Source organism: Oncorhynchus mykiss, chromosome 5 (genome assembly GCF_057628025.1).
Source record: "Oncorhynchus mykiss isolate SJ-2025 chromosome 5, ASM5762802v1, whole genome shotgun sequence".
NCBI lineage: Eukaryota > Metazoa > Chordata > Actinopteri > Salmoniformes > Salmonidae > Oncorhynchus > Oncorhynchus mykiss.
Genome location: NC_143026.1, coordinates 71,074,440 through 71,302,814, shown reverse-complemented (window position 1 = coordinate 71,302,814; position 228,375 = coordinate 71,074,440). Strand labels below are relative to the sequence as shown.

The window sequence follows — 228,375 nt, the reverse complement described above, 5'->3', positions numbered from 1 at the left end:
GCCCCCCCCCCCCCCCCCCCTGGGTTGTGCCGTGGCGGAGATCTTTGTGGGCTATACTCAGCCTTGTCTCAGGATGGTAAGTTGGTGGTTGAAGATATCCCTCTAGTGGTGTGGGGGCTGTGCTTTGGCAAAGTGGGTGGGGTTATATCCTTCCTGTTTGGCCCTGTCTGGGGGTGTCCTCGGATGGGGCCACAGTGTCTCCTGACCCCTCCTATCTCAGCCTCAAGTATTTGTGCTGCAGTAGTTTATGTGTCGGGGGGCTAGGGTCAGTTTGTTATATCTGGAGTACTTCTCCTGTCCTATTCGGTGTCCTGTGTGAATTTAAGTGTGCTCTCTCTAATTCTCTCTTTCTCTCTCTCGGAGGACCTGAGGCCTAGATCATGCCCCAGGACTACCTGACACGATGACTCCTTGCTGCCCCCAGTCCACAGTTTGAATCAACTTTAGCTAAGTAAACAACGTTTTTCTTTAGGGTAGCTATGGTGTAGCTTAACTCCTTCCATTGTGAAGTAACACGGTAGCTTGGTAACCTATATTTTCAAAGTAGCTTCCCCATCACTGGCTGTATTAATACAGATAGTGTAATGTCATGCAAGAAAGCATGATTCAATACAATAAGGTCAACCCATCCCTCTACTACTCTGTCCCACATTTTGATGAAAGCAAACATGCAAGCCAAGAGCATTATCTTCTTACCACACGTCGTTGCCCTTGGGACCGTGGCGATAGGAGACGAGCATCGAGCAGCCGCCCCATAGACATCTGCGCCCCTAATGTCACTCCCATAGAAATAGAAATGGTCACTCCATTACCCCAGGCGACAATCATGAATAACTGACAGCTGGTCGTGACTGGTGATGAGGCATACAAAATGAAAATGTGTAAGGGATATTCAACGAGTGGCTATGCGTTCTATGGAAAATAATGTTGAAGGACGTCAAAGGTGTTTTCCATGACGATGTAATAACTGAGTTGAAATTACCTTCCAAGGAGTTGCGTTATTTTCCAGAGAAAGCATTGAGCCCCGAGTTGATCATTATCCCTTTTATACCATGGCTATAATTCAACACATTTGCCACTAGAAATGTGTTCATTCATTTGCCTGTAGAAATGTGTTCAACATCTGAAGTAGCTAGCAAGTTTAATAGATAGCTACAATAGTTGCTGTGTAATCAAACATACTTGCTATTTTAGCCAACCAAACCATCAGTCCTAGCTTTCTATTGTAATAATCGAATTCAACAATACCAATCATGTTTTCAACTCGACTTTTGCTTTTAAAACATGTAAGTATGAATTAAAGACAAATTCTACCGTGCGGATATACCGTGTCATAAGAAAATGATGCACGCTCTAGAATGCCCTTCAAGCCCATAAGAAACGAGTATTAAACAATGCCATGGCATAATTGTACTCTTTTAATCACCATGTTATTTGTAATACATCATTCGATAGTAGTACAACATGAACTACCTCCCTAGATGAGGGGACAGATGAAGAGAAGAGACGGATGAAGAGAAGAAGACGCCTTGAATATTAAAAAGTTACCGTCGCTCAACTCTCTGATTGGAGGAAAAATATATCGTAGCGGAAGAAGGCGTCGCATCTTCTCCATCAGGGCGGGTTGTCGCTAGTTACAACAGCCACAAAGTCAACATTGGCTGTGTTGTAAAAAAATTATAAAAAGAAAATAAAAATGATTTTTGATCTTAATGTAATGTTAGGCATAATGTTAGCCGTTCGGTTAAGGTTAGGGTTACGTCTAGGGTCTGATTTTAAGAAGATACATTTTAGAAATAGGCGGGGTTTTAGACATAATTCTAATTTTGTGGCCATGGTAACTAGTGACAACCGTCAGGGCGGGAAATCAACCACACATGTCAACAGATTACACATTCCGAATGTCAACGCATTTTAACTAACTAGCTACATATTCTTAATTATTTTAAACGGTGTAAGTTAACTTTAAAGTCTGGTTTCAATCAACTTTGGGTAAGTTAATTCTTATTACCAAAGCTATATAGCTAGCTACTGAGCACTGTTGCTACTTGCTAACTGTTCTACGAGCTAGCTAACTGGTGATTGTTATTGTTTAGCCAGCTAACGTTAGCTAGCTTGTCAAAGAAAGAGGTGAACGTCACCCTCTTTTTGACACTCAATACAGTCAAGTATGACCCAGTGACTAATGGGCAGTGATCTGTTTTCTAAATCCTATTTTCAAAGAAGAGCCATGCAGGCGTTTTTGAAAGGAACATCAACTCAAGCCACCAGACCTCTGAAAGAGAAAGGTACAGGGACCAGTGGAGAGAAGAAGCAGAAATCTGTCCCCTGGGTAGAGAAATAGTAAGTTCAATTTCTCAGCGGCTGTAGCCCTTGAGAACCTTCATTCATAAAATGTAATTACAGACACCCAAATAATATGAATGCTATTCAGTAGCTGCAGAAAAAATATCTTGGTGATAATTAAAGTGGCATAATATGTTTAGTCAGAAAGAAAATCCTGCATTAATTTGATCAACTACACTGAAAACCCTTGTTTGGCTGTTTAAAGTAGACCAAAATGTATGGAAGACGTGGTGTTTCAAGAGGAGGTGGTTGCTGTGCTGAAGAAGACTATAGAGGGCGCTGATGTAAGTAGCCTCTTCAATTCCACGAGTAAGTGACTTTATATGCTTAGGGTAAATACTGTCTGCCTGGGATTCTGTTTGAATATTACATGATTTCTGTTACAGCTCCCCAATCTGCTGTTCTATGGACCACCTGGAACAGGAAAGACCTCCACCATCCTGGCTGCAGCCAGGGAACTTTATGGGTGAGAGTGACTCACCAGCTTTCCAGATTACTGCGTTCCAACTCCCAACTGATGCAGATCTGCGTTTGTGGGTTCCAGTGCTTGTCTACACCACAGTAAGTTATCAGTTTCCGTTTCTTTCCACAGGCCAGAGCTGTACCGACAGAGAGTGCTGGAGCTGAACGCCTCCGATGAGAGAGGGATTCAGGTGGTGAGAGAGAAAGTCAAGAGATTTGCCCAGCTGACTGTAGCAGGCCACCGCACTGAGCAAGTACCAGTTTCCTTAACCTTCATTACATGCACATAGCCCCCCAAACACACATGTAGCAAGCTCAATCTACACAACAAATCAGATCATATAATAGATGTACTTTCCTTACCCCCTATAACAGTCAGCATATTGTTCATGTTAAATTAGGATATTAAAGCCTCTTTCCATTCCTTACCTCTGACAGTGGGAAACCATGCCCACCCTTTAAGATCATCATCCTGGATGAGGCTGACTCAATGACCAATGCTGCTCAGGCTGCTCTCAGACGAACCATGGAGAAGGAGTCCCGGACCACCCGCTTCTGTCTCATCTGCAACTACGTCAGCAGGTCAGTTGGGCTTCGTATTCCAAGAGGCACTCTAGAATATGAAATCTATAAGTTGTATTTTTTTTTACATAACATTACAAACACTTTGAGACACTTTACAATATGATGTAATAAATGTTAAATCTGTAGCTAAGCCAATTTAAATTGGCTGTGATTTTATTTCTAGGATTATTGAGCCCTTGACATCCAGATGCTCCAAATTCCGCTTCAAACCTCTAGCAAATCAGGTCCAAGAAGAGCGCCTGCTGGATATCTGTGACAAGGAGAATCTCAAGTACTCAAAGGAGGTAATGATTACAACTGTACACTGCATCATCATTGTTTTATAATTATATTTGGTACTATCCCTAGAGTTTGGAAGGCGGCCCATGTGCTTCCTCTACATAAAAGTGGCAACCTGAGTGATCTAAATAATTATCTTCCCCTTACCAAACTCGCTTGCCTAGAAAAAATCCTGGAATCATTGATTAACACTCACCTGGATCCCTTTTAACTGCTACATCTTTTCTGAGTGTAAAACAGTCCAGGTTCAGACCAGGTCATAGTATCATCTCTACTACTTATATGGTTTTAAATTGTCAGAAATTGTTTAGATACGAAGAAACACTGCTGCCTTCTTCATTGACCTGTCCAAGGCATTCGACACTTTGGATCACACCTTACTTATTCAGAAACTCTATGATTGGCTTAGACCGGACTGCTTGCAGCTGGTTTGAGAATGATTTAAAAGACAGAACAGTGTATACTTACTGATGGGGTTAAGTCAGGATTTCTAGACATAACAAAAGGTGTCACACAGGGTTCGATTCTTGGTTATTTTCCAAATCATGTAATGTAACTGATGTTTTACACATAAGTATGTTAGATGGTGCCCCAATTGATCGTGTCCCCGCCTATAAATATCTGGGCATCTGGATTGAGGTAAAAAGCATGTTGAGGAATTAGTCAAGAAATTAAGAATTAGTTGGGCTTCTTCCATAGGAATAGGACTTGCCTTTCATTAAATAGTAGAAAACAAATATTCAGTCCACACTTACAGTATTTCTGTTATAGATTATGGAGATATTATATACATGAATGCAGCTACCAGTATTTTGAAGCCCTTTGGACACATAGCACACAGAAACAAGTCTCTCACCGTTGCCGCTTGCTATAGACCGCCCTGGACACCATATGTGAATTGATTGCTATCTTCAGAGCTCGTGCTGCTAGGTGACCTAAACTGGAACATGCTTAACGCCCCGGCCATCCTACAATCTAAGCTTGATGCCCTCAATCTCACACAAATTATCAAGGAACCTACCAGGTACAACCCCAAATCCGTAAACACGGGCACCCTCATAGATATCATCCTCACCAACTTGTCCTCCAAATACACCTCTGCTGTTTTCAACCAAGATCTCAGGGATCACTGCCTCATTGACTGTATCCATAATGGGTCTGCGGTCAAACGATCACCCCTCATCGCTGTCAAACGCTCCCTAAAACACTTCAACGAGCAGGCCTTTCTAATCGACCTGTCCAGGGTATCCTGGAATGATATTGACCTCATCCCGTCAGTAGAGGATGCCTGGTTATTCTTTAAAAGTACCTTCCTCACCATCTTAAAAAAGCATGCTCGTTTCAAAAAATGTAGAACCAGGAACAGATATAGCCCTTGGTTCATTCCAGACCTGACTGCCCTTGACCAGCACAAAAACATCCTGTGGTGTACTGCATAAGCATCGAATAGCCCCCTGCAGCTTTTCAGGGAAGTTAGGAACCAAAATAAACAGGCAGTTAGAAAAGCTAAGGCTAGCTTTTTCAAACAGAAATTTGCATCCTGTAGCACAAACTCCAAAAAGTTCTGGGACACTAAAATTCATGGAGAATAAGAGCACCTCCTCCCAGCTACCCACTGCACTGAGGCTAGGAAACACTGTCACCCCTGATAAATCCACTATAATTGAGAATTTCAATAAGCATTTTTCTGCGGCTGGTCATGCTTGCCACCTGGCTATCCCATCCCCGATCAACTGCCCGGCACCCCCCACAGCATCTCGCCCAAGCCTCCCCATTTCTCCTTCACCCAAATCCAGTTAGCTGATGTTCTGAAAGAGCGGCAAAATCTGGACCCCTACAAATCAGCCGGGCTAGACAATCTGGACCCTCTCTTTCTAAAATGATCTGCCGAAATGGTTGCAACCCCTATTACTAGCCGGTTCAACCTCTCTGTCGTATCGTCTGAGATTCCCAAAGATTGGAAAGCTGCGACGATCATCCACCTCTTCAAAGGTGGAGACACTAGACCCAAACCATTAGACCTATATCTATCCTACCATGCCTTTCTAAGGTCTTCGAAAGCCAAGTTAACAAACAGATTACCAACCATTTTGAATCCCACATACCTTCTCCGCTATGCAATCTGGTTTCCGAACTGGTCATGGGTGCACCTCAGCCACGCTCAAGATCCTAAACGATATCTTAACCGCCATCAATAAGAGACATTACTGTGCAGCTGTATTCATCGACCTGGCCAAGGCTTTCGACTCTGTCAATCACCACATTCTTATCGGCAGACTCAATAGCCTTGGTTTCTCAAATGACTACCTCGCCTGTTTCACCAACTTCTCAGACAGAGTTCAGTTTGTCAAATCGGAGGGCCTGTTGTCTGGACCTCTGGCAGTCTCTATGGGGGTGCCACAGGGTTCAATTCTCGGGCTGACTCTTCTCTGTATACATCAATGATGTTGCTCTTGCTGCTGGTGATTCTTTGATCCACCTCTATGCAGACGACACCATTCTGTATACTTCTGGCCCTTCTTTGGACACTTTGTTAACTAACCTTTAGACGTGCTTCATGGCCATGCAACTCTCCTTCTGTTGCCTCCAACTGCTCTTCAATGCATGCTCTTCAACCTATCGCTGCCCGCACCTGCTTGCCCGTCAGGCATTACTACTCTGGACGGTTCTGACTTAGAATATGTGGTTAACTACAAATACCTTGGTTAGACTGTAAATTCTCCTTCCAGACTCATATTAAGCATCTCCAATCCAAAATTAAATCTAGAATCAGCTTCCTATATCACAAGAAAGCATTCTTCACTCATGCTGCCAAACATACCCTCGTAAAACTGACCATCCTACCGATCCTCGACTTTGGTGATGTCATCTATAAAATAGCCTCCAACCCTCTACTCAACAAACTGGATGCAGTCTATCACAGTGCCATCTGTTTTGTCACCAAAGGTAAAGCCCCGCCTTATCTCAGCTCACTGGTCACCATAGCAGCACGCGCTAAAAAAAGGTATATCTCACTGGTCACCCCCAAAGCCAATTCCTACTTTGGCCACCTTTCCTTCCAGTACTCTGCTGCCAATGACTGGAATGAACTGCAAAAATCATTAAAGCTGGAGACTCATATCTCCCTCACTAGCTTTAAGCACCAGGTGTCAGAGCAGCACCCAGATCACTGCACCTGTACACAGCCCATCTGTAAATAGCCCATCCAATTACCTCATCCCCATACTGTATTTATCTTGCTCCTTTGCACCCCAGTATCTCTACTTGCACATTCATCTTCTGCACATCAATCACTCCAGTGTTTAATTGGTATATTGTAATTACTTTGCTGCCATGGCTGTATGTTTGTTTATTCCATGTGTAACTCTGTTGCTATATGTGTCGAACTGCTTTGCTTTATTCTTGGCCAGGTCGCAGTTGTAAATGAGAACTTGTTCTCAACTAGCCTACCTGGTTAAATAAAGGTGAAATAAAATAAACACTTCATTTTGTAACATCAAACAGTTTTGACTGTTAGATGTTTTTATCATAAAGTTGGTTGGACATTGCTAAAAACAAGTAGGTCACTTCATTATTCTGTTTTTGTTTATAAAGCCTAACTGAAACTACAATTGACTTCACATCATTGTGGAAATATAGAAACTCTGATTACAACACTAGATCACAGGGTTGGTTAATGCTGGAGACTCCACGTGTATCCACAGAGCTGGGTAAATCTGTCTTTTCCTATTAGGCCCCTATCATGTGGAATAATCTCCAAGTAACTTTTCATTTGGATGTGGTGTCGTCTGTGGGTCAGTTTAGGAGAAAGGGATTTTTATATTGATAAATGTGTTATGTTTTTCTGTATATAATATTTGCTATTTATTTTTTTTGTTTTAAATTGCGTATAATTACATTTTCTGTATTGTTCCCAGGGCACATTTGCAAATGAGACCTAGGTCTCGATGTGTTTTTCCCCTTGTTAAATAAAAGCGAATAAAAATCATCTTCCATTCTGTCTTCCTGCAGGGTATTGCAGCGTTGGTGAAGGTTTCAGAAGGGGATCTTAGAAAAGCCATAACCTTTCTTCAAAGTGCTGCACGGCTGAACACAGATAATGAGATCACGGAGAGTGCGGTCATAGAGATAGCTGGGGTGAGTGCTTTTGTTGTATTTCACTCATCAACAATAGTTGCCTGTTTTATGCACTGCAGTCTAATCAAGAGGTATCCAACTTTGCTGACATTCCTCTCTAAGGTTGTTCCTCCCAAGATGATTGACAATTTGCTCAAAATCTGTTACAAGGGAACATTTGAAAAACTAGAGATTGCTGTTCGGGTATGCACATTCACTTTTTATTGCAGCTTCATTACATAGGGATCGAAAATCTAACTGCATGACACTTTTAATGTAGCACCTTTCTGTCAGACTAATCACCCGGCCATTCTGCCACTTACAGAACATGGTAGATGAGGGCTATGCTGCCACACAGATCATCAACCAGCTACACGAAGCCATCATAGAGGAAGAGCTGAATGACAAGCAGAAGTCTGCCATCACAGAAAAGATGGCAGTAGGTGTTTCAAAATGGCATAACTGCCACATTGATGTTAATCTTATTTTACAGTAGTTGTGACTTATTGATTTGTCTCATTTTTCAGGTGGTCGACAAGTGTTTAGTGGATGGTGCAGATGAGTACCTGCAGATGCTGAGTATGTGTTCTGTGATCATGCAGCAAGCCACTCTGAGTAACTGACTCCACAACCTCATGGATCATTCCTCTCCATATGCATATAGACCAACAGCTTTTTCTATACATTTTTGTAGGTTGACTGTATTAAAATGTCAATTGTTTCCTGTAAATACTGTCTTTGTCAATCAGTGCTGTTCAAGTCATACTTCAGGGGTTAGTTTTATAGAAATGTTTTCACATTTCTGGGCTTTGAGTCTGGAAACAACAAGTAACCATATTTTATATTAAAAAAAATTGATATGGATGCTTCATGGCAGACATGCACATACTGTCCATAATATACACATCACTTTTCAATGCATTTGAAAAGTAGGATTACAGATCAACATTGTCAGTCTAGTGTAGTTAATATGTTGACTGCTTCAGCACACGAGAGTGTGACAGGGTGAGAGTCTGCCAGGTCAGGTGGCGCTGTATGTGTACTGCCCTGCTTCTGTGATTCTGGTAGCTGATGAAGGTAATCACATAGCAAAGACCTCACCGCCTCGCCACTGGAGTCATCCAGACATGCAGGAGCTAGGTCACATGGCTGGGAAAGGCTTTGGCTCGACTCTTCAAGCCACTTCTCCATAAAGGGATCATTATTCATCTCACACATATTATGTAGAATGCAGCATGCCTGAGTCATCACAGGGATCAGGGCAGCATTGCTGTTGTTGCGCTTTAAGCACTGCCAGCGGGCTTTCAGGCGACAAAAGGTACCCTCAATAGGGGTCCGTGCATGGCTTAGCTGAGTATTAAATGCACGTTGCTGAGGTGTTAGTTGAGGTGACTCTGGATAACATTTGAGCAGCCAGGTCTGCAAAGGGAAGGCTGCATCACCCAACAGCACAAAGCCAAGAGGTTGGCCCATGAGTTTGTGAGGTGTCTTCGGTGACAGTCCCCCTTCTCTCGCCAACATCCATAGTTCAGAGCCCTGCAGTATGGTTGCATCATCAGTGCTGCCTGAAAAGCCTACACGGATGTCCCAGAAGTGACCATGTCCATTCACAACTCCCTGCACCACCGTGGAGGGCCATCCTTTGCTGTTCCAGCCATCACTGGTTTGGCTTTGAGATTTCACAGAAATGTGAAGGGAGTCAATGACACCCACACAATGAGGGAAACCCCACTGTGTGTTGAACGCAGCAGCAATTTCCTCCAGCTCCTGTTCACTTGGCTGATGAATGAAGAGTGGCTTCAGCACTGTCACAATGATATTGCATACGTCTCGTACACATTTGATTACTGTGGTGCTGCTCGTGCCAAGTAGGTCACCAATAGAGAGATAGTCCAAGTTGGTGGCCAACCGTAATATAACCATTGCCACGCGTTTCTCCAGAGAGACATGACAGGTAGGGTCTTTTACTTCCGGTCTGAGCTGGTCACAGAGTTGGTCAAATGTGTCCTTGGTCAGATGGAATGTGTTGAGCCAGTCTTGAGGATGGAACTCCTTAGTAACAACCCTCTCCCACCAGTCTGATTTAGGCTCTGCAGGTGAGTAATGTCTCATGGGTGAGGGTCTTGAGGGGGAGGATGGTCTTGAAGGTGAGCTTGGTGGTGGCTGAAACTAAAAGAAAAGATAGCAGTTATGGATATTTGAATTGCCACTTTTTACTCATTGAAAAACTGTTACAAGTTGGGATGTTTGAATCTCCTAGGATATTTGATTTTGTCTTTGAAATACTGCATGTGTTCTCTTGATAGTCACTTTACCTTGTCAGGTTGATTCCACATTAAATTGTTACTTACTGTATGTGCAAGCCTCTTCATTTTGTTGAGGATATACATTCTATGTCTGATATGCCGTTGGATTTCCATCCGTTTATCCATGATGGCTTTCCTAATCTTCTCTCTACGCCTCATGGACAGATATAGAAGCCTCGACCTCCGTTCCACAACAGCTTTCTTCATAGAACTCTCCATGGCTTAGTGTCGAATCTAGCTACATCATCAAAATGGAGACATGCATGCAGCTAACTGCTATGTTTTCAAGCTCAATTTGAGCTAGATAACGTTAACTCATTATAATTCCATGGGTGTTATCAGCACAGCCATTTATTAAGATACATAGATGGCTCTGGTTATGAGTATTTTTTTTAGCTAAACTATTTGCTTGCTAGCTAACCTGTGTCTACTGTTAGCAAAGGAAGTAGTTACGTTGATTAGCTAACCTAACGACATAGCTTATGTGCGTTTTCAGAATTCACCAAACAGACGTTAGCTAGTTGCAGCAGCAGTCTTCTCCTCTGGCAACGTGTGACTGACTGTTCACTGTTTTGATTTGAACAGCTTAGCTACGTAAGCATTTCCCACAATGCATTGCAATTTGGTCAGTAACATTTTATGCTAGCCAGCTAACAAGCTAGCACACATAATTTTTACTTCTTTCATTCTACATTATTGCTCTTCAGTTGCTCGTGAATAAGATAAAAAATATATACTGGTGTGTCCTGACACCTGCACTCGATTTAAAAATATTTACTTCCGTGTCCAAGGCAATGTGTTTGGTATTTGGTAGCTTATCAGAGTTAGCTTAGTTTGCTAACGTTACCAAGCAGACGGGAAGGCTCCCTGTCTATTCTTCCGGACTTTAGTGAAGTTAGCTAGCTATCTGGTTTAGTGAAATGTCATCGACGTAGACTGAACCCTCGTTTCTTTGGTGGTGTTGTTTCTGTTAACTTGGTAAAAAAAAAATACCTGGCATGCAAAGTGCAGAGGATCAGTGCCAGCAGTAGACTGCTCTTTTAACTGTGGCTTTCCCATCAAGATCCAGCCAGCGAGGCACTACCACTACTATGGACCAAGAGTATCAGCGTCGCCTGCTTCGGCAGATCAACATTCAGAACGAAAACACCAGCCCCATTGTAAGTATTCATTATCATGCCACTCGCTTTTATTATATTACTGGGAACATTTCTGAAGGGTTATTAAAAGGAAGGTGTGTCTCACCTAACCAAAGTGGCGCAGTGATGAAATACTATTAGAACAATGTTATTTTAAAAGGGCACTGGCACTTGTTGGTTCACCATTTACTTGTCATGATTCATTATTAGTCATTATTTTACACGTTGTCATTGTACAGAAGGTGACCGAGGTGATGCGAAACCTGACGCCCAACAACTCCCCGATGTCCTCTCCCAGCAAGCATGGTGACAGGTTCATCCCATCCCGTGCAGGGGCCAACTGGAACATCAATTTCCACAGAATCAATGTATATTAATCTTTAATACCCTATCAATTATAATACATTACCTCACTATAGATTATTTTATTGATACATTTAGTCAGCTCATTGAGAAATGTGTATGTGATCTGTCTTTTTAGGAGAATGAGAAATCACCAAGTCCAAATAGAAAAACAAAGGATGTGACATCTGATAGCAGCAAAGGTAAGTTACATGACAAACTATGCCACATCAGATGAAATTACTAACATTTAAGAACGGCATACATTATAGTAGTTAATGTAACTGTGGTTCTGTATTAGCAGATGGGCTGGCCTACTCGGCTTTGCTGAAAAATGAGCTGCTCGGAGCAGGCATTGACAAAGTTCAGGACCCCCAGACAGAGGACAGACGGTTACAGCCATCCACGCCGGAAAAGAGGAGTCTCTTCAGTGTAAGAATCTAATTTGTTTCCAAGCTACATGAAGTTATTCTGGAGCAAGGTCTGACCCAAACCTTTTCCTTTATGTGCAGTACTCACTCAGTGCTAGGAGCACAACAGATGAGGACAATGGCATCTCTCCCTACTCATTGTCACCTGTCAGTAGCAAAAGGTAAATTCATAAGTTGGTGTCTCTGTAAAGATGCAGGGTGGTTACTGTTAACTTCAAATCAATGTTTTTTCATTTGGTTTGTTTTCTTTCTGTGCAGTCAGAAGTTGCTACGGTCACCCAGGAAGCAGACTCGTAAAATCTCAAAGATCCCATTCAAGGTCTTGGATGCTCCAGAACTACAGGATGACTTCTACCTCAACCTTGTGGACTGGTCTGCTTTAAATGTGCTGAGTGTTGGCTTAGGCACATGCGTCTATCTCTGGAGTGCCTGCACCAGCCAGGTACTGCTTGTGTGACTAATACATGTGCAGATGATTTAATTAGCCTCTCATTCCACATGGTGTTCATTTCTATACATACCCTCAGAGAGCATTGATTTGTCTTTCCAGGTAACTCGTCTGTGTGACTTATCAGTGGAGGGAAATTCTGTTACATCCGTGGGCTGGTCAGAGAGAGTGAGTTAAACTCTATATCTGCCGTTTGTAAATCCCACCATAACACTTTTTACTTGCTCTTGCTGTTTTTTGTGTGTGTGTGGTTTCCTGACTCCAATGCTGTGCGTTTCTGATTCAGGGCAATCATGTGGCGGTGGGGACTCACAAAGGCTACGTACAGATCTGGGATGCAGCAGCTGGCAAAAAGCTCTTTACACTAGAGGGTCACACTGCTAGAGTTGGTGAGCACTCAGTGGAAATTCCCTGTTATAGATGTAGCATACTAGTTGTTCATTTCATTGGTCTCTCCCTCACCATTCCCATGTCCTATCTTCCACAGGTGCACTGGCATGGAACGCAGACCAGTTGTCATCAGGTAGTCGAGACCGTATGATCCTGCAGAGGGACATTCGCACACCACCTCTCCAGTCTGACCGTCAGTTGCAGGGTCACCGGCAGGAAGTATGTGGTCTGAAGTGGAGTACAGACCACCAGCTGCTTGCCTCTGGGGGCAACGACAATAAGGTATAATAGCATATATCATGACTCTGTGTCCACATCCCTTAGATATGGCTTTTAACATCGATTAGCTAAGTTTACAACATAACAACCTCACCAACCATGTATGTCTGTTCTGGTTATGGCCTGCATTTCTCTCAGCTGCTTGTGTGGAACCACTCTAGTACGGTACCAATGCAGCAGTACACGGATCACCTAGCTGCAGTCAAAGCCATCGCCTGGTCCCCCCACCAGCACGGGCTGCTGGCGTCTGGTGGAGGAACGGCTGACCGCTGCATTCGCTTCTGGAACACGCTCACCGCACAGCCACTGCAGTGCATGGACACAGGCTCGCAGGTCTGCAACCTGGCATGGTCGAAACATGCCAATGAACTGGTATGTACCACTCAGTGTTGTGATGGTGATCCTATAATGTTATTTAAACCTTGATGGCACTTTGATGGTCTGGTGCACTCTCCCTTTTCTATAGGTCAGCACACATGGTTACTCTCAGAATCAGATCCTGGTGTGGAAATATCCTGCACTCAGTCAAGTAGCCAAGCTTACCGGACACTCATACAGGGTACTCTATCTGGTAAGTAACATTGTCTTGTTTTAATGTTCCTAACCTCCTAGCTTTTCCTAATGTTCTGATATTGTCTATCCCCTGCACTATGAAGGCAATGTCTCCTGATGGTGAGGCCATTGTCACAGGGGCTGGTGATGAAACGCTACGCTTCTGGAATCTCTTTAGTAAAACACGGTCAACAAAGGTGCTAAAGCGGAGTTGATTTTTCACATTTGTGTACAGTACACACTACACTCAAATCTGCTCTTAAATTACAGTACTTGTCTATGTTTTACTTTCTTGTTGTCCTGTGATTTTAAATGAACTTTTTCCTCTTTTTATTCAGGAATCGGTGTCCGTTTTAAACCTCTTTACCAGGATAAGATAACAGCAAGAATAGACTTGATGGAGTGCCTTGAATTCATTACAACATTCATCAACACAATTCAAAAGAATGACCTAACATGGACATGACATATTGTCATGGAGGAGGAAAGAACTGTTTTACTTTGCCCAGAAACAGAAAATAATTTGTCCTCAATGTTTTTATTAGATTTTTTTCTATTCATGTACGCTTCAATATACAGTTATGCTTTTTCTATGTTGATTTTTGTATTCCATGTCTATGTTGAAAGTATGTGTTAAAGGAGCCTTAAAGTACAATGTAGAGAAATGGATCTACAATTTTAGTTGTTGATTTTTTTTTTTGCCATTTGAAATTCTATATTTGAATGTTATATAGACTGGGGCAAATTGTATAATATAATGGGACAATCATGGCAATCCATGGCAGTTGTTTTAAGAAAAACAATTAACTTTTGGAATAAAAAAAATAGCCACTAAATGTGTCAAAGCACTACATTGAATATAGTAGGGTGGAGTAAACAAAACTGAGTAAAATGTGATGTTAAATCGCTGGAACTCAATAACAAGAGTATTGCAAAAGAAATGTCTGGTGTTTTCTTAGACTTTACTGAGTTATAGTTCATATAAGGAAATTAGCTAAATAAATAAATTAGATCCTAATGAATGGATTTCACATGACTGGGAATAAAGAATTGCATCTCTTGGTCACAGACACTTTTTTTTTTTTTTAAGTGCTGTGGATCAGAAAACCAGTCAGTATTTGGTGTGACCTTTTGCCTCATGCAGTGCGACACATTTCCTTTGCTTAGAGTTGATCAGACTGTTGTGGTCTTTGGATTGTTGTCCCACTCTTCAATGGCTGTGCGAAGATTCTGGATATTGGCGGGAACTGGAACACGCTGTCGTACAGGGTGATCCAGAGCAGCCCAAACATGCCAAATGGGTGACATTTCTGGTGAGTATGCAGGCCATGCAAGAACTGGGACATTTTCAGCTTCTAGGAATTGTGTACACATCCTTGCGACATGGGGCCATGTATTATCATGATCAAACATGAGGTGATGGCGGCGAATGAATGGCACAGCAATGGGCCTCAGGATCATGTCACGGTATCTCTGTACATTCAAATTGCCATTAATAAAATGCGCTTGTGTTTGTTCTATGTTATATAGACTGGGGCAAAATTGCACAGCTTATGCCTCCCCATACCATAACCCCACTGCTACCATGGGGTAGTCTAAACAACGTTTACATCAGCAAACCTCCCGTCCACACGACAGCATACACCAGCTGCCCAGTACAGTTGAAACCAGGCTTTATCTGTAAAGAGCACACTTCGAAGGTGAGCATTTGCCCACTGAGATCGGTTACGATGCCGATCTGCAGTCAGGTCAAGACCCTGGTGAGGATGACAAGCATGCAGATGAGCTTCCTTGAGACGGTTTCTGACAGTTAGTGCAGAAATTCTTTGGTTGTGCAAACCCACCGTTTCATCAAATGTCTGGGTGGCTCGTCTCAGACCATCCCGCAGGTGAAGAAGTCGGATGTGGAAGTTCTGGGCTGGCGTGGTTACACGTGGTCTGCTGTTGGGAGGCCGGTTGGATGTACTGCCAAGTTCATTAAAACAATGTTTATGGTAGAGAAATTAACATTGAATTCCCTCCCAATAGCTCTGGTGGACATTTCTGCATTCAGCATTTCAATTGCACACTCCTTCAAAACTTGAGACATCTGTGGCATTGTGCTGTGTGACAAAACTGCACATTTTAGAGTGGCCTTTTATTGTCCCCGGCACAAGGTGCACCTGTGTAATGATCATGCTGTTTAATCAGTTTTTTGATATGCCTAACCTGTCAGGTGAATGGATTATCTTGGGAAAGGAGAAACACTCACCAACAGGGATGTAAATACATTTTTGCACAAAAAAATGGGATAAATAAGCTTTTCATGCATTCTGGGATGTTTTATTTCAGCTCATGAAACATGGGTCCAACACGTGTTTATATTTTTGTTCAGTATACTTTTTAAATGTGCATCTGTCGTCATGAGCCAATCTAAACAACCATCTGGTTTTGGCCTATTAGCAGGGCCGGCCCTCCCATTAGGCAAGATTAGGCCCCAGCCTATAGCGGCACTTCAATTTGGGGCGGCATTTTGACAATTTGGCTGCCGCCCTCCGGCGCCACCAGCTCATAGCCTTGCTGCAGTTCGACTAGTATTGGACTTGATAGACGACAATGAGCACATTATGGAAGATAGCTTTATTTGATTTTTAGACTTTTACATGGCATTTGATACAGTTGAACATAATTTTCTTTTAGAGACTTTGATTTTTTTGGTTTTGATCAATATTTTCAAAGTGTAATTAAGACACTTTACAATATTAATAACAGCTCTGTTGAATTATCCCATGGAACTTCACAAAGATTCGACATTAGACGTGGAATTAAACAAGGATGCCCAATTTCTCCTTTCTTATTTTTATTGGTCAGACAAGTTATGGCACATCATATAAATAAGGCTAGTTTTAGGGGTATTCAGAGACAAGACAAAGAGATAAAATGTTCACAATTGGCTGACGACACCACCTTTTTTTGATCATATTGAAGTCAGGAAAGCTATTGAGTGTATGAATGCCTTCTCACATGTATCAGGTTTATCTCTGAATATTAGGAAATGTGAATTATTTGTGTTGAAAAGATATGACTTAAACTCAGTATGTAATATCCCTGTAAAATATGTGATCACATATCTTGGTATTACAGTTAGCAAAGATCAGAAAGAAAGAGCCAACTTAAATTTATCTCCCATTGTAGAGAAAATTGGAAAGATATTTAACTCCTGCTTATTAAGAAATCTTTCTTTATCTGGACGTGTACTTTTATCTACTTTTATGTCTGTCCAGATGAGTTTATACCTCCCTTGCCTTAGATGTTCCTCTGTCAGTAACTAAAATGGTTGATACTAAATTATTTAACTTCATATGGAGGAATAAACCTCATTATTTAAGACAAGCGGTAACATGTAGCACCCAGGGTGAGGGAGGGTTGAATTCTCTGGATATTAAAACCTCTAATATAATCTTTAAGATTAAATGGATACAAAACTATTTAAGAAATAAAGATTGCATTTGGAATATCATCCCTAATTTAATATTCCAACAGATTGCTGGTCTAGAATTATTACTCAAATGCAACTTTAATATGGGTCAAATCCCAATTAAGCGTGCAAACTTTCATAAACAAGTACTTCTACAAACACCATTTTTCCCCACATAGGTATACAATCTGGAATAATAAAGACATAAATACAAAAACAAGTCTTTATTTTCCAGAACTGGTTTGACAACAACATTATCTGGGTTAAACAATTATTGAATAATGATGGACAATTATATGATTATCCAGAATTTATTAGAACACACAATGTTACATTCACTCCTGAGGAGTATCAAATTGTTGTGAGAGCTGTCCCTAAAGGTGCTATTCTTCTTTTAGGATAATATAACAATACTCCAAGTGCAACTGTTGAGGATTTTGTAGCCTCAATACAATTAGAAGGAATCGACATTTTAAACTATAAATGTAATAACATGGATATAAGGAAACTATGTCAATAGTCAATATGTTACTATTCCCTCTGCTAAAATGTACTGGATTTTGGAGTGAGTTAGAAGATTTATTTTAAAAGAAACGACTATTAATGTTCATTTGAAAGACTGATATGTTTTATTTTCATCCAAATGATATGCACCCTGATTTAACTCTCATTGTTAATTTGTTTATCTTTCATGGAAGATTCTTTGTCCATAAAATGATGTGGGCAGAGAACAAACCCCTCTTCACATTATTTAAGATATCATTTAAATATTATTTTGAAATGATCAGTAAATGTAAAAACAAAAAAGCAATACGCACCATAAAAGTATTTAACAAATTGAAAATGAATCTTGATATGTAATACTGTTAAGTTTATGTTCTCTTGTTTGTATATTTCTATTTTTTTGTATTTGTTGTGAGCATACATCTTTTTTAAAGCAAGTTTAAATAAAAAACATTTTAAAAAGCCTTGCTGCAGTTCCCGCCCCAACCCCATTCCCACTTCTCTCGAAGTTCACTCCCAATATCCTTGGTAACTATGGTGATGTGTGTGTTTATATGGGATTATCCAATTGTGAAACATTAATAAAAATGAATCTGCCAATTAAATTATTGTATTTTTATTAAGGTTGTTTGTGTGTGACGAAAACGATTAGTGATTAAGGCAGTAGCCTAACCTCGCTTGTTAACGTTAGCTAGCTACTACTAGTGGATATTGTTTTAGCTAAAAGTCATCTATAGAGATTTGAAACAATTTGCTACCAAGTCTAAGAGACACAAACCGGAGGACTCGGAGCCATGCACTTCCACCAATGATTAAAGCTCTCTGGCTGGACTAGAACAGGTGGTCGCACCAGGCCTAGCCACACCTCCAAACAATGTTGGCGAAGACCCTAATGTCTTGGACCCAGACTCAGATTCGTCGCTCCCCGTCCCAGATGACAGTGGTGGTGCTGCTGCTAAATCCGAACTCCTAGACAAAAAAACATAAAAGATCCCAGTGAGTGGCCAAAATATAGGAATGGGTCTTTAAGGGATATGTTAGTGCAAGCTGGGCCACATCAGGATTAAGGAGGGGAATTTCCCAAGAGATGAGGGACAATGAAAGTTTTCTGTGGCCCACTACAACAGGAGGATGGCGAATGGGGAGAGACCAGGCTTGTCTATTCCAAGCAAAACGATGCAGCCTTCTGTTTTTGCTGCAAAATGTTTTCACACGAGTGCAAATCTGCACTGGTCAGGGATGGAACCAGGGACTGGAAGAATCTGTGCCACCTCCTCAGATCGCAGGAGAAGTCGCATGACCACCTAGATAGTTTCCAGAGGTGGAGCTGGAGATCAGGCCTGGTGTCCAAGCAAAATCAGATGATTTGATTTCAGGACCATGTACAGCTACCGAGGGAAAACACATCAGCACCACAGCAGAGGAAAGCGGCCACTCTAGGTGGAGACGAAAAATAAATAAATGTTGAAACTGATGTTGGGCAATCAAATTCGATATGTAAATAAGCGAAATTCGTTAAGGCTGGGTCATTGACATAAAACGTATTTTACACAACTCCAGCGAAACTAGGCCCGCCATGCATTTATGAAAGCAGTTGTTTCCAAAGCTCAAATGATCTTACTCTGTTTTACAGTTCCACAGAAATATTCAAATATATGTTAAATATGTTATATAAAAGTGTTATTTTTTTATTGTAATTGTAACAATTATGGGGTCACGCCATGTGTGATATGGGGTCATGCCATCATAGCATTGAGACTGCACTCGTGAAGGTGGTAAATTACCTTTTAATGGTGTCAGACCAAAGCTCTGCATCTGTCCTCGTGCTCCTAGACCTTAGTGATGCTTTTGATACCATCGATCACCACATTCTTTTTATTTTGTTCATTTATTTTTTCAACTTTATTTAACCAGGTTGGCTAGTTGAGAACATGTTCTCATTTGCAACTGCGACCTGGCCAAGATAAAGCATAGCAATTCGACACATACAACAACACAGAGTTACACATGGAATAAACAAAACATAATCAATAATACAGTAGAACAAAAGGAAACAAAAAGTATATATACAGTGAGTGCAAATTAGGTAAGATAAGGGAGTTAAGGCAATAAATAGGCCATGGTGGCGAAGTAATCACAATACAGCAATTAAACACTGGAATGGTAGATGTGCAGAAGATGAATGTGCAAGTAGAGATACTGGGGTGCAAAGGACCAAGATAAATAAATAAATACAGTATGGGGATGAGGTAGGTAGATAGATGGGCTGTGTACAGGTGCAGTGATCTGTGAGCTGCCCTGACAGCTGGCGCTTAAAGCTTGTGAGGGAGATAAGAGTCTCCAGCTTTAGAGATTTTTGCAGTTCGTTCCAGTCATTGGCAGCAGAGAACTGGAAGGAAAGACGACCAAAGGAGGAATTGCTACGAGTGGGTGCTGCTATGGTGACCAGTGAGCTGAGATAAGGCTGGGCTTTACCTAGCAGAGACTTGTAGATAACCTGTAGCCAGTGGGTTTGGCGACGAGTATGAAGCGAGGGCCAACCAACGAGAGCGTACAGGCCGCAATGGTGGGTAGTGTATGGGGCTTTGGTGACAAAACGGATGGCACTGTAATAGACTGCATCCAGTTTGTTGAGTAGAGTGCTGGAGGCTATTTTATAGATGACATCACCGAAGTCAAGGATCGGTAGGATGGTCAGTTTTACGAGGGTATGTTTGTCAGCATGAGTGAAGGATGCTTTGTTGCGATATAGGAAGCCGATTCTAGATGTAATTTTGGATTGGAGATGCTTAATAAGGTACAGTGGGATTCGAAATGGTCGGTAATCTGTTTGTTAACTTGGCTTTCAAAGACCTTAGAAAGACAGGGTAGGATAGATATAGGTCTGTAGCAGTTTGGGTCTAGAGTGTCACCCCCTTTGAAGAGGGGGATGACCGTGGCAGCTTTCCAATCTTTGGGAATCTCAGACGATACGAAAGAGAGGTTGAACAGGCTAGTAATAGGGGTTGCGACAATTTTGGCAGATAATTTTAGAAAGAAAGGGTCCAGATTGTCTAGCCCGGCTGATTTGTAGGGGTCCAGATTTAGCAGCTCTTTCAGAACATCTGCTATATGGATTTGGGTGAAGGGGAAATGGTGGGGGCTTTGGCTGTGGAGGGTGCCGGGCAGTTGACCGGGGTAGAGGTAGCCAGGTGGAAAGCATGGCCAGCCGTAGAGAAATGCTTATTGACATTTTTGGAGAGATGGGAAACCCAAATTGGTCTACACTGACAAGTTCTGGCCTGGTTTAGATCTTATCTGTCGGAAAGATATCAGTTTGTCTCTGTGGATGGTTTGTCTTCTGACAAATCAACTGTAAATTTCAGTGTTCCTCAAGGTTTTGTTTTAGGTCCACTATTGTTTTTACTATATATTTTACCTCTTGGTGATGTCATTTGGAAACATAATATTAACTACCACTGCTATGGGGACGATACACAACTGTACATTTCGATGAAACATGGTGAAGCCCCAAAATTGCTCTCCCTGGAAGCCTGTATTTCAGACATAAGGAAGTGGATAGCGGCAAATGTTTTACTATTAAACTCGGACAAAACAGAGATGGTTTTGAGATTCTAGGTCCCAAGAAACAAAGAGATCTGTTGGATCTGACAATTAATCTTGATGGTTGTACAGTCATCTTAAATAAAACTGTGAAGAACCTCTGTGTTACTCTGGACCCTGATCTCTCTTTTGACAAACATATCAAGAATATTTCAAGGACAGCTTTTTTCCATCTTTGTAACATTGCAAAAATCCCAAACTTTCTGTGCAAAAATGATGCAGAAAAATTAATCCATGCTTTTGTCACTTCTAGATTAGACTACTGCAATGCTCTACTCTCCTGCTACCCAGATAAAGGACTAAATAAACTTCAGTTAGTGCTAAACACGGCTTCTAGAATCTTGACTAGAACCAAAAAAATGGATCATATTACTCCAGTGCTAGATTCCCTACACTGGCTTCCTGTTAAGGCTAGGGCTGATTTCAAGGTTTTACTGCTAACCTACAAAGCATTACATGGGCTTGCTCCTACCTATCGTTCCGATTTGGTCCTGCTGTACATACCTACACATATGCTATGGTCACAAGACCCAGGCGTCCTTATTGTCCCTAGAATTTCTAAGCAAACAGCTGGAGGCAGAGCTTTCTCCCATAGAGCTCAATTTTTTATGGAATGGTCTGCCTATCCATGTGAGAGACGCAGACTCTGTCTCGACCTTTAAGTCTTTATTGGAAACTCATATTTTCAGCAGGTCCAATGATTGAGTGTAATCTGGCCCAGGGGTGTGAAGGAGAACGGAAAGGCACTGGAGCGTCGAACCGCCCTTGCTGTCTCTGCCTGGCCGGTTCCCCTCTCTCCACTGGGATTCTCTGCCTCTAACCCTATTAAGGAGGCTGAGTCACTGGGTTACTGGTGCTCTTCCATGCGTAATTTGAGTGGGTTGAGTCACTGACGTGATCTGGTCTGGGTTGGCGCCGCCCTCGGGGTCATGCCGTGGGGGAGATCTTTGTGGGCTATACTCGGCCTTGTCTCAGGGTAGTAGGTTGGTGGTTGAAGATATCCCTCTAGTGGTATGGGGGCTGTGCTTTGGCAAAGGGGTTGGGGTTATATCCTACCTGTTTGGCCCTGTCCGGGGGTATTGTCGGACAGGGCCACAGTGTCTCCCGACCGCTCCTGTCTCAGCCTCCAGTATTTATGCTGCAATAGTTTATGTGTCAGGGGGCTAGGGTCAGTCTGTTATATCTGGAGTATTTCTCCTGTCTCTTCCGGTGTCCTGTGTGAATTTAAGTATGCTCCCTCTAATTCTCTCTCTCTCTCTCTTTTCTCTCTTTTCTTTCGGAGAACCTGAGCCTGAGGACCATGCCTCAGGACTACCTGGCCTGATGACTCTTTGCTGTCCCCAGTCCACCTGGTCATGCTGCTGCTCCAGTTTCAACTGTTCTGCCTGTGGCTATGGAACCCTGACCTGTTCACTGGACGTGCTACCTTGTCCCGGAGGTGCTGTTTTGGACTCTCTCTCTACCGCACCTGCTGTCTCTAACTCTGATTGATCGACTATGAAAATCCAACTGACATTTACTCCTGAGGTGCTTTCCTGTTGTACCCAAAACAACCACTGTGATTATCTGACCCACTTGTCATCTATGAACGTTTGAACATCTTGGCCATGTTCTGTTATAATCTCTACCCAGAAGAGGACTGGCCATCCCTCAGACCCTGGTTCCTCTCTAGGTTTCTTCTTAGGTTCTGGCCTTTCAGGGAGTTTTTCCTAGCCACTGTGCTTCTACATCTGCATAGCTTGCTGTTTGGGGTTTTAGGCTAGGTTTCTGTACAGCACTTTGTGACATCGGCTGATGTAAAAAGGGCTTTATAAATACATTTGTTTGATTGATTTTTTTAACAGGTGGGATATTATTAATGAGAAACTTGTTTTCCTACTATTGGTAGTAGGGTGCATAATGACATCAACATTGTAACTCTCCGATGCAGAGGTTAAATATAATTGGAGCTTATTTATTCATCTTCCAAAAAAGAAGTAGTAAACCCACCTGTTCGACAGACACAATTATCCTTTCCATCGATGTCGTTATAGCCAAATACTCCAACACTGTCGTATGCACTGATTAAATACCCGTGTCTGGGAAGGGCTTGGTGTGTTTGACTAAAACCAGGTCTCGAATTGAGTGAGGGTATCACATACCCTTTGTTAAATAAAAGGGCAAAAAGGAAATCTATTGTTTGCTTTATATTTTTAAATAAATACATAAAACGTATCCAGATTACATAAAGCGTTCTATAACAATGCTTAACTCTGTGATGCCTTATGGTAGAAACAAGCTCTAAAATGACTGTGAAAGACGTGACTCCGATGCATATGGGGATATATTGATTCCTCTCTATGACAATCTGGAGCTAAACTCCAGCCTATAATATTCGAGGAAATAAAACAAATACTTTGCTATTCTTTCCCTATATAAACTGAGCTTTTCTCTTTTGAAATGAGAAGATGTTTGTTTAAACCCAGGTAGCTTTTAGGGAAGCACTTCTGTTGCTGGGTTATACAACGGAGGAGTACCCAGCATTTGAAGCTTACAGTTTTCTGCGTCAGTAGAGCCTGTCTGGGTGGAAAGGTAACTTCTGAAAGTGCCATGCGTAGATGAACAAGGATGTATAAAATGTAATTATTTTTGTCTCGCCTAGGGCGGCAGAACATCCAGGGCATTCGTGATTTTATCAATGTAATCAGATTGAAAATATTAGGCTATGTTATTGACATTGAACTGATAATATAGCCTACTAAACAAATGTATTAAAAATGTGTTTAACCTATTAATTGGCCTGTTATTATGTTCTGCTCCTCCGACTTTTAGCGGAGAAAAAAATTGGCCGAAGCCCAAACCTAGCGCGGGCAGATTTTTATCTCGCCTAGTGCAGCAGAACGTCCAGGACCGGCCCTGAGTATTAGGTTTTTATTATTATTTGCCATATGACTGGAATATGTATTTATACGGAATGGTGAAGTGGATGAAAGCTGCTGTGTCGCTCTGACTACCTTATTGAGGGGAAAATGTACTTACTCTGATGTGGTTGTCCCGCCTAGCTATTTTATAATTAATGCACTAACTTTAAGTCATTCTGGATAAAATCGTCTGCTAAATTACTCAAATGTAAGTTTCCCATTTTGTGTAACCTTTTCGTGTTCATTACGGAAACCGTTTAAGAATCACACAGACCAAAACGAGAATTCTGCATAGACAAATCCAGGTCGATCTCGTCCAGTTTCGTTCAGTTTGCTTCCGAAATGTTTTGCAACAGAATCGGCGTAATGTTGTAGAACGTTTGACGTACTATTTGTCCTGTTTCAGAACGTAAGCAAACGTCCCCGGATATGCTGCAGAGCGGGAAATTGAACGGGCGGAAAAATAACAAGCGCCCAACTGAGCAAAGTAGGACAGCTAACTTTTCTTGCCATATTTTTGACAGTCAATCACTTGGAAGCAAATCTACTTCGCCATCGTACTATTACAGCCACCTGTCAAGCTAAAATGTACTTGCTAGTATTCGATTTTGTTGAGAATTATTGAGCTGGATAGCTAGCTAACGCCTCGCTTGTTTTGTCTGGAGAAGGATGGGAGACAGGACCCTGCTGCGGGAGCTAAAGCGGTGGGCGATTGAAGAATTTAATCTACCAACCCAAAGTCTCCCAAACGACAACTACTTTAAAACGTGCGTAACGTCATTCATAAATGTCCAATTTAACGTACATGCACCTTTTTTGGCCTTGTTGAGCTATTCCTTTTTGTCTTTGTAGCAATTCTAACTACAGTCTTTCATATCGGCAGTTGCAGACTAATTAAAACGAATTTGTCCCAACATTGAGTTAACCCAAGTAACGTTAAGAATATTGATGTTTGTTTTGATTCAGGTTGTGTGTTGGCCCGGGTGCCTCTATATGGAGATATGTCACACAACATATTTTCAATCAGAGGTGGGTATGCAGACAGGTTTTTACAACCTTATTAATTATACTTCCTAGTGTTTCTATCAATTGTTTTGTAGTAGCTAGGTCAACTATTGTCGTTTTGTCCTTTTACGTGTGTTCTTCCAATATCTTCTCTATTCCTTTCTCTTTGCAGGAATGTAAGGGTTATGCGTGGAAATCTCCGATGGTATCCTTTATTTTTGGTGTCTTGAGTTACCTACAAATGTGATAATTTCATTGTCTCTGAGATGACACCAACTCTTGATAGGATAACTGCCTAATTTCTCTGATATTAATATGACACACAGGTTTTGTTGTATGTACAGTAATACAAGCCTTGACATTGTGCTCTCTCAGGTACAAAGTTCTGCACGATAAGGAGGTACAACCATATTTCTCTAAACCAATGTCTAGATAGTTTGATAGTCTTAAATGTGATACTGTAGCAACGTGTTAGCGTTATGTTTTCTGTGTGCTCATTCTTTTACATTATTGTATGCACACATTTGCAGTTGAAACAAGTAGTGGGGCAGAGTGATGCTGCTAAGCGGTTTGAGCTTCAAGAGCAGATAGATGAGCTGAGAGTGGAACTAAACCACCTGGACTCTCAAATCAATGGGACTGAAGCACAGCTGGTTACTGAGGGTGAGCATTTTACTAAATATATACTTTTTTCTACATACCACATCCCAAAATCTGCTAGGTCTGTATATGTGGATGTCCTCTTTCGCCTTGACGCACTGTTCTCTGTAATCCCTTTGTATTGAGTAGAGGAGTCCATTAACCGGAGCTGGGAGATGGTGGAGGAGAACCAATGCAGGGAGCTGCTTTTACAGGCTTTTAAGCAGCGCTGCGTGAAGGAGCGCCACTCTCTTTCAGAGGATATCCTCAAGATCAGTGGGCACTCCCAGGTTCTGGAGCAGCTGTCTAGGTGTGCTTGCTAGAGCCTCTGCCGTTTACCCTTTTACCATTTCTTACTACACTTCCACATGCATTTGACACCTCAAGCCAACCCTAAATCCATTCTTTACTTTTGGTGTGTTTTGCAGGAGGGCAGAGGTGAAGGTGCTGTTTGGAAATGAAACCTCCAATAGCAGTGGGGACCATCTCAACCCATCAGGAGCAGAGCCTAAGGTTCTGGTAAGTGCTTTACTATATTTTATTACTTATATGATAGTCTTCGAAGTGATGGTTTTGCATTTTACTGGTCTTGTTTATTTTTCTCCTTAGCGTAGCGTCCGAGAGTTGTGTGATGAAAGACTCCAGTTCTTTCAGTCTTTGCAAGAGAGTGAATTGAACATGACATCTTCCACTGCCACACAGTAAGAATCATCAGATGGTTTTATATAGGAACCGGAGTCATCCATGGGATACTTCTATTGATAAATCATTGTTCTCTCTCTTTCTTCAGCTTGACACGTGAACAGAGAACTGCAGTATTTCAGCATTGGTTAAGTGCTGTGGAGGTAAGTTGCATTGTTTGCACCTAGATAGTTACATCATGGTCTGTTTCATATTTTCTTTATTTGAGTGAGAATCATATTGTTATTTTTTTTAATCTCATCAGGACTTGTTGCAATGCTATCCTCCGAACCAAGTGCTGTCAGCCTTGCAGTACCTGGCCTTGGGACAGGAAATTACATTGGAGGAGATGCTTGCCTCTTTGGGTATGGCTCGTGATGTTGCTGCATTACGGTAAATGGTTAAAAAAATATGTATATTTAAAAAAATGTTTTATTGTATTTTAACCCCTTTTCTCCACAATTTCAATCTTGTCTCATCGTTGCAACTCGGGAGGTGAAGGTTGAGTCATGTGTCCTCTGAAACATGACCCGCCAAACTGTGCTTCTTAACACCCACCCGCTTAACCCACCCGCACCAATGTGCCGGAGGAAACACCGTTCAACCGGCCCGCCACTAGGAGTAATTAGAGCGCGATGAGCCAAGTAAAGCCCCCATGGCCAAACGCTCCCCTGACCTGGAAGATGCTGGGCCAATTGTGCACCAACCTATGGGACTCCCGAACATGGCCTGGTTGTGATTCAGCCCGGGATCGTTCCCGGGTCTGTAGTGATGCCTATAGCACTGCAAAGCAGTGCCTTAGACCGCTGTGCCACTCAGGTGGCTGATAAATGGTTAAATTGATAAAGTTAGCTGGACAAAAATATCTGCATGGATTTGAATTATAGGGGCAGATGTATCTGTTTTATTTTAGGTTTCGCTACGAGAGTAATCACCTGCTGGACATCTCAAAAGAAGAGGAAGAGCTACCAACCGTTAAGAGTCTTTTACAGGTGCTTTACATGTTTCCGTTTACACTAAAATACCAACATGGGTGCCAAGACACTGCATATGCTAGAACAGTAATATGTGTGGGATCTTTTTGCAGTCAGCTTGGGAGGAGGTGGAACAGAGTCTGATGGAACTGGCTCAGACACGGTCACGAATTCAACAGCTCCAGACCCAGCTTCATACCCGAAAGAAAGAGGCACATTTAGAGCTGATTGGCGGGGAATCTCAAACCGACGCCCTGTCACTGTAAATCTGCACTATAGATTGGCTTCTTCCACATAATTTACATTACATTTACATGTCATCAATGAACATGCTCAGCCTCTAAACCAGTCATGTCAATTCATCAGAATACTCTGGTTTGTTGTCTGTATCTATTGTTTGTGATGCTCTTTACGCTTTCCCAGTTTAAAACCTCTTTTCTCCCATGTTTCTGTCCTGCCCAGGTCAGTGTTTAAGCTGGAGATGCAGTGTGTGATTCAGGCAGCAGTGAGAAATGGTTTGCGGGACCAGTGTGTTCAAATGGAGCAGCATGCCAGCGACCGACAGGAGGACCTCCGCAACCTACGGAGCCAATGGCAAAACATCATGGACTTCAGACAGCTTGGGGTGAGAACCTGCCATCATTACTATTTCATCACTTGCCACACATTTACCTCAATCTCACACAAATGATCAAGGAACCTACCAGGTACAACCCTAAATCCGTAAACATGGGCACCCACATAGATATCATTGTGACCAACTTGCCCTCCAAATACACCTCTGCTGTCTTCAACCAGGATCTCAGCGATCACTGCCTCATTTCCTGTGTCTGTAATGGGTCCCCGGTCAAACGACCACCCCTCATCACTGTCAAACGCCCCCTAAAATACTTCAGCGAGCAGGCCTTTCTAATCGACCTGGCCCGGGTATCCTGGAAGGATGTTGACCTCATCCCGCCAGTAGAGGGTGCCTGGTTGTTCTTTTAAAAGTGCTTTCCTCACCATCTAAAATAAGCATGCCCCATTCAAAAAATGTAGAACTAAGAACAGATATTGCCCCTGGTTCACTCCTGACTTGACTGCCCTTGACCAGCACAAAAACATCCTTTGGTGTACTGCATTAGCATCGAATAGCCTCCGCGATATGCAACTTTTTAAGGAAGTTAGGAACCAATATACACAGTCAGTTAGGAAAGTAAAGGCTAACTTTTTCAAACAGAAACTTCCTGTAGTACTAATTCCAAAAAGTTTTGGGACACTGCAAAGTCCATGGAGAATAAGAGCACCTCCTCCCAGAGGCTAGGAAACACTGTCACCACCGATAAATCTACGATAATCGAGAATTTCAATAAGCATTTGTCTACGGCCGGCCATGCTTTCCACCTGGCTGCCCCTAACCCAGCCAACAGCTCTGCACCCCCCACAGCAAACTGCCCAAGCCCCCCCCCCCCCCCCCCCCCCCTTTTTCTAAAATTATCTGCCGCAACTGTTGCAACCCCTATTACTAGCCTGTTCAACCTCTCTTTCGTATCGTCTGAGATCCCTAAAGATTGGAAAGCTGCTGCAGTCATCCCACTTTTCAAATGGGGGATACACTCTAGACCCAAACTGCTACAGACCTATATCCGTCCAGCCCTGCCTTTCTAAGGTCTTCGAAAGCCAAGTTAACAAACAAATCACTGACACATTTCAGCCCCACCCTACTTCTCCATTATGCAATCTGGTTTCCGAGCTGGTCATGGGTGCACCTCAGCCACGCTCAAGGTACTAAATGATATAACCGCCATCGATTAAAAACAACTTTGCAGCCGTCTTCATCGACCTGGCCAAGGCTTTCGACTCTGTCGACAGCATTCTTATTGGCAGACTCAATAGCCTTGGTTTTTTAAATGACTGCTTCACCAACTACTTCTCAGACAGAGTTCAGTGTGTCAAATCGGAGGGAATGTTGTCCGGACCTCTGGCAGTCTCTATGGGGGTGCCACAGGTTTCAATTCTCGGGTCGGCTCTTTTCTCTGTATATATCAATGATGTCGCTCTTGCTGCTGGTGGTTCCTTGATCCACCTCTACGCAGACAACACCATTCTGTATATATCTGGCCCTTCTTTGGACACTGTGCTAACAAACTTCCAAACGAGCTTCAACGCCATACAACACTCCTTCTGTGGCCTCCAACTGCTTTTAAATGCTAATAAAACTAAGTGCATGCTCTTCATCCGACCGCTGCCCGCCCGACTAGCATCACTACTCTGGACGTTTCTGACCTAGAATATGTGGACAACTACAAATAGTTAGGTGTCTGGTTAGACTGTAAACTCTCATTCCAGACTCACATTAAAACCTCTTAGAGCTACCCCCCCTACTTTTTTCAATTTCCACCTGAAGACATACCCAAATCTAACTGCCTATAGCCCTGGCCCAGAAGCAAGGATATGCATATTCTTGGTACCATTTGAAAGAAAACACTCTGAAGTTTGTGTAAATGTGAATTGAATGTAGGAGAATATAACACAATAGATCTGGTTTAGATAATACAATTAAAAAAACATACGTTTTTTATTTTTATTGTTGTATCTTTAAAATGAACAAGATAAAACAAACATTCAGATAGGATGATGGGGACAATTTCAGTGAAAAATATAAGAGGGCAACAGTACTTGTGCAAAGGTTCAGAATGATAACTTCCAAAATGAGTGTGCTACATGACATTTATCACGACGTCACCCAGGTGTCCCACACAAGTAGCCCAAATGTACCCAAGTGGCCAAATTGGTGAAGGTATACATTTTGAAACAAATAACTATATACAAAATGGTATTCAAACACACCCCCCCCCCACCCCCCCCCCAAAAAATATGGGGCAAAAAATATATACATTTACAAAATAACATGGTTAACTATTTACACACTTTCAATATTTGGAAGAACCTCAGTCCTCTATCAAATCAAATGTATTTATATAGCCCTTCTTACATCAGCTAATATCTCAAGTGCTGTACAGAAACCCAGCATAAAACCCCAAACAGCAAGCAATGCAGGTGTAGAAGCACGGTGGCTAGGAAAAACTCCCTAGAAAGGCCAAAACCTAGGAAGAAACCTAGAGAGGAACCAGGCTATGAGGGGTGGCCAGTCCTCTTCTGGCTGTGCCGGGTGGAGATTATAACAGAACATGGCCGAGATTTTCAAACGTTCATAGATGACCAGCAGGGTCAAATGATAATAATCACAGTAGTTGTAGAGGATGCAACAGGACAGCACCTCAAGAGTAAATATGAACAGTTTAGGGTTCCATAGCCGCAGGCAGAACAGTTGAAACTGGAACAGCAGCAAGGCCAGGTGGACAGGGGAAAGCAAGGAGTCATCATGCCAGGTAGTCCTGACGCATGGTCCTAGGACTCAGGTCCTCCGAGAGAGAGAAAGAGAGAATTAGAGAGAGCATATTTAAATTCACACAGGACACCGGATAAGACAGAAGAAGTACTCCAGATATAACAAACTGACCCTAGCCCCCCGACACAAACTACTGCAGCATAAATACTAGAGGCTGAGACAGGAGGGGTCAGGAGACACTGTGGGCCCATCCGATGAGACCCCCGGACAGGGCCAAACAGGAAGGATATAACATCACCCACTTTGCCAAAGCTCTACACAATATTGTGCTGCTGAGGTATAGTAAACAGATTATATATATATATACAGGGAACACAGGGAACATAAGGTTGAATATATTATTATAGACCTGCTACATCTACTGTCTCTTTTATATTATGACGTTTCAGCTAGATCTACTGTCTCTATTATATTATGACAGACCAGCTAGATCTACTATCTCCATTTCACTTTGGCCATTGTTGTGGGCCTGCCCTCCCCTCAACAGCCTCAAATAGACTATTTCATTTCACAAATAATATTTTATATTGTTAATTTCAAACAACGGCATTAGCATGAGAAGAACTTACCAGTCCAAAACAGTGACATGGTTCCTCTTCTGCAGGCACGTTACAGATTATACACAGTGCGCGCTTAGCAAAACAACGCTGTGCGTAAAATGCGTAGCTCCTTCCGGAATAAAACTTCAATAGCGAATGACTCTCTTTACGCTGGAGTTTACGACATGGGTTGGTCTTCCAACACACAACCATTGCATATTGCCGCTTACCTCAGCTCATTGACTATCTACCCAGCTAGATTTCAAGACAATCAGTGGTCATTGGGTTAAAATACAGTCAATCAACGAAACAGTGGTCATATCATTGGTGCACAGTGATGTCATTACTTGTTGTCTTCAAATCGGTTTCTTTCAGTCAATACATCCCGCGAAGTGGCCCATCAGGTTTGGTTGTGTTACAAACAAACCAGTTGATTGCAGTGAAACCAAACATGACTGGAAAAGTCACGTTCTGTGTGGGTTATTTACCTGGAATGTGTCGTCGAAAATGGAATGAGACGGAATTCACGAAACAAGCGGTTCACAAAATGTTTCGTGTTAGGCTATAAAAACAGATTTGATCAAACAGAAGATAATTAATTGTGTAACAAGGAGCATTGGAATTGCAAACAGACAAAGATCGTCAAAGGTAAACAATTTATTTTAATGCAGTTTGTGATTGTTATGCCTGTGCTGGTTGAAATAGTTGTTTTTTATGGGGCTCTATGCTCAGATAATCGCTTCGAATTCTTTCGCAGTAAATCCTTTTTTAAATCTGACAACGCAGTTGGATTAGCAAGATTCTAGGCTTTCGATACATGTGAGACACTTGTATTTTCATGAATGTTTAATATGACTATTTATGTAGCGATCACCGTATGTTGTGGAATTTCAGCCCGCTACCGGGTTCCGTGCTCAGAGGTTAAGCATCTCCAATCCAAAATTACATCTAGAATTGGCTTCCTATTTCGCAACAAAGCCTCCTTCACTCGTGCTGCCTAACATACCCTTGTAAAACTGACTATCTTACCTAGAGGTCGACCGATTAATCGGAATGGCCGATTAATTAGGGCCGATTTCAAGTTTTCATAACAATCGGAAATCTGTATTTTTGGACACCGATTTGGCCCATTTATTTATTTATTTATTTTTACACCTTTTATTTAATCTTTATTTAACTAGGCAAGTCAGTTAAGAACACATTCTTATTTTCAATGACTGCCTAGTGGGTGGGTTAACTGCCTCATTCAGGGGCAGAACGACAGATTTTTACCTTGTCAGCTCGGGGGATTCAATCTTGCAACCTTACAGTTAACTAGTCCAACACTCTAACCATCTGATTACATTGCACTCCACAAGGAGCCTGCCTGTTATGCGAATGCAGTAGAAGCCAAGGTAAGTTGCTAGCTAGCATTAAACTTATCTTACAAAAATCAATCAATCAATCATGATCACTAGTTAACTACACATGGTTGTTGATATTACTAGTTTATCTAGCGTATCCTGCATTACATATAATCGATGCGGTGCGTATCTTTGCTCCAATGTGTACCTAATAGAGGTCGACCGGTTTATGATTTTTCAACACCGATACCAATTATTGGAGGACCCAAAAAAAAGCAGATACCGATTAATCGGCAGATTTTTTTTTTTTTTTTATGTAATTATTTTGATTTATTATTATTATTTTATTTATATTTTTTTATTTGTAATAATCTCAATTACAACAATACTGAATGAAGACTTATTTTAACTTAATATAATTGTATCACTTCTCTTGCATGCATTGCACGCAGAGTCAGGGTATATGCAAGTTTGGGCTGTCTGGCTCATTGCGAACTAATTTGCCAGAATTGTACGTAATTATGACATAACATTGAAGGTTGTGCAATGTAACAGGAATATTTAGACTTATGGATGCCACCCATTGGATAAAATATGGAACGGTTCCGTAATTCACTGAAAGAATAAACGTCTTGTTTTCGAGATGATAGTTTCTGGATTCGACCATATTAATAACCTAAGGCTCGTATTTCTGTGTGTTATTATGTTATTATTAAGTCTATTATTTCATAGAGCAGTCTGACTGAGCGATGGTAGGCACCAGCAGGCTCGTAAGCATTAATTCAAACAGCACTTTTGTGTGTTTTGCCTGCAGCTCTGCTGTTTATGACGTCAAGCCTATCAACTCCCGAGATTAGGCTGGTGTAACCGATGTGAAATGGCTAGCTAGTTAGCGGGGTGCGCGCTAATAGCGTTTCAAATGTCACTCGCTCTGAGACTTGAAGTAGTTATTCCCCTTGCTCTGCATGGGTAACGCTGCTTCGAGGGTGGCTGTTGTCGTTGTGTTCCTGGTTCGAGCCCAGGTAGGAGTGAGGAGAGGTACAGAAGCTATACTGTTACACTGGCAATACTAAAGTGCCTAAAAGAACATCCAAAAGTCAAAGGTTAATGAAATACAAATGGTATAGAGAGAAATAGTCCTATAATTCCTATAATAACTACAACCTACAACTTCTTACCTGGGGATATTGAAAACTCCTGTTAAAAAAAACTACCAGCTTTCATATGTTCTCATGTTCTGAGCAAGGAACTTAAACGTTAACTTTCTTACATGGCACATATTGCACTTTTACTTCTCCAACACTTTGTTTTTGCATTATTTAAACCAAATTGAACATGTTTCATTATTTATTTGAGGCTAAATTGATTTTATTTGGAATGAATTGCAAAAGTCACTGAAGCTGGAGACTTATATCTCCCTCACTAACTATAAGCATCAATCAATCAATCAATCAAATGTATTTTATATAGCCCTTCGTACATCAGCTGATATCTCAAAGTGCTGTACAGAAACCCAGCCTAAAACCCCAAACAGCAAGCAATGCAGGTGAAGAAGCACGGTGGCTAGGAAAAACTCCCTAGAAAGGCCAAAACCTAGGAAGAAACCTAGAGAGGAACCAGGCTATGTGGGGTGGCCAGTCCTCTTCTGGCTGTGCCGGGTGGAGATTATAACAAAACATGGTCAAGATGTTCAAATGTTCATAAATGACCAGCATGGTCGAATAATAATAAGGCAGAATAGTTGAAACTGGAGCAGCAGCACAGTCAGGTGGACTGGGGACAGCAAGGAGTCATCATGTCAGGTATTCCTGGGGCATGGTCCTAGGGCTCAGGTCCTCCGAGAGAGAGAAAGAAAGAGAGAATTAGAGAGAGCATATGTGGGATGGCCAGTCCTCTTCTGGCTGTGCCGGGTGGAGATTATAACAGAACATGGCCAAGATGTTCAAATGTTCATAAATGATCAGCATGGTTGAATAATAATAAGGCAGAACAGTTGAAACTGGAGCAGCAGCACAGCCAGGTGGACTGGGGACAGCAAGGAGTCATCATGTCAGGTAGTCCTGGGGCATGGTCCTAGGGCTCAGGTCCTCTGAGAGAGAGAAAGAGAGAAGGAGAGAATTAGAGAACGCACACTTAGATTCACACAGGACACCGACTAGGACAGGAGAAGTACTCCAGATATAACAAACTGACCCTAGCCCCCCGACACATGAACTACTGCAGCATAAATACTGGAGGCTGAGACAGGAGGGGTCAGGAGACACTGTGGCCCACTCCGAGGACACCCCCGGACAGGGCCAAACAGGAAGGATATAACCCCACCCACTTTGCCAAAGCACAGCCCCCACACCACTAGAGGGATATCTTCAACCACCAACATACCATCCTGAGACAAGGCTGAGTATAGCCCACAAAGACCTCCGCCACGGCACAACTTAAGGGGGGGGGGGGGGGGCGCCAACCCAGACAGGATGACCACATCAGTGACTCAACCCACTCAGGTGACGCACCCCCTCCAGGGACGGCATGAGAGAGCCCCAGTAAAGCCAGTGACTCAGCCCCTGTAATAGGGTTAGAGGCAGAGAATCCCAGTGGAAAGAGGGGAACCGGCCAGGCAGAGACAGCAAGGGTGGTTCGTTGCTCCAGAGCCTTTCTGTTCACCCTCCCACTCCTGGGCCAGACTACACTCAATCATATGACCCACTGAAGAGATGAGTCTTCAGTAGAGACTTAAAGGTTGAGACCGAGTTTGCGTCTCTGACATGGGTAGGCAGACCGTTCCATAAAAATGGAGCTCTATAGGAGAAAGCCTTGCCTCCAGCTGTTTGCTTAAAAATTCTAGGGACAGCATCAGCTGTCAGAGCAGCTTACTAATCACTGCACAGGTACACAGCCCATCTGTAAATAGCTCAACCAACTACCTCATCCCCATACTGTATTTATTTATCTTGCTCCTTTGCACCCCAGTATCTCTACTTGCACATCTATCACTCCAGTGTTAATGCTAAATTGTAATTATCTCGCAACTATGACCTATTTATTGCCTTACCTCCCTCATCTTACTACATTTGCACACACTATATAGATTTTTCTATTGTGTTATTGACTGTATGTTTGTTTATCCCATGTGTAACTGTGTTGTTTTTGTCGCACTGCTTTGCTTTATCTTGGCCAGGTCGCAGTTGTAAATGAGAACTTGTTCTCAAATGGCCTACCTGGTTAAATAAAGGTATATGTGACACTTTTTTTCATGTTTTTCTTTATAGGATGTCAGGCAGGAACAGATAAGCGGTCTGATCAAGGGGAACTCAACAGCTAAGACTGAACTGACTCGTGTGCACAAGGAGGTAACCCACTCTATGCTGCTGTGTACTGTAATGCATATTGTGTAAACCGTGGCCATCTAACTTGACCTTTTCTTCTCTCCTGTCTGACCTAAGATTGGACAGTTTGTTCAGGGAAAGCTGGTTCCCCAATTTGCTAATGTTCTTTCAGCAGCCAATAGGCTTCGCAACTCTGTGTCCCAAGAGGCCCGACAGTTTGGGAACGTGTCACTGTTGACACTTGACCGCAGGATCATTGAAGGGTAAGCGCTTCATATTTGTTCGTATTTGATGGTTGAGAAGCGTTATCCTTATCACTATTTGGTCTGGATGAGAAAAAATGCTCAAAGGAACATTTTTCAGATGGTAAAGTTTTGTAAACTGCTATATATATTTCAGCGAGCAGAGAATTCCAGCATCGTGGTTGTCTATCCATCGCTTGCATTCCTTGCCCTTCCACAATCTGTGTCAAAGCCTGGCTTTCCCAATGTATCGAGTGAGTCCCAGCTGATTATTCCATGGCCATTTATGCACCCAGTGGTTTGCATCTTGCTCTTATCCTCTTGTTTATTTATGTATTGTCTGTTTTGTGTCTTCTTTATGATTCTCTGCCAGGCCCCTGAGGAACTGTACACCCAAGCTCTATCCCAGCATCTGGAGCTTCGATTTCTGCGTCGTTTGCTGCAATTGCACTCCTCCTCTTTAACAAATGTAGAGAAGCAGGGAGCGCTGCTTCCTGCACCTGACCAACAAGGTACAGATCTTCCATAGAGTTCAAAGACGCAAACTAACAAATGGTAGAGCTTGATGCCATCCAATCAGATGCCAATCAAACTGTATCACTCATCTTTACCTAGTTAACCAAAGGCAGATTATGCAATCGTACATGTTTGATCTCTTCGTCTCGCTTTCATCTCCCTTTTATGTATTCCTCCTTAGGCCTCCTGCTACGTGTCCTGGAGGAAGACAAGGAGCTGCTTAAGTCTTTATTGCCCAAGGTTCGGGAGCTTACCCAGCGCTGCTCACAGGGCCTTTCTTATGGGTATCAGGTCAAGATTGCCATTTCCCATTGGTAAGTGCTACCATTAACACTTTCTCCCATATAACTCTTAGTCATATTGAACCTCCATATTATTCACCTGCTACTATTGACAATTCACCTTTTTCTTGTGTTATTTCTGTGCAGGTGGGATCAGCCTGCTCAGTTTGCTCTGCCTGACATACGCAAGGGGGGACTGACTTTTCAGCAGTGGCTACAGAGGTGGAAATTTGCAGCTAAGGCTTCTTGATGAGCTTCCTAGAAAATAAAGACAAGACTGAAGTGCATAGATACCCAGCAAACAGGATGTCCAGGGGACCATGACACAACCTTCCGAAGTTCTGGGGACATCCTTACGACTAATTTCTGTTTGCAGGGTATGCACCAAGGTGAATTTTAGAGAACAATACTGTTCTTTGTAGTACTAAAACAAAATTTTTATTCCTACTGACATTAATTTACAATATTGTTTGTTTCTCATCTTCTTTTTGCTAAACATGATGCCATCCAATTTGTATCGCATGTACATTTCTATTGTCTTTATGCCATTAAATTAACTTTGCCTGCACCTTATCTCTGTTTTAATGTGCTTGACGGTTAATCTCAATCACAAATACAATCCTATTTGACCATTCGTTGTTATCCATATGACCATATTATTGACAATACAGACATACTTTTTTGGTTGATAGAGGAATAGATTGTTGAAATGAGTGTTCATATAGGACCACTTTGTTCATGGTGTGGTTTTGCACTGTCTGTGAGCTGTAGTTGTATGAATAATACTAGTATCCTGTGTTTTATTATAGGCAACTAGCAATATTCAAGACTTGTTCTTGACACATGGAATGGTTTTCTGTGTGATTTGCATTGTTTGACCAATTTTATGGCATGCCCTGTACTTTCCTTCCCAGTTAATGAGAGGCAGGCAGTCAAATGACATTGCTCACACTGGTCATATCTCGATCTTTGCAAGTGGAGGCATTCGTAAAAATATGCCAATTATACGTGCAACGTGGACACTTCTGTACAAATTTGTCCTCTACTCTGCATATGAAGGTGTGAAAATTGAAAAAGGACAGTACTGTAATGTTGAACGATGATGCAGAACAATCCCGAGCCCCGACTCGAGTTATGCTGCGTTCATAAACAAGTAGGAAGGTGGTATTTACCTCATTCAACTGGGAAAGGCCACATGAATGACCCTTCCAATTGGTAAATTACTAGTCTATCACCGCTGAGCGCGGTTTCTCCCACATACTCTGAAGTCACCCACTAAGGAAATTATCTCGATAACAGCATTTTTGACAGTTAAATGTAACAAAACATAAAAATCAGAATTATTTATAAGCATGATAGCTGTACCTTTCGTTTATGGTTGAAGTAGCTTGTTGGCCATTAGCCAATCTGCATTTCTCAACGAGTTGAAGAACCGTGAATGCATCTAATTGGTAATAACCACCTTCCCACTTGTTATGAACGCATCATTATGAAGCCGACTCCACCCATTTCTCCATGCGTCTGCGCACTGATCAACTGTGCTTCCGGATGCCAAGATTGAGCAAGACTGACTGCACAGCTGCCGCCGAATTTAAAGAGACAGGCAATCGTTAATTTAAAATAACATAATCAGCAACCATTGTCTCAAAGCTTGTTTTAAAAGAGGCTTCACTCTGACATAGCGCACCAGTAGTAGTCACTCGTTGGACCAATAATGGCGTTCATTCAAAGTCAAATCGAGTAGTAGCTTATCATAGCTAAGTTACCTGGTTGGATTTTCCCTCTTGCTTGCTGGCTAACGTTAGCCAAATAAGCGTTGCTAGCTGGTTTCCCGACGAAGAGCTAGATTTGTCGGCTAGCCAACAACCATATACTGAAGCTTATAATCAAGTAGTAGTGGCCACTATCGCCGGGATAATGGCGAAAATTCAGGCACACAGCAACCCGAAACAAATAAACCAAATTCAAGACAAGGCCTATGTTGTACAAAAACAAGTGCAACAACAGCACTTTCAGAAACTGAAGGTAAGAGACGGGAACAAAAATGGAAAAGTCTTCCTCAGAACCATTTTGTGTTCGTCAGATATTGGCCATCTCTCGATGCTAACGAGTTAGCTTGCTAGCTAATCATAAGGGGTTCTGATTGGAATGTTACTAGCTAGATAACGCTAGTTGGCGTTTGTTGTTGCATGCATGCACAGTACTTTAGTGGAGGTTAGCAAACGCCAGCTAACTTGGGTTCTTCAATGGCGTTAAACACGATTTTAGTAATGAGTCACTGGGTCATCCAAATACAGCCTAGTAGGATGTAACGTAGGTTATCAAGCAAGTTGATTTGGCTGGCTAGAAGCTACCTAGTTTCGATTGTCAGATAACTTCGGACATCCGAAGTTCCTTGTTCACCTTCTCTGCCCACACTACCAGGCAGAACAAAGTCAAACGTGCGTTGTCTAGAATGGGATGGTGTTTGTTGGCACAAAATGGGAGACTTGTCTTTGCTGGTTTGTAATCCGAGGTCGACAGCTAGCAAACATACTCGTCGGTTCACTCGCTTGGTTATGAACAGCATGGTATATTTAGAAAACCCTAACGTTTATTGTTTATTCAGGCGTATTCCTTGTTTTCCACCAAGCACACAGAACCATCGATTTTGTTAGCTAGCTAACCATACAGTTTGCGTTTTCATAGTTGGCCAGATTTGAGCTACGTTAATGTATCAAAGACAAAGGTGTTTCGATGTCATGTATAGTCAACCTATTTATTAAACTAGTCTGAACAAGATTTGTTTTATCTGCCTATTATTTGAAGTGTAGCTGCGAATAATACTGGTAGATAGTTGGAAAGGTAGCTAGCTAAACGAGTTATGGTCAAGACATGCCATAAGTTATTCAGCTAGTGACTGCATTGAGGAGCAACATGATTGGTTTGCCCCTGTGTTTGTGAACGTGTAATAACAGTTATAACATAACACACACCACACTATGTTCTTTGTTGATGATCTGGTGGTAATCTGGTGTGGGCCCCTTAATTTCTTGTATGTTCTGGAGAAAAAAAACAATTTGCTCTAATGAATTTTCATTTGGTGCCTCACCATGATCTTTACCCTCAGGTTGAAGATGCCCTATCATACCTGGACCAAGTGAAAATACGATTTGGGAATGACCCTGGAATATATAACAAATTTCTTGACATAATGAAAGAATTTAAATCACAAAGGTATAGCATTTCCCTTTCCTATTTCTTGATAAGTGATTAACTTTAATAGTGTAAAAATCTATCTTAATTAAAGGCCCAATGCAGACATTTTTATATTAATATCAAATCATTTCTGGCTAACAATTACATACCTTACTGTAATAGATTTCCATTAAAATGGACTAAAAGTATATTTTTGGACAACTTTTATCATGTCAAAGTTTTGTTAGGTCTGAGTGGGGAGGTGGAAACTGAAAACTAGCTATTATTGGCAGGGAGGTTTGGAACTCTCTTTTTGTTATTGATCTATTAATCGATTTACCCCATGGCGGTACCACCATGGAAAGACGCCATCCGCTTATTGAAACCTTCAGATGTTGTCACACTTTTACTGTGTTAGTCTCATCAGCTTTTGTACAATATGATATACAACACAGTAAAAACACAATTTTGACTGCACTGGGCCTTTAAATGTGATGAAAAGCAGATGTTCTTAATGCCACCTCATTTAAGGTCATGTCCTCTGTCCCTATAAAAATATTTTTCTCCTCGTTCATAGCATTGACACACCAGGCGTTATAAACCGTGTGTCTCAGCTCTTCCACGGACACCCGGACCTTGTCTTAGGATTCAATGCCTTCCTGCCCCCAGGCTATCGGATAGAGATTCCCAAGAATGGAGTGGTTTTCCTTCAGTCACCTTTCTCTTCCCAGGTGGGTCACTATAAATGTGTGTGGATTGGGTTTCCAGACAATCGTAATACTGGCTGCCTCTGCACAACAAGTTGTGTAACTCAGTTTTATGAATCAATATCCACACAAAGTGTATATATATAGTGGGCCTATATATACGTGGAGTTTTTCACCCGAGCAGAACATCTACACATACACAAAGGTGCTCTTAAGATGCATGTTGTGAAGTTAATTTATGTTTAACATGAGTGCCCCTTTTCTTTGGTAGGTCTCCCCAGGCCAGGGGAAGAGTATTGCAAGCCCTGCTGTGAGTGCCACTGGCTCATCTGTTGCTGAAGCTGGGTCTGCCCAAAGTGAAGCTGTGGCATCGCCTGAAAGCATCTCCTCGTCCTCTGGACCCCCAGAGCCCCCCAGTAGACTGTCCTTGCCACTCCCCAGCAGAGAGAGCCAGTCCCAGCCACAGTCCTCCTCGGTGTCCCCCCCTGCCTCGGAGCCCAGCCCAGTAGAATTTGACAGTGCTATCAGCTATGTCAACAAGATCAAAAACCGCTTCTTAGACCATCCAGAGATCTACAGATCCTTCCTTGAGATACTACACACTTACCAGGTACACTGTGTCATCAATATGGTAATTGATTTGTTTTTCTGTCAATTGAAAACAACACATTTGATTGATGTCTGCTTAAAGTGAAGTTGTTTGCTAGCATCTAGGTCAAAGCAACTTTAAATTGTTGCAGATGAGTGTGTATCCTATCACAGTTACTCAGATGGAACAACAGTCTTTTTTTGTGCTAACAGAAGGAGCAGCTTGAAGTCAAGGAGAGCCGGGGTCGTAGTAGTAGTGGGATGACAGAGGATGAAGTTTTCTCAAAAGTGGCCAGCCTCTTCAAAGGCCAAGAGGACTTACTGGCTGAGTTTGGACAGTTCTTACCAGATGCTAAGAGATCATTGGTTAGTATTTTCCCCTTCTTTCTGAGATTGTTACCTGTCCAGGGTCATTATGTTTGATCAGTTGATTTTCAGTGCCATTTGTGTTGCTATATCGAACTATTAGTTCTGTGTTCTTTCAGTTCACTGGCAGCTCCCTGACAGGGAAAGACCAACTGAAGAGGGCAGAGGATGAGGATATGAGCAAACATAGCAAGAAGAGATCAAGGCCCATGCTGCTGCCGCATATGACGCCACTGCTCAAGGTTTGGACTTAATCACACATTCATATGCTTTAGCATTTTTCTAGAAGACCTTTATTGTATGTGATTGGTTATGGTTTGGTTATTTTAGAAAAAGATGAAGTTTTCGTGCTCCCAAGACCAGTCCTTTGCCTCAGTTGGGAAGCATGGAGTCTTGCGGGAGTTCACCTTTTTTGACAAGGTAATGCTCAAGATGACACAAGTGTCAGTGTTGGAATGATTCCATAATGTTTTGGCTCTGACAGACATCATGAAATCCTTGGTCACCAATGACGATAATGTTTTGATTTGTTGCAGGTTCGACGTTTCTTCAAGAGCCAGGAGGTGTATGAAAACTTCCTCCGCTGCATTGCTTTGTTTAACCAGGAAGTGGTTTCGGGAGCAGAGCTGCTGCAGCTTGTCACCCCCTTTTTGGGGTAAGTGGACTGTGGGAGCTTACATTGGACCATGGGAGCTTTCAAAGGGAACAGTCACTGATGTCTTCCGGAGTAAATGAATGCATACTGATATTTTTGTACTCTATGAAGGGCAGTATGTTTTGCCAAGTCTCCTCTTGAGCCATTCATTTATTTGTACATGTTCATTATTTCCTCCAGGAAGTTTCCAGAGCTATATACCCAGTTCAAGTCATTTCTGGGTGACAAGGAGCTCTCTCATTCAATGTCGGGCCTGTCGGACCGCTACATGGAAGGGGGTGGGGGCAGGGAGGTCGACTATGCATCTTGCAAGCGCCTGGGATCCAGCTACAGAGCACTACCCAAGACTTACCAGCAGCCCAAGTGCAGCGGCCGCACTGCCATCTGCAAAGAGGTCTGCATAAATTAAACAAGTTCTGTTTTTTAAGATTTGCCATTCCAGCACTGATTTCTAGTCCAAGTTCATAGCATTTTTTGAGTCTGTTAGTGGAAGACAGAAAAAAGTTGTTTGAAGGCTAGATATCTGGCCTTGACAGTGATCAGAATTGAGCATGTGATTATTATTTTTCCCAGGCACTATTATTGAAAGTGAAACCAAACGGGTGTTAAAGTCCTGATTTCCTGCATTTACAGGTATTGAATGACACCTGGGTTTCCTTCCCCTCATGGTCCGAGGACTCTACGTTTGCAAGCTCTAAGAAAACCCCATATGAGGAGCAGCTTCATCGCTGTGAGGATGAGAGGTTTGAAGTAAGCAAGATGAGATATCAGAACTACTATTACTTCAGCCACAAACTATATACAAACAGACTGTTCTCCCTTATCTACCCAGGGCATTGTTCATCTGAATGATTCTGCAGAACATGTTCCAGAACGATTGCTAATGGTTATTTTCCTGTTTCCTCAAGTTGGATGTGGTCCTGGAGACAAACCTGGCCACCATCCGGGTCCTGGAGAGTGTTCAGAAGAAGCTGTCCCGTCTGTCGCCCGAGGACCAGGACCGCTTCCGCCTGGACGACTGTCTGGGTGGCACCTCTGAGGTCATCCAGCGCCGAGCCGTCTACCGTATCTATGGCGACAAGGCCCCTGAGATTATAGAGGGTCTGAAGAGGAGCCCTGCTACTGCTGTGCCTGTGGTGCTCAAGAGGTCAGGGTGCACACACAAACCACACACACATCCAGGGGTGTAACTAAGATACTTGGCTAATGTGAATCTAGCTGTGTGTTAATTCTTCCATGTCTTCTCTGCTGTGTCTGTAGATTGAAAGCGAAGGAGGAGGAGTGGAGAGAAGCCCAGCAGGGCTTCAACAAGATCTGGAGGGAGCAGTATGAGAAGGCCTACCTCAAGTCCCTGGACCACCAGGGGGTCAACTTCAAGCAAAATGACATGAAGGCCCTCCGATCCAAGAGCCTGCTCAATGAGATTGAAAGTGTTTATGATGAGGTGAGTACTCCGATGTCAATTATCTACTTTCTTTATTGATAAATCTCCTCTCTGTGTCTAACACGTCTGTACCCCTTAAGCGTCAGGAGCAGAGCACAGAGGAGGGGGGCGTGGGCCAACAGGGGCGTGATGGGAGCAGTGCGGCAGTGGTCAGCGAGCCACACATGGTGTTCACCTATGAGGACAAGCAGATCCTGGAGGACGCCGCCTCTCTCATCATCTACCACGTCAAACGCCAGCCCACCATCCACAAGGATGACAAGGACCATATCAAGCGCATCATCCAGCACTTTGTCCCTGACCTCTTCTTCTCCCGCCGCGGCGAGCTCAGTGAGACGGAGGAGTGGACGGACGAGGAGGCAGAGGTGGAGGAGGGAGGAGACCGGGGAGGTGGTGGTAGCAGCAGCATAACAGGAGCAGTAGCAGCACCAGTTGGCCAGCCGCAGCAACAGCAACTGAACGGGGAGTCGAGGCGGCGGCGCTGCACCTCTCCTCAGACAGCGGAGCTGGGTGGAGCCTCTCACAGCCTGGCCCCAGAAGGAGGGGAGAAGGTGGACCTGAGAGACCCTGAGGCAGAGCACCAGAAGGAGCTGGACGGAGTCTACAACCTGTTTTTCGTCAACAACAACTGGTACTTCTTCCTGCGGCTGCACCAGACCCTGTGCCAGCGGCTGCTGAGGGTGTACCGGCAGGCAGAACGGCAGCTGCTGGAGCACCGGGCCGAGCAGAACCGTGAGAGGCTGCTGATGGCAGAGGGTCGCAGGGATAAGGCCAGCGACCTGGCCATGGAGCTCCGCCTCAAACAGCCAAGTGAGAGAACTTCTCTGTTTTTGTCTTTTAATATTTTGTATTCCACATTGGTGAGTGTGTATCTCTGTATGGGAGAGGGAACATTGGGCTAAAGTTAGCCCTAGTTTTTTTTGTACTCGATCCACAGGTGAGGTGGAACTGGAGGAGTACTACCCAGCGTTTTTGGACATGGTGCGCAGTCTTCTGGATGGGAACCTGGAGTCTACGCAGTATGAGGACACACTGCGGGAAATGTTCACCATCCACGCCTACATCGGCTTCACCATCGACAAGCTCATCCAGAATACCATTAGACAGGTCAGGATTGTCTCTTAAGCTGCCCGGTTGCATTCTACAGAACCAGATCCATATCCGTTCACTACATATTCATGCTTTACCTCAATAACATTGTGATCCTGAAGTGTTTGACTGTTCTCTGAATGCCTGTAGGTTCTCCTTCCTCCGGGCTGACATATCATTTCTCTGTCTCTGTGCAGCTGCAGCACCTGGTGAGTGACGAGGTGTGCCTGCAGGTGGCTGAGCTGTACCTGGCTGAGAGGAAGAGGGGTGCAGCGGGGGGGAACCTGTCGTCCCAGTGTGTGAGAGCAGCCTGGGAGACCAGCTACCAGTGGAAGTCTGAGAGGGTCATGGCTGAGGAGAACTGCTTCAAGGTAATGGCCTGCGCTGGGGAGACAGACGCCGAAACTTTTAGCCTTGAATATTTGATATGATTTTATATTGATTCTGTGCTTGAGCATGGGGAGACTCTGAGGGTGTATCTTTTATTTGGTTGAGAGGGAATAGTTTCCTCCTAGCGTTAGTGTAGGGCTTTAGCTGCTGCTTTTTTGGAACAGAGATGTTGTGCATTCTGAAACAGTCATAGGTGTTAATCGTGATGTTTAATAGCTTGCTGTGGTGTGATTTGCCTTTGTAGGTGTTGTTCATTCAGAACAAAGGCCAGGTCACCTTGACCATTGAGCTGCTGGACACAGAGGAGGCCCAGGCCGATGATCCCCTGGATGTGCAGGTAAAGAATCCTATGGACAGTCGCACCCATAGAATGTCACAGGATTCCCTTTGGACATCAACATAGACTGACCTTGTAAGGCAACTTGCTGCTTCAGATTTTGAAGGGCAGCTTGCGTTTATACAACACAGGTTGAGGTTATTAAATTGTAAACATTATTCGTTCTCCCACCTACTTTCAAAAGTCAATACAAGGTAAAATGATCATTAAACCTCTGAGTTTATAGCTTTTTTGTTATTTAATCTCAGTTTTAGTGTTTTTGCAATGTCCTGGCTTTTTTCCATATTGATTACATTCTCTTTCCCTGTCCAGTGCCTGTCCAGCTATATGGAACAGTTTGTAGGGACAGAGTCAACGCTTTGCTCGCAGACTGAAGGCTACTTTTTCAAACCTGTATTTTTGCCCAGGTAAGAGATTCATGCTATTACCGTTAGTTGTGATGTCCATATATTGGCCATCGTATGAAGCCACATTATTTCCCTAGATGTTACATAGCAATCCTCTATTGTGTTTTCACATTTTGTCATTTCACTGTCTTAAATAATGACTGCGCAAAAGTATTTGAGTGCAGATGTTTTTTGCCCGCCAGAACAGCAATGCACAAAATGAGTCCTAGTATCACAGGCCCTGATTTGAATCTGAATGTGGTTGTCCCTGTGGTCCTCTGTCTGATCCTGAGGCACAGTATTTTCCTTCTGATAAACTCTGACTGTCCCCCGCTTCCCTGTGCTACCGTGTGTGGGTCTCTGTGTGTAGGAACCTGAGGCACTTCAGACGCTGGCAGGTGCGCCAGGTGGAGGCGATGCGCTGCAGACGGGAGTGGCACAGACAGCTGGGTGTGGAGAGTGCTGGCAGTCTGGACTGCCGCTTCAAACTCAACACCCACAAGATGGTGTTCGTCATGAACTCTGAGGACTACATGTACCGGCGGGGAGCGCTGGTCAAAGCCAGGAAGGTAGCTATTAGTATTTATGTCTTATTCTGTATGTGTTTTGAGGTGAAGAACAGCTAAGGCAGGAATATCTTGTCTCTTTAATGATTTATAGCTTTAGATGGCAGACATAAATTCTGGTTCCAAGTTCATTTAATGTGTTATGTGTCTTGTTTTGGCATCAGCTGGACCTTATCATCCAGACTGCTTCCACAGTGGTGCATGAAGCCCTGTCTGTAGGCTTCACTAACTCTTCCCGTCTCTCTCCCTCAGTCCCAGCACAGGGTGGCTGTGAAACAGCACGAGCGCTTTGACAAGTGGCACCAGGGCTGGCTGGCAGAGCACGTGCCTCCGGCGGCCGATCGCTCGGTCCACGACTGGCTGATGGGTGAGGAGGCAGAGGACATGATCCCCTGCAAGACCACCTGCCTCAACACACAGGTCAAAGGCCTGCCTGTCAACAGATACCAGGTGCATTACAGTAGGAAACCTCCCTCTCCCTAGAGGCTGGATCCACACACAATCTCTCTCACACACACACACACCTGACCTACTACACACACAGAGAGAGACTGGTTGGACTTTGCAGACGTGTTGAGACTGAGATTGGGGGATCCAGTGCGGAACACAGGAGCTCTTCATCCGATTCACCCATGCTGCTTCTCTGTTCACACAGTCAGCAGTGCAAGCAGAGGGTCGTGAGAATAAAATCATTTTTTGTTTCAGAAATGTGAATGTCTCTCTTTTTTTTTAAGTCCATTGTAGTTTTTAGCTTCTGAAGCCAGAGGGCCTTTTGTTTGTTTTTGTATATGTTTATACTGAAGTACTGAGAAATGGTTAAAAATGTGTTTCATGCTCCACAATGTCTTTTGTACAGTAAGCTCAACTTCAGTAATTTGATTACTGTATGTGCATATACAACTGTACACATTTTATATATGCATTTACATGAATATGATGAAAAATGTAAAATTACATGATCTTAGTGTTTTGCAGGCAGCCATTTCTTGATATTTACTTTTTTTTTCTGGTCATTTTTATTTTTCTTGTGACTAAACAGATGATTGATTGCCAGTGTGACAAGTCCTCACAATTGATTTAACTTTGTACATTTTATGGAACATCAGAATTATGTATCATATTCAAATCTTTACTTTGGTTTGTCATTTTGCATACTAAAATAAACTATCAGTGTTAAAATAATGTATAACATTTATCCTGTATCAGTTATCATGAATAAACAACTGAGTTGTGAACTTCTTAAACAGCATGGAAAAGCATTTTTAACATTTTATATACAGTACCAGTCAAACGTTTGGACACGCCTATTCATTCCAGGGTTTCTCTTGGCATTCTCTCAACCAGCTTCATGAGTTAGTCCCCTGGAATGCATTTCAGTTAAAAGGTGTTCCTTGTGGAATTTCTTTCCTTCTCAATGCGTTTGAGCCAATCAGTTGTTGTGACAAGGTAGGGGTGGTATACAGAAGATAGCCCTATTTGGTAAAAGACCATGTCCATATTATGGCAAGAACAGCTTGAATAAGCAAAGAGAAATATGACAGTCCATCATTACTTTAAGATCAAGGTCGGTCAATACAGAAAATGTCAAGAACTTTGACAGTTTCTTCAAGTGCAGTCGCAAAAAACATGAAGCGCTATGATAACTGGCTCCCATGAAGACCACAGGAAGGAAGACCCAGAGTTACCTCTGCAGAGGTAAAGTTCATTAGTTAACTGCACCTCAGATTGCAGCCCAAATAAATGCATCAGAGTTCAAGTAACAGATACAGCTCAACATCAACTGTACAGAGGAGGCTGCGTGAATCAGGACTTCATGGTCGAATTGCTGCAAAGGAACCATTACTATACTGCATGTTTCGGATATTCAATAAAATATTTTTTTTTTTAAACAAAAATAAACTAAAGGACACCAATAAGAAGATTTGCTTGGGCCAAGAAACATGAGCAATGGACATTAAACCGGTGGAAATCTATTCTTTGGTCTGATGAGTCCAAATTTGAGATTTGTGGTTCCAACTGCCTTGTCTTGGTGAGATGCAGAGTAGATGAACGGATGATCTCCGCATGTGTGGTTCCCACTGAAGCATGGAGGAGGAGGTGTGGGTGTGTTTTGCTGGTGACACTGATTTATTTAGAATTTAAGGCACACTTAACCAGCATGGCTACCACAGAATTCTGGTTTGGGCTTAGTCCCACTATCATTTGTTTTTTAACAGGACAATGACCCAACACCTCCAGGCTGTGTAAGGGCCATTTGACCAAGAAGGAAGGAGTGCTGCATCAGATGACCTGGCCTCCACAATCACCTGACCTTAACCCAATTGAGATGGTTTGGGATGAGTTGAAATGCAGAGCGAAGAAAAATCAGCCAAAAGTGCTCAGTGTATGTGGGAACTCCTTCAAGACTGTTGAAAAACTATTCCAGGTGAAGCTGGTTGAGAGAATAACAGAGTGTCAAGGCAAAGGGTGGCTACTTTGAAGAATCTAAAATATATTTTAATTTTGACACTTGTTTACTACATGATTCCATATGTGTTATTTCATAGTTATGGTGCCTTTATTATTCTACAATGTAGAAAATAGTAAAAAATTAAGAAAAATGAGGTATGTCTAAACCTTTGACTGGTACTGTATATACAGCAACACCTCCCCCATATAATTTGTTTTCTTGATTGTGTTGGGCTGCAGAACTTGGAAGTGCAACATTGTGGCTTTTCTTCTCATTCCAAAGAATTTGCCAACAAAATTCCTAACCTATGTATGTTCAACATTAGGAAATCTCGGTACAGACAACACTATTTTTTATTATGGAATGGACAAAATAAAAAAGCCAGAGCCAGGGCGACAGTTTAAAAAAATATGCGTGGTTTATAAAACCCAGATGTGACAGGATCACCAAAGTGTATACAGAAATACAAATGAGACCATCGTTAAAACCATCATAGTACAGCGTTATACACTCAACATTTACAATCTACTCTGTAAAAGGGCTATTGTAAGACATTTCCTTTCTTGTCTTTTTAAAACACAACCACATAACTGATCTTTTTATCAGTTTTCATAACGTGTTTAAAGTACATCCATGTAGTTACTATAGACACCATTAGTCTTCTACTTTAGAAAGGGTACAACAACATCAAGTAGGAAGTAAATATGCAGAGACATCAAGCACATAACATGGGATTTAGCAAGCAGTAAAATCAGCAAATCATTGAGAGGTATTACTCATGAGAAAATGTGATGTCAGGGCTTGCGTATGATTCAGGTCTTAGAAAAAACCTATACAAAGTAACCCTCAATGTCAAAGGGTTATCACTTTCTGACCATATCTTGACATTAAAAAATGGCTCAGTTGTACATAAATTAGTGAATAACTGCTAAGCAGTCATATGCATTAGAATGCTTTCATCTTAGGAAACCATTAGTATCTTGTTAGTGTCATCACTCGCTTGACTGAGGGTTGTCAACCCCTAGTCCCCTCCCTCCAGTAGCCCTGGACGCAAACCCTGAGGATGAGGGAGCCAGGAAAAAATATGGAAACACCAACAAGATACAGCCAATCACAATCCAGGTTCACTTTCTACTTTTTCTCTTCTTTTTTTTTTAACAAACACAATTCAACAGGTTTTACACTTAAAGAATGCAGGATTGTGAACAATCAAAATGCTCCTCAACACCTGGAATACTGCTTGTGCTAAAGCTAAATGAAAAACAATGTATGTAATCAAGGAAGAACAGTACAGCTAGAATAATCAGTATTCTCCAGATAATTAAAACAATCATTCAGATATGTACAATGGAAAACAAAAGCAGCATGCAGGCAAGACAATTGTCAGAGTGATACTTAAACAATCTCATGAAGGTGGGAGGGAGAAGTTTGTGGTCTCTGACAAAAGAGGACAGTGTTAACAGTATTTTAGACTAGATTAAACAGAGAGTGTGTGTATCTGTGTGTGTGTTTCGGGGGGTAGAAGAGCTCTCCATCACTTCAAAAGGACTGAAATGCCAAAGGTGACCTTGCAGCAGGGTGCTCTTTGGTGGAAAGACTGGTTGACTAGCCTGTTCCATATTTGTAGTGAGTGTGGAAAGAAAGTGGAAGCAACTGTTCTTCCAACAAAGAGGACACAATCAGTAGTTAGATCATTGAATTGTGTGTTTTGTGATAGTGGTTTCTATCACTAGCAGACTTCATTGCACAGCCATAATTGCCAAATGTCTAAGTGCATCATCACCACAGTCATGGAAGAAATCTATCTCAAAGGCACACGACATTGTGTGTATTTCTTGTTGTTGATGGTGCTATTACACATTTACAACATTTTGTAGCCTATGAACTTTGCAATTGAAACAAATATTTGGTGCTGGGACCCCAACTGTCATTTCTCATTAGACGCGTCAACAGTCTAAATAATAAAGAAAGGCTAAGAGAAAGGCAAGACAAGCTCATGCTGATTGATCGACACATCAACACTGTACATCAACTACTGCATTGTGTAAACACAGTTGAGCCCCGGGGTGACAGAGAGAGGCTGTCACACACAGTGAGTGGGGAGAAAGCAGTCAACAACACACACTTATCCTTCCCTTGAAAAGCCACGAGGTCCACGATAAGGGGCTTTACCCGCTTCAAAGTTACAGCCGATAGATTCAGCTTGAAAATGATATAAGTAAAGCATGCATGTAACAAAATGAACAAACAAAAAGAGTGCTAACAATGGATGCCAGTTGAACCATTTCCATGGGGTTCTTTTTCTTGGCGAAACCAAGTAATAAAAAGTACCAATGTTAATCAAGGAACAACATATGTTAAAACAAAATCATGAGTTTTGTTGATGAGTGCATTGCCATAAAAGCATGAGAAACAGACATGTACTGTAGAATGAGTTGATAAATGATAAATCAACTTCACCTTCAACATCATTTTTGGGCACTGAGACTTGAAACTGTGAGCTAACCCAGTCCTAAACAACAGAGTAAATACTGCAGGCCCTACAACCCAAGGAGGACGGGCCTATTTAATCACGGCTATCTGATCTGAGAACTACTGTTCCACAGCATAGTCTTTCCAGGATTAAAGATCACTTGACACAGCAGGTATACGACTCGCTCACTTGGTCCCAGGCCTGACAAACCCTACCACCAAAAACCCTGGCACACGCAGAGTCCCAGGGCCTATGATACTGTACATGACGCATGCATTCTATATTCAAAAGAGGTGATGCAGTAGCTTTGTTGTAAAGTTCGTAGATATTTCAGAGGAAGAATGGCAGATCAGGGTGTGGACTGTTATTTGGATAGTGAAAGTGCTAGCAGACATGACAGATGAGGATCTCCTGTTTAGCCAGGGCATCCCTCCCATGGAAAACTCATCTCAACAGACGAAATCAATATCCTGTGAAGATGCCACATGATCTACTTGGCGGTATTACAGTCAGAGGAACCCCAGTGGAAAACCCTGATCACTGTCAGCTGATCTCGCTCCACTGCTTCTGAGAAAGTAGAACAACAGAGAAAATACAAAGTGCCCCACACAATCAGTAGAAAACACTGCAATCGAAAATGGTCACAGTGTTGTTTTAGTTGTTGAGCAATAAAAAGAGAGAATGGGATAGTATTCTTAAAAGGGTAGAGAAATGCACGAGACTCTCAGACATCTCAGTAGAACAAACAGACTATTCTTCTCAGGCTAGCTAGATGATTGATGCTACGCCAGTGAACAACATTCATTAAAATAACGCTTTAGCAGAAAAGCAAAGTACAGTTATGGGCACTTGAACTAAGCCAATTAGATAATTGACTTGTTTGTTTTTGCAAAACTTTGAAGTTGTAACATGGGCTGGCTAACTGATCTGTGGGAAAAGTTTATATGAGAGGGAGAATGAGCCACCTGAAGTGTTCTTAGTCTTCTACGGAAACAGTAGCTTTTTAGAAAACATGGCACAAGTCTAATTCAACATTCCCACCATTGAGAAACACATACATATCATTGCACAGATGCTTGAGCTATTCTCATTCTTCTAAATAATACATGGAGTACATAATAGTGCACATGAACAAATATACAAAGCAACTTTCACAGACTAAAATATGTTTAAATTATATTTTTGTACAAGTTGTTTTTGTTTGTTTGTATTAAATGCACTTTTCCTGCAAGTGCCGCCAGGGTTTTACACTGACTTTATTATTACAACTCAGTAAACAAAATCAACCCAGTAAGTGGAGTAGAAAAGGAAGCAACAGGTTGAAACCAGTTGATGTTGTTGATATGCTGTGGTAAATGTTGCGATCCAGAGTCCATGCTCAGGCTTGTTATTATTATTAGTCTTTTTGATAAATATTTCTTCTCCCTGTTCATCCTAATATAATAAATGCATGTAAACAGTCGTTTGTTCTCTAATACATCTCCAAAAATGGCAAAGAACTACAAAAACAAATATACAAACAAAAAAGTATCAACATAAAGTCTGTTAAATTAAAGTACTCATAGGAAAATCCCAGTGCTTGGTGGGTTTTCCAAATATGTTCCTGTGTGTATCCCTCTTTGTCTGAAGAACTCAAAACTGTGTGTGTGTGTGTGTGTGTGTGTGTAATCCCATCTCATCTATACCAATATCATATACTGAGATTGTGCTTGAATAAATTAATCTGTTTGTGTGTCACTGAATTATTGTGTGTTTCTTTGTATGTCTATATGTATTAGTGTGTATGTTTGTGTCTGCCTGCGTGTCTACCTGTGTCTGCCTGCGTGTCTACCTGTGTCTGCCTGCGTGTCTACCTGTGTCTGCCTGTGTGTCTACCTGTGTCTGCCTGCGTGTCTACCTGTGTCTGCCTGCGTGTCTACCTGTGTCTGCCTGTGCATGTGTGTGTGTGTGTGTGTGTGTGTGTGGTGTGTGTATATGTGTGTGTGTGTGGTGTGTGTGTGTATGTGTGTGTGTGGTGTGTGTGTGGTGTGTGTGTGTGTGTGAGGCAGCTCTGTGATGGAGTGATCACTGGGGTTGTAGAGCTGGTGCTTTGGGCTCAGCTGAAGGCCTCATCATCCGTGTCCTCAATCAACACCTTGGTGTCCTTCTTGGATGATCTGGATGAGAGAAGGAATAGACACATGGATACTGTCAGACAAACACAAGGCTAACATATACCGATTCCTGGCCATGTGGCCGTGTGTGTGTGTGTCTGTGCGTGTGTGAGGAGGTTCTTACTGAGAGGACAGCAGGGGGCGCCGCAGGGACAGGCTGTAGCTGCGTTTCCAGCTCTTCTTGCCCTGACGGTTCCTGACTCCGTCCTCCTGGTCCATCATCTGCTCCAGCAGCGTCTGGTCGTCAGCGTTCAGCGGAGCCACCGAGATGTCCCTCACGGCACGGAACTCACCACAGTTATTCAGGTGCTCATTCTCCAGACGGAAGAAGTTCCAGACAAAACGCCTGTGTGGGGATACAGAATGAGGTATTACATAATGAGAGAGAGAGAAAGAGAGGGGGGGGGGCAGAGAGACAGAGAGAGAAGTAGTCTGTCCAGCTCTGTGATACTGTAACCCACCTGAACACCTCTAGAGGAGCCAGAACGGTGGCCACGATGTCTCCCACAGAGGGGATGTTGGTCATGGTGGTGAGGGAGATCTGGATGGTCCAGGCAAAACGCAGGATCACATCCTCTATGATGGCACAGTAGTAGTACGCCTGGAAAATATAATGGCGTAGTCAGGTCAGAGGACGAGTGTGTGTGTGCCGTGCTGTGTGTTCATGCAGGTTATGTGTGTGTGATGCTCACTTTCTGTGGGTAGACAATCTCCTCCCTAAGGAAGGTGTTCTCCCCTGCTCCACGGTCAAACAGGCCCCAGTCCATCTTCAGGTCCCAGATCAGAGTGTACAGGGAGCTGACGGCTGAGAACACCATCAGCAGGTAGAAGAACATGTCTGCATCGGAATGCTTTTGTTCTGTGAAGCACAAACACAACGCAATGAGTCCATCATTCATCTGTATACCGGTAGTGAAATCAAATAAATAAATACATTTTGCCCAATCTGTGTGCATTATACCTTGATAATTAAGAAGAACACATACGTTGCCTGCTTTGAACTGCGGACAGAGACAGCAGCTTGTTCATAAACGTTTGTCTCTGGTCTTCACTATCCCCACCAGAGGGAGAACTTCTACCATAAGTACTACATTTAGTGAGACAGGTTACCATGGATGGAACATGTCATGCTAATTCTTAGTATACTATTCAGAGGCTCTTGAAACAACATGTTGATATGTCCTTCAGTTTGGCAATTCACTACTAATAAAAAGTATATTTATTATGTTCTAATTTCATCTTGACGTCATGCCAGTTAGAATGTGTAGTGGTAACCAGCTCTGCAGTAGTGTCATGTTGATTTCCCTGTGTCATAGCTGTGTATTTTGACTGGGCCAGACTCCCATGCTGCTCCAGCGACAGCCTGAATGCCTGGGGGATTATTGATGACTGAGGTATTCTAGTCTGATCTGCCTGGGCTCTGGGCTCTGGGCTCCTCGCCCCCGCTGTGGCAGAACAGTGTGGCCTGACACTAAAAGACTCACACACCAACAGGACACCCAGGCCTGGAAGACACGTCACGCAATGTGACGCAACCACTCTTATGACAACTATTCACACCCAACTATTCACACCAGCCTCCTTTACCCAGGTGGATAGTTCTGACTGAACTGAAAATGACTATGGTGAATCCCCTGGGTAAGTCTACTGTGCGTCTTGCATCTGTTGTATTGTTATTTTTCCCCATGAAGGAATATGACCAGTAAGTAACAGCAGATGTGTGTGTGTGTGTGTGTGTGTGTGTGTGTGTGTGTGTGTGTGTGTGTGTGTGTGTGTGTGTGTTGTGTCAGTATACTTGTGTGTGTGTGTTGTGTTTGTGTTCATATGTAGTGTATGTGAATGTGCATGGGTTTTGTGGTGAGTGACAGTCTAGTGTGCATGAGGGTGTGTGCATACAGTGTGTATATATAGTCTTGTGAGCGTGCATAGAGTCAGTACAAAATAGGGTCAATTCAGATAGCCTGGGTAACCATTTAATTAACTATTTAGCAGTCTTATGGCTATTTATCAGTCCTATGGCTTGGTGGTAGAAGCTGTCTCGGAGCCTGTTGGTCCAAGAGACGACGCTACAGTGTGTGCATGCATGGTTGTGTGTGCACTGACAGACTGGTTAGATACACAGTCTGACCTGACCACACACAGACTCCAGCAGGGCTGAGACAGGGACAGTGCCATCCGTCATGGTCAATGCCTCCCACATACTGCCACCAGGGCACCAGGAAAGTAACAGTGTACATTTTTCACAGAGAATTACATTGGTCCCTCTAGCCCTGCTCTCACCCTACAGTGGGTTCTGCATCAGGCTACCTCATCTAGTACCGTGTCCCCGCATTAACCCAGTATTACTAATATTATAAATATTTCCTGATGAGGTTAATCCCTCAAACTTAAATGTTTTACGTCTCCTTTAAAAAAGTATTGTTGTTCACAGGAGGCAATTGGGATTACATACATTATACATTACATACTCATTAAAGTTTGCAGGACAAACTTGTGTCCCAAAATGTGTAAATCCGGAATGAAGGAAAACTGGAGCATCCTAACACCACCAAACTACTGCATCAACAAACAATTACAGATACAGATAGATTGTACAGGTGCCTCAAAGCTGGGAAACTGAGAAATGACAAGGCAAAATGACAAAGAGAAAACAGATTTTTATAAATGTTTTTCTTTTTATAATAATAAAAACCTGGAAATATCACATTTACATAAGTATCCAGACCCTTTACTCAGTACTTTGTTGAATCACATTTGGCAGCGATTACAGATTCAAGTCTTATTGGTTATGACGCTACAAGCTTGGCATACCTGTACTTAGGGAGTTTCTCCCATTCTTCTCTGCAGATCCTCTCAAGCTCTGTCAGGTTGTATGGGGATCGTCGCTGCACAGCTATTTTCAGGTCTCTCCAGAGATGTTCGATCGGGATCAAGTCCGGGATCTGGCTGGGCCACTGAAGGACATTCAGAGACTTGCCCAGAAGCCACTCCTGCTTTGTCTTGGCTGTGTGCTTGTCCTGTAGGAAGGTGAACCTTCACCCCTGAACATTCTGAACGTTCTGGAGCAGGTTTTCATTAAGGATCTCTCTGTACTTTGCTCCATTCATCTTTCCCTCCACCCTGACTAGTGTCCCAGTCCCTGTCGCTGAAAAACATCCACACAGCATGATGCTGCCACCACAATGCTTCACCGTAGGGATGGTGCCAGGTTTCCTCCAGACGTGACGCTTAGCATTCAGGCAAAATAGTTGGTTTCATCAGACCATTGGTTTCATCAGACCAGAGAATCTTGTTTCTCATGGTCTGAGAGTTCTTTAGGGGGCTTTTGGCAAACTCCAAGCGGGCTGTTATGTGCCTTTTACTGAGGAGTGGCTTCCGTCTGGCCACTCTACCATAAATGCCTGATTGGTGGAGTGCTGCAGAGATGGTTGATCTTCTGGAAGGTTATCCTATCTCCACAGAGTAACTCTTGAGCTTTGTCAGAGTGACCATCGGGTTCTTGGTCACCTCTCTGACCAAGGCCCTTCTCCCCCGATTGTTCTGTTTGGCTGGGCGGCCAGCCCTAGGAAGAGTCTTGGTATTTCCAAACTTCTTCCATTTATGAATGATGGAGGCCACTGTGTTTTTGGGGACCTTCAATGCTGCAGAAATTTTTGGTATCCTCGACACAATCCATGGCACGGTTTTTGCTCTGACGTGCACTGTCAACTGTGGGACCCTATATAGACAGGTGTGTGCCTTTCCAAATCATGTCCAATCAATTAAATGTACCACAGGTGGACTCCAATCAAGTTGTAGAAACATGTCAAGTATGATCAACGGAAACAGGATGCACCTGACCTCATAGAAAAGGGTATGAATACTTATGGAAATAAGGCATTTCTGTTTTTGTTTTTGTTCTTCTAAAAAAATTTTTTTTTTTCTTTTGCCCCCAAATTCATGGTATCCAATTGTTCGTAATTACTATCTTGTCTCATCGCTACAACTCCCGTACGGCTGGGGAGAGACGAAGGTCGAAAGCCACGCGTCCTCCGAAACACAACCCAACCAAGCCGCACTGCTTCTTATCACAGCGCGCATCCAACCTGGAAGCCAGCCATGTGTCGGAGGAAACACCGTGCACCTGGCGACCTTGGCTAGCGCGCACTGCGCCCGGCCCACCACAGGAGTCGCTGGTGCGCGATGAGACAAGGATATCCCTACCAGCCAAACCCTCCCTAACCCGGACGACACTAGGCCAATTGTGTGTCGCCCCACGGACCTCCCGGTCGCAGCCGGCTGTGAACCCAGAGTCTCTGGTGGCACAGCTAGCGCTGCGATGCAGTGCCCTAGACCACTGCGCCACCCGGGAGGCGAGCAAACATTTCTTAAAAACTGTTTTCGCTTTGTCATTATGGGGAATTGTGTGTAGATTGATGATATATATATATATATATATATTCCAGTCCGTAACATTGTGCGTACTGAAATGTATTGAAAAAAATATCTGGATTATGTTTGCATTGTTTATTTAAATGGTATTATTGCTAGGTATTACTGCACTGTTGTAGCTAGAAACACAAGCATTTAGCTGCACCTGCGATAACATCTGCTGTGTATGCGACCAATACAATTTCACTTGATTTGATATGATAGATCTGAAATCAAAAAACTTTGAATATGATCACATAAGATACCACTCGTCCATCACTAAGCCTTTCTGGTTAGCCTCAAGGGCTCTGTAGGACTGATGTCTAGTGTGGGTGGCTAGTCATTGATCTGGAGCTAAATAGAGGGCAACGGCGGTCATTTGCTTCTGTCACGCTCACTAAATGTTTGTGTTTAGCAGGGGCCTAAGCGGTTAAAAGACATTTAAGAGTGGGATGTTGCCATGACAGGCTCAGGACAGGCCTCCCATTGAAGGTTATAATAAGCACCTGGGAACCCGGGAAAAGCAATCATCTGTCTCTGGGTTGTTATCTGCTGCGGTGCTGCCTGCCTGGGATGTCTTGTACTGCTGTTCAGGTGATAAAGAATCTATTACCTGCCTGCCCCATCACTTTCACCACCCCCTCTCCTCACAGAGCCTATCCAAATCAGACACTGAGACCTAGCAAGACAAACAAAGGTTATTGACTCAGGGAAAGTGGCCTCGTGTTGAATTCACACGGCTGATTGGTAGTGAGATAGTGAGTCTGTGTAGTGATATTAGTACCTGCCTGGGTGGAGTATAATTTCTATGGATATGGATTTACATTACAGATACCGGTATTTATATCTCAACTCCACCTACAACTGAATATGATGCTTGATCATAATAGGCAGCATGTCTCAGAGAGATAGTGTTGTTGTAACAGGGTTGAGGCAGAGTTCAAGGGGGTATCATGACCCTGTTAGTTGGTTTGGGGAGTGTTAGAACGTTGAGCTCTTTCCTATGCAGTGGTTCTAGCAGCTCCGTGTGTCCATAGACAACAAAATCCTACTCAGTCAGCAAGCCATGGCCTGGCCCTGGGTCTCATCTCTATTCCAGCAGCATCCGCCAGAGATGTGTTTCGCCGCAGGAAGGTTATTACAGCTCACTCTCCTCGAGCAAGTCCATCCTCTTCCCCTCTTCCACTGCTGCCTTCCCTCCCTCCCTCCCTCCCTCCCTGCTCTCTGCTCTCCTTTCTCCTCTTATATCTGATGATCCTTCACACTAGTTCAACTTTTTCTTTCATCTTCATTGTCGTTTTACTCTCACCTACACGGCCGGTCTATTATTCCTCTTTAGCGTTAACACTTTTTTAATATTAATATATTTTTAGTCTTAGTCTTCACCACATCAGTCACCGGCTTCATTAATAAGTGCATCGACGACGTCGTCCCCAGAGTGACAGTACGTACATATTCCAACCATTAAACAGGCAAAGCATCAATATAGGTCTTAGATTGATTCCTACTACACCAGCTCTGACACTCGTCGGATGAGGCAGGGCTTACAAATTATTATTACAAAGTGAAACCCAGCCACGACCTGCCCAGTGATGCGAGCCTACCAGACGAGCTAAATGCCTTCTATGCTCTCTTCGAGGCAACCAACACTGAACCATGCATGAAAGCATCAGCTGTTCCGGGAGACTGTGTGATCACGCTCTCCATAACCGAGGTGAGTAAGAACTTTAAACAGGTCATTCACAAGGCCGCAGGGCCAGACGGATTACCAGGACGTGTACTCAGAGCATGTGTTGACCAGCTAAGTATCTATCATGGTCCACACACACCAACACAGATGTAAAGAAGACCATCAGATCCTACAAAAGTTCTACAGCTGCACCATTGAGAGCATCTTGACTGTCTGTATCACCGCTGTGTATGGCAACTGCTTGGCATCCGACCGCAAGGTGCTACAGAAGGTAGTGCGTACAGTACATCACTGGGGCCACTCCCTACCATCCAGGACCTATGCTAGGTGGTGTCAGAGGAAGGACACAAAAATTGTCAAAGACTCCAGCCACCCAAGTCATAGTTCTCTCTGCTGCTGCCCGGCAAGCGGTACCGACGCACCAAGTCTACTCTGGAACCAACAGGATCCTGAACAGCTTCTACCCAGTTGTAAATGAGAACTTGTTTTGAACTAGCCTACCTGGTTAAATAAAGGTGAAATAAATAAAAATACCTTCAAGCCATAACACAGCTAAATAGTTAGTTAAATAGTTAACCAAATAGCAGTCCGGACTATCTGCATTGACCTTTTTTGCACTGACATACGCTGCTGCTACTGTTTATTAACTGTCACTTTAGTCCTAGTTATATGTACATATCTACCTCAATTACCTCGCACCCCTGCACATTGACTCGGTACTGGTATCCTGTGTATGTAGCCAAGTTATCTTTACTCATTGTGTATTTATTATTACTTTTATTATTACTTGCTCTACTTTTCTATTGTTTCTCCCCAAAAATTATCCGCATTGTTGGGAAGGGCCTGTAAGTAAGCATTTCACTGTTAGTCTACACCTTTTGTTTACGAAGCAAGTGTCAAATAACATTTTATTTTATTTTAATTAAGCTACTACTGTACAAGATGGCAGATGCCATATTGATCCTGAATAAAGTATTTTGCCATACTGTCAGGCTCAATATCCTGTGGTTCTGGGGACTCTAAACTCTAAAGTCAGGAAATCCCTTCGTCCTTTTTCTACATTTCCAGGAACAACATACACAGCATCAGTCTTTGATTTAATTATAGATTATTTCTACTGTAATTGTCTATTCACAGGACTGCCAAAACTGGATCTTCACAACTTCAGTCTTTAACCTGCATTCAAATTAATCCAACTCCTTTACTATATCGTAGGAGGGTACATACTAAAACCTAATAGGAGGGTACATACTAAAACCTAGTAGGAGGGTACATACTAAAACCTAGTAGGAGGGTACATACTAAAACCTAGTAGGAGGGTACATACTAAAACCTAATAAGAGGGTACATACTAAAACCTAATAGGAGGGTACATACTAAAACCTAGTAGGAGGGTACATTTTACCCTCTGCATTGAGTCCCTTTTGCATTATTATACATTTATTGTAATGTGAATATAGCACAATTCTCCGTGGTATTGGTGTAATACTGGAATCAATGGGGTCATGAGGCAGCATCAGAGCATTACTTTGTGGATGTATAATGAAGGTGATATATCCATACACAACCTGGGAGCCCTGCCAACATTTCTTATGCTGATTTACTACCGCTGTGCCCGGCATGAACATGATTCAATACTGAGCGATGATCATCATGTGGGCTGTGCGGCGCTCTGTTCTGCTTATGAAACAGATGCTCTGTAATTTAGGTGCTAGGCTCCGGTCCACTGGGTCCAGGCCTCATTTATCTATCCCATCTACTGTATGTCACAACAGAACTGTCAAACTCTGTGGCCAAGATGCACCTCACCTCCACATTCACATCTGGCTAGACTTCAGTCGATTGGCCCATACAGCAGACATACCAACATATACTGTATACTGTGACTCAGACTGAGTCTAGCAACAATAAAGAGCAATGGACTGGACAATTTGATAAGTATTTTCGATGTTTTAATAGTCTAACCCATATGCATCTCTTTTAGATTCTAATGACTATGAAGAACATACTTCAAATATGTATGGAAACCCTGTGCATACACGTTTTGTAAATTCTCAATTTGGTAGCCATGCCAACGCAGTTGAAAGACTGCGGGTTAAGTGGGTATGGTAGTCTGGATATTCCCTCCATCCCTTCTCACTTAACGCCCCCGACTCTACCTCTCTGTTAAAAAGGGGGGGATGAAACAGGTCTTCACACAGCATATGAAATGAAGAGGGCTCATTAGTCCAGGGTCCACAGGGCTGAAGACTAGAGGAATGGACCGACTGACTGGAGGAGGAAAAAGCCTTAATGGATTCATTTCCTAAGAACCTAAAACCTCCTCACTGCCTCCAAACTGACAGCCAAATGGAGTCAGGTTACAGAAGAAACACAAACATTGATTTAAATGTATAAAGAAAAATGAAGCAAAAATCATGCTGTGCAGTAACATTTAACATTTTCAAAGGTTGAGCGGAAGTTTAAAAGCTGGCATTTGCACAAATAAATATATAACTGTCGATGGACGAGCATATAAATAATGAAATGGCAAAAACCGCTTAGCAAACTGCTTTGAAATTATCCACTTGGACAAACATCTATGCAGCCAAGATATGAGATTGCACAAAGGCAGAATATTGAAGGGATGCTGTTGTGATAACACCTCTGAACCAGATTAATCAGCGGCTGATTGTGGAGCTGGAGAATGACAAGCCTCCCTCCCTCCCTCCCTCTCTCTCCCTCTTCCTCCCTCCCTCTCTCTCTCCCCCTCCCTCCCTCTCCCTCTCTCCCCCTCCCTCCCTCCCTCCCTCCCCCTCTCCCTCCCTCCCTCCCTCCCTCCCTCCCTCCCTCCCTCCCCCTCTCCCTCCCTCCCTCCCTCCCCCTCTCCCTCCCTCCCTCCCTCCCTCCCTCCCTCCCTCCCTCCCTCCCTCCCTCCCTCCCTCCCTCTCTCTCTCTCTCTCTCTCCCTCCCTCTCTCCCTCTCTCCCTCTCTCCCTCTCTCTCTCTCTCTCTCAAACCTTGTCTATGCTGTGCTTTAGTACTTTTTCATTTCCATTATAATGAGTCATTGACAAACAGAGAAGAAATCCAGGCTTGACATCTTCCAGTGGCAAACCATTTGCACTCAAGGTCAGCTCTGCTTTCATTGTGTTCATACAGCTTGTGATGACTTGAGCTTCAGCATTCAGCATTCCCCTTCCTGTCCAACTGGCTGAAAAAGCTAGGTGTGTCTCCTTACCTTTGTGGGTGCTGTAGAGTGCAGCGAAGGTGACCACAAAGAAGGTGGTGGAGTATTTGCCAGCGTTGACCAGGTGAGGGAAAGCTCGCTTGGTGTCTCGGTACCGACGGAGGCACTGCACGAAACGGAACCAAGCAGGCAGACACTGGATGATGGCACGTAGACCGTAGGAGTAACTGTGGCATGTGTAATCACCTAGTGGGAACGGGGGAGAGAATGACACTTTAACAACCAAAACATTCAAACATTTATCAAACACAGACATATTTTCATGATGTATATGGTTTTGGTATCAACCATTCTTATAGCTTGACCTTTTGAACTGTTCTGTCAGAATGGAATGGGTTTGTTGGACTCACTGAGAGACAGCTCAAGGTCATTTGTGGACTAGCTAGCTGTAGTCCCAGTGCTTTGACTCATTGCCATACACCCACATTGTGCTGTCCCCTCTCCTCTCTCCTTCTCCCACACACACAGAATAATAGTAATCACAATCATAATAATAATCATTTAGCGGGTGTTTATATTTGTCCTGTTACAAAGTGTTTAACTCCCCCTGAGACACCTGCAGGGAGTGGGGTCACGGCCAGGGTCACCATTGTACACACACAGCAGCAGCACTCTCTACATCACTGGGGCCGAGCTTCCTGCCATCCAAGACCTCTATAACAGGCGGTGTCAGAGGAAGGCCCTAAAAATGGTCAAAGTCTCCAGGCACATACGCTGCTGCTACTGTTTATTGTCTGTTACTTTAGTCCTAGTTATATGTACATATCTACCTCAATTACCTCGTACCCCAGCACATCCACTCAGTACTGTACCCCTTATATACTGTATCTACCTCACCTCGTACCCCTGCACATGGACTCTGTACTGGTACCCTGTTTATGTAGCCAAGTTATCATTACTAACTTTTATTATTACATGTTATTTCTCTATTTCCTTTCTCTCTGCATTGTTGGGAAGGGCCCGTAAGCATTTCACTGTTAGTCTACACCTGTTGTTTACGAAGCTTGTGACAAATACATTTTGATTTGACTCTCTGAGTGGACAGCTAATCAACATGAGAGTCACACTGCTGGACACAAACATTTCCATTCAATTACCTCGCTGCTGATTTTTCAGGCCACAGCAGAGGGCTGCAAATTACTGAGGAGAACCATTAATAACTAATTTTCCAGACAAACAAACAGACACAGTCAGACTTGACAGAGACAGGCAGACAGGCAGACAGACAGACAGATCCCACTGAATATTGACTGGGTTCAGAGAGAGCTAAACCATTCCACCCTAGTACATGTCTCCTAAACAAAACTGTTATAGATGAGTTTGAACAGAGCTGCTGAACCAGCATGATATATAGGTTTGGGTTACATACATTCAGCTGTTCCTTCACTGCATACCTGACATGACAGTTCTGCACTTACAGAGCAACGGTAGGTACTCGTTATGGTCTAACTCACTGTTGAACATGGGCAGGAGGCCTTTGCGGTCGGTCCATTTGAGCTCAAAGCTGTAGAAGCAGATGAGATACTCCAGGTCCATCAGTACAATCACCAGAGAGTTGAGCTGGTCGGCCAGCCAGAAGTCTGCAAACTCCACGCGATGGAACGGCGCCGTGAACACACGGAACTGGGAGACAGACAGACAGAGTTAGTAGTCTCATACAAGACACAGGAGATCTGATTAAGTACATATGCTTCCACTGAAGGGGTGCAATGTGTGTTGGAATAGTCGGAGGTTAAGATAACATTGACAGCTCTTCTGTCTACAGTACACCTCTGCATACTAATGTCACTAGAACTCCCATGCTTGTCTCACAATAAGCCATTTAAGACATTACAAATAACCAAAGAGAAGGGACACACATGTAAAGACCTGGGCTACAACCATGTATACAAGACTTGAACACTGAGGAAGCTCATTGTCATGCAGCAAATGAGGCTGTAATGTATAGGGTATTATAAACTGGGTGGATTGATCTCTGAATGCAAATTGGCTCACAGCCGTGTTATATCAGACCGTATAACCAGTTTATAATATCAATAAGGCACCTTAGGGGTTTGTGGTATATTGCCAATATACCACGTTAAGGACTGTATCCAGGCACTCCGTGTTGTGTTGTGCATATGAACAGCCCTTAGCCATGGTGTATTGGCTATATACCACACCCCCTCGGGCCTTGTTGCTTAATTAGAGTAGTGGAAGACGAGAGGGCAGAGCAGAACAGGAAGCTACTCTCCAAATGAGCTGGGACATGTTGAGGTCATGAGCCCTGCAACAGCCAGCAGTCCTAGTATCTCCCTACAGTAAATGGACTGCTGGATACCTATGGAAAGCCTAATGAGGCTCTAGCTGGATTGTGTCAACCTGTCACTCATTTAACAGAGCTATTGCCACACCAGCAATAGTTTGCCCCTCACTGAGAAGTACTGCTTAGGTATATATGGGCTCACATTCTGTGAATGGCTGGTGAAGTAATAGACCATATTTTTTTCTATTTTATTACACCTTTATTTAACCAGGTAGGCCAGTAGAGGACAACTTCTAATTTACAACTGCGACCTGGTCAAGATAAAGCAAAGCAAAACAATGTGACAAAAACAACAACACAGAGTTACACATAAACAAACATACAGTCAATAACACAAAAGAAAAGAAAAATAGAAAAATCTATGTACATTGTGTGCAAATGTAGAAGAGTAGGGAGGTCGGCAATAAATAGGCCCTAGAGGTGAAAATAATTACAATTTAGCATTAACACTGGAGTGATAGATGTGCAGATGATGATGTGCAAGTAGAGATACTGGGGTGCAAAAGAGCAAGAGGGTAAGTAATAATATGGGGATGAGGTAGTTGGGTGTGCTATTTACAGATTGCTGTGTACAGATACAGTGATCGGTAAGCTGCTCAGACAGCTGATGCCTGAAGATAGAGAGGGATAAGATAAGACTTGATTTGCAGAGAAATTATATTTTTGCTGACACAGTAGTCAATCCGACACTCCACACATGCACAAACATGACGGTCTGGGAGCAGCACAGGATCAACTGCATGGCCATGCCCCTGGAGAAGTCTGATTTAATATAGCCTAATATGATTGGGTTTACTAGTGCTTTGGGTATGGTTTCTGTTGGGACTGGATCATGTTATCACGGGTCTGCGAATGAGACTGTGGGTGAATGGGAATGATACTCTCCCCCTCTTGCCTCCAGGGTGCTACACAGCCTCACTATGCAGCCTGACCGAGTCCCAGATTGTTTCAGTTGCAAATGTCAAACAGTATTGATTCATCCTGTTATGTATGTGAGTTAATGAAAGATTTCTACCTGGCAATATATGCCATTATTGATCTCCACACCATCTCCATACACATAAATTATAGACATTCAGAAGATAAACCTTCCTCAAAATGTATTCATTGTGTAAACAAACACACCAGGCAATCTGTCTCGATTTGTTCTCTCATTATGTGTTTGTCCTCAGGTTAGTTCCTGTGTTCAGTGTGGGTGTGTGGCTCTCTAGGATGCTGCACAGGCCCCAATGGAGCCCAATCAAAGCTGGAGAGGGCTGTGGAATGGCTCGGAGGGCTGGGTAACTAAGGGATGGAGAGGATTGGAGGAGCAGCATACTGATGGATCCATCCCTGTAATGATTGCACAGTCACAGCCGCCACATCCCCAGGGACCCGCCTGCATTCTATTATCCCACACCCCACTGGCCTCTGTCTCACACACACACTGAATCCTCCTACCTCCCATCCCCATCCCCCTAGCCAGCAAACATCAGACAAGTCAAAGACAAGCTGAATACAACAAAACACAATACAGTAGGAGAAAGATATCAAATACAGTGTTGTACAAACAAACACCAGTTGAGTCGGGTTTCATTGTACTGATATCATTGCATCATTATAATACAGTAGTCCCAGTGGAGAAGGAGCTCACCAGCAGTTTGAGCAGCCAGAAGCGGGACTTGTAGTAGCCAGTCTTGAAGGGGTTGATGAGGAAGAGAAGCATGAAGCCGTAGAGGATGAGGGGGTTGACCTGCATGGGCAGCATGGTGTACTCAGAGTACAGACAGGACAGGATGCTCATACACCACAGCACCCCCAGGAACCCTGCAATCTAGGGAATAATTCAATAGATAAAGCCATCAAACACGCAATAGATTTTTTATTCAACTACCTTTATAACACTTCATATAATTTGTCCTTGGTAATATGATCAGAAAAAAACATAGTGCATGTCTTCAGATTAGTATTATTGTTGAAATGTTTAATTTCCCTTATTCAGCACATTCTCCCTCTGGTGGTCACACTAGATCATTCTCCCTCTGGTGGTCACACTAGATCATTCTCTCTCTCTGGTGGTCACACTAGATCATTCTCTCTCTGTGGTGGTCACACTATATCATTCTCTTTTTGGTGGTCACACTAGATCATTCTCTCTCTGGTGGTCACACTAGATCATTCTCTCTCTCTGGTGGTCACACTAGATCATTCTCTCTCTCTGGTGGTCACACCAGATCATTCTCTCTGTGGTGGTCACACCAGATCATTCTCTCTGTGGTGGTCACACCAGATCATTCTCTCTCTGGTGGTCGCACCAGATCATTCTCTCTGTGGTGGTCACACAAGATTATTCTCTCTCTGGTGGTCACACACAAACATTATCTCTGTGTGGTGGTCACACTAGATCATTCTCTCTCTGTGGTGGTCACACTAGATCATTCTCTCTGTGGTGGTCACACCAGATCATTCTCTCTGTGGTGGTCACACCAGATCATTCTCTCTCTGGTGGTCGCACCAGATCATTCTCTCTGTGGTGGTCACACAAGATCATTCTCTCTCTGGTGGTCGCACCAGATCATTCTCTCTGTGGTGGTCACACTAGATCATTCTCTCTCTGTGGTGGTCACACTAGATCATTCTCTTTTTGGTGGTCACACTAGATCATTCTCTCTGTGGTGGTCACACACGTTCATTCTCTCTGTGGTGGTCAAACAATACCATTCTCTCTGTGGTGGTCAAACAATATTATTCTCTCCGTGGTGGTCACACTAGATCATTCTCTCTCTGTGGTGGTCACACTAGATCATTCTCTCTGTGGTGGTCACACCAGATCATTCTCTCTGTGGTGGTCACACTAGATCATTCTCTCTCTCTGGTGGTCACACTAGATCATTCTCTCTCTCTGGTGGTCACACAAGATCATTCTCTCGTTGGTGGTCACACCAGATCATTCTCTCTCTGGTGGTAACACAATATCATTCTCTCTGTGGTGGTCACACACAATCATTCTCTATGTGGTGGTAACACCAGATCATTCTCTCTCTGGTGGTCACACCAGATCATTCTCTCTGAGGTGGTCAAACAATACCATTCTCTCTGTGGTGGTCAAACAATATTATTCTCTCTGTGATGATCACACCAGATCATTCTCTCTGTGGTGGTCACACCAGATCATTCTCTCTGTGGCGGTCACACACGATCATTCTCTCTGTGATGATCACACTAGATCATTCTCTCTGTGATGATCACACTAGATCATTCTCTCTGTGGTGGTCACACCATCTCATTCTGTCTCTGGTGGTCAAACAATACCATTCTCTCTGTGGTGGTCAAACAATAGCATTCTCTCTGTGGTGGTCACACCAGATCATTCTCTCTGTGGTGGTCACACACGATCATTCTCTCTGTGGTGGTCACACACGATCATTCTCTCTGTGGTGGTCACACCAGATCATTCTCTTTGTGGTGGTCACACCAGATCATTCTCTCTGTGGTGGTCACACACGTTCATTCTCTCTGTGGTGGTCACACACGATCATTCTCTCTGTGGTGGTCACACCAGATCATTCTCTCTCTGGTGGTCGCACCAGATCATTCTCTTTGTGGTGGTCACACACGATCATTCTCTCTGTGGTGGTCACACACGATCATTCTCTCTGTGGTGGTCACACCAGATCATTCTCTCTGTGGTGGTCACACCAGATCATTCTCTCTCTGGTGGTCGCACCAGATCATTCTCTTTGTGGTGGTCAGACACGATCATTCTCTCTGTGGTGGTCACACACGATCATTCTCTCTGTGGTGGTCACACACGATCATTCTCTCTGTGGTGGTCACACCAGATCATTCTCTCTGTGGTGGTCACACACGATCATTCTCTCTGTGGTTGTCACACCAGATCATTCTCTCTCTGGTGGTCACACAATATCATTCTCTCTGTGGTGGTCACACACAATCATTCTCTCTGTGGTGGTCACACAAGATCATTCTCTCTCTGGTGGTCACACTAGATCATTCTCTCTGTGGTGGTCAAACAATATCATTCTCTTGTGGTGGTCAAACAATATCATTCTCTCTGTGGCGGTCACACCAGATCATTCTCTCTCTGGTGGTCACACCAGCTCATTCTCTCTCTGGTGGTCAAACAATATAATTCTAGGGCCTCCCGGGTGGCGCAGTGGTTAAGGGCGCTGTACTGCAGCGCCAGCTGTGCCATCAGAGTCCCTGGGTTTGCGCCCAGGCTCTGTCGTAACCGGCCGCGACCGGGAGGTCCGTGGGGCGACGCACAATTGGCCTAGCGTCGCCCGGGTTAGGGAGGGCTTGGTCGGTAGGGGTGTCCTTGTCTCATCGCGCACCAGCGACTCCTGTGGCGGGCTGGGCGCAGTGTGTGCTAACCAAGGTGGCCAGGTGCACGGTGTTACCTCCGCCTGGCTTCCGGGTTGGATGCGCGCTGTGTTAAGAAGCAGTGCGGCTTGGTTGGGTTGTGTATCGGAGGACGCATCACTTTCAGCCTTCGCGAGCCCGTACGGGAGTTGTAGCGATGAGACAAGATAGTAGCTACTACAACAATTGGATACCACGAAATTGGGGAGAAAAAGGGGTAAAATTCAAAACAAAATCTAAAAATAAATAAACAACATCATTCTCTCTGAGAGAGAATGAGATCATTCTCTCTGTGGTGGTCACACCAGATCATTCTCTCTGTGGTGGTCACACACGATCATTCTCTCTGTGGTGGTCACATCAAATCATTCTCTCTGTGATGGTCACACTAGACCATTCTCTCTGTGGTGGTCACACTAGATCATTCTGTCTCTGGTGGTCAAACAATACCATTCTCTCTGTTGTGGTCACATACAATCATTCTCTCTGTGGTGGTCACACACAATCATTCTCTCTGTGGTGGTCACACCAGATCATTCTCTCTGTGGTGGTCACACCAGATCATTCTCTCTCTGGTGGTCACACAATATCATTCTCTCTGTGGTGGTCACACACAATCATTCTCTCTGTGGTGGTCACACAAGGTCATTCTCTCTCTGGTGGTCACACCAGCTCATTCTCTCTCTGGTGGTCACCGCAGATCATTCTCTCTGTGGTGGTCACACCAGATCATTCTCTCTGTGGTGGTCACACCAGATCATTCTCTCTCTCTGGTGGCGACACCAGATCATTCTCTCTCTGGTGGTCACACCAGATCATTCTCTCTGTGGTGGTCACACACAATTATTCTCTCTGTGGTGGTCAAACAACATCATTCTCTCTATGGTGGTCAAACAATATCATTCTCTCCGTTGTGGTCACACCAGATCATTCTCTCTCTCTGGTGGTCACACCAGCTCATTCTCTCTCTGGTGGTCACCGCAGATCATTCTCTCTGTGGTGGTCACACCAGATCATTCTCTCTGTGGTGGTCACACCAGATCATTCTCTCTCTCTGGTGGCCACACCAGATCATTCTCTCTCTGGTGGTCACACCAGATCATTCTCTCTGTGGTGGTCACACACAATTATTATCTCTGTGGTGGTCAAACAATATCATTCTCTCTATGGTGGTCAAACAATATCATTCTCTCCGTTGTGGTCACACAATATAATTTGTTCTCTCCATTATTACCAGTATTTGTCTCAGTGTACTGTCTGGCTTGATTCTTGTTATTGTCCTTTTGTACCCCCTGGTTCTCCCCTCTCCCTTACCTCAAACAGGTGCTGGTGGGAGAGGTTGCTGCGAGGGTTCAGCTCAAAGATGAGCACATGGTTGACCCCCGCCTGGCGCCAGCCGTACGTGTTAATGCCCAACAGGAAGAGGAACTCGATTAGCAGGAAGCCACCACGGTAGATACGCACCAGAGGCCACACGTTCTCATACCGGATGAGTACAGCACCTGCAAAATAATAATAGCAATTAAATAATCTAATTCTCCATCAAAATATCTGAGGCTACAGTCTTGTCATAAAATACAGTATGCACTACTAACTTGAGCTCCCCACTAATGGCAAGCCCCATTTCCTGTGTATCTGTTAATCCTCAAGTAAAAAGGCCTTATTAGCATGGTTGTGTGTGAATGTACCACTGAGGATGAAGGAGATAGAGAGGACGATGAAGACCCCACAGTAGAGGCCAACGCGGAAGGTAGTCCAGGCTAGAGCAGGCTGCAGGAAGGAAAAGCAGAGAATGACAGAGATGAGCAATTACCAGTTACTAGGCCTGTGTGACTGCCAGTCTTCTCTGCTCTACTGTAATGTTGTCAGGCACACAGCTGCAGATCCACACTAGGCAGTTACTAATTAATTTAGCTTGACAGATAGACACACCTATCCAGGGAAGCTGAAGTCATTCACAGAATCCAGTTCACCTGTTCCTTGTTCAATGCACCTTATAGGAAGTGTCCTTACATTAACATGTGTTATCGTCAAGTACTTTTGTACGTGCTAAAAATACATTTCATATAGATGTTCCCACGGTAGTCTGGACAAGCCATTTGTATCTGGCATAATTCATGGTGGACATGACATTGATATCAATACAACTATAAATATGAAGGATATGTGACAGGGGATGTGAAGCCCTCTCTCTCTCTCTCCTCCCCTGTGGAAAAGCACTTTCTCTAGTCTAGTATGGAGAGCCTCTTACAGGATCAATACTGTGGGGATGAATAGGGTGTGTGTGTCACATACCTTTACTGTATACACACACAGCAGGAAGGAGATGAAGAGCGGGAAGTGTGTCACTCTACCATACAACGTTTATGTTGATGAGATCCTGGCGCTGGCAGGGAATTATGGCGGGAATGATCTAATTGGTTAATTGTACACTAACTAACATACACCCTCTAGTAAACCTGTGGTGTCAGTCTCTCTCACCTGTGCTGCCCCCAGTGGAGGGACTCTCAGCCTCTTCATTGCCTTCTGACGGTCCCCTCCCTCCAGCTCTGTGGTCACCACAGCCTGACAAACACAACACACACGTCACTACTGTTCATCCAGGAACAAGTTCAAATCCAATACAACATATTAAAGAGCAAAAGTCAAAGACCGGGATCCGATTTTGCCAGAATTAGCAATTTTGTGGTTAAAACAGATGATGGGGAATGAATATCAACCTAAACAATGCTTTGACCTCCACAGCCAGGTGCTTCTGTTCCATACTTACCTCAGTCTCAGAAATGAGCTGGGTGATCTTCTTACAGGTGTAGAAGGGGGCCACCTCCACGTGGGCCACGCGCCAGTCAGCCCCACGGGGAGTCTCCAGGATCTTATCATGCTTCTTCAGGATCTTACGGAAGCCTGTGAAGTTCAGATTCTGGGAGAAAGACAAATCGTTGGGTTAAGTCTGAACTGAGCAAGAGATGCAGAGAGGGAGAAGGAGACTAAACGGTTGAGAAAAACTTAACTGCTGAGATAAAGAGAGGAACAGAGAAGAAATAGTCACACCACTAGAGAGAGGTGGATGGAGAGGTAGTAAGATGCAGAGAGACATTTGATGCTGATTGCAGCATCAAACAGAAAGATGAGAGAGTGTAGATAGGCTGACTGTTTCACCTGGTAGTTCAGCATCAGGATGAGACTGAGGTAGTATCTAGGGGTAGTGTGTAGGGTTTAGGGTTAAGGTTACCAACTTGGTAGTTCTGCAGTAGGATGAGGAAGTACCTAGGGGTGGTGTGTAGGGTTTAGGGTACCAACCTGGTAGTTCTGCCTCCGGATGAGGAAGTACCTAGGGGTGGTGTGTAGGGTTTAGGGTACCAACCTGGTAGTTCTGCAGTAGGATGAGGAAGTACCTAGGGGTGGTGTGTAGGGTTTAGGGTACCAACCTGGTAGTTCTGCCTCCGGATGAGGAAGTACCTAGGGGGTGGTGTGTAGGGTTTAGGGTACCAACCTGGTAGTTCTGCAGTAGGATGAGGAAGTACCTAGGGGTGGTGTGTAGGGTTTAGGGTACCAACCTGGTAGTTCTGCAGTAGGATGAGGAAGTACCTAGGGGTGGTGTGTAGGGTTTAGGGTACCAACCTGGTAGTTCTGCAGTAGGATGAGGCTGAGGTAGAACTCGGAGAAGGCCAGCTGTAGGTCCTTGATGTTGCGGTGTTTGCAGCGCTCTTCCTGGGACAGGTGGAACACCGTCTTGCGTTTCCGCAGACCTGGCGCATTGCTCTCACGCTGCGCATCCAGAGACGACTGCAGCTCATTCTGCAGGGTGGCAAAACGCCTCTGGGCTTCCGCAAGTTTCTCTGCAGAAGGGAAGGAGATATGGAGAACAACCGAGTGAGCAACAGTGTCAGTATGACAAAGACAGATCTGATTTCACTCTGCTGATGTCTCGTGGAAATTTCTAGTGGTTTTGAGAGTAACTTCTACTGCACTGAGACTGTCAGAAACATTAGCTTGCATTAACAGCCCTGCAGTGCATACAGCCAGAGGTAAACACACTTCTCCCTGCCCTCCTCTCCATTACGGGGAAGTGAAAAGAGGAGTATTAGGTTCTGCAGACGTGTAAATGCAGCCCTCTGCAGGCCCATTACCAGGGTCATGACAGGGTTCATTTCCCTCCTGAGAGAGACAGCAGCAGGGGGCAACCTGAGTAGATCTGGAACATGGCCCTCATTCTCCCCCAGCCTCCCCATCCCAGTCCCACGAACACATTCCAGGACTGAACTCCTCGAGCCCGGCTTTGGCACATATCCTCCACTGTCACCTCCGCCTGTGTCTGCACTCTGCACCCCACCACATCCTATTCATAGGCCAAGGCTGGAGAGAGGGTTCTGCAATAGACCTCTTCAGTCCTGATTCACAACTAGACCGCCTGGTCAACGGCAGGGCAGAGAGGCCCTTCCTGCATGTGTTTGTGACATTGACGAAGCACCGTCTCATGTTCCCCACGGTCAATCAGTGAAGACAGGGGTGTTACGTTAGGTGCAGTGGGTTAATTGGTTACTTTAACGCTCAGTTGCAAACACAGCCTCTGAATTTCACAGTACCCGACTCACAGGAATGCCTGCTCTTTTGATGGCTAAAATTAGAGTAATCCCTCACAGGATAACAGTAGATTATGTCACTGACACTGTCTACCCTGTCCAGAGGGTCTCTATCTGCCGCTCTGCATGGATCAAGTCATGACTTAACATGAGGCATGAGAAAGTCAAGACTCACACACTTTACCTAAATTGGAAGAAATTAAGCCTGGGTAGATTTGTGTGTACAGACAAAGGTGTCAGAATGGTATGCAGGCTGAATAGACTAAAATAAGCCTTAACGTCTGAGCTTTGCCAGGATCAGCCACAGGTAAAATATTGTCTCTGGAGTCTATATCTGAGGATACATACAAATATTTTAGATATTGTGACAGCGTTTAACAGAGACTGTGTTGTGCCTTGGTTTTTCTCACTGGCATATAGTTCAATGTACTGCTCCACGTTAACTTAAGGGGGTCGATGACCCCTTTCAGAAGAGGGAAGCTGCTTGCTACAGCTCTCTGCGGAGGCGACGACTCTCTTATGTAAAGCTCACACCTTGAACAAGACATGAAAAGAGGGAGATAACGATGTCTGTCCAACAAGATTCAGTAATTGCTTGTTTCATCCCAACATCTGGCTAGACGGATATACAACACATCCAGGCGTAGAAAATGACAGATTATGATGCTGCAGTCTGGAGTCCGAGAGTGAAGTGACTGACTGTGGCTGGGCTACAAGACAGCCAAGAAGACCTAACACTGCTAAAAACAACATTTACTATAGATTTCCTTATAATCTGAATTGAGACAGATTTATTCTAGTAAAGCCAGATGTCTAGCCTTGATGTGGGGCAGCAGGTAGCCTAGTGGTTAAAGCGTTGGACTAGTAACCAAAAGGTTGCAAGATTGAATTCCCGAGTTGACAAGGTAAAAATCTGCCGTTCTGCCCCTGAACAGGCAGTTAACACACCGTCATTGGGTGATAACCCACCTTGGCCGTCATTGAAAATTAGAATTTGTTCTTAACTGAACTGCCTAGTTAATTGAAGATAAAATAAATAAAATACTCAGACTCAGTCTGCTGGATGTGCTTAATGAGCAACAGTGATGGGAAATCCTTGTTTTCAGGGAAGATAAAAAACGAGTAGCAACAGGATGTTGATCAGAGTGCCAGTTCTCTTTGGCAGTCCAACCTGGTCTGACTTTATTTCAGCTTCTGGCAAAGCCTCAACTCTGAAGGGGATGGGAGGGGAGGTTTATTGGAGAAGAAAAATAGGGAGTTTAAAAGTCTTTCAGACTTTAAGGAAAAGCAAATTAAAGTAGACACTAATGAATGCCCCTTTTCTATATTTTGTTGGCTTCCTGTCTAACTCGTACCATTACCAATAAAGTATGTACTCGTTGGTAATGGGATTCAGAATATATCAAATGTCCATGTTGCCAGGCAGCATCAACCCATTAAATACAGTTCTACAAAACATCACGTAGTTGGCACCCAAATAAAGCTTATCACTCAACATGACAACCGTATGTGCAAGAGGTCAAGGAAATTACTGGCTACTCCCATTGCACTGCAGGCATTAGTTATTATGGCATTATAAGTAACTATTAGTGGACAAACTGCAGATGCTCACAGAAAATCAAAGGGGTGGTCTAACTTAGTCAGAGAGACAAACTTGCATAGCATAGCATAGCATAGCATAGCATAGCATAGCATAGCATAGCATAGCAGCACTGCTCCATCAAATTAGCCTACCTGAATAAAATGTGTTGATCTTCAAAAGCTCCTTCTCACAATTCTGAAAAAACTTCTCCTCAAACTTGGCATAGTATCTCTTGACAGTGTCTTCATCTGTGACTGGAGAGGGGAAAAAAGAGACGGAGAGAGAGAGAGAAAGGTCACGTTTCGAACAAAACATTCAACATAAAAACATTATTTAACCAATGAAAAACAATTAATGCACACATCATTATGGACATTTTCAAAATGTATGCATCTGGAAATTATTGACCTAGATGAATATGACCACAGCTTGGTGCTAAACAGGTAGCCTATCAGTTTGGCTTATGATTACATTCACATCCTTTTTCAAGATGATCCTCCTTCAACAAGCATCAATGCACTTAAACAATGCTTTCATTCAGACCAGGGTACCAAGAGAAACAAAACGGTTCAAAATGTCTTGATGGACAGTGTACTGTTCACCCCAGAAAAGTCACCAACACGCCCCTGCCACTCTCGTTCCTCTGACGGTCATTAAAATGTTGGGGACAAGCACAGTGGCACAGTTCTAAATAAGGACACATTTAATTTGTCCCTTCCCTCTTCTGTCTTCTTACTTGGTGTTGCTCATCCAGCACACAGAGTAACCCAACACCCCTATGAGTTGCCTGGGGGACTCCTCCCCCTGTCTGCATCCCATGCTCCCCCCACCCCATCCCCATTAACCTTAGCCCAGCTTGGCCCACTGGCGTTCCAGTAAAGACAATAGCAGCCAAGAGGACCAGGGCCACAGGGCACTCTCCCAGCCACAGCTTAAAGTCTGACCACAGGTCCACAGCACAGGATCAACAGGCTGTAGTTCTAATGATTTTATTTATAGTGACCACAAGTTCCAAAACACATCCATCTATAACAGCTGGCAATATTTGACTGTGATCCTTAGAGTAGAGAGTCACAGTGTAAGAGATAGACCTCGTCTCCTGGGACTGAGAAAGACAGAGACAAAGAGGATCTGTACACTGAGAGAATGTGCATCTTAATATCCTCTCTCTGCTACTAAAACATGCATTATTTTTCAATGATTATCCATCACGATCACTCTCTTATCAATGTTAGCCTGGCCAGACTTGCTAGTTGACACCAGTACTGATGCATCATTGATGTTCTATCTAAATGTCACAGCCAGGGATACATCACACCATCCATCACACTATCTCTGCTAAATGTTTGTGCAAGAGTGGGGTTATAATAGAAATGTTAGCTAACCTATCATATGAAATGGCCCTTTAATGCAAGTTGAAACCTTTAGATGGAGAGGCATTCAATTAGGTTCTTAGTAATAACAAAAAGATGCCTAAGGCTGTGTAGGCTGTCAATATTCCTGCTCTTTTCACCTGCATACAGAGCGAGAATCCAAGGAGAGACTGTGAGTGTGTTCAGTAAAAGGCTGTGAAAATGTTCCTTGGGGTGAGTGAGCCAGTCAAGCGATGCGCAGATTTACATAAAAAAAATTGAAAAACATCTGTATATCAATAATTAGGGAATTGAATCATGTTCAGTGGTTGAAACTTCTTCATAAGGGACTTTATATGATGATTCACTCTGATAGTGCTGGGGAGATGTGTCCCCTTACTGCAGTTCAGACTAACCTCATGACAGAGGCATCTTGCAGTCCTCATTAAACATCAAAAACAACATCATCAATGAACAAAAATAAAACAACAGCAGCCATGCTCAACTGTTCTGAACTGAGACAGAACATAATCAGGGGCTGAGATGAACTTCAACTTATCATCTTCACTGGGTCAGAGAGAGAGCGAGAGAGCGAGAGAGCGAGAGAGCGAGAGAGCGAGAGAGCGAGAGAGCGAGAGAGAGAGAGAGAGAGAGAGAGAGAGAGAGAGATCAGAACGTGTGTGCTGTAAGACACAGCTGGCATCAGTGGGTCATAGCCAGTGTTAAGTGGAGGTCAGGAGGGTGTGAGTGCCTTACAGTGTACACCCACACAGCTCATCCCTTCCTGTCTGGAATAGAGGAGAGGAGGAGGCGAGGAGGATGAGAGGAGGATGAGAGGCAGCAGCTAGCTATCTGCATGAGGAATGAGGGATGGAAGTACGCTCTGCCTACGCCTCTGAAAGCATTTCTCCCTCACTTCCTAATTCCATTGCAGTCACAACACACCTTGGACCAGGACATATCCATGGAGAGTTTAGCCATTTTATATCGTCTGGCTGGTTGCCAGTCCTCCCATTACAGACTGGGATAAGTTTAGAGAACAAGCCTGTGAGAACAGGGCACTGCAATACCGCTGCAAAACCAGGTCAAATGCAAGATCCCAAAGGAAGAGGTTATAGAACACTGGAACTAGTCTACATGACAACAACTGGGGGAGGAGGCAGATGACAAAGAAGAAAGCGAAATAAGAGGGTTGTGGACTTTGGATGAAATTATCCTAGATTATGTTATGAGAGGAAATGGAGGAGATGAAAGCCTGGAGAGAAAGGTAGGGAGAGGGCCGTGGATTGACCCCTCACCCCTATCTCCCCCCGCTGACACTCTACTGACCCCTATCTCCCCCCCGCTGAAGTTCTACTGACCCCTATCTCCCCCCGCTGAAGCTCTACTGACCCCTATCTCCCCCCGCTGAAGCTCTACTGACCCCTATCTCCCCCCGCTGAAGCTCTACTGACCCCTATCTCCCCCCGCTGAAGCTCTACTGAGGAGGTCTGTTGGTCCCCAGGAGACTGTGTCTGTGTGTATTTGTGCACGTGTGGAAGTGTGTGTGTGCATGTGTGTGCGTGAGCATGTGTGGCGTGTGAGAACAAAGGAGCGAGAGGCAGCGCTGCTTTGAAACAGCCCCGTCCCTGCAGCTACACTGAGTATTCACCATGCCTCTGATGCAAAAACGTCTCTATAACCAACACTCTAGCATCATTTGCTTCACCTCAACCTTACTCAAATCTGCATGAATCAACATAATTAGGCTCACAGAGTTAGAGTAAAGTACAAACTGTCTGTGCTAATTTATTTTCAACAAAAACAAAGGATAGAAATAAACAGCTCAAATACTCAAACGAGTGAAATCATAAACGGTATTTAGTGTGTTTATTCCCATTTATCAAAGATGTCTGTATTTATCTGAACTCAATGTCTTCTCTCCATCACTGTATGGGGCCTCATTATTGCACCACTGGCTGGTGAGGAGACAGCCAGGCCCACTCATAGTCCAATGGTACCATCCTCCCCAGTGTCCCTCTGACAGGCAGCTCTGGAGGGCCTCTCCCTGAGCTCATTATCCTCAGAGTGGTACTGTGAGTGGTACTGTGGCACAGCTAACAGCCAACATCCCTCAACATCCCTCAAGGGAACCAGCCCAACCCACTACTGCCCCAAACAGCACTCTGCTACAAAGACCCAGAGCCACAGAGAGCAAACAGGCTGGGCCACACCAAAGCTGTCTCCACCAGCCGTCACTAAATGGCTTCCTGCAGCAGTATCTGCCCTAACATTGCAGGGATAAGTGAGCGCTTAGGTGGATATGTGTGTGTGCGTAAGTGTGTGGTGCAGGCAGTAGGATGATGATGAAATGCCTCCTAGGAGAGTAATAGTTTTGTCCCTGGGGGCTCTGTGTGAAGATGGATACTCTGGCCACCTCATCTTGTGCTGTGTTTGATAGTGTTTGTTGGACATTAGTATTTCACCTCTCTGTCAGCACTGAGCAAGGTTCTACTCTTTCTTTTGAGGTGAGCTCCTTGATGTTGTGTCTATATAGTGACATGATGGAGCTCTGAGGTTTGTAACCTTTTACTCACGACAGAGTGTCTCATGGAGGACAGGCTGGGTAAGCAGTCATTTTTTTGTTTTTCTTCATGGTTTCTTAGTTGTATTTGTTTCAGTAGGTACTGGGTATAGTAAGTCTAAAAAGTAAGCTTTCAGTTTGATCAAGATGTGTTAACAAGCGCTGCATATCACGGCCATTTCCTGTAGGTGCTTGAAGCGGATGGGGTATGCGCCACAGTCCTAGTACAGAGGGGCTTCCCAGCATGGCCTACATACTGCCGTTCGCCATCCTGTTTCAACCCGTCAGCTGGTGATGCTCATGGCAGTCACAAGAGGGAAGTGAGAAAAGCTTAAGTGCTTTAGAGCAGCCAGGAAAAGAAAGGCACTTTATTATTCTGTAGTGGAAGGATGGGTGAGTCCAAGTGTTTGTGAGTGTTTGTGTGTGCATAAGGATGCATGTGTTTGTGAATATACAGTGCCTTCCCTAATTATTGGGACAGTGAAGCAAAAGTATCGGGACAAATTCACTTATATTTTTATTAAAGTAGTACAAAGTTAAGTATTTGTTCCCATATTCATGTTGCGCAATGACTACATCAAGCTGGTGACTCTACACATTTGTTGGATGTGTTTGCTGTTTGTTTTGGTTGTTTTTGTGCCCAATAGTTATTAATGGTAAATAATGTATTGTGTAATTTTAGTCACTTTAATTGTAAATAAGAATATAATATGTTTCTAAACACTTCTACATGAATGTCGACGCTACCATGATTATGGATAATCCTGAATTAATTCGTGAATAATGATGAGTGAGAAAATTAGAGATGCGCTATGTACAAAAAGTGCTGTGATTTCTAAACGGTTCACCCAATATGGGTAAAAAATACCCTCAAATGAAAGTGGACAGTCTGCACTTTAGCCTCATATTAATTGTATCATTTCAAATCCAGACTTTTGAAGTATAGAGCCAAAATAATAAAAAATGCTTCACTGTCCCAATAATAAACAAATCTAATAAAAATATGATCTAAACCTACACAAACTGTTAGCAGCCAGCTTTATCAAGCCATAATTAACCTTATGTGCATTCACTGGTTCCCAGTGCTCCTGTAAGATGAGGTTCAGGAATATGGACAGCTCTTGCTCAGCTGTTATCAGTGATGCCCAGTCCAGTGGGGACACGTCCTTGGGTTACTGGTGGAAGCAGTAACATCTTAGTCTACCTCATGATAAATCAATACAACAATAGGAGAGGAACCATGAATCATTTCTACAGCCTTTGATATCCTCTTAACCTTTATGCAGGTCAAAAGTGAGAAAAATAAGGGGATCTGAATAAAATGTTCTATATCTGAAGACAAATGATTAAACTTACTGCCTACATTGTGTTCTTTCAAGGTCTTCTCTCAGAAAAACAAATCTGGTCTTCTCTGAGAAAAACAATTCCCTTGCAGGTTGCATAATGGTGGGCAGCCCCTTTCCCTTCTGTGGTGTAAATAAATCATGAGGAGCACGAGCAACTTCTCCAGACCTGACTCAAATCTCCCCTCCTGATCCACCCCATCAAGCCTCCACATAAATCTTTCACACAAACCCCCAAGTGGAGATGAGAAAACATGAGCTCTCCGTCATGTCAGAGGCTCTAACCCTCCCTTGCTGCACGCACGCACGCACGCGCACACACACACACACACACACACACACACACACACACACACGCACAGAAAGAAACATGAGGTGTTGTGGGTCACAAGATATAGTACTGTAGTTTTCAGACGAGGGAGAGGGTTGTTTAACTAATATAGCCTAATCAACAGGTAAAATGGAAGCCTTTATTCCTGGTTGTTCGACCCATAGGAGAAAATCAAGCTGATGTACCGGTGTTCCATTTTATGCCCATAGTCCATTTTTCTCTGTCCGTTTTTACTGAACGTCTTCATATTGTGGCGTTTTTCACTGGGAGTGTGACAGGAACATGGAGTATGACTGGCCCAGAGGAGAGGGGTGATGTGCCCCTTTATGTTGGGACCAGTGATGTCGTCATCTCCTATTATCCTGAATGTGAAGCCAGGCGAGAGAACATGACATGGATCCTTCTCCGAGTCTCACACAGACACAGCTATATCAGCCCCAGTCATTTTACACCTCATTTAAGCCATGTAATGACACCTCATTGCTGTTTATCACCCATGTCCTTCTGGCATCATCATTAGCTGAAAGTGCAGTTACTGCCACTATATTCATGAAATTAATTTCCCTCATCTCTTTCCACTCAACCTGAGTTAAATCATTTTAATGGAATGGAACTTTACCAGAGGTGGCTATATATATATTTTTAAAGCTCTATTATCGTGGGTGCTGTGAGGACTCTACGACCTGCCCACATTAGACAGGGTCTTTTCTTATCGTATCACCTTCCTGTATTGAACTGAGAGAGTGGGTGGGAGTGCTCGGGTGCTGCCTCAGCTTGCGTTATTCTCAGGTTTCCCCCTATCTGAAGAGTAAGGCAGCCTTGTTTGGGAGAGAAAGAGAAAGGGCACTCACACAGAGCACTGCTTCCATTCTACATCCTCTTGTTCCAGACATACAGGATAACCATGAAGCAAAACCATGCAGACAGTGCCCCCACACCAACCCAACCCCTCCTCCCTCGTCTGCTTTGTTCCTCTTCCCATTCCCCCCTCCAGCCACAATTCATTATAACAATCATGCAGTTTGTGGAGCCAGGAGACCATTCAGAATGAACATTAACTAGGCTAGCCTGCTACTGTAGGTCCGGAGTGGTTTATCAGCCCGAATGAGGAGGAGTATAAATAAAAACTGCTTGCTAAGTAAGCAACTCAAACTGAGTCAAACACAGTAGTAATATTAAGGTAGGAATCACTTTTCAAGAGGCCACTTTACAACTTGAGAGAGGTGTTTGTTTATCCAGTGCATTGATTAGTGCATGTGTGTGTGTGTGTGTGTTTAGGTTGGATTCCCGGCAGCCTGCAGATATTGCACCAGTTGAATACATTAGTGGCAGGAAGGAGTCAAGACCAGATGGGATATGAAATGATCTGAGGGACCAAGAGGGATACTGAGACAGGCGAAGGATATAATATGGAATATTACACCAGCTCAGTGAGACAAAGAGACACACAGGGAGAATGAATCCTGAAACATTCACCAGTTCACTACTTAATAAAACACACTGCAGCTAACTAGATTATGCTGGAGGTAGTGAATGCCTTTTATTGCTTTTGTTAATATATGCCATGTCTTAAGGAAAAAAGGAAGTTGTTGATTGAGCTGAAAATCATCCCTTCCTTTGAAGTGCACGCACTGAGAATGTTACAAAAATAAATCAGGAGATCCGCTTGCTGTAGTTGAAAGCGCTGTCCAAGGTTCTGAAACAGCTTTTGAGTGAAGTAAAAACATTTCGGATAAGAAAAAAGCCTGATATACAGAATAAGTTGTCTCTGGTGTACTTTCAGGCAATTTCTGCACCATGATAGGAATGAATATCAAAACCATGAATTAAAGACAAATTGGCTTCTCTCCTGTCACCCATAGAAGGATGTTTTAACGTATCCCTTTAATATAGCCTACATCCCTCAAACCGCATTAGAGCAACGCTCCTAAACCAAAGGGAATTTTGTCATACTTTCATTAGAACTTCAATTTTCCTCCATATAGTACTATAGCAAAACTTTCACAATAGCTTTGACCCAATTACCTTCCAGAGTTCTGTTGTCCACCCTCTTTAAGTCAAGACAATGACCAATCATTGAGAGTCTGACAACAAGAGAGTCTGACAACAAGATGCTTCTAACAACATGGGTCATTTATGCCATATTTATCATTGCTGTATCTCTCTCTCTTGACCTAATGATGCTCCTGCAATTGTTTTGGGGACTCCTGAAGTGGAAACATTGAATTACCATCTGATTCTGTGTATGACTGCCGTTGTATTCACCACTGCCCTGCACTGTTTCCATCACCACTGTGACACAGTCGGACAGTTACAGCATTTAGGGCAATCCACTGGATACATAGCCCTCAAAGCACCACAGTGCATACACACCCAGTGGGCCTCTCTCTATGCAGTAGAGACTGAGTCATTTAGACTAAGGGGCTTGTTTAATAGTTGAGCTGTGGAAGAAGGAGGAGGATAGAGTCAGAAGGAGTTACAGAGGCCACAGAGGAAGTAGACCACACAATCCTCCAGCCAGGCATAAAGAAACCCACAGTACAGAAAGCATATTTACTATGATGGGAATGTTAATCACTTCTTCCATTTAGCTAACAAGGCTTTAAATCTCCTCCACTTACTGTGTCCCCCCTGTCCTCATAAGGATGGGAGGTCAGAGGCATACGAAGCAGTGGGCTACAACTGAATACAACTAGGCATGTCTGTTGATCTCAACTCACTGGTTTACTTTAGAAAGTGACCATCTCTTAGACTTGATAAGCTCTCCTGCTAAAGTTATTTCCCTTTCTTATGTCCTAGTTGTTCTCTCTCTCTGTCTCTCTCTCTGTCTCTCTCTCTGTCTCTCTCTCTGTCTCTCTCTCTCTCGTAGAAGCTGGCTGCTGTGAAGTGTTATCTCGTGTGCTCACAGCCAGAGGATGTTTGGCCCAGACCTCACCCTGCCTGCTAACAGCTCCATATGCAGCGGCTCCTTGAAGATCAGGGCCCTCCTGAGTAACTGAGTAACTGAGTAACCCCACACCTCCCCAGGCAGGCAGAAGGAAAAGTCAGGCTGATAACAGAGCTGATTGAGGGGCTCTCTGGCTACTGTCTATCACTCTGCTATCTCTTTTAAGCAAAGGAATGGAACTGATGAAGGAGAATTAAATGTTTTTTCACAAAGTTTGTTAAGTCTTTTCGATTAATATTTCAAACAGTTTAACCCCTTACACTCGTGGGTATATTGGCCTGTATGGATAGGGCCATATTTAAATGTTTCTAACAGAAGAACTATAAAAAGCATATGCATGACCATGGTACTAATTGAAAGACGACACTTTGAAGATTATGTAGAAATTATCAGACCAAGGTGAGGACACAACAGTTCACCAGACACAAGACTGAATCTAAACATTACAATGTTGATGCAAGGGTTTGAGTGAGATGCACTTGTATGACTCGTAGAAAGAGCCTTCAACTCTAAGGTTATTTTTTAGCTCTGCCAGTTTTGCCATTGAGGAACTGAAGCAAGCACACTTTCGAACACTGCCCTGCGTCCCCACTATCACACAATTACTGCTGTTGTTAACGCAATGTAAAAATGCTCCATTATATATCGCAAACTGGGTCAGGTGGGCATTATTTGAAAGCTTATTCTATTACCAACATGGCTAGCTAAGTTATAAAATACGATTTTACAGTGTTAGGCTTTCTAAAGACACTTCAGACAAACAGATTGTCATTTTGATGCACATATAATGGAGTCCTGAGTGCATTCAGGTGTGTGTTACACGGCTAATTGTCTTCACAATTAAATAGGCTAATTCAGTACAGGACAACCCAGGGTACAACGTGTCATCTTGTAACTGTACATCAAACATAGCGATCATAAACGTTGATAGAGTAAATGACATAAGTTCTCAAATATGGAAATGTGAAGGGCACATTTGAACTCAGGTGTGTGGTTTGGTTGTATTACATCAAAGTGCGATTATCATCCTCAACGTCTCATCTTTCAGAACACATCCACTCCCCTCAATTTGCAGCATTTCCCTCACTCAGACAACAACAAATGTGCAAAAAGTAGCCCAATTAGCAGGAGGGATGGGGGCATATTCTTGTCGTGCGCAGGGCTCAAGTTTATAATGGCTGTCAGTCAAAACCCATACAACGCTGTGAAGCGGAGAACCTGACCTCTGACGTCATGTATAGCATGTTACTGTACAGCTACTGCGTTCCAATTTAGGCCCTTATCAATGACAAAATCTGCCATTTTCAACCCGTATACGGGATGACAGGGGCTGTGAGCGGAAAGGGCTACGTCACTCTAAATTACAATTCTGCATACCTGCATACATACCCATTGCATACATACCCATTGAAATCAAATTCAAGAACTGTTGTACACATGCAAAATACAAGCTACATATGGAGTGTGTAGTGATGGCTGTGTGGATGGAGATAAACAGGGAGTTCTTTGAAGAACAATATCAAACAGAATCATCTACCTGGGGAATATATAGAAATACATGTTGGAGATTCCCCACAAGTACCACTAGTGTCCAACTGTGACAGTGAAATCACAATGATGTAAAGACTGGGGAAATGAATCAAGAACACAGATCCTGTTTGGTGGAATAATTCAACCTGAACCACAACATGTTTTGTATCATAGCATGTGTTGTCCTTCAACTACAATATGGAATTCCTGGCTATTAATATGTAAATGCTTTTGTACTGTATTTCATTTCGAATAGGCCAACACATTCTCATTATCATGTTAGGCATCTCAGATTACATTGCTTTTTATTAGTTTGGTACTGATCCAATAAAGGAAATAAGATAAGCATATTGTTCTCAGCATGCACAGTCACGCAGCACTAATAGGAGAGACAAATCCAATCAAAGAGACAAGCTATTATTTCAAGGAGGATCTTTCAAAGAAAAAACATGACCCTGCAGAATAAGCTAAATCCGCTCTGGGATGCTACACAACCAAGTCACATGAGCCACGCAGCTAGAACATTAGGCAGGAGCAGGACTGTGCTTTCAATTACTTCAGAGATATATGCTTGCATGATAATTAGACAATTAACAATTTCTCCCTCCTCCTCTGTGGAGCAGTGTAGCCGTGCCTGTGAATTAACAGGACTGTCACTGCATACATCAGCACGTAGCACTGCACCGCATGAAATCAGGTGGCCTGGTCTGCCTTGGGAAACAGTCACATCCCATTTTAAATGTCACAACATGAAGAGCTGAGGGATGAGGCAGTGAGGTAATGCCTGTTCTCTGCAGGAGAGCTGAGCTGACCAATACACTGCGCCATGCTGACCCCGGCACAGACCCCAGACAAGATGGCTCCACATGCCCTGGTGCAGAGCTCTGACTCCACGTGTTCCTGTGAGAGGAGCAGTCTGGGGGAGGGGGGGGGGGGGGGGAGGGGGATGCCAGGTCTCATCAGAGAATAGTCTTCTCTCCCAGCAGATGTCCAGAGCCTGGCAGTGTTTGCCAACTCTCCACAGACACCAGTGCCTGTGGTCCTCCTGAGGCACAACAAGAGAGGAGAGAAATGTTGATCTGTCCTCCATCAGCCTAAATAGGACAGCTAGCTCTTACTGATGCTAACAGCCTGCTTACATTTCTACATGAGGAGAAACTGCATCTACATTTTCTTATCATCAGGGCCGACGACATTTCATGATAAATCAAATGCAGGGAATAATGTCTGATAATCTTGTCAATTATTCAAAATAAAAAGTAAACGTTCACTGGCCGATGACTGAGGGCAAAGTCTAATAACTTGAACTGTAGCTAAAATGAAAGCTACAATTTGAACTGGGAAAGATAATGGTCTAGATGTGCAGTTTGCACGCTTGGAAATATCTTCCCTGCAGGTGAGGGGCTGACATCTGAGATTAGATCCAGTCTGTAATGAGATCAGAGTCCAGTTAAAGAGAAGTCATTCGCCTGAATAGAGAAGCTCTAGTGACACTGACGCTACTGTCAATCCCAGATGGATCACATCTCAGTACTTTAGCTCCTCGGAAATATTCACTTATTCAAAACATTTCTTCATCTCCTATTTAATGACCATTTAATGGTGTGTAATTCATTTAAATGCCCCCATTACATTCTATTATTGTGTGCATTATGATGGGGTAATCACCTTGGGGCAGAGAGGGGAATAGGGGTGGAGATCTGGGACAAGACGGATAGGACAACCCCAAAAACCTCATTGCCTCTCAGAAATGCATTTCCTCTGTGTTTAGACATTTAGCCTGTCTTCCTTTGTGTGATCTGAGGATCTCTCCCATAAACAACCGCATTAGGAGGGCAGGTCTATATGGCCACGCCTCATTAGGGACCGTCTGCCGGGCTTATTAAGACAATGTTTCTGTTCTCATCTCACCAGACAGATTAATAACCATCCCATCTTTAAGACACGTGCAGCGCTAAGGATCAGAACCGGCTGGCTGTCCTCTTGATGTCTTATTTACCGCCTCGATGGAGGTTAGACTGAGAGAAGGCTTCTTCCCTGGCTCCATGGCTACGCCCTTCTACCTCTCTCACTGCTGTGCACTCAGGTGGAAGGGATAAGGGCGGTGTTCACACAGCTCTGCATTCAAGGGAAAACAACCCTGCTACTGTTGATGCTGCTGCTGTAAAGTCTATAGCGACAACCTCTGAGCTATGCAGACTGAACACAGTCACAGTGAACACAGTGGACCCGGTTCATTTAGCCACATCACTAGGCTGGTGATTCACTTCGCTCACATATTTCATAATGTCTAGAGGCACAACAGAGCTGTGGGGTCCGAGCCAGAGGCTTAGGGCAATTCATTGCTTTGTTTAAAACCTGGAGACACTGTAGGTGGAGAGAATGAATTGTCTGCAAGAAATATATTGGTACTGCTGAGAGATGTTTGCTATTGTATCATGTCTCCTTGGAAACGACTGGCATTCAAGTCAGTGTGATGGTGTGAGGAAATGAAGTCTCAGAGCCTAATCTCCCAGGCTCTTCTCTGTTGGCCAGGGTTAACGAGCGCCTCATCACTGTTACTAGGGAGGTTCTGAACCCATACGCCTTAACTATCAAAACATATTAACCACACAATTACAAACTTTGCATAGAAATGCATGGAAATAATCTTCTTTACAACTGACAAATAAAATAACTAAATGCACAATCTAATTAGACCTGAATATCATTTGAATGTTCTGACAGAATGTGTTGATTAGATCCAGCAGAAAAAGACACATCTTTCTCTTCTCTTTCCTTATATTTCACCCTTTACAACAGTTGTTGATGAAAATAATAATACAGCCATCACCTGGCTGTCTGGCAGAAAATAGCTGTTCCATTTTAGTGGGTTCACTGGGAGTGACATTGTTATTATCGACATCTCGCTCCGTGTCCTCCCCTGGACCGTGTAGCCATTAGCAACCATCTACAGGAGTGAGGCTTTTCCATTGATGCAGCCAATTGCTTTCACATGAATGTGTGCGCATGCATGCGAATGAGCAGGTGTCCATGGATGTGTGTGTTTGTGCGTCTAAGGGAGTGTGTGTTTGTGAGTCTAAGGGAGTGGGTGTTTGTGAGTCTAAGGGAGTGTGTGTTTGTGAGTCTAAGGGAGTGGGTGTTTGTGAGTCTAAGGGAGTGGGTGTTTGTGAGTCTAAGGGAGTGGGTGTGAGCGAGTGGATGTGAGAGAGTCCGTGTTTTAAAAAAAATGTATTTAACTAGGCAAGTCAGTTAAGAACAAATTCTTATTTACAATGGCGGCCTAGGAACAGTGGGTTAACTGCCTTGTTCAGGGGCAGAACGACAGATTTTTACCTTGTCAGTATTCGATCTAGCAACCTTTTGGTTACTGGCCCAACGCCCTAACCACTAGGCTACCTGACGCCCCACTCCAGGCCCTGGAGTGATGGTGTGTTGGTGGGTTAGTGTTGAGGGAAAATGATTGAGAGGGTCTGGGGGTTGTTTCAGTATTCATCATTTTCCCCCAGTTTGATTTCAGATCAGGCAGACATCCATAATATGCATTATCTTGACAGAAAGGAAACAATGGAGTTTGTAAAAATCCCTTTACTTTCACAGGATGTACGTTGAAAAGAAAATCTGCACACTGCAAGCAGTCAGCAAAAAGTAATCAATGGGCATTGACCAGGCAAGTTCAGTATCTTTGTATTGCATGGCAAGCAACACCCCTCTCTGTATGCCTCCCAATCAATATCACACACTCCTATTATGGCTGGGATAGTTAATCTCACTGAGGGGTGGAAAAGGCAGCAGAAATGACTGCAATGAAATGAGATTGGGAATGGCATGAAACATGACAAATACAGCATTCAATGTACAACATGTAGGATAGACACAGACTGACAGAGTCCACTAGTGACCATGCCCTTTCCTCAGGCAGTGCAGTGTGTTGGGACCAGGGGTGGAACTTTGGTTTTAGAAGTGGGGGGGACATATTTAACACTCCAAACAGCCTACCTGACTGCTTGGCGGCGTCCCTATAGTCCTAAAGCACACCGTTGCCTCGTTTTGTATCACATTCCAATGATAAAACTGGGGGGGACAAAAATGCAATTTCAGAATGTGGAGGGGGGGGGGGGGACATGTCCCCATCCCCAGTCAAATTTGCACCCTTGGTAGGTACAGTATGACTTCATGTTGGCACTGTAACGTGAAAACCCTTTTAGACTGAGCCTTCTACTGGGGAGTCATGTGTAAAAAAACATCCACACTTTATCCTTATCGCTTGGAGATCTCAAGCCACCTGAGAAAACTGTGTGTAGTAGCTACTAGGAAGGCTAACAATAAGGCTGCCATTGTGCTCAATCAGACTGCCTATAGGAGGAGCTTGTTGATGCAGTGTACCACTTCCTAATTACTGTCGGTTAACTAATCTCTGAAGTCTTCGTCTTCGTTTCCAAGGGAGCTAGAATCATGTGACACCGCATGGGTGTGCCGTGTGGGAGTGTGTGTGTGCATGTTTGAGACAGTAAGAGTGTTTGTGCATATGTATAATGTACAGAAGAGAGGGGAGGTTAAGAGGGTCTGCATTATTGCATTAATCATGGCAGTTCTAAAAACACAGAGCTGCTGGAGGAAGGAATCGAGGCTCTTTGTGATCCAGCTAAGCCCTGGGGGATCAGCCTCACCTCTCCCCTCCCCAGCCAAGCCCTGGGAGATCAGCCTCCCCTCTCCTCTCCCCAGCCAGGCCCAGGGAGATCAGCCTCCCCTCTCCTCTCCCTAGCCAGGCCCTAGGAGATCAGCCTCCATCCCCTCCTCTCCTCTCCCCAGCCAGGCCTGGGGATATCAGCCTGCCACACCCGCTGATTGATGTGACTGACCATCTTTCATTGGAGGCCGGGAGCACAATCTGATCGTTTATTCATTAAAACAGTCCTAACAGTCCTGGTGGGACCCTAAAACGCCCGCATAGAGAAGAAGTGTCTTCAAGAAAAACGCATTTATCATGATGGATAGGATACTGTATTGCAACTGCATGGATTTTATTTACAGGTATAATCTTCTACCGTCCATAACCTAATTGTATTGATTTTATGACATTGACCCCACTCAACATGTGTCCTCGGTGGATTCAATGACAGGAGCACTGTGTTGTCAGTGACGTTTCAACCTATTTACATCATACAGGATGATTTAGATAGAAGTGAACATATCTAAGCTGTTGTACCAAAATGGTCTTCAGTTGTTTTGGATGAATTCCTTGCCAAAATGATTCCTAAGTGTCACTTGGGTTTATAGTCAACACCTTAGAAATACAGCACTCAGAATCTATGGAATTTATATGTACATATTCTTATTCCACCCCTTTAGATTTGTGTGTATTAGGTAGTTATTGTGGAATTGTTAGATTACTTGTTAGATATTACTGCACTGTCGGAACTAGATGCACAAGCATTTCGCTACACTCACATTAACATCTGCTAACCATGTGAATGTGACCAATAAAATTAGATTTGATTGTTTCTGAAAGGTGTTGAGTGGTTGGCCCTGTCTGTCAGTTTGATATTGCTCTGTAATATTTGATGTGTTCTATACAGTGCCCTCTTCATCAAACTCATTCACTATGAGAGTTCCCCAAGGTGATGTTAAGGTCTATTAAAAACTCACACAAACTCCCCCCCCAACCCCCCCCCCCCCCCCCCCCCCCCCCCCCCCCACACACACACACACACAGGGGAAGGCCCCTGAAGCTCAGTCAGCCTCAGTGAACTGTGAGTATTACCTGGGCCAGCTGCTGCTGCTCAGGTTCACTTAATTAACCCAGCCATTAATAAACAGCAGAGAGGGAGGAGGGAGGGGGTCCATTTGGAACTGAGGCTCTAGACTCCAGGGCACATCAACCAGTGACTCTGAATCCTGTAAATATCACACAGAAAACCCACACTATGCAGGTCTCACGGCACATAACAAGGCTGGATGTTATTGGATGGCAGTGAAACCAAAGGCCGACTAATTTTAGACAATGAGGCTTAGTGTGGCTTAGAATGTTAGGATTCCCTGACCTACAGTAGGATTAGACGGGAGACAATCTGACAGCATACAAGGTGAACACCGGCAGTGATACGTGTTCCTGGTCCATGGTCGTAGAATAATTTATCCCTGTCATTTATATGTGTGTGTCCTCCCACTTTGTGGTCAGGGTGTCAGATTCCTGTTTACCGGAGGTGCTGGAGTGGTTCCTTGTGGCTAGCTCCACATCCCCCTGTCTCCAGGGATCAACACTGGGAGTAGAGTTGGGGTGGATGTCAGCAGGCCTAGACACGGTCACTCTGTCACAGACTGAGGAGACCCCAGGCTCTATTCCTGGCTCCCTACTCTCTCAGCAGCAGCGTCCGTGGGGCAAAGATCCTCTGTCTGCTCAGAGGCTAAACGAAAGTCATTAGAGAGTTTAACTCAGTCTATCTACCCTTTAGCCTCTTGCCTTCAGCCTAGGCTGTCAGGAAAGACAGGCCTGCAGAGAACAACACTGCAACTGCTTCGATATGAAGGGCCACCCGTTTAGAGAGTGGAAGATGTAATCCTGGTGGTTATCCCAGGTCTGACACACCACTCAGACATAACAAAGCATCCCAGCGATACCCTTAAAATATCAACAGCTTCATTCTCCGCAAGTGCTCCCTGTTATGAGCGAGACGGAGGTAAAATCACTTTATATAGCCATGGAAATGAACATGCTAATGCTGCCTTCCTAAACGCTATCACAGCTATCACACTGAATGGTAATGCAGCGTAGGCCTTTGTTATTGATTTGGGCTGTTCTACTCTGTGCCTCCCCCACCTCTTCATTACAGGGCTAGCCCTCCTGAGTGATTCATAATGAGACCCACTCCCCCTCTCTCCCCTCTGATTGGTCCAACTCCGTTCTGACTGAAGGCTGCCTGCTGTCTGAGTGAGGTACATACTGTATATCAGCTTGATGCTCTTGGTTTTAGAGGAGTAAACAGAGCAGGATATTGTACTGTAGGCAGTGTCCCAGCAAGAGCTGAGTTCGCTGTGGATTATGGTGCATACATCTTGCTGTCAATCTCTACAATTCAATTATTTGTGTTTTTCCCGCTGGACTCTCTTTAATAAGGAAATCCTTGAGCCAATTTAACGGTTCATTAGATAAATGAGCAGCCGCATTTGTCTGTGTTTTCTGTCATTCTGAGCAAGAAACATGAACTGCTGCAGTTTGTTGATTCACAATGTTATCCTGAGGTTTGACAGTATCCACAATCCCCCCACCCACCTCCTAACAACCACCAAAGCCTTGTGGTGACCTTTATAACCTTGTTTGAATAGATACATTTAATTTCAATACTGTTAGCAGGCTGCATGTGTGTCAGGGGAGGGGGGAGGGGGGGTGAAGGGACTAGTCATCTCCAGTGAGTAGACTGCTAATGCACACATGATGTGCTGTCCGGCCCATTAATGACATTAAGACAACAGGTTAAAGGTTTGCTGTTGCTGCTCTGCAGACACGTTTCTCTTAATGGTTTTCATCCATAGCTGAGGCAGACACACAACACTCATATTCACAAAATATACATGTGAGCTCACAAACAAAGATGAAAACACACAGAGATGCGCACACACACATGAACACACACACACTGTGCCACAGTCCAGATGAAAAGAGGGCCAAGGCAACAGGAATAATAGCATTGCTCACAGTTATAAAATCTCTCACAGCACCTCTAAGGACGGGTGGGGAGGATAAACACACACACAGATGCACAATAAACATAGCAACACACACAAACCCATCGAAGAGAGAAGAAGATGAAAGTCAGTCTGTGGATGCTAGTGGAGGGAGGGAGGGGGAGAGAGGGGGAGGGTCTGAGAGACAGACAACAAAAGACCAGTCCAGTCATGAAGTTCAAAAGACCCCTTTCAACCGCACATCTATCGATGTACACACACACACACACACACACATCATCCTATGTTTACTAAAACATGTATTTTACACACATATCTTCTTGTAATGAGGTAGTGTACATAATGCAGAAGCCCTGGGGATATGTAATACTCCAGTAATATGGTATCTGGATCATTTGTTGTAATCATCTGGACTAACATGAGTGTTGAGTCCTAACCCTTCCTCTGATAATGAGTGGACTGTGTGTGAGGCACACGCCCAACAGGCTGACTGACTGCTGTTTCACACACTAACACTCAATGATGCTCTTTGTTTCCAAGGGCTCTCCTCGAGCACATGGAGTACAAACACTTACACATCGGCTGTCCTCTTCAGTTGTCTGAGAGGGCTCCTCCTGTACTCACAAGCTTAAAAACTAGGCCTATAGATTATAGGTCATTTATCCAGGTTCGTATCACGTTCATCTCCATTACTCCAGACTTCATCTACGTCTCTCCATTCCTGAATAATTGAATCTCCAACCATTGTCTCTATCACCATGCTTGAGGATAGCCATTGTTTGTCACTGTTCTAAAATGTAATTGAATGACCTCTGAAACATAGCGTTTTATGGATTCAAATATAAACTAAAAAAAAGGCACATATCCATGGGCCGAGAAATGTGTTTAAATTTAGAACTTACATAAAATCAAATGAATAACCATCAACACAGATCTGGTTCCGCACACCCACACAGATCTGGTTCACCACACCCACACAGATCTGGTTCATCACACCCACACAGATCTGGTTCATCACACCCACACAGATCTGGTTCATCACACCCACACAGATCTGGTTCATCACACCCACACAGATCTGGTTCATCACACCCACACAGATCTGGTTCATCACACCCACACAGATCTGGTTCATCACACCCACACAGATCTGGTTCATCACACCCACACAGATCTGGTTCCGCACACCCACACAGATCTGGTTCATCACACCCACACAGATCTGGTTCATCACACCCACACAGATCTGGTTCACCACACCCACACAGATCTGGTTCATCACACCCACACAGATCTGGTTCACCACACCCACACAGATCTGGTTCCGCACACCCACACAGATCTGGTTCATCACACCCACACAGATCTGGTTCATCACACCCACACAGATCTGGTTCATCACACCCACACAGATCTGGTTCACCACACCCACACAGATCTGGTTCATCACACCCACACAGATCTGGTTCATCACACCCACACAGATCTGGTTCACCACACCCACACAGATCTGGTTCACCACACCCACACAGATCTGGTTCATCACACCCACACAGATCTGGTTCACCACACCCACACAGATCTGGTTCATCACACCCACACAGATCTGGTTCACCACACCCACACAGATCTGGTTCATCACACCCACACAGATCTGGTTCACCTGTCCTTGTGATTGTCTCCACCCCTTCCAGGTGTTGCTTATTATCCCCGGTGTATATATCCCTGTGTTTCCTGTTTCTCTGTGCCAGTTCGTCTTGTTTGCCAAGTCAACCAGCGGTTTTCCTTGCTCCTATTTTTCCCCCCAGTCTCTGTTTGTTTCTAGTCCTCCTGGTTTCGACCCTTGCCTGTCCTGACTCCGAACCTGTCTGTCTGTTCTGACTACCAGCCTGCCTATCCCCTTGTACTGTTTTGGACTCGGATCTGGTTTCTGACCCCTGCCTGGTCTGACCTCTAGACTGCCTATCGTCTGGTACTGTTTGGACTGGCCTTTGCCTACTCCCTTTGTTATAATAAATATCAGAGCTCTACCATCTGCCTCTTGTGTCTGTATTTGGGTCTCGCCTTGTGCCCTTATACAAATCAAACAAATAGCCATCAAATGAATATCCATCAAATCTGTGTATCTCCAGAGTGACCAGACCTTTAAAGGGATATGTGCTTTGTGGTCTTAAGGCCTTGCTCCCTGTGCAAAACAATATTCTTAATGTTATCCCTGCACCACCAAAGAGACTAGACAGACTCCCCCAGGTATTTGTCTTCGACTCAACAGACAGAGCCTCAGGTCTGAATGATTGTTGATGGGAGCTACAGGTAACTGGCAAAATAAAGGAAACAAGGGACATGAAATGATAAATGAAAGCAGGTGCTTCCACACAGGTGTGGTTCCTGAGCTAGTTATGCATAGGGTCATGTATAAAAATGCCAAGTTGCCCATTATTTTGTCTAACATGGCTAGAAGAAGAGTTCTCAGTGACTCTGAAAGAGGTGTCTCAAAGGAGTATAGGGGGTTTAAAGGGTGTGTGTGTGTGTGTGTGTGTGTGTGTGTGTGTGTGTGTGTCTCAGTCACCAGATCTCAACCCAATTGAACACTTATGGGAGATTCTGGAGCAGAGCCTGAGACGGAGGTTTCTTTTTACAGGCAGTTACCTGTATCTGTACTACAGAGGAGCAGCTTTCTCTCCCTAGCTAAAAGCTCAATCTTCCTTAGTCCCATTGAAAGGGAGTGGAGAATCTTCAGTGCTAACTCACCCGGCCCCAGAGAGCCTACCTCCACGGCATTAGTTATTGTTCAGAGAGAGGAAGAGGTGGTGAATATTCACACAGGCAACACGCGCCGTGACTAGACAAAGCCTAACACGATTTTGCTGTAACCAACCTGGAGAGACATGCAAAGCAGAGAATGATATACTTAGAAAAAGGATCAGTGTAAGACATGCACTGACACTATATCAACTGCAAGCTGACAAAACAAAGCTTAAACTTGCCTTGAGACAACCAAGAGGGAAAACGCCACCGAGACCATATGGAGTATGTCTTGGAAAAGCTCCAAAACATACACAACTCAGCAGCTCAAATTAAATTAACAGAAATGATGTGGGTTTTTTTCAACCAATTGAAACTAGGATAGATATACAAAAGAAGACATGCAGTAGTTTGGCTCTGTAAATGTAAATCATTGTATATACTTTCCTAAAACAGTAAGAGGATGTGAGAGAGAGAGCAATGACCGAGGGCTAGGGGAGGAATAACATAACGATGAACAGTGATGGATGTGGAATATGAGAGCACACACAACGTGAAACCCTAACGCAGCCAGCCATAGTGACAGTGATGGGTGATTTACAACAACACTTTGGCTAGGCAGAATTTACGTAATTGCAGCACTTATCACACCATCACAGAAACGTGAATAGATTTGCAGAGCGGGGGCAGTTGTCACGGCAACAGCGACAAGGGTTCACCAAGAGCATGTCTTGGGCCTTAGGAGGGAGGAGAGGGGATGGAAAGAGCAGGAGAAAGATATTACATGTTAAGTGAACAGGGACGGTAAGACATTAAGGTGTGTCACTCTGATAAAGTTAAAACCATGTAAAACAGCAGAGACCAATCTCCATTATGTAATTGCAAATCTATAGTATAAATCACCTCCATATTTCAGCATAGTTAGCACAAATCAGGCTGCACTGGGTGTCAGGGAAAATGTACTGTACAGTCCCAAACTTATCCAGATCACCTGTAGGGTAAAAAGCTGTTATTTGGGGTATTTTATGGTGTGGTTTGACCACAGTTCTGAAAAAGAATCAGTCAGTATTTATAGTGTGCACTGACCATTCCAGCGACCTAGCAGGAGATTCACTTCACAATTTAATCTGGATTTAGAGGGCTAGGATGAGTGAGTATGGAACACAACTTAATCTGGATTTAGAGGGCTAGGATGAGTGAGTATGGAACACAACTTAATCTGGATTTAGAGGGCTAGGATGAGTGAGTATGGAACACAACTTAATCTGGATTTAGAGGGCTAGGATGAATGAGTATGGAACACAACTTAATCTGGATTTAGAGGGCTAGGATGAGTGAGTATGGAACACAACTTAATCTGGATTTAGAGGGCTAGGATGAATGAGTATGGAACACAATTTAATCTGGATTTAGAGGGCTAGGATGAGTGAGTATGGAGCACAATTTAATCTGGATTTAGAGGGCTAGGATGAGTGAGTATGGAACACAACTTAATCTGGATTTAGAGGGCTAGGATGAATGAGTATGGAACCCTGCCACCCCCTCTTTCTCTCCTGTGTTTTATTTGTCCCCGGGAGAAAGTGTGGTAGAAACACATGGAAAGGATGAGTGTAATAGAGAATTTGGATTTTGTTTATTTTAAATGTAACCTTTATTTAACTAGAGAAGGCAAAGGCCATACAGGAAGGTTGTCATTGCAGTGTCTTTAGTTAACATGTCATTTAGAGACATTCATTTCCAGTAAGCGTTTCTAAACATGCATAAAGAGATTGTTAGGAACCTGAAATAGGGTTGCTGGGGCATCTGTGACTGCCGTGAACAGTGTTAGGGCGCCGTGTGTTTTTCACAGTCCTCTGAGCAGCGCATGCACCAGTAGCAGAAGAGTTTAACGGGATGACAGATGTGGCTAAGTTCACAGGGTGAAATAAACAAGCAGCCTCTCACTGAGTCACCGTCTAAGCATCTGAGTCAGCCAGGACAGGACAGCACACACACACACACACACACACACACACACGTCTGAGTTGGCCTGGAGAATATGCAACTCTATATCAGGACAGGCACATCATCCACGTCTGGGAAGTATGCATTACACACTAGCAGAGACAAATTATCAGGCAGCTTTTGAATCCTAGTTTGAAACACAACCTGGTGAAGTAGGTCCTATACCAGAGATGGTCTCTCTTTATGAACTAGGTATGGCATTGCTTCCCCAGCCATTCCTGGTACCCCTGTTGGCATGTCTGTGTTTAATCTGAAATCATATTGTTATATGTCTGCACTCTCTGCATGATGTCACTGGAATGTTAGATAAGTGACAAAACAACCACCATAAAAAATGTAAATAAATTGTTCAAATACCATCAGATCAAGAGGTTTATTTTTAGTAATCTGATAACACATTTCACAAGTGTATATACAGTTGAAGTTAGAGGTTGGCATACACCTTAGCAAAATGCATTTAAATTAAGTGTCTCACAATTTCTGACATTTAATCCTAGTAAAAATTCCCTGTCTTAGGTCAGTTAGGATCACCTCTTTATTTTAAGAATGTGAAATGTCAGAATAATAATAGAGAGAAATATTTATTTCAGCTTTTATTTCTTTCATCACATTCCCAGTGGATCAGAAGGATACATACACTCAATTAATATTTGGTAGCATTGCCTTTACATTGTTTAACTTGGGTCAAATGTTTCGGGTAGCCTTCCACAAGCTTTCCACAATAAGTTTTAATGACTCCAACATAAGTGTATGTAAACTTCCAACTTCAACTGTACCTACTTACCTGAAAATTACAGCAAAATAACAAAGGTTTGTCAGGGGGAAATTAGTAGGCAGAATGCAACAGGTTACATTCTGCTAACAGACCACTTTAGAACACAGCAACTGAACCATAGACACCAGGCCAGGTAAAGATGCCTCTGTTAACTATCACACCCAAACACACAGCCCTCCACCCAGACAGCCTGTAACATCCAAACACACAGTCCTCCACTCAGACAGCCTGTAACATCCAAACACACAGTCCTCCACTCAGACAGCCTGTAACATCCAAACACACAGTCCTCCACTCAGACAGCCTGTAACATCCAAACACACAGTCCTCCACTCAGAAAGCCTGTAACATCCAAACACACAGTCCTCCACTCGAACAGCCTGTAACATCCAAACACACAGGCCTCCACTCGGACGGCCTCCACTCAGACGGCCTGTAACATCCAAACACACAGTCCTCCACTCAGACAGCCTGTAACATCCAAACACACAGTCCTCCACTCAGACAGCCTGTAACATCCAAACACACAGTCCTCCACTCAGACAGCCTGTAACATCCAAACACACAGTCCTCCACTCAGACAGCCTGTAACATCCAAACACACAGTCCTCCACTCAGACAGCCTGTAACATCCAAACACACAGTCCTCCACTCAGACAGCCTGTAACATCCAAACAGTCCGCCTGACATAATACAGTAAATTACTGTAGTAAATGAACATAGCAGAATACATTGGTGGTCGGTGGTCGGACAGTATGTTCATCTAAATCATAATTAGACATTCAGGATTCAGCACAGATCCAGAGTTAAAGGGCTTTGCAGACATATCTAGTGATTCAACTATGAAATGGGAGAGACGTAAGTGAGTGTGTCAGAATTACTGGGCTATTAATGCGGATTGTATATAGAACAGAAACAGTAATGAGAAGAAGAGTAGGAGGAACAGAGATCGGATGGATACCTCTGCAGAACACTTAGCCTGTCACTCATTCTCAGGGCCACTCACACAATAAGGGGACGGCTGTATCCAGGCAACGTGTAGGACTACCGCGCTATTGCTGACTGTATCGCCCGGCCATCATCCAATCACACATAAATTCATACATCTGCTATTCCTCAAGGATCCATTGTGCTTGCCAGCCAGCTCTGTGTGTGTGTGTGTGTGTAAGTCACTCTATAGTGTGTCTGAATGTCTTCATTCAACTATCATTCCTCTAGTATTATTCTAGCTGTCTAACTGGCTCCAGTCCACACCTGCTATAATGATTTATTTTTGTACACTCTGTACTTCACATGGAACTCAAAGCAGTTTTTGATTTAGTTTGTAATCAACTGACTCAGCTGTATAAAAAGAAAGGAATTTGCACACTTATTTGCTCCCAACAATTTAATGTGTAAACCTAACCAATAATAATCAAATAAAAATGGTTGGGAGCATGTATAGAGTGTGCAACTTCCTTTCTTTCTTTTTCTACAGTTTATTCTTCGTTAGTCAGCACCTCTCCAAAAAATGTTGGGTGTGCGTCGGCTCATGATTTTTACTAGTTTGGACTCAACTGCCAACAGGTCTCAGGATGGAATAATTCAAATAAAAAAAATTGCAGAAAAAAAGCCCGAACTACATGTGCAGAGAGAAATTTCAAAATACACTACATGACCAAAAGTCAGACACCTGGTCGTCGAACCTCTCATTCCAAACTCATGGTCATTAATATGGAGTTGGTCTCCCCTTTCCTGCTATAACAGCTTCCACTCTTCTGGGAAGGCTTTCCACTAGATGTTGGAACATTGCTGCGGAGACTTGCTTCCATTCTGCCACAAGTGTGAGGACAGACGCTTGGAGACGAGAAGCAAGTTTTGGGAGTGAACATTTAATTAATAAACAGAAACAAGACAGGACAGCGTCTGGACATGAAAAACACAACGACAATAATACTGACACAGGGAACAAACTGAGGAGCAGACAGATATTGAGGGGCAATCAACAAAGTAATGGAGTCCAGGTGAATCAAATATTGCGCAGATGCGCGTAATGATGATGACAGGTATGCGTAATGATGGGCTGCCTGTCGCCCTCGAGCGCCAGAGAGGGGGAGCGGGAACAGGCGTGACAACAAGAGCATTAGTGAGGTCGGGCACTGATGTTGGGAGATTAGATCTGGCTCGCAGTCAGCATTCCAATTCATCCCAAAGGTGTTTTATGGGGTTGAGGCCAGGGCTCTGTGCAGGCCAGTCAAGTTCTTCCACGCCGATCTCCACAAACCATTTCTGTATGGACCTCACTTTGTGCAATTGTCATGCTAAAATATACATTCTGGCAGGTAGCATTCTCCTAGCATCTGCCAAACCCAGATTTTTCCATCAGACCGCCAGATAGTGAAGCATGATTCATCACTCCAGATAATGCATTTCCACTGCTCCAAAGTCCAATGGCGGCAAGCTCTACACCACTCCAGCTGACACTTGGCATTGCGCATGGTGATCTTAGACTTGTTTGCGACTGCTCGGCCATGGAAACCCATTTCATGAAGCTCCCGACAAACAGTTACTGTGCTGATGCTGTTTCCAGAGGCAGTTTGGAACTCGGTAGTGAGTGTTGCAACCAAGGACAGATGATTTTTATGCGCTAGGCACTTCAGCACTCGCCAGTCCCATTCTGTGAGCTTGTGGGGCCTACCACGTCGGTAGCTGAAATATTGTTGCTCCTAGACGTTTCCACTTCACAATAACAACACTTACAGTTGACCAGGGCAGCTCTAGCAGGGCAGAAATTTGACGAACTGACTTGTTGGAAAGGTGGCATCCTATGACGGTGCCACGTTGAAAATCTCTGAGCTCTTCAGTAAGGCCATGCTACTGCCAATGTTTGGCTATGGAGAATGCATGGCTGTGTGCTCGATTTTATACACCTGTCAGCAAAGCGTGTGGCTGAAATAGCCGAATCCACTAATTTGAAGGTGTCCACATACTTTTGTATATAAAGTCTATATACAGTATTTACGGATACATGGTACAATATCACAATATTCTGTTTGGTGAAGAGTGTCAAAAGCAATCTGTGATATTATGGTTCAATGTTCTGGCACATGTTCCAATTATTACATTTCCAATCCCCCGGTCAGGCACACACTGTGAACAACAAACACAGGAAGGCAGGCAGCAGACACCTGGCAACACACAGCAACTCAGCACAGACTGTAGAGATAGAGGACAAAGCTGCAGTAACGGAGCTCACATCACACCCACACACACACACACGCACGCACACAAACACACACGCACACAAACACACACGGGCTGCCTACTCACTCAGTGACAGACACAAGTTTAGTCAAGGCAATCTGTTAGCATAACCGCCAGTGACAGGCCTTGTGATGTTCTCTTCAGAGTGTGTGTTTGATCCTTCAGGTAGAGGGGAATCAAAGCCCTCGGGGGGGATCTCATCCTCTCATTCTCCCCTAACTGTTGCAGTGAAGTCACACAACAACATATGCATTAAAGCACAGAACACTAGAGCTTGTTTGTTTGTGATTCAGAACTATTAACAGCCAGTGGAAAATGCTCATAAAGCTGCAGAGTGGACAGTTAAAGGAAAACTCCACTCAAATATGATATTTTGTTAGTCCCAAAATGTTTTGCATGTCAGCAATCACGTTATCAAGATGTATAACTTTCAAAATACAGAAATATAGACAGTATGATGCACTTTGATGCACTTTCATCTTGAAAACTTGATCGCTGACATGCAAAACATTTTGTGACTACATCAACAAATCGACAAATGAAACAAATACCAAAAGATAGTTTTTAGGTGGAAATGTCCTTTAAGTTGTCAGGATCAGAGCAGTAGCTGAAGCATAGAGACGCTGCAGGGCTAAACTGTAGCTGTAAGTCTTTATGAGGAGATATGAGGACGCCATGCAACAGTGGGCTCATAAATGCTCAGATAAGTGTTGTGTCAATAGTCAAAGTTGGACCCATTAATCTTGAGGGAAGTCTTGGCTACTGTTAGGATGGGAGATGTGGTGTAAGCACAGCTAGTGAGACTGGAGGATGCTGCTGGGTCCATTAACCTAATGTGACCGTGCCATTAACAGAGTGCACCGGGGTTAAGTTATCACATGTTTTATGGTCATGTTCTCAGAGATTTTAGAATACATCTCTTCATTGCCATTACAGTACTGTACAATACTATTACAGCTCTTCTGTGTTTGAGACAGTGCTCTGGGAGAGTTAATAATTATATTGTTAGGTTGAGACATTATTATTGTCACCTATAGTGCATTTTCACATTTTGCAGGGCTTTTCAGTAGAAGTCTTGCCAAATAATTAATTGAGATGGGAACTTGTTCAGGAGTGTCTCAGTTAGCAGCAGGCTACAGTCAGTTAGTCAGTCAGTCAGTCAGCTAGTCAGTCAGTCAGCCAGCTAGTCTGCTAGTCAGTCAGTCAGCGAGTCAGTCAGTCAGCTAGTCAGTCAGTCAGCTAGTCAGTCAGTCAGCTCGTCAGTCAGTCAGCTAGTCAGTCAGTCAGCTTGTCAGTCAGTCAGCTAGTCAGTCAGTCAGTCAGCTTGTCAGTCAGTCAGCTAGTCAGTCAGTCAGCTAGTCAGTCAGTCAGTCAGCTAGTCAGTCAGTCAGTCAGCTAGTCAGTCAGTCAGTCAGCTAGTCAGCTAGTCGGTCAGCTAGTCAGCTAGTCGCCTAACCGCCTACACACATCATCCCCCTAAGGTCAGACTCTAAGAAACAGGTTCTTATCACAACTCTATATACGTCTCTCACTGATGATGAAACTAGTCTACTATAGATGTACCTTCTCCACATGGCGTGCTAAATATCAAGGCAACAATTATCAATGTGAAATCTCTCTATATAGGACTCTGGATCGGATATGCAGCATCTGCAGCATCTGTCTAGGCTTACACTCTACACACAGACTCCTCCAAGATTGTTACACACTTCTCTAGCACTCACCCCAATCAGAGCACTAACAGCGCTAAAACCTTGGCTATGAATTACTTACTGCCAGATAGCACATTTCTAAAAGTGACATGAAGGACATACGGTAATGTTAACTGTGACTGTCTTGGAGGTATTTCTTACTGCTAGGCTCCCTGGTGAGAGCTGATTCTGAGAGTTGCACTGGAAAGTTCAGATGAACTTATTTAAAATCTTATTTTAGCTGCTCGCTCTAATCTCTGAGAGCTGTTGGTTCTCTATCTGGCCTGGTTAAACTGTGTCTGGACTATATACAGGAAATCAAGTCACCAGGGAGTCATGAAAAAATAACAACTCTGGAAATAATGGACCGTTGGAGAAAGTTGATCTACGCTATTATGTCATGTTATTAGATTCCCCTGTGTGATAACAGGCTGTTTTCAGTTTGGTATCACTTTCCAATGCAATGCTACACCTGATACCTGTTCAGAATGGTACCTATAAAAAGGCTAATAAAGACGTTTTAACCTAAGTAATGAACTGCTTCACAGGATATGCAGCATAGCAGGACATAGCGGGAGGGGAATGTGGAATCCAATACTTGAAATTATTAAATTAGCTGCTATTTCCTGATTCAATTAAATCAGGAGGTATTTCCCATGCCTCTTATAGTGACTCATGTTTCATCATGATCTGATCATTGTGAAGAATAAAGCATCATGGTTCACACAATACAAAGTACCTGAGATCCCAACAGATATCACAAATAACCGGAACATTTTCTATTTTAGGGAACTGTATAAATCCAAGGGGGAGGTTTCACTGTAAAGTCTACACACCTGTTGTATTCGGCACACGTGACAAATGCAATTTGATTTCAAATGCAACCACCCCAAATTCCAAGTGATTTCATCCAACAGGCAAAGCATTTACTTAGGACAGTAATGTTCATGAGGCACTTGATCGATCTAGCTTCCCAGAAACATTTGAATCAAATCCATAGCCATGGGTGAGCATTTAGGCTAACAGTGGGAAGGCTCCTGGATAGGGGGGAGAGAGGAAGGCTGGTTTGGGAGCCGGAGGGTGTGTGTGTGTGTGGCACACTGTCAGTGGAGCGGCATGGGACAGGGGCCTGCTGTGTTCAAAGAGCTCGGCAAGGGCAGAGGGGCTTTGTCTCTAAGGAAGGAGAGCAGTGCGCTCTATAATGTCATTAACCTAAACTCAGTCCAAATAGACCGTAGAAAGCTTTAAACATAGAGAGAGAGAGAGAGAGAGAGAGAGAGAGAGAGAGAGAGAGAGAGAGAGAGAGAGAGAGAGAGAGAGAGAGAGAGAGAGAGGAGTGAAGTGTGTGGAACAAAAACAAAGGAGAGATTATCCAGGTTGTCAGGGGGGTCAGCTAAAAATGGGTCAGTGTGGCTGACGCTGTTAATTGAAGCCTGATATGATCCTGTCCTTTAGAAAGCTCAAGCTCATTAGCTCGCTAATGCACTGTACGAGTCCTCCCTGTCAGGTAGAACTGCAGCCAGAATGGAAACAAAGGCTGGCCTTGATCTAAGGGGAAGTTATGCAAAGCAGACGCAAGGTAGGCAGTAGCTAAATAACAGATCTGGAAATCAGTTAGGCTAGGCCTATGTCAATGGACGATTTTTGTAAACACAATATCTTTAACCTGTTGGGACATCACAAGTGTAGCACAAGGTCTTACATTTTTCTAGGCCATGAAAATCTGATCTATTTTGTTGTCAGCTATCAACAGCCAACGGAGTGTTTTTGGCCCCTTGAATGTGAAAGAAATGTCCGAATGATTTTGCTCACTAACTGAGTGCCATGGTTACCTTTGGCTGTGAGGTTTAGCTCTGTTCACCCCTCTTGGTTTCTAAGAAGAAACACTTATACAAACAGTCACGTATATTTGCACGTATATTTGGGGCGGCAGGGTAGCCTAGTGGTTGGACTCATAACTGGGAGGTTGCAAGTTCAAATCCCCGAGCTAACAAGGTACAAATCTGTCGTTCTGCCCCTGAACAGGCAGTTAACCCACTGTTCCTAGGCCGTCATTGAAAATAAGAATTTGTTCTTAACTGACTTGCCTGGTAAAATAACGGTAAAATAATTAGAGACACATCTCAAGTCTTTAACATGAAAATGAGCTCTTACTGCAGACTGCACTTTCATGCCAAGGGAACAATAGGTTTGTTATGCTCAATTTAACTGCATACTAATTGGGCATATGGAGCCTAATTATGAGATGTCGACTGTCAGGACAACATGCATTTTGCCTGGGGAGAGAAAAATCCATAGACAAATGGTCATTTCTAGAACCACAATAGAAGAGATTAAGGTAAAAATAGGGCAGGGTATTTCCTGAAGTAACCACTCAGCATATTAACACACTTGGGAGATGGTGGGCTGGTTTGTTTTGGTGGTGGTGGTGAAACAACGAGGGCGGATTGAGTAGACTCACCCGATCAGAGTAAGGACATTAAGTCCCTTCTCCACCGGTGGCTTGGTGCTTTTCTCGCTCTGTGCTTCCTGGCGCCAGCCAGTCCCAGTCCCAGTCCCAGTCCATCCCCAGGGCAGAGAGAGAGAGACGGAGGCTACATGGTACCACATGGTGTGAAAACTCTGACGCAGGATTAGAGACTCACTGTACAACGGTAATTGGTTCTTATTAACACTCATCCCGAATATATTATCCACAAGCTGCGGATGACATGAAATATGCATATTTCCCGAGGCCACCATATGATAGCGACGGTTAAAATGAAGTGTTACGAAATAGAAACGCTCACATTCTTGACATAGAACTACTAGCTCAACGACAGACATCTGGGACGATTTTCCAACAGCTGCACAACAGAGGCGCTAGAAACTGTAACAGTGTGTATAGCGGGCCTGCCAGAGTGCGTATGTTTGAGTGTTTGAGTGTGTGCGTGTGTGTGTGTGTGTATGTGGCAGTCCAGTGTTTTGAAGCCTAACGGAAGTCTCTAGGGCTAAGCAAACTGGTCAAAGATTAATGAAAGAAATGCTGGTCCATCGCTCGAGTCTCCACAAAGAGATTATTATAAATATGTTAGGAAAAAGAGGATATATTAAAGGAACACTTTGTTTGTTATTTGAAGCCATATTTAAAGTAATTGCAGTTCTCCTGCTACACCAGATAAGTATCCAAAACGTGTTTCTTTGAAAATGACATAATAATATCTATTTCAGGATTATCCGCATTTGTCACGACAGTATTTATTTACTGCAAATGAACATATTCATCTCTATGTGGAATATTGTTGTATCACAAATGTTTTGCTTTCTACATAAATTATGATTTGTAGATTAAAGCACTGTAAACCGTAAACACATACGATCCATTCCTCTAAATACAATGTATGTCTAACTTCACAATGGCTTTCTGTAACTGGGATAAATTACGAGATTTGTGAAGAGAGGCCATATTTCCAATCTAACACAGTGTTAATAATTCAATATTTAATATAAAACAAAACAAGTTGTCCGGACACTATATCATTGAATAATTGATTCACTACTATAATAATAAAAATCACATTATTGCCTTAATGGGTTGACCCCCTGCACTCAAATAAGATAGATATGGTCATATACAGTATCTATTCTCTGTGAAATTTTGTAATTTATGTAAAAACACTTATTTGCTCATCCTTGTAATGAGAGCATTTAACAGAGGAGAGAAGAGGCCATCCCCAAGACTCTAGCTCACTGCTTTACTATCTTCCAATCACTGTCAATGTCACCAGTCTCTCCTCTGCCACTTTAGCCCACGGGCACAACTGAGCATGGGGAGCGCCAACTCAATGCAGGAACGGCCAACTTCTCTCTCTGTCTCTCCCTCTCTTTCTCTCCCTCTCACTCATACTGACCCCATGGGAAGGGACTCAATTTAAACCAACATGCCACTTGGATACATTCTGCGAAAAAAGATCCTATTTCCTACTGCCCACTCAAAATAGATCCATCTTTAACTGCCGAGTCAAATAGCGCAACTAGAACTGCAACTGTACGGGCCTAATATGTATCTGTCAAAAGCAGTGGCACAAGCTTTACCATACCTAGTCAGAGCATTTCAGAGATATTTTCTGTCTTCCTGTCATCACCTGCTCCCCTCTGGTGAGAATTACAATAAAGATTAAAGAGTCAGTGGGAGAGACAGTGGAATCTAGAGGGAGGGAGGGGCCAACACAGACCTCCAGCAACAGCCACCAGACAGCAGGTTACCCAGGAGGATACCGGCAGCCAAACCGCTAACAGTCTCCAGCCATCTCTGCAGAGGGACAATGGACAGAGTGGAGCACTGAAGGACACTGTCTCTCCTACACACTGCTAGCACGTGTGCGCATACACAAACACACACGGGGACACAATGCTTCGTATTGTGTGTTTAGAAGTCAATAGTGGAAAAAAACGTGATTAAGAATTGACATTTGAGAAATCGCTATGTGTGAGTTGAACATCGTTACACAATTAATCTAATTGTATTTCTAGATTAGGAACAGTTTCTCATTTCCCCAGCTCGGCAGCTTTGGAAGATACATTGTTAACCTGAAAGATTAGAAGAGCATGTAATGAATGCATTTGATTTGCATCAACACAAATAAAAAGACTTGAACATATGGTACTGCCGCCACCACCCAGGGTTCAGCCCCGCCCACTAGAGCCAACGCCTGGGTGTTTGTGCACTCTATATGTGTGAGAGTGTGTGAGAGAGGCGATAAACACACAGACTACAGAAAAGGGCATAGTATTTTTCTATTTTTCTCAGACTGTAGTTGCTTTTTGCTCTTCACACTCATGCACACTGTGCTGTCAGTGAATGTAGGCATCACAAACCAACCTGTTTCAATAGTTATATATAATCTCAATCATTTAGTTATGTACTCTTAATGGACATGGACTGAATACTACTCAATAATTCAATAGATTATTTTTTCAGAATACTTCTTGAAAAAAGAGGAATGCAATACACACAGCTAAAACAAATCAATATGCCACAACCCATGCAAGATTGATCATGTCCATGAATGCAAGAAAAAGGTTAAGTTTGACATAACATGACTGATGGCAGCCATACAAGCTACTGATTAGGCCTGTGCCCTGATTAAAGCTGCTTCAGTAACCTGGCTGTCACGGTGAACAGAACCAAGTCAACAGAGCAGAGACAATGTCTGAAAGCATTTTAATTCTGAATAAACTCTCTGACTCCTGAGACCTGAGCAAATAACAACACCCTCAACTCATTCTCATCTCAGTCAGTCTGTTGGCTATCAGACCATCCATATGATACCCAGATTAGTGCCAACACACAGCCCGCTGGCACATGTTGGTCTTCATAAGGACGTCCCCCTCCATGCTTCCTTTTTGTGAGCGAGATAGGGATAAACCACAAATTACAGCCCTCGTCATACTACTCAAATACCTTAAAAGAATAAGTGGCAGTTCTCCGGAAAGACCTTGACTCCTGCGAGCTCCAATAACCTCCTGTTCACCCCTCCCCCCACACCACCCCGCCCCACCCCACTTCCCCTCTCACCATTCATGCGAGATCTAATTCACAGATGAATAATAGATGGAAAGACTTTCATCTATCAAGATTTTTTTCTCTTCTCTTGCAGTGTGCACTATAGCTGCAGAGATAATGCGGAGGGGAGCATGCATTGGAGATGAGCCATGGGACCCTCTAGTCTGTCTGCTGCTTTAAGTCCCTCTCTCTCGCTCTCTGGCCATCCTTCCATCTGATAAAGAAGGAGAGGGAGCAGCATCTCCCCAGTCTTCATCCAATTAGTCCCCTGCTTTTTCATGTTCATTACCCTGCTTCGATTAATCTATGACCTTGAGTTCCCTCTCAGCTCTTTATTGACCCTCCCATCTCCCTCTCTGGAGCATCAGCCAGAATGTTTACTATCCTAGTATACTACCCTCAACTCCTTGACATCTTTAACAATCTCCACTAGATAAATGCCCCTGGGCTTCTTCCTCCTCTCCTCCTACTGTAAAAGCTGGAACAAGCAAGGCTTTGTCTACCGATGCACATCCAGAAGACTGAGATACAGGTGGTAGCAGGCAGTTAGCGCTGCTGAGGAGGAATAAACCCACAAACACTGAGCAAATAGCATTTTCATCCAAATCGGAGCGGCAGCTTGTAAGACAGCCCATCAATAATGCAGGTTGGTGGGAGACCCTGGCTGCTAGGCTACTGGCCCACTGAATGTACAGGGCTGTGTCCTTGGGCTACTGGGGAGAACTCCTGCTCTAGAGCCACACAGGGGACTCTCCTATAGCTGGGCCCACTGTAATAACAGCTGCTGTACCTAGGCACACGTGAGTGGGATAACAATCACAAAAACAATACCACCACCAGGCTTCAAACAGCCAGCCATGTCCATCAGCAACCAACAGCAACAGACAAAATGGAGGCCGACCATTACAGACAGCGGAGAGTTGCGAGTGGAAAGCATCATGAAAGGTGGAGGTATCTGTGGTATCTGGGAGTGTGATTGATGTTAGCGCTTTCATCAAGTGGATTGAGTACTTATCACATTAATATTCCTCCTCATATGAAATTCATTGGCGCTAAAAGGGGAATGGCAGCACTGAGGTTTTTACTACCATGTTTATTTTCCTTAATTCATTCAATGAAGGTGGCTTTGAAGTGCAATATTAATGTGTCCAGTTGAGGTGTGAGAACAAAAGGCTGCAATATTGAGGATGATAGTGAATGAGTGAGTGAGTGAGTGAGTGAGTGAGTGAGTGAGTGTAGTGCTGTTCCGTGGTCTTTGATCAGAGAAAGGCGGGCAGGCTAATTGCTAGTACCTGCTCTCTCAGCAGGCTTGTCCCCCTCTCCTCTCTGATAACAGCACCGCTCCACTCTGTGGACCTCCACCAACGCAGACAGGGGAGTCTGTCTGGGGCTGCAACCGTGATATACTCACACGTCACTATCTCACCAGTTTTACAACCAGCGAAAATAAAGAAAACTTCTCAAATTGTCTCCCTCCACGTCAGCTTCCGACATAATAATCTGATTGGCGGGCGCTTTGGTCTTTGTTGACTGAGTTGCCTGAAGTGTGCTGGAGCCTAGCTGCTGGTATTGCACCTGAGGACTGAAGTCGAGTCACAATTGCTGTTCTGCTGTTGTTGGAGATACACAGGAAAAACCTCCATCGCCATGGCGTGAAGAGAGGAGGGGTGAAAATGGCTGGCTGAAGCAGTATCTAGCAGTAGAGTGTAACCTTATATTGGATAACGCATTGTATTCCATACAAAAAACATATGCTAGCTGTGTAATCAAGGTATGAACTGTCTCATATTTCATTGCAATAACAGTGTAATCAGGCTGCACTAAGAGCTGGGTCAGAAACAGTGGTGAGAGGGCATATCGAGTGGTGCAGCGGTCTAAGGCACTGCATAACAGTGCTAGCTGTGCCACTAGAGATCCTGGTTCGAGTCCAGGCTCTGTCGCAGCCGGCTGCGACTGGGAGACCCATGGGGCGGAGCACAATTGGCACAGCGTCGTCCGGGTTAGGGGAGGGTTTGGCCGGCAGGGATGCTCTTGTCCCATCGCGCACTAGCGACTCTTGTGGCGGGCCGGGCGCAATGCACGCTGACACGGTGTCCAGGTGTACGGTGTTTCCTCCGACATATTGGTTAGGCTGGCTTCTGGGTTAAGTGGGCGTTGTGTCAAGATGCAGTGCTGCTTGGCTGGGTTGTGTTTCGGAGGACGCACGGCTCTCAACCTTCACCTCTCCCGAGTCCGTACGGGAGTTGCAGCGATGGGACAAGACCGTAACTACCAATTGGATACCATGAAATTGGGGAGAAAAAGGTGTAATTTAAAAAAAAAATGGAAACACTGGTGAGAGCAAGGAAAGAGGGAGAAGGCTGCTCCTAAACCCAACTGAGCCATCACGGTTTATTATGGTGCTTTATCCTTCTCCAGTCAAACTGCAGCTGCTCCATACACTAATACCACAGAACAACACCGACACAGAGGTATTATGCATCAGACCTCAACAAGGAAGGTAAGGTACTCAGGGGAACACACAAAGACTCCGCCTCATTCATTCAATCTGCAGTTTCATTATGCAATAAAAACACAAGGCTTTCAGTCCTCCAAGCTATGTATTATAGAGCAGTCTAGAGAGACTATAAAACATTTTACTGACAGTTTGTGATACCCAAGACCTTGGCTAACTAACCCAATATATGTGTTGTCCGTGGGAAATCATATTTCTGGTGTCTTCCTGTGAGCAGTCAATAGCACAACACTTCCCCCACATTCCCCCTCGGACAAGCTGCTGGGAGGTGGGAGAGCCCTTCCCCATGTGAATCATCCTGGATCACCCCTGATGTAACACTGCCTGTGACTATGCCACTATGGCATGTAACATTACTGAGAGATAGTTCCGGGGGCAGACTAATTCCTCCCATTGCTGTGTTTATCTGCAGTTATTGTTCTCAAATCTCATAATCGGCAGGCTAATTGAATTGGACATTATCTAATTCAATCTCACTGGAGGGAGAGAGAGGAGCAGGGGAGCCTGAACTCAAGCCAGCTGCTCCTCAGTGCGTTCTCCTGGTCTAAGCTGCAGTGCAAATGCTGTTTTAATTAAAACTAGGAAGCAAGAACAAAGGATCTCACAAGAGGTTAAACGCTATACGAGGCACTACAGCCACTCTGATGCTGCATGTAACTAGAACAAGCTTTCTTAATTACTGAACATTCATCACAGTCAGGTAGGGAAAGCTGAACAAGGCATTTGTCAACATCAAAATATGACTTTCCTCATCAGTCTGGTATAAAAATCAACACCAATGCAACAGGTTGTATTGTGTGGGCAATCTAGTATTGAGTCAAAGCTGAGGGATTGTGTCTCTGGTAAAGTTTAAGATATTAATCTCCATCTAAAATGTCTCTCACATTCAAACCATCCAAAGAATGCTCTCAGCCTGACCACAGGAAAGCCTATGGTGTTGAAAACAATGGACACACACACACACACACACACACACACACACACACACACAGTGCCCTACATCTGCCCCTGCTGCTGCCCATCAATGTCTTGGGGCACTTGTTGACAGACTCTTGGTGGAACTCGTGGAGCTGAACGTCATATCCCTTTAGGCTTCCGTGTCTTATTCAGAGTGCTGATCATACACATAGGAGAAACCTTCTTCAGTCATTAAGGTAGGCTATGTATTAAACATAGGACAACTCTGAAATCCTGCGGGACTACAGCTGGCCATATCCTTGTTTGCTGGAGTAACATGCACTTCTGAAGTATTTGACAGAAGCCTGCAGTAAGAGAAGGCCCTGACAGAGGCTTTGAAGTGTTGTACTTCTCCATGTCGAATCTCTACTACAACTAGGCTATATCAGGTAGCGGGTCAGCTAGAGGGGGTGGTAATAACCCAGTAAACTGTCTCCCGGAGGCACTAGTACTCTCTCAGAATACCATATCTCACTCAGACACGGAAGGCCTCGCTGCCGAGAGAGAAAAAAAACATCTCAGATATCAGATTCAAGTCACTATTCTTTCATTGAGGGGTGATTTAATAAAATCATTACTTTTTTAACTCAATCAGATTTGACACAGGGTTTGTGTGAGGAGGCTATGCTAAGCTTGTATTTCATGGGAAGCCTGTTAATCTTGTTCCTCATATGAAAAGTAAACAGTGACTGGTGCTACAATGCAGAGTCTCAATAACCTTCACTGTGTGCTCCTGTACAGTTATTTGGTCCCCCATGTATTCCTCCTATCCATCTGTTTTTCCATCCATTTACCCTTCACTGGAATTTAAAGGAGGGGTAGGATTGTCCCAGAGATGGAGGAGTGAGTGAGTGAGTGAGTGAGTGAGTGAGTGAGTGAGTGAGTGACCTGTGTATGGCAGCTCTGACAGAGGACAGACAGAACAGGATTCATCAGCCATGTTGGGGATAAGGCCAACCTGACACCCTCGGGAGAATGGTGTTTAAAGGAAAGACAGCTCACATACGTTAATGCCAAACTAGACACACAGACAACTCTTTCATTTAGGCTTCACATGGCATCGATGGCTGAAATATGATGGTGAAAGTTTGGCAATGTGATTAATGGTCTGTCAACGGCAGCTCACTAGGCTGTTTTCCTCTCATCATGAAGCAACTACAGACCTCTGTACTAGAGACTATAAACAGTCTGACAGTGAGGTATTTGTCAGCTCATTCCAAGCTTCATGAGTGGTGAGTCAGTCTTCTTTTGGAGTCATGTGGCAAAAACCCACCACCCCTTCAATTTCTCAACCTCCAACTCCGGACACAGTGAGGGTGGGTTCCAGCCAGCTGACCATTGAGGACACTCAGTTCTGCTCCTGTTTCCTGTGCTTGTTCCAGCCCTGTTCAGGTCTTTATTCTGCTGAATCAATCTCCAACCCTATCAGCCGCACCTGCCAACTTCCTCTCTTTCCCATTCCCCCGGAACGGTGGTTTTGGAAACAACAAGGTCAGTGGATACTTTAGACACACCACTCTCACACACGTCCAACACATACAGAGCCACTGACTGGAAATAACGTCTCCCTCACACCTCGGCAGAAAGGCCCGGCCTGACGGCCCAGTCTCCTGGAAGTCGACCTTCAGAGAGATGCAGCTCCCCAGTGAACTAGAACTAGACACCGTTCACAGATCAGTGGCAGACCGTACAACATTGACGTCTGGAGAGAGTTCTCATGCCCTCTTCCACACAGAGCATCTGATATACAGTACCAGTCAAAAGTTTGGATACACCTACTCATTCAAGGGTTTTTCTTTATTTTTACTATTTTCTACATTGTAGAATAATACTGTAGTTATGATATCAAAACTATGAAATAACACATATGGAATCATGTTGAAAGCAAAAAAAGTATATATAATATTTTAGATTCTTCAAAGTTGCCACCCTTTGCCTTGATGACAGTTTTACACACTCTTGGCATTCTCTCAACCAGCTTTACCTGGAATGCTTTTCCAACGGTCTTGAAGGAGTTCCCACATATGCTGAGCACTTGTTGGCTGCTTTTCCTTCACACTTGGGTCCAACTCATCCCAAACCATCTCAATTGGGTTGAGGTCAGGTGATTGTTGAGGCCAGGTCATCTGATGCAGCACTTCATCACTCTCCTTCTTGGTCAGATTTCCACTGATCTAATGTCCATTGCTCGTGTTTCTTGGACCTAGCAAGTCTATTCTTCTTATTGGTGTCCTTTAAAAGTGGTTTCTTTGCAGCAATTTGACCATAAAGGCTTGTTTCACCCAGTCTCCTCTGAACAGGTGATGTTGAGATGTGTCTGCTACTTGAGATGTGTCTGAAAAGCATTTATTTGGGCTGCAATTTCTGAGGCTGGTAACTCTGATGAACTTATCCTCTGCAGCAGAGGTAACTCTGTGTCTTCCTTTTCTGTGGCGGTCTTCATGAGAGCCAGTTTCATCATAGCTCTTGATGGTTTCTGCGACTGCACTTGAAGAAACGTTCAAAATTCTTGACATTTTCCATATTGACTGACCTTCTGGTCTTAAAGTAATGATGGACTGTCATTTCTCTTTGCTTATTTAAGCTGTTCTTTCCATAATATGCACTTGGTATTTTACCAAATAGGGCTATCTTCTGTATACTACCCCTACCTTGTCACAACACAACTGATTGGCTCAAACGTGTTAAGAAGGAAAGAAATTCCACAAATTAACAAGGCACAGCTGTTAGTTGAAATGCATTCCTCATGAAGCTGGTTGAGAGAATGCCAAGAGTGCAAAGCTGTCATCAAGGCCAAGGGTGGTTGCTTTGAAGAATCTTAAATATAAATTAGATTTTGATTTGTTAAAACTTTTTTGGTTACTACGTGATTCCATATGTTCTTTCAGTTTTAATGTCTTCACTATTATTCTACGATGTAGAAAATAGTAAACATAAAGAAAAACCCTGGAATATTGGAATAAAGAAAAAACCTGGAATGAGAAGATGTGTCCAAACTTTTGACTGGTACTGTAAGTAGGCTATGCATTGTGGAAATGTGAGATTATGTCATGTAAACAAATACCAGCATGGCAACTCAGGCATTAATCAAAATACTGGCATTGGATGTTGAGTATGTATCATGCAACCATTGTGAAATGCAGAGATGTATTTTGAGGACATTTATGCAGGGCCGGACTACCACATTTGGGGCCCCGGGGCATCGACCTCCAGTGGTCAAAAAATGTGAAATGTTATAATGATAATCTACACAAGGCTATGAGAAAATATTTCAGTTTTAAAGCCATTGTTCTGCAATTGTACACTTTTTGCCATGGTCAAAGAGAAGCATTTGCTATTTTGTAGCACATCTCATGCTATGGTTCAAAATATGCCATTTAAAAGCTAATTTCCTTCTATTCTACACATTTTGCTATGAGGGTGAGATAATTCTTCAGTTTTAAACTCATTTCCTAAAAATTCTAGACATTTTGGTATCATATGCTATCTGGGGGGGCCCTCGACAGCGATGGGGTGGTCACTGCACCCAGCACAAAGCGGCTGCTCTGTCGTGTGAGGGGTAGCTGGATGATCACTGCAATTTCCTCTATTTGTTGCAGGGCCTGTTTTTTCGGGGTGTCCGAGCAGGTGCAGTACAGGGAGAGTTAATTCTGTCCGTGGACCAGGACTTTCCTTACCTTCTATGGATGGGGCCTGGTCCTGGGCCGCATACAGCATATCCTTGAACGCCTGGTAAAGGAAAAAACAGAGGGATAATCACTATTCAGTTTCTTAACTACCGTACAACCAATGACAGTTGACGTTTAATCAAATCAATTAACACTTTTTCATATGAGCAAATAATTACAATGATCAGTGATGGTAACATAATGAACAACATACTATTGATTGATACATTCAAGTAATCTACTTACATAGCCAGCCTCATGAATATTATAAGTACATGACTTCACGCAAATGAAGAACAAAACAAAAGATCTGAAAACTTAGCAGTATATTAAAAGTATATGAAATTGGCAAACTCAGTACAGAATGTCTACAGGGAAAAATAACCATCCTTCGGCAATAATTGATGTTACAGCCCCCAAGATGTGTGAAGATAATGAATCCAGGCTGAGTTATAAGAATTCAATGCACTTGTATTTAACCATGAATTATATGTCTATCAGATTCCAGATCTTTCAAATTAAAACAGATGGAGGCTGGCCTACACTACAAAGACCTCTTTATACAGAATGAGTTTATTTTTCCTTCAATCACTCTGACCTTGCAGATAATGTATATGGCCAGATAATTACAAGAGACATTTTTAACATGATTCTCTAGTCTGGGACTGTGAGGCCTGGAACTGAATACATCTCTATTCCTCCATACCAATCTAACTTACTGGCTCTCTGGAGCAATAGCAGTAACTGGGAATGCGTTTCTTGGCCATCCAGTCAAAATAATTCAGCTTGTGACCTTCACTGAGATAGACAGGTGATGAACTTTGTGTATTGTGCGACAGTGTAGAACCAAGGTTTTTTTTTCATTCAAAGCTTAGATGTGACAAAGAATCTCAACCTCACTATATATGTAGCTTCTGTTCCATATGGCCATTCTCTGGCCAGGTTTATCTGATGTTTGTATAAAGTGGATATAATGAGAGCGGAGGATGACGATGAATCATAGTATGTAGAAGGAACGTACTCAGAAACGCAGTTTGTTCTCTGTTCTACCTGAGCAATAATAATGCAGTCAGTTATTACTGTATGCTCATATTGAACACTAATCCAAGAGAAACATTTCATTTGTAGATAACATTCTCTTTGGAAATTGTGATTCGTAGTAGACCACCTGTGCAAACATTGGGCCATGTAGCAGGGCTTACTGGCCCAGGCTAATAGCTGGAAGAGTGCACACCTTCATCAAGATGGAGGCATATTGCCATGGCAATAGCACCGATGGGAATGGGGGCAGGGCAGGGCGGCTCTTTGGGGAATTTACATGCTCTGATTGTAGACTAGTACAACAGCTTACAGAGATCAACCTGCAGGTATCAACTGCCCTAATGGGTCTGTTGGTATTCTGTTGAAGTGAGATGTACAGTAATAACAATATCACCTACAGTATTACAGATGTTAGGTGGTCTGAGATCTGAAATGACAGCTCTGATAATTCTCATAATCACTTTAACTGAGTGGATCTCTGAGCGCAGGAGCTGTACTGTGCAACGGAGGCAGGGCTGACTGAGACCAGATGCCTTCCCAGTAGGGGACAGAGGATGAGTTGTGGGAAGCTCGCCATTCCATCTCTGTTATTGAAGTAAGATGGATGTATTACAACAGAACGCAGACATTTTGTGTCAGCTATAAACTAGGATGATCATATTCATCATGTTATGTGCAATTATTTCTGTTCTCATTTTTACCATGCATCTTTTGTCAATGTCATTAAGTATACAGTGGTTGGAATAGTAAAACCTTCACATTATCCAATTTATGCAGAATGAATCATCTTGCATCGTGAGCCACTGGCAGAGCTAAATATATACCTGCACAGAGAGGCTAGAGTGGAAAACGGGCCCCACACTTTAACCTCTGCATGTAATTAACACCTGTGTACCTGCTTATGATATAAATAATAGCATATCCCTTTTTCAAAAGGAAATTAGCTTACACAAGCATTATCATGCATATATAAACCCACACAAGTGATTAGATTGCAACGGTAAAAGCAAAAGAGGCTTCATTCCACCCACGCTGCCACATAACCCTCTCTACCTTGCTCACAGTCATGTTGCAGCTTCTGTTTCACCACCTCTGAGAGTACAGTATTCCACACTCACACAGAACAGACCAAGAACCAGACCAAGGGCCAGCCTGGAGACAACCAAGACCATGTACCAATTGCACTAACCAAAAAGAAAGGGCCACGAGATAACAGACTGGAGAAAGGACAACGGGAGATGTTTTATGCTGTTTGCTTTCATTATCAGCGTATCACACAGGAACGAGCTCTGCTTTTACGGCTGGCCTCTGGTCTCCTAATGAGCGGTGGACAGACCTCCATTCTAAACAGGTGTTTAAAATGGACAGCCTCATAGGATGAGCAGACTTCGTTAATTTATCACTCAATCACTTTGTCAATTCCTAAAGTCACATGTAAGCGTTTTAATGGTTAAGGTGTTTTTTCTCCCATACAGCCCAGCAAACTGCCCTGCTGCAGCCAAACAGAGGCATTTATAATAATCCAGACAACATTGCATTTGGAACAAAAAAATAAGAAAAAGTAACATTGACTGATGGTAATAACCCTTTAGAGAGACAAATGAGCAGCCAAACTAGAGCAAGGGACAAAACTAAACCAGGGAGACTTGTTGTGGCTGATGTTTCTACCACAACACTTTGTTCAAGACAAGTCTAAGGGACAGACTGATCTCAACGCTGTTTTGGCAATAAACAAGATACATAACCTTATTCCTACACTAAGACCGCACTCACCAAGCTGCATAGGGACATAAGACAAAAAGAAAATGCTCATCCAGAGGCAGCACTCCTTGTGGCCTGTGATTTTAATTCAGGAGAACTGAAATCTGTTTTACCTAATTTCTATTAGCAAGTCACCTGTGAAACAAAAAAAATGAAGATCACCTTTATTCCACTCACAAAGACGCATACAAAGCTCTTCCTCCCCTTCGGCAAATCTGACCATAACTCTATCCTCCTAATTCCTGTTTACAAAAACAGGAAATACCAGTGATACACTCAATTCGAAAATGGTCCGATGAAGTGGATACTAAGCTACAGGACTGTTTTGCTAGCACAGACTGGAATATGTTCCGGGATCCATCTGATGGCATTGAGGAGTTCACCACATCAGTCACTGGCTTCATTAATAAGTGCACCGACGGCGTCATCCACACAATGACTGTACGCACGTATCCCATATCCCATTGATTACAGGCAACATCCCCACTGAGCTAAAGGCTAGAGCTGCCACTTTCAAGGAGCGGGATACTAACCCGGACACTGATAAGAAATTGCGCTACGCCCTTCGACGAACCATTAAAACAGGCAAAGCGTCAATACAGGACTAAGATCAATCCTACTACACCAGTTCTGACGCTCGTCAGATGTGGCAAGGCTTGCAAACTATCACGGATTACAAAGGGAAATCCAGCTACGAGCTGCCCAGTGACACAAGCCTACCAGATGAGCTAAATGCCTTCTATGCTCACTTCGGGGCAAGCAACACTGAACCATGCGTGAGAGCACCAGCGGTTCCGGACAACTGTGTGATCATGCTTTTCATAGCCGATGTGAGTAAGACCTTTAAACAGGTTAACATTCACAAGGCTGCAGGGCTAGATGGATAACCAGGACGTGTATTCAGAGCATGCGTTGGCCAGCTGACAAGTGTCTTTACTGGCATTTTCAACCTCTCCCTGACCCTGTAATACCTACATGTTTCAAGCAGACAACCATAGTCCCGGTGTCCAAGAATGCCAAGGTAACCTGTCTAAATGACTATCGCCTCATAGCACTCACATCTGTAGCCATGAAATGCTTTGAAAGGCTGGTCATGGCTCACATGAACACCATCATCCCAGACACCCAGGACCTAATCCAATTCACATACTGCCTCAACAGATCTACAGTTGACGCAATCTCTATTGCGCTCCACACTGCCCTTTCCCACTTGAACAAAAGGAACACCTATGTGAGAATGCTGTTCATTGACTACAGCTCAGCATTCAATACCATAGTGCCCTTGAAGCTCATCACTAAGCTAAGGTCCCTGGGACTGGACTTCCTGATGGGCCGTCGCCAGATGGTGAGAGTAGGCAACAACACATCCGCCACGATAACCCTCAGCACAGGGGACCCTCAGGGGTGTGTGCTAAGTCCACTTCTGTACTCCCTGTTCACCCAGGACTGCGGGGCCGCACACGACTCCAACACCATCATTAAGTTTGCTGACAACATGACGGTGGTAGGCCTGATCACCGACGATGACGAGATAGCCTATAGGGAGGAGGTCAGAGACCTGGCAGTGTGGTGCCAGGACAACAACCTCTCCCTCAATGTCAGTAAGACAAAGGAGATGATAGTGGATTACAGGAAACGGAGGGCCGAGGAAGCCCCTATTCATATCGATGGATTTGTAATGGAGCGGGTCAAGAGCTTGAAGTTCTTCGGTGTCCACATCGCTAAGGATCTATCATGTTCCAAACGCACCAAAACAGTCGTGAAAAAGGAACGACAACTTCTCTTCCCCCTCAGGAGGCTCAAAAGATTTGGCATGGGCCCTCAGATCCTCAAAACCTTCAACAGCTGCGCCTTTGAGAGCATCATTATTGGCTGCATCACCGCTTGGTATGGTAACTGCTTGACAGAGGGTAGTGCATATGGCCCAGTAGATTACTGGGGCCGAGCTCCCTGTCATCCAGGACCTCTATACCAGGCACTCTATACCAGGCCGTGTCAGAGGAAGGACCAACAAATTGTCAAAGACTCCACCCACCCAAGCCACAGACTGTTCTCTCTGCTACCGCACGGCAAGCGGTACCAATGCACCAAGTCTGAAACCAACCCTGAACAGCTTCTACCCCCAAGCCATAAAACTTCTAAACAAGACTGCTAAGTAGCCAATCAAATGGCTACCCGGACAACCTGCATTGACCCTTTTTTGCACTCTCTCGTGCACTGACTCTATGCACACACACTGGACTCTACCTGCACACTCACACCGACACCCCAACACATACATATGCCCACACACACATAACATGCACATACTGACTCCACACACACACACACACACACACACACACACACACACACACACACACACACACACACACACACACACACACTCACTCACTCACTCACTCCATACACTGCTGCTACTGTCTATAATCTATCCTGTTGCCTAGTCACTTTACCCCTTCTTATGTGAACAGTACATACAGTACATTCAGAAAGTATTCAGACCACTTGACTTTTTCCACACTTTGTTACGTTACAGTCTTATTCTAAAATTGATTAAATAAAACATTTTCCTCATGAATCTACACACAATACCCCATAATGACAAAGCAAAACCAGATTTTTATAAATTTTTACAAATGTGTTAAAACTATAAAAACGGAAATACCTAGTTATATAAGTAGTCAGACCCTTTGCTATGAGACTCGTTACATCTACAACTTGATTGGAGTCCACCTGTGGTAAATTCAATTGATTTACATGATTTGGAAAGGCACACACCTGTCTATATAAGGTCCCACAGTTGACAGTACATGTCAGAGCAAAAACCAAGCCATGAGGTTGAAGGAAATGTCCGTAGAGCTCTGAGAGGATTATGTCGAGGCACAGATCTTGGGAAGGGTACCAAAAGTATTCGGCAGCATTGAAGATCCCCAAGAACACAGTGGCCACCATCATTCTTAAATAGAAGAAGTTTGGAACCACCAAGGCCCTTCCCAGAACTGGCCGCCAGGCCAAACTGCACAATCGGGGGAGAAGGGCCTTGGTTAGGGAGGTGACCAAGAATCTGATGGTCACTCTGACAGAGCTTCAGATTTCCTCTGTGGAAAAGGAACTCTCCACAGAGGAACTCCAGAAGGACAACCATCTATGCAGCACTCCACCAATCAGGCATTTTTGGTAGATTGGCCAGATGGATGCCACTCCTCAGTAAAAGGCACATGACAGCCCGCTTGGAGTTTGCCAAAAGGCACCTAAAGGACCCTCAGACCATAAGAAACCAGATTCTCTGGTCTGATGAAGCCAAGATTGAACTCTTTGGGTCACGTCTGGAGGAAACCTGGCACCATCCCAATGGTGAAGCATGGTGGTGGCAGCATCATGCTGTTGGGATGTTTTTCAGCGGCAGGGACAGGGAGACTAGTCAGGATCGAGGGAAAGATGAACGGAGCAAAGTACAGAGAGATCCTTGATGAAAACCTGCTCCAGAGTGCTCAGAACCTCAGACTAGGGCGAAGGTTCACCTTCCAACAGGACAACGACCCTAAGCAGACAGCCAAGAAAATGCAGGAGTGGCTTCAGGACAAGTCTCTGAATGTCCTTGAGTGGCCCAGCCAGAGCCCGGACTTAAACCCGATCAAACATTTCTGGAGAGACCTGAAAATAGCTAAGCAGCGACGCTCCCCATCCAACCTGACAGAGTTTGAGAGGATCTGCAGAGAAGAATGGGAGAAACTCCCCAAATGCAGTTGTGCCAAGATTGTAGCGTCATATCCAAGAAGACTCAAGGTTGTAATCGCTGCCAAAGGTGCTTCAACAAAGTGCTGATTAAAGGGTCTGAATACTTATGTAAATGTTATGTTTCATCTAAAAACCAGTGTTTGCTTTGTCATTATGGGGTATTGTGTGTTTAATTCATTTTAGAATAATGCTGTAACGTAACAAAATGTGAAAAAAGTAAAGGGGTCTAAATACTTTCTGAATGCCCTGTAGCTTCATCAATTACCTCGTACCCCTGCACATGGACTCGCTATTGGTACTCCCTGTACATAGTAATGTAATTTCCTACTCACTATATATAGCCATGTTATTTTTTGTCATTATTATTCACTGTGTATTTATTCCTCATGTCACTGTTTCTATTTTTTTTTAAAAATGTTATCTGATCTGCATTGTTGGAAATGTACTCGTAGGTAAGTATTTCACTGTTAGTCTACACCTGTTGTCTACAACGCACGTGACAAAGAAAACGTGATTTGATGTAATATTTCCGGTGGATAATATAGTTATCTGTATTCTCTAAGAGTCAGAGGCTCTTGGCAATTGTTGCTTGTGCCTCCCACTCCAGTGCCCTCATGTCCATAACAGACAAACAAGTCAGACAGTTGAAGAAGCCTAACACACAAACTATGCATTGCAAGTCTGACTCAGGCCTATGTTTTTTTTTACTATGCTATGACTGCACAGTTATTTCTTTTCACAATGAAATATAATGCCTTTTGCTGTTATGATTTCGTTCCCATGTTCAACACCCATCTGATACTGTACAAATTACAGTTGTAACACCAATCTGCTTGGAGAATCTGGATTGACTTTGCTTGGCCACAGGAGTGTTGTCTAATGCTCATGTACCAGCATATGATTTAAACACCTATAAGTGCATTCAATGGATGAAATGAAAGAAAACTCCATATCGGATTCATGCATGGACCTCTGTAATAAATTCTCCCACAATAAAACATCAACCAGATCCATTGCTCTAAGGTATTTTCCTTTTCAATTAAGCAATTACAAAAAATATATATAACAATGTTGTTGCCGTAGTAATACCAGTGTTAATACACAGGTATAAGAGCCACTTGTAAAGTCTTACAATGTTTCATAATTTATTTGTAATCAGAATAATTGCTACCAGATTTCTGTCAATGCAGCGCAACAAACAGCTTAAGGAGACTAGACAATACATATTTCTTTCACTCAGAGAAAAATACTAAAAGTACAAAGCAAAGTGCTTTCTGAAAAGACAATTGCATATAATAAGTCATATTGAGTATTATTTAAATATTTGTCCAACATGGCATGACAGCGCTGAGAAGGTCATCCATCTCAAAGCTGACTGAGGTGTAAAATGGCTGATATGGCCATGTATTGGATTCCATGCGTCAGGCTGCAAATATAGACAAAGACTAGTGTGGCCATATGTGTTTTACCCTCACCTAATCCAAATGAAGGCAGATACCTTCCTGTACCTACTTGTTGGTTTGCTAGATCAATTAAGGTATTATAAGTTGTATATGAACTTATCGTGTTATAGCATGGTATAAGCCCACAGAGTGAGGCATGCAGGTTTGATAGTGGGATGCAGACTAAGAATCCTCCAGAGGCTCGCATCAGCATCTTTGTCTATAATTCATAGATCAAAATGGAATGGGCAGCCTTGTTAGAGCCTTTCTGCGCCCAGGCTCTTAACGTGAACCAAGAAGATGTGGGGTGTGACACTGAAAATGCTCCTCAGACTGCTTTCTCCAAACCATAGACACAATAAAATGGTTTTGGCTAGGCTATATCTAATCAATTCAATTAAAGCTTTTCAAACAAAGCAAGCCATAATATCTTATTAACCAAAATTGCATTTAACAAAATAACTTACATAATAGTGTTATTCAATCAAATCAGTTATGTCGCAAGGGGATATAATTTTCCAGGATATAAAAAATGTATGAATTATAAAGAAAATATTGTATTGTGATTTTACCCATTTACTGAGACTATCCTATGCATATTAATTTACATATTTGATTCAAAAAGTGACATTTCTCATTCTTAAACAACCCAAAAAATATTGTGTTGTTTTCCAACACTGGCAACAATAGCAATGGACTAAGACACGTAAATACTATTCTTATTGTTCAGCGTTCCAATGTAGCGCTCCATGTAGCGCACGCGACTACTGTAGTGAAAAAATACAGTGTATGTCAACAAATGGAAAGACAGATAACAATGTATCCCGTATAAATAATAATTCAGTTGGCTAATAAAATAATTAACACAATGAATAAATGCTTAGGGCCTATGAATAGCAAATATTTGATCTATGAACAAAAGTACTGTACCATCAAACTGACAGCCTCAGGAAAGGTTGCACAAAGATAACTATGATGCACAAAGCAATTGCCTAAAATGTTAAAACAATCTAAATTAATTAAATAAGACTGCTTGGTTTATCAAAAGGAAAGTTACAGCCAACGCAATAGCCTACCATAAACTATCCGTATTTACATATTCAAGCAGTCTTTTGTTACACTATTCAAGAAGTAGGCTAAAAGTTAAAGGGACAGCTATAAGAAAAACACAAATCAAGATTAATACAATTTACGAAGACCAATACCGATACCAATACCATGCTATCAATTCATTATGTATTCATTAACATGGATATGAGTGACTTTTCTCACTTTAAATCAGAAAGCATCATCCTACATCGAAATAAAAACATGTGTAATTACCTCATATTGAAGGTACTGTTTCCTCCATTCCGGAGTAATATGGGACGAAAGGTGCTCCGCGAATTTCATTTTGGAGGACCAGCTATCTACTCAACGTCCGTAATTCCTAGTAGGACTGTCCCCTGTTGACGCAAGTTTTGTTATGTCTGTCAACTTGCTGGCTCGCATGCGTCAGTTAACTCTAGGGCACTCTGTCTTATCCCGTTTAGCGTACTCCAAAGAAACTCCGTCCCATACTATTTTGTGGGAGGGATGGCGTTACAGAGGCCTCCCTCCCTGTAACAGGTGGTTTGATGACAATATAACGGTCCCGGTGCAAATGCTTCAGTGACTCTACCTTCGATCCCTTGTCAATTCTGGGGACATAGCAGTTTGCCATCGCTTTCAGCCAACAACGTGGTTGCGTCACTGCGCAGTGACAGGCGGTGTATAAGGGGTGTATTCATTACATCTCGCAAAGGAAACCGTTTACCGTTTAAGAACAAAACAGAAGCAAACTGAGGAAATGGAACGAAACGGGTAGGGACTTACCTGAATTCGTCCAATAGAAACTTTCCTTTTCGTTGCTAAACGTTTTCCGTTTGGAGTAAAACGTTTCGCAACAGACGAAACGTTTTGAAACAGATTCGGCGTAATGAATATAACCCTGAAGTCCCCCTCAGTGGAAGACACCCTAACTGTAGCCAATTCAGCGCTCTGTCTTTTCTTTATTGGTAGATTATTTGTAGAAAAATGTTTTCTACATGTATAGCCTACCTGCATGAATTATGGTAGGCCTATTGATTAATAAGGACCTGGGTGGAATCCTCTAGCTGTCACTTTCACTTGATTTCTAGGGGTTAATTTCTGGGAATATGCCTCAGAATTCCTGGCCGCGTCATTAAAAAGGACCATGTGTCAAATAATCCTCAAATACGCTGTATTTGCCAATAGTCACAAACAATATATATTAATTTTAGCCAAATTCATTATTCTATAAGGTTAGATCATTTTAATTTAGGCTATAGACTGTGAAGATTTGTTTCTTCTGAACTTCAGAAAGACTCACCAACTTTTACTTTGCCATACAATCACATGAAATGGCTAATCAACTGTCTGTTGGCTAGGTCATTCCATAGCCTATCGTATGAGAAGAAATTACATGAAACATATTTTTAGTAAGGTCGGAAATGAAGGAGCATCGTTAAAAGTTTATGAATCTGATTTTTTAATTCCCATTTGTTTCACTGCAATTGTCTCTGACTTCTCCATTTATTTATCGTCTTTGAGCAACAATAGCCTGGCCTACTGACCATATAATGAGGATTAAGGACCACCAAAATGTCAACACAAATAAAGTTACTTTGTTGGTCTGGTTTTGTTTCCAGACCATCCATCTTCTCTGAGGCCAAGTGGTGTACCAGGGTCCACAATGTAAGGTGCACTGTTTTTTATATTTAATTCACAATAGCCTACTTCCCTTTGCGCGTCTGCACTGCTAATATGAATCATCATCCTGTTGGAGTTCCATTCCATCATGATGAATTGCAAGGCGAGACCGGTGTGGGTGCGTGCAGTTTATTGAAGCCACCTTCAATAATAGATCAACACCTGGGAAATACTGCCATCTACTGGACGAACAACACTAATTCAACAGGGTACAGTTACATAAGCTACAATTGCAATTAGTTAATTCTCTTAAGAAAAAAGATTGCAGTCAGAGTGCAGTGTAACTGCAATTAAAGTGCAGTACAACTGCAGTATGCTGCAAATACTGCGTCCAAAATAACACAGTTTTGTAAGTGTACACTTTTTTTGTAACGGTTCCGATAGTATTTTCTGTTTTGTTTAACCAGATAATATAATAATAATAATAAAGTTGCTCTTGTCAGTAGGCTACAACATGTTCTATAGGGTAGTCACTTTCTCGACATAGGTTGCTACGTCTTTTGGGCAGAAAAACAAATAATGGCCATTAGGCTAAACGAAAAAATATAGGCTACATACAAAAATATTGCCATTTCGGTAGAAAATATAACTAAATAAACAGCAGCTGCATGTCTAATCGCCTAGGCAGCCGATAGTGATCTGCAATATCGTCTAGGATGGATGTGGCCAGCAAGTAATACACACTCGTGTCCCTCGTGGACCGGCTCGTACATAAAACATCCTCAATTCAGCCTGCAAAGGCATCATTTCCCTCCTAGCTTTAATGGATGGCCGTCGGAAAAAACTGGACACATATGTGTAGGCTACTCTCTAGACATAACACAATTTTCCACCACCATTTTCAGAATTTCTGGGTGTTGCACACAGCATACCGCGTTTAGCCAAGGGTACACATTTGTTCCGACGGCCCGCGATTAAAGCCAGTTAAGGAGAACAATTATGCATTTGCAGCCTGAATGGGCGAGCCGGTCCACGGGTAAGGCAACATTGATACAGTGATGGAGGCAACAAATATGCTGGGGAGACTAGTCCAGCACATAAATCCTAGACGATAGTGCAGATCTAGCGGCAACTGACTAGAACCATTACAAAATAAATAATATTACTCCAGTGCTAGCCTCCCTACACTGGCTTCCTGTTAAGGCAAGGGCTGATGTCAAGGTTTTACTGCTAACCTACAAAGTATTACATGGGCTTGCTCCTACCCATCTTCCGATTTGGTCCTGCTGTACATACCAACAGTATGACGCAGGCCTCCCAATTGTCCCTAGAATTTCTAAGCAAACAGCTGGAGGCAGGGCTTTCTCCCATAGAGCTAAATTTTTATGGAATAGTCTGCCTACCCATGTGAGAGACGCAGACTTGGTCTCAACCTTTAAGTCTTTACTGAAGACTCATCTCGTCAGTGGGTCATATGATTGAGTGTACTCTGGCCCAGGAGTGTGAAGGTGAACGGAAAGGCTCTGGAGCAACGAACTGCCCTTGCTGTCTCTGCCTGGCCAGTTCCCCTCTCTCCACTGGAATTCTCTGCCTCTAACCCTATTACAGGGGCTGAGTCACTGATCCATGCCGTCCCTAGGAGGGGTGCGTCACTTGAGTGGGTTGAGTCACTGACGTGATCTTCCTGTCTGGGTTGACGCCCCCCCTTGGGTTGTGCCGTGGAGGAGATCTTTGTGGGCTATACTCGGCCTTGTCTCAGGATGGTAAGTTGGTGGTTGAAGATATCCCTCTAGTTGTGTGAGGGCTGTGCTTTGGCAAAGTGGGTGGGGTTATATCCTGCCTGTTTGGCCCTGTCGGGGGTATCATCGGATGGGGCCACAGTGTCTCCTGACCCAGACCTGCTGTTTTCAACTCTCTAGAGACAGCAGGAGCGGTAGAGATACTCTTAATGATCGGCTATAAAAAGCCAACTGACATTTACTCCTGAGGTGCTGACTTGCTGCACCCTCGACAACTACTGTGATTATTATTATTTGACCATGCTGGTCATTTATGAACATTTGAACATCTTGGCCATGTTCTGTTATAATCTCCACCCGGCACAGCCAGAAGACGACTGGCCACCCCTCATAGCCTGGGTTTCACCCCTCATAGCCTGGCCACCCCTCTAGGTTTTTTCCTAGGTTTTGGCCTTTCTAGGGAGTCTTTCCTAGCCACCGTGCTTCTACACCTGCATTGCTTGCTGTTTGGGGTTTTATGCTGGGTTTCTGTACAGCACTTTGAGATATCAGCTGATGTAAGAAGGGCTATATAAATACATTTGATTTGATTTGAACAATCGGTCGCCTAGGCTACATGTCTAACAAACGCCAACGATTTTCGGCTTGGGATAGGCCTTCATCAGGGATTTTTGTGACACATATAGTATATCCAACTGTTCTTGACACCAGACACCACACTTTTTTACTCTACTGTGTGTACCTGTCTACCACTAGAAACATGCATTTAGATTCAGTGGTTGTAAAGATGGGGAGAGGTCTGTCCGTAATTAAGAGATGCTCTGCTCTTTTGACACAACACTCCACAAAGCAAGTCCTGCAAGCTCTAGTTTTATCTTATCGTGATTATTTTCCAGTCATATGGTCAAGTACTGCAAAGAAAGACTTAGTTAAGCTGCAGCTGGCCCAGAACGGAGTGTCACTTCTTGCTCTTCATTGTAATCAGGCGGCTAATATTAATACTATGCATGCCAGTTTCCCTTGGCTAAGAGTTGAGGAAAGACTGACTGCATCACTTCTTGTTTTTATAAGAAACATTCATGTGTTAGAAATTCCAAATTGTTTACATAGTCAACTTACACACATTTACCATACATGGGTCTTTTCACTCTCCACAGGTCCAGAACAATTTCATGGAAACGTCAGTATTATACAGAGCCATGAGTGAATGGAACCCCCTTCTATCTTATATAGCGCAAGTGAACAGCAAACCTGGTTTAAAAAAACAACAAATTAAGCAACATCTCATGGCACAATGCCTCTTCCCTCATGTGACCTACTTGTTGTGTGTATGTACTGACATGTAAACTCAGCAGAAAAAGAAACGTCCCTTTTTCAGGACCCTGTCTTTCAACGATAATTCGTAAAAATCCAAATACCTTCACAGATCTTCATTGTAAAGGATTTAAACACTGTTTCTCATGCTTGTTCAATGAACCATAAACAATTAATGAACATGCACCTGTGGAACGGTCGTTAAGACACTAACAGTTTACAGACGGTAGGCAATTAAGGTCACAGTTATGAAAACGTAGGACACTAAAGATGCCTTGCTACTGACTCTGAAAGACACCAAAATAAAGATGCCCAGGGTCCCTGCAATGTGAGGATTGAGAGACGCTTAAGATGGCGCTACAGAGAGACAAGACGGATAGCTGATCGTCCTTGCAGTGGCAGACCACGTGCAACAACACCTGCACAGGATCGGTACATCCAAACATCACACCTGCGGGACAGGTACAGAATGGCAACAACAACTGCCCGAGTTACACCAGGAACACACAATCCCTCCATCAGTGCTCAGACTGTCCGCATTAGGCTGAGAGAGGCTGGACTGATGAGTTGCGGTTTTGTCTCACCAGGGATGATGGTAGGATTCACGTTTATCGTCTAAGGAATGAGCGTTACACCGAGGCCTGTACTCTGGAGCAGGATCGATTTGTAGGTGGAGGGTCCGTCATGGTCTGGGGCGGTGTGTTATAGCATCATCAGACTGAGCTTGTGCGTTACAGGGAAGACATCCTCCTCCCTCATGAGGTACCCTCATCCTGACATGACCCTCTAGTATGACAATGCCACCAGCCATACTGCTCGTTCTGTGCGTGATTTCCTGCAAGACTGGAATGTCAGTGATCTGACATGGCCAGTGAAGAGCCCGGATCTCAATCCCATTGAGCACGTCTGGGACCTGTTGGATCGGAGGATGAGGGCTAGGGGCCATTCCCCCCAGAAATGTCAGAGAACTTGCAGGTGCCTTGGTGGAAGAGTGGGGAAACATCTCACCGAAAGAACTGGCAAATCTGGTGCTGTCCATGAGGAGGAGATGCACTGCAGTATTTATTGCAGCTGGTGTCCACACCAGATTCTGACTGTTACTTTTGATTTTGATCCCCCCTTTGTTCAGGGACACATTATTCAATTTCTGTTAGTTACACGTCTGTGGAACTTGTTCAGTTTATGTCTCATTTGTTTAATCTTGTTATGTTCATACAAATATTTCACATGTTAAGTTTGCTGAAAATAAACGCAGTTGACAGTGAGAGGACGTTTCTTTTTTTGCTGAGATTATGTGTAACTGAAAGACAAACACATGTTAATGCTTTTAAATGTATGTACATTGTAGTCTTTTGTCTGTATTGTATTTTTCGTGTCAGACCCCAGTTAAACTAGCTGTCGCCATAGGCGCCGGATAATGGGGATCCTAATAAATACAATTATTTCTGTCTGGATCTTAGGTCGACGCGACCGTCCACATCGACGGGACCGAGATGGACAAGGTGAAAAGCTTCAAGATCCTCAGCATACACACCAATGACAATCTGAAATGGTCCATGCACACAGACAGTGTGGTGAAGAAGGCGCAACGGCGCCTCTTCAACCTCAGGAGGCTGAAGAAATTTGGCTTTGGCCCCTAACACACGCACAAACGTTTACTAATGCACCATTGAGAGCATCCTGTCGGGCTGTATCACCGCCTGGAATGGCAACCGCAGGTTTCTCCAGAGGATGGTGCGGTTTGCCCAACGCATCACCGGGGGCACACTGCCTGCCTTCCAGGACACCAACAGCACCCGATGTCATAGGAAGGCCAAAAAGATCATCAAGGACATCTGTTCACCCTGCTATGATCCAGAAGGCGAGGTCAGTACAGGTGCATCAAAGCTGGGACCGAGAGACTGAAAATCAGCTTCAGACAAGGCCATCAGACTGTTAATTAGCCATCACTAGCCGGCTTCCAACCAGTACCCTGCCCTTAACTTAGTCACTGTCACTAGCCGGCTACGACCTGGTCACTCAACCCTGCACCTTAGAGGCTGCTGCTCTATGTACATAGACATGGAATCACTGGTCACTTTAATAACGGAACACGGGTCACTTTAATAATGTGTACATACTGTTTTACTAATTTCATATGTATATACTGTATTCTAGTCAATGCCACGTTGATATTGCTCATCCTAATATTTATATATTTTACTTTTTTACTTTTAGATTTGTGTGTATTTTTGTGAATTGTTAGACACTACTGCACTGTTGGAGCTAGAAACACAATCATGTCGATACACCCACAATAACATCTGCTAAATATCTGTATGCGACCAATAAAATGTGATTTGATTTGTCAGACTCCGAACCTTTGTTCCTAGTCTTAGTTCTACCCGAGTCTTTTAGGGGGGGTGTACCAGAGACGGACCATTTGTGCAAACAAGTCCAACTAGTACGGATAAACGATTCTTAGCGATAAAGGATAAAATAAATAGAAACCCGATACATATTAACGTTATATATGCGTAGGCTGTAGAAACTACTGAGAACGGTATTATAAAATTGTCATTGATTTCTTCAGCCGTCTTTATTTTCGACAATGGCATCACTCTCTCCATCGTCTTCACCTGATTCTGCCACAGGCTCAGGTACCGACCCAACTCGGCCTGATACAGGAGAGCCTCTCCGCGGAGGATCAGACTCCGACTCAGATCTAGGATTAGGGAAATTCTACTGCGGTGTAGATGACCCGGGTCATCGACTGGAAGGGGAGGAATTTGAACACGAATTTGAGGCAGCGGCAGACCGTCTCCGAGATCTAGTTCAGACGGCTAGTAGGGAACAATTGTTGTACCTGTATGCTAGGTATAAACAGGTGACTATCAGATAGCAGCACATCCCAAACAATGGTTCAATTTGTTATTTAAATAGATGCTAGCTAGATAGCATCTATCAGGTGACATGGTATGCATATTCAGGCTACATTCATGTCTAATTTTCTAGCTATTTGTGCCACCAAATCATGCTCTTGCGTACACAATACCATTGTTACACTGTTTTGTTGACTTGTGGTGGTGGGGGTAAACCACAGTTAAGTACACAAATCACAAACAGGTGTATAATCAATTTTCACCTATTGCCATTGAATGGTTAGTGAGAATTCTGCCGAGTGCTGTCAAACAGATTATTCGGCTATGCTGCTATTCAATCCCTTCCCGAAACATCACCGCTTTCATATGTTCACAGGTAAAGGTTGGAAAGTGCAATACAGCAAAGCCTGGGTTTTTCGATTTTGAAGGTCAAAGAAAATGGTATGTTTGTCATTGGTTAATCAGGGTGCTGGTGTGATGTGTTTATTCAATTCCTGGCAGGAATTTGTATGGGTGAATCTAGCACTTGATCATGAGTATCAGTTCAATTACATTACACATACGTCTGGGAATGTGATGAAAGAAATAAAAGCTGAAAAATCATTGTCTCTGCTATTATTTGTGTATATACAGTTGGAGTCGGAAGTTTACATACACCTTAGCCAAATATATTTAAACTCAGTTAAACAATTCCTGACATTTAATCCTAGTAAAAAATGCCCTGTCTTAGGTCAGTTAGGATCACCACTTTATTTTAAGAATGTGAAATGTCAGAATAATAGTAGAGAATAATTTATTTAAGCTTTTATTTCTTTCATCACATTCCCAGTGGGTCAGAAGTTTACATACACTTAATTCATATTTGGTAGCATTGTCTTTAAATTGTTTAACTTGGGTCAAACGTTTCTGGTCGCCTTCCACAAGCTTCCCACAACAATTTGGGTGACTTTTGGCCCATTCCTCCTGACAGAGCTGGTGTAACTGAGTCAGGCTTGTAGGCCTCCTTGCTCACACACGCCTTTTCAGTTCTGCCCACAAGTTTTCTATAGGACTGAGTTCAGGGCTTTGTGATGGCCACTCCTTTGACTGTTGTCCTTAAGCCATTTTGCCACAACTTCAGAAGTATGCTTGGGGTCATTGTCCATTTGGAAGACCCATTTGTGACCAAGCTTCAACTTCCTGACTGATGTCTTGATGTTGCTTCAATATATCCACATAATGTTACTTCCTCATGATGCCATCTATTTTGTGAAGTGCACTACTCACTCCTGCAGCAAAGCACCCCCACAACATGATGCTGCCACCACCGTGCTTCACGGTTGGGACGATGTTCTTCCGCTTGCAAGCCTCCCCCTTTTTCCTGCAAACATAACAATGGTCATTATGGCCAAACATTTCTATTATTGTTTCATCAGACCAGAGGATATTTCTCCAAAAAGTACAATCTTTGTCCCCATGTGCAGTTGCAAACCGTAGTCTGGCTTTTTTTTAGGGCAGTTTTTGAGCAGTGGCTTCTTCCTTGCTGAGCGGCCTTTCAGATTATGTTGATATAGGACTCGTTTTACTGTGGACATAGATACTTTTATACCGGTTTCTTCAAGGTCCTATGCTGTTATTCTTGGATTGATTTGCACTTTTTGCACCAAAGTATGTTCATCTCTAGGAGACCGAACACGTCTCCTTCCTGAGCGTCATGACAGCTGCGTGGTCCCATGGTGTTTATACTTGCATACTATTGTTTGTACAGATGAACGTGGTACCTTCAGGCGTTTGTAAATTGCTCCCAAGGATGAACCAGACTTGTGGAGGTCTACAATTTTTTTGTCTGAGGTCTTCGCTGATTTATTTTTGATTTTCCCATGATGTCAAGCAAAGAGGCACTGAGTTTGAAGGTAGGCCTTGAAATACATCCACAGGTACACCTCCAATTGACACAAATCATGTCAATTAGCCTATCAGATGCTTCTAATGCCATGACATTTTCTGGAATTTTCCAAGCTGTTTAAAGGCACAGTCAACTTAGTGTATGTAAACTTCTGACCCACTGGAATTGTGATACAGTGAATTATAAGTGAAATTACCTGTTTTTAAACAATTGTTGGAAAAATTACTTGTCATGCACAAAGTAGATGTCCTAACCGACTTTCCAAAACTATAGTTTTGTGAACAAGAAATTTGTGGAGTGATTGAAAAAAATAGTTTTAATGACTCCAACCTAAGTGTATGTAAACTTCCGACTTCAAATGTGTGTGTGTGTATATATATATATATATATATATATATATACATACATACATATATATATATATATATACATACATACATATATATATGTGTGTGTGTGTGTCTGAGTGACCCTGGCTAGCTATATATATATATATATATATATACACACACACACAGTGGGGCAAAAAAAGTATTTAGTCAGCCACCAATTGTGCAAGTTCTTCCACTTAAAAAGATGAGGCCTGTAATTTTCATCATAGGTACACTTCAACTATGACAGACAAAATTAGAAAAAAATCCAGAAAATCACATTGTAGGATTTTTTATGAATTTATTTGCAAATTATGGTGGAAAATAAGTATTTGGTCACCTACAAACAAGCAAGATCTCTGGCTCTCACAGACCTGTAACTTCTTCTTTAAGAGGCTCCTCTGTCCTCCACAATTATTAGGAAATGGAAGACAAACAAGACCACTGATAATCTCCCTCGATCTGGGGCTCCACGCAAGATCTCACCCCGTGGGGTCAAAATGATCACAAGAACGGTGAGCAAAAATCCCAGAACCACACGGGGGGACCTAGTGAATGACCTGCAGAGAGCTGGGACCAAAGTATCAAAGCCTACCATCAGTAACACACTATGCCGCCAGGGACTCAAACCCTGCAGTGCCAGACATGTTCCCCTGCTTAAGCCAGTACATGTCCAGGCCCGTCTGAAGTTTGCTAGAGAGCATTTGGATGATCCAGAAGAAGATTGGGAGAATATCATATGACCAGATGAAACCATAATATAACTTTTTGGTAAAAACTCAACTCGTCGCGTTTGGAGGACAAAGAATGTTGAGTTGCATCCAAAGAACACCATACCTACTGTGAAGCATGGGGGTGGAAACATCATGCTTTGGGGCTGTTTTTCTGCAAAAGGACCAGGACGACTGATCCGTGTAAAGGAAAGAATGAATGGGGCCATGTATCGTGAGATTTTGAGTGAAAAGGGCATTGAAGATGAAACGTGGCTGGGTCTTTCAGCATGACAATGATCCCAAACACACTGCCCGGTCAACGAAGGAGTGGCTTCGTAAGAAGCATTAAGGTCCTGGAGTGGCCTAGCCAGTCTCCAGATCTCAACCCCATAGAAAATCTTTGGAGGGAGTTGAAAGTCTGTGTTGCCCAGCAACAGCCCCAAAACATCACTGCTCTAGAGGAGATCTGCATGGAGGAATGGGCCAAAATACCAGAAACGGTGTGTGAAGACTTACAGAAACGTTTGACCTCTGTCATTGCCAACAAAGGGTATATAACAAAGTAGAGATAAACTTTTGTTATTGACCAAATACTTATTTTCCACCATAATTTTCAAATAAATTCATTAAAAATCCTACAATGTGATTTTCTGGATCTTTTTTTTTCTTATTTTGTATGTCATAGTTGAAGTGTACCTATAATGAACATTACAGGCCTCATCTTTTTAAGTGGGAGAAATTGCACAATTGGTGGCTGACTAAATACTTTTTTGCCCCACTGTATGTCTGAGTGTGACCCTGGCTAGCTATATATATAGCCAGGGTCACACTCCACTCAGACATAATTTATATACAAAGTGTTTGTGTTTAGTGAGTCTGCCAGATCAGAGGCAGATGACCAGGGATGATCACATGATAAGTGTGCGAATTTGACAATTTTCCTGTCCTGCTAAGCATTCAAAAGTAACGAGTACTTTTGGGTGTCAGGGAAAATGTATGGAGTAAAAAGTACATCATTTTCTTTAGGAATGTAGTGAAGTAAAAGTGAAGTACAGATACCCCCAAAAACTATTTTTACTTAATTACTTTACACCACTGGACTTTACACCACAACCGGTTATATAGTGTGCAGTAAGTGTGTTTTTTGCATTTGTTAAATTATTTTGATGTGATAGGAAAGTAAAGGAATTTATGTTTCTAGAACCGTACCGCAAATGAGAATCGATTCGCGTCTAGATAGACTATTAGGGAGTGTTAGCTTTCAGAGCCTTTTTGCCCTTAAAACTGAACATGTAAAGTCCTTGAACTAAGGAGCAATGTTAGGCTCCTTTTGTCCAATATTGGGCTTGGGTGAATCTAGCTCTCAAAAATCCTTCTTCATAGGGTTTTCAACAGTTAGCTTCGCCCATGGTTGGCTGTGTGTAAACTACAATTTGTAGTGTTTTAATTAGAAATGTCGATAATCATCCCTTGTCAAATGGTTTTTGAAACATATGCCCCTCATCTTTCATATCAGCGAGAAATAATCTTTAAAATAAAAAAGATACTTACTGTAGCAGTTTTGTACAAATCCATAAGCTGTGTGTGAGGAGGAACTGGGTAGGAACTACACTTCATCCCCTGTTACGCTTACACACAATGTTCTGAGCATGCTAGATAACTAATGAGCACAGATGTCTACCATCTGTCTCGCGTAAACAAGCGCTGTAACATGGTGATGTTGCTGTGTGGGAACACTAATCCTGTAACGGTGTATATTCATTTAAGCTCTTCGTTTTTTAAAATTCTCGCTGATATGAAATATACTTTCATTTATGTTTCCAAAACCGTACCCAAAGCGATGAGTTTTAACGTTCAGAACGAGCGTCGGGGATGTTAACAGAACTCGCCGATTCACATTTAAATGGAATATTTGGGGTATTTCTCGCTCATATGAAAGACACATTCCTTATGTTTCCAAAACCGTACCGGTTTCTACATTCAATTTTTTTGTTACAAATTGAAACTAATTTACTGCATGGTCTTGTTCTCTTTAATGCTTTTGGGAGGAACAGAAGCAATCTGCTGAGTGTTGTGGTTATGTTTTGCTACAGGACAGCATGGAAGCAGCTTGAGGACATGAGTGCAGAACAGGCCATGCAGGAGTACGTTTCGTGTGTAACTTCACAAGACCCAGACAGCAGTCAGAAGGTAAAACGCCCTCACAAATCTAATAATACATTACACTTCATCTGGTACATTTACATAATACCATTTCCAACTGCAGGAAACACAGAGATATGTGAACTGAAACAAATGTCTTCCTCACATTTGAACCATTTTTATTTGTAGGTTAAGTGTGCAAATAATAGTATGTGTCCCTTCTGATAAGAATCCTGTCTCTATTGCTTCAGTAGGCTTGACTTGACCAAATAAAGATAATGAACATTGACAGCTTCATCTGCACCTTAGAATGCAGTATGGCACATTGACCAGCAGGGGGCACTGCCCGACTGCAATTTGACAGAAAGACCAAGCATTTGTCAAATAAAATCTAATTGTATTTGTTACATGCTTTGTAAACAACAGGTGTTGACTGTGTTTTACGAAGCATGTGACGAATACAATTTTAATTTATTTGACAAATGCTTGGTCTTTCTGCCAAGTTGCAGTCAGTCAGTGCCCCCTGCTAGTCAACATTTGTGTAACATCACCTGATACTGTCTCTTTAATGTTTACAGATTAGAATGAAACCAACTCCAGGAAATAATTTTGTGATTTTCTCTTTGTTTTCATCTTCTATGTAGGCAAAATATAATTATTGTGAGTTTTACATTATTTGTGAGAGGGTTTTTTGATCTAGCCTAAATACAAGATGTTTTCTGTGCTCACAGATTGCGTATGTGGTGTACCTGCCTGCATCTGGGGTAGGGTTGTTATGCAGACATGAGCCTGCTCTCTCGGAGAGTATGGCACTGGAATCATTCTCACTAAATGATACACCATTACAATAACAACCCTGCCAACTGGGACCAAGCAGACTGACAGTAGCTAGATTTACATCCAATTGGCGACAGATTCAGAAATGTGCATAAAGAAAATATGCACATTTTCTCACCAGTGGTGTGTTTCCACCAAATGGACTTGTTGTGGATAAATATCACTGTGATGACGTAGTGCAAACAAAATGTTATTTTTCATGTACCGAATAAAAATCACAAGTTCAATGTGTTTCTATGGCATTTTCAACTTAACCGATAGTTTTGTCACAAAAACTGTTGCATTAATCAGCATGTGCCTACTCTTGTCTTGGCACCCACGCTCTAGCCAACAGCTCTCAGATACAGTAGGCTAGTCTACATGATGAGATTATTATGGATAAGAGCGACAATATTTTTGTCAAACAGCAGCCATGCATCGATCATCATGTCACCAGAATAACACCCTCAATATTTACTGGAAAGGAGCATCAAGATCACTGTGCAATTTCCCCAAACTGAAGTTAATCACAATTTGTTTAATCTGTAGCCTTCTGTAGCCTAATAAACAACATGGTTTCCTGATTCGTAGTGTGAGGACCACGTGTCATGACACACGTCACGTCGCGTGACTCCAAGTTATGATGGTTATTACAGTGCCTTCAGAAAGTGTTCATACCCCTTGATTTATTCCACATTTTGTTGTTACAGCCTGAATTCAACATTTATTAAATATATTTTTTAATACACAATACCCCATAATGAAAAAGTTGAAACATGTTTTTAGAAATTTGTGCAAACGTACACTACCGTTCAAAAGTTTGGGGTCACTTAGAAATGTCAGTGTTTTTTAAAGAAAAGCACATTTTTTCTCCATTTTTAAAATAACATCAAATTTAATTACAAAGTTCCTATGTCCAGTGTCTGTGTTATTTTGCCATCTTAATATTTTCTTTTTATTTGGCAGTCTGCGATATGGCTTTTTCTTTTCACATTCTTTGCTGGCAAAGCCAGCATCCCCGAGTCGCCTCTTCACTGATGACCATTGAGACTGGTGTTTTGAGGGAATATTTAATGAAGCTGCCAGTTGAGGACTTGTGAGCCGTCTGTTTCTCAAACTAGACACTCTAATGTACTTGTTCTCTTGCTCAGTTGTGCACCAGGGCCTCCCACTCTTCTTTCTATTCTGGTTAGGGCCAGTTTGCGCTGTTCTGTGGAAGGGAGTAGTACACAGCATTATAGGCAATTTCTCACATGGAATAGCCTTCAATTCTCAGAACAAGAATAGACTGACGAGTTTCAGAAGCAAGTTCTTTGTTTCTGCCCATTTTGAACCTGTAATCGAACCCACAAATGCTGATACTCAACTAGTCTAAAGAAGGCCAGTTTTATTGCTACTTTAATCAGCACAACAGTTTTCAGCTGTGCTAACATAATTGCAAAAGGTTTTTCTAATGATCAATTAGCCTTTTAAATTGATAAACTTGGATTAGCTAACACAACGTGCCATTGGAACACAGGAGTGATGGTTGCTGATAATGGGCCTCTATACGCCTATGTAGATATTCAATTAAAAATCAGCCGTTTCCAGCTACAATAGTCATTTACATTAACAGTGTCTACACTGTATTTCTGATCAATTTGATGTTACTTTAATGGACAAAAAAAAATATTTTCTTTTAAAAACAAGGACTTTTCTAAGTGCCCCCAAACTTTTGAACGGTAGTGTATAGAAAATGAAATACAGAAGTATCTCATGTATACAAGTATTCACACTCCTGAGTCCATACTTTGTAGAAGCACCTTTGACGACATACAGCTTTGGATTTGGGGATTTTCTCCCATTCTTCCTTGCAGATTTTCTCAAGCTTTGGTAAGTTAGATGGGGAGCGGCGGAGAACAGCAATCCTCAAGTCTTTCCACAGATATTAAAGTCTGGGCTTTGGCTGGGCCGCTCACCATGCTTCACGGTAGGGATGGTGTTAGACGGGTGATGAGCTGTGCCTGGTTTTCTCCAGACATAGCACTTTTCATTCAGGCCAAAGAGTACCATTTTTGTCTCATCAAACCACAGCATCTTTTGCCTTATGATCTCAGTCTTTCATGTGCTTTTTTGCAAACTCCAGGCGTGCTGTCATTTTCTCAGGTGTGGCTTCCGTTTGGCAACTCTCCCATTCAGCCCAGACTGGTGAAGTGCTGTAGAGACTGTTGTCCTTCTGGCAGGTTCTCCCATCTGTAGTTCTGTCATTGGGTTCTTGGTCACCTCCCTGACCAAGGTCCTTTTCGCCCGGTTGCTCAGTTTGGTCAGACAGACGGAGCCTGAGTAGTTCCATGTTTTTTCAATTTCCCAGTGTTGGAGACCACTGTGCACACTAGAAATATCCTTCCCCAGATATATGCCTCATCACAATTCTCTCAGAGATCTACGAACAGTTACATGGACTTCATGTTATAGTTTCTGCTCTGAGCTGGGCACCAGGACTGTTGTATGAAGCTGATGTGGGTTTTGCTCATGCAGGGTGGTGTGGTGGATGCTGTAACACAAAAAAAATGCGGAATAAGTCATAATAAGTATGAATACTTTCTAAAGGCACTGTAATCAATATTTGCGCATAAAGGCTTTTCCAAAGCCATTTCTCGCGTAATACAGTTTGCTGACACAAAAAGACACAAAAAGATCCGACCATGTCGAACGAACAAATTGTCATTATTTATAAAATTGTACCAAAACCTCCTGTTTCCATTAAAGCTGTCATGATTTTTTTTAGACTTTACTGCATTAAAACTGTGGATGGTAACGTGATTAAAGACTTTGGGAATGGGAAGGAGGGGCTGAAAAAAGGTTGAATGAAACAACACGTTTGTGTTTCAATAGACCAGTCCCTCCTTTTGAATTATTTCATTTCCAGCATGGGTAGGGTTGGGTTTGATACAACAGATGCAGAATAGTTTTTATATCGTTTGTTCTGACCTCTATTTATCAAGGCTGAGGAAAGTACCAACATGAGAGAAACACAAATGCACTTTTCTTCCCCAATCAAAATTCAGCACAAAGCAGATATGTCCCCTTCTCTGTCCTCAAAGGAGAGATTTAGAGTGATGTTTAGTGGTACGACATAAAAGCCTGTCACCTGTCCTGTTGTAGCTAGTGCCTTCCACCCGCCTCTCTCCTTCTCCGTCCGTCCTGCTACAATCTGAGTGTCAGCAGGCATCAGTGGCCTGCAAGCCAGCCTGACACGTCCCTTTCTGTGGCGCTGCCATCGAGACCAATACGTGCTGACAAGGCCCCCAGCGTGGCACAATGCCAGGGGAAGGCAAATGCACAAATGCCCCTCTGAAAAGGATGTGATTGTATTAGTGTTAACAAAGTGCAGGGACTCTATTCTTACCAGGGTCCAGACAAACAGATTTAGGAGAGGCTGGATGGGGATGAAGGCAGCAGAAACAATAGTCCGTTTTGGACCTCCTAGTTTTTTTGTTATTGTTGGATGCACTAGCTTTTACATTATAAAAGGAAGTGCATCAACTAATATTCTGAATTAGAAGTGAATACCACTCCTAAAAGGTCATGATCCCCTCAGAAATGACATCTGATTTGTTAGTTGTCTTGTGTGAGTCACTGTGGAAGAGAATATAGAACATAGGCCATACTAGAGCTGTTGTATCTGTGCAGGCTATGATGGTTTACCATTACAGCATGTATTATCAGGTCAGATGTTTTTCAGAAAATAGGGAAAGGTAAAATAGCTCAAATTATTTTGAGCAGTTAAAATATACTACAGTACTCAAAGCTGACCTTTTAGATAGAACTATTACCCATGTTTTGGAGTCATGTCTAAACAATGTGAGCGCATCGTGACTACGTGAACCTATTTCTGTCTGTGAATAGGGAAATTCATTCTCCCAGTGGCTCTTTTGTTTTCCATTGTATGGCACAGTGTGCTTGTTTTAGGTGGGGACAAGAGTGCACTGTTATACTGGATAACTAGGTAGGGGAATACTGAGCTGTCCTTAGAGCACAATAGTGTAGCATGCACCACTACAGAGTCACTGTTATTACAAAAGATGATGGGGGTATTATGTAAAATGTGTTATTCATAGTGTAAGATATTGGTGCAGTTGTCTGACCCCTTTCAATGAATGTCTGGATCATTTTTAGTTTCTTGTTCCAGGAGAGAAGAGAGCGTAGGACAGGATTTGGACGCCCAGCAGTCAGTTCCCTCTACCAAGAAGAAATGATAAGGTACGTCACACAGACAGCCAACCACACAGACAGCCAACCACACAGACAGACAGCCAGACAGACAGCCAGACAGACAGACAGACAGACAGACAGACAGACAGACAGACAGACTAACAGTATCAGAGACAAACTTCTGCTCTGAGTGTCAGAAGTTCCTCTGCAGACTGTAAACTGTTGTGGGGACATGAGACAGTCCTGATTTATGTCAATTATATTCACTCCCCTTACGGAAACCCTCAGAATCTTGTTCACCCCTAAACACCACATTGTTTCTGGAAAAATTGCTGTTTTACACATTTAAATGAGGGCTGAATCCAGCAGATTTTCCCCTAAATGATCCTCATTAGTATGCATGTGTTGAAGAGAGGTGGCCTGAGAAGCGCCTGCCTTTAATTAGTTTTTTGTTAGCGTGGTGAAATGAGAGTGTGGTGAGTATAGCACGCTGCCGTGTGGGCTCCCCTGGCGACGCCCCTCTAGATGATAGCCAATGGGGATGTTCCATGGGGACAGGAAGTCATTAACCTTCCCCCTCAGCGAGGTTTTTCTCGGGTGTATCCCGCTCCAAACTGTTCCAAACTCACTGGTTCGCTGAATATCCAATTTTCCCCTCAGTACAGGGAGACCCTCGCCATGTGAACTACTTTGCCTTCTCAGGCAGCTGCTTTTCACTGAGTTAATTGCATCCTCTTTGCTCATTTTCTGCTCCGAGTCGGGTAGCTATGTGTGGAATGTGTATTGACAAATGTAGGATTGATTGGCGATATCCCGAAGATAAGGAAGTCTGGTGCTTGTGATGGAATAGATTTTTGTGAGCTACACTTGTAATCCTCACAGATTGTGGAAAGGCTCTGATCAACATCAGACTTATTGTTAGCTGATTGGAATTCTAGACCACTTGGCTGGAGAGTCCCAGCGAGTGTGAGTTCTCTCATTGCCACCCAAAGCGCTTTGTTGTAGCCTGTGTGTTTTGTGTGTGTGTTGCCCATGGTGTGTGAGTGACCTCCCTATAAGAATGTGTGTGATTAATGGTAGAGCTGTTGAAGTAATCTGTAGTGGTCTGGCTGTGTTGGGAGATGAGTGTTCTCCTGCTGAAGGGCTGGCATGCATGCAGGCTGATTGATGAGGGGGAAATCTGTCAGTATGCCGGGCTGGGCTGTGGAGTAGGATTGTGTTGTATGAGGCTGGTGTGTGTCAGTGAGCTGGGCACCAGGACTGTTGTATGAAGCTGATGTGGGTTTTGCTCATGCAGGGTGGTGTGGTGGATGACGGTATGGTGTTTAGGGGTCGTGACACCAAATCCACGTTTACAGTAATTGATTAGCCACACAGTAGTTACAACATCCACATGATATCACAGTGGCGGTTGCACACAGTGCTGTACAGTTCCGCATGCTTCGGTTCGGCTCTCATAGTCCCATAAAAGACCCTCGCTTGAAAAAACTGAAAAAGCGGCAATAGTAGTAGGCCAGTCAAACACACATCAGGGATGATAACTGGCCCTACCCCCTCCCCCCACCCCACTCTCTCCCCCAGCTGGTAGTCAGCTGTGGTTAACCAGGCACTGGGGATGACAGAGTAGCCTGTGACCTTCCCAGCATGCCGTGCGGTGGGTGGTGCTGATTATGTCGTTTATCAGGGCACCATTAATCGTGTGTGTGCTTTCGGCCGGAGGGGTGGCCAGCAGCCATGAGGCCAAACCCTCGCCGGCCAGCGCAGCCTGACTGATAAGCTCTGCCATTGATTAGTTGCCGTTGGAGACTGATGGTGCCCACGTGGCAGGGACACTGGGTCAGCGCTGCGATCACCGGAGAAGGGGAGGGGCTGAATGTGTGTAACCGCATGTAACCTTATTCACCTGGAATGTTTTATAAATCAACATGTGATACAAAACACGAAGCAGAAACACTGCTGCCCGGTATCCTAATAATTTCTCAGTTCCCCTCCAGTTAGGTAGTTCCCCTCATAACCCATAGTGTTCATCCCTGCCAGCCTGTCCTCCACTGGGACTGGGCCTGGGACTGAGTTGCTTTCTGTCAGACAATGGAAACTCATTGCAATGAATTAGGATCCCTGCATGGATAAGAGGGAAGACGTAAATATCTAAATGAGATTTAGCCCCTTCCCTGTATGCCCCCACTCTACCCTTACCCCACCTGGCGTGGCTTCATACCAGGAGGTGATTAGGTGGGATATAATTTGAGCTAGTGTGGCGTACCTACCGTACAGCAGCTCCCCCAGGGATAACCCACCAGGGATGACTCACCAGGGATGAGCAGGAGGAAATGTTATGTTTACCCCACCCAACCTGTCATAGCGTGTTTGTGTGGGGAGGGGGGGTGGGTGTTTACCTCACCCACACCTGGCCCCTCAAACAGCCAAACACAGGGCTTTTTCCAGCCAAACAAAATGCACAGCTGACGACAGTGTGTTCCACTCCTCTCCTATGGGGCCAAGAAACAGAAAGTTGCCCATTCACCTGACAATACTCAATATATTGGCATATGTATTCATATCCAGATTTGTTAATGACAAGATTTCAATAAGATTATTCAATTACTTAATACATTTGATTCAGATCTAGATTTTTGATTAGCTTTGTGTATGTATGGTGGTGGTGTTATTGATTGTTTTGGCTGAGAAGTAGAATTCCCTGAAGAACAGGTGTCTCTTCCCAGTTCCTTCACTTCAATGCATTGGTACTCTGATGCTTTTTCTTACTCTCCCCTCACAGGGAAGAAGACAGGAACATATTTGACTACTGCAGAGAAAACAACATAGAACACATTACCACGGCTATCAGTTCCAAGAAAGTGGATGTCAACGCAAAAGATGAAGAGGTAAGTGACATCCTGTCCTCTTTTTAAACAAAACATGTTATTCATCCCAAAACCTGCTCATTTGCAGTATGGTACAATATTCCCCCGTAGCTCCATTGTCTTTGGCCTCAAATTGACTATTAGTCCACGGGAACTCCTCAGCAATATCTCAGATCTATGGGAGAAGCCCAGCTCTTTGACCCCAAATCTATTCATCTGCTCTTTATTCATTTATCACAGAGGGCAAATGCCTTAGTCCCTCTTTCATCACAACAATTCTTCAAATGAGGAACCAGTTGGTGCATCAGCAGCCATGGCAGATGGTGTTCTTTGTGGGGCCACTCCAGCATTATTTACCAGTGGACTGCAGGTCCTCAATACAACCAGCAGAGGGCACTAGTGAAGTTCCATCCACCCCCTGAGGTGATTCATCTCAGATAGGCAACCAGCTGAGAGAGTAGAACTGGGACGATAAACCAAATATTGTCGACACCGACCATACCGACAACTTATCGGAGGCATTTTGCTGATATTGTTCATTATGATAAGTAGCCTACACTAGAGAAATGTGAAGTTTTTTAAATTAAATAATTTTGCTATTATGTGTGATTGCTAACGGGGCAATTGATGGCTACAACCATCAAACTAGGTGTAGTAGTTTAAAGGGTATAGTTATTGCATCAATTCAGGCTATTTTTAGAGAGAGAGAGCGAGAGAGAGAGGTCTGATGGAATAGATTAACATATCCTACCGTCTTCTCTCTTTGTTTAGGTACAAGTTGGTGATAAATCTCGCTAGGTAGAAGTATAAACACAGCCAGGTTTTGTACATTTAACCTATGTTCAAGAGTCAACAGTAACAGCCACAGACTGTTCTTTTAAATACAGATTCATATTTTGCTATTTATATAATTCAAGTTTTGCTCTACCAAGAACCTTGTGTTCTCTACTTGCGCTAATTGGAATATGCCATAATTGAATGTCCCACTAGTATCCTCCAAAGTCATATCTAGAGACTGTATAAATGACTCTTGTTTCCACTGTTAACCGAAGTCTTCCAGAATTAGTGACTTAGTAGACTGTTCTGTTATATGTTTTCAGCCGTGGGGGATATTGGCACTTTAATTCAGGGTGATCTGAGCCCGGGGGATGGCCTCTGACCCCTGGGGTGTCTGGTCCTTTGACCCCTGGTGTGGCTGGTCCTCTGACTCCCCTCCAGAGGTCAAAGGCATTAGCTGTAATGTACAGTGCAGGCGTGGGGCGAATGGGGAAATAATCCTAATGATGGGGAGAATAGATCAGGGTGCCCCGCCGTGTCCTCATGGCTCACTGAGGCCATCTCATTACTGTTGGGATGGTGGCATGGGGGCCATGCCGCAGGTATACATCATACACAGGACTGATTCTAGACACTGACTACAGTGACTAATATACCCCGGTACTGGAGAGTATGAATACAGTCTAGCCAGTCTTTACTAATAGAATCTCCCTCATGAATTTGTCTCCTTCACTCTCTGAATAATCATGAGATATGTTGTGTTTTTGCCTATTACTACTGTGTAGTTGTATAGTGTACAAGCAACTGTGTGGGTGAAGCGTCTCCACATCCATACAGGTCTCCACATGCCACTGAGAGAGAGACCACACCGCCACCTCTAACCACCAATCCCATGTACCCCAACAATGGAGGGCTGGATTTCATGTTGTAATACCGCCCAAGGAACTCCTCTTTCCCCTTTCTCTCTTTCTCTCAGGGACCAAATCCCCCCATTCAATTAGAGCCAATTGAGCTGACATGTCCCCTCCCACTAAGACTGAGGAGCAGGCAGCGACTGAGGAGAGTGCCCTTTTAGGCCCATGTAGACATGTCTGTTGTGTGTTACCGTGGGTGCGAGTCAAAGCACCTGTCACGGCTCCTGAAAGTGGCTAATCCCCCACTACACAGGGAGCCTGGCTTAGCACTTTAGAACAGAGAGGTTCAGGCCATCCCTAACCTTCTATTATAAAACGTGCCAGCAGTGCTGATTCCTGGTGGATGATTTCCAGTAGGGTTTTCTTATTTTGTTGTTATCGCAGACAAATAAGAGTGCTATGTTCCTCCTTACGATAAATGGTTATTTCAAATATTTTTTGGGTCCATGAAAATGCTCTTTTATCCAACCAGACATCTTATTGGTGTACTTTTTGAGTGCACTGGGCAGTCTTTTTCTGAGAACCAATCCAGTAGAGAGGTTAAAGTTCACTCTTTTCCAAAACATAGTTCTCTTGAGAGTATATACAGAAAGTTCCGGAGTGGAATTAATATATGAGGAGAAACACTAACAAATAACAATCAGAGGGGCACACCAAAAACAGAAAAAGCACAGCGGTATTTAGGCTCCCGCCTCTCTCATAAATATCAATTTCAACATACAGCCGTGGTGATCAATATAATTTAAGCAATAGAATAGGACTTAGAGAGTTTGCTTTATCTAATTGCCTAAACTGAAAAATGAGCTCCTTGTGGCGGTTGTATTAGAATGAGGGGTTTGGAGCTAAGGAGAGGAGGGAAGAGAGGGTGTGGGGGCTGATCAAGGGGATGCTCTCGTTTTGTCCACAGCATCCCATCAATCAACTCTAAGGACTCTGTCGGCCATCCGCAATTTGTCCCTGAGCTCCGGGACCAGCCCCCTCCACATCCCCAACCCCCCTACACACACTCATATATATACAGTGGGGAGAACAAGTATTTGACACACTGCCGATTTTGCAGGTTTTCCTACTTACGAAGCATGTAGAGAGGTCTGTAATTTTTTTATCATAGGTACACTTCAACTGTGAGAGACGGAATCTAAAACAAAAATCCAGAAAATCACATAGTATGATTTTTAAGTAATTCATTTGCATTTTATTGCATGACATAAGTATTTGATCACCTACCAACCAGTAAGAATTCCATCTCTCACAGACCTGTTAGTTTTTCTTTAAGAAGCCCACCTGTTCTCCACTCATTACCTGTATTAACTGCACCTGTTTGAACTCGTTACCTGTATAAAAGACACCTGTCCACACACTCAATCAAACAGACTCTAACCTCTCCACAATGGCCAAGACCAGGGAGCTGTGTAAGGACATCAGGGATAAAATTGTAGACCTGCACAAGGCTGGGATGGGCTACAGGACAATAGGCAAGCAGCTTGGTGAGAAGGCAATTATTAGAAAATAGAAGAAGTTCAAAATGACGTCAATCACCCTCGGTCTGGGGCTCCATGCAAGATCTCACCTCGTGGGGCATCAATGATCACGAGGAAGGTGAGGGATCAGCCCAGAACTACACGGCAGGACCTGGTCAATGACCTGAAGAGAGCTGGGACCACAGTCTCAAAGAAAACCATTAGTAACACACTACGCCATCATGGATTAAAATCCTGCAGCGCACACAAGGTTCCCCCTGCTCAAGCCAGCGCATGTCCAGGCCCATATGAAGTTTGCCAATGACCATCTGGATGATCCAGAGGAGGAATGGGAGAAGGTCATGTGGTGTGATGAGACACAAATAGAGCTTTTTGGTCTATACTCCACTCGCCGTGTTTGGAGGAAGAAGAAGGATGAGTACAACCCCAAGAACACCATCCCAACCGTGAAGCATGGAGGTGGAAACAGCATTCTTTGGGGATGCTTTTCTGCAAAGGGGACAGGACGACTGCACCGTATTGAGGGGAGGATGGATGGGGCCATGTATCGCGAGATCTTGGCCAACAACCTCCTTCCCTCAGTAAGAGCATTGAAGATGGGTCGTGGCTGTGTCTTCCAGCAATGCAACGACCCGAAACACACAGCCAGGGCAACAAAGGAGTGGCTCCTTAAGAAGCATCTCAAGGTCCTGGAGTGGCCTAGCCAGTCTCCAGACCTGAACCCAATAGAAAATCTTTGGAGGGAGCTGAAAGTCCGTATTGCCCAACGACAGCCCCAAAACCTGAAGGATCTGGAGAAGGTCTGTATGGAGGAGTAGGCCAAAATCCCTGCTGCAGTGTGTGCAAACCTGGTCAAGAACTACAGGAAACTTATAATCTCTGTAATTGCAAACAGGTTTCTGTACCAAATATTAAGTTCTGCTTTTCTGATGTATCAAATACTTACGTCATGCAATAAAATGGAAATTAATTACTTAAAAATCATACAATGTGATTTTCTGGATTTTTGTTTTAGATTCCGTCTCTCACAGTTGAACTGTACCTATGATAAAAATTACAGAACTCTACATGCTTTGTAAGTAGGAAAACCTGCTAAATCGGCAGTGTATCAAATACTTGTTCTCCCCACTGTATATATGCTGGCATATATATATATATATATATACACACACAACACACACACACTCATACCCCTCCTGCTGGTGAGGAGGCAGAGCAGAGCTCATTCTGTCACCACCTCGTTTTCTAGTTGGGATCTGAAGGCTCTGAGTTATAAATTGTAGTGCATCATTATTATTTTTTTAAGTTGAGAAATCTATTGTGTAGTTAACTTTGTGGAGCCGTGCATAACAGAAGGGAATAGATGGTTCTATTAGAGGTGAGGAGGGATTGGGCCTCCATCCATCTCACTGAATGCTCCAGCAGGTCCCCAAGCTGCATTTACATATCTCTGTGTGGTCAGACGCCCCACACACACTGTCACTATCCATGCCAGCTGTAGTCCATTCACTAGGCAACCTTACTAAGTACTGTACCTACCGGTAGTGCTTTAGTTTTCTTTCCCCTCTTGAGAAAATGTATCGTAGACCAAGAGTTAGGATTTACAATAGATAGTGTTAAGGTGTGTAAACAAGTACTGACATTTACTTTGAGGGTTTTACCTAAGACAACTTTTATGATATTTGATTCAGTATCAGACTCCTCAACTCATTAGCTACTCCAATGATGGCTAACAATATCCGTTGCACTTTGAAGTACCTGCTCATGTATTGTATAATGTGTTAGTGCAGGAATAAAGAGACACACCTCTGTGTGTTTCAGGGCCGGAATTTGCTGCACTGGGCCTGTGACAGAGGACACAAAGACCTGGTGTCTGTGTTACTGCAAAACAGTGCTGGCATTAACAGTCAGGTGAGTCTCTCACACACATACACAGACATCTGGGGATAGGAATCAAGGGGCACTTGATGCAGAAGCTCATGGGGTTAGATATTTTAGGAGATTTAAAGATTTCTGTGAGATTCACAATTGTGTTAAGAGGGGCATGACGCCGCACTCTGTCAACACCCCACCACACACCTCCAGATTACACAGTACACCCTGTCAACAGTTGAGCACACACCTCCCAAAGACACACCTCCAGTTTATTTTACTACACACCAGAAAGTCAATCCTCTGTATCCATGGAGGCCTAGTTTCTGTGGCTGGCCCAGGGGACTAAAGGCCCGGTGACACACTCCCTAGAACCCTCTGAGCAGGTCTACTGTAATTCACTTTGTGATATCGACAAATCCCATGGGGTTTATCCAACACAGTAAGCAGGTAGACGTTGTTTAGTGACCTGGCTGTGGAGAGAAAAACCCTGAACGCCATTCAGGTTTAGAGGCAGGCAGCTTTGTCTTAAGCTGGCTGAACGATGCATTAATACTGTGATGCATACAGTTGTGGGACCAGGGGCTTTACTGCCCCACGGTAAGACAAATCAATTGGAAGTAATCAGGCAAATTGTTTGCATTATACAACCCATATAATCAGAACATTTGCAAATGACTTTCTTTTTTTGGCCTTGAACCTTTTTTTGTGTGGATGAAAACCAGAGCGCCGGCTTATAGAGAATTATCTTGGTCTTCCTAGCAGTGGCTATGGTCATGGTTTACAATAAAACATTACTACTTAAATGGAGGCATGTTAAAGGCTGCATTGTAATTACAGAGAAGTGGAGTCTCTCTAAAGCCCATTGTAACATGTACTGTATTTAGCCTTCATTTATGAATAATAACAGTAGTTACAATAGCAGTACACTGATATAAAAAAAGTGGTTAAATATGGTCAAATCTAATACCTGTACATCTCTGGCATCTCGGATGAATTTCAGACACATGCTCTGGGAGTATGTGTGCAATATGCATAGCTATACACATGCATACTATTTCCTAGTGTAGGTACCAGTAAGTGTAATTGAATGGCAGACGGTCCTTATTAAGACCCAGTGTGAGAGGTCACTCTGCAGTCCCTCTCAGGCCATTAGGACCCCTACGGTCATGTCTAGATGGAATACAGCGTTTGTCAAATTGACATCAAAAGTTAATTTTATTTTTTGCATTTTAGCTAACCCTAAACCTTTTCCTATCCTTAGCCTAATTCTCCTAACATGCTGCCTAAGTTCTCCTAAACCTGCCACGAAAGTCAATTTTGACAAAAGCTGTGTCCTTTCTAGACAAAACCCATCTTCCTTCTGTGCTCAGAAGTACCCAGTCAGCTGCCTGAGGGTAGATAATAAGGCAACTAGATTTTTGCTCCATAATTATTGAGATCAGGTTTACGAGATGGCGTGAGGGTGGCCAAAAGGAAATACGACTAGCTAAATCATACAACAGTCTCTGCCAAATTATTATACAATGTAAACCCCACGTAACTTAGAGTTGATGGGATATAAAGCCTGCTACTTCTTATTACATTCTATTAGATTGCTGTTTTCAGTCACTTTCTGGCCATGCTGAACTAGACAAGATGCCTTGGATGCTACATGCCTTTTTGCTGTTAAACTGGCAAACATACATGTGGAAATAGTATCGTAGTAGGTATGTACAGTAGTAGGTTTGACATATACAGTGGGGTCTAAAATTATTGACGCCCTTGATAAAGATGAGCAACAAAGACTGTATCAAATAGATAATACAAATACTGAGCTTTATTGTATGCTCCATACAATTATATTTTATTCTAACACAATTGCTCAGAGAAATTGATTTTGTTTAACAAGTAAGATCATACCCCCCAAGACATGCTAACCTCCGCTGTTATTGGTAATGGTGAGAGGTTAGCATGTCGTGGGGGCATGATCTTTGACCTTCTAACTTTCTCACTCATCATTATTCATGATTCAATCAGGATTAGCTGTAATCATGGTAGCATCCACATCAATGTACACGTGTTTAGAAACACATTTTATTCTTATTTATAATGAGTCACTCAAATTACTCTACATTTATTTACCATTAATTACCATTGGGCAAAAAATAATCTAAAACACAACCAAAACGAACAGCAAATGCATCCAACAAGTTTGTAGAGTCACAAGCTTGATGTAGTCATTGCGTGCGCCTGGAATTGAATCCCTAAGCGAGGGGGGTATGTGTGTGTGTCTCTTTTTCAGGACCCTGTTTTTTAAAGATAATTTGTAAAATCCAAATAACTTCACAGATCTTTATTGTAAAGGGTCTTAACACTGTTTCCCAAGCTTGTTCAATGAACCATTAACAATTAATGAACATGCATTTGTGGAACGGTCGTTAATACACTATCAGCTTACAGACAGTAGGCAATTAAGGTCACAGTTGTGAAATCTTAGGACACTAAAGAGGCCTTTCTACTGACTCTGAAAAACACCAAAAGAAAGATGCCCAGGGTCCCTGCTCATCTGTGTGAACGTGCCTTAGAAATGCTGCTTGGAGGCATGAGGACTGCAGATGTGGCCAGGGCAATAAATTGCAATGTCCGTACTGTGAGACGCCTAAGACAGCGCTACAGGACGGACAGCTGATTGTCCTCACAGTGGCAGACCACGTGTAACAATACCTGCACAGGATCGGTACATCCGAACATCACACCTGCAGGACAGGTACAGAATGGCAACAACAACTGCCCAAGTTACACCAGGAACACACAATCCCTCCATCAGTGCTCAGACTGTCCGCAATAGGCTGAGAGAGGCTGGATTGAGGGCTTGTAGGCCTGTTGTAAGGCAGGTCCTCACCAGACATCACCGGCAATAACGTTGCCTATGGGCACAAGCCCACCGTCGCTGGACCAGACAGGACTGATCTTCACTGACGAGTCACGGTTTTGTGACCAGGGGTGATGGTCAGATTCACGTTTATTGTTGAAGGAATGAGCGTTACACCGAGGATGGTACTCTGAAGCGGGATCGATTTGGAGGTGGAGGGTCCATCATGGTCTGGGGCGGTGTGTCACAGCTTCATTGGACTGAACTTGTTGTCATTGCCTGCAATCTCAATGCTGTGCGTTACAGGGAAGACATCCTCCTCCCTCATGTAGTACCCTTCCTGCAGGCTCATCCTGACATGACCCTCCAGCATGACAATGCCACCAGCCATACTGCTCGTTCTGTGTGTGATTTCCTTCAAGACAGGAATGTCAGTGTTCTGCCATGGCCAATGAACAGCCTGGATCTCAATCCCATTGACCACGTCTGGGAACTGTTGGATCAGAGGGTGAGGGCTAGGGCCATTCCCCCCAGAAATGTCTGGGAACTTGCAGGTGCCTTGGAGGAAGAGTGGGGTAACATCTCACAGCAAGAACTGGCAAATCTGGTGCAGTCCATGAGGAGCACATGCACTGCAGTACTTAATGTAGCTGGTGGCCACACCAGGTACTGACTGTTACTTTTGATTTTGACCCCCCCCTTTGTTGAGGGACACATTATTCAATTTCTGTTCGTCACATGTCTGTGGAACTTGTTCAGTTTATGTCTCTTGTTGAATCTTATGTTCATACAAATATTTCACATGTTAAGTTTGCTGAAAATAAGCACAGTTGACAGTGAGAGGACGTTTCTTTTTTTGCTTGAGTTAGCATTGCCTTTAAACTGTTTAACTTGGCTCAAACCTTTCGGGTAGCCTTCCACAAGCTTCCCACAATAAGTTGGGAGAATTTTGTCCCATTCCTCCTGACAGAGCTGGTGTAACTGAGTCAGGTTTGTAGGCCTCCTTGCTCGCACACGCTTTGTCATTTCTGCCTACAAATGTTCTATAGGATTGAGGTCAGGGCTTTGTGATGGCCACTCCAATACCTTGACTTGGTTGTCCTTAAGCCATTTTGCCACAACTTTGGAAGTATGCTTGGGGTCATTGTCCATTTGGAAGACCAATTTGCGACCAAGCTTTAACTTCCTGACTGATGTCTTGAGATTTTTCCACATAATATTCCCTCCTCATGAAGCCATCTATTTTGTGAAGTGCACAAATCAATACTTTGTTAGAGCCACCTTTTGAAAGAATTACAGCTGCAAGCCTCTTGGGGTATGTCTCTATAAACTTGGCACATCTAGCCACTGGGTTTTCTGCCCATTCTTCAAGGCAAAACTGCCCCAGCTCCTTCGAGTTGGATGGGTTCCGCTGGTGTACAGCAATCTTTAAGTCATACCACAGATTCTCAATTGGATAGAGGTCTGGGCTTTGACTAGGCCATTCCAAGACATTTAAATGTTCCCCTTAAACCACTTGATTGTTACTTTAGCAGTATGCTTAGGGTCATTGTCCTGCTGGAAGGTGAACCTCCGTCAGTCTCAAATCTCTGGAAGACTGACATTTCCCTGTATTTAGCACCATCATTCCTTAATTTCTGACCAGTTTCCCAGGCCCTGCTGATGAAAAACATCTCCACAGCATGATGCTACCACCACTGTTTGCATATTTTTTCTTTAAGAAATGGCTTTCTTCTTGCCACTCTTCAGTAAAACCCAGCTCTGTGGAGTGTACGGCTTAAAGTGGTCCTATGGACAGATACTCCAATCTCTGCTGTGGAGATTTGCAGATCCTTCATGGTTATCTTTGGTCTCTCTTTGTTGCCTCTCTGATTAATACCCTCCTTGCCTGGTCTGTGAGTTTTGGTGGGCGGCCCTCTCTTGGCAGGTTTGTTGTGGTGCCATATTCTTTCCATTTTTTAATAATGGATTTAATGGTGCCACGTGGGATGTTCAAAGTTTCAGATTTTTTTATAACCCAACCCTGATCTGTACTTCTCCACAACTTTGTCCCTGACCTGTTTGGAAAGCTCCTTGGTCTTCATGGTGCCGCTTGCTTGGTAGTGCGCCTTGCTTGGTGGTGTGCCTTGCTTAGTGATGTTGCAGACTCTGGGGCCTTTCAGAACAGGTGTATATATACTGAGATCATGTGACAGATCATGTGACACTTAGATTGCACACAGGTGGACTTTATCTAACTAATTATTTGACTTCTGAAGGTAATTGTTTGCACCATATCTTATTTAGGGGCTTCATAGCACCCCCTTTGCTATGAAGCCCCTAAATAAGATCTGGTGCAACCAATTACCTTCAGAAGTCAAATAATTAGTTAGATAAAGTCCACCTGTGTGCAATCTAAGTGTCACATGATCTGTCACATGATCTCAGTATATTGTTATTTATTTTTTATTTAACCTTTATTTAACCAGGTAGGCAAGTTGAGAACAAGTTCTCATTTACCATTGCGACCTGACCAAGATAAAGCAAAGCAGTTCGACACATACAACGACACAGAGTTACACATGGAGTAAAACAAACATACAGTCAATAATACAGTATAAACAAGTCTATATATGATGTGAGCGAATGAGGTGAGATAAGGGAGGTAAAGGCAAAAAAAGGCCATGGTGGCAAAGTAAATACAATATAGCAAGTAAAACACTGGAATGGTAGATTTGCAATGGAAGAATGTGCAAAGTAGAAATAAAAATAATGGGGTGCAAAGGAGCAAAATTAATTAATTAATTAAATACAGTAGGGAAAGAGGTAGTTGTTTGGGCTAAATTATAGGTGGGCTATGTACAGGTGCAGTAATCTGTGATCTGCTCTGACAGTTGGTGCTTAAAGCTAGTGAGGGAGATAAGTGTTTCCAGTTTCAGAGATTTTTGTAGTTCGTTCCAGTCATTGGCAGCAGAGAACTGGAAGGAGAGGCAGCCAAAGAAATAATTGGTTTTGGGGGTGACTAGAGAGATATACCTGCTGGAGCGTGTGCTACAGGTGGGAGATGCTATGGTGACCAGCAAGCTGAGATAAGGGGGGACTTTACCTAGCAGAGACTTGTAGATGACCTGTAGCCAGTGGGTTTGGCGACGAGTATGAAGCGAGGGCCAGCCAACGAGAGCGTACAGGTCGCAATGGTGGGTAGTATATGGGGCTTTGGTGACAAAACGGATTGCACTGTGATAGACTGCATCCAATTTGTTGAGTAGGGTATTGGAGGCTATTTTGTAAATGACATCGCCAAAGTCGAGGATTGGTAGGATGGTCAGTTTTGCAAGGGTATGTTTGGCAGCATGAGTGAAGGATGCTTTGTTGCGAAATAGGAAGCCAATTCTAGATTTAACTTTGGATTGGAGATGTTTGATATGGGTCTGGAAGGAGAGTTTACAGTCTAACCAGACACCTAAGTATTTGTAGTTGTCCACGTATTCTAAGTCAGAGCCGTCCAGAGTAGTGATGTTGGACAGGCGGGCAGGTGCAGGTAGCGATCGGTTGAAGAGCATGCATTTAGTTTTACTTGTATTTAAGAGCAATTGGAGGCCACGGAAGGAGAGTTGTATGGCATTGAAGCTTGCCTGGAGGGTTGTTAACACAGTGTCCAAAGAAGGGCCAGAAGTATACAGAATGGTGTCGTCTTTATAGAGGTGGATCAGAGACTCACCAGCAGCAAGAGCAACATCATTGATGTATACAGAGAAAAGAGTCGGTCCAAGAATTTAACCCTGTGGCACCCCCATAGAGACTGCCAGAGGTCCGGACAGCAGACCCTCCGATTTGACACACTGAACTCTATCAGAGAAGTAGTTGGTGAACAGGGCGAGGCAATCATTTGAGAAACCAAGGCTGTCGAGTCTGCCGATGAGGATGTGGTGATTGACAGAGTCGAAAGCCTTGGCCAGATCAATGAATACGGCTGCACAGTAATGTTTCTTATCGATGGCGGTTAAGATATCGTTTAGGACCTTGGGCGTGGCTGAGGTGCACCCATGACCAGCTCTGAAACCAGATTGCATAGCAGAGAAGGTATGGTGAGATTCGAAATGGTCTGTAATCTGTTTGTTGACTTGGCTTTCGAAGACCTTAGAAAGGCATGGTAGGATAGATATAGGTCTGTAGCAGTTTGGGTCAAGAGTGTCCCCCCCTTTGAAGAGGGGGATGACCGCAGCTGCTTTCTAATCAAATCAAATCAAATCACATTTATTTATATAGCCCTTCGTACATCAGCTGATATCTCAAAGTGCTGTACAGAAACCCAGCCTAAAACCCCAAACAGCAAGCAATGCAGGTGTAGAAGCACAATCTTTGGGAATCTCAGACATGAAAGAGAGGTTGAACAGGCTAGTAATATGGGTGGCAACAATTTCGGCAGATAATTTTAGAAAGAAAGAGTCCAAATTGTCTAGCCCGGCTGATTTGTAGGGGTCCAGATTTTGCAGCTCTTTCAGAACATCAGCTGAACGGATTTGGGAGAAGGAGAAATGGGGAAGGCTTGGGCGAGTTGCTGTGGGGGGTGCAGTGTTGTTGACCGGGGTAGGAGTAGCCAGGTGGAAAGCATGGCCAGCCGTAGAAAAATGCTTTTATCAGTGGTGACAGCGTTTCCTATCTTCAGTGCAGTGGGCAGCTGGGAGGAGGTGTTCTTATTCTCCATGGACTTTACAGTGTCCCAGAACTTTTTTGAGTTAGTGTTGCAGGAAGCAATTTTCTGCTTGAAAAAGCTAGCCTTGGCTTTTCTAACTGCCTGTGTATAATGGTTTCTAGCTTCCCTGAACAGCTGCATATCACGGGGGCTGTTCGATGCTAATGCAGAACGCCATAGGATGTTTTTGTGTTGGTTAAGGGCAGTCGGTCTGGGGAGAACCAAGGGCTATATCTGTTCCTGGTTCTAAATTTCTTGAATGGGGCATGTTTATTTAAGATGGTTAGGAAGGCATTTAAAAAAAATATCCAGGCATCCTCTACTGACGGGATGAGATCAATATCCTTCCAGGATACCCCGGCCAGGTCGATTAGAAAGGCCTGCTCGCTGAAGTGTTTCAGGGAGCGTTTGACAGTGATGAGTGGAGGTCGTTTGACCGCTGACCCATTACGGATGCAGGCAATGAGGCAGTGATCGCTGAGATCTTGGTTGAAGACAGCAGAGGTGTATTTAGAGGGCAAGTTGGTTAGGATGATATATATGAGGGTGCCCGTGTTTAAGGCTTTGGGGAGGTACCTGGTAGGTTCATTGATAATTTGTGTGAGATTGAGGGCATCAAGTTTAGATTGTAGGATGGCTGGGGTGTTAAGCATGTTCCAGTTTAGGTCGCCTAGCAGCACGAGCTCTGAAGATAGATGGGGGGCAATCAGTTCACATATGGTGTCCAGAGCACAGCTGGGGGCAGAGGGTGGTCTATAGCAGGCGGCAACGGTGAGAGACTTGTTTTTAGAGAGGTGGATTTTTAAAAGTAGAAGTTCAAATTGTTTGGGTACAGACCTGGATAGTAGGACAGAACTCTGCAAGTTATCTTTGCAGTAGATTGCAACACCGCCCCATTTGGCAATTCTATCTTGTCTGAAAATGTTGTAGTTTGGGATTGAAATTTCAGAATTTTTGGTGGTCTTCCTAAGCCAGGATTCAGACACAGCCAGAACATCCGGGTTGGCAGAGTGTGCTAAAGCAGTGAATAGAACAAACTTAGGGAGGAGGCTTCTAATGTTAACATGCATGAAACCAAGGTTATTACGGTTACAGAAGTCGTCAAAAGAGAGCGCCTGGGGAATAGGAGTGGAGCTAGGCACTGCAGGGCCTGGATTCACCTCTACATCGCCAGAGGAACAGAGGAGTAGAATAAGGGTACGGCTAAAAGCAATAAGAATTGGTCGTCTAGAACATCTGGAACAGAGAGTAAAAGGAGGTTTCTGGGGGCGATAAAATAGCATCAAGGTATAATGTACAGACAAAGGTATGGTAGGATGTTAATACAGTGGAGGTAAACCTAGGTATTGAGTGATGAAGAGAAAGATATTGTCTCTAGAAACATCATTGAAACCAGGAGATGTCATTGCATGTGTGGGTGGTGGAACTAATAGGTTGGATAAGGTATAGTGAGAAGGACTAGAGGCTCTACAGTGAAATAAGCCAATAAACACTAACCAGAACAGCAATGGACAAGGCATATTGACATTAAGGAGAGGCATGCTTAGTCGAGTGATCAAAAGGGTCCAGTGAGTAGAGAGGTTGGTTGGGGGTCACGGCGATTTAGACAGCTAGCCAGGCCATCGGTAGCAAACTAGCATAGGATCGAGGTCTGTTATTAGCCACCTCTTGCGTTCCGTCAGTAGATTAGTGGGGTTCCGTGTGGTAGAGGGGATTAATCCAAATCACACAACAACAACAAAAAACAATAGATATAGTTATAGAGGCCCAAGAAGAAGAAAAAAAATAATTTAAATAAATAAATAAATTGTCAGATTGTCTATTCAGATAGCAGCCGATAAGACAGCTAACGGTTAGCGGGCCGCAGATGGGCGTTCAGGTAACGTTGCAACGGAGGAGCCAGCCGGATAACTCCTTCGGGTAGATAACGTCGGCAGTCCAGTTGTGAAGGCCCGGTGGGGCTCCGCGTAGGCAGTAAAACGGGTCTGGATAGGTGATTGTAGCCCAGGAGTGATTGATGGAACTCTTCAGCTGGCTAGCTCCGGAATAATTGATGATTGCTCCGGAATCGACGAAAGCCGATAGTCACACGGAGAGCAGCTAGCTAGCTGTGAGATCCAGGTATGAATGTCCAGAGTTAGCGGTTGAAATCCAGGTACATGGAGAGAAAAATTGGTCCGGTATGTTCCGTTCCGAGCCGCTCTTCGCCGTACAAAACTGGCGATAGATTTTCGGGCTAAAGGATAGCTGATGACCACAAACCGTGGTTAGCTGAATACTAACGATTAGCCAGTAAAGAAGCTAACTAGCTTCTGATTAGCTTCTGGCTAGCTTCTGGCTAGCTCCTGGCTAGTTTCTGGATAGCTTCTTGGAGGATTACAGATTTGAGGTAAATAATACTTTTTTAATAAATATGAATTGGTGAGGCGGGTTGCAGGAGAGTGTTTTGAAGATGAGTTTATGGAAAAATTTAAAATATATATAAAAAGGTATGCGAAAAAAGTTGTAAATATATATATATATATACGGGACACGACAAGACGAGGACAAAAGACGTCTGAACTGCTATGCCATCTTGGAAATGAATGTTCATATATACACCTGTTCTGAAAGGTGAATATATGGTGAATACATATGCACTCACCACTTTTCCGTTTTATTTATTTTTGACATTTTTGTTAAAAGACCAAGTCCATATTATGGCAAGAACAGCTCAAATAAGCAAAGAGAAACGACAGTCCATCATTACTTTAAGACCTGAAGGTCAGTCAATACGGAACATTTCAAGAACTTTGAATGTTCCTTGAAGTGCAGTCGCAAAAACCTTAAGCGCTATGATGAAACTGGCTCTCATGAGGACCGCCACAGGAAAGGAAGGCCCAGAGTTACCTCTGCTGCAGAGGATAAGTTAATTAGAGTTACCAGCCTCAGAAATTGCAGCCCAAATAAATGCTTCACAGAGTTCAAGTTACAGACACATCTCAACATCAACAGTTCAGAGGAGACTGTGTGTGATATCAGGCCTTCATGGTTGAATTGTTGCAAAGAAACCACTACTAAGGACACCAATAAGAAGAGACTTGCTTGGGCCAAGAAACACAAGCAATGGATATTAGACCGTGGAAATCTGTCCTTAGGTCTTATGTGTCCAAATTTGAGATTTTTGCTTCCAACTGCCGTGTCTTTGTGAAACTTAGGGTAGGTGAACGTGGAGGAGGAGTAATGGTGTGGGAGTGCTTTGCTGGTGACACTGTCTGTGATTTATTTAGAATTCAAGGCACACTTAACCAGCATGGCTACCACAGAATTCTGCAGTGATACGCCATCCCATCTGGTTTGCGCTTAGAGGGACTATCATTTGTTTTTCAACAGGACAATGACCCAACACACCTCCAGGCTGTGTAAGGGCCTCCACAATCACCCGACCTCAACCCAATTGAGATAGTTTGGGATTAGTTTGATGGCAGAGTGAAGGAAAAGCAGCCAACAAGTGTCCAGCATATGTGGAAACTCCTTCAAGACTGTTGGAAAAGCATTCCAGGTGAATCTGATTGAGAGAATGCCAAGAGTGTGCAAAGCTGTCAAGGCAAAGGGAGGCTACTTTGAGGAATCTCAAATATAAAATATATTTTGATTAACACTTTTTTTGGTCTCTACATGAATCCATATGTGCTATTTTATAGTTTTGATGTCTTCACTCTTCTATAATGTAGAAAATCGTTTTTTTTAAAAACTTGAATGAGTAGTTGTGTGTGTGTGTGTATGTATATATATATATATATATATATATATATATGTGCAGTGAATTATATGTATATCATTATACATATTATAAATCATTGGCAGACTATCAAAGATTTTAAATTGTAAATGGTCCTGTGAATGTGAAAGGTCTCCACCGTTTTACATTCTCACATTCCTTTTGTCTGTGTATGATAAGCAGTAGAGGATGTTTGGTGTTGGGTTTTGGATATCCCAGTAATCTGAACTGACCTCTGCCAACTGCCGTTAAAAAAAGATAAAAGTGATTTATGTTTAATTTGTTGATTAAATAACAAACCAAAAAAATGCGTTCAGTGAAAATCGTTGAAAATTAATCAGCTGATTGTTTCAGTGGATGTCCAAACCTGGTAACCTGCATTATGGGCTGTTTGATTCTAATCTGGGATCAGAAGGGACTACAATAGGTAGCTCTGTCCATGAATACCCAGATCAACTGTATACCACCTGTCACCAGCAGAATGCCTCACACTGGCCCTTAACCACCACTGCTTCTCTACTGCACTATAACAAATGAACCCCAGAAACTGGGCCGGGTGGCAGAAGTAGGGTACCGTGTTTGTGAAGTCAGAAGCATAACTCAGTTATTTTATGTGGGCTGACATTTAGTGTACTGCATTGTAATAAAGGCACATCAAAATATCCTCAAAATGCCATTATTTGTTAGGAGAGATAAACATGATCATTCAGTTTACAGGAATTTAAAAGTTGGAAAAAAGTCCTTAAGAGTCTTGATGCATCCGGGCGTCAATCTAAGTAACATAATAAAAAAAATCCCCATCAAAATCGTTCAGTTTAAGCTAAAGATATCTCAATCTGCCTATGTCGGCCTTCCTTACAGTATCTGCGGTGGAAGGTCGCAGAGCTATAGCGGTGTTTGTCAGACCATGAAAACGACTGTAGCGTCTGAACGGACGCCTACAAACGAATACCACTCTATGGAAATGGGAGACTCGCGAACACACAATGTTATCCTTTTTGTTATTTCATAGTCTTCACTCTTATTCTAAAAATAAGAAAAACCCTTGAATGAGTAGGTGTGTCCAACCTTTTGACTGGTACTGTATATGTTTTTTATTTTCGTGATGGAAAAATGCTTTCAGTTTGATCTTAAAGGACTTAAACCAGATATAAAGTATGTAGAAAAGATAATGGACCTACAGTGCATTCGGAAAGTTTTCAGACCCCTTGACGTTTTCCACATTTTGTTACATAATGATGAAGTAAAAACAGTTTTTTAGACATGCTTGCAAATGTATTACATTTTTTTGTTGTTGAAATATCTAATTTACATACAGTGCCTTGCGAAAGTATTCGGCCCCCTTGAACTTTGCGACCTTTTGCCACATTTCAGGCTTCAAACATAAAGATATAAAACTGTATTTTTTTGTGAAGAATCAACAACAAGTGGGACACAATCATGAAGTGGAACGACATTTATTGGATATTTCAAACTTTTTTAACAAATCAAAAACTGAAAAATTGGGCGTGCAAAATTATTCAGCCCCCTTAAGTTAATACTTTGTAGCGCCACCTTTTGCTGCGATTACAGCTGTAAGTCGCTTGGGGTATGTCTCTATCAGTTTTGCACATCGAGAGACTGACATTTTTTCCCATTCCTCCTTGCAAAACAGCTCGAGCTCAGTGAGGTTGGATGGAGAGCATTTGTGAACAGCAGTTTTCAGTTCTTTCTTTCTTTACGCCAAACATAACGTTTTGCATTGTTGCCAAAAAGTTCAATTTTGGTTTCATCTGACCAGAGCACCTTCTTCCACATGTTTGGTGTGTCTCCCAGGTGGCTTGTGGCAAACTTTAAACTACACTTTTTATGGATATCTTTCAGAAATGGCTTTCTTCTTGCCACTCTTCCATAAAGGCCAGATGTGCAATATACGACTGATTGTTGTCCTATGGACAGAGTCTCCCACCTCAGCTGTAGATCTCTGCAGTTCATCCAGAGTGATCATGGGCCTCTTGGCTGCATCTCTGATCAGTCTTCTCCTTGTATGAGCTGAAAGTCTAGAGGGACGGCCAGGTCTTGGTAGATTTGCAGTTGTCTGATACTCCTTCCATTTCAATATTATCGCTTGCACAGTGCTCCTTGGGATGTTTAAAGCTTGGGAAATCTTTTTGTATCCAAATCCGGCTTTAAACTTCTTCACAACAGTATCTCGGACCTGCCTGGTGTGTTCCTTGTTCTTCATGATGCTCTCTGCGCTTTTAACGGACCTCTGAGTGTAACGGATGTGAAACGGCTAGCTTAGTTAGCGTGGGCGCTAAATAGCGTTTCAATCAGTGACGTCACTTGCTCTGAGACCTTGAAGTAGTAGTTCCCCTTGCTCTGCAAGGGCCGCGGCTTTTGTGGAGCGATGGGTAACGACGCTTCGAGGGTGAATGTTGATGTGTGCAGAGGCTCCCTGGTTCGCGCCCGGGTATGGGCGAGGGACTGTTTAAAATTATACTGTTACATTGATGCTGTTGACCCGGATTACTGGTTGCTGCGGAAAAAGGAGGAAGGTCAAAAGGGGGGTGAGTGTAACGGATGTGAAACGGCTAGCTTAGTTAGCGTGGGCGCTAAATGGGCGAGGGGACGGTTTAAATTTATACTGTTACATGAGACTATCACAGTGCAGGTGCATTTATACGGAGACTTGATTACACACAGGTGGATTGTATTTATCATCATTAGTCATTTAGGTCAACATTGGATCATTCAGAGATCCTCACTGAACTTCTGGAGAGAGTTTGCTGCACTGAAAGTAAAGGGGCTGAATAATTTTGAACGCCCAATTTTTCAGTTTTTGATTTGTTAAAAAAGTTTGAAATATACAATAAATGTCGTTCCACTTCATGATTGTGTCCCACTTGTTGTTGATTCTTCACAAAAAAATACAGTTTTATATCTTTATGTTTGAAGCCTGAAATGTGGCAAAAGGTCGCAAAGTTCAAGGGGGCCGAATACTTTCGCAAGGCACTGTAACTATTCAGGCCCTTTGCTTTGAGAGTTTGAAATTGAGAACAGGTGCATCCTGTTTCCATTGATCGTCCTTGAGATGTTTCTACAACTTGGAGTCTACCTGTGGTATATTCAATTGATTGGACGTGATTTGGAAAGGCACACACCTGTCTATATGAGGCCCCACAGTTGACTGTGCATGTCAGAGCAAAAACCAAGCCATGTGGTCGAAGGAATTGTCTGCAGAGATCAGAGACAGGATTCTGTCGAAGTGCAGATCTGGGAAAGGGTACCAAAACATTTCTGCAGCATTGAAGGTCCCCAAGAACACAGTGGCCTCCATCATTCTTAAATGGAAGAAATGTTGAACCACTCAGACTCAGGGAGGTGACCAAGAACCCGATGGTTACTATGACAGACCTCCAGAGTTCCTCTGTGGAGATGGAAGAGCCTTCCAGAAGGACAACCATCTCTGCAATACTCCACCAATCAGGACTTTATGGTAGAATGGCCAGACGGAAGCCACTCTTCAGTAAAAGGTACATGACAAACCGCTTGGAGTTTGCCAAAGGTCACCTAAAAGACTTTCAGACCATGAGAAACAGAATCAAGGGAAAGATGAACGGAGCAAAGTACAGAGAGATCCTTGTTGAAAACCTGTTCCAGAGTGCTCAGGACCTCAGACTGGGGTGAAGGTTCACCTTCCAACAGGACAACGACCCTAAACACATAGCCAAGACGACGCAGGAGTGGCTTCGGGACAAGTCTCAATGTTCTTGAGTAGCCCAACCAGAGCCCGGACTTGAACCTAATCGAACATCTCTAGAGAGACCTGAAAATAGCTTTGCAGCGACGCTCCCAATCCAACATGACAGAGCTTGAGAAGATATGCAGAGAGGAATGGGAGAAACTCCCCAAATACAGGTGTGTCAAGCTTGTAGCGTCATACCCAAGAAGTCTGTAGTCACTGCCAAAGGTGCTTCAACAAAGTACTGAGTAAAGGGTCTGAATACTTATGTAAATGTGATATTCCTGTTTTGTTTTATGTATAAAAACCTATTTTTGCTTTGTCATTATGGAGTATTGTTTGTATATTGACGAGGGGGGGGGGGGGGATTATTTAATCCATTTAAGAATAAGGCTGTAACAAAATGTGGAAAATGCAAGGGGTCTGAATACTTTCCGAATGCACTGTGTGTATATATACATTTTATTTATTCCCACCCCCCCCTTTTACTCCCCAATATTGATTTTGTCTCATCTCTGTAACTCCCCAACGGGCTCGGGAGTGGAAGGTCGAACCACGCTTCTTAAAACCCACCCATTTAACCTGGATGCCTGCTGCACCAATGTGTCAGAGAACACCATTCACCTGACGACCGGGATCAGCCTGCAGGCGCCCGGCCCGCCACAAGGAGTCGCTAGAGCGTGATGAGCCAAGGAAAGCCCCCCCAGCCAAACACTCCCCTAACCCGGACGACACTGGGCCAATTGTGCGTTCCCTATGGGACTCCCGATCGGTTGTGATGCCTGGGATCGAACCCGGATCTGTAGTAACACCTCTAGCACTGCAATTCAGTGCCTTAGACCACTGCAACACTTGGGAGGCCCTTGCATCTTTATTTTTATCTTTGAGAACTAACAATCACCAAAATAAAATCTAGACAGTCGGTGATGATTGAAAATTCCCAAAACAATGATTTTAGCAGTATTCATTTTGTTATTTTGTTGGACCAAAAGAACACAGCATTAGCCATGGGAAATGCATATAATTCCAGGAAACGTAAAGGGTTCTATCATCTCCATGGCAGAATATATATATAACCACAGGAAATTTGCTTTAAATCTGCTTTAAAAGTTCTCTGAGCTGCATTGCAAAATGTGTAGAATTGCAGGAAATTAGCTTTTAAATGCAATCATGTCTCTACACTGCCAAGATGGGGGCCTCTAAAATGTTCCTAAATAATTGTACATGCTGACGGGCCGACCATGCTCATTGCCACGCCCCTGCAAAACCCCCCTGCCACGCCCACCACCTAAGCCACTTTTTGATCCAGGAAAAACTCTGATTGCTATGTGCACAGCCACTCTCACTAAAGTAAATAAGGCCTTGAGAGTCCTTTTCATTGGTCAAGGCTCAGACATCCTGGCCTCCCCTTTTGGGATTTTGTGTCAAACAAACAAGCAGCAATCTGGCTGTGGGCTGGCCGGCTGGGGAATGGGCTGTAGTGGGATATGCAGGTAGCAACAAAAACACAATTTAAGACTTAAGCTAGGCTGATTACAGATCGGAAACATGTAAACAATGTGGGAGGTTTGGAATTGGGCAGATTTAATCTCATAAAAAGGGTGTGAGGGTAAGGTGCATGTAGGGCAACAGGAAACAATCACAAATAGAAACAGTTTGAAGAGAAAGAGGCAAAAAAGTAGAGGGAGGAAGAGAGGCGGAGGGGCAAGGCAGGAGGAAGACTACAGTGAGGTGAAGTGAAAGAATCTGCAATTTATATTGGCAGGTTGTAAATTCAGTTTGTGTGTGGGGCTGGATTAAATCATCTCCATCCTGAATCTAGTCCTGTCCTGTGCATGTGGTTTGTGACCGTGGCTGTCCCTGTGTGTGCATGGCTGGCTGAGCTGGGGACTGTGTGTGTGGCTCTTTACTTTGTATTAAAACAACATGATCCATGAGACGCAGAGGGTGATTCCCAGCACCACTAATTCTAATTAATCCACTCCAGGCCTTGGCCACGCCGGTCTAAAGCGCTCGCAGTCTATCAGATAGAAATTCATAACTTAATTGAGGTCAAAGCCGAGAGCCGAGAGAACAAAAGTCTCTGGCTGGGACCAGGTAGATCAATAGTAATAAATATCTGGCTGGGCTACAACTAGTTCATGGCCACGCATTATGTGGGACAGACAGCGGCATCACAGGGCAGAGGGACAAGAGGGGACGGAGGAAAGGCGGGGGGACTCTATGTTGGTGTCCTATCTCCTAGAGGGTTTCTGTACTTCACTGTTGGCTGCAACTGCAGATTGACTAGGGAAGTAGTTTAGGTAGTTCTTACTCTGACGTATAGACATTCACATCAGACTACTCTTCTACCACACTTGGTATTGAGTGCTGATTGGCAGGTCAGCGTGCACGTCAGCAACAAGGGCTGTGTGTGTGTTTGATTTGTGATGCCGTAAGTGTTCTTTTTTTGTACGACCTCTTAGACTATAAACACATTGATTTGATATTGATGTGAGGAGAAATGAAATCTTTGCTAAGTGCTTAAGTGCCCCCTGGCCTGAATACATATTTAGTGTCAATGTAGTGGATTGTTTATATGGCTAGATAGGGACCTTGGCAGTTTGTTGGGTTGTGTGAAGACAAGCAAAACATTCTCAGACAATATCTGGACCGTGATGCATGTTTTGCTATAGCTGTTGTGTGTCAGAATCACACTTGAGAAATAGCTTTGTCTATATGGCTTTATTGTGTGTATTATTTTTTTGTGACTTTACTTTCATTAATCGGATGACTGTTATTTATCTAATCAACTAACTATGTTTAATTGTTACCTGATTTTAAATTAATCATGTAACAATTAACGCATTAGTATTTGGGGCACCACGAGAGTGGTTGTTTAAACAGTTACTATCTCCCGAATTAAAATCTACAAATCTTTACCTATCACATTCATAGAACAGTCAACGTATTAATCATAACCTCGTATCATATCATCATTCTAGAACAGTCGTAACCTCATTGCATCTGCAAAACTCCAGCCTTACTTATGATTCAGTACTACACAAATTGGTTTAATTATTTCTTTACTAGCCAACTAAATGATAACACAGGATAAACATACACACTTAATACATTAGAAACAGGTCCCTAGCGGACTGACACAATATGGCGGCTTGTTACAAAGGAGATGAAGAGAGAGACAGAGACAATTAACGTTGGTACATTTTATAAATTACTCTCACAGTAATCATAGACTTTGCACACAAACCGCCTCCCATTTGGAATAAGAAATCATGAATGTATTTACGTGTAAATGCCTTGGTTCGCTGTGTATCTCTGTCGGAATTAGGCCTTCTTGGAAACGGTGTTGGGCCATTCCGCGGCACACTTGTAAGACTACAATTGTCCAAAAGGGGTCCCCACCCATCTCTTCTACTGTTGCTCTCCTCTGCCGTCACCCGGCATCTGGCAACCCGTGGTGTAGTCCTGAACAGAACTACAGAGCTCACTCTGCTTCCACTCGCTCTGGAAGATGATTTTTTTGAAGATAGGCTAGCCAGATGGTTCTCAGTGGCGTGATAAGAGTAGTGCACTACTGTGATTTGAGAAGAGTAGTAGAATGGTCCGACTTAAATTCGCTTTTGTAGATATTTCAGAGTTCAAACCACTTTGGACGTGAGCTGCAACTCAACTCCTCTCTGGTCTGAAATGGTAATTCTTAACTCATCATTTTATACAGTTCTTCAAAAGGGGCAGTTCGTGAGGCTGACACACTCTGACCTCACTCAAGGGGGCAGTGACTACTAACTTGTACAAAGTTATAAAAACAATTTCCTCTTATAGTTTCTAAGATCACATCCCTCTCTTAACAAAAACACTCATCGTTTTTATTATTATTTCATACACAAAGTAAAGGATGGAAACTTCGTACATATAGTTGATATACTTTCCAAGTTACAGTATATCCTTTATAGCATTTTTAATGACATCACAAAATAACACCCAAACCGACATTAGTGGTCTTTGGGTCGCCTCTGACCATTCCCCACATTCTATGTTAGAAATATTGTTCCAGTATTAACTTTAGAATGTGGTAGATTTTTGGCGGGAAAATGTCTGTATAGACAAAGGCACATTCCTTGGTGAGTATTGGAGAGGGATGTTCTCTCCTTGATTTACAACAGGGTTTGAGCAGTCAACCCCCCACCAGTTCCCTCCTCCCCCCTCTGTGGGTTGAAGTCATCCATTGCCAAGCTGACCTGACCTATTTGGATCCTCACAGAGCAGTCGTGACACTTTGATTGTAGGTTCCTGATCACAGTGGTCTCTTTACAGTAAGAGAGTAAATCAAGCTCATTGCAAGGCTCTAACAATAGGGATCATTTATTGTACAGAAGCCTTCTGGCTGTAGATTTAAGTACTGTATGATGACAATAATGACATTCTCACAGTGTCTTACTGTGAACAACTCTTCTCTCCCAGTAAGTCAACTGTGTTTTACTCTTTGTCTTATTGAAAGTTTGCTGCACCGTCCTAGTTAGTGGCAATGCAGTGTAATTTTGATACTTTAATGTAATGTGAATAGAAATGCATCACAGCTTTGTACCCAGCCTCAGCTGTGTGAAGCTAGACTGTAGAGCAGGGATCATCAACTAGGTTCAGCCGCGTATGGTCAGGGGCCCGGAACCTAATTACAAATAATTTGTAGACTGCAAATTGATCGCAAGAAACTCAAACAGGTTTAATATTTGACTAAAACATGTATAATTTCAAAACTTGCTTATGTTTGTGTGCAATCACATGCCTCTCTTGCAGTGGGGCAAAAAAGTATTTAGTCAGCCACCAATTGTGCAAGTTCTCCCACCTAAAAAGATGAGAGAGGCCTGTAATTTTCATCATAGGTACACTTCAACTATGACGGACAAAATGAGAAGGAAAAAAATCCAGAAAATCACATTGTAGGATTTTTTATGAATTTATTTGCAAATTATGGTGGAAAATAAGTATTTCGTCACCTACAAACAAGCAAGATTTCTGGCTCTTACAGACCTGTAACTTCTTCTTTAAGAAGCTCCTCTGTCCTCCACTCGTTACCTGTATTAATGGCACCTGTTTGAACTTGTTATCAGTATAAAAGACACCTGTCCACAACCTCAAACAGTCACACTCCAAACTCCACTATGGCCAAGACCAAAGAGCTGTCAAAGGACACCAGAAACAAAATTGTAGACCTGTACCAGGCTGGGAAGACTGCATCTGCAATAGGTAAGCAGCTTGGTTTGAAGAAATCAACTGTGGGAGCAATTATTAGGAAATGGAAGACATACAAGACCACTGACAATCTCCCTCGATCTGGGGCTCCACGCAAGATCTCACCCCGTTTGGTCAAAATGATCACAAGAATGGTGAGCAAAAATCCCAGAACCACACGGGGGGACCTAGTGAATGACCCGCAGAGAGCTGGGACCAAAGTAACAAAGCGTACCATCAGTAACACACTACGCCACCAGCGACTCAAATCCTGCAGTGCCAGACGTGTCCCCCTGCTTAAGCCAGTACATGTCCAGGCCCGTCTGAAGTTTGCTAGAGAGCATTTGGATGATCCAGAAGAAGATTGGGAGAATGTCATATGGTCAGATGAAACCAAAATATAACTTTTTGGTAAAAACTGAACTCGTCGTGTTTGGAGGACAAAGAATGCTGAGTTGCATCCAAAGAACACCATACCTACTGTGAAGCATGGAAACATCATGCTTTGGGGCTGTTTTTCTGCAAAGGGACCAGGACGACAGATCTGTGTAAAGGAAAGAATGAATGGGGCCATGTATCGTGAGATTTTGAGTGAAAACCTCCTTCCATCAGCAAGGGCATTGAAGATGAAACGTGGCTGGGTCTTTCAGCATGACAATGAACCCAAACACACGAACGAAGGAGTGGCTTCGTAAGAAGCATTTCAAGGTCCTGGAGTGGCCTAGTCAGTCTCCGGATCTCAACCCCATAGAAAATCTTTGGAGGGAGTTGAAAGTCCGTGTTGCCCAGCAACAGCCCCAAAACATCACTGCTCTAGAGGAGATCTGCATGGAGGAATGGGCCAAAATACCAGCAACAGTGTGTGAAAACCTTGTGAAGACTTACAGAAAACATTTGACCTCTGTCATTGCCAACAAAGGGTATATAACAAAGTATTGAGAAACTTTTGTAATTGACCAAATACATATTTGCCACCATAATTTGCAAATAAATTCATAAAAAATCCTACAATGTGATTTTCTGGATTTTTTTTCTCATTTTGTCTATCATAGTTGAAGTTTACCTATGATGAAAATTACAGGCCCCTCTCATCTTTTTAAGTGGGAGAACTTGCAAAATTGGTGGCTGACTAAATACTTTTTTGCCCCACTGTATGTGTGGGAATACTTGGGAACAGATTTCCAAAATTGGAGCTGATTTCCTTTTATTTTTATGTCCGTCAATGATCAGAAAACATGGGGGGCCAAATAAAATCACCCGTGGGTAAATTCAGACCCACAGGGCGCCAGTTGGGGAACCCTGCTGTAGACCACGGACATTAGGTCAGGTATTGAAGCCATGTTCCTGGTCTATCCAAAGCCAGGGTCTGTTTTATCAGAGCAATACAGCCCAGTGAACATTCTCATCTCTGTCCTCCACCTCAGTGTCAACTGCCTTGGTTATTAAACTAGTAAACACACACGGGCAACAGCGGCTGATTGAAATTCTATGGTTGGAGCATTATTACAGGTTTGTATCCCTCCCCCTTCCCAGCACGGCCTCCCATAACAAATGGCGCAGTCATCAGAGTCATAACAAATATCTAACAGAGTTTGTCATAACGGTGTGTGTGGGGGAGGATAAGAGAGGGGAAAAGGGGGAGGGGAGGGTCGTTGCCTGCTGCATGAGAATGGCAGTGTTCTCGCATGTGCAGGAATAAGTCTCATCTGCATGACACAGCTACTGTGTGCAGGTCATACACCCATGTACAGATGTTTAAGAAAGCCAACCCGGTTTCCGATCTTTTAATAGGGCTAGTGTTTAATATGGTTTCTTTACCTTGGCTAAAGGTAATTGCCCTGTTTTGTGGAAGCACGTTTTTTGTGTGTGCTTTTTAAAAATAAAAGCGGAGAGGTCTTCAGAAACTCAGTTTGACAGCTCTTTACATATGGTGCCAACAGAGGTGAATCATGGGAATTGTAATAAGCAACCGTTTACTTTTGTGTAGGGTATTACAATATTATGTCTTATATGCATTAGCAACCGTTATAAAGAACCACTCTGCTCAGCCACACACAGACGTATAGAGTGAACTTACACCACTCATACAGAATATTTGACATTTATACCTGCTAGCAGGGGTTATATGGCATATGTTTAAATGAAAGTAAAACGGCCACACAACCATTTTAAAAGTCCCAATAGGATGATGCACAGATATGGATTTATTGTATGAAGCACTGTGTAAAGAAATAGTTACTTGACTCATATTCCTGCTGCAGGTAAAAAATGAAGTCCCTCTTTGTTGCGTTGTAGCTACCCATCTTATTGGCTTCTCACAATTTGTAAACTCAACAATTTTATTAAATATTTTTTAACCATCCACATAAATTGCTCTGAGCATTATTAAAGCTGTCCTCAGCTGCATACTGATGGAGAGAGAGAGAGAGCAAAGTGAGTGTTTTCCTTTTCGAGTCCAGTTAGTACACACTGCTGCTTTATAGATCTCTCCCAAATGCCTGCTTGCCTGGCCATAGATTTTCATATTACACTCTTTTATGTATTTATTTGATATATTTCTTTTGAAACATCACTGATGATCCACTCGACTAGGAGCTCACCAATGTTAATTCTCTGCCACTCTCCACCGTGCTAGAATGCTTAATGGATTCTAAGGTGTCCCTCGGGGAGCAAGCAAGAGCCGTGGGAGAGGAGGGGACAGAAGGAGGGAGGGGGGGGGACAGAGAGGAATGAACCCCAGTCTATGGTTTTAATCAACCTCAATCTGAATATCAAAACACACATAGATACTCAATAAATAGTTCCTAGCAGACATTGTTGGAAGGATCCATTCCCAAACTTTCAGTTGATTAGGGAGCTGAGAAGAGCATCAGACCTCATGGCCACAGATACAAACGTCTCAGTTTAACTACGTGGAGTGGTCTTGGCCATTTGCGAGGGGCGGCAGGCACCTCAAGGACACTTTGGGGAAGCTCTAATTTGCACCAGCATAGTAGCGTGCACACGCTGAATGGCAAGGTTAACACTCACTGCACAGGGAGGTGGCCCAGATTCAATTAGGGGTGCCCCTGTCTCCTGATCCTTTTAACACTGGATTCCCAGCTCCCTCAGAAACACACACAGAGGTAGATCCACACACACATACAGTGTCTTCAGAAATTATTCATATCCCTTGACTTATTCCACATTTTATTGTTACAACTTGATTTCAAAATGTATTAAATAGATATTTCTTCTCACCCATCTACACACAATACCCCAAAAGGAAAACATGTCTTTAGAAATGTTAGCACATTTATTGAAAATGAAATGCAGAAATCTCATTTACATAAGTATTCACACCCCTGAGTCAATACATGTCAGAATCACCTTTTGCAGTGATTATAGCTGTGAGTCTATCTGGGTAAGTCTCGAAGACCACCTGGATTCGATCCCAGGCTGTGTCACAGGTTAAGCAAGCAGTGTATCAAGAAACAGTACGGCTTGGCACGGTCGTGTTTCGATGGGACAAGACTGTAGCTATCAATTGGGGAGAAAAAAGGGGTAAATGTACAATTGGGGAGAAAAAAGGGGTAAATGTACAAAAAATAAGTAAGTTGGTTGTCGATCCTTCCTTGAAAGCCATTTTAAAGTCTTGCCATAGATTTTCAAGTAGATTTAACTCAAAAGTGTAGCTAGGCCACTCAGGAATATTCAATGTCGTCTTGGTAAGCAATTCCAGTGTTTACTTGTGTTTTAGGTTGTTGTCCTGCTGAAAGGTACATTTGTGTCTTGGAAAGCAGTCTGAAGGATTTTGCATGTGCTTAGCTTTATTTAGTTTATTTTTGTCCTAAAAAAACTCCCTAGTCCTGGATGATGACAAGCATAGCCATCACCATGCTTAAAAATATGAAGAGTGGTACTCAGTGATGTGCTGTGTTGAATTTGCCCCAAACATAACGCTTTGTATTTGCCACATTTTTTGAAGTTTTACTTTAGTGCCTTATTGTAGTATGGGTGTATTGATACACCATTCAATGTGTAATTAATAACTACACCATGCTCAAAGGGTTATTCAATGTCTGCTTTTTTATTTTGACCCATCTACCAATAGGTGCCCTTCTTTTGTGAGCCATGGAAAACCTCCCTGGTCTGTGTTTGAAATTCTCTGCTCTACTGAGGGACCTTACAGATTATTGTATGTGTGGGGTACAGCGATGAGGTAATCATGAAAAAAATCATGTTGACACTATTATTGTACACAGAGTCCATGCCACGTATTATGTGACATTTTTACTCCTGAACTTATTTAGGCTTGCCATAACAAAGGGGTTCAATACTTATTGACTCAAGATCAAATCTCCATTTATATTTTAAGTTCAGGCTGTGTAACACAGCAACATTTTGAAAAAGACAAGGGTTGTGAATACTTTTGAAGACACTGTACACACACAGAATAATAGTAGAGAGAATTATTTATTTCAGCTTTTATTTATTTCATCACATTCCCAGTGGGTCAGAAGGATACATACACTCAATTAGTATTTGGTAGTATTTGTCTTTAAATTGTTTAACTTGGGTCAAACGTTTCGTGTAGCCTTCCACAAGCTTCCCACAATAAGTTGGGTGAATTTTGGCCCATTCCTCCTGACAGAGCTGGTGTAACTGAGTCAGGTTTGTAGGCCTCCTTGCTCACACACGCTTTTTCAGTTCTGCCCACAAATGTTCTAAAAGATTGAGGCCAGGGCTTTGTGATGGCCACTCCAATACCTTGACTTTTTTGTCCTAAAGCCATTTTGCCACAACTTTGGAAGTATGCTTGGGGTCATTGTCCATTTGGAAGACCCATTTGCGACCCAAGATTTAACTTGTTGTCTTGAGATGTTGCTTCAATATATGCACATAATGTTACTTCCTCCTGATGCCATCTATTTTGTGAAGTGCACCAGTCCCTCCTGCAGCAGAGCACCCCAACAACATGATTCTGACACCCTTGTGCTTCATGGTTGGGATGATGTTCTTCAGCTTGCAAGCCTCCCCCTTTTTCCTCCAAACATAACGATGGTCATTATGGCCAAACAGTTCTATTTTTGTTTCATCAGACCAGAGGACATTTCTCCAAAAAGTATGCTCTTTGTCCCCATGTACAGTTGCAAACTGTAGTCTGGCTTTTTTATGTCGGTTTTGGAACAGTGGCGTCTTTCTTGCTGAGCGGTCTTTCAGGTTATGTCGATATAGGACTCGTTTTACTGTGGACATAGATACTTATGTACCTGTTTCCTCCAGCATCTTCACAAGGTCCCTTGCTGTTGTTTTGTGATTGATTTGCACTTTTCTCACCAAAGTATGTTCATCTCTAGGAGACAGAACGCGTCTCCTTCCTGAGCAGTATGACGGCTGCGTGGTCCCATGGTGTTTATACTTGCGTACTATTGTTTGTACAGATGAACATGGTACCTTCAGGTGTTTGGAAATTTCTCCCAAGGATGAACCAGACTTGCGGAGGTCTACATTTTTTTTATCTGAGGTTTTGACTGATTTCTTTTGATTTTCCCATGACGTCAAGCAAAGATACATTGAGTTTGAAGGTAGGCCTTGAAATACATCCACAGGTACACCTCCAATGGACTCAAATGATGTCAATAAGCCTATCAGAAGCTTTTAGAGCCATGACATAATTTTCTGGCATTTTCCAAGCTGTTTAAAGGCACAGTCAACTTAGTGTATGTAAACGTCTGACCCACTGGAATTGTGACACAGTATGTTATAAGTGAAATAATCTGTCTGTAAACAATTGTTGGAGAAATTACTTGTGTCATGCACAAAGTAGATGTCCTAACCGACTTGCTAAAACTATAGTTTGTGAACAAGAAATTTGTGAAGTGGTTGAAAAAAATTGTTTTAATGACTCCAACCTAAGTGTATGTAAACTTCGGACTTCAACTGTACACGCTCACACAGTGGTGTAAAGTACTTAAGTAAACATACTTTAAATTACTACTTTTACTTCACTACATTCCTAAATAAAATAATGTACTTTTTACTCCATATATTTTCCCTGACACCCAAAAGTACTCGTTACATTTTGAATGCTTAGCAGGACAGGAAAATGGTCCAATTCATGCACTTGTCGCGAGAACATCCCTGGCCATCCCTACTGCCTCTGATCTGGCGGACTCACTAAACACAACTGCTTCATTTGTTAGTGTTGGAGTGTGACCGTGGCTATCCAAAATAAAACAAATAAAAAATAGACAATGATGCTGTCTAGTTTGCTTAATATAAGGACTTTGAAATAATTGATACTTGTACTTTTACATTTGATACTTAAGGATATTTAATCAATTATATTTACTTTTGATACTTAAGTATATTTAAAACCAAATACTTTTAGACTTTTACTCAAGTAGTATTTTACTGGGTGACTTTCACTTTTACTTGAGTCATTTTCTATTAAGGTATCTTTACTTTTACTCAAGTATGACAATTGGGTACTTTTTCCACCACTGCGCACACACAAACACACACACACACACACACACAAATACACACAATCATAAAAATCAAAGCTGCTGTCTCTTTACAAGAAAATCATGGATATTTGGTTAAAAAAATACATATACAATTCATGCTCTCCGTAACATAGAAAGAGCAATGACAGTCCCGCCCTGCACTCCTGTGTTGAACGGCAAACAGACATGTGGAGTGTCATTGTCGGTTCAGCCCATCAGTGCGCTGTATGTGCCCTGTGATCTGCTTCCATGGAATACAGTACCATAAAGAAAACAGACAGTACCATAGAGAACCCAGTGTCTTGCAGCAGGTCGTGAGAGACGGGATCAGCCCGTTCTCCTCTGTCTTTATGGGACTCTGATTAATGGCACCTGCTCATCATAATGCTATCTGCATATGAATGTCTGAGGGTTCAATCGATTCTCCCTTCACAAGTCCCACTGCAGGCCCTGGAGACACCTGAGCCTTTCTCCCCTCTCTCTCCCTTCTCCAGCGCCATTGTCATTATAAAAGTCAGCTGCAGCTGTATGCATTGATCATAAATCATAATTGCATGTCCATTTTTCCCACTTGTTTAATGTGCCTGTCAGGGACAGTTGAGGGAGAGAGGGGGTGGAGAGTGGAATTGGGGGGGGGGGGGGGGGGGGGGGAGTGGAATTGGGGGGGGTTAGAAGGAGATTTAGCTGCAATAGAGAATGGTGTTAAAGGATGAAAATCCCACAATGGCTTTCTGCACACCTACCATATGCCATTGCCGGATTGCTGTGGTATGAAAACAAGAAAGCTTTTAGTGGCTGGCCATAGAGAGAACAAGCCCTGCCTGCTGCCTCATATGCTGCAGCAGGTTCTACAGATGGCAGTGGATTTGAGAGGGATTTTTCTCTACAGAATCTGTGTCTGGCTCATGTAGACACAAACCTACTTTGCTGTGATGGACTGGAAAGACCTTGTTCTGTAACCCTTTCAACCCCTATTCGTGTCTCTCTCTCATTTTCTCCATGTTTCTTATCTCTATTTCCATGTTTCTCTGTGTTTTATCATCTCTTTCAGGGTCTTCACGTCTATCCGTCTTATTTCTCTCTCTGTCTGTGGACTCTTCCCCCCCCCCATGCTACTGGAAAGGGAAATTCCAGCACTCCCCTCCAAGGGTAGTCTGATTGGAGCATCTTCCAGGGTTTTGGCTGCTACAAACAAATAGATTAACAGAGATGGACATATTGATGCACTCAGTCACAAGCATACACACACACACTAAAAAGGCAGCCAGACAATAAGATGTAGACTGTAGTTGTTTGATTCACTTGTGCAGCCCTATTCCAATAATATTGCATTCCTCTCTCAATCACCAAAAGGAATGGTAGATTTGTGTAAGCAAAAGGTAGTACTGCCATCACACAAATAGACCAATCAATTTTTATGGTGAACCTCCAAATCATATTGCCCTCTAGTATGTATTATATTACCCCCCGCTTCTATCTGTTGTATGGACCCTGCTTTATTGAGCTGTATGCTGACATTCATCTAGGTATCTTTTGGTGACATTTAAAAAATATATATAATGAGCTCTGATGTGCTTCTGTAATGGGATGGAAGGCTACATGGGAAACAGCTACCTCCAACTAGGAAGTCTCCTCCTTTTTCCCAAAGCAAGACAATCCAATTTCCCCTGATTACCATCAAGCCCCTCTTGGAGCATTAGTAAACGGTGAGAGGAGAGGAGGATGGGCCAGTGACCCCCCCCTCTAGTACCAGCTCCCAGACACACAGGTCCAGCCAGCCTCCCCACTGCAGCCCATTAAAGAGCCCAGTAAAAGACCAGAGCCCCCACCTGCCCTAACATACATTTATTCAGCCACAGTGCACCAACCTGCAGCAAAGTGCTCTACCTCTGGATACCACTGCCACATGCTATGGGGCCTAGGCTACATACAGTATTTGCCTTCAAAGGTAACCTGGGGCTTTTGGTTTCATAATTTGACTGAAATGTACAGGCATGTTTTTAGTCTAAGTTAATATAATTTCTATTCAAACTTAGTTTTGCAGTGGTTACTTCATTATGTTGTATACTTTGATATGCTGTTAAGCTTCATTTTTATATGGTATTATTCTGTATTATTTTATACGCTGTTAATCTGTGTTAATTGTGGTGTGTTTGTATGTGTTGTGCATGAGCCAACTCGTGTGTGTGTGTGTGTGTGTGTTCCTGTCATACCCTGGGAGTGTCCCTGCACATACCGTGATGTCCCAGCCCATCCGGGACTAACACCAGATTAGTGGGAGCAGATTAAGACCTAAACCCCTTACAGTTTAATTATTCCTGTATGTATTTGTGTGCGTCAAGGTCCCACTCACTGCCTCTACACTCAACATCTGCCACTTCTCTATTGTATAGGGCAATAGACCAACCGTAGTGCATGAGTGTGTGTGAGTGCGTCTGCGCACTGACATGCATTTATTGTCCAGATATGCATCTGTCTGTTCAACCAATTAGTTGTAAAGGCATTTGTACTTATTATGTGAATTTGATATTAATACTCACTTTGCACATCAAGTGGGATTAATACCCATTCATGATTTATTGCAGCTTTAGCTGAGTAAGCCTAACACTTACATTGTACTGAATACTCAACGTTGTCATAGGGACAGGCCATAAGAAAATACTGTATCCCTCTCTACCATTTATGGTTGAGAGCATTTGCATCAGTATTCTATCCATCTTGGGGGAATTGAACTCTAATGGAATCAGCAGGCCCCTGAAGTGGTGCTACTCAGGGCAAACAATAGGATCTCTGGGCTCGTTAGAGAGAGCCTTTACCAGGCAGTGTAGGAGATCTCCCCTCATGCTCTGGGATGGTTTAACAGTCTCTGTCTGACACTGGGTTGGTTCTACTAATGGTTGTGCTCAGTGGTTAATGGCTAGGGCCAAGGGCTAAGAAATAGAGGATTTACTGATATTGAAAGTGAAACACTTTGTTTGTTGCTTTTCACATGAGGGTCAATATTGAATGAACCAACTTAAATGTTGGACGCAATTGAACCTGTACTTAACGAAATGCTTACAGTATGTTACAGCTCCTAAAAATGCAGTAAATGTAAACAATTACACAAATAATCAGAACATTAAATAAAATAAACAATATCTTGAAATGTCAGAACAAATCCAATTGACAACCCAAATAGCACTGTAACAGTAATCTGTAAAAATCGTCTGTCCTTGGTTGCAACACTCACTACTGAGTTCCAAACTGCCACTGGAAGCAACGACAAGAACTGTTCGTCGGGAGCTTCATTAAATGGGTTTCCATGGCCGAGTAGCCGCACACAAGCCTAAGATCACCATGCGCAATGCCAGGCGTCAGCTGGAGTAGTGTAAAGCTCGCCACCTTTGGACTCTGGAGCAGTAGAAACTCGTTCTCTGGAGTGATGAATCACGCTTTCCCATCTGGCAGTCCGACGGACGAATCTGGGTTTGGTGAATGCCAGGGGAATGCTACCTGCCCAAATGCATAGTGTCAACTGTAAAGTTGTCATCAAGGCACAGGGTGGCTACTTTGAAGAATCTCAAATATAAAATATATTTTGATTTGTTTAACACCTTTTTGGTTACTAGATGATTCCTTATGTGTTATTTCATAGTTTTGATGTCTTCATTATTATTATACAATGTAGAAAGTAGTAAAAATAAAGAAAAACCCTTGAATGAGTACAGTAGGTGTGTCCAAACGTTTTAATGGTACTGTGTATATATAAAATATATTTTTTAAATATATTTTCCTTTATTATTTTCCCCTCAACCAGCCACGTCACGGACACCGACGTCTTGTTTCCAGACAAACTAAACACCTTCTTTGCCCGCTTTGAGGATATTACAGTGCCACCGATGCGGCCCGCTACCAAGTACTGTGGGTTCTCCTTCTTCGTGGCCAACGTGAGCAAGACATTTAAACGTGTTAACACGCACACTGCCCTATCCCACCTGGACAAGAGGAATACCTATGTAAGAATGCTGTTCATTGACTACAGCTCAGAATTCAACACCGTAGTACCCTACAAGCTCATCATTAATCTTGAGGCCCTGGGTCTTGACCCCAACCTGTGCAATTGGGTCCTGCACTTCCTGATGGGCTGTGGTCCTGTGGGCGGTGGTGAAGGTAAGAATCAACATCTCCACTTTGCTGATCCTCAACACTGCGGCCCCACAAGGTTGCGTGCTCAGCCCTCTCATGTACTCCCTGTTCACCCATGACTGCGTGGCCATGCATGCCTCCAACTCAATCATAAAGTTTGCAGACGACACAACAGTAGTAGGCTTGATTACCAACAACAACGAGACAGCCTATAGGGAGGAGGTGAGGGCACTCGGAGTGTGGTGTCAGGAGAACAAACTCACTCAATGTCAACAAAACAAAGGATATGATCGTGGACTTCAGGAAACAGCCGAGGGAGCCCTCCAATCAACATCGACGGGACAGCAGTGGAGAAGGTGGAAAGTTTTAAGGTCCTCAGCGTACACATCACGGACAAACTGAAATGGGCCACAAACGCAAACAATGTGGGGAAGAAGGCACAACAGTGCCTCTTCAACCTCAGGAGGCTGAAGAAATTTGGCTTGTCACATTAAACCCTCACAAACTTTTACAGGTGCACAATTGAGAGCATCCTGTCGGGCTGTATCACCACCTGGTACGGCAACTGCACCACCCACAACCGCAGGGCTCTCCAGAGGGTGGTGTGGTCTGCACAAAGCATTACCGGGGGCAAACTACCTGCCTTCCAGGACACCTACAGCACCTGATGTCACAGGAAGGCCATAAAAATCATCAAGGACAACAACCACCTGAGCCACTGCCTGGTCACTCCGCAACCATCCAGAAGGTGAGGTCAGTGCAGGTGCATCAAAGCTGCGACCGAGAGACCTGAAAAATAGATTCTATCTCAAGGCCATCAGACTGTTAAATAGCCATAACTAACATAGAGAGGCTACTGCCTACATACAGACTTGAAATCATTGGCACTTTAATAAATGGATCACTAGTCACTTTAATAATTCCGCTTTAATAATGTTTATATACAGTGCCTTGCGAAAGTATTCGGCCCCTTTGAACTTTGCGACCTTTTGCCACATTTCAGGCTTCAAACATAAAGATATAAAACTGTATTTTTTTGTGAAGAATCAACAACAAGTGGGACACAATCATGAAGTGGAACGACATTTATTGGATATTTCAAACTTTTTTAACAAATCAAAAACTGAAAAATTGGGCGTGCAAAATTATTCAGCCCCCTTAAGTTAATACTTTGTAGCGCCACCCTTTGCTGCGATTACAGCTGTAAGTCGCTTGGTATGTCTCTATCAGTTTTGCACATCGAGAGTGACATTTTTTCCCATTCCTCCTTGCAAAACAGCTCGAGCTCAGTGAGGTTGGATGGAGAGCATTTGTGAACAGCAGTTTTCAGTTCTTTCCACAGATTCTCGATTGGATTCAGGTCTGGACTTTGACTTGGCCATTCTAACACCTGGATATGTTTATTTTTGAACCCTTCCATTGTAGATTTTGCTTTATGTTTTGGATCATTGTCTTGTTGGAAGACAAATCTCCGTCCCAGTCTCAGGTCTTTTGCAGACTCCATCAGGTTTTCTTCCAGAATGGTCCTGTATTTGGCTCCATCTATCTTCCCATCAATTTTAACCATCTTCCCTGTCCCTGCTGAAGAAAAGCAGGCCCAAACCATGATGCTGCCACCACCATGTTTGACAGTGGGGATGGTGTGTTGCTTTTACGCCAAACATAACGTTTTGCATTGTTGCCAAAAAGTTCAATTTTGGTTTCATCTGACCAGAGCACCTTCTTCCACATGTTTGGTGTGTCTCCCAGGTGGCTTGTGGCAAACTTTAAACAACACTTTTTATGAATATGTTTAAGAAATGGCTTTCTTCTTGCCACTCTTCCATAAAGGCCAGATTTGTGCAATATACGACTGATTGTTGTCCTATGGACAGAGTCTCCCACCTCAGCTGTAGATCTCTGCAGTTCATCCAGAGTGATCATGGGCCTCTTGGCTGCATCTCTGATCAGTCTTCTCCTTGTATGAGCTGAAAGTTTAGAGGGACGGCCAGGTCTTGGTAGATTTGCAGTGGTCTGATACTCCTTCCATTTCAATATTATCGCTTGCACAGTGCTCCTTGGGATGTTTAAAGCTTGGGAAATCTTTTTGTATCCAAATCCGGCTTTAAACTTCTTCACAACAGTATCTCGGACCTGCCTGGTGTGTTCCTTGTTCTTCATGATGCTCTCTGCGCTTTTAACGGACCTCTGAGACTATCACAGTGCAGGTGCATTAATACGGAGACTTGATTACACACAGGTGGATTGTATTTATCATCATTAGTCATTTAGGTCAACATTGGATCATTCAGAGATCCTCACTGAACTTCTGGAGAGAGTTTGCTGCACTGAAAGTAAAGGGGCTGAATAATTTTGCACGCCCAATTTTTCAGTTTTTGATTTGTTAAAAAAGTTTGAAATATCCAATAAATGTCGTTCCACTTCATGATTGTGTCCCACTTGTTGTTGATTCTACAAACAAATACAGTTTTATATCTTTATGTTTAAAGCTTGAAATGTGGCAAAAGTTCGCAAAGTTCAAAGGGGCCGAATACTTTCGCAAGGCACTGTATCTTGCATTACTGATCTCATATAATATACTGTATTTTAAACCATCTATTGTGTCTTGCCAATGTTGCTCGGTCATTGCTCATCCATATATTTATATATTCTATTTCCATTCCTTTACTTAGATTTGTGTGTATTAGGTAGTTTTTGTGGAATTGTTAGATTACTTGATAGTCTTAATTTATTTCTTTATGCGTTTGAGCCAATCAGTTTTGTTGTGACAATATGGGGGTGGTATACATTGGTAAAATACCAAGTCCATATTATGGCAAGAACAGCTCAAATAAGCAAAGAGAAACGACAATCCATCATTACTTTAAGACAGTCAATACGGAAAATGTCAAGAACTTGTTTCTTCATCAAGCCATCAAGCGCTATGATGAAACTGGCTCTAATGTGGACCGCCACAGGAAAGGAAGACCCAGAGGATACGTTCATTAGAGTTACCAGCCTCTGAAATTGCAGCCCAAATAAATGCTTCACACAGTTCAAGTAACAGACACATCTCAACATCAACTGTTCAGGGGAGACTGCGTGAATCAGACCTTCATGGTCAAATTGCTGCAAAGAAACAACTACTAAAGGACACCAATAATAAGAAGCGACTTGATAGGGTCAAGAAACACGAACAATGGATATTATACTTTTTTGGTTACATGATTCCTTATGTGTTATTTTACAGTTTTGATGTCTTCACTAATATTATTCTACAATGTAAAAAATTGTTACAATAATGAAAAACCCTTGAATAGGTAGGTGTGTCCAAACTTTTGACTGGTATTGAATGTGAATGGTCTATAGACAGTATGAACAATATGTGAATAGAAATGGTGTATACACCAGTAGCAGGGTTGGATAGGTTATTTTCTAAATGTAATCCGTTACATTTACTAGTTACCTGTCCAAAATTGTCACGTAACTTTTGGCTTACCCAAACTCAGTAACGCAATCTGATTACATTAAGTTACTTTTAGATTACTTTCCCCTCGAGGGGCATTAGAAGAAGACAAAAATGTATGTTACCAATTGAATGACATCTATTGCAGGATAAATCAATGTTAAAGTTTACATAGCTGGCCATATATGGATGTTACATTTTACTTTATGGGTTGGTTATGTAAATTATATCTTTACATTAAAAAACAGAATTCTTGATCTTCAAGAATAGGACTTGGAAATATGGAAGTAGAGATTAGCCAAATTGTTTTACCTGAGCATAACCCCAAAACTAAGGATTTATTAGCCAGCCCTACTGTGTTGTTTATGATTTTGTTGTCATGGAGTACTGATTGAGCTCATTGAGAGATATAAACTCTGCAAAAAAAGAAACGTCCTCTCACTGTCAACCTGGTTTATTTTCAGCAAACTTAACATGTGACATATTTGTATGAACATAAGTTTCAACAACTGAGACATAAACTGAACATGTTCCACAGACATGTGACTAACAGAAATGGAAAAATGTGTTCCTGAGCAAAGGGGGGGTCAAAATCAAAAATAACAGTCAGTATCTGGTGTGGCCACCAGCTGCATTAAGTACTGCAGTGCATCTCCTCCTCGTGGACTGCACCAGATTTGCCAGTTCTTGCTGTGAGATGTTACCCCACTCTTCCACCAAGGCACCAGCAAGTTCCCGGACATTTCTTGGGGGGAATGGCCCTAGCCCTCACCCTCCGATCCAGCAGGTCCCAGACGTGCTCAATAGGATTGGGATCAGGGCTCTTAGCTGGCCATGGCAGAACATTGACATTCCTGTCTTGCAGGAAATCACGAACAGAACGAGCAGTATGGCTGGTGGCATTGTCATGCTGGAGGGTCATGTCAGGATGTGCCTGCAGGAAGGGTACCACATGAGGGAGGAGTATGTCTTCCCTGTAACACACAGCGTTGAGATTGCCTGCAATGACAACAAGCTCAGTCTGATGATGCTATAACACACCGCCCCAGACCATTACGGACCCTCCACCTCCAAATCAATCCCGCTCCAGAGTACAGGCCTCGGTGGAACGCTCATTCCTTTGATTATAAACGCGAATCCGAGCATCACCCCCAGTGAGACAAAACCGCGACTCGTCAGTGAAGAGCACTTTTTGCCAGTCCTGCCTGGTCCAGCGACGGTGGGGTTGTGCCCATATGCGACGTTGTTGCCGGTGATGTCTGGTGAGGACCTGCCTTACAACAGGCCTACAAGCCCTCAGTCCAGCCTATTTCAGCCTGTTCCGGACAGTCTGAGCACTGATGGAGGGATTGTCCTTTCCTGGTGTAACCCGGGCAGTTGTTGTTGCCATCCTGTACCTGTCCCGCAGGTGTGATGTTCGGATGTACCGATCCTGTGCATGTATTGTTACACGTGGTCTGCCACTGCGAGGATGATCAGCTGTCCGTCCTGTCTCCCTGTAGCGCTATCTTAGGCGTTTCACAGTACGGACATTGCAATTTATTGCCCTGGCCACATCTGCAGTACTCATGCCTCCTTGCAGTATGCCTAAGGCACGTTCACGCAGATGAGCAGGGACCCTGGGCATCTTTCTTTTGGTGTTTTTCAGAGTCAGTAGAAAGGCCTCTTTAGTGTCCTATGTTTCCGTAACTGTGACCTTAATTGCCTACTGTCTGTAAACCGTTAGTGTCTTAATGACCGTTCCACAGGTGCATGTTTGTTAATTGTTTATGGTTCATTGAACAAGCATTGGAAACAGTGTTTAAACCTTTTACAATGGAGATCTGTGAAGTTATTTGGATTTTTATTAATTATCTTTGAAAGACAGGGTCCTGAAAAGGGGACGTTTCTTTTTTTGCTGATTAAAAAAAATCCATAGGCCTAATGGACAGACGCATGCTCAAACTTGCACATTCAAAAATGGGTGTAGTAAATACAGATTGCCCATTTTTAATTCTATCAAAAGTGTGTGAGTTTGAGCATGTGTCCATTAGGCCTATGGATTTATTTATTTTTATCGGCATGATTTAGATTGAGCAATAAAAGCCTCACTTTTATTCCAAAGGCTGTGATCCTCACTGTGCAGCTGTTGCTAGAGCGCATTTTTCACTGGCTGTCCACTGGTTTCATAAACAATGATTGATATGCTGCTTAAACTTCTTGAATTCAACCATTATTGGGTTCAAATACACATTTATATTTGAACAGCCATCCAGAACAACCACAATCCTTAGGCGCAAATAGCTTAATGAGATAGCAGCGGTGTGATTCACATCAATGCTCTATGTAGATATCAATAATGAGTGATATTCATATCGTCGTAGACTACACCACTGCTGTCATCCTTACCTCCAAGCATTTATTGAAGTTGGATAATCTTTGGATACCGACAGTGGTCACACTATTGAAAGACATAGCTTGGACTGTAGCCTACAAATCCTATTCCTGCTCTTTTCCCACGATCCATCAAACACATTTGGTGTGTCATCATAGTGGTCTCTGAATTATAGTCTGACTCGCTCAGGTTGAACAAATTTTAAGTTGTGCCTTTTTTCAGTTCTGGTTTGAATGTCGTTGAGAAAACAGAAGTGTCAAAGTTTTTTTGTGCGAACATATTTTCTGAATTTAAAAGGAGTCCTCGAAGTAATCATCTAGTTTTTTTAAAGTATCTGTAATCTGTACAATATTTTTGCTGGTAACGTAACGGATTACATTTTTTTTTTTTTTTTGTAATCCATTACATATAATCCGTTACGCCACAACCCTGACAAGTAGTTCTATAGGATGAGCCTTTACTAGAGTACAGTATCTTATAAAGTGGGTAAAAACAGTATGTAAACATTATTGGGAGTAGACCAGATCAATCTTTCCAAATCATTGATATCCTTTGTCTGCTATTCTGAACTCCAGGCAGTGCTATTCAGCTCTTTGGCCAATCTTTTTTTGAAAAACAGGTTTTAAATGCTAATTTCTAATGACTTTTGAGAGCTATACAGACACATATTAACTTACAAATAGGCAAATTTACAGGGGGTCCTTGCAGAGGGGCTGTGCCCTGGACACCATATATGAATTGATTGCCCCCACCCATCTATCTTCAGAGTTCGTTCTGTTAGGTGACCTAAACTAGGATATGGTTAACACACCGGCCGTCCTACAATCTAAGCTAGATGGCCTCAATCTCACACAAATTATCAGGGAACAAACCAGGTACAACCCTAAATCTGTAAACATGGGCACCCTCATAGATATTATCCTGACCAACTTGCCCTCAAAATACACCTCTGCTGTTTTCAATCAGGATCTCAGCGATCACTGCCTCATTGCCTGCAGCCGTTATGGGCCCACGATCAAACAACCTCCCCTCATCGCCTGCAAGCACCCCCTAAAACACTTCTGCGAGCAGGCCTTTCTAATTGACCTGGCCCGGGTATCCTGGAAGGATATTGACCTCATCCCGTCAGTAGAGGATGCCTGGTTGTTCTTTTAAAAGTAATTTTCTCACCATCTTAACTAAGCATGCCCCATTCAAAATATGTAGAACTAAGAATAGATATAGCCCTTGGTTCACTCCAGACCTGACTGCCCTCGACCAGCACAAAAACATCCTGTGGCGTACTGCACTAGCATCGAATAGTCCCTGCGATATGCAACTTTTCAGGAAAGTCAGGAACCAATACATACAGTCAGTTAGGAAAGTAAAGGCTAGCTTTTTCAAACAGATTAGCATCCTGTAGCTCTAACTCCAAAATGTTTTGGGGCACTGTAAAGTCCATGGAGAATAAGAGCACTTCCTCCCAGCTGTCCACTGCACTGAGGTTAGGAAACACTGTCACCACCGATAAATCCACGATAATCGAGAATTTCAATAAGCATTTCTCTACGGCTTTCCTCCTGGATACCCCAACCCCGGCCAACAGCTTCGCACCCCCCGCAGCTACTTGCCAAAGCCTCCCCAGCTTCTCCTTCACCCAAATCCAGATTGCTGATGTTCTGAAAGAGCTGCAAAATCTGGACCCCTACAAATCAGCTGGGCTAGACAATCTGGACCCTCTCTTTCTAAAATTATTTGCCACCGTTGTTGCAACACCTATTACTAATCTGTTCAACCTCTCTTTCATATCGTCCGAGATTCCTAAAGATTGGAAAGCTGCCACGGTCATCCCACTCTTCAAAGCGGGTAACACTCTAGACCCAAACTGTTACAGACCTACATCCATCCTGCCCTGCCATTCTAAAGTCTTCGAAAGCCAAGTTAACAAACAGATCACCAACCATTTCAAATCCCACCGTACCGTCTCCGCTGTGCAATCCAGTTTCCGAGCTGATCACATGTGCAACTCAGCCACGCTCAAGGTACCAAACGATATCATAACCGTCATCGATAAAAGACAGTACTGTGCAGCCGTCGTCATCGACCTGGCCAAGGCTTTCGACTCTGTAAATCACTGTATTCTTATCGGCAGACTCAACAGCCTTGGTTTCTCAAATGACTGCCTCGCCTGGTTCACCAACTACTGTTTACATCTGACCCTTCTTTGGACATTGTGTTAACAAACCTACAAACAAGCTTCAATGCCATACAACACTCCTTCCGTGGCCTCCAACTGCTCTTAAATGCAAGTAAAACAAAATGCATGCTCTTCAACCGATCTCTGCCTGCACCTGCCCGCCCGACTAGCATCACTACTCTGGACGGTTCTGACTTAGAATATGTGGACAAATACAAATACCTAGGTGTCTAGCTAGACTGTAAACTCTCCTTCCAGACTCACATTAGGCATCTCCAATCCAAAATTAAATCTAGAATCGGCTTCCTATTTCACAACAAAGTCTCCTTCAATAACGCTGCCAAACATACCCTCGTAAAACTGACTGTCCTACCAATCCTCGACTTCGGCGATGTCATTTACAAAATAGCCTCCAAAACTCTACCCATCAAACTGGATGCAGTCTATCACAGTGCCATCCGTTTTGTCACCAAAGCCCATATACTACCCACCACTGCAACCTGTATGCTCTCGTTGGCTGGTCCTCGCTACATATTCTTCGCCAAACCCACTGGCTCTAGGTTATCTATAAGTATTTGCTAGGTAAAGCTCTGCCTTATCTCAGCTTACTGGTCACTATAGCAGCACCCACCCGTAGCACACGCTCCAGCAGGTATATCTCACTGGTCATACCCAAAGCCAACACCTCATTTGGCCACATTTCCTTCCAATTCTCTGCTGCCAATGTCTTGAACGAATTGCAAAAATAGCTGAAGTTGATAAAAAATAGCTGAAGCAATCTGAGCAGCTTACCACTCGCTGCAGCTGTACACAGCCCATCTATTAATAGCCCATCCAACTACCTACCTCATCCCCATATTGTTTTTATTTACTTTTTTTGCTCTTTTGCACACCAGTATTTCTTCTTGGACATCATCATCTGCACATCTATCACTTGTGTGAATTTGCTAAATTGTAATTACTTCGTTACTGTGGCCTATTTATTGCCTTACCTCTTTACTCCATTTTGTGCCCTGAATTTGTCTGAATCGTCTGTGCATCTCCTTCCAATAGGGCGCTTCCCTTTTATTTCCCAATTAAATAGCCAGCATCAGCTGCGCAAAAGTGGGGTTGTAATGGAGACGCAAATGAGGATGTGTTCAACCCTCAGTTTCGAAGCTGCTCTATTCGGTTTGTTTTGTTGTATTTAAAAGTGTGCTTTGTAGCCTGATAGTTTGCCCAGGATCGGATTCACTCTTTGCGTTGTGGACTACACATCTCCGTTGTTCTTCGTGGCCTTTCTCCGCTGGAGATCTGTTGGCGGATTGGATTGTCTGACTGACCGGCTGACTACAACCTTTTTGTATACGGTATTTCATTTGTTTTGGTGTGATGATAGACCTTGATGATTTATGTGATCAGTTGTAGTTGAAGACTTATTGAGATTTGATACTCTTTATGGTTGTGTGGTAAAAGAGTTTATATTTTGATTGTATGAAAAGAGACTGGGTTTACGCTACACTTGTATGAACGGACAAACATTGCGTGACTAAGGTCACTTGAGTTCCCTGAACTCCTTTACCGGGCTGGACTCTTTTAGGCCCAAGGTACAGGTCTTTTCTGTAGTAACCAGAGATCATTATTTGTTATATTATTATGTGTGTGTGATTAATTTATGTTGGTAATACCACCCACGCAAAATAATGCAGTTGTTTTGAAGTTATTTCCAATGTTTTAAGAGTTTATGAAAAGTGTATGTCCATCCTGACTTTTACATGAGTTCTTTGTTTTGGTGTAGACTAGAGGTCGACCGATTATGATTTTTCAACGCCGATACCGATGATTGGAGGACAAAAAAAAGCCGATGCCGATTTTTAAAATGTATTTGTAATAATGACAATTACAACAATACTGAATTAACACTTATTTTAACTTAATATAATACATCAATAAAATCTATTTAGCCTCAAATAAATAATGAAACGTGTTCAATTTGGTTTAAATAATGCAAAAACAAAGTGGTGGAGAAGAAAGTAAAAGTGCAATATGTGCCATATAAGAAAGCTAACGTTTAAGTTCCTTGCTCAGAACATGAGAACATGTTCCTTTTAACATAAGTCTAAAATATTCCCAGGTAAGACGTTTTAGGTTGTATTATTATAGGACTATTTCTCTCTATACCATTTGTATTTCATATACCTTTGACTATTGGATGTTCTTATAGGCACTTTAGTATTGCCAGTGTAACAGTATAGCTTCTGTACCTCTCCTCACTCCTACCTGGGCTTGAACCAGGAACACAACGACAACAGCCACCCTCGAAGCAGCGTTAACCATGCAGAGCAAGGGGAATAACGACTCCAAGTCTCAGAGCGAGTGACGTTTGAAACGCTTTTAGCGCAAACCCGCTAACTAGCTAGCCATTTCACATCACATCGTTACACCAGCCTAATCTCGGAAGTTGATAGGCTTGAAGTCATAAACAGCAGAGCTGCTGGCAAAATGCACGAAAGTGCTGTTTGAATGAATGCTTATGAGCCTGCTGGTGCCTACCATCGCTCAGTCAGACTGCTCTATCAAATCATAGACTTAGTTATAACATAATAACACACAGAAATACCGTTCCGTATTTTATCTAACGGGTGGCATCCATCTGTCTAAATATTCTTGTTACATCGCACAACCTTCAATGTTATGTCATAATTACGTAAAATTCTGGCAAATTAGTTTGCAATGAGCCAGGTGGCCCAAACTGTTGTATATACCCCGACTCTGCGTGCAATGAACGCAAGAGAAGTGACACAATTTCAACTGGTTAATATTGCCTGCTGACCTGGATTTCTTTTAACTAAATATGCAGGTTTAAAAATATATACTTCTGTGTATTGATTTTAAGAAAGGCGTTGATGTTTATGGTTAGGTACACGTTGGAGAAACGACAGTCCTTTTTCGCGAATGCGCACTGCATCGATTATATGCAACGCAGGACACGCTAGATAAACTAGTAATATCATCAACCATGTGTAGTTATAACTAGTGATTATGATTGATTAAGTTTAATGCTAGCTAGCAACTTACCTTGGCTTCTTGCTGAATTCGCGTAACAGGCGGGCTCCTCGTGAGGCAGGTGGTTGGAGTGTTGGACTAGTTAACCGTAAGGTTGCAAGATTGAATCCCTGAGCTGACAAGGTAAAAATCTGTCGTTCTGCCCCTGAACAGGCAGTTAACCCACCGTTCCTAGGCCGCCATTGTAAATAAGAATTTGTTCTTAACTGACTTGCCTAGTTAAATAAAGATTCAATAAAGGTGTAAAAAATGGGGGGGGAAATCTGCAAAATCAGCGTCCAAAATTACACATTTCGGATTGTTATGAAAAGTTGAAATCGGCCCTAATTATTCGGCCATTCCGATTAATCGGTCGACCTCTAGTGTAGACTTGAAGGACCAGACGGGACTCATTCCCTCCCAAACCAAGAGGAGAAATCAATATTTTCTCTGGTACGCACCACCAACCTGGCACCCCTACAAACAGTAACCTCAAGTCAAAACCGTTACAATTTGCACACAATATATATATATATTTCTATTGTGTTATTGACTGTATTTCTGTTTATCCCATGCGTAACTCTGTGTTGTTGTGTGTGTCACACTGCTTTGCATTATCTTGGCCAGGTGGCAGTTGTAAATGAGAAGTTGTTCTCAACTGGCCTAACTGGTTAAATAAAGGTGAAATATATATATATATATATATATACATATTTTTTAAAGGGCACTTACACTGATACAGTCCAATCAGTCTAAGGGCCATGACCATTCATACTGTACTGAATAACAGTGTGACTTAATGTGGATATATTTAATTTAAAAAAACATTTTGTACTCTTTCTCTGCTACTGTATGATTAATTTCCTAGCATTTTACTCACTTCCCCTATGTCAGGTTACTGCAGCTCTACATACTGTATGGCTTAAAACTTAACGTCATATTTTCAACTTATAATACAGTTAGTATACTGTAATAATAAACAGCAACATACACAGTTAAAATCTGTTTAAAACCTTTTTTTAAGGTAGGCTTGAAAGGTCCAACAGAAATGAATCAATCGCCACTCTAAAATGAACTATAATCATGACAGCCTCTCTCCTGCATGAAGTAAACACATACAATTCACCCTCTAGACTTAAGATGCTAGAATTTCATCAGAGATAATATGAACTCTATGAGCTTGGAGAGGCACTTCTCACTGTCTTACCTGTTTGTTGCCTTTCTCTCTCTGCCTGCCTGTCTGTCAGTGGGTATCATCATGCCTGCATCTCTCCTGCATGAAGTTAACACATGCAATAGACCCACTAGACCAGGGATGGGCAGATTTGATGGGGGTGGGGGCAACACAAAAATCTGAACTCATCTGTTTACCCATATCCATACCCACACATGCAGTTAGAGCCAGCCCTAGCCTTTTGGGAGCCCTAAGTGAAATTTTGTTTGGTCTCCATTGAAGGTTGTGGGTCTTCCAGCAAGACACCGACCCCAAACGCACATAAAAAGCACCCTGAAATGATTCAAGAAGAGATGCTGGACTGTTCTGGAGTGGTCAGCGAAGAGTTCAGATCTAAATTACATCCAAAACCTATAGCGAGATCTGAAAACAGCTTTTGGTGGAAGGCCCCCCTTAAACATTGAAGAATTAGAGCAGGTTGCTGCTGAGAAGTGGAACAAATTGGCATTAGAAAGGTGCAGCAAGCTCATTGATGGCTACAAGAGGCATTACTCTGCAGTTATTTTGTCCAAAGGCTTTGCAACCAAGTACTACCTCCGGGGTGCCGGTGTCATTTGTCTTTATTTTCGAAATAAAATTGTAAACTTAAGTTTACAGAAATAATATTGCTTCTAGAATGTTGAAAAACCAATAACAAGGTGTGAAGACCGAAAGTTTTTTTTTAAATTTCAACTTATTTGAGAAGAAATTGGAAATTGTCTTTATCAAGGGTGCCAATAACTCTGTAACTGACTGTATATTTCATGCTGCCTTGTATGATCGTTCTATCTTGTAAGTAGCAGAAAGGCTGTTCCTGCGGCTGAGCTGGATGCTGATAGTCAGGTTTTGACAGCCTTAGACCTTACTAAAGAAACAGACAGTTAGCTCAGTGACTGCAGGTATTCTAATTGTTCCCATCTGATCCTGCGGCTTGCTGGTGACAACAGTATTGCAGTTTGTCATCATTATGGGGTGAAAAGGCACGCTGGAGTGGTAATTAAGAGATGAATCCCCCTTGATGATGCGTGTCATACACTGTGTCAGTGTTACACCAACCCCCTCCCTGTCTCACTCCCGGCCTCATGCCTCCTACACATAGAGTCCACAGGATTTACACCCCCGCTCCAGGACACAGAGTACAGATACCACTTCAATTAGTCCCAAACGGTGGCCGTGCTCAGGGCAGATTGCTCCTTTGTAGCAAGACCATTGTGTGACGGTACGGCCTCCGTGGGTAATGCATTTAGCACGTTCTCACCCCAAGACAATGACGAGAGACGCCCAGGCTTTGTCCCTCGACCCTGGCCGTGTCACCCTACCTCAGAGCCTGTTGAGCACGGAGGTCTGCCTTCTCTTCCTGGCCCATTGGCCACAGTGTGTTAACCTGTGGCAGGGACGGCTCAGCTAGGGCTCAGGGGTAGCTACTGGGCTAATGCCATTGGTTCCACTGGCTCAGGTCGCTATAGAGTCTCTCCCAAGTTGAAAGGTTTAATTGTTCGCTCAGGTTGAGATCAATATTTAATCTTTTCACATAATCCCCTTTATGGTGAAATCATTGGGTTTTTGATTTAGTCAATAATACCGTAGTTTTCTCAACTGCAAAGTTTGCAAGCCACAAGTAAGAACTTTACAACTGTCAAGGCTAAGGTTCTTTCATTGTTCTTTGACAAACAGAGCGATGGTTATTGTCTCTATTACTGTGTTATGGGTCTGCAAGTTAGACTTGTTTGTCTTTAGCTCTCCTCAGGTTTCTTAACATTTCTCACTCTCTTCTCGCAGGATGACGAGGGCCAGACAGCGTTACACTATGGTAAGGAGTTGTCATAAACCAAAAGCTTCCAGATATCAGAGAATGTCATCTAGATTTCTGGGTGAATATGTGTATATAGGCTATGTTTGTGTATGAATGGTTGTATGTCTGTACATGTACTGTAAATTGCATCTCTGTTTATGAGTGTGAACAATTGTATGGTGATGGATGGGAAAGCGTGCACCATCTGCTCTCTTGGCCCTGCATCTGTCTCACTCTCCCTCGCTCTTTCTCATCCCCCTCTCTTCTCCCTCTTTTACTGCTTTTTCTATCTAAGGTGCCTTTCATCCATCAGCGTCTCTTTCATCCCTCCCTCTTTCCATCTGTGTGTGTGTGTGTGTATGCTCATGTGCTTGTGTCTAATCTATGGTCTATGTGTGTGTGTCTGTGCGTATGGAGTGGCAGTGTGTAATAATCACCAGGTCTCCCCAAGGAAATCAACAGTGCTCCTCAGACTCGCAATACCCCCTCCCATGGGCGGCCCCCATGTCCTCTGAGCCCTTGGTGTGTGTGTGGGGGGACACCATCTGGCCCCCGGCTGGGCTGGGTGACTACAGGGTGGGGACTGGGCACGTGGCTGGGCTGGGTGACTACCGGGTGGGGACTGGGCACGTGGCTGGGCTGGGTGACTACCGGGTGGGGACTGGGCATGTGGCTGGGCTGGGTGACTACCGGGTGGGGACTGGGCATGTGGCTGGGCTGGGTGACTACCGGGTGGGGACTGGGCATGTGGCTGGGCTGGGTGACTACCGGGTGGGGACTGGGCATGTGGCTGGGCTGGGTGACTACCGGGTGGGGACTGGGCATGTGGCTGGGCTGGGTGGGGACTGGGCACGTGGCTGGGCTGGGTGACTACAGGGTGGGGACTGGCACAGTGGCTGGGCTGGGTGACTACCGGGTGGGGACTGGGCATGTGGCTGGGCTGGGTGACTACAGGGTGGGGACTGGGCACGTGGCTGGGCTGGGTGACTACAAGGTGGGGACTGGGCATGTGGCTGGGCTTGGTGACTACAGGGTGGGGACTGGGCACGTGGCTGTGCTGGGTGACTACAGGGTGGGGACTGGGCACGTGGCTGGGCTGGGTGACTACAGGGTGGGGGCATGTGGCTGGGCTGGGTGACTACAGGGTGGGGACTGGGCACGTGGCTGGGCATGGGTGGCTACAGGGTGGGGACTGGGCACGTGGCTGGGCTGGGTGACTACAGGGTGGGGACTGGGCACGTGGCTGGGCTGGGTGACTACAGGGTGGGGACTGGGCACGTGGCTGGGCTTGGTGACTACAGGGTGGGGACTGGGCACGTGGCTGTGCTGGGTGACTACAGGGTGGGGACTGGGCACGTGGCTGGGCTGGGTGACTACAGGGTGGGGGCATGTGGCTGGGCTGGGTGACTACAGGGTGGGGACTGGGCACGTGGCTGGGATGGGTGGCTACAGGGTGGGGACTGGGCACGTGGCTGGGCTGGGTGACTACAGGGTGGGGACTGGGCACGTGGCTGGGCTGGGTGACTACAGGGTGGGGACTGGGCACGTGGCTGGGCTTGGTGACTACAGGGTGGGGACTGGGCACGTGGCTGTGCTGGGTGACTACAGGGTGGGGACTGGGCACGTGGCTGGGCTGGGTGACTACAGGGTGGGGGCATGTGGCTGGGCTGGGTGACTACAGGGTGGGGACTGGGCACGTGGCTGGGCTGGGTGGCTACAGGGTGGGGACTGGGCACGTGGCTGGGCTGGGTGACTACAGGGTGGGGACTGGGCACGTGGCTGGGCTGGGTGACTACAGGGTGGGGACTGGGCACGTGGCTGGGCTTGGTGACTACAGGGTGGGGACTGGGCACGTGGCTGGGCTTGGTGACTACAGGGTGGGGACTGGGCACGTGGCTGTGCTGGGTGACAACAGGGTGGGGGCTGGGCACGTGGCTGGGCTGGGTGACAACAGGGTGGGGGCTGGGCACGTGGCTGGGCTGGGTGACTACAGGGTGGGGACTGGGCACGTGGCTGGACTGGATGACTACAGGGTGGGGACTGGGCACGTGGCTGGACTGGGTAACTACAGGGTGGGGACTGGGCACGTGGCTGGAATGGGTGATAACAGGGTGGGGACTGGGCACGTGGCTGGCGTACAGTAGACCACACGCCACTGGGGACCCAGGCAGGGACAGGAGGATGGGGCTTAAAAAAATGACTAATAAACATAAGCGATGAACTCTTGGAGACAAATAGCAGAGAATGAAAATTCATTTCCACCTCTCTTTGCACAGGGCCACAGTGGCTGGCAAATGATTAATGGAGGGTTTACTGCACACTATAAATTGTTCTCCTTCTCAACGACTCCCGGGGGGGATGAGGGTTTTTACAGACCAAGGCCCCACACGCAGCCCAAAAAAATATATATACAATTTAGAAGAATAAAAAATGATTGAACCTGACATAACCACGGCTGATTTTTTCTCTCTGTGCTGAGAACGGGTGACACTTTAGCCACCTCTGGGCTGGAGGATAAAAGGGCCTGCTGTCAATCAGCCGTTCCTGCTGACATCAGCCCATCACACAAGAGCAGGAGGGCTCTCTTTTTAAGAGGAGAGAGCGATTGACACTGGCGGAGAAAAGCACTCTGAGCACAGAGGAATCTAGGTGCATCAGCGCTGTGACTCGCTAACTGAGTTAAGAAAATGCAAGCCCTATCCTCATATCGTAGCCTAGCCTGTGAGTCCTTTTAGTGGGACACAAATTGCCAATCGGGCACAAATTGAGTGTTTCAGCCAACCACAGGTTCAGGGAAATGTCAATGGGCCTCCATATGAGCTTTTCATTGACTCCTGCACTCAGGTTAAAAAAGGAATATAAACACCAATGCTTAGAGGCTGTGTTTAGACATAGTTGTGTGCATCATGTCTCCTCAGGTGACCTTGGAGATATTTAAAGGTGATCCTATCCTTTTCTATTAGTAATTTGGGTACTGTAAGATATACAGATAAGTGTGTATTAAAGTTGCTGTCAGAACAATGAGATTTACTATGTCCTGTCTTGTCATACCACCCAGAATGATATATGGAAATGGCTGCTTTCATGGCATGTTACCTATGTAGTCAATCCTGGATCCTTTTACCTCTGAAGTGCATCACAATGATATCGCTTTCCTCTCTCTCATTCTCTCTCACCCTGCTGTGCTGTGCACCCCCCCCCCCACACACACACACTCTCTCCTTCTGTTCTCGCTCCCTGTTCTGTTATTCTGCCCCCCCTCTTGCTCTGTCCTGCAGCGTCTGCGTGTGAGTTTGCTGACGTAGTGGAACTGCTTCTACAGGCTGGGGCAGACCCTTCCATGAAGGACCAGGAGGGCTCTCTGCCTGAGGAGGTCACTGAATCCAGCTCCATCTCCTCACTGTTGCGCCAGTACACCGCCCCCAAGGGCTAGGCCCAGCTTCGCCATCCCCTCCCCTCCAGCCGGTGCCCATCCCATCCTAGACCTAGCATCCAGCTCTCTCAGTAATGGTCATCACACTCTGAAAGTGCAACCCACCACTTCATCATCTCTCATGTCCCATTCCAAGGAATGCATCCATTATCATCGCTATTAAAGAAATTAGTTTCTCTCTGACTTTTTCCGACCACCTCCTTTGATGACACGACAGTCATGTTTGCACTTCGGATTTTGTGTTGTGTTTCCTGATTATTATTATTTTTGAAAGACATTTGGATAGCATATGTATATTGGTAAAAAAAAAATAAAAAGAGATATAACTTCCAAAGAAGTTTACCTATTATTACCTCTCTAGTCTGACTGCTTATTTAGCATTTTAGTTGGTATCATCCTTGCATATATAGATCTGGACAAGAAAATACAAATTCAACCTATATTTGTCCAAAAATAAACTTAGAATATGCAATTTTATATTCAGATGGAGCATGGAGAAATCTAGCTAAAAGTTATTCCATGATAACTAACGTAACCATAGCAGCACACCGATCAAATTGCCTGGCCAGGCCTCTTCATTTGAGGGAACTCTTTGTCCACATCCTGTCTCCCTTGGCCCACCCCACATACCCACACCCTCTATTATGTCACTTAAGATATATTTGGATGTTCTCCAAATAGCCAACACATGGGCTGCCTCCAAATCTGCTTTAGTTTTTCGTAAGCTCTTCTGATCAGAGCAGTCTCTTTGGCACCCCCTCCCTCCCACCTGATGAGAATACTAAATCTGGAATCTCAGCTCTTAACTACAGCTTGATAAAGAAGCTAATGCACATTTGAACAAACAATGGGGACATGCTGTAATCCCTCTCTCTGAACACGAGGCATTAAATAACAGTCACCAAAAAGAGTCCTGCTGCGGCTGACTGCTGTCTGTCACCATGGCCCCAGCATACAGAACAGAGATGGTCCAGCCCAGACAGTCTGCTCTGTTGCAGTATCACTGAGAGAGAAAGCATTGTTATGCATTCCCTACACAACCAGGAATTATGCTGTCGGTATATTTCAAAAGGATGTTTCGCCCATTTTCCAGTAATTTCCTAAATCCTGATCGGGTTGGAGTAGTAGTCGGTGACGGCATGCTCCCCAGGCATGTCTGCACAACTGTGACACTAAGCCCATTATGTTTCCATTATGGGCCTCCATTTTCTCTGAGCTTTTCACTTTTGACACTGCCTCCTCTCAAATCGCAGCCCATATTGCTCAACCTTCTTTACTTAACGTTTGTGCATTTTTACAAGTCGCCTCTCTATGGTTCTCTAACACCATTAGTGACAGATGGCCAAGGTTTGTTACAGAGATGAACTGGAGCACTTTCCTCTCCCTCTCTTACTCTCCCCAGTCTGGGGGTTAAAAGCAGTGGCATGTCATTGTACTGGCCAATTCTTAATGCAATCCGCTTGCTAGTCCCCAGAACAGTATTGCTTGAAATTCAACAGTAAGCAAAATCTCAGCTCTGCTGTTGAAATGCATCCCTCTAATATCTTCAAGAGGACTCGATAAGTCTCTTACTGCAAGCCGTGTGTTTAGTGCATGATTAACAAGCATTGCCGTCTGCTGCTACTCAAGGCGATAGTGATCAAAGCTGCTACACAGACACTCAAGTGTCTATATGGTTCTTCTCCTCAGAATGTTCTTATGCAACACCTCAGCAGACACTGAAGGCAATATCCTGTTAACGACCCTCCCTCTCTCTAATTATATTATATGTGCATCTCATTTCTGCTATAATGACCCAGTGAAACAAACCTAATTTCACTTCAAACAGAAGAACAACCTTGAAGTTGTCATTGAAAGGTCTCTCTGTGACTCAAACCCTTTTAAAGCTACACTCTGTCATGGCAGCCATTGCTCAACATTAAAATAAACCATAATTTTAGGAGACAAATATCCTGTCTTGATGTCCAAGATTAAGTTTAGTCTGAACCAAATATCTATTTACATGTTAATGTGTTTCTTTCCATCAGAAGGAACACAGAATTGTTACCTTCAGGAAGTTTGTAATAAAAGCCTCAGATCGATGATAATGGCATTTGTGCTTGTGTTTGTCATCTTTGCAAAAGCAACAGTGCAGGAATTTCCCAGATTTATTTGTATACTAGTGCTGTAAGTGCCGTGTAAATTATCCTAACTGTCTTTGTCGCTGTTTATCTTTGTAAGGCAGCACTATTAAAGGCTATCCATTAATGCCCATGGCTTGTCTAATCAATGGCTGAATAAAACCAGCTTGTTTTGTGGCGTTTTATGCAGACGTGCTTGTTCTGCAACAGGAATAGCTAAAATGCAACCAAATTGATGATACTTAAGTATAGGACACACATGCTATGACTCCGACACGGCTGGATAACAGATAAATTATTAAAGAGTTATATTTACATTCTATTTGTTTCCATTTAACTATGAATTTATAGCCAGTATATTGCAGATGACTAGCCAACAAGACTGCTTTTAGCTCATGGGTTTTAGTAATGCGGAATTGTAAGGAACTTAAAATTGAGACTTGTCGTATTCTGTTAATTTACGATGTTATGTAATATACACTCCTGTATTTATGCCATACTTAATGCTTCTCTCTATCTCTACTCTCCTGTATTTATGCCATACTTAATGCTTCTCTCTATCTCTACTCTCCTGTATTTAAGCCATACTTAATGCTTCTCTCTATCTCTACTCTCCTGTATTTATGCCATACTTAATGCTTCTCTCTATCTCTACTCTCCTGTATTTATGCCATACTTAATGCTTCTCTCTATCTCTACTCTCCTGTATTTATGCCATACTTAATGCTTATCTCTATCTCTACTCTCCTGTATTTAAGCCATACTTAATGCTTCTCTCTATCTCTACACTCTTAGAAAAAGAGGGATAGTTTACCCAAAGTAGTAAGAATATTTTTTTTTAAACCGAGTTTTAAGTGAGAATAGGCATTGGTCTGAAGCTGAAAAAGAGAGGAAATTAACTTGAGCACCACAATGCCTATCCCAACCATGCTCTACTAAGATTGTACAGCACACAGCTTTGACCTACTACAATAGCTATGTTGGTATTGTACTAAACACTATATGTGTAGGCAGGTTGCTTAGGATTCAAACCTTCTCATTCAACCTAATTCATACTTTTGGAGGAGGTGCTTCCACAATGTGATTTGTACCACATACAAGTTAATGTATTGGATTCTTCACACACAACAGTAAGACATTATCCCACTACACTACCTTTTCATGCTCTTTTTATTAAATGAATGCAAGCTTTACTTTAATACTTACAAGACCATCTGGCTTGATTGAGCTGTTTTGTCCTGTAATAATGTGGTGCATGCCTGTATTTTTTGGTTAGTTGATGCACAACATAACAGGTGTGTGTTGGACACAGTAGCTCAGATAGATAGAGCCTGTCTGCTTTCCTCCCGAGTGGCGCAGAGGTCTAAGGCACTGCATCTCAGTGCTAGAGGCGTCACTACAGACCCTGGTTCGATCCTGGGCTGTATCACAACCGGCCATGATTGGGAGTCCCATAGGGCGGTGCACAATTGGTCCAGCGTCGTCCGGGTTAGGTTTTGGCTGGGATAGGCCGTCATTGTAAATAAGAATTTGTTCTTAACTGACTTGCCTAGTTAAATAAAAAAGGCTGATTTCTGTAACTTAGCTTATGTTTGTACTTATTTATCTTTGCAATGAAGATGGTGACGGAACAATAATACACATTTACAATCAGCCTATATCTAAAAATACATACAGCTAAATTATACAATGCATTCGGGAAAGTATTCAGACCCTTTGACTTTTTCCACAATTTGTTACTTTAAGGCCTTATTCTAAAATTGATTAAATTGTGTTTTCCCCCCCTCATCAATCTATACCCAATACCCTGTAATGACAGAAGACCAAAATGCTACAAGCTTGGTAATCCTGTATTTGGGGAGTTTCTCCCGTTCTTCTTTGCAGATCCTCTCAAACTCTGTCAGGTTGGATGGGGAGGGTCGCTGCACAGCTATTTTCAGGTCTCTTCAGAGATGTTAGATCGGGTTCAAGTCAGGGCTCTGACTGGGCCACTGAAGAACATTTAGAGACTTGTCCCGAAGCAACTCCTGCGTTGTCTTGTCTGTGTGTTTAGGGTCGTTTTCCTGTTGGAAGGTGAACCTTCACCCCAGTCTGAAGTCCTGAGCACTCTGGAGCAAGTTTTCATCAAGGATTTCTCTGTACATTGCTCTGTTCATCTTTCCCTCAATCCTGACTAGTCTTTCAGTCCCTGCCACTGAAAAACATCCCCACAGCATGATGCTGCCACCACCATGCTTTACCGTAGGGAGAGTTCAATCTTGGTTTCATCAGACCAGAGAATCTTGTTTCTCATGGTCTGAGAGTCCTTTAGGTGCCTTTTACAGTGCCTTGCGAAAGTATTCGGCCCCCTTGAACTTTGCGACCTTTTGCCACATTTCAGGCTTCAAACATAAAGATATAAAACTGTATTTTTTTGTGAAGAATCAACAACAAGTGGGACACAATCATGAAGTGGAATGACATTTATTGGATATTTCAAACTTTTTTAACAAATCAAAAACTGAAAAATTGGGCGTGCAAAATTATTCAGCCCCCTTAAGTTAATACTTTGTAGCGCCACCTTTTGCTGCGATTACAGCTGTAAGTCGCTTGGGGTATGTCTCTATCAGTTTTGCACATCGAGAGACTGAATTTTTTTCCCCATTCCTCCTTGCAAAACAGCTCGAGCTCAGTGAGGTTGGATGGAGAGCATTTGTGAACAGCAGTTTTCAGTTCTTTCCACAGATTCTCGATTGGATTCAGGTCTGGACTTTGACTTGGCCATTCTAACACCTGGATATGTTTATTTTTGAACCATTCCATTGTAGATTTTGCTTTATGTTTTGGATCATTGTCTTGTTGGAAGACAAATCTCCGTCCCAGTCTCAGGTCTTTTGCAGACTCCATCAGGTTCTCTTCCAGAATGGTCCTGTATTTGGCTCCATCCATCTTCCCATCAATTTTAACCATCTTCCCTGTCCCTGCTGAAGAAAAGCAGGCCCAAACCATGATGCTGCCACCACCATGTTTGACAGTGGGGATGGTGTGTTCAGCTGTGTTGCTTTTACGCCAAACATAACGTTTTGCATTGTTGCCAAAAAGTTCCATTTTGGTTTCATCTGACCAGAGCACCTTCTTCCACATGTTTGGTGTGTCTCCCAGGTGGCTTGTGGCAAACTTTAACCTGTTAGATCTCTAGGGGCGCTATTTCATTTTTGGATAAAAAACGTTCCCGTTTTAAGCGCGATATTTTGTCACGAAAAGATGCTCGACTATGCATATTGACGGTTTTGGAAAGAAAACACTCTGAAGTTTCAGAATCTGCAAAGATTTTGTCTGTAAGTGCCCCAGAACTCATTCTACAGGCGAAAACAAGATGATGCATCAACCAGGAAATTAGCAGAATTTCTGAAGCTCTGTTTTCCAGTGTCTCCTTATATGGCTGTGATTGCGCAAGGAATGAGCCTACACTTTCTGTCGTTCGCCCAAGGTCTTAGCAGCATTGTGACGTATTTGTAGGCATATCATTGGAAGATTGACCATAAGAGACTACATTTTCCAAGTGTCCGCCTGGTGTCCTGCATGGAATTCGGTGCGCAATTGCCAGCTGCTTGTACTTTTCCATTTGATATAGGGGAGAAACCATGTGTCCAAGAACGATATATCAATGAAGAGATATGTGAAAAACACCTTGACGATTGATTCTAAACAATGTTTTCAGTCGATATTATGGAGTTAATTTGGAAAAAAGTTCGCGTTTTGAGGACTGAATTTTCGTTTTTTTTTGGTAGCCAAATGTGATGTATAAAACGGAGCTATTTCTAATACACAAAGAATCTTTTTGGAAAAACTGAGCATCTGCTATCTAACTGAGAGTATCCTCATTGAAAACATCAGAAGTTCTTCAAAGGTAAATGATTTTATTTGAAGGCTTTTATGTTTTTGTTGAAATGTTGCGTGCTGGATGCTAACGCTAATGCTAACGCTAAATGCTAACGCTAAATGCTAACGCTAGCTAGCTACTTTTACATAAATGATTGTTTTCCTATGGTTGAGAAGCATATTTTGAAAATCTGAGATGACAATGTTGTTTACAAAAGGCTGAGCTTGAGAGATGGCATATTTATTTCATTTCATTTACGATTTTCATGAATAGTTAACGTTGTGTTATGCTAATGAGCTTGCTGATAGATTTACACAATCCTGGATACAGGGGTTTTTTCATAGCTAAACGTGACGCAGAAAACGGAGCGATTTGTCCTAAACAAATAATCTTTCAGGAAAAACTGAACATTTGCTATCTGAGAGTCTCCTCATTGAAAACATCTGAAGTTCTTCAAAGGTAAATGATTTTATTTGAATGCTTTTCTGTTTTTTTGTGTAAATGTTGCCAGCTGAATGCTAATGCTAAATGCTACGTTAGCCAACAATACTGTTACACAAATGCTTGTTTTGCAATGGTTGAGAAGCATATTTTGAAAATCTGAGATGACAGTGTTGTTAACAAAAGGTTAAGCTTGAGAGCTAGCATATTTATTTCAATTCATTTGCAATTTTCATGAATAGTTAGCGTTGAGTTATGGTAATGAGCTTGAGTCTGTATTCACGATCCCGGATCCGGGATGGGGAGATCAGAAAGGTTAAACAACACTTTTTATGGATATCTTTAAGAAATGGCTTTCTTCTTGCCACTCTTCCATAAAGGCCAGATTTGTGCAATATACGACTGATTGTTGTCCTATGGACAGAGTCTCCCACCTCAGCTGTAGATCTCTGCAGTTCATCCAGAGTGGTCATGGGCCTCTTGGCTGCATCTCTGATCAGTCTTCTCCTTGTATGAGCTGAAAGTTTAGAGGGACGGCCAGGTCTTGGTAGATTTGCAGTGGTCTGATACTCCTTCCATTTCAATATTATCGCTTGCACAGTGCTCCTTGGGATGTTTAAAGCTTGGGAAATCTTTTTGTATCCAAATCCGGCTTTAAACTTCTTCACAACAGTATCTCGGACCTGCCTGGTGTGTTCCTTGTTCTTCATGATGCTCTCTGCGCTTTTAACGGACCTCTGAGACTATCACAGTGCAGGTGCATTTATACGGAGACTTGATTACACACAGGTGGATTGTATTTATCATCATTAGTCATTTAGGTCAACATTGGATCATTCAGAGATCCTCACTGAACTTCTGGAGAGAGTTTGCTGCACTGAAAGTAAAGGGGCTGAATAATTTCAGTTTTTGATTTGTTACAAAAGTTTGAAATATCCAATAAATGTTGTTCCACTTCATGATTGTGTCCCACTTGTTGTTGATTCTTCACAAAAAATACAGTTTTATATCTTTATGTTTGAAGCCTGAAATGTGGCAAAAGGTCGCAAGGCACTGAATACTTTCGCAAGGCACTGTAGCGAACTCCAAGCGGGCTGTTATGTGCCTTTTACTGAGGAGTGGCTTACGTCTGGCCACTCTACCATAAAGGCCTGATTGGTTGAGTGCGGCAGAGATGTGTGTCCTTCTGAAAGCTTCTCCCATCTCCAAAGAGGAACTCTGGAGCTCTGTCCGAGGGACCATTGGGTTATTGGTCACCTCCCTGACCAAGGTCCTTCTCCCCCGGTTGCTCTGTTTAGATGGGCGGCCAGCTCTAGGAAGAGTCTTGGTGGTTCCAAACTTCTTCCATTTTTAACAATGATGGAGGAGACTGTGTTCTTGGGTACCTTCAATGCTGCAGAAATGTTTTGGTACCCTTCCCCCGATCTGTACCCCGACACAATCCTGTCTCGGAGCTCTACGAACAATTCATTCGACCTCTTGGCTTGGTTTTTGCTCTGACATGCACTGTCAACTGTGGGACCTTATATAGACAGGTGTGTGGCTTTCCAAATCATGTCCAATAAATTGAATTTACCACAGGTGGACTCCAATCAAGTTGAAGAAACATCTCAAGGATGATCAATGGAAACAGGATGCATCTGAGCAAAATTTCGAGTCTCATAGCAAAGGGTCTGAATACTTATGTAAATAAGGTATTTCTGTTTTAGTTTTTTTTTATACATTTGCAAAAATAAATAAAACCTGTTTTCACTTTGTCATTATGGGGTATTGTGTGTAGATTGATGAGGATTTTTACAAAATGTGGAAAAAGTCAAGGAGTCTGAATATTTTCTGAATGCCCTGTATATAGACATATATAATAGTGAAAATAATGTTCTCTACATTTTCAATAAACAGCTACAATCTTATGGGATTACTCTTCTGAAGTGAGTGATGTTAAACACCACTGTTTAAGGTAATTGATGCTATTCTTACCTTCTGGTGCATGGTCATAGCTAAGTCATAAAATATGAATGATAGGTTGCAGTCACTCCTGGCCCATATGCTTCTTACAAGGTAAGAACAAGATTGACAAATTATGGAAATTGAGTGAACAATCCCTGGGGCCTTGCTTTGCTTGTCTGTCACACCTTTCCCTATGAGAAGGAAACACTAACTATGGTCCATCCTCTTTTGTTCTGGTTCTTTAGTGGTGGGCCGGCCATAGCTAGGTCCTTCCCACTGCTGAGTGGTTGCTCTTCCTCTGCAGTCTGAAGACTAATCTCTTCTAACTGCATCTGCTATCTGCTTTATGATAGAATATGCATGTAAACATTAAAGAGAAATACACCCACTTTAATCCAAAGACATTTTAGCTTTATTTCCTCATATAGATATTTCTGTACACAGTTCCTATCAATGCACAGAAGGCATATATGAATAGTTTCAGTGCTATCTTTTTCATCTTTTTTAAAGACACATGGCAATAAATAGCGCTCATGAAACAAGACTGTCAACACCTTTTGAAACTGTACAAAATGTACAACAATTAAGACGCAAAGTTCTGAGGCAACAGATTGAACAAAAAGTATATTGGTGTGTGTATATATTTGCATGTGTATTTTTTCCCATTGGCTTTCTGGTTGGCATAATGTATGCTCTTTTCAGCTGGTTCAACATTTGGCAAATGACACGGAAAGAAATATAAATTAGCAGACATTGTGATTTTGAGAGATTTTTTTACAGGAATTGTTCTGTCCCCTTATACACTTATTCTCGTCGTACATCTTTAGAAACAACATGAAAGTCTTGAAACCAACACCATCACACAAGACTGAGATTTTGTAAAACCTCTCTCATCTCACCCAGTGCGGGTCCTAAGATACAGCCTGTAATGCATGACACAACAGCATATTCAGATACCATGACAATCAGGCCATCAGCTGTTTTACACTGTCTCTAAGTATTACGTTTGATAATCCCTTTTGCATGTATTTATACTGAACAAAAATATAAACCCAACATGCAACAATTTCAAAGATTTTACTGAGTTACAGTTCATGGAAGGATGTCAGTCAATTTAAATAAATTCATTATGCCCTAATCTATGGATTTAACATGACTAGGCAGGGGCGCAGCCTTGGGTGGGCCTGGGAGGGCATAGACCCACCCACTTGGGAGCCAAACAATCCTGATGGTAAAGAAGACGGATGTTGAGGTCCTGGGCTGGCGTGGTTACACGTGGTCTGCGGTTGGACGTACTGCCAAATTCTCTAAAATGACAATGGAGGCAGCTTATGGTAGAGAAATTAACATTCAATTATCTGGCATCAGCTCTGTTGGACATTCCTGCAGTCAGAATGCCAATTGCACACTCCCTCAAAACTTCAGGAATTGTGTTGTGTGATAAAACTGAACATTTCAGAGTGGCCTTTTATTGTCCCCAGCACAAGGTGCACCTGTGTAATGAGCATGCTGTTTAATCATCTTCTTGATATTTCAGGTGGATCGATTATCTTGGCAAAGGAAATATGCTCACTAACAGGGATATAAACACATTTGTGCACAAAATATGAGAGAAATAAGGTTTTTGCGCATATGGAACATTTCTGGGATCTTTTAATTCAGCTCATGAAACATGGGACCAACACTTTACATTTATTTTTTGTTCAGTAGACTTTGATGGGTGATATTACATCTGTTGACAGAGAAGAGCAGCTTCTAAACAGCCAAAGATACTGGAGCCAGGATGGCTGTTTATGACTTTTCAGCATTAACAGTGAATGTTCCTTAGTCAAGATTAGGTTGGTGTGTGTTTTCTCATATAAATAAATATACTGCATTAATGAAACATTTAGTAAAATGATTGTTCTGTTCCTGTATCTGTCATAATTAGTTAAGATGTTGTCAGCTGCACCAATAAAAGAGGATATCAAATGTGAATTTCCACATTGTTGTTGGGTTGCCTTTGCACTTCTTTCTATCCTACAGTCATTGGGTCATGACGACTTCTAGCAGAGAGCATATTCTTGGAGTAAGAACAACAGAGAAATAAATACTGACAAAAGTGTACCCCCAGGACTACAGATAAATCACAGAGAAGAACATTACAGAAGAGAAAGAGTTTGAAGAAAGCGACTTCCTCCTCACATACACATAATAATCTGTGGCTCCCACACTGTATAGACCAACATCTAGTCATTCCTAAAACCCCAGTGTTGTTAGTTTCAGTATTACATTTAAAAAAAAACTTTGCATTGTAAAATTAGACTTGTGTCACTGTTTGAAACCAGTTCTCAAATGAAACACTGCTGGGTTGCATTGTGCATTCATCTCTCTTCTGTTTGTTGCTGTCCATGTACAAACGAGGAGAAGTGTAAAGTGCATTGCCAATGTAAAAGGCTTTAATATGAACATTGATCCTCCTCATTCAGAAGCATGCAGGAAGCTTCTTTTTTTTAGGGATTCCGTTTAGATTGTGGCCCTAACATTGCTGATGCCTGTTTGGGCTTGCCTCAGGGTTTAATGACAAACATCATCCCAATGCAGGAACTCATGCTGGAAATGTCAAATCCAGTTTTTTTAGAGAATGGAATCAAATCTATCCATAAAAAAATGATAATACAGTGTAAGTTCAACATTCAGTAGTGTTTTGTCCTGCCATTCTGTTCTGTGTGGCGTCACTGCTCTGCTCAGGTCACTGGTGGGTCTCCAGACATCCTTTACTCTAATGTGGTGGGAGGGTAGCTGAAGTGTAGCCTGTCCGGCATACCTACTACTTCCACAACCATTATTGGACAACAAGCAATATCAGTTTCAGGGAAATAGAAATGTAAAAAGCCTGCTTCGTCTGTCTCTGTTCCACAGTCAATCTGCTGTGTTCAAGGTGGAGCTCAGAACTGGGAGTGGTCCATCTCATCCAGCCATGATGCAGGGCTGGTGGGGAAGTCTGGGTAGCCCGTGCTGCTTCCTGTGGAGAGGTCAGAGGTGGGGCCTCCTGCCATGGACCTGAGAGCCTGCCCCACGCCTCCCTGCCCCCCATGGGCTATGATGCTGTCCATGGTGAAGCCCAGGTTGTTGAGCAGCGGGGTGTGGCCGGGCAGTGAGGCGATGGACGAGGGCGACTGGGGGAGACCGTAGGGACTGCCCGTCCGAATGTCATGATAGGGCTGTCCAGCAGCGTCCAGAGAGAAGCCTCCGTTCAACACTCCCCCGTCGCCCACACTCCCATACAGGCCGTTGGTGTGACCCAGGTCTGACAGGATCTGGTCATCTACAGAGAGAAGGGAGGGAGGGTTTTAACACTTCTATGGTGCTGTCATCAACTATATCAACATTATACTGCTTTTATCTTTAAATAGAATTAAGTGCCGTTATGAAACCTTTTTATTGAGGCAACATAATCTGTATTTCATCTAGGTAAATGGCATGGGTGTGTAGTGTTCCCCCAGGGCTTAGTAAGAGGTCGAAAGACTTGTGATTTACCTTAAGCTCAAACAAAGGGGGTCTGTGCGTGCAATAGAAAATATTTGTCTCCGGCAGTCCCTCCAGTGCTGTTTCAATAACAACAATGCCCCAGAGCACTTTCTCTCTAATTGACTAAAAGCTTCACCTACTTTATAGAGTTTCTGCTATGGGGTTTTCATTTCTCGTAAAAATGGCCTCCTTTTAAAAATGGCTTGAGACTTTTATGAGTCCCCAAAACGGGCTCACAAACATCAAACAACCATAAAAACATGGGGATCTCTAAAATGTAATTTGCACAGTAGAAGCTTCTCTTTTCGTGTTGGCTCCTCCATATTGGAGAAGTGTGAAAAGAAAGACAGGTCGAAGAGGAGGAGTTGAAGAAGCAAGAGAAAGATGTGAAGTGAAGGAGGTTTGGGGTTGGGTTAGCCATACTGACCTCTGAAGCTGAGCTCACTGTCACTCAGTCCCGCATCGTCTGTTGAACTCTCCTTCTCTGCTTTGTTGCCCCCTCGGTTACGTTTGACGCTTTTGTAGAACTGACCCCAGCGGTGCCGCCCTGCGTCCTTCTTCAGGCGCTTCTCTTTCGCACGACGATTCTGGAACCACACCTGCCATTGTGGGAGTAGAGACGTTTGACTTCTAATTCATGTATATATCTGCATATTATCACTGGGATGTTATATTAAGCTAGTCCAAACTAGACAACTGCTCAGCTTGGAATTAAAGATCCTGTTGAGGCACACACCTGCACTACTCTCATGTCCAGTCCCGTCTCTGAGGAGAGCTGCTCGCGGACGTGGCGCGCTGGCTTGGGAGAGTTCTTGTAGGCAATTTTAAGGGTCTCCAACTGTTTGGCTGTGATGGTGGTCCGTGGTCGCTTTGCCCCTGCCTCTGAATCATCTGAGAAAGACATGCAAGGATTAAAGAACATCTTCTGGAAGAATATTGTTTGCAATATTTGCATATAAAAAAGAATGAAATTAACTTGAGGCTTTTCGCTTTTGAAAACATCATATAGGCTTGGATGGACTGAGTGGTCATGTATGGCAAGTCAATACCCTTCTGAAACTGTCCCACTCTATCTGTAGGGGATATAAATCTCCCTGGGGAATGCTAGAAGAAGGGAGTTATTGGGGACCCACTGTAAAAGTGCATTGCATCACTTAACATAATCAATCAGTGGGCCATGGAAATTTCCATAAATACACAGGCAGAGCTTTCAGAATCAGATCCATAAAAGGTCACAGCAACTGGAGATTTAATGCCCAAGCAGGACACTGAGAGACACTGAGAGACACTGGGACCCCATCTGGCTGGGTTTATGATGATTCTGTCGCTCCACTATCCCACTGTCTCTTGTGATTCCTCAATGCTTCAGTATTATTGTACATAAAGGAGTTAATTGCACCTTGCTGTCTGCTGAACTCCCTGTCTGAATGCTTTTGAATGGGCTGCTAACTCCTGCACCACTCTCCATAACTCCCCTGCTGGACCCTGCTGGACCCATTACTCAGAGCGTCACACCAGCTCTAGATAGTTAATTCAAGTCAATTCCCTGAAGAAGTTCTGAATATGATGGTGTTTGATGGCCGATTGGCCATAGAACTAGTAGGATGGCCCAGTCAGAAACCTACCATTCTGTTTGGCTGTTTCATAGTCCTCCTTGCACACCAGCCTGCCATCCTCCATGAGGTAGAACTCATCCCCAGTGGCCAGCTGCCGGCTGCACATAACGCAGGCGAAGCAGTGCAGGTGGTACACAAAGTCCTGGGCCTTCCGCACCACCTGAGTCGGAGGGATCCCCTGTTGGCACGACGCACACTTTGTTCCAAACCGCCTGCAAGTACACACACACACACACACACACACACACACACACACACACACACACACACACACACACACACACACACACACACACACACACACACACACACACACACACACACACACACACACACACACACCTGCCATCAGATACACAAACCCCACACAGAACAGGTGGATGCATCTCCACTGTTCAGAGGCTGAAGGTAACATGGCCTTATAGCATAGTTATAACGTAGCACACATAGTTTCCACCTCCACTTCCACCTGTAATAATAGTATCTGTAATACTACTTGGGTTAGTTGTTAGTTGTGGAGAGGCAAAGCATCAGTGGTGGAATGTATTTGTGTTGGTGGTGGGCTTGTCCTCAGCTTGACGAATGGCCTGGATCAATGCAGTGGAAGTGGAGGCTATAAGAACCAGTAGAGAGAGCCCTGCACAGTAAACAGGCTGAAGAGAACCAATAAAACACTGACTCAGGATGGGGCTGTAAATCACAAAGCCTATACAGAAAAATAAACCCTTCCTTTAGACCAAGGAGAAGTTTCTTCATTACTGCTAGGAAATCCTGCACTATACTCCAGTTTCCAGCCCAGGCCTCAGCCCCATCATCTCTACTCCTCTCCCTGTCTCCGATAGCATCCCCATAGTGCACACGCAGCATCACTGCAGTTGTAAACAGCAAAAATCGCCCCTATTGTCCCCAGGGCCGACTAATAAAGTTATCTCCACTCTCTGACTCGCAAGCTTTTTAGTCTCATTGAAGCTTCTGACATTAAAACCTCTCAAACATGATTTAGTAAAAGACAGTACTGATCCTGTTTTGGATAAAAGTCTAACTTAATTTACTTCTTTAATGCCTCAGAAATTCAATCGTAAAAAGATGGAAGCAAAAGAAAGAGAAAGAGCGATGAGAAGAAATTCAAGTTGATGTTGTGTGTGTCGAACTAAGGCTGCTGGATCAGTAATTCATTCAATTAGTATATAGAGTGTTTGGAGTTGAAAGTTTAATTGTTATGTGTTCTGTCTCATCCAACATAAGTATTCAACAAGGACAGAAAGGCAGGAGGATGTTGTAGGATGTTCAGCTTGATTAACCTCATTGTGTTGGTCCTGTCACTAAGTATTGACACAAGCCTGTTTTTTAACATCCACATCATTATATTATGTTATTATATTATATTATGAAAGTAAACTATGTAAAGAGGAAAATCCTCCCTAGCACTAGTCCTGTATGATAAGTGAAGTCAAAGCTAGTTCATGAGTAATGTGCTCACCAAATCTTTCCTCAAAAGCAACATGCAATACAGAGCACTCTGATCATGTCACAGATTTTACAAGTCAAAATCAGTGCAATTTTATTGCCATTTTTGAGCTCACAAATATTAAAGTGAATCACTTCTACAAGTAATGTCACTTAGCTTGCAGCAATCAAATTCTCAAAATTCCCATTCAAACAAAATAGGGGAATGTTTTAAGATTAAGATGAAGAAGTGGAACTCACTTGAAGAAGTCCTCTTTGCAGTACACATTTCCTGCCCGCGAGAAACACTTGTCTGCCAGCAACGCTTGACAGTCTGCGCACTTGAGGCACTTGGAATGCCAGTGGCGGTCCAGCACCTTCAGGATGAACTTGTCGAGGATGTGTTGACTACAGCCCGCACACTGGGGGATTTCTATGGGGAGAGAGAGAGAGAGAACACACCATGAGTTAAGATAAAATATTGGTGGTGGAATAGTGCAAGGAGAAAAGGTGAGCATTGCCCTTGCAGGTTTTTAAGATCAGAGCCGGCTAAAATTGTGTTAAACGAAATCGGTAATGTAGCCTAATTCCTCACCATTGTGACCCTCGATGAAAACAAATATGGTCTGACAGAGTAAATTGTATCATCATGCCATATTCGACTTGGGTTTATCAAAGGCCTGTGCCAGTGCCACAATATTTAGCCTTGAAGTGGATTTGATTGGATAAGCCGACTGATTCCGAAAAACCAAGAAGTATAATATATATAATATATAATAAATACTAATAGTCATAAACAACGTGAATGGAAAAAAACTTGGCTATAAGAAGGAGCAATAACCTCGGCCTTATAGTGTTAAAAACAATGCACTATTATCACCATCAACATCGTAACACCAGCACAGTGTCGCTATTAATGTGATTAGTCTATGCAAAATGAAATAGCCAGAGTTATTTTTATATTTATAAATATATATACATATATATTATAATGTGATAGAATAATGCATATTAATATTATTGTTATTATTATTATTTTTGCCATCTTTTTTTTCATTTTAGAAAATGAAACTTCGGGAATAATTTCCCTCAATCTCCGTTGTCGTCAGTGCAATGGTACCGCATGTGAACAATGGCCAGATGAAGAGAGGCTTCTCATTATAGACTAAATTGCCTTTTCAGTATCTTAGAATAGCGGGTGAGGGCATGAAGAGATCGCAATGGAAACTGACCCCTCAAACTCATGAAAACGGATGCAACAAGCAACGTTTTGTGCACAAAATAATTTGCCAGGTGATTTTTTTTGTACTCGAGTAGTTTAATATTTGTACTATATCTACAAGTATGTCTGCAATTAGGCTTTGCCAAACCTATTGTTGTTTTAATTATTATTATTTATTTATTACTCATACGGCCTATGAGTAATCTCATCACACCCATACCAAACTGTTTAAATGTGCGCTGTGGAGGTCATGACAACATTTCAAAACAATTACAATACAGTAGGCCTACATGTGCATCTTCATACTGTAGCCTACGTTGGGAGACATTTTTGAAGAGTAAAACATTTACATTTTATTGTATAGCTTCTGGAGGGCTGCTCAATGAACTGCATGTATACATAAGGCCTAAGCTAAGCATGCACAAATATATGGTTGATTTTACAATACACTTATGAAGGTGATACGGTAGCCTATACAATGTACAGGAGTTGCATTTTGAGATGCTGCAAAGCTCAATTTCTTTAATTGTACTATTGCGATGTGGCATTAGCCTATACAGACATCGAAATACCAGGTGTTTCCCAATCAACTTCACAATCAAATGAGATAACTATGGAGTACATGGCTTTTTAAGACTTTTTTACAAAACTTAAATGAAAGTTAGGTGTATTTTACATCCACAAAATATTAAAGAAATGCCCTGATTTGTGGAGCGTTATGCATTATGCTTTGGTGTAAGTGATGATACTGAAAGGATAGCACGAGGGCCAATCTTGGCAGTATTCACGTTCGATGTCTAATAGCCTCTTCACCCCCCACCCTCTCTCTCTCTCTCTTTCTGCATAACTTGTAAATCACACGATTATACCACTTAAGATCTCTTGTGAGCCTCCTCAAGAGGGGTCCTCAAATCTAATCAAATGTGATCCTATAAGCTTCCTTTTCTCAGTTACAATATATGCATCTCCTACAACATAAATATATCATCCTGTTTTACTGTATTTCGATTAGCAGAGGATAATTGTGTTTTTTAACAGGACTAAAAAAAAAGTGTTTCATATCAACCAAGTCATGTACTTATTAGCTACACTATCGGAATAACTGTAGGTCTTATAGGGAACGAGCACATAGCCTATAGAGCTCATAGGCCACATTGAGCTCACATGTTTTGTAGATTGCATGACCTACACTTCAAAGCAAGCAGACTGTAAACTCTATTCAGGAAATAATCGTATTTTTCTTGGGGCCGTCTCTTGTATCCAAACGGTTTAGAATAATTACCCTTATTCATAAGAGCATGCTAACAGCCATATTAATCATGATAATAAGAATGTTTAGATACACAATACTAAATTGCTTTTATTCCCAGAGTAATGCCGTATTAAATCCTGCATGTTTGCACCAATGGGGGTTGAGTGGCAAGATCTTTACACAGTCTTTACACAATCTCCTTCGATTTACAAAATTAAAGAGCATACCCCACTAACATATAGTTTTATAGGTTAAACCAATTATATTTCACAATTCTGCATTGTTTCACTTCGTGCATTAAACATTATGGTTCACTGCCTTTACCAATAAGGTAGCCTAAATGAAGGTCAATTCAAGACAATTTTAAATGGGTTAAATGATAAATTATGCTTGATTTTGAGCAAAAAAATATACTCTCCTGCGCTGAAAGAATCAACAACTCGTTTGGATCTGTGATGTAAACTATATAGTATTTCATTGTGGATTAAAAGCAACATTAGAGGTAATAGAGTAGGTCTATCTATACATTTCCGTGGCTCGCATATGAATAATTAGGTCAGGAATGTATCCAATTCCAGTTCCATCTTGATTGCAGGATCAGATTATATAGCATAGATTATCAAACCTGAGTTAAAGAGCAGATGCGAAGATAATGAGCAATTATTTGCTTTGATGCTGAGGCATTGAACGATTTACTGCACACACAATGTAGTGAAATATTCCACGTTTGTCATTTTTTAAATAAAAATGTAAAATACTTATTTTAGTAGGCTATAATATCATATCACAATCTGTACGTGTAATATAGCCTACACCCTATGTGTCAAACAATAATAAGACTGACATAATTGTACAATTATGTAGCCTACAATTGTACAATAACACAGCTATAGCAAGCATACGCAAACATAGCCTGGATAATTCCGATACGAATCAGTAATAGCTGTCAGTCAAACTGGTGGGGTATGGAGAGTAGGTGATGAGAGCGTCTGATCTCTCGTCCATGGCCAGACAAATAAACAGCTGTCTCATCTCTGACCAGAAGCAAACTTCTCATACAGCTCGAGGGAATAGAATAACAAAATGCGCTCGAGGTAGGGAATATGAATATTCCTGTATAATACAAAAGAATGTACAAACATAAAGTGTTTATGCCTTGATGAGTGTTATACTATTATACACATGTCCCAACCTAGGCCTATATATGCTCATGGGTTCTAATAGTGTAAAACCAGCATGTACAACTCGTGCATAAGACTGGGGGTTGGAAACACAACATTACGAGCAGTACAAACGCACACTTTAAACAAGACATAGGCTACATGTGATAAATCATCTCTATCTATACAACATTCCACAAAATTCCTCATGAGGACCAGAATATCAAAATGAAATGCATAATACCCTCACTTCAAAGAATAATATGAAACACACGTTATATGAATAAGTAGAATAATATGAATATATATGATCCAGTAGAACAATGTCGCTGCCTTCTTTAGCCTTGGCTTGTCTGTCCCTCAACCCAGTTTAATTAAACGCTACATATTTTTTTCTACAGCAGTGCCCTGCAGCATTTCAGAGCTCGGCTGCCAATTTCCGTATGATATAATCAATATAGAAAATGAAGTGGAAAAGCCTTACGTTGCATTGGCACTCCGAGTATCTCGGGTACACCCTTCACAGGACTCTCTGTTGGTAGAACAGCAGCACTTTGCATCATTGTGATCCAGAACGGGGAATAAACACACACATATACACGCTCAACAAGGTGGGCTGAAGCTCCCGTCTTTTAGTGAGAAAATGTAGAATATGTCAAATAGAAACAGGGTATGAACCCTTCTGTAGATCTAGCTGTCCCTTTAAAGTCCGGTATTTTTTATTATCCTGGAATATTGTCCATGCGTGCGAGATTTCGCCGTGCTCTTTTGATGTGGATCATACAAGCTGCTTGATTCATTCACACTGCAGGGGCAACTGTGACGTCACCCAAGCATAGGAACCACCAGGGACCAATGGGATCCTCCATCAAGCCTCAAATGGGCGGAAGAATTCTGCTCCTGAGCGCAGGTGTACAGTGAGAAAGACGAAAGAATTGGTGAATATGGCAATACGCTTTAATAGATAAACTTTGCACTATCAAGCGTCTCTTTCTTCAGAGATGTGAAAGGTAACATTGAGCAACCGCTACTAGCCTATACAGCCGAATCCACAGCCTACCTGCTCTGGTGACATATGAAATTAATACGTTTTCTCATATTTTTTTATTTTAGTTTTTATTTCACCTTTATGTAACCAGGTAGGCCATTTGAGAACAAGTTCTCATTTCCAACTGCGACCTGGCCAAGATAAAGCAAAGTAGTACGACACAAACAACACAGAGTTACACATGGGATAAACAAAAGTACAGTCAATAACACAATAGAAAAATCTATATACAGTGTGTGCAAATGTAGTAAGATGAGGGAGGTAAGGCAATAAATAGGCCATAGTGGCGAAATAATTACAATTGAGCAATTAAACACTGGAGTGATATATGTGCAGAAGATGAACGTGCAAAATTAGATACTGGGGTGCAAAGAAGCAAAAAACAACAACAACAATGTGGTGATGAGGTAGTTGGGTGGGCTATTTACAGATGGGCTGTGTATAGGTGCAATGGTGGTAAGCTGCTCTGATAGCTGATGCTTAAAGTTAGTGAGGGAAATATGAGACTCCAGCTTCAGTGATTTTTGCAATTAGTTCCAGTCATGTCAGCAGAGAACTGGAAGGAGAGGCGGCCAAAGGAGGAGTTGGCTTTGGGGATGACAAGTGAAATATACCTGCTGGAGCGCGTGCTACGGGTGGGTGCTGTTATGGTGACCAGTGAGCTGAGATAAGGCGGGGCTTTACCCAGCAAAGACTTATAGATAACCTGGAGCCAGTGGGTTTGGCGACGATTATGAAGCGAGGTCCAGTCAACGAGAGCGTACAGGTCTCAGTGGTGGATAGTATATAGTGTTTTGGTGACAAAACGGATGGCACTGTGATAGACTGCATCAAATTTGCTGAGTAGAGTGTTGGGGGCTATTTTGTAAATGCTATCGCCGAAGTCAAGGATCGGTAGGATAGTCAGTTTTACGAGGGTATGTTTGGCAGCATGAGTTAAGGAGGCTTTGTTGCGAAATAGGAAGCCGATTCTAGATTTTTTTTTATTTATTGGAGATGCTTAATGTGAGTCTGGAAGGAGAGTTTACAATCAAACCAGACACCTAGGTATTTGTATTTATCCACATATTCTAAGTCAGAACCGTCCAGAGTAGTGATGCTGGACAGGCGGGCAGGTGCGGGCAGCGATCGGTTGAAGAGCATGCATTTAGTTTTACTTGCATTTAAGAGCAGTTGGAGGCCACAGAAGGAGTGTTGTATGGCATTGAAGCTCAAGGATTTGACAATTAGCTGATCTTTAAATTGCATGTAGGCAAAAAAATAAAAATAATAATGCTCTAAAACCTTCAGGAAAGGTAGATCATATCTGTTAGAATAGGAGTTATTGAATTTTGTTTGCCGATAGCATACAAATAGGCCCACCATCGATGATGTGGAGGCTAAAAAAGCAAGTTTATTACATTTTGTTGATTGGACATATAGGACCTTCCATCCCCATCTGGGATATGGATGCCTGAGTGTAGTATGGTTGTTCAAATAACATCACCTTAGAGCATGAGCATCAGCGTGCGGGGTTTTCCTTTTTATTTTTCGTTGATTGGACACAATCACAATATTTGTGTCTGATCTCTATGAATGGGATGTAACCTGACTGCAAGGAAGACCTATTGTCCAAGAGCCTTGACAGGTATTAGAAGTCCAAGCACAGTCCTTCTGACAGTGTTCATTTCAATTCCGCGTTTGAGAGACTGCTTTCGGATAAGATATTCCCTCCGGAGAGTTCGTAGTTCAAGCAAGATGAACTCAATCTTCGCTTCCAATTTGCTTCAAGCATGTACAGTGTGGTTGCTTGGTCCGTGTCCCAAGCTTTCAGATGAACAATACGGTCCTATTCCACTCACACGTTGAACAAAATCGAAACCTTCAAGTAGCCGACCGTCTGAATCTCGGAATACCTGAATACAAAAGATCTATAGCATATAGGCTTATGTCTGCTATTACCATAACCCGTACCACCACTACTAATATAACAACAAGTGTTTATATTAATGATCATGAACATTGAACATTTATTACATTAAATAATATATGTAGCCTATTAATCATTAACCAATGATTGTATTACAATATAACAATACTAATAATAATAAGAACAATACTAACAATACTACTACTACTAATAATAATAACAATAATAAAAATAAGAATAGCCTATTAATATCAACAGAATTTTGATAATGAGCACAATAACTGTAGAATATTATTTTGTCCAGACAACAATTGAAAGAGGAAAATATAAATTTGGGGCATAAGAAATATCCGTTGTTTTTATATTCACCTTGCATCCTCCCACAGTCGTCAATATTCCACGTTTGTTCAACATACTTTCGTTGAAATGACGGAAACAACGTCGATTCACTCAGCGTGTGCCCAGTGGGCATCTTCTTTCCTTTAATGAATATGTACAACTACAAAACTATTTTTTTTTTCAATATCAATGCTAACTAGACTCAACTCAGTTGGGTTATCACTTGCAGACTGACAATATAGGCCTATAGGTGAATCAATGTCTAAAAAATAGAAGATATTCGGAATAATTTGCATAATGGGAATATGATGTTGGATATTTCAGCTAAACTGATAGGATATTTAAAACTTAGCTGATGATTCCATTGTGTCACAGTGCAGTGCAATAGGGCCTATACAAACCCCATACGCGGCTGTGTGTTAATATTTCAAATTGAATTTAGTAAAATGAAAACACTCATCAAGCTGATTAAATGGGAGCAGCAGGGATATTACGGGAATACTCCCCACACCAGCCCCACACCAGCGCTAAACCCTGCTTCATGTCTGTATGCCAGGTGTCCCAGTTATATCCACCCCCTTCATCCCTATCCCTCCATCTATCCCCTCATCCAGGACAGTGCGGCAAGGCAAGGGAATCACCCCGTCATACACTTTCATTTTCAATATTCACTTTTCCCCAAAGATTATTCAGTTACTTAGATTGTCGAGTGCATTGCAGTCATGCATTTGGCTTTTAAATACAGGGTGGAGAAAATGATCTTGGACTATCAACATTCGGTCATAGGGTTAGATGTAGTAGGCCTATAGTGGATAAAGGCAGAGCACATTTGACAGTGAAACTGCTGGACAAAATGTAGATGTTGTTTCTTTTATTCATATACCCACGAACGAATATAAAAAGTAGTCTATATAAAAATACAATAAAGCAAGCGATCAAAATATCTGAAGAGAAATAGACCTATTGAAATAGTATAAACTTCTGCATTTGTTTGAGTAAATGGAAATGGGTAGTACACCTCCTCTTGTGTGCTTGGGGGGAAAAGTAATTGTGTCATTGTAAAATCTAATGATGCATCCCTTAGTCTAGGACAATGAGTCCTAGGCTGGAAGCTATAACTCAAGCAAAGGGCAACTTTTCTACCACCACTGTTGACCCAGTCACCTCTAATTAGATATAATATTTCAGTGTAAGAGTTCATTGACATCTGCGATTCACAAATCCATCTTATAGGTAAAGCACAAGGACCAAGAGGTCTCGCAATATAACCATTCATTCTCACCACTGGACCGCTATATTGTTCATAGGATAACCAGGCCTTCCCCAAAACCAGCTTATAAAATAATATTACACGTTTGCACCCAATAGGCTAGCTTGATTGATTACCCTCAACGAAATAAGGCGTCATCTATGCTTATTATTTAAACCGAGATACACCGAGGGAAGTGGTTTGGTGATTGACAGAAAGCACAAATAACTTGAGAACCTATAGCCTACAAGTATCTTACTTGAAATGAAGTTGATAGTTGTGGGTAATCGACAGAAATATAAATAATCTCCTAGGTCTATATCAAGTCAGGTTGTATAGTTGAACAGGTTGAACCTAACTCAAAAGCACATAGGTTGTCCAGTAGTACAGTAGATTCCAGTAAGAAAACACACACACACACAAAACCACACACCGTATAGTGTGTACACCACACCATGAGTTGATATGCACACGAAAACAGTAAACAGTGATTGGGAGAAACATGAATAACAATATAAATAGAAAATACAATGTTTTTTTATGCTAGCACTATTTATCTTCTTTTTAAAACATAAATTATATCCTGCTAAATAATTAAAGGAGGAACAATATTTTCATATATTGTAAATTGTGATGATTTGTGCATTTAATGCATTTGTACAATGAAACTTAAACTACAATAGCGATCAACTTCCCTCGAATTGAACCTGGAACATTGTGTGCCATAGGAGAAATCTCGAAATCTCCTTCTTATCCTTATCTAGTTACTTTTGATAAGCCTACGTTGCCTACTTGTCAAAGTGACACAGACACGACAATCACAATGAATGGACCCAGACTTATACAATATACAGGTTTTAACATCACATGAATAAATGTATTTCAGAAACTCAAGATGCGTAATATCCATAGGGAGCATCACACTTCTGCCCCTCGTATTGACAAAACACGTACAACTTCATGCAAACGTACCTACTTAGGTGGATTGCAGGCGTCATGTTAATTTCAGCACTACTCCTACTGGACAGCGCTCAACGTGGCAGCCAGGTTCTGTCTTTTTCACGACTTGTCTACTCCAGCTAGCTTCTGCTGTAGCATTTTAATAATATCAGTCTCTGTTTCTCTGAAAATAGAGACAAAAATAGAGAGAACCATCGTGGCTGAGGCATGTCAGAACGTGCTCCCCCTTTCTTTGCCAGAAGAAAGACAGTGAAAGAAAGGGGGACCTTTAGACAAGGGCAAGGAGAAAATTAAATTGCACTTGGGAGCAAATTCTATTAGGGAATAGTTATTGTCTCCTGACAGGTCCTGTCCATTTAGGTAATTAGTGGAAGAGATTGCTTGAACCAAACGAGCTGTATTTTAGTCAGAAATCATGATTTCCACCGCAATCTGATTGACTACTATTTTGTGGCTTAATACGTTATATTTTACATGTGATTGTATTATCTGTAGGCTAATGTAATCAATCCGTTGCTATTATTATTAGACCACAAATGTGAACCACAACCAGCGGTAGGCTACTTACTATGTATGGCTCTGTGCATAACAAGAAGCCCTTACATAATAACTGATCATCTGTTTTGTAATGTCTGCTAGCGCATTTTAAAGATAAAACAAACATCTGAATGGTGCCATTATATTATTTTAGTTGCCTGCCTGCGCAGTGCCTGCCTGCCTGCGACTTAGGCTATATTGCAAATTAGTGCCTGTCATGCATGTTCCCCTGAATCAACACCTACCCTAAGTGTTAATTACTATTATAGGGCTACAGACTAACATTCCCATGGTGTCACTGGTGCCACTATCTTTTACAGTTGGTGGCACCAGCCCATGATTTGGTTGGTCCGAAATCATGAGTAATCATCTTATAAAGTAATTCATAGTGTTTTAATTAGAATGCAATTAATAAACTACTGAGATATTCAAGAAAAACGTTGTTTCGTCTAACATGTCCAAGCAGGATACACACGACTCAAGATATTTTGTGCAACCTAATCCAGAAATTGTCATGAATTTTGGGTTGACAATTTAGACTGTAGTTGATATATTTTACAGTCAAAATTTGACTTTTTGTTCAATAGAGATGAATTACATGTATCTTTGTCACGACTCCTACCGAAGGTAGCTCCCCTTCCTGTTCGGGTGGCGCTCTTCGGTCGTCGTCACCGGCCTACTAGCTGCCACTGATCCCTTTTCCCCTTTTCTATTTATTGGTTTCACCTGTGTTTGTTTTAGGCTTATTGGTCGGGCTTTATCTACGTGCGGAATTGTTTGGTGTACGTGTGTACACGTCAGTGTGTCACGGTTTTCCCATGTTCTTGGGTTTTGCTGGACTGTTTAAGTCCCTCGTGTTTGGGGCATTTGTTTTGGTGTGCGCCCTGTGTTTCGTGGGGTTGGCGTATGTTCACCGTTTTTGTGCATTCAAAAGTAAAGCACTACCCTGAACTCTCTGCTTCCTGCGCCTGACTTCTCACCCACTACACCCCGAACGTTACAATCTTTCAGTAACTGGTATTATAGTCTAATTAATTTTGGGTTCAACACCCGAGGAAGTGGAAACTCAAAACAGATTAACTGGATTGCTAACCACTGCAAGCCATGTACCCATCCAACAGTAAATGTAATGCAAAAACATTGCAGCCGTAGGCTACTACCCATGAGACCTTTGGGCCTATGCCCTCGCCATGGCCGGTGCGCATTTCGCGCTTGAGCCGCTCCATGTCCCAAAGCCATACCAAATATCTTGGTTGTAAAATAGTTGCTATTGAGCTGAATATGGAGACTTGAGAAAAAAACGATGCATAGAGAAAGCTGATACCATCCTCCCTCTATTTGACAGGGACAAGTGGGGATGAAGCTTCAAAAGATGTGTTTTCCTCGAAATTGCATTTTGAAATTTTATAGAACCAGAACACATTTTTTCTGTCGAGCGCATGGCGGGAGAGGAGAGTGTCTCGCTCATTGCAGCAGCAGGCCCCAGTAAAACAGACAATACACTTTACTGTTTGGCCAAATCATGGTTTTAGCCGCCCAACAAACAGGACGTTTTGAGTGAGGTGACAATGTAGAATGTGGTCTTTCTGTTTTTTACGATCCATGATCTTGGTTGTCTCTGTGGTGCTTCCATGTGTGACGTTGAATGTGAATTTGCATGACCTCAGCTCAGTCTATCAGAAAACCAGGCTGGGCGTAGCACACTGATCAGCCAAAGGCTCATAATACATTGAGTATACCAAACATTAGGAACACATTCCAAATATTGAGTTGCACTTGCACCCCCCTTTGCCCTCAGAGCAGCCTCAATTCGTCAGGGCATGGACTCTACAAGGTGTCGGTGTCGAAAGCGTTAAACAGGGATACTGGCCCATGTTGACTCCAATGCTTCCCACAGTTGTCTCAAGCTGGCCAGATGTCCTTTGGGTGATGGGTCATTCTTGATACACAGGGCAAACTGTTGACTGTGAAAAACCCAGCAGTGTTGCAGTTCTCCTCACAAACCAGCGCGCCTGGCACCTACTACCACACCCTGTTCAAAGACACAAATATTTTCTCTTGCCCATTCACCCTCTGTATGGCACATACACAATCCATGTCTCAATTGTCTCAAGGCTTAAAAATCATTATTTAACCTGTCTCCTCACCTTCATCTATACTGATTGAAGCGGATTTAACAAATGAAATCAATAAGGGATCATAGCTATAAGAAAAAACAGTCCAGCCTATCTAGCGTTTGCCAGAATTGCCTGCTGGCCAATCTGCCCCTGGAGGTATCCTCTGCTATCATCTCTCTCAGGAGGAGACATGTCCCTTTTCCTAGGATGATTTGGTGGCCATGGTGGGGAAGCTGAAGATAGGATAAGATGCATGAAAGATGAGATGTGTGTCCAAGGAGATCAGTCCAAGTGGAGGAGGTTGAGCCATGGCAGTAAATTGAGATGAATCTGAACCTGCTTGACTCCCTTTTTAGAGGAAAATGTAAAAACCCTGGATAAATGGGTGAACGAGATGTGATAAGGGTAACCTATTTTTTCTTTCATTGTTTAATTAAATTACTAAATGTCTACATGCTGGACATCTATAGGGGAAAGCTTTATAGTATTATTAAAGTCAGAGAGAGATGACAGAAAAGGTATCAAGCCTGTCCTGCATTTTAATATCAATACACAGGTAATAAACATGCAGGCTGTGAATACAGGAGAGGCCCACAATAAAACTAAGCATTGTGGAAGACAACACCATACAGGGCAGCTAGGTGATTTTTTTTACCCTTGTGTTTTGAGCTTCCATAACATTCTTCTGGTGTAGTGCTACAGACACAGACACAGACCTCACTGAGTCTGGCCATGTTTTAGGATCAGTGCAAGGAGAGGCTTTCTCAGTTTCTAAAATATGTTAAAGTAGTAAAAGTGTCCCTCTGTGATCTCGATTCATGAGCAGGGATATCAAGTGGATGGCTGAGAGTCTACGACTGGATTAGAAAACCTTGTTCTCAGTGTGCACTTTTCACCTTCAGTATTGGCAAAGCCACAGATGTATATTGCACAGCCAACTTCCTCATTAACTTTCATTAGTCTCAACCCACATAATATCCTGGGCTCTGGGGCTCAAAGCACCTGAGGGTTGCCACAAGCAGCAGGGAGGGTGTCAACAAGCACCTTCACAACTCACAATCCAACAGCAATTAAACAAATAAACAAGTCAATTAAGAAAGATAAGTAGGTAGGTAGTAAAAGGTAACAGGGCAAGTGATAAAGCAAGTAAATAAGTACAGTTAAATGTTTGTTCATGTCATCATTCTTACAGCAGTTTGACGTCTCAGACAGCTCAATCTGAGAGATACACCTCTCCGGAATGAGTAATATAGATGATACATCGGAGGCACTCAGTAACATGTCTAAACCTTGCAGTAATTTCGGCATCACAAACTATGCTTTTCTCAGCCCATTCTACAGATCATAAACTGTAACTTGCAATAATTTTTCCAAAATGACATTCAAGGCACAGGTTTGACTAGGTCAGAGATCACAGCTTCTCAGGTTTGGTGCTCAACTGTAATGTAGGGCCATTAATCATGTGTGCTTTTGTGGAGACAATTGAGAGCACCACCATCACACTGCTGGCTGCTGTGACCATGGTTCTACTCTACTCTGCCAGTGTGAAAGCCAGGAGACAGGGAGGGCTTGGACTAGAGAGGGGGCAGGGACACGGGATGGGTGAAATGCAATGTTCCAGGAAAACACAAAGCTCAAGATCAAGCGTTTACTGTCCTTCATATGAGTTTGTAATCTGGACCACATCAAAACCCTCCTATACCCCAAGGTATCCACCCGGCCTTCACATCCACGGCTGAAACACCCCCAGCAGAGCCCACTTCCAAGTGTGTGAAGGAAGAGACCCTGAAAG

General features: G+C 43.1%; 8 protein-coding genes across 19 annotated transcripts; 5 read left to right on the top strand and 3 right to left on the bottom strand.

Annotated features, from left to right (window-relative positions):
* Positions 1 to 1,420: 1,420 nt before the first annotated feature.
* On the top strand, positions 1,421 to 8,518 carry LOC110524454 (replication factor C subunit 4). 4 transcript variants are annotated; one of them, XM_021604097.3, is made up of 11 exons: positions 1,421 to 1,992; positions 2,227 to 2,343; positions 2,552 to 2,630; positions 2,733 to 2,812; positions 2,939 to 3,058; positions 3,247 to 3,390; positions 3,557 to 3,677; positions 7,684 to 7,809; positions 7,912 to 7,992; positions 8,114 to 8,227; positions 8,316 to 8,518. In XM_021604097.3, exons 2-11 carry the CDS (start codon positions 2,231 to 2,233, stop codon positions 8,409 to 8,411), a joined length of 1,074 nt encoding a protein of 357 aa, XP_021459772.1. In that variant the 5' UTR covers positions 1,421 to 1,992; positions 2,227 to 2,230; the 3' UTR covers positions 8,412 to 8,518. The 4 variants fall into 4 exon arrangements, with proteins under 4 accessions (XP_021459772.1, XP_021459773.1, XP_021459771.1 ...); XM_021604098.3 differs by having other exon boundaries at positions 2,224 to 2,343; positions 2,555 to 2,630; XM_021604096.3 differs by having other exon boundaries at positions 2,224 to 2,343.
* On the bottom strand, positions 7,988 to 11,173 carry LOC110524452 (uncharacterized). The gene is made up of 2 exons (XM_021604095.3): positions 10,140 to 11,173; positions 7,988 to 9,957 (listed from the first exon to the last, which is right to left on the bottom strand). The coding sequence occupies exons 1-2, from the start codon at positions 10,311 to 10,313 to the stop codon at positions 8,740 to 8,742; spliced, it is 1,392 nt and encodes a 463-aa protein (XP_021459770.2). The 5' UTR covers positions 10,314 to 11,173; the 3' UTR covers positions 7,988 to 8,739.
* LOC110524451 (fizzy-related protein homolog) lies at positions 9,710 to 14,616 on the top strand. Of its 6 annotated transcripts, none has more exons than XM_021604091.3 (14): positions 9,710 to 9,884; positions 11,158 to 11,254; positions 11,473 to 11,601; positions 11,715 to 11,778; positions 11,877 to 12,007; positions 12,088 to 12,167; positions 12,265 to 12,448; positions 12,557 to 12,622; positions 12,741 to 12,843; positions 12,942 to 13,126; positions 13,262 to 13,495; positions 13,590 to 13,694; positions 13,780 to 13,872; positions 14,014 to 14,616. In XM_021604091.3, exons 2-14 carry the CDS (start codon positions 11,186 to 11,188, stop codon positions 14,053 to 14,055), a joined length of 1,485 nt encoding a protein of 494 aa, XP_021459766.1. In that variant the 5' UTR covers positions 9,710 to 9,884; positions 11,158 to 11,185; the 3' UTR covers positions 14,056 to 14,616. The 6 variants fall into 6 exon arrangements, with proteins under 6 accessions (XP_021459766.1, XP_090091880.1, XP_036834144.1 ...); XM_090235754.1 differs by having other exon boundaries at positions 9,745 to 9,884; positions 11,880 to 12,007; XM_036978249.2 differs by lacking the exon at positions 9,710 to 9,884 and having other exon boundaries at positions 10,759 to 11,254; positions 11,880 to 12,007.
* A 9,474-nt stretch (positions 14,617 to 24,090) lies between these two features.
* On the top strand, positions 24,091 to 37,646 carry LOC110524450 (HAUS augmin-like complex subunit 5). 2 transcript variants are annotated; one of them, XR_016496277.1, is made up of 21 exons: positions 24,091 to 24,347; positions 24,546 to 24,626; positions 24,808 to 24,906; positions 25,106 to 25,168; positions 25,317 to 25,349; positions 25,520 to 25,544; positions 25,675 to 25,807; positions 25,934 to 26,093; positions 26,212 to 26,302; positions 26,393 to 26,484; positions 26,574 to 26,628; positions 26,730 to 26,857; positions 27,378 to 27,456; positions 27,552 to 27,700; positions 27,901 to 28,063; positions 35,978 to 36,058; positions 36,207 to 36,297; positions 36,434 to 36,530; positions 36,650 to 36,788; positions 36,974 to 37,106; positions 37,221 to 37,646. XR_016496277.1 is itself a non-coding variant. In XM_021604090.3 (21 exons), the coding sequence occupies exons 3-21, from the start codon at positions 24,809 to 24,811 to the stop codon at positions 37,321 to 37,323; spliced, it is 1,968 nt and encodes a 655-aa protein (XP_021459765.3). In that variant the 5' UTR covers positions 24,091 to 24,347; positions 24,546 to 24,626; position 24,808; the 3' UTR covers positions 37,324 to 37,646. The 2 variants fall into 2 exon arrangements, 1 of the variants encoding a protein (XP_021459765.3); XM_021604090.3 differs by having other exon boundaries at positions 36,152 to 36,297.
* A 910-nt stretch (positions 37,647 to 38,556) lies between these two features.
* Positions 38,557 to 48,022, top strand: sin3b (SIN3 transcription regulator family member B). Of its 2 annotated transcripts, none has more exons than XM_021604088.3 (19): positions 38,557 to 39,098; positions 40,183 to 40,289; positions 40,828 to 40,981; positions 41,229 to 41,567; positions 41,759 to 41,911; positions 42,031 to 42,153; positions 42,242 to 42,331; positions 42,448 to 42,566; positions 42,747 to 42,960; positions 43,200 to 43,316; positions 43,475 to 43,713; positions 43,827 to 44,010; positions 44,091 to 44,820; positions 44,948 to 45,117; positions 45,297 to 45,470; positions 45,734 to 45,826; positions 46,139 to 46,233; positions 46,583 to 46,781; positions 47,031 to 48,022. In XM_021604088.3, exons 1-19 carry the CDS (start codon positions 38,991 to 38,993, stop codon positions 47,259 to 47,261), a joined length of 3,639 nt encoding a protein of 1,212 aa, XP_021459763.2. In that variant the 5' UTR covers positions 38,557 to 38,990; the 3' UTR covers positions 47,262 to 48,022. The 2 variants fall into 2 exon arrangements, with proteins under 2 accessions (XP_021459763.2, XP_021459762.2); XM_021604087.3 differs by having other exon boundaries at positions 41,229 to 41,588.
* Positions 48,023 to 49,562: 1,540 nt separating this feature from the next.
* Positions 49,563 to 126,630, bottom strand: LOC110524448 (solute carrier family 53 member 1). Its single transcript, XM_036978243.2, has 15 exons — positions 126,217 to 126,630; positions 116,918 to 116,969; positions 76,166 to 76,267; positions 73,470 to 73,687; positions 72,619 to 72,768; positions 72,330 to 72,413; positions 71,537 to 71,618; positions 71,163 to 71,350; positions 67,120 to 67,299; positions 64,636 to 64,804; positions 63,173 to 63,367; positions 54,546 to 54,712; positions 54,315 to 54,454; positions 53,978 to 54,199; positions 49,563 to 53,856 (listed from the first exon to the last, which is right to left on the bottom strand). Exons 1-15 carry the CDS (start codon positions 126,283 to 126,285, stop codon positions 53,796 to 53,798), a joined length of 2,079 nt encoding a protein of 692 aa, XP_036834138.1. The 5' UTR covers positions 126,286 to 126,630; the 3' UTR covers positions 49,563 to 53,795.
* A 6,597-nt stretch (positions 126,631 to 133,227) lies between these two features.
* LOC110524447 (acyl-CoA-binding domain-containing protein 6) lies at positions 133,228 to 200,179 on the top strand. 2 transcript variants are annotated; one of them, XM_090235752.1, is made up of 8 exons: positions 133,228 to 133,503; positions 133,875 to 133,939; positions 138,561 to 138,657; positions 143,597 to 143,667; positions 146,399 to 146,504; positions 151,477 to 151,566; positions 196,403 to 196,433; positions 199,694 to 200,179. In XM_090235752.1, exons 1-8 carry the CDS (start codon positions 133,228 to 133,230, stop codon positions 199,846 to 199,848), a joined length of 891 nt encoding a protein of 296 aa, XP_090091878.1. In that variant the 3' UTR covers positions 199,849 to 200,179. The 2 variants fall into 2 exon arrangements, with proteins under 2 accessions (XP_090091878.1, XP_090091879.1); XM_090235753.1 differs by lacking the exons at positions 133,228 to 133,503; positions 133,875 to 133,939 and adding an exon at positions 138,024 to 138,217.
* Positions 200,180 to 208,607: 8,428 nt separating this feature from the next.
* On the bottom strand, positions 208,608 to 219,233 carry LOC110524446 (LIM/homeobox protein Lhx4-like). Its single transcript, XM_021604083.3, has 6 exons — positions 218,909 to 219,233; positions 215,052 to 215,223; positions 213,354 to 213,556; positions 212,465 to 212,619; positions 212,156 to 212,327; positions 208,608 to 211,525 (listed from the first exon to the last, which is right to left on the bottom strand). Exons 1-6 carry the CDS (start codon positions 218,985 to 218,987, stop codon positions 211,146 to 211,148), a joined length of 1,161 nt encoding a protein of 386 aa, XP_021459758.1. The 5' UTR covers positions 218,988 to 219,233; the 3' UTR covers positions 208,608 to 211,145.
* Positions 219,234 to 228,375: the final 9,142 nt, after the last annotated feature.

Coding starts and splice junctions, on each gene's coding strand:
- LOC110524451 (XM_021604091.3), top strand. CDS start 11,186: ATGGACCAAGAGTATCAGCGTCGCCTGCTTCGGCAGATCAACATTCAG. Junction 12,168..12,264: donor TCACCTGTCAGTAGCAAAAG/GTAAATTCATAA, acceptor CTTTCTGTGCAG/TCAGAAGTTGCTACGGTCAC. Junction 13,695..13,779: donor CATACAGGGTACTCTATCTG/GTAAGTAACATT, acceptor TGCACTATGAAG/GCAATGTCTCCTGATGGTGA.
- LOC110524447 (XM_090235752.1), top strand. CDS start 133,228: ATGGCATCACTCTCTCCATCGTCTTCACCTGATTCTGCCACAGGCTCA. Junction 133,504..133,874: donor TGTATGCTAGGTATAAACAG/GTGACTATCAGA, acceptor ATATGTTCACAG/GTAAAGGTTGGAAAGTGCAA. Junction 146,505..151,476: donor TCAACGCAAAAGATGAAGAG/GTAAGTGACATC, acceptor TGTGTGTTTCAG/GGCCGGAATTTGCTGCACTG.
- LOC110524454 (XM_021604097.3), top strand. CDS start 2,231: ATGCAGGCGTTTTTGAAAGGAACATCAACTCAAGCCACCAGACCTCTG. Junction 2,344..2,551: donor GTCCCCTGGGTAGAGAAATA/GTAAGTTCAATT, acceptor GGCTGTTTAAAG/TAGACCAAAATGTATGGAAG. Junction 3,391..3,556: donor ATCTGCAACTACGTCAGCAG/GTCAGTTGGGCT, acceptor TTTTATTTCTAG/GATTATTGAGCCCTTGACAT.
- LOC110524452 (XM_021604095.3), bottom strand. CDS start 10,313: ATGGAGAGTTCTATGAAGAAAGCTGTTGTGGAACGGAGGTCGAGGCTT. Junction 9,958..10,139: donor TGAAGAGGCTTGCACATACA/GTAAGTAACAAT, acceptor CTTTTCTTTTAG/TTTCAGCCACCACCAAGCTC.
- LOC110524448 (XM_036978243.2), bottom strand. CDS start 126,285: ATGAAATTCGCGGAGCACCTTTCGTCCCATATTACTCCGGAATGGAGG. Junction 72,414..72,618: donor AGCTCATTTCTGAGACTGAG/GTAAGTATGGAA, acceptor TGTGTTTGTCAG/GCTGTGGTGACCACAGAGCT. Junction 64,805..67,119: donor TCTGGCTGCTCAAACTGCTG/GTGAGCTCCTTC, acceptor TCTGTCTCCCAG/TTCCGTGTGTTCACGGCGCC.
- LOC110524446 (XM_021604083.3), bottom strand. CDS start 218,987: ATGATGCAAAGTGCTGCTGTTCTACCAACAGAGAGTCCTGTGAAGGGT. Junction 212,620..213,353: donor TGAAACAGCCAAACAGAATG/GTAGGTTTCTGA, acceptor TGTCTTTCTCAG/ATGATTCAGAGGCAGGGGCA. Junction 212,328..212,464: donor TGGACATGAGAGTAGTGCAG/GTGTGTGCCTCA, acceptor CCACAATGGCAG/GTGTGGTTCCAGAATCGTCG.
- sin3b (XM_021604087.3), top strand. CDS start 38,991: ATGGCGAAAATTCAGGCACACAGCAACCCGAAACAAATAAACCAAATT. Junction 41,912..42,030: donor CAGATGCTAAGAGATCATTG/GTTAGTATTTTC, acceptor GTGTTCTTTCAG/TTCACTGGCAGCTCCCTGAC. Junction 46,234..46,582: donor AAACCTGTATTTTTGCCCAG/GTAAGAGATTCA, acceptor CTCTGTGTGTAG/GAACCTGAGGCACTTCAGAC.
- LOC110524450 (XM_021604090.3), top strand. CDS start 24,809: ATGGGAGACAGGACCCTGCTGCGGGAGCTAAAGCGGTGGGCGATTGAA. Junction 25,169..25,316: donor CAACATATTTTCAATCAGAG/GTGGGTATGCAG, acceptor TTCTCTTTGCAG/GAATGTAAGGGTTATGCGTG. Junction 36,298..36,433: donor GACCGCAGGATCATTGAAGG/GTAAGCGCTTCA, acceptor TATATATTTCAG/CGAGCAGAGAATTCCAGCAT.